Source organism: Microchirus variegatus, assembly GCF_963457635.1.
Source record: "Microchirus variegatus genome assembly, chromosome: 7".
Classification (NCBI taxonomy): Eukaryota; Metazoa; Chordata; class Actinopteri; order Pleuronectiformes; family Soleidae; genus Microchirus; species Microchirus variegatus.
The window spans coordinates 8,012,082-8,298,820 of NC_139808.1; the positions used below are offsets into that span (position 1 = coordinate 8,012,082).

Genomic DNA, 286,739 nt, shown 5'->3' on the forward strand with positions numbered 1-286,739 from the left:
TGAGAAGTTATCGTTCTGCAAGTTGAAAAATGAAGAGGATTATTTACAGTGTAATGCATATCTTTTTTACTCAGTTTATATATGTTTTTTTCAGTTATTTATAGTATTTTATTGTTCTATATATTTATATTGTTTTATAATGTGGGTTCTTTACAGTGTACTGCATTTTTTTTTACTAAGTTTATATAGTTTTTTAAAAGCCATTTACATTATTTTATTGTTCTTTACATTTATATTTTCACAGACTTTTTAATTACAAGGTTTTTCCATGTTATTTCACTCAATTTCATTTCATTTTGAACTCATACATTTTTCGTTGGTGTCAGATTATTTGTAACATAATGGTGATGAACACTGGTTGGAAGGAAGGGCCCCCTGGGGATTTTTGCTTAGGGCCCCTACAGACTCTAGAATCGCCTCTGTGTGGCTTCACTCCAGAAATGTCCTCATTATCATCCTTTTCCTTAGAAACATCACACTCAAGTTTACTCTCCAGTTAACAGTGGAATGATCCACCTTGTCTGCTTTTAAGTCTACATTTTTTTTAAATATATATATATATATATATATATGGCTGTTATATTAATCTATGTTTTAGGTCTTTTAATTTAAAAATAATAATTGTTTGCGTATTTCATTGCCTCGTGATCTTTTATGTCTGTCGTGATTCTGCCCTTAACCAAGTCTGTATAGCAGAGTCACCCATGATAGACGTCGGCATGCTGCGTGTTATCCATCCATCCATCCATCCATCCATCCATCCCATCCATCCAAAGGCTTCAAAGGAGCGAACACTTCGTGTCTTGCGACTTTAACAAGTCAAGAAAGTAACATCTGTTACTACACACCACGGTGACGACCTGAATGCGGTCAAGTGCCTTCTTATTCAAACCGGTAAAAAGACAATTACAATCTCCAATTTCAACCGCAGACGCAAGGGGTTTCAATTTAGAGATATTATGGAGATGGGAGACACGGAAGACAAGGGCACACACAGGGCTATTTTTGGGCTAAATTTGATGTCAAGCAATTTAAAGATCAACTCCGAGAGCTTTCAATGGTCCTGCAGGAGATAGTGAGTATACTTGACGAGATTTTAATATGTACTTTAGTCAAGGGCCTTGCTTTAAGAAGGCTGTCATCGTGTACACAGTACAGCCAGGTTTCTACAGCAGCCCTAACTGACCAGCAGAGCCGTTTCTTGCTATTATGCGGACTATGCAGCTGCATAGGGCCCCGCAGCCACCAGGGAGCCCCCCCAAACTGCAAGTTCGGACTCATATTTTATTATCTTTTTGAGAATTAAAATGACCTGTCTTTGCATGTATTGCATGCATTCATTATGCATATATTTGCAAAGCATGTAAGTGTTTGTGGGGTAATCAGGTGAAAAAAATCCCCTTTGGGCTGGGCACGAAATAAAAGTCAGCTTTAGCCACAGTTTGCTTAACAAAAAGACTTGAATACATATGTCTCAAGAATAGAGCTGAGCTACTATTTTATAAATAAAACCAGTTATTATCAGACTGATTATTGTTATTTGTAGTAATAGCAGTTAGGGTCTGTCCTAGGTTTCTGCCTTTTAACAGGTGTTTTTTTCCTTGCTCATGGTGGTTCTGTTGGGTCTCTATTTGAAAAGTGTCCTGAGATAACGTCTGTTATGAATTGGTGCTATACAAATACAACTGAATTGAATTGAATTAAAAAAAAAAGTATAGCTGTGGATTATTCATATAGTACTATGAATTTGATCACCATGCTATGAAAAATTATCCAATGACTTGCTCTATTGTATTTGTATTTACTGTGATTTGGTTACTGGACTCAATCTGCTGATTTAGTTGAATTCCCCTTGCCAAATTATTAGAATGTATTTTGCTGTTTGTGTAGTTTACTAATTTGAACAAACTTGGACATTTAAAGTGTCCTGTACTGCATAGGACTGCGAGTTGCCAACGTCCACTTTGTAATGCACTGCAAGATATATGCAAACATATTCCCTTTATATCATATGGTGCTAATCACTCACTTACTGTCATTTGTATTCATTAACTAGTATAATGTGGAGATAACACCAGAAATAGATGCTTAAACAGGGACACTGTATATTGTAATGTTTAATATAAAAACATATTCAGAATATTTTTGCATACAATGCAACACAGCTGTAGTTATATGGTATGAATATTTGCTTCTGATTGCTTGGTAACCTAAGGAACTGTGTCTTTGCAGGAGCAATTTTGAAATATTTTGGAGGTCCAGTTCAAAAAGAGCCAGGGGAACCCTCATTAGCTTCTGATGAGCAATCAGGAAGAGTAGGAATCTCTACCTTGAGTTTGAAAAAAATAATAAAATAGGGGCCCCCAAATAGCTAGAAACGGCCCTGCTGACAAGTCTGCCAAGGTGTGTTCTACACTTTGAAGCAGAAGCTGACTTAGCAAATGAAAAATAACAACAACCAAAATCAAAGGTAAAGGAAAAACTTACTATTGTCTGGAAAAAAATGTATAAAAAATAACTAACCGTAACCATTTTGATATGCTAAGGCCACCGTGCTCAAAGTGAAGGGCAGATGGGAGGAGTCCTCTGTGTGTTACCGTCTACTGTTACACCACTATGCGCCTCCAATTCATAAATCTTTAATTGAACCACAGTTCAATTCAACATTGACCAGAGCCTCAGAAATGAGGTACTACTGCCTCATCAGGACCAGGTTTTGGTGTCCATGAGGACTTACTGGTCCTGACAAGGTCAGTGTTTATACCAGAACATCCCCTAAAGAAGTAGCAAATATGCAGTGTACAGTTTGTGGAACACATTATCAGAGGTGAAAAGTAACAAAATAAATTTACTCAAGTTACTGTATTGAATACTTTTTTTTGTGTATTTTGTATTTTTTAAGTACAATTTAAAATCAGGATTTTGTATTTTACTTGAGTACGTATTGATTCAAGTATTGTACTTAGTTACTTTATAAATCCTATCCGTTACTGAGTAAAAATAAGAATTCAGCACAATGAAGACATACAGGGGGAAAATATACACCAGAACCAGACGAGTGATGATGTGATTAGCACCAGCACTGGTCACAAAAGTGACGTAATATCCTGTGTCGCGCCGGGTGCGTGAGCTCCAAAATAGTTTGGGAATTCTGACCCTTTGTCATATTTCTACTACCCTCACACCCCACGCAAAGTAACTAAGTAACTTTTACTTAAAGTACATTTCAAATGAACTACTTTTTACTTCTACTTGAGTGCATTTTCAGATGACTACTTTTACTTCAACTTGAGTAATATTTCATCAAAGTATTGCTACTTTTGCTTGAGTACAATATTTTAGTACTTTTTCCACCTCTGCACATTATAATGATCATCACCCCACCAGCCTCCCTTCTCTGGCTCCTCCCCCTCGGGGTGCGGGGGGCGTGGCCTGGCGCTGCTTCACATCAGTGTTGCTCAGTGGTCCGCGCAGCTTCACACAAAGAGAAGAAGAAGACGACGACAGAGCATCCGGTCTCTGCTTCTGCTGCGCCTTCACGTGAGTCAACTCTCACTTTTTCTTTCTCCCTGCGTAGCTTTACGGTGTTTTACCAGAGTCCGTTAACCGGCTCACTTTGTGTGTGTGTGTGTGTGTGTGTGTGTGTGTGTCCGGACACCTTTAATACACCTCCATGTGTGTCTTTTACTGTGTGTGTGTGTGTGTGTGTGTGTGTGCCGCAGCGTACTGAAAACTTCATCTAAAACTTGGTACCAAACCCCATGGCAGTTTTCCGCTAACTCTCCGGCCGGCTGTTTCCACTTTAGTTGACGCAGTTTGTTTGTTTGAACTTTTCTAAGTACGTGAGAAACAGTTAGTCAGTGAGTGTGTGTGTATGTGTGTGTGTGTGTGAGCCTGAGATAAGAAGCAGAGCCAGTGGAGGGTTCTGGGGGGTTGGTGGTGTCTTTTTGGGGAGTGTTTTTTTTTTCCTGTCTCTATTTATGGGGTCTACTTTCTTGACCAACTTCCTTCTGATCTCTCTGTGTTGGAGCGGTGACCTTCACGTAACCTGATATATATATATTTATATTTTGGAAGTGAGACCACCGCCTACTTAAATATGTATTTACTGCTTCGTATCTCGGTCTGCATTTGACTTAATTGTACGCTACCATCCGTTACCCTGCAGTTATCTTTACTGTACTCAACTCTTACCGTAATAACCGCTACAACAGTCCAGCCTCCACATACACTACTGTGCTCTGTTTGGAGCTTTATTATCAGAGGTGGAAAAAGTACTTAAATGTTGTACTCAAGTAAAAGTACAACTATTTTGAGTACATTTTTTTTACTTAAGTACAAGTAAAAGTGCTGGTCTAAAAAAATGTTTACAAGTTAAAGTAAAAAAAAAGTACCTTGTTTAAAATGTACTCTGAGTAAAAGTTACTATGGCTGGAATTCTTTCTTGTGCAAAAAGGACAAGAGGATAAAACACAGGGTATCTGCGGGGTCCTAAAAAGTCTTAAATCCAATAATTTCAATGTAAGGCCTTAAAATGTCTCAAATTCTCCTTAAATCTGATAAAAGGTCTTAAATACAATTTTGAAAGGTCTTAGAAAAATGTAACGTTACTTTTATTTAAAAACATGCATAAACTTCAGTCTCGCTTCTCGTTTCTATTTTTGAGGATGCGATAACATAACTACAACAAGGAACTAAAGTAGGTCACCTGTGCTGACCGGTGAGAATTTATCGAGCACCACTAGCTAGTGTGCTGTGCGGCGCAGCAGTGTTTTTTAGCTTAGCATAGCAGCGGAGAAAACTTAATGAAAGCCCACAGCTAAGCCGAATTGCAAGTTCAACCATTTGTGGCCAATTTTCCTTCATGTCTTTGGTACTTTTTTGCCAGTATGGATTTGAAATGGGTCTTAAATTGTATTCATTATGGTCATAAAAAGTCTTAAAAAGTCTTAAATGTGACTTGTTGGAACCTGCAGAGACCCTGAAAAATCGCACATCATTTTTTTCTAATTAAAGGCAAACCTTTACAAATTAAAGTGCTAACTAAATAAGATGTATGCAACACATAATGAATGTGAAACATAATGTGAAAATGGGTCAAAGGTCAAAAGTCACTCATACGGGGACCTTTTAATTAACGCCAATTCACCCGTCCTCATCATTCACTGCCAAAGTTTCCTGTGAGTGAATTGTTCTAATTTTCCTTCATTTAAATTCAGGCCATCGTCTAATAGTGTTGGTTTTGCAAGGCTATCCTGACCACCTTTTTACTCATTTAGCTCAAATGTGTTATACACTCCACTTTATTCAGTGCACCACATTTAAGTAATGATAAGTAATGATATTCTTGATTAGTCAGCTTCAAAGTTTGATTATTTTAAATTGAGAGATTGTCTCCTGTTAGCCTTGGTTGTAAGGGGTAGTTACTCTTCCTCTGGAACTATCACTCACTGGTTATTTTCTCTCTTTCGGACAATTCTCTGTAATCACTAGAAACGTTTTTTTTGTGAAAATCTCTATAGATCAGCATTTCCTGAAATACTCAGACTGGCCTTCCTGGCACCAACAACCATGACACATTCGCAGTCCCTTAAATCACCTTTCCTCCTCCGATGCCCAGTTTGTGCTTAAGCAGGTGGTTTTGACCAAGTGTGCTTGTACAAAGTGGACACAGTCCTCCAGTTTGCTGGTTGAAGCTGAACAGGAAGTAAAAAAATAATGTTTTTTATATTACATATTCACTTCAATTCTCACTCGATTTATGTCGGTAATCATTTTCCTGAAAAGTTAAAATCGCCACTTTCAGGCTTTCTTCAATAGCACATAATGTTGATTTTGTAAATGATGTTCCCATTTAGCGGAACATAGAGGATAAATCACAGCACATGAGTGGACAGTCGGTATTGGTAGAGAAACTCAGTGCAGTTCACCTTTTCTCCACTAAGAGTACAGTTAAAGTACAGGATCAATGAGCAGTGTCAATAGAAGGAGTTGTATGGTTAAAATCTTAACGATACCAATCCCAAGACACCAACGTGATTGACAGGTGGTATTGTCCCATAGGGGCCTGGCTGCAGGTGACGCCTGTAAATTTCTCTGTAAATTGCTAAAGGTTAACCTAACCTGGCATTGGTCAACTTGCTAATCTTTCACCATCAAAACACAAGTTCAGATTTTTATTTGAGACCTCAATTGCGATTGCCATTTGTATCATGTAATGCATTATTGGCATGTGATTGATTAGTTTAATATTTCCCTTAACAACACTTAAACAGGTGTACATAATACCCGTGTGTGTTTATAAATTGTGTTCAAAACAGAAGGGATATCTGGTTTCATGCATATGGATGCGAGCCCCTGATGACAGTGTGTACACTAACAATCACGCTTGGGATTATTGACCTTGTCTGAGCAGTAACTCCAGTCTTTAGTCTCTTCAGCTGTTACAGATATGCCATGCAAAACAATGCAAATGTTAATTTTCCCATTGTCCTGTCCGATAAGGCATTATTGTATAATTTATTGCTTATCCCCTTGGGTTCTCACAAATACTTTGAAACACTATTATTTGCCTGCTTCATTTATTTCAATAGGTGTACCCAATGAACAGAATTATAGCTGAACAGAATAAGCTACTGTGACTCTTGGTTATGATTTTTGATTGGTCAGTAGGTCATTTTCCCAAAGCTTGAGACGCCTAAATATTTTGTGTGGTTATTTGCACAAAACCCAAATACTTGAGTTTACTATCATAGAAGGCCATGGAAACCAGAAACTATGCATGTCGGAGAAGCTTTAACCAAAAGTATTTCTACAAAACAACAACGGGTCAATTATCAAAAAAGTTGCAATCACTGCGTGATGTATGATAGTAATTGTAGCATTATAATACTCGCCAGTATAAACTCCTACTAATGTATACTTTTACCTAACCAGTCAGTTGATTTTGTAGTAATATTAATATGAGTAGTAATCTTTCAACAGTCTTTCTGTGAATGGTAGTTGGTCTGTTTCAATCTTATTTTTACCTAGTTTTCTTCTAGTTCATTTTCTAAAGTTTTTGTAGATTCACACATAATGGTGTGTCTGTGTATTTGATATTCTCACAGTGTTCTTATAGAGTCACATTTGCCAAGTTCACAGATTGCCTTTTATGTCCATTTGCCAGATTCACCATTGACTGAATATACAAAATCCCATACATAGACATTTGCTCATGTTATTATTGTGTAGTGTGTTAAAACAGTGCTCTTGAAACCCTCCTCTATGGTGCGTATACTCATTCACATTTAACAACACATGGGAGAAACAGATGTACTGTAAAACACAGGAAACGCATCTGAGAATAACTACTTCAGTGATTTCCGCAAATGAGTCTGAAGGTGGTAGCAACACAATAAAGGAAGCAACACATGACAGGAAAGAACGACAATAAAACAACAACATAAACATGTGTCTGAGGATCGTGGAGCAAACTTCACCGACTTTTATGTACTTTATTTCACTGTTTATGAAGGATCATGCGTAGTCCTACTATTCATACAGTGCCTGTTTAAGCTTCACTGTCCCCTGTTGTAGTGTTTTTGAATTATACTGTATCTGTTAACTGAAATAGTTAATCATGCCTTAAGCTTTATGAGCATTTTTTATATAATGTTCTCATATAAGACTCTCTGTCTTTATTGTGAATTTTTTTTATGCAATGTAGTATTTAGTTGAGCATGTTAACCATGAATTTAGATGTTTAAATTCTTGCTGTGTGCACGTAGGAGTGTATTACTTCACCTGCCTGCATTAGTGTTTATAGCAGTCCTAAAGCAAGTTATAGTGTGTCAGGTTGAATAGATTTTATCTATATTTCCCAACATCACAAACACAGTTTACCTCGAAGGACTGTACAGCAAGTGACATCCTATATCCTTAGACCCTCGCATGAAATGAAGAAAAATGCCACAAAAACCCTTGTATGCAGGGAACAAATGTGAGAAACTTCAGGAAGAGCCACAGAGGAGGGATCCATCTCCCGAGAAGGACAGATATATGTCACAGAAGAAGTTCAGCAGAGTACAAACAAAACAACAGGGATTGAAACGGAAGCGAGGCAGATGGTGACAGTTACATTAAAATCAATTAGTATTATAATATTAAATAGGGTCACAGATTCATACTAGGCAATTAGGAACTCAGTGGTGTAGTATTTTTTTTTCCAGATTGTGTTCTCATCAGAAGTGTGTGACTGTGTGTTTATGATGTGTAGGCTGTTTTGACAACTAAACAAGAATATTGAAACACATAATTATAGACAGAGATGATGGCGTGGATTGTATTTCAAATGCCCTCTGTAGTCGAACAGATGTAATTATAGAGGTCTGCTTCTAAATCTGAGCTACAGAAACGGATTGTCACAGAGCCGTCTGTGTGTCTCTCAGGGCTGTTCTCAGGAGCAGCGTATCAGTTTTTGTGATGTAAATTTTTCGTATATGAAAAGTAGAACACTGTTGGGGCAGGGACCCTTTTCACTGTTGCACTACACATGATGCCAAGGGGCTTAGCTGAGGAAGTAACTGTGGTAGCAACTGCAGCAATTTACTTCACCGCCTTAGCACAAAATACGTGTTAGAGCACCAAGAATGTATGTAGTTACATTAACATTACACACACAAAACTCCTCCACTCCCACTCTCCTGCTTGGCCACTCTGCACTACACAATGCAACTCCCCGATAGTTATGTCGGCGTGACCAACTACATATCGTCCTGGACATATTACAGCTGGCTGTCTTTTGTGGCTCTTTGTCGTCGGGTAGTCGGACAAAGCCGTAGTATGACAAAGAGCCACGAGAAAAAGACTAAAATTGTGAGTATTTTTGGCTTTTTCTCAAAACGGCACAGCCAGGCTCACACTGCTTCACATGCCATTGTTTCCAAACACTGTTGTTGTTCCTCTGACTTTGTTTCATGGCACATGAAATGACGTTGCATGTGAAACAATGTTGTTTCGTGGCATATTAAACAGTCAGAGGAGTTTCCAAACAGTGTTTGGAAACAATGGCGTGTAAAGCAGTGTGAGCCTGGCTGTGCTGTTTTGAGAAAAGACTAAAAATATATATTTTTTAAAAGGCAGGAACCACAAAAATATGGGAGTGTTTTTGCTGCAGCTCCTTGAACGTTTCCTCTGTGCCAAGCAGCACCATTTTTGTTAATTGGTTGTTGTCCACTATGAAATGTCAGAATGCCAGTTTTTATGCCCGGTGTTTGATTGTAACTGTTTTATTGCGTGAATTCCTGATTTTCTCTCTGTCCAGGTTTTAGTTTTAATTGGTGTTGAACACTTTTGAGTTGCACTCGATGTTTGGACTTCTGAGCAAATAAAATTTCTACTGTTATTGGACTGACGTTAGACTGACATAGTGTCTGTCTGTCTGTGAGTCAGCACTGTAACAGGAAGTGAATGGGTGAGCAATGTTATTTTCTTGGACTTCCCACTATTTTACCTCACTCAGCTGTCGTGGAAGCTTCATGTCTACTCATTTTCTATGCTGTCTCTGGTTAGCGACTCTTCACTTTAATAATATACAGGTCTATATGACCACATGTTGTTCTTGATGTTTTCATGGAAACCAAAACATTCAAGTAGGTCTGGGTATTGAACCTGAACACCCCCTTCATAGAAGCGCGTGGCTGTAGAGGGTTTTGGCGTTGGTACAAGAGTTGAAATGTAAGTGAAATTAACATGACAAGACTATATAAAGTTGCCAAGAAGTAATAAATGTCTTGTTTTATGCTCTAGTATCCCACCACCATTGGAAATGCTCTTGTGAGCATTGAACAGGATTGATTAATGATATTGCTGCTCTTGCGTCTGTGCTCAGAGCTTGGTGTCAGTCTGTCATTCTAGCAGCTGCTTGGCTGCAATTATTTCCACATTGAAAATCTACTCTGTGTTTCTTCTGGCACATGCTCGACATGTGTATGTAAACAAGGTCTGCAACTAATGATTTTGTTGTTGTTGTGGATTTTATCAGTTGTTTTCTTGATTAATCCATAAGTCGTTTGGTCCATAAAGTGCCAGAAGTCGGTGAAAAATGTCAGTTGGTGTTTCCTAAAAGTTAAAATGACAATGGCCTCAAATGTCCATTCAAAGCTATTCAGTTTGCTGCTATAGAGGAGCGAGGGAACTAGAACAGATTACCCACAGAAGCTGAAACTTGAGAACTTTTTATTTTGTTATGGTCAAACCAGGAAGCCGATTACTGAGATATGTGCATGATAGACTTTAGCGTCTGGGGGATAGGTGGAGCATATTCAGAAGCCCAACTGTCCACCAGCAGTGGGGATATTACCTTAGATGCAAGGTACCTCATACTCACCACACCTCCTATAAACATTTGCGTAACAACACATCTCAATAGGTGGACTGACTGGAGGGGCAGGGGTGTTCTCCCTTGTCCCGGCGACTTGGATGGAAGCACCTCTCATGTCTGGGTTTATTCCCGGGTGTGTAGTTGTGGCAGGCTCCAGTTTGTCCTTTCAGGGGGGCTTGCACTCTCTGTTGGGTTATGGGCCTCGTGCCAAGGATCCGGGCGGATCCCCAGTGCACGGTTTTCTGGACCTCAGGACTTTCCTGTTCTTCAATGCCCGGAAAGAGGCTTTGAGGCACTCAACTCACTCTAAATTTAATTCCAGCTACACTTCAGTGCCAACCCCAACACACACTTGTGTGGTCTTACACACAATATGCTATACCAAAAAACTACCTTGTATGTATGGTTGTGTCTTGTTTATATAGCTGATTATTGTTTGTTGTCCTGTCATTCCCAGACATTAGGAAACAGTATGTTACTAAAAAAATATTCTACTTATTGCATAAGAGCGAACGGGACCACAATCCCCTCTGTCATCCCCTCTCTCATTTCCTGTCACATCTCTACTGTCCATGCAAATCAGCAGTGAAATACACAGAGACATTCCTCTCTGTGGGCGGTCAAACCTGGTAAGAAGCACCAAGAGTAACATCAGTTTATGTCATCATTACTCCACCAGTCCTTCCGTCTTCCTCCATTTTGCTGTCGTTATTGTTTGTTTGGTTTTCTCAGCTCGGCACTGCTCTCCATCTGCAGAGCAGCTGATTTCCATCCTGGTGTCAACACTTTGGGTCAAAGGTCACAGAGAGAGAGACCTTCACGTCTCTCAGCTCAGGGAACCTTGTGACCCCGAAAACCCATGAATGCCCTCCAAACGTTAAAATAACAGACAAGATACTGTGAATGAATCGGCGGTTATTAACCCTCCACTATCTCCTGAGCTCTTATCTCTCCCAGGCAGCCGGACATTACCATGCACATGAAGAAGAAATACACACTTGCTTCTATTAATGCAGTCACAGTCTATAGTTGGCTTTCTCCACTGAATTGATTTCTAATACATCACGAAACTGAAACTGAATTTTCAGAGGTGACTAACCAGAGTACGGTCTGTGCCGTCATGTTTGAGAAAAATGAGTATAACAGATCTGAACAAGTTGCTTTCGTGTATCACAACTTCTGATCTGCTTCCATGTGTGGTTTTACACAAATGTGTGCGTGTGTGTGTGTGTTAGTGCAGTGTGCATGTCAGATCAGGGATGCACTGACTGTGATGTGTGGTGTGTCGACTACTGGGGCTCATTTCCTACAAGATGAGTCCAACAGCCTCTCGTCATTTATCAGAAACTAAACTGATTAACTCTGTCTGCCGGCTGGAAAATGAAGACCTCACTGCTCCTCCCAATTAATCACCTTTCTGATGCATGAACTTTGTGATTCTGACAATGGAACAAACCAATTTATAGTCTCTATGTGTTGCAGTCTGATCAACCACACATATAACACATGGTCGCATCATCTGCTGTGTTCAACAAATATAGATTTAGAGTTTCCCTTAATTTCTCTGGCACAGTGGAGAGCAGCATGTAACCACAATACTGTAGGCAGCACTGTTATTTATTAGACTGAAAACTCCTACTAGCCTGTTAATCATTAATGTTAGGATAGTTATTTACTTAATTCCCGGAATTCTTTTTTAACAGATATTGAACAGCATATTGGTGCTTTCTGTGTGGACTTTCACATCCAGACCAAATAACTGACAACTCATCTGAGCTGCTTCTGTTAATATTAGATAGGTTTGCACAATCAAATAAAAAAAAACCCTGCAGAGTTCAAAGAATTTAGATGCTAATTCAGGAATTTTTCCTGAGCCTTTCCTCTGAGAGCATTGCCCTTTTCTGTCTGGGGGGGTGCACGTGTGTGTGCGTGTGTGTGGTTTAATCAGTAATCTGTCTTGACTTGTCTGTTATCATCCTGTTTTTTGTTTTAACTGTAAACTAAAGCTTTGCAGAAGTCTACTTCAGACAAGGGGAGTAACTGTTGTAGTTGTACTGCCAGTCATCGTCCCTTCAGTCTCACTTGTTTTTCACACTTTGACATCTTTGAATGGTTATACATTTTGGGTGGTTGACATGTCCGGTAGAAACTGTACTAGGTTTTGTGTAAAAAAAAAAAATGATTAACTATTACTGTTAAATCAATAGATCGTCATTCACGACCTGGAAAATCAAGGACATTATGTGTTGTTGATCCTGTGGACGGTAATGCAAACCCTTCACATGACTCTTTCTTTCCTTGGTGATTGAGGAATTGAGTCGAGCTCTGCAGCTAACGACTTTCGGTGGCTTTGGAATCAAGTGTATGTTTGCCACTACACTATTGTTGTTTCTATTTTCTACATATTTTATCTTAGTCGAGGAGAAAAACACTTTCAATTTTCCTGTTTGTTTGTGCAAGAAACACAAGATAAACTGAGGAAGAGACTGAAATTATATAAATGTTTTTTTTTGCTGAACCTTATGATAATAATACACTATTTTCATTTGGGAAATACTATATAGCTGAGGCTAGTTGTAACTACTTAATATACAGTTTGTTTAGTTTATCTCAGTCATCACAATAACAAGAGTCTCAAAACGTCAAGTCTGCGTGGTTCAATCTTAGATTATTTATTGTGGAAAAAAAATAATAAAAAAGTGGTGATGTTTTTTTTTTAAGATTTATTTTTGCAATATTGTGGATGTAATTTGTCGCCCTGGGAATCACCAGAGGACCCCACAATACGATATTATCACGATATTTAAGTCATGATATGATATTATCACATTATTGCAACATACTAAGTATAAGTATTTGCAAAATCATATATTGTGCCATCTAGTGGACTGAAATCTAAATAGATGTTTTACGCTAGTTAAATGTGTATTTGTTAAGTCAGTTAAAAAAAATGATATGCAAAAAAATGATCCATGGTTGTGTGTCAAAAGTGATATATCATCGCCATGCAAAATATCGCAATGTTTCACCATCAATCCCACCCCGGTAATTTGCGGAGGGTTTAATTAGTGAGATAAATTTGGTGCACAAAATGTTAACCTCAATACGGTTCAGTAATTAGTCTTTACCACCTCATTTAGGCAAGTGGATGATGTTTTTAGCAATACAAGTGTAGCTGGAACAAACATTACTAAATATTTACAAGTATCGCTTGCACAACACAGTAATGAAGAAACACCCATACAGCTCAGCTGATTTGGACTGTTTGCAAGCGCTCACACACACACACTCACTCACTCACTCACTCACTCACTCACATACAGGGGATACGGAGAGAGGGAGAGAGACGGGAGCTGAGCGAGAACTGAAACAGGAGAAGCTGAAGTGAATCCAGGTCTGTTTGGTATGCAGAGACCGAGCCGGTCTTCATGGAGACATTCCTGCAGGAGCGGGGAGGTGAAGTGGAAGACAGGAGCGTGACTCCTGGCATCAGCAAAAACCTAAAACTAGACTTTCCGGTCGTCATCTTTTTGTTTTTTTCCTGGTTGAAGGCAGTTTGTGTCTTTATTTCTGTAGATCTGTGGCTCCATGCTCTTTGTTGAACTTTGTTTTTGTGATGACATAAATATAGTTTGGTGTACATTATAAGTTTATGCTGCACAGTTAGTTAGGTATAGTTAGTTATTGGTGATGCTGATGTGGTCCTGTCTCTCAGGTGTGAACTCAGGTCCCGTCTCCACCAATAAGGAAGCAGCATTGTGCAGAGGTCTCAGGCTCCATGGAGATGAAGCTGAGTGGGGAGATGACAGAACCGTGGGAAACGTCCAGATGACACAGTCTGATGATGCTGACGTAGCAGGAAGGAAAGGCTAATTGACCTCACAACAACACATCCCTCCTCCTGTTGTTGCCCACCTGTCTCCGCCATGTTGCTGAGGAGGAAGCTGTGCCTGGCCGTGGTGATCGCTGCCATCGTCTTCCTCATGATCGCCAGTCAGCGCATCCAGAGGAGACATTTCCTGCCTCTGTCATTTTCCCCGCCCACCAGCGAGGACACAGGTGAGGAACTGATGTCGTCATTGGTGTGGATATCAATATATTCAGAACTTGGGATGGTATTGCTACTGCCTTCCTGTATCAATTTGGTTCAATATTGATTCATTCAAAGATATTTCAGTTATTCATATTTCGTCCAATTTTGCTTGGTAATATAAAAGATTATTTTCACAGAACTAATGCTGCAAATTGTATAACGTTTGGATGAATATTGTACAAATTTGACCCCAAAGTAGTTCTACTAATGCACTTTTTGTTTATTATGACCACACGGTGCAACCCGACAAACATTAAAACCTGTTCAAGTTCAAAATATCCAGCCTAGAAGCGCATCAGGGATTTTAAAGTAATTAACAAATTGTCCAGCAGAGGGTGCTGTGAGCACAGCTTGCCCTGTATCCATGCCCTCTATGTTGTTTGGGGGACATAAACAAAGTAATCTGTTCCCAATCACGCAAAGAATCACGACACCAAAGCGTTTGGAAGTATCTGTAGTTGTACAACACAGATGGCAAAGTATCTATTGTTTATTGTTTATTGTTTATTGTTTATTTAAAAGGATCCCCATTAGCTGTCACCAAAGTTAGACAAGCTAGTCTTCCTGGGGTCCACAAATAAGTTCTTACAAAATCTAAAAGCAGTGAAACATTGCAGACATAATTATAAGCATCATCAGTACATTTTCAGAATAAATTCTTACAAAATCTAATTTAAAAGCAGTGAAACATTGTAGACATCATTATAAACAGTTGAGTCTCGCGTGGTTTTGCGTTAATCTTGCGAGATTTGTGCGTAGAATACAGAAGATGGCAATTTTAGATCTTCCAAATAAAAATCTGTATGAATTAGAAAATGTATATAAAATATACACAAAAACCTTTACACAACGCATATTTTATCAATTGCATACAATACTGTAAACAGTGTAGTATAAGTAGTAGTATAATTAGTAGTTGTGTATGAGGAGAAGCAGGACAAGTAGTGTTCCAAATGTACCATAAAGATGTCAACAGTCCAAACAAGATCTCCCATAATGCACTAGCTGGCTAACACAGTCTATTTGTGTTTGCAGTGGTTGAACTCACGCCACCTCCTGCTGACCTGACCCGTGACCTCCCCAGGGCACCTCCTCCCTCCAACATCACGCAGACCAAAGAGGAGCCTGTAGACAAGTCCCAGAAGAGACGGAGGTGACACACATGGGATCAATCCCTCGCTTTGTGTTTCCCCATCATCCCCCTCTCTGTGTCCATGACCGCGTGCGTCCCTGTGTCTTTCAGGTCCTGTGGTTGTTCCGAGTCCTGCATCTCAGACTTTGGGACATCGGACTGGTTCGGCTTGCACTATGACCCAAAACAGCAGCCAGTCCTGCAAAACACCAACAACAACTTTGACCCTGACGCAATAAGATGGTGGCTGGTAAGGACCAAACAGAATGTCACTGTACAGAATACAGCGTATGTCTGAATGATGATCGGGTTTTTAAAGGTTAGTTTGGCTTTTAAATGACTGCTTTAACAGTTATTATCAGAGTTTTGTTTTTTCAAAAATCAGAAATTAACAATTGAGAGTTGTTATATGCAAAGTAATCTACATGAAGCATATATCCATACACACCTTTTGCATTTTTCATTAATTAATTAAGATGCAGTCCTATTCCAGAAATACATTACAGGCATTCTGGAAGTTACTTTCAGTTTTTTTCAACAAATAATTAAAATGAAAACTCAGTAAATCAGCAGTTCCGTAGACAGAAAGGCTGTTGCAGAAAGAAGGAAGTGTATTATTCTGCAAAACGTGCACTAAATTATGAGGATGTCTAATTAAGATTAATGTTTAAAATGAAAACTGAAATGTTCAGACGTCTTAAATTTAACCACTATGGAAGCTGTTCACAGCCTGAATGAGGAGAGGAATGCCTGAGTCTGCTTCCTGCATTTATAGATTAAGTCCTGCACCAGAAACCATTAGTAAATTAAAAGGAGGGGCTGGTTATGCTACTAACAGCAGTCTGATCCACATTATGCAGCATAGTGTATATCGTCTATGTGTGTGTGGTTGTGTGTAATTACTTAGACAATATTGGATCATGTCCATCACAGTTTCTCAGAACTGTTTAACGTCTTCCATCATCTTCCATTATCATAGACCACCAAGAAAACAAGTAATTATTTACCGTTTACATCCGCAGAATAGCACGTTTATGAGATTTCAGAGTTTTCTTAGGAGGAATTCATTTTCTTTTAAGTTTTGAAAACTTCACCCTAATTAATACCTTTTAGATCACTTTCAGGTTTGTTATAAACATCTTATAAATGTAGAGATTAAACGTGCTTTAGAAAAAAAAAATAACGCGATTTACTTCTTGCTTTTCCAGAGTCTCCAGCACGCCAGTAACGACCAAACTTTACAGAAAGTGATGTCAGACATGTTCAAGGTCATTTCTCCCCCTCCTGTAAACTTTAAGCCCCACCCTTCACGTTGCCGTAGTTGTGCAGTGGTCGGCAATTCTGGCAACTTGAAGCAGTCCGGATACGGCAAGCGGATCGACTCCCACAACTCCGTCATCCGGTATGTACTGTGTATACACACACACACGATAAAATGCAAGCACCACTTCTCCTCATCTTCCTCATCGAATCGTTCCTCCTCCTCAGGATGAACAAGGCTGTGACTCGAGGATTTGAGAAAGATGTCGGGAATCGGACCACGCATCACTTCCTGTACCCGGAGAGCGCGGTGGACGTGGCGCGAGGAGTCAGCCTCGTCCTGCTGCCGTTCAAACTGAGAGATCTGGAGTGGCTGACCAGTGCGCTGTCCACCGGGGAAATCAAAATGTACAAAAGTGAAACGATTTATATTTTACCTATAATAACAATAATTGGTTTTCTAATATTTGTATGTTGACAATATAGCTCACAATGTGCGAATGTACATGCATTGTATGCTCATAATAAACCGTAGTTAACCAACATTCAAACATAAGATACTGTATATTCTAATAGTCAGTGTTGTTTGTGTGTTCAGGACTTACATGCGGGTTAAGGACAGAGTGGAGGCCGATAAGGACAAGGTAACATAACAGTTTACTTCATTTCACAATGTTTGCATTGACTCGCGTAAAAAGGATTAGTTGAGATTTACGCAACTCCACCGATTCATAAGCAGTTCATGTTACTTCACATAGATTAAAAGCTTGTGTAGGTTTGTCTTAGGTCAGACGACATATTAAACCTTTCCTTATGGTGTTTGTGTTGGTGCAGGTTCTGGTCGTGAACCCGGTGTTCTTTAAATATGTGTATGATCGTTGGACTGAGCATCATGGTCGCTACCCATCCACAGGAATGCTGGCCATTATCTTTGCTCTACACATCTGTGATCAGGTAGGAAGAAGGATATTTTTATGCATCGTTTGTTTCATTGTTTGATGTTTTACCAGGTATTTTAGTGGGAAAACTACAGCCATGTAGTCCGCTTCTAAATGCACCATCGATCGCCATTGCTGAATATCAAGGCATCACTTCCGTCTGTGCTCAGGTGTCGGTGTTTGGCTACGGTGCCGACAAGCTCGGGAACTGGCATCACTACTGGGAAGAGAATCGCTACGCTGGAGCCTTCAGGGTGACTGGCGTCCACAACGCCGACTATGAGACGCAGATCATTCAGCGGCTCGCCACTGAAGGCAAGATCATTCTGCACCAGTGATGCAAACCAGCTCGCCTGCTGTTCTACGGACTGGCCTACAAACCTACCTGATGACCGACTCGCACGCACACCTACACACAAGTGTGCTTACTGACCTAGGGACGCACTGACTGACCTCTAAACCTACTGACTGACCTTGAAACAACCGACAGACGAATCGGCCAGTTTAAACTTCATTTCCACTAAGTGGTAGAGTGCATTTCAGCTCGCCACGTTACTACTTGGAACAGGAAACCCGGATCTGCTGGGTGTTTAGGCCAAGTAGCGAGCGCTGCCGTAGGGCTTTTTGAGACCTACTAACGCTCTGACTGAATTACAAACCTGCTTAATGACCTTAAAAAAGACAAATGACTGACATTGGACCTGCAGGTCAGTTGGACTGAAGCCACTGTCAGGCTGAGACATTGAGGATTTGTAGGATTTACCTGTGGACAGTGAGTGTTTGGAAGTGGGAGGAGCCAGTCAGCTAGCCTTCCTGTGAAGTCTCCTGCTGGTTTAAATGAGTCCCAGCTCAGCTCATATTTCTGGGACCGTCCTCTCTAAATGCAGACACACCATCTCGCCGCGTATGACTGCGTCAGTCTACAACGTGTATCAACCACTCAAGTTCTGCTCAGAGTGGGGAAACAACCACAGACTTTTTTATATATTTTTTTTATTGGATTTAATAGACAATATACAGGGATAACCTATTTTTTAATCAAAGCACTTTGCCCTGAAGAAGAAATGGAGGCCACGTTGTTTCTCCTCCGTCCAACCGCGTTTCAAGATTTGTAATCCATCTATTTGTTTTTCTCAAAAATAAGCTGTCCTGTTCTAGAGGATCCTGACGGACCGGAAACATATCCCCACTGCCTATCTGCACCAAATATGGAAGCAATGGGTGTTGGGAGTCTGTGTGAGGTTCTCAGCCTGTGCTTGTGATTATTCCACTGCAATTTAGCCTTATGAATAAAGCTGAGCTGCTGAAGATGTGACTCAAATGATCTTCGTGAGCAGTTTGGCGGAATGACGAAAGACTGAGACTGTTGAGCGGCTTTTAACTAAAGATTTATTAAATAAAACTGAACAAGGACAAAGTCAAACAATCAGTTACATTTGAGTGTGGCGCTTGCATTCAGTGCAATGTGAAAGGAAAAAGAAAGAAAGTTTTAGTCCGACCAAAAACAATCAACCATATGAATGAAGAAGGGACAGAGCAGTCCTGCAGGTAACAGAGGGCTGAGTCAGCTCTCTGCTAGCACGGCGTTAGCAGAGAGCTGCTTCACACACCTCTACTGTGAATGTACAAAAACGTGTTGTCTAAATGTTCACGGCTTTGTTTGCACTATGAAAAGTTTCAGGACGTTTTCACACCGAGTTTGTTTGATTCTGAATCAAGAACCAGCCTTTAAAATTAAAGTGCACGTTTGTTTTAGTATTATGGGCCACTCAAAAATATCCCGTGTTTCCTTTTGTTCCTTGTTTTGTGTTTCCTTTTTAAAGCGTTTCTCACTGTCAACGGATGAACAAACCCCAATCGTCTTTGACAGAAGTTTGGAAGGAAAGCCAAATCTGGGCACGTGCGTCCTTGTGTTGCTATAGATTTTGTGTCGCACATGTACAGTTCTCTTGTAGACTCCAAGATAAGAAGTCGCGTAGCCATGCAGGTCTCGAAAAACATGATCTTTCTCGTTATCTTTATGTATCATGTTCATGCATTGACTTCAATTTTCATACATATTGTGTCACAGTTTCTTCCCTTTTAACCGACTTTTTATACAAATGTCTTTTTTAACGGCTTAGTGTTAAAGTTGTTCTGTTTTATTACCAATCTGTGCTGTTTTCATGTTGTTTTCAACTCCCTGATTCAGACAAGATGTCAGTGTGAAAACGCCCGATTACCGATGTTCAGTGACGATCTCCGTCTGCTTCAAAGGAAACGATGTTTGTTTGTTGACGTGTCGTCATTTCGACCTGGCGGCTGGGAGTGACTCCAGCTCCCGCAATAAACCTTCACAGATGGAGGGTAGAAGGTGAATGGATGAGTCATGTGCTCTCTTCCCTCTAAATATTTTTTAATTCTCATTTTTAAATTTTTTACCCTGGAAGGTGAGGTCACACCTTTAATTTCAGACGCCGCTCGATCCTACAAACGCTTTGAAGCAGACCGAGGCCTTAAGAGTAATCAAGTATGCTGAATCATCGTTTGGAAGCTGTTGCTCTGTCAGTATTGGCTGCATTTTTTTTTTTTTTACTTCAATCAGGTTTTTCCTGGAACAAGCCACAGTCTCTTAAACCCGACTGCTGAGTCATCACAAGCTTTTGCCAAATCCAAAACGTCAGCTGCTCATTCCCCCACCCCCCCTTCTTTTTTTTTCACTTCTCTGGGAAAACTTCCAGCCAGTTTACTTGGAAATTATCCACTTAAACAAGTTGACGCAGAGCACCTGAATGTGCCTTAACCCTTATTTCAGTCACTAAGTGACAGAGCAGTAGCCTCTTTCTGGCTTCCTGAGCTGGAATTAATATCTGGATGCAAAGTTGTTGCATTTGCAGGCTGTTCTTGTTGTTGTTGTTGTTGATGTTAACAGATTTACGTCCTTACATTTAAAAAGTTTGTTATTGAGTATAAATCCAAAGTTGTGCTTATTAAGAATCCCTGCAGTTTGGGAACATAGACACCATTTCTTTTTCCATCAGGGAAACAGGGGAAGTGCAGATGAACTTCAGATCAGCCAATCAGCTGCTTGTAATTCCATAATGCTGTTTATCACATGGAAATAAATAATCTGTAGATTCTTAGAATCCACCGACCAAACAAGTTGTTTCTGTGTACATGTATGTATGTATGTATGTATGATGTATGTTCAGTTATCATAGCTTTAATTCAGCTAATCATGTTTAAACTGTGACTGTAATAAGAGGAAGAACAAATGGCATTTACTTCAATCAGCCTACTGATCATCATTCATTCATTCATTCATTCATTAGATGCTGAACAGACAGAAGCACTGATTTTTCTTTTTTTTTTCATTGAAACCTGAAAAACAACACAAATCCACCACTGTCACTTTGAATAAAAATAAAGAAAGATATGAAATAACATTCAAGACATTCAGTTTTCTATTAAACATTCTAAGAACTCTGGAGGTAAAAGTTGGAACCATCAAACTGGGGAGGGGCAATATTTATTTAATTTAACTTTTTTTTTTAAGTGTTTTATATTTTCACCAAACTTAACAAGAGTGACACAAAATGGTTGTTTATTATTGCTACTCAGTGTTTTTATGGTAAAGAATCACTTCCGTGTTTAAGTTTCTTGTTGAATCATGATTTCTTTTTAGTTTGTGCCAATAAACATGAAGTGAAACCATGTAAGAATCCAGAAGTTCCATAGGTTTATGTAAGGTTGATGACTTTTGATAAACTATCTAATAGCAATGACTAAGGAGTTTGTTTGTTTTTTCCCATAAGCCATAGCTGAAATGACCGTTAAGAAGAGCGAGTCACTGAGATGTGTTGGATGGATATGGTATAGAAAGAAGTGATGATGACATGTACTAGATGTGCTTCAGTTTTCTTCTTTTAAAACATGGTAGGTGTTTGTTTTCCTGTGCTTAAGAAAAGCATATGAAAGAAACGCTGAATGAGAGACTGCACTGAAATACACTGAAGGTAGTGGAACATATCGTGGCCTGTACAGGTCATCCTGACTCCTGATGATGGGAATCTCCCGTCTTTTAGCAGGAAACCGTGAGTTCTTGCATTTTTCGAGCGATGGCAGTAATACATGATGGTACTTACTGAGGTGTTGTGTTCTCTCGGGACAGTAAAGGCAGCTGGAAGGATCAGACGTGTCTCACACTCGGTGTTCAGGTCAAATCCATGATCGTGCGTTTAACAAAGACCTGAATTTAGAGGAGACACGTTTGTTTTTGCCTCTTTTTTTTGGTTGTTAGTGTCACTCATCAGGTCCTGGACTCATCAGGTCCTGCCACTCAAAGAGTAGAAGCCAGAAATGGTGGCATCACCATGCTACTGTCACCCCCCTGAGGATTCCAGGTAATTACCTCTCTCTCTATGTATGTGTGAGAGTGAGGAGGAGGAGACGGGGAGCTCTTGGTCTTCTGCTGTACAGGACATCAGGTTTGTATTCTTATGTCAATTCGGCTTGTTAGATGTTGTACTTGTGCCTTTTTAACGTAACGTTACTCCAATTCCAAACTGCATCCAGGAAACTTGGAGCCGTGCGGCGCAGGAACAGCAGCAGCTGTGATTGGCAAATGCAGGCACATTGTCGGGGGGCAGTTTTGTGGAGTGTTTGATTTGCCTCGCGTCACGTCGGTGGTGCACACGCACTTTAAATATCCGGCGATATTTGAAATGTTTGTGCTTCTCGGTGTTTGCAGCCAGAGTCTAGCGCCGCGTAGGTCGCTACGGCCTCAATCGGTCGTGACTGCGGTAAAATACTGTTTGTGTGTGTGTGCAGTGCAGGAATGTCGAAGGGCACCTCGAAAACAAAAACGCCGCCATACTGAGAAACGCAGTCGCGTGGAGCTGTGTGAAGTCGTTTCTCACGATTAGTTTGAGGCTTTAGGATAATTAAATGAACAGTGAAAATGTTCAGATGAGTGTCGCAATAAAAGGCCAGTGGATTGTTGTATCAGTGTCCTGCTGTTATCTCTGTGCTTCATTAAATATTAGCTTTCATTTGAAATAAATAAAGTCAACGTCACCCTTCAATCATGGCCGGTCAAGACGGTGCAAGGCCATCTCCATGGCAACGTGACATGACCGAAGCCACACGCAGTCTGCTCAAATCACCAGTGTCCTAACTTTTCCAGTGTTAGAGAGAGATCATGATCGCGGACCGACGATGCTGGAGCTTCTCTGGACCAGATTGCTGACCTGTTCCATAGAAGGTGTTGGGTTCTAACCGTGGTGGTCCAGTGTGGTTCTGGTTTTGGTTCAGTTTCCCTGACATTGCTGTGGTTTTGATCTGTGCTGGTCCTGGTCCTGGGCCTGGTTTTGTCCTGCACTGGTCCAGTTTTATGTCAGGCTGAGAGCAACTGGACGAAGGAGGACGGGAACAAACCTCTCTGGTCTGGTTCATCCTCGATGTAACCATGCTGCACACACACACATAGACACACATATTAGTTATTTTGCTTTATTTAATTTCTGTTTTTGATTACTTGTCAACAAAAAAGTGAAGACATTTGTTGTCATTTTAAAAACACAGTTTAACTGAAGCAGACTGTGCTACAGTTAAATCACTGATGCTGATTTTCTGAACTGATTTGATTACAACTCACAAGGATTCAATTCGGTTTTTAAATTGGATTTGATATTAATATCTTAAGCGATGAAACAGTTTCCATAGAAAATTTGCTTTTGTAGGAAAGAGATTTTCACTGCTGCAAAATGTATAAAATGTGGCTCTATTCATTTAAAAATATTAATGTAATGCCAAAGTAGTTGCGCTAATGCGTTTTCTATTAAATATGACAACAAAGTGCAACTCTAAACCTGTTCAAGTTCAAAAATATCCATCCTAAAATCTCCAACAGACATTTGAAAGTACTACACATGTTGTCCAGCAGAGGGAGCTGTGAGCTCAGCTTGGCAACAGTGATTTTGAGACGTCAAAGTGTCTGAAAAGCGACTGTGGCAGTATTTAAAAGTATATTAAAACACCGATCTCAGGATTTTATGAATCGGTTTCAGATCCTGAAATAAATACATTTGAAGTGAATCAGAAAAGAAGTTTAACCCTGAGCCCTAAAATACTCTTCTTCCTCCCTGACGAGAAGCTCAATTCAGTCATTTGTTCACTACGATCACAATGACTCAGTGAGGACGGGGATCGATATTCAAAAACAGCAGAATGAAAGTACTCAGGAGTGTCAGCATGAGCTTGAGCAGTGTGAAGAAAGGCTGCTTTGTTGAGCTTTGGCATGAAACCTTTTATAATTAGGTCAACTTTCCATATTTTCTTTCATGGAAAACGTAGTTATTGATGTTATTTCTAGCTTTGCGTTGTTTTGAAAGGCTGATTTTTTACTTTAATCATCTGATATATTGGATTAATATTTGTTGCCGTTTGTGTTTGTGAATATTCCTCATAGTGTTTTTGTGGATTAAGCTAATCCTCCATCCTAGATAATTGTGTTGTGATTTGCTGCTGCTGATATTGATGATGATGATGGTGGTGAAGATACATACCCACCAGTCGCTGTCCTCCTGCCCCAGCACCACCAGCACCTGTCCCTCGCTGAAGCTCAGCTCATCGTGGTGGTCGGCTTGGCAGTCGTACAACGCCTGAACGCGCCAACTTGTTGAGCCTCGAGGCTGACGGACATAAACACATCCACCGATATAAATCATATTAAAGGCGCCATATGTAAGAATGTGGCCAAAAACAGTTACTACATTCAAATTCAAAATACCGAGGTCTATTAGGTTTCGTTTTCATGACGTAACTGGCAACCCGTGGTTGCTCGGCAGCTGAGACGCTACAGACTGCAATGATTGGTAGACGGCGGTAGGTGGCGCCACATGCCAAAACATCATTTCAAAACATAAACACGATTTGCAGTCTGCAAAATATTTTTTTAATGCAAATATTTTGTCTGTACTGTTGTTGTTGGTGAGTTCAGTTTGTTATATGAACATTATTCCTGAGTCTCTGTGACATATTAGGAGGATTTTATGTCCAGTTGCTTTAGATTTATTACATAATGCACCTTTAAATATTAACAATTATTATATTATCAGAGGCAGCTGTCCTGTAATGAATTTTTTTTTTTTTTTAAATAAAACTAAGTAAGTGCACTTCTGTCTGTGCACAGTAATGATGTTCACTGGCTTGTTTGTATTACAACACACACAAAACATGTCATAACACGTGTTAACCGAGCGTTAAACGCAGACAATGAACAAGTGACTAGTGATTAATGATGTTGTTTGTTGTTGGGTTTTCTTTAGAGATAAACCTCACCACAGTTCGGCGAGGTAGCGGCTGAGGGGTGGGGCCTCGGTTGTCACTCTCAAAGCTCTGAGAGCGATGATTGGTGGGAGATCCGTTGGGCGGAGCTTTACTTGCAGGATGCAGGAAGTGGGCGGAGCTGCCGTCGCTGTCCGCCCTCCGAAAGCCTCGGGAATAGAAGAGAATGATGTCACAAATGTGTTGTTAACAACTTCATACGGTCATGAATGGTTTAAAATGACTGTATAGGGCTAATTTCGGTATTACTAGATATCAGAGTTTTTGATATACAAAAGAGTGTTATCGTTCCATCCCGATTTCAAATTTCCATCATGTTGGACATAAGCACTAGAACACAAGACTAGGAAAAGTAGTGAAGTTACCAGACAAGCTTGAGTTGGTTGTTATTTTTGGATATTTAAACAGTTGGTACGTTATTTTCTTTACTTTCACCCTAAACAAAGTGTTTAAACTACATAAACGTACATAAGAGTACAGTTCAACTGCTTCCCTGTGAGCAAACACTGATAACATTTACACGTGATGGATTCCACAGACTCTGGATCTGAGATCTGGACAGGAAATACCTCTGTGAGGCCGTTCAGCCAGTGTGCCGAGAGGAGACGCTGGACTGGAGAGACAGAAGACAGAGACAGAAGAGAGAGGGGGGGTAAGTTCAGTTTTCAGTCATTTTTTAGTAACAAGTCATTTAAACGTGTAAATCAGCTTCAGTCCAGCAGAGGACAGCACCGTCTCACAGTTCATGCCATCTAGTCTATTTTATCCTTTATCAGTACTGAGAGTGAAAAACACATTTAGTAACATGTTGTTGTTGCACTGTGGGGGGGGAAATACAAAATAATAAATAAATGAATAAGTAGATGTTGTCATTTATCTGAATTTGTTATTTTTCTTTATGATGCTGCTGATCGGTAATCATAACATAATGTGAGGATTGTTGACATTGTTACACACCACTGGTTACACTGTGTTGATGGTTTTTTCATCATTTCATGGTTCTTCTATTGAATGATTGATTATTGTCTGATTCACTGAGAACATTCTTTGTGATATAAAAAATATATAAAAATATAAACATTTTCCCCAACGATTCCTTGATCAGATACTCACACACACTTCTTAAAGGAGGAGTCTGGCCCGCTGTAGATCCTCGGGCTGGTTGGCAACCCATAATCTACCACACACACACACACACACACACAGTTAATTACACAGTGTCACTGGGAAAGATTTGTACTTGCAGCATGTCTCTGTGATGTTACCATGTGAGCTGGACTCGGAGCAGCTCCTCTTGTGTTGGATGACATTTGGAGGAGCAGGGGTTGACTTTCTGTTTCCTGTCAGGGGGAAGAAGACCTCCCCTTCTTCCTCCTCCTCTCCACCCAACCCCTCCCCAGCAGGAGGGGGAGGAGGAGGAACATTGGGAGCTGGAGAATGACAGAACACAGAGGGGGAGAATTTAGTTTCACAGACAAATCTGTGCCACGTAAGCACTAATGGTTAAATCACCAAGTGTCAGAGGTGGGACAAAGTCATTGTTTGGCAATTCACAAGTAAGTCTCAAGTCTTTGCCCTCAAGTCTCGAGTCAAGTCCCAAGTCAAGACAGGCAAGTCTCAAGTCAAATCCCAAGTCCTGCAGTCTGAGTTTCGAGCATTTGGCCGTTGTCACGTGAATTCGGTATGCAAAAAAATATTGTCAAAGGCCAAAATGTTGGGTGGAAAAATTGCCAAATAATTGAACCAAAATAGAATTTTAGTTCTTTTCCTGTCATTTTTTTCAGAAGAATGTTCCCAGTCTTATTTTTTTTTTCAAAACAGTTTTTTTCCCAAATAGTTTTTTTTTCATTTTTTGTCAGTTATCTTTGGTATTTTGTCCAGAATTTGACAGCCTGTCAAATTTTGGACATTTGGACATACGAACCAAATTGTCAAATTTTGGTCGACATACTAAAGTATGACTTTTTGTCAAATTGTAGTCGACATACTAAAGTGTGACTTTTTTGTCAAATTTTGGACCAAAATGTCTTTTTTCAAAAAAATTGTCAGATTTCGGACGAAATAGTGTAGTGTGACATTGAGGTCGACGACATAGTATAGTATTATGTTATGGTCAAATTTTGGGCTAAAAACAAATTTCCAAAAAATAGTCTGATTTTGGATGACATAGTATAGTATGATGTTTTTGTCAAGTTTTGGACCAACATTTCTTTTTCAAAAAAATGGTCAGATTTCGGACGAAATAGTGTAGTATGACATTGAGGTCAACAACATAGTATAGTATGACGTTTTGGTCAAATTTTGGACCAAAATTTTTTTTCAAAAAAATGGTCAGATTTCGGACGAAATAGTGTAGTATGACATTGAGGTCAACGACATAGTATAGTATGACGTTTTGGTCACAATTTGGGCTCAAAGCAAATTTAAAAAAAATTGTCAGATTTTGGACAACATAGTATAGTATGACGTTTTGTCACGTTTTGGGCTAAAAAAATAACATTTCAAAAAAATTATCAGATTGTGAACGACATAGTATTGTATGACCTTTTTGTCAAATTTTGGACCAAAATTTTTTTCCAAAAAAATTGTCAGATTTTGGACGAAATAGTGTAGTATGACATTGAAGTCGACGACATAGTATAGTATGACATTTTGTCACGTTTTGGGCTAAAAAATGAATTTTCCAAAAAATTATCAGATTTTGGACGAAATAGTATAGTATGACCTTTTTGTCAAATTTTGGACCAAAGTTTTTTTCCAAAAAAATGGTCGGATTTTGGACGAATAGTGTAGTATGACATTGAGGTCGATGACATAGTATAGTATGACGTTGTGGTCAAATTTAAGGCTAAAAAAGAACATTTCAAAAAAATTATCAGATTTTGGACGACAGTATAGTATGACCTTTTTGTCAAATTTTGGACCAAAAATGTTTTTTCAAATAAATGGTCAGATTTTGGACAAAATAGTGTAGTATGACATTGAGGTCGATGACATAGTATAGTATGATGTTTTGTCACGTTTTGGGCTAAAGAAGAAAATTTCAAACAAATTAACAGATTTTGGACGACATTGATAGTATGACCTTTTTGTCAAATTTTGGACCAAATTTTTTTTTTCAAATAAATGGTCAGATTTTGGACAAAATAGTGTAGTATTACATTGAGGTCGATGACATAGTATAGTATGACGTTTTGGTGACATTTTGGGCTAAAGAAGAAAATTTCAAAAAAATTAACAGATTTTGGACAACATAGTATAGTATGACCTTTTTGTCAAATTTTGGACCAAGTTCTTTTTTTTCAAAAAAATGGTCAGATTTTGGACGACATAGTGTAGTATGACATTGAGGTCGATGGCATAGTATAGTATGACGTTTTGGTCACATTTTAGGCTAAAAAAGAACATTTCAAAAAAATTATCAGATTGTGAACGACATAGTATAGTATGACCTTTTTGTCAAATTTTGGACCAAATTTTTTTCGTCAAATAAATGGTCAGATTTTTGACGAAATAGTGTAGTATGACATTGAGGTCGATGACATAGTATAGTATGACGTTTTGGTCACATTTTAGGCTAAAAAAGAACATTTCAAAAAAATTATCAGATTGTGAACGACATAGTATAGTATGACCTTTTTGTCAAATTTTGGACCAAAGTTTTTTTGTCAAATAAATGGTCAGATTTTGGACGACATAGTGTAGTATGACATTGAGGTCGATGGCATAGTATAGTATGACGTTTTGGTCACATTTTAGGCTAAAAAAGAACATTTCAAAAAAATTATCAGATTGTGAACGACATAGTATAGTATGACCTTTTTGTCAAATTTTGGACCAAATTTCTTTTTCAAAAAAATGGTCAGATTTTTGACGAAATAGTGTAGTATGACATTGAGGTCGATGACATAGTATAGTATGACGTTGTGGTCACATTTAAGGCTAAAAAAGAACAATTCAAAAAAATTATCAGATTTTGGACGACATAGTATAGTATGACCTTTTTGTCAAATTTTGGACCAAATTTTTTTTTCAAAAAAATGGTCAGATTTTGGACGAAATAGTGTTGTTATGACATTGAGGTTGATGACATAGTATAGTATGACGTTTTGTCACGTTTTGGGCTAAAAAAATAACATTTCAAAAAAATTATCAGATTGTGAACGACATAGTATTGTATGACCTTTTTGTCAAATTTTGGACCATATTTTTTTTTCAAAAAAATTGTCAGATTTTGGACGAAATACTGTAGTATGACATTGAGGTCGATGACATAGTATAGTATGACGTTTTGTCACGTTTTGGGCTAAAAAAGAAAATTTCAAAAAAATTATCAGATTTTGGACGACATAGTATAGTATGACCTTTTTGTCAAATTTTGGACCAAAATTATTTTTTTCACATAAATGGTCAGATTTTGGACAAAATAGTGTAGTATGACATTGAGGTCGATGACATAGTATAGTATGACGTTTTGTCACATTTTGGGCTAAAAAAGAAAATTTCAAAAAAATTATCAGATTTTGGACGACATAGTATAGTATGACCTTTTTGTCAAATTTTTGGACCAAATTTTTTTTTCAAATAAATGGTCAGATTTTGGACGACATAGTGTAGTATGACATTGAGGTCGATGGCATAGTATAGTATGACGTTTTGGTCACATTTTAGGCTAAAAAAGAACATTTCAAAAAAATTATCAGATTGTGAACGACATAGTATAGTATGACCTTTTTGTCAAATTTTGGACCAAATTTTTTTTGTCAAATAAATGGTCAGATTTTGGACGACATAGTGTAGTATGACATTGAGGTCGATGGCATAGTATAGTATGACGTTTTGGTCACATTTTAGGCTAAAAAAGAACATTTCAAAAAAATTATCAGATTGTGAACGACATAGTTTAGTATGACCTTTTTGTCAAATTTTGGACCAAATTCTTTTTTTCAAAAAAATGGTCAGATTTTGGACGACATAGTGTAGTATGACATTGAGGTCGATGACATAGTATAGTATGACGTTTTGGTCACATTTTAGGCTAAAAAATAACATTTCAAAAAAATTATCAGATTGTGAACGACATAGTTTAGTATGACCTTTTTGTCAAATTTTGGAGCAAATTTTTTTTTCAAAAAAATGGTCAGATTTTGGACGAAATAGTTGTAGTATGACATTGAGGTCGATGACATAGTATAGTATGACGTTGTGGTCACATTTAAGGCTAAAAAAGAACAATTCAAAAAAATTATCAGATTTTGGACGACATAGTATAGTTTGACCTTTTTGTCAAATTTTGGACCAAATTTTTTTTTCAAAAAAATGGTCAGATTTTGGACGAAATAGTGTTGTTATGACATTGAGGTTGATGACATAGTATAGTATGACGTTTTGTCACGTTTTGGGCTAAAAAAATAACATTTCAAAAAAATTATCAGATTGTGAACGACAGTATTGTGTGACCTTTTTGTCAAATTTTGGACCATATTTTTTTTTCAAAAAAATTGTCAGATTTTGGACGAAATAGTGTAGTATGACATTGAGGTCGATGACATAGTATAGTATGACGTTTTGTCACGTTTTGGGCTAAAAAAGAAAATTTCAAAAAAATTATCAGATTTTGGACGACATAGTATAGTATGACCTTTTTGTCAAATTTTGGACCAAAATTATTTTTTTCACATAAATGGTCAGATTTTGGACAAAATAGTGTAGTATGACATTGAGGTCGATGACATAGTATAGTATGACGTTTTGTCACATTTTGGGCTAAAAAAGAAAATTTCAAAAAAATTATCAGATTTTGGAAGACATAGTATAGTATGACCTTTTTGTCAAATTTTTGGACCAAATTTTTTTCGTCAAATAAATGGTCAGATTTTTGACGAAATAGTGTAGTATGACATTGAGGTTGATGACATAGTATAGTATGACGTTTTGTCACGTTTTGGGCTAAAAAAATAACATTTCAAAAAAATTATCAGATTGTGAACGACATAGTTTAGTATGACCTTTTTGTCAAATTTTGGACCAAATTCTTTTTTTCAAAAAAATGGTCAGATTTTGGACGAAATAGTGTAGTATGACATTGAGGTCGATGACATAGTATAGTATGACGTTTTGGTCACATTTTAGGCTAAAAAATAACATTTCAAAAAAATTATCAGATTGTGAACGACATAGTTTAGTATGACCTTTTTGTCAAATTTTGGAGCAAATTTTTTTTTCAAAAAAATGGTCAGATTTTGGACGAAATAGTTGTAGTATGACATTGAGGTCAATGACATAGTATAGTATGACGTTGTGGTCACATTTAAGGCTAAAAAAGAACAATTCAAAAAAATTATCAGATTTTGGACGACATAGTATAGTATGACCTTTTTGTCAAATTTTGGACCAAATTTTTTTTTCAAAAAAATGGTCAGATTTTGGACGACAGTGTAGTATGACATTGAGGTCGATGACATAGTATAGTATGACGTTGTGGTCACATTTAAGGCTAAAAAAGAACATTTAAAAAAAATTATCAGATTTTGGACGACATAGTATAGTATGACCTTTTTGTCAAATTTTGGACCAAAATTATTTTTTTCAAATAAATGGTCAGATTTTGGACAAAATAGTGTAGTATGACATTGAGGTTGATGACATAGTATAGTATGACGTTTTGTCACATTTTGGGCTAAAAAAGAAAATTTCAAAAAAATTATCAGATTGTGAACGACATAGTATAGTATGACCTTTTTGTCAAATTTTTGGTCCAAATTTTTTTTTTCAAATAAATGGTCAGATTTTGGACGACATAGTGTAGTATGACATTGAGGTCGATGGCATAGTATAGTATGACGTTTTGGTCACATTTTAGGCTAAAAGAGAACATTTCAAAAAAATTATCAGATTGTGAACGACATAGTATAGTATGACCTTTTTGTCAAATTTTGGACCAAATTTTTTTTGTCAAATAAATGGTCAGATTTTGGACGACATAGTGTAGTATGACATTGAGGTCGATGGCATAGTATAGTATGACGTTTTGGTCACATTTTAGGCTAAAAAAGAACATTTCAAAAAAATTATCAGATTGTGAACGACATAGTATAGTATGACCTTTTTGTCAAATTTTGGACCAAAGTTTTTTTGTCAAATAAATGGTCAGATTTTGGACGACATAGTGTAGTATGACATTGAGGTCGATGGCATAGTATAGTATGACGTTTTGGTCACATTTTAGGCTAAAAAAGAACATTTCAAAAAAATTATCAGATTGTGAACGACATAGTATAGTATGACCTTTTTGTCAAATTTTGGACCAAATTTCTTTTTCAAAAAAATGGTCAGATTTTTGACGAAATAGTGTAGTATGACATTGAGGTCGATGACATAGTATAGTATGACGTTGTGGTCACATTTAAGGCTAAAAAAGAACAATTCAAAAAAATTATCAGATTTTGGACGACATAGTATAGTATGACCTTTTTGTCAAATTTTGGACCAAATTTTTTTTTCAAAAAAATGGTCAGATTTTGGACGAAATAGTGTTGTTATGACATTGAGGTTGATGACATAGTATAGTATGACGTTTTGTCACGTTTTGGGCTAAAAAAAATAACATTTCAAAAACATTATCAGATTGTGAACGACATAGTTTAGTATGACCTTTTTGTCAAATTTTGGACCAAATTCTTTTTTTCAAAAAAATGGTCAGATTTTGGACGAAATAGTGTAGTATGACATTGAGGTCGATGACATAGTATAGTATGACGTTTTGGTCACATTTTAGGCTAAAAAAGAACAATTCAAAAAAATTATCAGATTTTGGACGACATAGTATAGTATGACCTTTTTGTCAAATTTTGGACCAAATTTTTTTTTCAAAAAAATGGTCAGATTTTGGACGAAATAGTGTTGTTATGACATTGAGGTTGATGACATAGTATAGTATGACGTTTTGTCACGTTTTGGGCTAAAAAAATAACATTTCAAAAAAATTATCAGATTGTGAACGACATAGTATTGTATGACCTTTTTGTCAAATTTTGGACCATATTTTTTTTTCAAAAAAATGGTCAGATTTTGGACGAAATAGTGTAGTATGACATTGAGGTCGATGACATAGTATAGTATGACGTTTTGTCACGTTTTGGGCTAAAAAAGAAAATTTCAAAAAAATTATCAGATTTTGGACGACATAGTATAGTATGACCTTTTTGTCAAATTTTGGACCAAAATTATTTTTTTCACATAAATGGTCAGATTTTGGACAAAATAGTGTAGTATGACATTGAGGTCGACGACATAGTATAGTATGACGTTTTGTCACATTTTGGGCTAAAAAAGAACATTTCAAAAAAATTATCAGATTGTGAACGACATAGTATAGTATGACCTTTTTGTCAAATTTTGGACCAAATTTTTTTGTCAAATAAATGGTCAGATTTTGGACGACATAGTGTAGTATGACATTGAGGTCGATGGCATAGTATAGTATGACGTTTTGGTCACATTTTAGGCTAAAAAAGAACATTTCAAAAAAATTATCAGATTGTGAACGACATAGTTTAGTATGACCTTTTTGTCAAATTTTGGACCAAATTCTTTTTTTCAAAAAAATGGTCAGATTTTGGACGAAATAGTGTAGTATGACATTGAGGTCGATGACATAGTATAGTATGACGTTTTGGTCACATTTTAGGCTAAAAAATAACATTTCAAAAAAATTATCAGATTGTGAACGACATAGTTTAGTATGACGTTTTTGTCAAATTTTGGACCAAATTCTTTTTTTCAAAAAAATGGTCAGATTTTGGACGAAATAGTGTAGTATGACATTGAGGTTGATGACATAGTATAGTATGACGTTTTGTCACATTTTAGGCTAAATTATATAATTTCAAAAAAAGTATCAGATTGTGAACGACATAGTATAGTATGACCTTTTTGTCAAATTTTGGAGCAAATTTTTTTTCAGAGAAATGGTCAGATTTTGGAAGAAATAGTGTAGTATGACATTGAGGTCGATGACATAGTATAGTATGACGTTTTGTCACGTTTTGGGCTAAAAAACAAAAAAATTCTAAAAAATTATCAGATTTTGGACGACATAGTATAGTATGACCTTTTTGTCAAATTTTGGACCAAATTTTTTTTTCAAAAAAATGGTCAGATTTTGGACGAAATAGTGTTGTTATGACATTGAGGTTGATGACATAGTATAGTATGACGTTTTGTCACGTTTTGGGCTAAAAAAATAACATTTCAAAAAAATTATCAGATTGTGAACGACATAGTATTGTATGACCTTTTTGTCAAATTTTGGACCATATTTTTTTTTCAAAAAAATTGTCAGATTTTGGACGAAATAGTGTAGTATGACATTGAGGTCGATGACATAGTATAGTATGACGTTTTGTCACGTTTTGGGCTAAAAAAGAAAATTTCAAAAAAATTATCAGATTTTGGACGACATAGTATAGTATGACCTTTTTGTCAAATTTTGGACCAAAATTATTTTTTTCACATAAATGGTCAGATTTTGGACAAAATAGTGTAGTATGACATTGAGGTCGATGACATAGTATAGTATGACGTTTTGTCACATTTTGGGCTAAAAAAGAAAATTTCAAAAAAATTATCAGATTTTGGAAGACATAGTATAGTATGACCTTTTTGTCAAATTTTTGGACCAAATTTTTTTTTTCAAATAAATGGTCAGATTTTGGACGACATAGTGTAGTATGACATTGAGGTCGATGGCATAGTATAGTATGACGTTTTGGTCACATTTTAGGCTAAAAAAGAACATTTCAAAAAAATTATCAGATTGTGAACGACATAGTATAGTATGACCTTTTTGTCAAATTTTGGACCAAATTTTTTTGTCAAATAAATGGTCAGATTTTGGACGACATAGTGTAGTATGACATTGAGGTCGATGGCATAGTATAGTATGACGTTTTGGTCACATTTTAGGCTAAAAAAGAACATTTCAAAAAAATTATCAGATTGTGAACGACATAGTTTAGTATGACCTTTTTGTCAAATTTTGGACCAAATTCTTTTTTTCAAAAAAATGGTCAGATTTTGGACGAAATAGTGTAGTATGACATTGAGGTCGATGACATAGTATAGTATGACGTTTTGGTCACATTTTAGGCTAAAAAATAACATTTCAAAAAAATTATCAGATTGTGAACGACATAGTTTAGTATGACGTTTTTGTCAAATTTTGGACCAAATTCTTTTTTTCAAAAAAATGGTCAGATTTTGGACGAAATAGTGTAGTATGACATTGAGGTTGATGACATAGTATAGTATGACGTTTTGTCACATTTTAGGCTAAATTATATAATTTCAAAAAAAGTATCAGATTTTGGACGACATAGTATAGTATGACCTTTTTGTCAAATTTTGGACCAAAATTATTTTTTTCACATAAATGGTCAGATTTTGGACAAAATAGTGTAGTATGACATTGAGGTCGACGACATAGTATAGTATGACGTTTTGTCACATTTTGGGCTAAAAAAGAACATTTCAAAAAAATTATCAGATTGTGAACGACATAGTTTAGTATGACCTTTTTGTCAAATTTTGGACCAAATACTTTTTTTCAAAAAAATGGTCAGATTTTGGACGAAATAGTGTAGTATGACATTGAGGTCGATGACATAGTATAGTATGACGTTTTGGTCACATTTTAGGCTAAAAAATAACATTTCAAAAAAATTATCAGATTGTGAACGACATAGTTTAGTATGACCTTTTTGTCAAATTTTGGACCAAATTCTTTTTGTCAAATAAATGGTCAGATTTTGGACGACATAGTGTAGTATGACATTGAGGTCGATGGCATAGTATAGTATGACGTTTTGGTCACATTTTAGGCTAAAAAAGAACATTTCAAAAAAATTATCAGATTGTGAACGACATAGTATAGTATGACCTTTTTGTCAAATTTTGGACCAAATTTCTTTTTCAAAAAAATGGTCAGATTTTTGACGAAATAGTGTAGTATGACATTGAGGTCGATGACATAGTATAGTATGACGTTGTGGTCACATTTAAGGCTAAAAAAGAACAATTCAAAAAAATTATCAGATTTTGGACGACATAGTATAGTATGACCTTTTTGTCAAATTTTGGACCAAATTTTTTTTTCAAAAAAATGGTCAGATTTTGGACGAAATAGTGTTGTTATGACATTGAGGTTGATGACATAGTATAGTATGACGTTTTGTCACGTTTTGGGCTAAAAAAATAACATTTCAAAAAAATGATCAGATTGTGAACGACATAGTATTGTATGACCTTTTTGTCAAATTTTGGACCATATTTTTTTTTCAAAAAAATTGTCAGATTTTGGACGAAATAGTGTAGTATGACATTGAGGTCGATGACATAGTATAGTATGACGTTTTGTCACGTTTTGGGCTAAAAAAGAAAATTTCAAAAAAATTATCAGATTTTGGACGACATAGTATAGTATGACCTTTTTGTCAAATTTTGGACCAAAATTATTTTTTTCACATAAATGGTCAGATTTTGGACAAAATAGTGTAGTATGACATTGAGGTCGATGACATAGTATAGTATGACGTTTTGTCACATTTTGGGCTAAAAAAGAAAATTTCAAAAAAATTATCAGATTTTGGACGACATAGTATAGTATGACCTTTTTGTCAAATTTTTGGACCAAATTTTTTTTTTCAAATAAATGGTCAGATTTTGGACGACATAGTGTAGTATGACATTGAGGTCGATGGCATAGTATAGTATGACGTTTTGGTCACATTTTAGGCTAAAAAAGAACATTTCAAAAAAATTATCAGATTGTGAACGACATAGTATAGTATGACCTTTTTGTCAAATTTTGGACCAAATTTTTTTGTCAAATAAATGGTCAGATTTTGGACGACATAGTGTAGTATGACATTGAGGTCGATGGCATAGTATAGTATGACGTTTTGGTCACATTTTAGGCTAAAAAAGAACATTTCAAAAAAATTATCAGATTGTGAACGACATAGTTTAGTATGACCTTTTTGTCAAATTTTGGACCAAATTCTTTTTTTCAAAAAAATGGTCAGATTTTGGACGAAATAGTGTAGTATGACATTGAGGTCGATGACATAGTATAGTATGACGTTTTGGTCACATTTTAGGCTAAAAAATAACATTTCAAAAAAATTATCAGATTGTGAACGACATAGTTTAGTATGACGTTTTTGTCAAATTTTGGACCAAATTCTTTTTTTCAAAAAAATGGTCAGATTTTGGACGAAATAGTGTAGTATGACATTGAGGTTGATGACATAGTATAGTATGACGTTTTGTCACATTTTAGGCTAAATTATATAATTTCAAAAAAAGTATCAGATTGTGAACGACATAGTATAGTATGACCTTTTTGTCAAATTTTGGAGCAAATTTTTTTTCAGAGAAATGGTCAGATTTTGGAAGAAATAGTGTAGTATGACATTGAGGTCGATGACATAGTATAGTATGACGTTTTGTCACGTTTTGGGCTAAAAAACAAAAAAATTCTAAAAAATTATCAGATTTTGGACGACATAGTATAGTATGACCTTTTTGTCAAATTTTGGACCAAATTTTTTTTTCAAAAAAATGGTCAGATTTTGGACGAAATAGTGTTGTTATGACATTGAGGTTGATGACATAGTATAGTATGACGTTTTGTCACGTTTTGGGCTAAAAAAATAACATTTCAAAAAAATTATCAGATTGTGAACGACATAGTATTGTATGACCTTTTTGTCAAATTTTGGACCATATTTTTTTTTCAAAAAAATTGTCAGATTTTGGACGAAATAGTGTAGTATGACATTGAGGTCGATGACATAGTATAGTATGACGTTTTGTCACGTTTTGGGCTAAAAAAGAAAATTTCAAAAAAATTATCAGATTTTGGACGACATAGTATAGTATGACCTTTTTGTCAAATTTTGGACCAAAATTATTTTTTTCACATAAATGGTCAGATTTTGGACAAAATAGTGTAGTATGACATTGAGGTCGATGACATAGTATAGTATGACGTTTTGTCACATTTTGGGCTAAAAAAGAAAATTTCAAAAAAATTATCAGATTTTGGAAGACATAGTATAGTATGACCTTTTTGTCAAATTTTTGGACCAAATTTTTTTTTTCAAATAAATGGTCAGATTTTGGACGACATAGTGTAGTATGACATTGAGGTCGATGGCATAGTATAGTATGACGTTTTGGTCACATTTTAGGCTAAAAAAGAACATTTCAAAAAAATTATCAGATTGTGAACGACATAGTATAGTATGACCTTTTTGTCAAATTTTGGACCAAAGTTTTTTTGTCAAAATTATCAGATTGTGAACGACATAGTATAGTATGACCTTTTTGTCAAATTTTGGACCAAATGGTCAGATTTTGGACGACATAGTGTAGTATGACATTGAGGTCGATGGCATAGTATAGTATGACGTTTTGGTCACATTTTAGGCTAAAAAAGAACATTTCAAAAAAATTATCAGATTGTGAACGACATAGTATAGTATGACCTTTTTGTCAAATTTTGGACCAAATTTCTTTTTCAAAAAAATGGTCAGATTTTTGACGAAATAGTGTAGTATGACATTGAGGTCGATGACATAGTATAGTATGACGTTGTGGTCACATTTAAGGCTAAAAAAGAACAATTCAAAAAAATTATCAGATTTTGGACGACATAGTATAGTATGACCTTTTTGTCAAATTTTGGACCAAATTTTTTTTTCAAAAAAATGGTCAGATTTTGGACGAAATAGTGTTGTTATGACATTGAGGTTGATGACATAGTATAGTATGACGTTTTGTCACGTTTTGGGCTAAAAAAATAACATTTCAAAAAAATTATCAGATTGTGAACGACATAGTATTGTATGACCTTTTTGTCAAATTTTGGACCAAAATTTTTTTTTTCAAATAAATGGTCAGATTTTGGACGACATAGTGTAGTATGACATTGAGGTCGATGGCATAGTATAGTATGACGTTTTGGTCACATTTTAGGCTAAAAAAGAACATTTCAAAAAAATTATCAGATTGTGAACGACATAGTATAGTATGACCTTTTTGTCAAATTTTGGACCAAAGTTTTTTTGTCAAAATTATCAGATTGTGAACGACATAGTATAGTATGACCTTTTTGTCAAATTTTGGACCAAATGGTCAGATTTTGGACGACATAGTGTAGTATGACATTGAGGTCGATGGCATAGTATAGTATGACGTTTTGGTCACATTTTAGGCTAAAAAAGAACATTTCAAAAAAATTATCAGATTGTGAACGACATAGTATAGTATGACCTTTTTGTCAAATTTTGGACCAAATTTCTTTTTCAAAAAAATGGTCAGATTTTTGACGAAATAGTGTAGTATGACATTGAGGTCGATGACATAGTATAGTATGACGTTGTGGTCACATTTAAGGCTAAAAAAGAACAATTCAAAAAAATTATCAGATTTTGGACGACATAGTATAGTATGACCTTTTTGTCAAATTTTGGACCAAATTTTTTTTTCAAAAAAATGGTCAGATTTTGGACGAAATAGTGTTGTTATGACATTGAGGTTGATGACATAGTATAGTATGACGTTTTGTCACGTTTTGGGCTAAAAAAATAACATTTCAAAAAAATTATCAGATTGTGAACGACATAGTATTGTATGACCTTTTTGTCAAATTTTGGACCATATTTTTTTTTCAAAAAAATGGTCAGATTTTGGACAAAATAGTGTAGTATGACGTGAGGTCGATGACATAGTATAGTATGACGTTGTGGTCACATTTAAGGCTAAAAAAGAACAATTCAAAAAAATTATCAGATTTTGGACGACATAGTATAGTATGACCTTTTTGTCAAATTTTGGACCAAATTTTTTTTTCAAAAAAATGGTCAGATTTTGGACGAAATAGTGTTGTTATGACATTGAGGTTGATGACATAGTATAGTATGACGTTTTGTCACGTTTTGGGCTAAAAAAATAACATTTCAAAAAAATTATCAGATTGTGAACGACATAGTATTGTATGACCTTTTTGTCAAATTTTGGACCAAAATTATTTTTTTCACATAAATGGTCAGATTTTGGACAAAATAGTGTAGTATGACGTGAGGTCGATGACATAGTATAGTATGACGTTTTGTCACATTTTGGGCTAAAAAAGAAAATTTCAAAAAAATTATCAGATTTTGGACGACATAGTATAGTATGACCTTTTTGTCAAATTTTTGGACCAAATTTTTTTTTTCAAATAAATGGTCAGATTTTGGACGACATAGTGTAGTATGACATTGAGGTCGATGGCATAGTATAGTATGACGTTTTGGTCACATTTTAGGCTAAAAAAGAACATTTCAAAAAAATTATCAGATTGTGAACGACATAGTATAGTATGACCTTTTTGTCAAATTTTGGACCAAATTTTTTTTGTCAAATAAATGGTCAGATTTTGGACGACATAGTGTAGTATGACATTGAGGTCGATGGCATAGTATAGTATGACGTTTTGGTCACATTTTAGGCTAAAAAAGAACATTTCAAAAAAATTATCAGATTGTGAACGACATAGTTTAGTATGACCTTTTTGTCAAATTTTGGACCAAATTCTTTTTTTCAAAAAAATGGTCAGATTTTGGACGAAATAGTGTAGTATGACATTGAGGTCGATGACATAGTATAGTATGACGTTTTGTCACGTTTTGGGCTAAAAAAACGAATTTCAAAAAAATTATCAGATTTTGGACGACATAGTATAGTATGACGTTTTTGTCAAATTTTGGACCAAATCTTTTTTTTCAGAAAAAATTGTCAGATTTTGGACGACATAGTGTAGTATGACATTGAGGTCGATGACATAGTATAGTATGACGTTTTGTCACGTTTTGGTCTAAAAAAAAGAATTTCAAAAAGATTATCAGATTTTGGACGACAAAGTATAGTATGACGTTTTTGTCAAATTTAGGACCAAATTTTTTTTCAAAAAAATTGTCAGATTTTGGACGAAATAGTGTAGTATGACATTGAGGTCGATGACATAGTATAGTATGACGTTTTGTCACGTTTTGGGCTAAAAAAAGAATTTTCAAAAAAATTATCAGATTTTGGACGACATAGTATAGTATGACGTTTTTGTCAAATTTTGGACCAAATTATTTTTTTCAAAAAAATGGTCAGATTTTGGACGAAATAGTGTAGTATGACATTGAGGTCGATGACATAGTATAGTATGACGTTTTGTCACGTTTTGGGCTAAAAAAAGAATTTTCAAAAAAATTATCAGATTTTGGACGACATAGTATAGTATGACCTTTTTGTCAAATTTTGGACCCACTTTTTTTTCAAAAAAATGGTCAGATTTTGGACGTAATAGAATAGTATGACATTGAGGTCGATGACATAGTATAGTATGACGTTTTGTCACGTTTTGGGCTAAAAAAAGAATTTTCAAAAAAATGGTCAGATTTTGGACGACAAAGTATAGTATGACGTTTTTGTCCAATTTTGGACCAAATTTTTTTTTCAAAAAAATGGTCAGATTTTGGACGAAATAGTGTAGTATGACATTGAGGTCGATAACATAGTATAGTATGACCTTTTGTCACGTTTTGGGCTAAAAAAAGAATTTTCAAAAAAATGGTCAGATTTTGCACGAAATAGTGTAGTATGACATTGAGGTCGATAACATAGTATAGTATGACGTTTTGGTCACGTTTTGGGCTAAAAAAAAGAATTTTCAAAAAAATTATCAGATTTTGGACGACATAGTATAGTATGACCTTTTTGTCAAATTTTGGACCCACTTTTTTTTCAAAAAAATGGTCAGATTTTGGACGAAATAGAATAGTATGACATTGAGGTCGATGACATAGTATAGTATGACGTTTTGTCACGTTTTGGGCTAAAAAAAAGAATTTCAAAAAAATTATCAGATTTTGGACGACATAGTATAGAATGACGTTTTTGTCAAATTTTGGACCAAATGTTCTTTTTAAAAAAATGGTCAGATTTTGGACGAAATAGTGTAGTATGACATTGAGGTCGATAACATAGTATAGTATGACGTTTTGTCACGTTTTGGGCTAAAAAAAGAATTTTCAAAAAAATTATCAGATTTTGGACCACAGTATAGTATGACGTTTTTGTCAAATTTTGGACCAAAATATTTTTGTTTAAAAATGGTCAGATTTTGCACAAAATAGTGTAGTATGACATTGAGGTTGATGACATAGTATAGTATGACGTTTTGGTCACGTTTTGGGCTAAAAAAAGAATTTTCAAAAAAATTATCAGATTTTGGACAACATAGTATAGTATGACCTTTTTGTCAACTTTTTGGACCAACTTTTTTTTCAAAAGAATGGTCAGATTTTGCACGAAATAGTGTAGTATGACATTGAGGTTGATGACATAGTATAGTATGACGTTTTGTCACGTTTTGGGCTAAAAAAAAGAATTTTCAAAAAAATTATCAGATTTTGGACGACATAGTATAGTATGACCTTTTTGTCAAATTTTGGACCAACTTTTCTTTCAAAAAAATGGTCAGATTTTGGACGAAATAGAATAGTATGACATTGAGGTCGATGACATAGTATAGCATGACGTTTTGTCACGTTTTGGGCTAAAAAAAAGAATTTAAAAAAAATTATCAGATTTTGGACGACATAGTATAGTATGACGTTTTTGTCAAATTTTGGACCAAAATATTTTTGTTTAAAAATGGTCAGATTTTGGACGAAATAGTGTAGTATGACATTGAGGTTGATGACATAGTATAGTATGACGTTTTGGTCACGTTTTGGGCTAAAAAAAGAATTTTCAAAAAAATTATCAGATTTTGGACGACATAGTATAGTATGACGTTTTTGTCAAATTTTGGACCAAATTTTTTTTTCAAAAAAATGGTCAGATTTTGGACGAAATAGTGTAGTATGACATTGAGGTCAATGACATAGTATAGTATGACATTTTGTCACGTTTTGGGCTAAAAAAAAGAATTTCAAAAAAATGATCAGATTTTGGACGACATAGTATAGTATGACGTTTTTGTCAAATTTTGGACCAAATTGTTTTTTCAAAAGAATGGTCAGATTTTGGACAAAATAGTGTAGTATGACATTGAGGTCGATGACATAGTATAGTATGACGTTTTGTCACGTTTTGGGCTAAAAAAAAGAATTTCAAAAAAATGATCAGATTTTGGACGACATAGTATAGTATGACGTTTTTGTCAAATTTTGGACCAAAATATTTTTGTTTAAAAATGGTCAGATTTTGCTCAAAATAGTGTAGTATGACATTGAGGTTGATGACATAGTATAGTATGACGTTTTGGTCACGTGTTGGGCTAAAAAAAGAATTTTCAAAAAAATTATCAGATTTTGGACGACATAGTATAGTATGACCTTTTTGTCAAATTTTGGACCAACTTTTTTTTCAAAAGAATGGTCAGATTTTGGACAAAATAGTGTAGTATGACATTGAGGTCGATGACATAGTATAGTATGACGTTTTGTCACGTTTTGGGCTAAAAAAAAGAATTTCAAAAAAATTATCAGATTTTGGATGACATAGTATAGTATGACGTTTTTGTCAAATTTTGGACCAAATTTTTTTTTCAAAAAAATTGTCAGATTTTGGACGAAATAGTGTAGTATGACATTGAGGTCGATAACATAGTATAGTATGACGTTTTGTCACGTTTTGGGCTAAAAAAAGAATTTTCAAAAAAATTATCAGATTTTGGACGACATAGTATAGTATGACGTTTTTGTCACGTTTTGGGCTAAAAAAAGAATTTTCAAAAAAATTATCAGATTTTGGATGACATAGTATAGTATGACCTTTTTGTCAAATTTTGGACCAACTTTTTTTTCAAAAGAATGGTCAGATTTTGGACAAAATAGTGTAGTATGACATTGAGGTCGATGACATAGTATAGTATGACGTTTTGTCACGTTTTGGGCTAAAAAAAAGAATTTCAAAAAAATGATCAGATTTTGGACGACATAGTATAGTATGACGTTTTTGTCAAATTTTGGACCAAATTTTTTTTCAAAAAAATGGTCAGATTTTGGACGAAATAGAATAGTATGACATTGAGGTCGATGACATAGTATAGTATGACGTTTTGTCACGTTTTGGGCTAAAAAAAGAATTTTCAAAAAAATTATCAGATTTTGGAAGACATAGTATAGTATGACGTTTGTGTCAAATTTTGGACCAAATTTTTTTTTCAAAAAAATGGTCAGATTTTGGACGAAATAGTGTAAGTATGACATTGAGGTCGATGACATAGTATAGCATGACGTTTTGTCACGTTTTGGGCTAAAAAAAAAGAATTTCAAAAAAATTATCAGATTTTGGACGACATAGTATAGTATGACGTTTTTGTCAAATTTTGTACCAAAATATTTTTGTTTAAAAATGGTCAGATTTTGGACGAAATAGTGTAGTATGACATTGAGGTTGATGACATAGTATAGTATGACATTTTGTCACGTTTTGGGCTAAAAAAAGAATTTTCAAACAAATTATCAGATTTTGGACGACATAGTATAGTATGACGTTTTTGTCAAATTTTGGACCAAATTTTTTTTTCAAAAAAATGGTCAGATTTTGGACGAAATGATGTAGTATGACATTGAGGTCAATGACATAGTATAGTATGACGTTTTGTCACGTTTTGGGCTAAAAAAAAGAATTTTCAAAAAAATTATCAGATTTTGGATGACATAGTATAGTATGACCTTTTTGTCAAATTTTGGACCAACTTTTTTTTCAAAAGAATGGTCAGATTTTGGACAAAATAGTGTAGTATGACATTGAGGTCGATGACATAGTATAGTATGACGTTTTGTCACGTTTTGGGCTAAAAAAAAGAATTTCAAAAAAATTATCAGATTTTGGACGACATAGTATAGTATGACGTTTTTGTCAAATTTTGGACCAAATTTTTTTTCAAAAAAATGGTCAGATTTTGGCAGAATAGAATAGTATGACATTGAGGTCGATGACATAGTATAGTATGACGTTTTGTCACGTTTTGGGCTAAAAAAAGAATTTTCAAAAAAATTATCAGATTTTGGAAGACATAGTATAGTATGACGTTTGTGTCAAATTTTGGACCAAATTTTTTTTTCAAAAAAATGGTCAGATTTTGGACGAAATAGTGTAAGTATGACATTGAGGTCGATGACATAGTATAGCATGACGTTTTGTCACGTTTTGGGCTAAAAAAAAAGAATTTCAAAAAAATTATCAGATTTTGGACGACATAGTATAGTATGACGTTTTTGTCAAATTTTGTACCAAAATATTTTTGTTTAAAAATGGTCAGATTTTGGACGAAATAGTGTAGTATGACATTGAGGTCGATGACATAGTATAGCATGACGTTTTGTCACGTTTTGGGCTAAAAAAAGAATTTTCAAACAAATTATCAGATTTTGGACGACATAGTATAGTATGACGTTTTTGTCAAATTTTGGACCAAATTTTTTTTTCAAAAAAATGGTCAGATTTTGGACGAAATAGTGTAGTATGACATTGAGGTCAATGACATAGTATAGTATGACGTTTTGTCACGTTTTGGGCTAAAAAAAGAATTTTCAAAAAAATTATCAGATTTTGGACGACATAGTATAGTATTACTTTTTGGTCACATTTTGGGCTAAAAACAAATATCAAAAAAATGGTCAGATTTTGGATGAAATAGTGTAGTATGACATTGAGGTCGATGACATAGTATAGTATGACGTTTCTGTCAAATTTCTGACCAATTTTTCAAAGTGATTGTCAAATATTGGACAACATGGACGACACAGTATGGTACGAAGTTTTTGTCAAGTTTTGGACATCATCCTTGCAGAAAGGCACGAGTTCCAACCGGGGTTTGAACCCATTCACTCTGGTTGTCTTGCCACTACACCAAATGGTGGTCAAACTAACAGAGATGTTTTTGTCAACTTTAGGACGACAGTATATGACATTTTTGACATATTTGGGAAACAACATTTTTTTTTCAAAGAAATTGTCAATTTTAGGACAACATAGTATAGTATGACGTTTTTGTCAAATTTCTGACCAAGACTTTTATTTTTTTTTAATTGTCAAATTTTGGACGATATAGTTTAGTTTGATTTTTTTATCAAATTTTGAACCAAGACTTTTTTTTTCCAAAAAATTGTTAGATTTTGGACAAAATAGTGTTGTATGACATTGAGGTCGAAGACATAGTATAGTATTGAGTTTTTGTCAAATTTTGGACCAACATTTTTTTCAAAGAAATTGTCATATTTTGGACGAAATAGTGTAGTATGACATTGAAGTCGACGACATAGTATTGTATGACGTTTTGGTCACATTTTGGGCTAAAAACAAATATCAAAAAAATTGTCCGATTTTGGACGACATAGTATAGTATGACGTTTTTGTCAAATTTTGAACCAAAAAAAAAATTAATTGTCAAATGTTGTACAATAAACTATCTAAGACATTTTTGTCAAATTTTTGACGACTTAGTATATAGTATTATTTTTTTGTCAAATTTTGGTCGACATTGTATAGTATGACGTTTTTGTCAAATTTTGGTCGACATTGTATAGTATGACGTTTTTGTCAAATTCTGCACCAAAACTTTTTTTCCCAAAAAATTTCAAATTTTGGACGGCATAGTATCCTATGACTTTTTATTCAAATTCTGGGCATCATCCCTGCAGAAAAGCACTCATTCCAACCGGGGCTTGAAACCCATCAACCCAGGTCTTCTACCTTTAAAGACAAGCTCTCTGAACACTACACCAACCATTCAAAAAAATTGCCAAATTTTGGATGACATAGTATATTATGACTTTTTGTCAACATACTCAAGTATTACTTTATTGTAAAATTTTGGTCGACATACTAAACTTTAGTAAGTCTTCCAAAATTTCCCAAAAAAGTCTTTTAACTTTTAACAAACTAAGAAACAAAGTAACAAACTAACAAAGTATGACTTTCTGGTCAATTTTTTTTTTTAAGTTTCCGTTATCACCTTTGACCCTGGGTGGCAGCGGGGGCGCAGGAGAAGATGGAGGAGGTGGAGGTGGACTTGGAACGGAGCCAGAGGTGCGGCTGTGGAGGTCCATGGCCATGGCGAGCCTCCTGCCCACGCTGAGCAGACCTGCTCCTCCTGAGGCCCCAGAGGAGGGCGGAGTGATGGAGGAGGACATGGACTGGCTGAAGCTGAAGGGACGCGGGGCGAAGGAGAAGGAGGTGCAGGAAGATGAAGAGGAGGACAAAGTGCGCTCCTTCTTCACTGGGCCATTCTGAAATAGGAGGCAGAGAGGGGTTATTTTATTGGCTCGAGTCATCCATATTTAAATTAAAAAATAAAATTGTGTTATTCAATCATTATGCTATAAATGTTTTTTGTTCCATCCCATGACATAAAAACCAAACCCAGCACTTTTCACTTTATTATTCATGCTAAGATGACACAAAAACTACTGAACTGATTTCCACCAAACTCAGTGTAGGGCTGTGACATGGGAACATGGGAGTTTTTGTCTTGTTTAAACATTTTTCTACCTGAAAATGATGAGACACGGATCTTCATTCGACAACACTGAACAGTGTTGAACAGAAGTGGACAGCAAGTATGACTAACCACTGATCTCACCTCCCCATGCTGAATGCTAATACACACATAGCATACGTCATGTGAACAGCAAAGAAACTGCAGGTCTACTTTGATGCACATACATCTGTAGAGCTACAGTCGCCGTGGTTACCTTGTCTTCATACTCTTCGTCACTGTCGTAGAGATCGTCGTGACGGAGCCGCCACTCGTACTCCACGTGAACGTGATGGTCAAACTGGTCGGATTGGGCCTGCTGCAGCTGCACACACACACACACACACTTCATTACAATGACAATGACAGATCTGTGGCAATTCGATGTAACTGTGACCAGAACTATGACTCACCAGCACCTCACAGTGGTTGTGCTTCAGCTTGCGGCTTACGTCGATAGCAGTCTCTCCTAACTCATTCTCTGTTCACAAACACACACACACACACATAGAGCTAACATCACAAAATCCTGATTTTCATAATGCAGATTTTAGTTGTCGTAACATTATGACTGTGACTGTGTGTGACTATTACTGATGTGTGTGTTGGCTCTGGCTCTCAGCAGCAGCTTCACACAGTCGACCTTGTTGTGCAGACAGCTGTAGTGCAGTGCTGTGTTCCCTGATGATGTCTGAACGTCAACATTGGCGCTATAAGAAGAAGAAGAGAAAAAAAAAGAAAAAAAAACATACACAGGTAATTGCACAAGTGTACACATTAAAGGACTCATATTATACCCTATTTCTCCAAGTTAACCTAGTTGCCTGGTGTCCTGATAAACATGTCTGTGACATGCTTTGGTCAAAAGCACCACAGCAGTTCAATCACCCTGCCAAAACAGCCCTGTTCAGAACACTCGGTTTTGAGTGCCTGTCTCTTTAAATGCAAATGAGACACAGGAAACTACGTCAGCATCACTGAGACTTTGGCAGCTAACAGCCGTTAGCATTTGGTAAAGCCATAATTTGCAGACTCGAGCTGGCATATTGCCGTCATAGGCTCTGAGGCTGGAAGTTTGTGTAGAACTCTGTGCTGCGCTGTGCAGCCAGAAATAGAACACTTCACGGACTTCCGCTCTTCCGGATACTATTGCCCTCGCCTGCACATTCGCGTTTGCTTTAGGGACAATTCCAGGAATATATCAGTCTGACGTCAGATACCCTGCGGAAGTCAACATTGCGTGTTTTATCTCCTGTACTTAGACTGAGGTGGACCCCACATTTACACTTTAACTAGTAAAACCTCGTCAGATCAGGATCTGTGAAAAACACTGACCAGTTTAGAGCCAAAAAGTCCAGGATGTGCAGTGATGTTCTGTCGGCCAAAAGGACGGCAAGATGGAGCGCACTCTCCCCCTTCTCCTGTTGACATGGAAACACAGCGTTGTCAGGTTTACTATACTTTTTATATACACATGTTTAAAAAAAAAAAAAATGTATAGATTTTATATAATATCATGTACAAAGTAATCAGCCACTCACATGTGTCATGTTTACATACCTGTATGTGTGAGTGCAGTGGCTGGGTCAGGTCTGTCCTCTGAGCATACAGCTGGATCAGACTGTAGATGTTGCAGTTCTTGGTCGCCTCCTGTAGGCCGGCTCGCAGCGCTGCAGCAGAGCTGTGGCTCCGCCTCGCAAAATGAACGTTCTGATATTTCAACAGGATGTAGTCCTTCCGCTCTGCCCTGCAGAGTGCAAGTATATATACAGTGTTTAATTTAAAATAGTGTCACTTGACATGGCGTGTGTGTGTGTGTGTGTGTGTGTGTGTGTGTGTGTGTGTGTGTGTGTGTGTGTGTGTGTGTGTGTGTGTGTGTGTGTGTTCTTGTACTTGCAGCATACTGAGGACCAGTGAGGGTTTTAAACCAACAAAGTGAGGTCATTTTTACGGAGTGAGGACATTTTGGCTGGTCCTCACTTTGTTTTCATTGAAATCACTTCCTTAGGTTGCTATAACATGCTATACTCAATTTGTCAAAAATTTTAATTTTGGACGACTTTTTCTCAAATTTTGGACCATAATTTTTATTTTCAAATTTTGGACCAAATTTTTTATTTTCAATTTTGGACCAAATTTTTTTTTCAAATTTTGGACCAAAAATTGTGTGTCCAATTTTTTTTTCAAATATTGGGTCAAATTTTTTTTAAGTTTTGGGTCAAATTTAATTCAAATTTTGAGTCATTTTTTTCAAATGTTGGGGCAATTTTTTTTCAAAATTTGGGTCAAATTTTTTTTTAAATTTTGGGTCAATTTTTTTTTCAAATTTTGGGTCAAATTTTTTTTTCAAATTTTGGAAGACATAGTATAGTATGACGTTTTTGTCAAATTTTGGACCAAATTTTTTTTGTCAAATTATTTTTTAAATTTTGGTCGACATAGTATAGTATGACGTTTTTGTAAAATGTTGGACCAAAAATTTAAAAAATAAAATAAAGTTGAAAAAGTTTTCCAGCCCTTTTTCCTCTGGGGCTCCACCTGCAGACATTTTATGGTACTGCAACCAGTAGTTCTTTGTAGATGTTATTCATGAAGTAGATATTTGTAATTGTGTTGATTTATAAAGTGGAAATGCTGGTCCTCAGTATGCAGCAAGTACAAGAATGTGTGTGTGTGTGTGTGTGTGTGTGTGTGTGTGTGTGTGTGTGTGTGTGTGTGTGTGTGTGTGTGTGTGTTGCACTTACATGTGACTGTCTTGGGATGGCTTCAGCGAAGGACTCAGAAGATTTGCCTCCAGTATATCATTAAAACCACAGTTACCAACATTCCTGGCCAACTGGGAGAAAGAATGAATGATGACAACAAATGAAATGTTCTTCTTATCTGCAGCTGACTCTCAGAATACTATTTCTAACTAGTTCTCAGAAAACAAACATTTACACAATACCGCACAAACCTACAGCTCATTACAGGACAGACGCTAGTTAACAAGTCTGACCTACCAACAGGTCTGAGGTGCCCAGACTGTCCAGACTTAAAGACTTGATCCTGGAGACATGGACCCCCATCTCTCGGTGGATACCTGAGCACTCGATACAGGTCAGGATACCCAGGTTGGTGGAGAGCCATCCAGGATCTGCAGGCAGAGAGGAGGAGAGAGTTTATTGAGCAAAAAGTAAAAACTGTAAATGCTTTTCATCATAGACGTTGCTTGAAAGAACTCAATCAAAGCTGCTGTAGGCTGGATTTTCTTTGACATTACAACAATTCCATAATAATCTACCAGCAAAATGAAAATCAAGTGATAGGAGAGAAAAGTACACTTCTGATTCACCATTGATTTAGAGATATAAAGTCGCATTTCCACTGCATATAGAATAGAATAGAATCTTTATTTGTCATTTGCAACAAAGCTCGCCTCGCCTCTACAGGTTTGGTTGTGTTTCCAATACACTACAGTTCCTCCTCAACATGGAAGAACGATATGCACGGCTGCATGAAACTGCCGTGACTTTGTTTTACACGCGACACACACACACACACACAACGAGTGACGAGCCGTTGTTTTCAGTCTAACTGAATCATTAGAATAAGTTCATTAAAAAAAAAGATTTGTTCAGTACTTCCTCCGTGACCGGAGCACAGACTCCGTCTGACACAGTCACTAGATACACCAGACTCCTCTGTTAAATATTGAGATTTAAGACATTCCCCTGGAAATTGTTGGAGATTAACACACGTTTTCAGGATTTTTAAGACTTTTAAACTGATCTACGGTTTGACATAGTTCGGCTTGGTCGGACGACGCGCTCATGACTCTTTCTGTGACGACACTCTGACCGATCAGTGGAAAACGGCAGTCTGAAGACATCACACATAGTATCGCCTCAGCTCGATTGGAACCTCGCCAGATTAGGTACTAAAAAAAAGTACCAGGTGCAAGGTACTATCGCTAATGGAAATGCAAAATGACCGAGGCGAGTCGAGTCGTCCCAGTACATTAGTATTTTCATAACCTGTGTATAAAGGTTCATCACTGGCTGTAGTCGCCTCACTCATCACTGTGAACTGTATGCTAATGCTTCCATGTCTTCCCTGTCTGTAAGACGCTACACACACTGGATGACTCTGGTCTATAAGGCTCTTCTTGGCTTGGTCCCTGTTTATTTAAGCACTTTTCTTCAGAGAACCAGAAGCCACTACGCCTTGCGTTCAAATGACATTTTGCACTTGTCTGCTCCACGTGTTCGGACCGAGATGGGGAAAAAAGCTTTCAGTTTCTCTGCCCCTGCTGCTTGGAATACTCTCCAAACTGAACATAAAATGCCGGCTTTTATTTCATTAGGAGCTTTCCGCTCCATCTTAAAAGACAGACAACAGAAATCCTTTGAACAGTGTCTATGTTCTTAAATCGTTACTGTGATCACAACTGCACTTTATGTTTATCTAGTTGCAATTTTATATTTCAATGTTTTGTTTTGTAAATGTTGCATTTCCTGCTTCTTATTTAACTTTTGATGTGTGCTGCTGCCTTTCTTGGCCAGGTCACCCTTGTGAAAGAGATCTTGATCTCAATGGGTCTTTTATCTGGTTAAATAAAGGTTAAATAAAAAAAATTAAAAAAAACTCCACAAAAATCCCTGCATTGATTGATTGATTGATTGATTGATTGACAGAGGATACCTGGAGCTCCACAGTCACAGCAGACGTTGTTTCCTGGCATCCTCCTGACGTCATCAGTGATGGCCCGGGTCAGATCCTCCACACTGCTCTCCCCGACTCGCCCCCCTCTCCTGCTCCCATCCAGAGCCATGTTCAGAGCCTCCTGCTTACTGTTACTGAGCACCGAGATCCAGCTGAACAACCAGAACAAAACATCTTTACAGTTTTAGATTTCAGTACAATGCGATATGCCTGTGTGTGTGTGTGTGTGTGTGTGTGTGTGTGTGTGTGTGTGTGTGTGTGTGTGTGTGTGTGTGTGTGGGTATGTCTGGGTGTGTGTGTGTGTGTGTGTGTGTGTGTGTGTGTGTGTGTGTGTGTGTGTGTGTGTGTGTGTGTGTGTGTCTCACTCACGCCACACACTCAGGGTCATCTTCAGCCAAGAAGTGGTACGTCCGATTATCTGGCGGACAAAGTGGTAAAGTTAAGCCTCGGCTGAGGATACATTGAGAAACAATATGAAGTGTGTGTGTGTGTGTGTGTGTGTGTGTGTGTGTGTGTGTGTGCGTGTGTGTGTGTGTGTGTGTGTGTGTGTGTGTGTGTGTGTGTGTGTGTGTGTGTGTGTGTTCTTGTACTTGTGGCATACTGAGGACCACTGAGGGTTTTTAACCAACAAAGTGAGGTCATTTTTACGGAGTGAGGACATTTTGGCCGTCCTCACTTTGTTTTCATTGAAATCACTTCCTTTTGTGATTGTGGTTGCTACAACATGCTATACTCAATTTGTAAAAAAAAAAAAAAAATTGGACACCATAGTATAGTATGACTTTTATGTCAAATTTTGGACAAAATTTTTTTTCCAAATTTTGGTCGACATAGTATAGTATGATGTTTTTGTCAAATTTTGGACCAAAAATTTTGGGTACAATTTTTGTTTTCAAATATTGGGTAAAAAAATTTTTTTTAACTTTGGGTAAAAAACATTTTTTTTAATTTTGGGAAAAACATATTTTTCAAATTTTGGTCGACATAGTATAGTATGACGTTTTTGTCAATTTTGGACCAAAAATTTTGGGTAAATTTTTTTTTTCAAATTTTGGACGACAGTATAGTATGAAATTTTGGTCAAATTTTGGTCAAATTTTTTTTTTTTAATTTTGGTTGACATAGTATGATGTTTTTGTCAAATTTTGGACCAAAAATTACAACAACAACAAAAAAAATCGAAAAAGGTTTCCAGCCCTTTTTGCTCTGGGGCTCCACCTGCAGACATTTTATGGTACTGCAACCAGTAGTTCTTTGTCGATGTCATTCATGAAGTAGATATTTGTAATTGTGTTGATTTATAAAGTGGAAATGCTGGTCCTCAGTATGCAGCAAGTACAAGAATGTGTATGTGTGTGTGTGTGTGTGTGTGTGTGTGTGTGTGTGTGTGTGTGTGTGTGTGTGTCCTACGAGAGATAAGATCGAAGCATTTCTTGTCCTCCACACTGGGCTTCACTTGGCAGGTGAGCAGGTTCAGTCTGGTGGGAGGTTTGTTTGGCTGAAAGAGACACAAAAGAAGGGAGGGGCTATAAATAATGCTGGGAAATTTGATTACATTTCTTGAAACCCTTCAAAGACGAACTCACAGTAGCATGTGCAATGGTCAGGTAACAGTTGTGGACTGTGCACTTCCTTTTCTGCCACATTTTCCTCAACCTAAACCACAGAAAGACATGTTTCAGTCGCTCCGACATGGATTATATTTGTTTGTTATGTGTGTTTTTGTTCCTTTTACCCATCACTCTTCTTATAAAGGAGTCCTGATCTCTCTGTTCCATACTGTTTGTCCCCCAGCAGCTGGTGCATACTGTACACCGGCTTAGGTAGAGAGTCCTACACACACACACACACACACACCTTCATGACCTAATGAACAGTATGTTATAATATTGGTTATTATCAGTGTCTGTGTGTGTCTGACCTGTTCAGTGTGGACGACCGGCCTCAGCTGATCTCTGAGAACACACAGCTGTTTCTTCTCCTCCTCATGACGCTGCTTCACCTGCACACACACACATCACAGTTGGCCTGGAGACTTTACCTGAACATCATCAAATGCAGCTTCACTAATCCAGGTTAAAAAGCAGTAATCAGGCTCATATGGTCCCATTAATTCTGATCCAGGTCATTTTGTGTGTGATTCAATGTGTGCTTTATGTGAACAAAAAACAAACAAAAAACAGGTAACACTTCAAGTTGCATATTAGCACTTTTCTGACTGGTTATTGATCTTTTACATCTTCTATAAAATCAAAACAACAACAGACAAATGGTATTTGGTAGTTGTTGTGGTACCGTGGTCAGGACTCCTTGCAGCTCCTCCATGTACTGCTTCAGCCTCTGAGTGGTGGAAACACACTCCTGCAGGAAACTTTCACACACACCCACATATACAGTAAATGCAACTACCTCTTTTTGCTACTTGTGTGTAGCTAGTGTGTGTGTGTGCACATCCTTACTTGTTGTGGCTGTGGTAGTGTTTGATGAGGTTCTGCAGCAGGTCAACTCCTCTCTTTGTCTTTATCTCATTCACCTTAATCAGATACTGGGAGACAAAAGGCAGGAGCGAGTGTTATAAGGAAAGGAGGGAGCTGCACATTTTAGTAAGTGATGGATGTAGAGCTGGTGAGAAGCAGCAGGAGGGAAGATTAAAAGGTAGGTGAAGGATGGAAGATATGAGGAGAAAAGAGTATAGGAGGAGCAGAACGAGCAGGAGAAATAAGTAAACAAAGAAAAAGTCAATGTGTTTCCTTTATTTCACCTAATTTCCAGATTACGCAAGGATCAATGAAACAACAAAGAAGACAACTAGGATGTTGCCCAAGGTGGAAATCATTGATTGGGAGGAGGACTTGTGTTGCTACATCAATATTACTTTCTATTACTAAATGGAGCCAGAGCAAACTTCTTTATTTTGGGTGCTCTAAAACTCTGAGGTAGTGTGGACAGTAGACATATTAAATACAGGGTATCCGCGGGGTCTTAAAAAGTAAAAATTTGAATTTAAGGCCTTAAAATGTCTTAAATTCTCCTAAAATCTCATAAAAGGTCTTAAATACAATTTTGAAAGGTCTTAAAAATCCATTATCGTTACTTTTATTTAAAACATTCATAAACTTTGGTCTCGCTTTGAAATTTTTGAGGACGAGATAACATAACTACAACACGGAACTAAAGTAGGTCACCTGTGCAGCCCGGTGAGAATTTATCGAGCTCCACGAGCTAGTGTGGTGTGCGCGCGCCGCAGTGTGTTACAGCTTAGCATAGCATAGCAGAGAAAACTCAATGAAAGCCCACAGCTAAGCCGAATTGCAAGTACACAACAATTTGTGGCTCCAATTTTCCTTCATGTCTTTTGTACTTTTTTGCCAGTACGGATTTGAAATGGGTCTTAAATTGTATTCATTACGGTCTTAAAAAAGTCTTGAAAAGTCTTAAATGTGGCTTCTTCAAACCTGCAGAGACCCTGTAAATAATGTGGATGTGTGTGTTTTGCGTGGGGGTCACAATGGAGGGTGGCGACTAACCTCACACATGCTCAACTGGAAGGAGCGTCTCTCCTTCTCCAGCTCCTCTGCGATCTCCCCGCCGCTCACCTCGGTCCTGACCATCCCATACTGACGGGCCAACTCCCTCTTCTCCTTTTCCACCTGCTTACTGCAAACACACACACACACACACACACACACACAGGTAGTGTGAATACTGCCGATTAAAAAAAATGAAGAACATGAGATTCAGAAAATCTGGACTTGCGACAAATCATCAACAGTCACCCTGAGCCGTGTTTCACCACCACTCACAATCTGCTCTCATAGTCCCTCCACGCTCGGTCAAAAGGCTTCTTCAGATCCTACAGAGACAAAGACAATGAAAAAAAGTCCCGCCCTGAGGCCACATATGAACACAAACATGTGATAAGGAAACAACAAATACAGATATATATAATGCTCACCCCCTTCACTTCCCTCAGGTCTCCTTTAACCAGAGAGTCCAAGAAGAAGTTGATGTTGTAGAGCATGCTCTTCAGCTGCACAGTACACCAATACAAGAGAATATTGTCATTGTACAAGGCAACGAAACACACTGACAAATAAATATGAGCTATACCAATAATAAGAAAGTCACCAATAGTGACATAGTAAACTTTAGTAGTAAATAATATTCCTTAAGAGGTTTGCAAATTTTTTCAACGGATCCTTGTTCAGGGCGATGCCCACTATTATTGTGTAAAATTTCAAGTAATTCCGAGATACTTTTTTTTTTTTTTTGAAGAACGTGAGCTCACTGTCAAAGTGCATCAGGGAAAATGGATCATTTCCTGAATTTCAAAAATTCATTAAAATTATTCCTTAAGCGGTTTGTAAATGTTTTCAACAGATCCTTGTTCAGGGTGAAGCTGACTATTATTATGTACAATTTCAAATCATCCGAGATACTTTTTTTTTTTTTGAAGAACGTGAGCTCACAGTCAAAGTGCATCAGGGCAAATGGATGATTTCCTGAATTTCAAAAAATCATTAAAATGACTCCTTAAGAGGTTTGCGGATATTTTCAACGGATCCTTGTTCAGGGCGATGCCGACTATTCTTTTGGAAAATCCAATAATGGAGATAAAGATTTAATGCTCAGTCAGATGCATTATGTGAAAAATAAAGTTATCTTTATGAATACATGTGAGGTACGGGTCTAAAGTCGGTGTGTAATGTCGTGTAGCCACCACTTACCAGGTTCTTCATGGGAGCGACGAGCTCTTTAGAAAAATCTGCAAAGCGATAGAAAGCAGAGCCAACCTCTGTCTCTCCGTTTGAGTGACAGTTTACCGACAGCTTCTCCATGGAACTGATGTACTGCTCCAGGTGAGACACGTGGTCTGACAGAGAGAAACAGTGTTAGTGATACAGTGATACAGTATGTGTGTGTGTGTGTGTGTGTGTGTGTGTGTGTGTGTGTGTGTGTGTGTGTGTGTGTGTACAGTACCTTGTCCTGATGTGTATTTGGCTTTAGCAGCTTTCTTCATCTTGTGTAACACCAGCCGATCACTGTCCAGAGCCTAAACACACACACACAGTCGTTCTTTGAGTATTGGTTCACATATTGGTCACATCTGCTGAATTTCTGTATGTGTGTTGACCTTTAATAGGCTTTTTTTCAGAGTTAAGGCCTGGTTTTAGTGTTAGGTTTAGAATTGGGTAATATGACAATAGCTTGGTCATGACAGAGAACTCGCGAGAGCATTACGAGGAGCCTGAAACCAGCGGTGGTTACAGGTTGTTGAAATTGAGGAAGCTCATTTCAGGTCCAGTTATTTATACATCAATTCTAACCTAGAGCAGCTGAGCTTCCACTGGTTTTATCAGATCAGACGATCTGTGACAAACTGATTCTGATCAAACTCGACGTATAGTTATCACGTTTTAATGCACATTTTCTAATGAAATGTAAACATTTTTGATGACATTTTTGAGGAAGCACAGCTTCCCTTACTGAGTGTTTTTTTTTTTTTAAATTTGATTTTGTTATTGATTAAGTCTATCATTTTGGATTTGGTTGGTTACAAATGCACTGACCCACACACATGATCCAGTCATATCAGATGTCTCTCTTTGATTTATCTGTGCAAAACGTGTTTAGATCGTCACAAACACAAGATGTACGACTTTGTCTTTCAGCGTTTGAGCAAACATGTTTTCCTAGAAAAGTTATTTGCAACTGTCCACTGTGTGTGTGTGTGTGTGTGTGTGTGTGCGTGCGTGCGTGCGTGCGTGCGTGCGTGCGTGTGTGTGTGTGTGTGTGCTCATTAACAATCATCCGTAGTCCTTCTCATTAACAGGAACAACAACAATAAATGCTAATGGGGATTAATCTGTCGCCATGGTAACATACGCCAACTCTGTTGGGAGTAAAATAAAAAAGGGGGGGGGGGGGCAGTGTGTCTGTTAAGTCTTCAGGTCAGTGACTCCATGCATGTGTGTGTGTGTGTATTAGGGGTGATGGTGGTGGTGGTGGTGGCGGGGGGAGTTGATCTGCTGCCAGCTGCTTAAAAGAAACATTCTAAGAATCAGGCACATTTATCCTTGTAAACAGATCATATTATTCACAAGAGAATAGAAACCACAGACCTGCCACAACAACAAATGAACAGGTCAGTGGATTTGATGTTGTGATGGAGCGATGTATGTCTTTACATGTGCTGCATCATTTAAAAGTTGTTATCACCATCAAGGATGGCTCTCTTGGTGGTGATAATATACAGTACCAGCATTTAGTATATGAACATTTCCAATGAAGCAACGCCCATATATCCGGCGATGATAAGAAGACGCACTGTTGCTGCATCCAGACACCTCTGAAGGAGAGGACGCGTTCTGGAGACACATATAATGACCTGATTCACTGGAGAGTTTGTATTCTGAAGACGTATCAGGTGCAGCCCATTTATACAGTAAGCCTGAAGTATGTTTTTCAAGGTGTAACTCCAACTCTGTTTAACCAAAGCTGTTTTTGGCAGCGGCGCTGTTGCGATGTTAGCGCCATCGGTCGTACCGGTTCGTGGATACTACTCAAACAAAAAAAACTCCATGGAGCGATTGCCAGGCTGAGTCTAATCTCTCTTGGCCCTGAACGGCATGTGATTGCTGCGTTCACACAAGGGTTAGAAAAGAGAAACGACTCCGGTTTCCGGAACAACAAACTCGCACTGTTGCTTTAAATTTAGCATCTCTGTGAAATGAATCCCAATATTTGCCTAAGAGCAATTAATGGGGGAAAAAATGCATATTTTCTATTTTGATATGTTTGTTAAACATTCTGTGATACAATATAATGACAGCAAGAGAGAGAGAGAGGAGAGTTGTGGGGCCCCAGCATTTAATTTTTGCCCCCCAGGAAGTTTAGTCCGCCCCTGACTCTGAGGACAGAAGAGACAATCACCTGACACAATAGTGTCTGTGCGTGTCATTCATCAGGAAACATGATGAGTCATGGCTTCTGGAAGCTGAATGAGTGACTTGAGTCCAGCAGCAGCAGCAGCAGCAGCAGACTGTGGGATACTGACCTCCTCCAGCAGGGAGACGGTGTTCCTGCAGCTCATCATCTTGGAGGTGAAGGATGAGGTGGTGGGGGAGCTCCAGTCCTCCTGGACCTCCTGCACGAACTCTGACACCGACACACACTCTGGCATGGTGCCAGGACAGACCGACCGGGACTGACCGTAATAACCCAAATCCACACAAAAGAAACTGGGCGAGACACAGAGGCAATTATTATATAAAAAAAAAATATATATAAAAATATATAGATTAAAATGCTTTAAAAATGCACCGTGCAGTTATGTGGGGAAAACAATCCCATTATCATCATCATCATCATCGAGTCCCCAATACGATTAAAGCATGTAGAGCCTGATATAAGCGGTAATTAAAGAGCGGATATGCGGTCAGTGTCAGTGACTTCACCGCAGCATCGATCCCAGTTTCTCCAGACAAAAGATGATAAAATCCAGCAGGAAATTAAAGCTCACGAGCCTCCACAGGAAAGAAGAATAGAAAAAAAATAAAGCTCCAATATGAAAGAATAACGTGTCCAAACTAACGAGTCTCTCTCCGGCGGATAATCTTCATTCAGCCCGGGTCTGTGTGTGTGTGTGTGTGTGTGTGTGTGTGTGTGAAGCAGCTCACAAAGAGCACAGGAGGCGAGCGGAGAACCGGAGCCCGGAGCCCAGAGCACCGGCACCGGCTTCAGATGAGAGGATAGACCCGGTGTCTGCTCTGCGCTGGTCTGTTCTCTGCTTCATGTCTTTTTTTCACCCTCTCACCATCAGCTGTGTCTTTTCTGTTCCCCTGATTTTTTTTTTCTTCTTCTTCTTCAATCAAACCGCATGGACAGGCGCGTTCACGGCACACGGCGGCGGAGCCCTCCTGCTGCGGCGGCGCGCACTGCTGACCGAGCACACACAAGTGTACGCACACATACACGGAGAAGAAAGAAAGAAAATAAGCTGCTAAACAATTCTACATTCAAAATACAGTTAAAATGATGTCATTTGTTTTTCACATATTTACATTTTTTTTTTTTTTTTTTTTTTTTTTTTACAAAAGCAGATCACCAAACTCTAAATCCACCCTCAGAAGAACATGAAACGTGTTTATTTTCAACAACTGTTAAATTCAAATTTGACTCCAGGGCTTAATACCAACCTTTTTTTTTTTGAGAACAAGGACCAGGCAGTAGTTGTCATATTTCTGGTGGACTGAAGGGGGAGAGGGGGCGCTGTAGAGCTGACAGTAATCTGTCAGGATACAAAGCATCTTAAAAAGCATAATTCAACCTTCAACTACTGTACAAAACACAGTGAAATCAGTTCTTAACTCATCAATAATGTGAGTCCACAGCCTGTCTGTGGCTATATGTGTGTCACACTGAGCCTTGTGCTGGTTTGGTGCTTTTAAATAAATAACTATAAATTCCCTTGTGGCTTTAACGGCCTGATTTGACGCAGCTCAAGGCGTGTGTGTGTGTGTGTGTAGCAGTCTCCTGCCATACTTCGTGGAAAAAGTCAGAGAATTGCCAAAGATTAGAGGGTCATCATCATCATCATCATCATCTGGGAAACATGACTGCTGCACAAAACTGAATTTCTCTGGTGATAAATGACTTGACTAATAGACATTCCTGACTCCAAAAGAAAGACAAACTCTCCATATCTTTGCTTTAAGCTGAAGCGTGACCTGTTCCTCAGACATCACTTCCCCTCTCGACTCTGACCTAAGAGGCCAACACAGTTCTGAATCTAACAAACCAACATCGACAGAGGAAACAATCAGAGCACGTTTGTGTAAACAAACCATTCCGACTTCCCGTTGTAAGCTGTAAGCGTAAGTGTCCTGACTCACTCCTATAGCGATCACATTATCTAAAGAAGAAAAATGCAGTTATTTGGGATCAACTGTCCACAGATTTACACAAATACCTTTACATTTATGAAGAACTTAAGTCGTCGGTGTGTGATTTTGTTCACGTTGGCCCTAATTTTAATGTCTTTAATTTTCACCATCTGTATAAACACAAAAGTTTATGATCGGATCGGAAGAAAATATTATAATATTTTGTGACTTTTGCACAATTATTGCTACTTTATATCACTGCTAAAAATGTGATATAAAATAAATCCTAACTTTGACTCAACAACACATAAGACGACAAAAAAAAATGCATGTTTAAAGCCTGAATATGTGCCCTATAAACACACACCCCCAGGATGTCCATATAAGGACGAAAAGGTAAGTTTCAGAAGTGAAGTCTACTGCTGAGCAGTTTAATGGTATAAATACCTTTTGTTTACATGTTGTTGATGTATTTACTTACACAGACATTGAAACATTCATCACCATTTTCTTCCATCAGTGCAAAATATGCTTCTTTATTTTTCTTCTTTAACTTAGTGGCTTTCAACGTAAAAACAACTTCATCGAGACAATTGAGCTTGTACACAATAGTACACAAAAGTGCTGATTTATCACATCATGTGACGTAAAAAAGAAAATCTCCAATATAACTATACAGTTTTACGGTCTAATAACATTTCAATTACATATTTATTATATATGATATGCTTATGAGTTAAGCCTGAATTTGTAGGTGTCCAGTGATTTATTTTTCTGGTCGTGAATGAACCTGAAAGTAACACAGATCCTGGATTATTTGGTGGCTGATAAGTGCGACACAAGACTACTAAAGTGTGAAACACAGTTTAACGATTTACATTCAGGAAAAATTAAAATAATAATTAAAAAAAATGCATTTCACAGTCCAAATTTACAAGATTTGAAACGCTCAGAGGTGGAAAGTAATGAATTATATTTACTCATGTAATTGAGTAGTAGTAGTAGATTTTTTTAAATTTTGCAATTTTACTTTTACTTCAGTATGTTTTTTTTTTCTTTAAGTTTTTTAAATCACATCAGTTACTGTGTAAAAATAAAATGATGGGCTGAGTTTAAAAAAATAAAAATTCACACATCGGAACTGGTGAATTGGCGCTAATTAAAGTGAGAAAGTTAAAGCATCTGTGACCTTTGACCCATGTTGACTGATACATAATGTGTTTACACATTTTATTTTGTCAGCACCTTAATTTGTAAAGCTTTGCCTTTAATTAAAAACAATTCATGTGAGATTTGTGTCCCCTTGTACTTTTTGAACAACACAAGAAATAACCCTAACCTTGTTGAAGGGTTAGGGTTTGCCCTAATAACCCTAACCCTTAAACAAGCTAGCTCCTTACTCTTGAGTACATATTTAGACCAGTACTTTTACTCGCACTTAAGTAAAATTTGAGAATATTTCGGTACTCTTTCAACCTCTGCTGATGGTGCGTTCCATTTGTAGTCCGTACTCGGAATTTTCGTGGTGAATTCTCACTCTGAAACTTCGAGCAGCCTCACCAACCCTTATACGTTTCATCAATGTTTTTTTTCCGGACTTCTCAACTGGAACGTGGTGAATTCGGGGGTGACATCATTACCAGTTCCGACTTCCGCGTTCCAATGTAAATGGAATGCACCATCACCATAAACTCATAGAGTCCTGTAGTAACTGACATTGCATCCTATCAGCATGTGGTCTTTTGTAAAATGTGTCTCTAGCTGTGTAAAACAGTTTCACGCCTTGTAATATTGTTTTTGCACTCACCGGGCCACCACACAGCTCACACATTAACATCACAGAGTTGTATATTGCATCTGCTCGGTTCACGTCCCTTCATCCGTTGATGATGAGCGCAGAGATTTGCTGAGGGAGAGTGTAGACGATGAGGGCCAAGAAGACGGCGAGGATGGCGAGAATAAGCAGAGCGATGATGAACTTCTTGAACTTCTTCCAGATGAGGAAGACGAACGTCTTCATTGGGTTGACGAACCAGTTGAAGCTGGTGGTAGGACGACTGTTGAGGAGGGACAACAGGAGACACGTTACACGATAGATGTCATTGAAACTGTGAAACTGTGAGCGTGTGTGTGTTTAATAGGCTGTGTGGACCAACTGTTAAGCAATCTTTGTGAGGACATTTTGGCTGGTACACACAACTTTAACAGGCTTTTTGAGGACCTGGTTTTAGGGTTAGGATTAGGGTGAGGCATCTAGTTGTGAGGGTTAAGGTTAGGCTAACGGGCTAGGTAATGCATTATGTCTATGAATGTCCACACAAATAATGCAAAACCAAGGTGTGTGTGTGTGTGTGTGTCTGTGTGTTCTTGTACTTGTGGCATACTGACGACCAGTGAGGGTTTTTAACCAACAAAGTGAGGTCATTTTTACGGAGTGAGGACATTTTGGCCGGTCCTCACTTTGCTTTCATTGAAATCATTTCCTTAGGTTTTTTAAAAAAATAAATACATTTTGGACGACATAGGATAGTATGACTTTTTCCCAATTTTTGGACCCACATTTTTTATTCAAAAGAAAATTAAAAAAAAAAAAATTTCAAAAATGTTTTCCCAAATTGTTTTGTTCAAAAAAAAATTTAAAATTTAAAAAAAAAATTTCACAAATCTTTTTCAATTTTTTTTTTCACAAATCTTTTTCACATTTTTTTTTCAAAAATCTTTTCCAAATTTTTTTTTCAAAAATCTTAAAAAAAAAAAATGTTCAAAAAAATATTTTTCAAGTTTTGGTTGACATAGTATAGTATGACGGTTTTTCAAATTTTGGGCCAAAAATTTTTGTCAAAGATTTTTTTCAAATTTTGGACGACATAGTATAGTATGACGTTTATGTCAAATTTTGGACATGTGTGTGTGTGTGTGTGTGTGTGTGTGTGCGTGTTTTACTTTGGTTTGTCCAGAGGCTCCGGCTCTTTGCGGCCCCGCCCCACAGGGTTGGCCTCCCCTTGCTCCAATGTCACGAGCTGAAGTTCGGCCTCCACCTTTCCCTTCACAAACACACAGATATACTGAATATTTACATATAAATAAAGATACAAACATCTGTGGGGCAGAGTTAGCTTTAGCATAAATACATTACCATTAACAGGAAAGTGTTGCCACTGCTGTCAGTGTACTGGAGTTGCTCCTTCTTCATCTTGCTCCTCCTGTCCTTGCTCTTCTTGCCTTTCTTTTTCTTGGCCTGCTTCTCCTTCTCCTCCTTCTCGAAGTCCTCGGCGGTCTTGAGGCGAGTCAGTGGCCACCAGCCCTTCATCTTCTTGGCACGAAAGATGGAGAATCGGGGGCTCGCCCTCTCCTTTGACATGTCGATCGTACACTGGCTGGACGACTTCGCCGGTCGCACCATGTCGCCGAGACGCAGCTCAATGGAGCCTGGACGAGAGGGGACAAAGGAGTGATGATGAGGAGCAGGAGAAAGAGGATGACAGTGACCAAGTGTCAAGGAATTCAAGGAAGATCATCATCAACACTGCAGCAGAGCTGTAAAACTGGACATGAAGGTAATTAAGATGCTTGCATATGTGCGTTCCAGTAAAAAGTACGTCTTACCAAGGAAGTCGTTGGCTGAAATGCGATCATAATCCCACACCTGCAGCACCAGAACAGCAGGCTGTCTAAACTCTGACTGCTCCAGAGAAAAGAAGGACTCCTTCTTCTTATAAACCACCTCTTTCTGCAGGACAAGAAATTGACTTTTTATGAGTAAAATTATTAGAGTTATTTCCAGCATTGGTTTAGCTCCTCAGAGTCTCACCAGACTCACACATTCAATTGACCATTTTGAAGGTTAAATCCTGATTTTAGGGTTTAGGTTCGGGGATCAGGGATGTCATTAGTAAGCAGTGGTTAAGGTTAGTCAGTCAACGTGAGGATACCTCAGTAGGAAGGTAGTCGAAGCGGAACACAAATCTCCAGTTGAAGTTTCCTTCTCCAGTCAGAGAGTTAAAGTGAACATCAGTCTCCTGCTTCTGTCCGTCCAGTCCCTTTATCCATCTGCACAGAGAAGACAACACTGATCTCTGTTTGCTCCTGATTTAACTATCATTTTAGTTCATACTAAAATAATAATAATAAACGGATAAAATATGGGCGTGGATCTAACCCTTTCATGTAGATGTCGGAGGAGGGGTCACCAGTGAACGGGTTGATGTCTTCTAGAAACACGTCATCTGTGTTCCAGATGATTACTCGCAGCTCATACCTGTTGCCATAGACACAACAAACTATTGCATACACAATGCAGCTCATCCTTTTTTCTCTCTCTCTTCTATGATCTCCATCCATCCATCCATCCACCTTTTTATGGCTTTATCCTCATCCTGGTCCATCTCAGGTCCAACACATAGACAAGCAATTTAGGGTGTCCATTTTGTCTAATCCCAAAATCTGCATGTATTTGGACTGTGGGAGGAAAACCCGCACATACATGGGAAGAACATGCAAACTCCATGCAGAAAGGCCCTTGTTCCAATCAGATCACAAACCTGGGTCTTGCTAAAAAAAAAGTGTTAACCACTACACCAATCATGTGGCCCTCGACTATGTTCTATTTTGCATGCGACAGTGTGTTGACCTACTGTTCAGGTTTTCGGGGCTTGATGTCAACGGCGGGCGGCGCTGGAACATCAGTAGGAAACATGTCCACCCACATGTGAAGGTAACCCTGCAACATACACACACAGGCACAAACAGCTGGTGATATTTCGTAACATCAGTGGCATTGTGTTGTCCGTCGTGTTGTTGTGACTGATCTATATTCGTTGTTGTTTGTGTTATGGTCACCTGTGGCAGTCCAGGTTTGTCCTGGTTCTGCAGGGACCGGATCTCCACGTGCTGTGGAACCAGAGGGAAAGCACCGGGGAGGAACTCTTTCATTTCTCCCCAGCGCTGCAGCACACTCAGGGCTGCGTGTTCCTCTATCTCTTCTTCCTCTTCTGGAGTGAGCTGGTTCTTCTTCAACAGAGCTGATGACAACATTTATAAGTATTAATCATGTTAGAGCTTCATGATGTATAGTATTCTGCGTGTGTGTGTTCACTTTGTCTGTCAGTCCTACCTTCAGGTACAGCATCAGGGGGGATTTTGAAGATCTTGTTGAGGATTTTGACCTCATGTGTCCTGTACTCTGGAGGTGGGATGCTGTTTTCCCGACAGAGCTCCGTTAAGATGGTGGACGGCTTCTTGGCGTCATGCCACATATTGTAACCATCGCTGGAGAAAGACAGTGTAGTGTCAGTTCTGATTTGGCAGAGTTTTGTGTCATAGTTGTAGCAATAATGTTATAATTTGATATAGATATGTTATTTCTGGTTACTATGGTTTTGTAGTTCTAGTTCTAGTTATACTTTGTATGTGTCTTTCTTAGGGTGCTCTCATACCTACAGAATTTGGTGCGCACCAAATGTGTTGGAATTTTCGGTGGAAATTCAGGGTAATCCCGTATCTCATCTCATACCCATAATGCATTAAACCAGACAGTTTCGTCCCATGGTTTGGTTGCTTTCACACCAGAGGAACCGTACCAAAGTAGGGCGGATAAAGCGGTCCAAGACCATCCCTTCAGGCAGGTCTCGGACTGGTTGATTTGACGCGCACCAAAGGACCGATATTACATTCACACCTACGCAAACGAACCGAACCAAGGGACCAAGCTACCTTCTGTACATGCTTCAATTTTTGCACTATATATACTGATTATAGCATATTATAGTCCTGGTAGTAGTACTGGTTGTGAGAACTGGTTCGATCAGAGATTTCCTTCTGTTATAAAGGAGATTTTTCTCTCCACTGATGCCTAGTGTTTTCTCACTGTTGGGTTTCTCTTCGCGCTACAATATTGTAAAGGTTTCTGTCTCACTATGTACAGAGCCTAGCCACAGGTTAGTGGCAGTAATTGTCTTTACTTTGATTTCCATGTCATGTCTGTAGAATAAACTTTTTTTTGGAACTTGTCCAGTCTTGAGCTGGACGGTGTAACAAGTCATGTTGTCGTTGTTGTCGTTGTTGTAGTAATACTAACGTGTCATAGTAGAGAGCCAGACCACAGCATGCTCTATGTTTGCTGTAGAACCGGTTCTCAAGGTCAACCCGCGTTTCTCCAATGACGTCATCAGAGCCCACAAGGTCGTGGTCCATCACCATGATCGCCAGCTCCGTCTCGAGCGGGAAAGATACGGTGAACTCAAAGACCCTGAAAGATGCAGTGAGACGGTTAGAGTCAAACAGTCGGAAACAAACAATTTGAACAGATACATGTGGTGGTGCAGACAGATACTGACTCTCCAAACACGGGGTTGAGCTGTTTGGGGATGTATCGATCCTTGGTGTCGAGACTCTGCTGTCCGACTTTGAGAATCAGGTACGGGTCAGCTTTGCCGTTCGGGTCTGTGGGAGCCAGACTGTTAGCCTGGACACAAATGAGAGAGAGAAGAGCAGAATGTAGGACTCATAGAAGTTTTTTTACAGGAAAAAATTTAACATTTATTAATTGTTGACTATTTTATAGCAGCTAACTCACATAATTTATATCTATAAGCATCACTGGATGCCTTAAATGGAACAACAGTATAAAATAGACTAACAAGGGTTTAATAAAATATTAAACAGAGACAAGTACCTTAACAATGTAAACCCGGACCAAGACTTTAATTGGTGAATTTTTGGGGATTCCGTCTGTGATCTGACAGTGAGTGTTTTCTCCGTCTTCTAAATCAATGGGATAAACCAGGAAGGATCCCTGAGGAGAGCGTGAGAGAGAGAGAGCACAGTGTCATGAACACTGGAGAAAGGAATGGACAGACTGAGACAGGCAAACATCTCTCCATCTGCATTACCTTGTATTTCCCCATCATCCTCTCCTCTCCATCTTCGTCCTCGTCTTCAGCGCTCGCTTTGCCTTTGCTCAGGGGGAAGGTTTGCAGCCAGTCTTGAAACTGACTGAACTCTGATTCCAAATCACCACCGTACAGCTGGGTACACACAGGCAGACATTTAAAAGAAAACAATTACAGTAACTCTGAGGAAAACTGTGTTTCTGTCCTGAAGTGTTTTGTCTTTATATGTCTTGGTTCTTCATATGCAAGACCTGATGTTAGACCAGAATCAGACTAGATCCACATTTTATTGAGAATAATCAGGTCTAGTTGGGTACCATTATGCCGCTAATGGTCTCCCAAGTGGATTAGATTCTGTTGAAGTCCAGGTCCTTGGCTAAGACTGTGCTAAAGTCTCTGTCAAATGAGGTTTTAGAGTTACTTTGTGCACACAGAGTTTGGGTACAGACCTGTGGACGAAGTCTCTCGAGGCACAGCGGATGAACGAGGAATGAATCCGACTGTGATTTCCACTGAAGCAGATTTCATTTGCAGACTAGCGGCCAGGATTGGCCTCAGAACGCTAAATTGCATCCTTGAGGTCAGAGTTAAGATCTCACTCACCTTCAGTGTAGCAATCGCCTTGCGCTTTGGAGGTTCAACCTCAACCACCACCACTTCATCCTCGTCTTCATCGTCGATGTTTGCCATTGACAGATTCACTGCATCTGAACCAAAAAAAGAAATATTAACGCTGTTGTCTTGCCATTGCTTTTCATATATTTAGTGATATTTCATTTGTAGTATGGTTGTATGATCATGTTTTCCATTTTTAGTACTGATTTTGCTGTTTCTTATTTCTCAATCTAAATGATCTCATGTAGAAACATTATTTTCCTTTTTACGACAGCATGACCGAGAGGAAATCTGCAGAAGTGCAAGTGAATACACTATTTTTTCAGAGCAAAACGGTGCATTCAGAGCAAATAAAGACTCCTTGAATATGTCACATTTTCTCACGTCGATACAACATGAAATATCAGAATGGGAATTACAGCACAATGCACATTACAAATACGACTGAAATAACACAGGTGAGCTGTACCTGCATCTGCTTGGTCCTGCATCTCTTCTTGCTTAGCAGCCTGCAGACAGTCAACAGATTGTTTATGTGAAAAACTGAATGATTTTCTTCTTCTTTAATGATGAATTTTACATAACGTTCTGTGTAAGGAAATTCAATATTAACATTTATATAACAATTCTTTTGCAGTGATCTTTATGTTTCTCGTCTAAAATCAAAACCTAACTTCATTTTTCACACAATGCAATACAACAAACTTGAATGGAAATACAATAACATTTGAAGAACAAGGGGGCAAGAGTTGTTCTGTGTTGATTATTTATTTTGTCATACTGGCTGGCCCACGTCTAATTTAGTGTTTCTATACAAAATTATTGTGGGCTATTCATTGTCATTCTTATTAAAGCTATCACAGGATTTGTTCTTTTACTTAAAATTCAAAGAACACTGTGGTGCTGCTGTGAATATTGCAGGAGAAGAGACAGCTGTAGAGACACGCTCTCACCTCTCTCTCCAGCTCATCCAGGGAAGCGTAGTATTTCGACCACCAGTCCAACTCCTCCTTCTCTGGCAGATCCTCCTCCAGCTCATCCCCCTTCTTCAACAGTTTCTTCGGATTAAACTGAGGGAACAGGACAACATCATTTATGGTTATACTTTAAAACATTTTGTATGCGTTTTAAATGAACAGACAGGAGATTAACATATGCACACGAACCAGCGTCATGGGGTTGAAGGGAATCCTGGACTGTTTGAATGACAGGGTGCTTAATCCCATTTTCTTCATTGACCGCAGAGTGTTTACCCTCTTCACAGAGTCTGATATTGCGAAAGAAACTGGCAAAGAAAGTGTGTCGATGAAAATTAATTAATTGAAACTAAAAGGTTACTCAACTGTCATTTGCAGAGGACATTGCTGTATCACATTGGATTGTATACAGGTGATGTTAAAAAGAGAATGACAGCTATGTTTATGTTTAGGACTTTACGTTACAGTACAGTAATAACATGGTAATATCTTTGTAATAAGAAGGGGACATGATGACAATAACCATCTTATTTCTAATACAATTCTCACCTAAGTTATAACAAGGTAATAATGTGGTAATAAGGAGATACTATTACAATAACACCATATCATCAAAATAACAGTAACCATTTAATAAAGATTACATTTATATATAATATATATACAGTATACATATATAGCTGAGTCCTCAAAGTGTGATATATTACTTCCCTATAACAAAATGATCACCTTACAGTTATAACACTATTACCATATGATATGAAACAGAACTCGCATAGGTTTGTGAATGATGCAATAGGGTTTTCAAAACAAATTACAACTACCATCATCACTAGTTCTGTATCTCTTACCTTTTCGCTTAGGTTCCTCATCATCCTCCTCTGCCCCCCCTCCCAGCTCAGGTGGGGCATATTCCATGAGACTCTGGACCACATGAGACCCAACGAGAGCGAGGCGACCAAAGGATCGATGTTCAACCACAAACAGAGTGAGGGGAGGGTGGAGGTACGACTGCTCTGGCAGTTCCTGGTAGCACAAGAAATTAAAAACAGGAGGGAGGACATTAGTTGTGTTTCTATTCCCTTATACCTGCAATTGTTGTTCTAATATAAGTAACAGAAACTGACCACGTCAATGTAGCGGACCACCTCTCTAAAGTTGGGGTGAACTTTGTAGCTCTCGATCTCTTCGGACTCCAGCTGACGCCCTGCACATTCCACCCTCACCAGAGGGCGCTCCACCTCAAACAGCTGCACCCTCTTCAGCTCACGCAGGCCCCAGAACAAAACCTGAACACACACACACACACACAGACATTAGTGCTGTAGTTTCCTATCGCCTGTCATTTTGTTTCCTGCCTGTTTTTAGCTGAGCCATAGCTGAGCTCCTGATCAGAACAGCTTCATGCTATCATTTCACCACATTAACCTGGTCTCTACAGCAGTAAAAAAAAAAAACACAGCTCCTCACACTGTCTTCATAAAATCACTCCATTTATCTATTGATAGTGAAGCATGTGACAAACCTACAACGCTCATTCTCCTTTTTGTGGAAGAATTTGTTTCTATTTTCCTGTGCTCCAGGTTCATCTACTCATCATCACCATCTGCCTGTCACTATTTAAAACCCTCTATTGTGTGATAGATAAGATAAACTTTATTTATCCCACAAAAGGGGACATTCACTTGTTACAGCAGCAGCAAAGACAGACTAAAGTCTAAACACATGTGCAACATGTCCAAGTGTGTGTATTTGTTGTCAGACCTCGATCCTGAACGTCTTCAGAACGGGTCGGACTCCTTCTGGGATGATGTAACATCTCTGATCCTCCATGTAGGACAGCTCCTGAGGCTCCACACTGCTGGGGAGACAGGGCTGCAGGGGCAAGGGTTTTTCTGGTTCAGTATATGGGCACAACGTGTGTTCTAAAATGTTGAAATACTATGTTTTTGGAAATGTTCAATGGCCTCTGTAAGGGAATACACAGGTGGAGAGTCCAGAAAATACTCTAATTCAGCTAATAAGTGTGGTATAATTGATTGGTTTGATGAGTCTTACCTCTCCAAACCCAGAGTAGTCCAGCTCGATGAGTTCGAAGGCAGCCAACAGCTCACCGGCGGGGGCCCTGCCTTTGCTGATGTCAAAGAAGCGGAGGGAGGGCCTTTTGTAATACTGCTCCACAGCTTTGAACTCAGGCTCTGCATATGCTCGTCCCAGTGGCTTCGGACTTCCCTGCTCAAACACATGATCATACAGAGGCTATTATGACAGACGAGGGATGAACCTAAGCAGATAAATAATCACAAGAATATCAGCGTTACCATTGAGTCATAGTCATAGATGTTGATAATGATGAGAGGCGGGTCTCGTTCCAGTTCCTCTCTGGTTCCTTCCAGCAGAACTCTGTCGAACAACAGACACTCACACCAGGCTGGAGAGAGTGTGTCTGTCAACATCTGAGAACACACACACACACACACACACAAATAGTGTGGTGAAACTTGTTTTACAGGTCATGGATTGTAATATTTAGAATCTAAAAACACTGAGCCTAACAATAAATGAACAGCTCAGTGGTTTGTGTACTTACCCTGGAGACCTGACACTGGGTAGAGAAAAGGACCTTGGCGAAGGGATCAGAGAGGCCATTGCTGTCAGCAGCCATCAGGCCACGTGCCTGGTACAGATGACATCGTAACTGGAAGTACCTGCTGTCTGCAGAGGAAAAAGAGATTTACCATCACCTGAACTCACAGACTGTAAAAAGTGGATGTAGTTTCTCGACTGGTTTTTTATTTATAACATTAGAAAACGTTTTCCCGAGGAGTTAATGGCCTTAATCACTAGTTTCATGTTTTCTTGAATAGAATGCAATGCTAGTTTTGTAGATTTTGTTCCTATTTAGAGGAAACGATAAAGGACTAGGGGTGGGAATCGCCAGAGACACCACAATACGATATTACCATGATATTGCAAAATTCTGAGAATTTGCGAAACCATTTATTGCGATACACTCACACAGCAACTCTAGTGAGAATGAGCACTTGGCACCATCTAGTGGACTGAAATGTCAGTAGATTTTTTTTTTGTTTATTTATGCTAAACCACAAAAAGTTGAATGTTTATTTGTAACAAACACCGTGTCTTCACCTCATGGGTGATGTCACCACCAGTCACTGCTGACGAGCCGAGCTTCACAGTTGACAAGACAAAATAAAAGCAAACACTATTTTCTATATTTAGACAAGGTGAGCTCACTTACCCTGACAGGACAGACTAACAGGAAGCTTCCTCCTCCCCTCAAGAGACAGATTTTGCTCCTCTTCGTCCTCCTCTGCATACACAGGCAGGAACTCCTCCGGCAAAGAGGTGATGGCCTCTTTACTATACTTGGCCGAACCGAGCCACATGTAGACCTCAAGCTTTGCAAAGATCTCGCTCGCTGAACTTCCTGGAGACTGAGATGACAGAGAAACACACATGCTAATGAGCGCAGAGAAGCAATTGGGAGTGTGTCCACTGATTTTTTTTCACCCTGCCAAAACAGCCCTGTTCAGAACTCTCGGTTTAGTAGTATCTCTTTAGGTCCACCTTAAAAAAAAGTAAAAAGTAAGGGACAGGAAATGACATCAGCCACAGAGGCTACTGGGAGCTAACAGCAGTTAGCATTTGGAAAAGTGATCATTTGCAGGCTCTAGCAGGCACATTGCCGTCATATATAACATGTATCCACTGGACAGATAAATCCTCTGAGGCTGGAAGTTTGTGTAGGACTCTGTGCTGCACTGTGGAGCCAAGAATAGAACGCTTTGCGGACTTTGCTGACTTTGGGTTTTCGGAATACTGTTGCCCTCGCCAGAACTCTTACGTGTTTTACGGACAAAGTGGAGCTACAAGAGACAACAATTCCAGGAATTTAGCACATTGTGACGTCCCAATGAGTGCGGAAGTCAACATTGCATGTTTCATCTCCTGTACTTAGATTGAGGAGTACCACAAAAACATGAGTGAGTCATCTTTTTTTCGCACTTTGCCAAATATAAGGATTTAAATGATTAAAGGGTTGATTTTGCATAATATGGCCCCTTTAAGAGACAGAATGCTTTATACCAGTGGCTCACAAACTGTAGCGGGGGGAAGGAGGAGTGAATAAATGATGCATGCTGCAGTGTAAGCACAGCATGAATACATTTGTGAAAGGAGTGGCATTTTTGTAATTTCTTTTAAATTATGCCTGAGAATTTCACCAAATAATTTATAAACATCTGGAAATTCAGATTGAGATACAAATAGTCTTTGTCACCATAAAAGTTGTAAATTTATTCTGAAATCTGAGTCCCTTTTCTTCTTTTACCTGTGGAAAAAAAGTCTATTGATAAGTCAATAGTGTGATGTGTATTTCAAAATATCATCTTCAGTGATGGGTGAGGAAGCTTAACCCTCTGTTAAACAATACCATCAGAAATGTCAGAAACATGATGGTGAATATTATCGATTGATGAACCAATTGATTCACTCACAAGGCAGTAAACGTAATCTGTGATGTAAGAAACTGAATGATATAAGAGACAGAATGGTGAACCATGGTGAGAATCTGATTTTGAGATGCTGTGTGTGTATGATGGATGATTTAGAGACGTAACAGCAATAAACCCTAATGATTTTATATACCTTCATGTAGTAGGTCGTGACACGACCACAGTCCTTGCCCCTCTTCTCCTCCACCAGTGAGAAAAAGATGGAGTGAGCAGGGATCCTGACATAGGCCAATCGCTTTCTTCCACTCAGTAACCACAGAAACACATCTGGGATGGTATTCTGGGGCTGGAGAGAGAGAGAGAGGTGTGGATGTCAGACCTCCGATAAAATACATGCTACACACTTTGATAGAATCTTCATGGAGGCCTACAGTGACCTCTTTCTGACCTCTTTTGCCAGAAAGCGGAGTTTCTTCAGGAGTTTTCTGCTATCCATCAAACGCTGTTTGGCGTTCTTTCTAGTTAACCTCCGTTTGGCTCTGGCTGCCTGTCTGGCCAACAGGACCTGAAGACAAATCACACATTCAATTAAAAAAAATAAGTAATAGAGAGATAGGAAAGTAGACAGGATGGGCACAGGTAAGAACAGACTCACTAAGCTCTTCTTGATGAATCCCTTCCTGCATCTGTCTAGGTTGTTGGGACGAGCCTGAGTCTTCCTGGCACCAAACACATTAAACTGCCTACAAAGACACAAATAGACAACCCGGTAAAGACAGATGGGGGGGGGGGGGCAAATCAGAACATGTCAAACCACATTCGACTCAAACTGAGTAAACTGACTTGCAGGAAACCACGAGCTCCAGCAGCACCTCCACCAGGCGATCCCTTGCCTTACTCCTCGGTCTCCTCAGGAGTCGCTCTACCTCATTGAGACCAATCTCCTACACAGAGAGTAGAGAGCAAAGAAGACAAGACATGTCCACGGTTTGTTGACAAGGCAGCCAGATAACACACAACACATCATCGTTGTTCTTTTCAGTATTCAGAAGCTCAAAGACGCCGTCTCATCTCGTACCAGTCTGTCTGCCGTCTTGCTGAGCCAGTTCGACTGATGGAGACGAAAACTGTGATCCTCAAACTGAGTCCAGACAAACAGACAGGGCTTCTGTTTAATGGAGGGCGGCTGGAGGGGAATACACTGGAATGACCTTGGAGACACAGACAGAAAGAAAGAGAGATTGACATGGAGAATGACCTTCGGTAGACCAAAAAGAGGTTTTGGGGGTTTATTATTGCTTCCCCTTGTCCAGTAACTACCACCTCTTTTTTGTTTTAGATTCTTTTTGTACATCATTTTATAGAATAGAATCAGTGGGTGGGTATTGTTTCCTGTTTTCGTTTTGTTGAAGTGGAAAAGGAAAAAAATGGGAAAAATATGGATGGATAGGCTGTGGTCTAGTAACCCGAGTAGGTGCAGACATGGTTATTTACCTGTCGTACTCCGTGGGCTGCGGTTTCATGGCATCGGACACTGATCTGTTCTCAGGTCCCAGATTCAGCACGTCCTCTTTGTCCAGCTCATCCTCTGACTCCAGCAGACTCTGCTCATCGTCATACAGAGATTCCCTGCTACTCCTCAGCTCCTCTCTGCTCCTGTGAAGCTCCTCCCTGCTTTGGCTCTTCTTGGATTTACCAACCCTTACCACTTTCCCATAATTCCCTGTGAGCAACAGAACAGCTGGTAAAGAACCTTCACATCCATGTCAATTACTGCTCTTCCCTTGAAATGACAATGTTCTCAAATGTCTTGCTTTGTCCACAAACCAAAATGATTCACTTTTAATGATTTCTTTGTTATATGGAGCAAAGAAAGAAGCAAATATTCACATTTAAGAAGCTGAAACAATCTTATTTAATAATGAAAAAAGCAGTTGACGATAATTTAGTAATCGATTAATAATCGATTAATCGTTTCAGTTGAGGTTGAGTCTAACCCACTCAGGCTTTAAGTATATCAAAATTACAATAGTTTTAACTGAATTTGTTTTAATAGGTTTATCCTCTAACTGGCAGCCTCTTTCCTGCTCAAGTAGAAATAATTAAACACTTTTTTGTGCAGCTGTGGTATGACAACGGCGGTCCTGCAGTAATGGAAAGCGATCCAAACTGTATAGAATCAACCCATGCTGTAACTGTATAGTGGGAAATAATCCAATAGAATACACCACTTACCTATGGAGAGTTCAAAGGTCAGTGGTCTCGTTCCCACGGATGGGTCTATCATTGTGATTTCAAACAAAGATGCGAATAGCAGGAAATCTTCAATCTCCCCCAGAAAACCCTGAGGTTGACAAAAAAAAAAGAAGTCTGAGAACTGCAGAACAGAACATGAACACATGGATGCTGTTTGTATGAAATCCTCCCAAATCTGCAGAGGGTTTAAAGTATTTCTTGTCAGTGTTAAAGGCCTTAATGTGAAGTAGAAGTGCTGAGCTCATTCATTCATAGCTTATAAGAAGCAGTTATGTAGAAGAATCACTCAAACTACACTATTTCCATCAACACAAGATTTAACGGGAATGAACAGATGAAAAAATGGTGAAAAGAAAAGGAACACATATGTTGAATTCAATCGCAAAGAAGAAGATAATGAACCCAAGATAATGACAAAAACTTCTGCACAGAACAAATCTATATTAGATGGTGTTAGTGATGAGGGCACTGACCTGAGGCAGAGGGTGGATCGTCTCAATGTCCACGGTAATGACATCTGGTACCTCAACTCCTGCTTCTCCCGAGTCACTGGACAAACCACCGGCAGACGCTGGAGAAAAACAACAAGCAAGTGTTCTTTGTCTTCACAGGATTGTTTAATTTAGCAGTTATCACTGTAGTCAATGCTTAAAGATTAAACCGGTGTCCAGGTTTTCAGCTCAAGCTCCAGCCTCATACTTCAAAAAAGAAAATCATTTATTCTGTAAGCTCAATACTTTCCATTTGGTTTTCCTGCGTCTTTTTCTTTTGTTCAATAGTTGTTTTTTGTTTGTTTTTTATCTGGTAATATGTCTTTGATACACACTTGTTTGATAGTGTTGTTGTCGTCATGATTTACTGGAGCAATAAGACTTCTTCTTCTTCTGATATATATATAATATGTATAATATTTATTAATTTATTAGTTTTATTAGTTATTTTATTAGGAAACTACACCCATCCTTTTGCATTTTAACTTCATAATTCCCCACATCCTCGTCAGACTGACCATCATTCTTCTCTTTCTTCTTGCTGCTCCTCTTCTTCCTCATTCCCAGCTTTCCAAGTGTCCCTTTCAGCTGAAAACAGGCAAATACGAGTCAGTGACGTGAGAGATCAGGTGGGACTTAATTAGAGGGATGTTATGAGTGTACATAAAGCCCAATAGTCATGGAAAAAAAAGGGGGGGGGGGGGGATACCTTTCCCACATTAAGTGAGGCTGTATCCATGGCAGCAGCTGGTGAGGAGTAAACCTCCACGGAGAGAGCTAGGAGGATTCGACCACGATAAAATATTCCTTTACCCAGACCCTGGTTCAAAGCCTGGAGAGGAAACATGAGGGTGAGTCTGAATTACAGCCCATACAGCCCTCTGAGATATACATTTGGGGAAATACATGAATATGTTGTTTTTAAGGGTCCAATAGGTAGGATTTAAAAGATATCCGGAAACAAATATTAATGATGTAAATAAAATGTGTGTGGAACATCCCAATCTTTCTCTATGTGTTATTATCAGGCCTCTTTTTTGGTATCCAGTCTGAAAAGTTAGAACCTGTCTATAAACATGTAAAAGTGACACCTCCCAGTCATATTCATGACCTGTTAACTCAGTCGGCAGTAACAATTCACACCCAGCATTTTGGTTTTGGTCTGACACCTAGTGTGGCTCAAATATTACATATTAGACCTTTAACAAAAAGGTTTAAATGTTGTGTTGTTTTACCTGGTGGACATCTCCAAGGGTGGAGTTCTGCGGAGAACCGTACAGGTTGACCCAACTTGGACCAAAGGTGGGGTTAAACCCTGCAGTCAAAAGATAGAATACTTTTAAAGTAAGGCAACAGACATGTAAAAGCTGTAACATATACACATATTCCACATTTTCTCACTACTAACATTATCACGTTACACGTGTACACTATTAGTCACCGTACCATTCCTGGTGGGGTCAGAGATCTGCAGCAGGTCCAGGAAGTGTGTTGCCAGGGCAATGTCTCCCATCTTGGCGTCATCAAGGATCTGGACTCTGATTCTTTGAGCAAGAGGAGGAAACTGCTCGATAAAGTTGATCTCCTCGTTCCAATCTGGACAGCTGGTGGCGCTGGCGACTGATGTTTCACCCTAGACAGGTATATCAGTAGATTAACTGTGGCTGAGAGCAATGCATGCATCTGCATCATGAAGGAAAACACTGTATTCATCTGAGTACCTGTTGTCCTGCAAAGGTCACTTGTACATAAGGGTCGATGAAGACTGTCCTGTCGGTGACCTTGGACATCTTAGCCATGAGACCGGCATCCATGGTGGGCAGACCCTCTGCCCTGTAGATGCGGACACGGAAACGGGCCCACGGTCGCTCAGTGGCCATGCCTCGAGGAAGCAAAAGGTTCCTACAAGAATAACAACATCAGAGGCCAGAGCTGCTCATACATGGTTATCCCTGTATTCATTTCCATCCCATGTTTTAATGTGGTCCCTCCTCCAACATGATGTAATCATAACAATCAACAAAGTTAGCTCGATTGGAATCCTCCCCAAGTTCCTTATTTTTTATGATCCGATCAGGAACCACCTCCTCAGGTGATACTCATTGAAGTTGTTATCTCATTTGAACAGTGTGTAGTTATTCAAGCACAAAAATATACTGTCTGTAATGCTGTTTTATGAACTGCTTGTCTTGTCTTACACACACATCAAAATATCTATAGTGCTTAACAAATGTATTAGACCACCTATCATAAAAACCTTAAAACTAGAAATGCTATTTTTATTTATTTGGCAAATAACCTTTTTATACCCAAATTAGAGCTGGCTCACTGGGCTTCTCTGAGTCAGAAATTAATCAACCATAACATTCAACCACTAAAATTGATTTTTAGAACCATAATTTGACATCTTAATTATATAATTATATTATTATATTAAATAATTCTATTTTAGCAGCTGTGGCATAAACCTTACATTGGGCGGTGATCTAATACATAAGCACTGGTTTATGACTTTAACCACTGTATCTGTCTCTGATATTTGTCCTTCATTAAGACCTATGTACTGTTTTGGTGAAATTGCTTGTGGTCAAAGACGATGCAACATTGCTGACCTTTCTATGTCATCACCGACTCCGGACGCTGAGCTCGGCAGCACACTCGGCATGGTCAGAGCGTCTCCCTTCATCAGAATACTGAGGCTAGCTTTAACATAACCCTTAATCCCTGACCTGGTGTCAGCCGGGTCAGTGATGGGAGCCCACTTCTGGTAGAAGCGGTGGTCTGGACATGCAGAGAGTTCAGAGGACAGTTAGCACTGCAGTATTTTTTAATCAGAGTTCCGTGTGCGTGTGAGCAGTTCTTTACCTGGCTGGTTGTAAACAGTGGAGATGTCAATCTTAAATGTTCCAATGTGGGTCATCAGGAAAGCCAGAGTCCGCCTGTGGAACACCTGAGAGCAGGTGACATTACAGGTGTTTAAAACGGTTGTGTCCACGCCTGTCACCACAGTAACAGCAGATGAAATAGAATGGAACTTGCCTTCATCTCTATGACTTTATCAAAGAGGAGCTGTGGAGCCTCTTGAAACTCAAACTGGAAGTTCTGACAGAGGAGATTAAGTAAATGTCTGTGTTTATTTCACATCATTGTGTTCATACTGTGCTGAACTGCATTATGACATGATAATACCTCATTGTAGAAGGGGCAGTTGGTCGACTTCTGTGTCGCTGTGTGTCTCTTCTGATCCCCCAGCCTGATAAAAACTGCAGGATTGATGTTCACGCCAACCAGTCTCTGAGCCTCCAGGATGTTTACATTCACCTGAACACACACACACACACACAATGGTTTCCATGACATTAGAGAACATTACATTGAATTCCATTTATTTCCTGGAGACGTACTAACCCTAACCCCAAAGCCAACCCCTAACCCTAACTTTGGTCAAAATTACTATTGGCCTTATCCTAACTCTGACCCTAACCTTAACCTTAACCTAACCCCAACCCCAACCCCAACCTAACCTGATTGTTTGTTTACACAACATTATTTTAATTTCATACAGCCTTGTATGTACTTGTTAGCAGACAATATTTATTTACTATTCATTTGGAGTCATGTTTCCTGCCAGTTGACAGCATAGCTAATATTTGCTCGTAAAGGGGAATATCCGGTTCTCGTGTCAATAAATTAGTCTGTGAAAGTGACAACAACTGTTTTGGTGCTGGGCCTGGGCAGGTGATACAGTGGATTTTTTTCACACGACATCTCATAATTAATCTTTAGATTGTTTATAACAGAGGTCTTGGCTGCTTTGCTTTGAGCTTTATCGTATTTATTTTGACATGTTTTAGCCGGAAAAGCACAGGTGTTATCGCTCATATCAACGATGCCTCGGTTCAGTTCATCTGAGTCGATGTAGTAGATGATGGATGGATGGATGGATGGATGGACTCACCTGAAAGCTCTGGACTTTGGGTGATCCTATGGCAACACTTCTTGACAGCGGCCTGCAGCGACTACACACACACACATAGATATTGTTGAAAGACAGCAAATCACAGATGAGATCATGACACACATGAAAACAGTCATTTAGGTGAGCAGACCTCAGCAGAGGCGTGAAGGTGATGTTGGAAGCATCCAGGTCGTCATCGTAATCATCGTCATAGTCGTCCTCGTCTTCCTCTCCAGACATGAGCAGACTTTGACCGAGACGACGAACCTCTCTGTCCAGCTCACTTGGGCGAGTGATAGTCCTCTGACTGACAGGAGAGAAAGAGGGAGAGCTCAGTGATAGTGTTCATAAACCATACAGTGTGTAGGTCTCAGTAAAATCTATCTATCTATCTATCTATCTATCTATCTATCTATCTATCTATCTATCTATCTATCTATCTATCTATCTATCTATCTGTTAGCTTAAAGTTAGCTAAAAGCAGACTGCTAGCTAAGAGAAGAAATTTCTATCTATCTATCTATATCTATCTATCTATCTATCTATCTATCTATCTATCTATCTATCTATCTATCTATCTATCTATCTATCTATCTATCTGTTAGTGTGAAGTTAGCTAAAAGAAAACATTGCTATCTATCATTTATCTATCAATCTATATATCTATATGTTAGCTTAAAGTTAGTTAAAAGAAGACATTGCTATCTATCTATCTATCTATCTATCTATCTATCTATCTATCTATCTATCTATCTATCTATCTATCTATCTATCTGTTAGCTTAAAGTTAGCTAAAAGCAGACTGCTAGCTAAGAGAAGAAATTTCTATCTATCTATCTATATCTATCTATCTATCTATCTATCTATCTATCTATCTATCTATCTATCTATCTATCTATCTATCTATCTATCTGTTAGTGTGAAGTTAGCTAAAAGAAAACATTGCTATCTATCATTTATCTATCAATCTATATATCTATATGTTAGCTTAAAGTTAGTTAAAAGAAGACATTGCTATCTATCTATCTATCTATCTATCTATCTATCTATCTATCTATCTATCTATCTATCTATCTATCTATCTATCCATCTATCTATCTATCTGTTAGCTTAAAGTTAGCTAAAAGAAGACATTGCTATCTATCTATCTATCTATCTATCTATCTATCTATCTATCTATCTATCTATCTATCTATCTATCTATCTATCTATCTATCTATCTATCTATCTATCTATCTATCTATCTATCTATCTATCTATCTATCTATGTGATAGCTTAAAGTTAGCTTTCACAGGTTAGCACCAGTTTACTGAGTAGAAGTTGTGTTGAGTCGAGTGAACTCACCTCTCTGGGTCATCAAATCCATCATTCCTGATGACCAGACCTGACCTGATGAAGGAGAGAAACGAAAATCAAACAAAAAGTCTGGTTAGCGCTCCCTCTGCTGATCTGGGCCTCTGCATTATTGTTGTTATTTATTTGTTTTAATCACTGGTCAAAATCACTGAATCACATTGCATTGAATGCATATATCTTCTTGACCAACTCCAAAGAAAACAGAACTAGTTGAATTCTTCCCCTGACAATCTTTTTGTGTCCCTCATCCAAACCTAAGATCTAAGTATTCACTCTCGCGTAGGTCTATGATCTTACTCGTCTTCTTCGTCATCTTCAGCCTGGAGGAAGTCGAGTCCTTGCCAGTTTCCTGCAGATCCCTCAACTGGATGATAGATAATATCCAGCTCTATGTAGATCTACAGTAAGAGGGAGGCAGTAAGTTCTGAGGAAAACCAAATGTATACTCAAAACGTGGTTGTCTATTTTGTGCCAGTACAAAATCATATCAGAGGTTTGGGACAAACAGGCAGACATGTTGTTTGTACTCACATCAGTCAGGCTGTGGTTGGCATCGGTGAGTTGTTCCCGTAGCAACAGCCTCCCAGAGGTAACAACATGCTGGAGACTGACCACAAGTTTGCCAAGTAGTCTACACAAACAAACACACACAAATAAGTACAAACATATACATAAACATGCTGCCACTGGTGTAGTTGTGTGTGTGTGTGTTCGTGTTCTTGTATGGGTATATTTGTGAGGACTGAAAAACTTATATACCTAAGGAAGTGAGGACATTTTGGCTCAGACACCCCTAAAAATTCATATTTTAAGGGTTAAGACCTGGTTTTATATTTAGGTTAAAGTTAGGGTAAAAGTTAGGCACTTAGTTGTGATGGTTTAGGTTATGGTAGGGTTAGGGGCGTGTGTGTGTGCGTGCGTGTGTGTGTGTTACCTGTTGGAGAAGACTTTGCTGCTGTTGTAAACACTGACGGACAAAACTTCATCTTTGATCACTTTACCATAGTGAGGCCAACGGAAATTCTGCACACACACACACACACACACACACACACACAAACACACATAGTGAAAGTTTACTGTGAGTGAATTTCTTATATTAAAAAACATGCAATGTTTTTATGATTTTATGCACTTTTAACCACATCTCATTGACTTCTTCGGTAAACGAGACAGCATGGGTCATCACAGGAACTTCAGTCATATAATAACAATAATAATATGGTTGTATTCAGCAACCCTCCTCACACTGTGCTGGTGTGAAGTTCACCTCTAGGCCATGCAGAAACAGAATGTTTAACTCTTCCCACAACAAGAGTGCCGCAGTGTTCAAAAGTTTTTCTGTTCACTTTTAAATAGTTTTATATTTTGAACGTAATTCAATAATCAGACCACCGATCAGAACTTTTCTTTGTTTAACTACTAGGACATAAGAGTCATAAGAATGTCATATCCAGCTTCAGTCCTCTTCTCACCAAGTTTAATAACAGGGATGGATGATTTGTTAATACTTAACTAAAAAGGTGCCGTATTTACAACATTTACAGGAATTATTTTAGGTTAAAATTAAACGTGGCACACACACACACACACATTTTCCCCTATAACCATTTATCACTGTGTGGTAAGGTTAGGTATGCACACACACACACACACACACACACACACACACACACCTGGTCACACCTGGAGAACAAATATAGACTGACTCTGACGCTGTTTTCACATCACACAGAGGTTACTGTAATGATCTTATCACTGTTTATGTCGACATGTCGGTGATGTAATGAAATGGGAGGAGGAGGAATCTCTTAAACAAACATGTTCTCCTTTAACAAAAATAACAAAAACATTTGTCTTCAGGGCAAACTCGGCTCCTCTCCTGATCGACCGGCTATAATGCTAACGCTGTTTGTCCCTCAGTCTGGATTGTATATCGGCGAAGAGACTCACTGGCTGTTACTATGGCGATGTCTGCATTCACGGGTGTGAAATGATTTAAATGAGTTATTTATCCAGCAGCTTATGCAAAGTTCATACTGCAACTCGATCAGCTCGTGACATCAGGAAGAACATTCCAAATCTCCAGACTGAAATAAGTGTTTCCCACAGGACGATGTAGTGACTTTGATGATCTCCTCACTTCATATCTAAAAAGCTGTCTCTCATCTTCTTACCCAGCGCACAATCTTTACTGTTTTTTCACGTCTGAATTCCAAATATGTGAAATGTATTCTCTCTATAGTGCCCTTGAGTAACACGTTTCCTGACACACTTTAGGAAAGGCAGTTCTCAATTTCTTACAATATGCAATTTCTCTTCAATTCTTACACGTCACACCTTTAAAATTAATAGAATGATTTTCCTTGGACCATAAATTTTAAAAATGTATCTTCAGACACTTCAAAACTGTTGGGACTGGAGGAAATGTATTCTCTGAGATCCGTGGATGTTTTTTGATGAAGTTTGAATAAAACTGAGCAACAGAAACGGTATCTTCTGTGTGGACATTTTTTCAGTAGCAATACTTTTGTTTTATTATCTAAGGAGTGCACTAGAATGGAGGCACAATCACATCATGTACTGGTGTATGTGTGTGTGTTTAAGGAGTGTCTTTGTGTGTGGACGTATAGGAGCGGTTCAGTTTTTATCAGCCCCATTAAAATACTTCCAATCTGAAGAAGACAAATAAGCTACCTGTCTCTCTCTCTCTCACACACACACACACACACACACACACACACACACACACACACACACACAGAGGACAAATGGTCTCAAATCACAGTAGCTTGTCTTCCCCCATAGACACTTCCTCTGAAACCACGTCCTCCTAACATCAGCAGAAGCTCAAAGAGCTCTACATGTGTGTCCATGTGATGGTGAACCCTCTCTTTCCAAAGCAGGAACTACAAGGGGTTTTGCATAACACATGTAACACATAGAGCTTAGAACGCTTTTGCTTTCTTCAAATCTTCTGGCCAGGTTGTCCATTTGGAGCGCTGCACAATCATGGGGTAGAAAATGACAGCATCTATAAAGCAAGGCTCTTGCCTAAAACACATGTAAAAACGTTGATACTGATTTAAAACCCAAACAGTTTTAAAGTGATTATACACTTTTAGAAACATACGTACGGGGACGATATTCCATTTCTGCCACTGTCTGTGAAGGTTCTCATCTTCAGGAGATAACTGTAGGCAACTGGACTTCACCCAAAACATATACAGTTTTCTTTTTGTCTTATTTGATAGATAGTGTACACTCTTAGATATAAGGGTTCCAAAAGGGTTCTTCTACAAGGGCTGAGGTTCTACCTGGAACCATTTGCTTCTGCTCAAGGGTTCTTGGTAACACTAATGTTTCCAGAGAACCCTTTAAAACCCCTTTCCTGAATAAAGGGTTTTAAAAGGGTTCTTGGTGGAACTTTTATAAAAAGGTTCTACCTGGAGCCAAAAAGGGTTCTCCTATGAGGACAAGCCGAAGAACCGTATATATGGTTCGACTTAGCACTTTTATTTCTAAGGGTATTTGAGATGCATTTCATTCCCACAACAACAGAGGAAGTTGGGATTGAAATAAATAAAAACAATTGACAGAAAGTCGACGTCAAAGTCACTTCCTTCAAGGAGAAAAAAAGCCCTTCTCTGCTCTTTACTGTGTTTCTGTCAAGTTTTATGAGTAAAACAACTGGTCGTCGCGAACTCGTTTACTGACCTCGTTGAAGATGGCGATGTTCTCACAGTGCAGGATTCGGGTTTTATGAGTGAAACCTGGAGGAAGGAAAAGACCAACAGTTACCATAGCAACAGTGCGGATGCTTCAAGGGGTAAAGAGGGGGTCGATACCTATATGTTTAAGTATGTCGACACAATACACAGTAGAAAGTACAGTTAGGCAACTCATCCAAACTCCAACTGTGCTTTAAACACCCTAACAACACATTTGATAACAGCTCCACATTTAGAGTAATTCACTAATAATGCACACAATGATATAACTCATCAAAATACTGTATTTTGTACTTTCAATAGTCTACTAATACTTCAGTAGTTGTGTGTAAGTATGTAGTTATTTAGGCTATTTACAATGTGATATTAAAAAATATAATTATAATAATCATGCACAATATTCCTAATCAAATATGACATGGCATTTTGCCTGGAAAGTCAAAGAAAGAAAGAACATGTGAAAGGAAAATAGGGAACAGAGGAGAGGTGGAGGAAGGACGGGGGAGAAAAGAAAAACGACAGAATGAGAAACAGAGACAACAATCAACAATCAAACAAAACAACAAGTATGTTAAAATAGGAACAAAGGGACAGAAAGAAAAGAAGGAGGGGACGTGAACCAACAGCAAAAGAACAAAACAATACAAGCTACAACAGACACTTCAGACTGTTGTCATTATTATTATTATTATGTGTTATTAAGAGTGATGCTTCCCTTTTTTTAACTGTTACCTTGTGATATTAAATGTTCTGTTATGCAGGACGAGGAAGAAATCTACCAAATGATTACATGTGAGCAGCTGGAAAAGGACAAAGTTTGGAGGATTTTTAAAAAACCTTTCTTAAAAGAAACTGTAATCGAAATACCTGATGGTTTTCAGACTTGGCCCTATTATACATTTTATACTATATCAAGAATAAAAAAAAAAAACAGTCAAAAAAAGCAGCAATAAAACCATCAGTAAAAACACAACCATACACCCTCAACGTATTCAATAAATACATAGAAAAGTACAACAATACTTGAAGACGTGATATAAATGAAGGTGTATTTCACTGACCTCTGAAGCTGAGCTCGACTTTTCTGTCCGAGCGTCCCGGCAGGTTGGAGATCCTCCTCAGAGTCACACTGATGGACATGATGATCTCACACGCTCAGCTCTCTGTTCACCCGTCTGTCTTTACACATTTCGTCCCTGTAACGTCTTCTCGTCTCATGTGTTTCGTCTTCTCTCTGCAGCTGTAGGAACTGAACTGCTCTGTGTGTTTTCTCTCCAACAGTAAGATGGGAGGTCCATGTAAGTGTGTGTGTGTGTGTGTGTGTGTGTGTGTGTGTGTGTGTGTGTGTGTGTGTGTGTGTGTCTGTTAGGGCAGGCCCTTCATAATGTTTGAGAAAGCAAATGGAGTTGCTCAACAAGTTTCCTCCTCAGAAAACACACATTACTCAGCCCAGTCACTTGATATCAAACAATGTAAAAGGGACCGAATCCTGAGTTTGACACTGAAAAACCAAGACTTTAAAGTTTAGAACTAAAGTTACTGTTTTCTGTCTGATATTAGGGTTTAAAAAAAGAGCTAGAATGAAAGAATATTATCTCATAGAACGAAAACACAACCATACAACAGGATTACTGTGGCTGATCAGTTGTATACTTGGATATTAAGACATGTTCAGTACAGTAGACACCAGGCTGCTCTCAGAGTTTGATTAATTAAAGTGTTTATAGGTAAGGAAACAAATTCAATACTAACCTTCATTATTTTTACGGTTATTATTATAATAACAAAAATAAACAATATGCATGAATTACAAGTTAATATCACGAAAGCAAAAGAGGATGAGCAGAGGTGGAGGTTAATGGGTTAATTCCATTGGAATAATTTGTCTATAAATTATTCAATTAGAAAGTAATCTGTGAGCTGTTTTAGATTAGATATTTTGACTCTTGAATATTGTTTGTTTTGTAAAAATGAAGAGTCACGTGCACTTGAATTTGAGTGATCCACAACATGTAAACACTGCTGTTATGAACAGTAAAACCCTTGAACATGTGTGGACTAAATTGACTGAAAATAGAAACCAATATAATATTCAGGCAAAGTGCAGTTGTGTTTTAATGTTAGGCAAGGCAAGTTTATTTGTATAGCACATTTCAACAACAAGGTAATTCGAAGTGCTTTACATAAAACATTAAAAAGCAGGTTAGCAGGTTAGTCAGGACCAGTGCTGTACGGCAGCGACATTAATGTCACAATCAGTTGCCACTGCAGCATCTGTCTTTGTGTGTTTAGGAGTCAGAGGTTACTTCTCTCAATCACAAACTGTCTCATTTAACTTTCAAATAGTACTTTACATTTCACTGTACCACACAGCAGCGACACTCACTCTTTTTCACCAACACAACAAAATACAAACACGTCTTTTTTATTTATATATTCCAAAATGGTTTTATTGTTGTAATGCAACAATCTGTAGTCATGTAGACATGCGATTGGGGATCATATTAGTTCAGTTCTATTGATCAACCAGTGATGAGCACTGTGGATGGCATTGATTTCAATCATCCCTTCTTTGTGTGAAAATTTGGCAAATAAAAATGTCTTTATTGAATGACCTGACAGCATCACGCGACCATCAGATACAGAATATTTGGCTGAAATCAGATTAGATCATGATTTTTGGATATTTTTCTTCATGGCTAAAGTGAAAGCTGCACAGATTTGGGCTGAAATAGAGCTCTTTTTAACACATTCAAACATGTAAAACCAGAACACTGACGTAAAATATGTTTCTGCAATTGATACAAAAAACAAACAAACAAAAAACGGTGGCATACTGACAGAAATAAAACATATACCTATGGAATCTGCTGTTTTTTTGCATCAAAACAATAAATGAAATAACAAAAAATATTTCAATAAAATTGGAACTTGTGGTCCACTTTCAATCCCTTTAAATGCATCATGTCACTGTCTCTAATCAGCAGATCCTTTATCACTGTTCCATGTTTTCAGTGGTTGAAAAGTGCGCTCTGGCAGAATTGTGTAACATGGTTGGTCTGGTTTTCGCTGGAACTTAAGCAACTTTTCCTTGAGTGTAGATACATTGAAAAGGTGACAGAGACCAACAACAAGGAATGGCGGTGTTGAATTGAGTGGTCATGTGAGAAGATCAAAAGGATATGACTTAGTTAACTGAAAAGTTATTGTTATTGCTAAATAAAAACATTAATCCGGTTAACTAAATTCTGTTTACTGTCATTATGACCAGAAATCTGAAACTGAAGCAGCTGAGCAGCGACATGCAGGCTACATTAAAGTCTACAGCAGGGGTCACCAACCTTTTTGAGTCAGAGAGCTACCTTAAGGGTAAAAAATAATATGGAGGGCTACCATATAATATTTTTTTGTTTGTTTACAATTTAAATGATTAATATTATGCATTCAACTGCATACACATTCCTTCCAGTGCTTACTCCTAACGATTACCAGTTTTTATAAACAATATCAAAGATATTTTACTGACAGATCATACGGATACATGCAAGTGAGGTGAAGTGAAGTGAGCCCGCGGGCACCGTATTGGCTGCCCGCGGGCTACCAGGTGCCCACGGGCACCACGTTGGTGACCCCTGGTCTACAGTAAGGCTACGGTAAAGTTTATAATAAGGCAATAGGTGGTAAAGCTAAAGTATGTCAGAGTGTACAATATTAGTCAGTTAATAAAGTATTTTTCCAGCATTTAGTGCGACAGCAAAGTGCAAAGTATTGATACCTGATTAATAAAGCTAATTAGAGCTGCACATGTAGTGCATGTATATATATATATATATATATATATATATATCGTCAACATGGTGATGAATACTGATGAAAACAATTGTTTATATTGCGGCCTCAGTGGCCACACTATTTAATATGGCAACAACAATTGAAATGGGTGACAGATGAAACTTGTGTGCGGCTCTGTGATTAGTTGCATAGTTAGCATACAAGAAGCAGAGGAAATCCATTTCTAATCTATACTATAATATTATCATAGAAGAGAATATAGTGATTGTCAGGCTAATTTCAAGGAAACGGAGGAGTTTGGCCCCAGTAAACTGATCGTCTGACAGCTGAATGTTGTGATTGGCTGAGATCATGCTAGCTTGATCACTGCAGAATGCTTGACTTGGACTGTGGCTGAACAGGGTAGAGGATTTGTGAAAGTCTAAGCTCGGAATAAAGTTGGCAATGTAAGGAGATGCACTGGGTCAGGTTTTGTGAGTTTAAGATTTGGGGGCTTCTTTAGGTTTAGGTTTAGGTTTAGGTGGTTCAAAGCCTCTCATTCTGAAATACGACACCAGCTGGTTGGGAACCTCAGCGAGGACAGACTGAGCCAGAGCAGTCTTGGGAGCCTAGAGGGAGAAAGACAGATGGGATGTAAGTGTCTATGTACATTTTGTGCCCCGCCACCCCAATCTTACACTGGATCCACATCAGAAAAGGACATGTTATAATCCCATAGAGAAGAACACAGACAGAGCCTTATAATAATAATAATAATAATAATAATAATAATGCATTACATTTGAAGGCACCTTTCAAGACACTCAAGGTCACCGTACAAAGACACTTACATCTTTGAACTGTCTGTACGGGACAAACTGGACAATGTCTCTGGCGACCACCTCGCCCACCGTCGACTTCAGCTTGCCGTCGTCACCATCCAGAAGCTCCATGGCCTTAAAGTCGGCCGGCCCCACCCCCACAATGATGAGTGACAGCGGCAGCCGTGACGCTCTCACAATGGCATCTCGGGTCTGGTCAAGGTCAGTGATCTCACCATCAGTGAGGATGAGGAGGACAAAGTATTGCTGCACAGAGACACAAACACAGGTCAAAGGGTGATTGTGTTTTATTTCAGATAATTTATTGTGTATGTGTTTGCATGCGTTTCCTCACTGAGGCGCTGTTGTCCTGCGCTGCAGCGCTGGCAATGGAGGCAACGTGGTTGATAATGGGGGAGAAATTAGTGGGTCCAGACAGTCTGAGCTGAGGTAAAACCATCCTGTAAGCCTCAACTATTCCCTGAATACCTGAAACACAGTTCAAAATAGTGAGAAATGGAAATGTCTGTCAAAGTCACAACCACTTACAAGGAAAATGATCAATGTTTAATTTGCCATATTTTAATCCAATGCAGAAAGGCTGGCATTTAATCAGACGAAAATAGCTCAAGCTTTTTGTGAAAGTGCAATAAGAAGTAAAAGGTACATCAAAACCCGTATTAAACCATCCGTTTAACAAAATGTAGAAAGGTGATACTTTCACAGGTTTTATCCACAGTGTGGTGTTTTAACACAAACACAGTGTGCTGGTTAATGAAGTGTTGAGCAAAAGCTGTGACAAGTTTTAAATAGAGTGATTTTAGATGTGTGTACCTTGGCAGTATGGGTTAGTGGGGTTGAAGTTGAGAGCGAACTCATGGTGTGCCACCTGCAAAAAAAACATAATAATAATAGATCAGACAGCCGCATTAAGTTCAATGAAATCACAAAACTACAAACTATATTTCACACATCAGAGCATTGGTAAGAGAGCTGACCTGGTAATCTGGAGGAAGTTTGGCTCCAAAACCAAAGGCTGGGAAAAGTTTATCACTGAGAGAGGAAACACAAGAATAACCACTATTACTGTGATGAAAATAAAAACACAACAATGTTCATGCAATGAACTATAAAATCTGAGTTTAAAAATGTAATTGAAAATAGGGTGGCGCTTATTCGATTTGATTGTCTGTCTATTTGCATGAAGGAATTAGGGTGTAGGATGTGGTCTTCGAGGTGTAGGATGGTGGATGTCAGGGTTTGACTTAGGTTTAGGTTTATACAGTTTAAATCCTAAATTCTTTATTTTCAGGTACATTCCTGACATAATATGGTGTTGGGTCTCCAGTGTGAAAGATTTAGTGACTTCATCCTTCTTCACACAGGTTCTGGCAGGCTTTACACTCAGAGGTAAAATGCTGCCCTCTACAGATTGAAGTCCAAAATCACAGTTCCATGTGTGACAACTGATGGTTAACCTGTAAAACATGCTCACCCCTCTTTTCCAAATAAGTCAGGTAACTATAGTGGCCTTATTCAAATGTTTTATCCTAAGGTGATTAAACACTTGTGCAAACACCTGCATATATTCAATTTCGGTTAATAAACCCTCCTTAATATTACTCACAGGACCTTTATTTATTTATTGTGTCTACTCACGTGTCATAGTCCTGGACCACCTGACCCACAGACCACAGAGCACTCAGGTACTGGTTCAGCCCATCTGGACTCAAGTAGTGAAGAGAGTTTTTCGAGCGAGGATCACCATTCGAGCCAGTGAAGTCAATCCCGACCTACAGTATAAAACATCCATTTATTTATCAGTTCTCTCCAACAAACTCAGCCAGATTGTTCACATGTTAATAAATGTGGACATTTATTGCATCACTTGATTAACAGATTATTAATGGCAGATAAGTCTCATAGTAAAAGGGGATCAAGATCACATTTTCCAAAGAAGCAAAAATATTTTACTTTCTGCTCACATGTGCATCACGTAAACTTGAGAGTGATTTGTCGATTATTTGGGATGATTATGATTTAAAATATGTGCATGTGTGTTCACTGATAGGCATACGTACAGTGAAGTTGATCTGGCAGCCCCCCATCACATAGTCCAGGAACGTGTACTGAGTCAACAGCTAAAAGAAAAACACGCACAAAAACATAAAGACACAGAGTAAATGAAAGCATTCACTCACTCGTACATTTATGTGTATTAAAAAATGACAACATCTTACTACAAAGCAGCAACTCCTAGAAATTCTGGGTAATCAAGTCTCTACCTTGCAGTTCTTCACAGAGACGACTCCGGAGTTCTTGTAGCTCTTCTTCTTCTTCTGTTTGTCGGGGTGGATGCAGTCAAATGTCGCCTGGACAACAACACATCATACACTTTAAATTGAGCCTGAACGGCCTACCGAGAGACTTTGGACATCTTAGGATTGGTGAACTTACTGGTGATCCATGTGCACCTTTCTGCAGCTCAGAGACTTTAGTGACGAAAGAACCAATCAGGTCATGAGACCCGTCGCTATCATAGTCAGAGCAATCCACCTGAGGGAGGAGGAGAATCATTGATGAAGGTGTGGGTGGTTATTAACACGGCAGGTGGGTTCTGATTTGCTTGTTTTAACCACAAATGTGTACTTCAGTGTGTGGGCCAACACTCTGCGATATGGACGTCAATCAAAGCACAAAGTACAGTTTAAATACAATTATAAGTATTTTGTTGTTGATGCTGGATTAACAAATGATAAGTGTTTGGAAGGGTTGTTTTTTGAGGTAATTAAGTAGCTCCAATTTTGTATTATGGTGTGTGTGTGTGTGTGTGTGTGTAACTGTAGATGAAGGGGTGGGACGTAAACATTGTGCTTCTTCCTGCTCCTACTCCTACACATCTATTGTTTTGAATTATGGTGGGAGATTATTTAACATACTCTTTTGATGATGATTTGTCTTATTTTTCTGTTTTATTGTACTCTTTCCTAACAATGCTGTTCAAGATAAATACAAAAATGTTTAATTAAAATGAATAAATGAATAAATGAACACCTTCACTGGTCTTTCAAGGTCACTGCGGCACAACGTCTGCAGAGGAATACTGAACTTTTTCCAAGTGGGATTCAGATTGTTCTTCACCACCTAAAAACACACATTCACTCATTTATTAACAGTGTCATGACTTGATCAACATGTTACTGGTGCTGGAAATATATAAAAATAAAGAAAGAATCCTGAATCTTGAATGCCGGTATATTATAGGTTGGTCACATTATGACATCTTTCTCTCCCCCCACTGTGTGTTGTGTTAAAGTTAAAGGAGAAAACTATCACTGTATGAACTTGTGAAAAGGAGACTTATACACATATATCCTTTAAACCTGCATACTGTATATAATAACCAGTATTAGCTAGAGTGGATTTCCAGCAGAGTAACCGACAGAAACAACATTGTGTGCTAATAACTTGCAAAAGTATACAAGGAGTATATAATATTTACAGACAATGTGTGTGTCCACTGTATGGGTGTACCTCTGTTCTGTGAACCAGCTGCCACTTTCCATCATCTCCTTGTCTGAAAAACTCCAGGAATGGATCAGACTTACCAAATGTATCCTGAAAGACATGAAATACACATGTCAAGGCATCAATCTGGTTTCTGTAACCAGGGTTACATAAAAAGGTGAGGCAAAATCACTGTAGGAGCTAGTGTAACACATGATGGATGTGATAATAAAGACGAAGGTTAAGAAAGACAAAGGAAAGTTGTTTGATGAGGATGTCGAGAAGAAGAATTACCTTTTTGTCAAGGTTTTTAGCCTCCAGCTCCAACTCAATTGCTCTGTTGTCTTTAATCTCCTCTGCTGAGACCTATAGACAGACAGGCAGACAGATGTCTTACCTTGGTAATAATAATAATAATAATAAGTTGCTTATAAATTAAAAGACAAACACACACAGAGACTACGCACAGTGATGGTTCCTTTCCCTGCAGGTTTGCCTTTCTTCAGCTGCAGAGGTCTGGTCAGAGTTTTGCTGGAAACGATCTGAAACACACACACACAGAGGGTTTTTTATTCAGTCGTATCCATGACAGCAGACTCACACTCTGCATCAATGCTGTAGTTGCAGGGGGCAAAAATGTTATTCAAGCATCATGTGGAGCTCTCGTAGCTGACATCATACAGTTTTCATCATGCAACGCTACTATACAGTACAAGGCAATATGTCAGATAACTCATCGTTTCACTGTTATCATGTTTCCATATAAAGTGAAGGTGGTGGATACCTATTGTGAGCCAGAATGCCAAAACAAAGTCAGGCTGATAAAGAGCATTTTACTGGATCACCAAAAAACACTGCTATGAAACACACTTAAAGTAAGCGTAGAAGACGGAGTGATAGGGACCCACAGGCAACGCTTGTAGAGTTGATCATTTCATTTCACATATTGTCGTAAATCACACAACTGAAGTTGGCATTCATCTTCCCAGTCAGCAGTTAAGGTTGTTACTGGTGTGAAAGCATATTGGACTACGATAAAAAAGCCTTATTGTAATTAGAGACACACTACGAGCTTTATAAAACCTTTATTTTATTTGACAAAGGAAGTCAATCTGAAAATGCCAACTTACAGACGCCAATTAACTTAAATGTCTTGTTTGATTTACATGTTTTTATAAGTGTTCTCCAGAGCAGAATGAGGGAATGCTCGTCAGAAAGTTTAGGATGTGAAAAAGCACCTGGGGGTATTTTAAGGATCAGATATATTCAGGTTCTATGACACATGGCTTGATTTTCTTGAATTTAAAGTGCACAGTGACCTCTTGAAGCTTGAAACAACAATGGTGCACATTTTCGGAAGCTTTATAGCTCTATACCAGTGTTTTTCAACCAGTGTGTCGTGAGAGATCGTCAGATGTGCCGTGGGAAATTATCCAATTTCACCTAATTGGTCTAAAAAAATTTTTTGAAAGCAAATCATTAATTATCTGCAAATAATATGGATATAAATATTCAAGACACTTTGATATTAATTACTAAAATAAATTGTTAATATAGGCTACAGAGTATCATTTTTTAAACATTTTTGTTTGGTGGTGTGCCTCGTGATTTTTTCAATGAAAAAAATGTCCCTTGGCTCAAAAAAGGTCGAAAAACACTGCTCTATACTGTATAGTAATTATTGACTCATTGACAGAGTGACAGGTGATTGCACTATTTGCCCAGCAGAGAGCAGTATGACCATAATATCATTCTGCAGACCTCAGAAATCCTCATATCTCTTCTTATGATCAGTCAAAGAAATGTATGGAATTGCAGCCAAACCAGATTTCCAAGTTAAGTTTTTCCACAAAGAAATAATTTTATGATGTTTAAGGTTGGACCTCAGAGGCTGCCTTTCTTTGGCACATCAACACATTTAATGTGAAACGGTATTTATAAAATACTACAGCAGCCAGCAAATACTTCATAATTAAGATGAGAAAACTTTGGTCCAAAATTTCTGACAATGCCAGAATTTCAGCAAAGCTATCAACCATCCATCAGTATTTCATTTGACTGATTTTGAACATTTCTGTCATGACAGATTACATCTGAAACTTTTCACAACACCAACTATGTAAACCGAGTCCAGTGTGGTGCATACCTGTCCCAGAGTTATCTCGGTTCCTCCCAGGTAGTCATCGTCAGTGAGGCTAGAGGAGGAGTTGTCAATGTCGTAGACTGCTAGCTTCAGATTCTGAACCGTCTCAAAGTGATAGTCCACTCTGAGGCGTTCACTGAAGGACGGACTGGAGGTGTTGTTCAACCGCTCAGTTCTGCCCAGCTGAAAGAGAGAAATTTGATTTTCTTTGAATATCAGATAAAAACAAAAGTAAGATCAAGAGTCCAGGCGCACAAATCCTGTAGTGTGACTTTCCAGGTTACCTCAGTCCAGACGTCTCCTCCTGTGTTCTGCAGCAGCACACACAGAGGATCAGATTTAGATCCGACATCTTTATCCAGCAAGTTAGCGCAGCAGATGCTCAGCTCCACCTTTGAGACACAGTCCGCCATCTGAGGTGGAGAGAGAGGAAAATCCAGATTATGATTCAGACATTTTGGATCCAAGTTCAGGAGGGTAGCTTCAGCCTCACAACAGATTTTAACCTAAATAAATACACAATTAAAGTTAATGTAATTTTTTGTGATCATGTGACTAAATAAAGATAGTTTGACCCGGTTTTAAAAACAGGAAATGAAACACAACAGGCAGCCACTGTCTCCAATACTGTTTTATATAATTGGCTCTATAAATGGATAAAGCCTCCTGCAGACAAAGTTCAGTTATCTCAAAGTATTTTCATCACTTAAATTCCAATTTGTACGAACTGTAATAGTATATAATGTGTGCAATTAACAGAAACATGTTCACTACACATCCTGTTTTCCAAGAATGTGGGTGGGAAACAGGAAATGATGTAATGCTGCTGACAGATGTTTGAATAAAAACACAAATGTTAATATCCACTTAATGCTTCGAGTACATTTTGTTTGTTTATTTCATACACACAACAGACTTGTTTTTAAAAACAAAAAGCTGCTTAAATCAGCGAGATGACGTGTTCTGGTCACAAACAGTATTCAGACTGTGCAGACAGCAACAGAGATTCATGTAATGTTCCAATACTGATTTGAATACGAACTGTCTCAACAACAGCAACAAACACAAACCACAGCCACATCTGCAAGTCTCAAGGGACATCACAGTTCGAGTTACTTGGCGACGCAGTGTGGCAGTAGCTGAGATAAAACGGTATGACCACATAAATGTATCATATGCAAATGTATGTATTTACCACATGCAAATAACGTTTTAACAGATACTGAATTAACCGACAATGCCATCTCAAACCTCATTTCGACATAAGCTATAAAGCAACTTAAAGTTAATTTCCTGCAAAAGTAGTTGAAATTAAATTTGATATTTGTACTTTAATTCAGTCCTAGATTTCACACATTAAGGATATAAAGGCCAGCATGTTTATTTAGCAGCAAATAGGGTTCAAAATGTCAGGTGGCTGCAGCTCATAATGTCGGTGGTGGTTAAATCCACGTGTGTAGAATAAGAAGCTTTAAGTGTAAATGCCCTGAGTAAACTGGGATCAGTAAGAAAGCTTAGTGTGCTGTTACAGCAGCATCAGGCACATAAACTATGGACCATGTTTTACTGCTACACCTAGGGACATATATGTACAAGAACAAGTTTAGTCAGTATTTTCGACAGTTTAATGTGGTAATGCTTCATCACTTTTTCAAACTACTGTATAATGGTGAATATTCAACTGAATATTGCCTTTAAAAGCTTCAACAGATCAACAAATAAATCGCTAAATCTGTAAAAATAAATCTCAACTATGTTTTTTGCCCAATTTGTTCAGGCCTAATCGACAGAATAAACGGAATAGTAATAAAATATTAAAATAAAATAGAGTTGGGCATCTGTAATAATTCAATAACAATAATGCGTTGAATGTCTGACCACTGATGTGTCAAATGCTTCTCTATAAAACAAGTGTTGTTTTCTAAAACCACAGTTATAACTGGTTTTACACAAATTTACAAAAATTATTTTAATGTATTGCTTTGATTCGATTGATCGTGAAAAGCTTGTTGGTCATATTGTCTACTCAGAAATTCAAACTTGCTGCCCACCAATCAATTTGATCCACTTAATATGAAGTTATGATAAATATTATCTCTGTCAGTTTAACTATTTACATATTTATTTTTCATTATGAATACGTTTTTATTGTAACCTTTTTATAGAACAAAAACAAACACTTTTATTTTTAAATTCTATGAAATAATGAAACTTTTTCCACTTCATCAGCCCTTCATGATCAGAGGTGGCCACCAGATCATTTGAATTTGAGACCCCTGGTGGTCTAGTCCAATGACTTAACTGTAAAAATATGATAAACATATCCCGCAACTATAGACAAATAAGGATGTGTGCATGAAATAATGCAATTACTGAAAAGTGAATATGTACAGAGGACAAGGCTGCATTTATGTGCCATACCATGAAGGTACAGAGTCAAAGTACTCGGTTAACCACAACCAATGTCCATATCATATATCTCACCATAAACCGAGCTCTCTGCTGAAAAACTTAGATAATGTCCGGTGACTTTGCACAAATGGCGATAACTAGCGTCTCCGTATCCATGTCAATATGAATGGAGTAACACCTGAACGCAACACGAGAAACTGAAACTGTATATCACCAATTTACCAACATTACTCTCTCACACACGTACACACGTACGTAAACATCTACATGTCTTTATCACATTGTGGGGACCAAGTTCGGGACCGGGCACAATGTCCCCACGAGGAAAAATGTCCCCACAAAAAAGGTGTTTTGCCAGGCGGTGGTCCACACAAGCATAGAAAGACAAGAGTGCGCGCGCGCAAACCACACACACACACACGCACGCACACCCCACACACCCCACACACACACACTCATTGTCAGAAAATAATATTAATCATAATAAAATAAACTTTTATGAATCACCTTATCAAAGCCGTTGTGTTGTATCCCCTTTCAAAACCACAGAAGCCAGGCGGAGGACAACTACACAGTCTGAGACAGGAAACGTCACTTTTCCACACCTGACTTCCTGAAAACTCTCCGTCAGAGTCACTACAGAGATTTGAAAACAGACGAAACGTTTAATCTCGCTTTCACCGAGGAAGGAAACTGCCGTTTGTCTCTTCCAGCAGAGGGAGCGGCCACAAAGACAAGCTACGCTCTGATTGGACAAAAGGTTGCAAAGCCGCGCTCCCATTGGGCCAGATGACTGTCAGTCACGCCCTCTGGGTAAGAAAAAGTAAGGGTGCTGGCCGGTTTCCTTCAAAATAAAAGCACCACCACAACAACTAGTTTAGCCAAGAGTAGATGAAGCAACGCTTCTTACAGCAGGACTGACCATATCAAACAGCTTTTAAAAGGTGCTTCACCTTTTTTTATTTTGAAATAAAAGTACACTTTAATATTATAACGTAATTCTGATAATTAATATAAGCAGGATACAAGTGTAACTGAGCAGTGGCTATAACAGAAATTACTCTGAGACTCACTGCAAACTACTCTGCAAATAAAAAAAAAGGGAAAACCTATCGAGACAAATAGTTATTCCAAAAGACATTGATAAATCTATGATATTTCTGTTCTTTTATTTACGTAGTGAACTATCTAGTTTGAATCCAAAAAGTAAATTAAAAAGGCAGATTCCCAATTCAAAAGTATTAATTTAACACAATCAGTGATGCATGGGTGTTCTGATAAATAACTAAAATCCACAGCTGCTTTGAAAAGTACAAGTGAGGCAGTAGAGGTAATAGTCTAGTGTCCACCAGCAGTGTTTGGACACTTAAGTAAACACACTGAGTTTGAACAAAACAAACCTCGGTGTCGTTTGTTCCTTTGTCATGGAGAGTACATCAGAAGAATAACGGAGGAACAGGAACAGTAGCAGAGGAGGGGAATCGGAATAAAGTGAACACAGCATGAGCCACGCTTCCTCATAGAGAACAGGAAAGTTTAATGTTTCTGATGTAATGCTGCAGAGTATCTCATCACCAGTGAGAAATATTTCAGGAAAAACAAACATAAGAATATACAAATATGAGAAAGAAAAGAGGTCAACAAACAGGGTCATGTGGAATCCTGTATCACACACACATACACACACACACCTCCTGTCTAACTTCTCTGGTATCAGCAGCATCTTCATCCTCATCCAATGTCAGAAACAACACCTCTCAGAGGAGAATGACAGTTCAAACGACACACATTACTGCTCTAGCCCCTTGATTCCACCATCCAGCAGCCACTGTGGAACCACCTGAGTGAAAGGCATCATCTAAATGCATCCACCTATCAAATTATATTGATCATCTTTGGGTTATGTCTGTGACAATATAATGCACCAGTCCCCCTAGAAACCATCTTCCACTTGTTTGAATCGTAATCGTGTATGCAAATTACAAGCAGACTGCTGTATCTGTGCAGCACATTCTATTGTTTCATACCTAGATTTATTTCCAAGCTATTCTGTAGCATTGTGAAATCTATATAATACCTATATGCCACTAACATGCTACATCTAAAGCAAGCATAAACTACAAGTCCATCTAAAGACCCCTACAATCATATTTATGTCTATGTATTATCGATGGGCCATTATCAGGCTGACACCTGATGTACCATATCGAGGCCAGATGTTTACAGTCCAACAATACACCCGTAATCATGTGGCCATCACTTAGCATATCAGTGCAGACCATCAACACCACTACCTACACATGTAATCTAATATTTATACACAACTGCAATCGGAGAGAAGCCTCTGGAAATCATCAACTAAATTCTACCATTTCCATGTCACCATGTGTCCTACAATGTTCTATACCTAATACGTAAACATTACAGGCCACGATCTACTATGAAATGCTACCATCTCCATGTCAAACATATCCACGCTGCCATGTTCCATTTAGAAATGACCATAAAAATACATTTACACACTGTAAATGTTCTCTATCGACTATCATTTTCCAACTACCATACATATACATGCTGCCGTTACCACGTATAAGCCAGGAACTATTAGATTCACACAACAATCCACTCATTTACATCTATATGAAGCTACTGTTATAATTAGCCATCTGCAAGCTGTGTGTGAACACTTACAGACAACATTTTTGTAATTTTTAACATATTCTGAGTGGTTTATGTCTGTCACTCACCTGTAAGTCTTGTTTTCTGTCTGTCTAGTGATCAGTGGAAGGCCTCAGCAGGTGAATGATATACAGTGTGGTGTCACTCAGCAATAAGTGCTCCACAAACTTAACAGTTCACTTACATCCAAGTGTGCCATCAAGCCAAGGCTGTTGTTAGGATGGTTCTTTCTTTCTACACACTACAACGCAAGCACAATCATTTACCAACAATCATTTATCTAGACAATGTTTCAGTGCACTTTATTAAGGCCTCACACACACACACATACTTTAGCACTTGTGGTCTTGTTTGGAGGTAAACATTTCCTGAAAGTGTTTCCACTTCAGACAAAACTATTTCTGCTAACAACGTTCCATACGAGAAAACTGTATGTAAGATGACACACTGTAAAAAAAGAAACAGTTGAGAAAACTCAACATTTCAAGGCAACTTACTGCAGTCAATGTATGAGTTTACAGCCCAACTAAAGCTTAATTTTTAAAAAAGTTCCACCAACTAATATTATTTTGCCAACACAAAATTTTAAATATATATATATATTTTTATTATCTCAACTTTTTCTTTTTACAGTGCATGTACTCATTAAAAAGAAATTACTACGGTGTTATTTTTAATCTGTACCTCTCCTTTTTTTGGTATAGGTTAACAGGTTTCATTAAATCCTCCTAAGGATTTTAATCTTTCATCATTTGAGGGTATACCCTCGATTTAATTTGCTTTACATCACAATATCCTGAATTTGTGTCTGTGACCACGGTCTCACTTCCATTACTTATTTACAAATTAATTCATTGTTGCGTAAGGGGATGTGGGTATTTTGAGAATTTTAGGTAAAAAAAAACTGAGGAATTTAAGGCTCCCTAAGGGTGAAACGTGTGTCTTCTTGCATTTACCTTAAAGGGAAGAGAGAAAACGTATAACATTCTGTGATAAAAGTGTACAATAATGAATGTGTGCAGATCTTCTAACTTCAAAAAACGCATTATTAATTAATAGTCCAATCCAACAGTCAATCAACATTTTGGTAGGGTATACAAGAGAAGGAGGAGGGCACAGTGCCCGTTACCCAGTTTAGCAAAAACCCTGGTTAGGTTAAAAGTGGGCATTTGGTTCATCTTAAAGATGCCGTCAATGGAGTCAATGCGGTACTGCTTAAAATGCATTTATGAGATGGCAACATCTGCATTTAGAGCAGGTATTTACAGTTTGAACATGAAATTTAAATCTCACATTCAAAATAATAACACATTTTGGATAAAAACTGACAGCCCTAGTTCCCATCTTCAGCTAATACCCAGAAAAAAATAAGACATCCATGTCAAACACATGGCAAAGAAAAAAAAATTTTTTTTTGGACTAATGAAGCTTTTTAAATGGGCAACTGGAAACCAGCTTTCACTAACAAGCTGGAAAAGGGCAAGTCAAGCTGAGATGGGCACACCTCATTTATTGAATTGATTCCCCACTAGTGATTGTATGTTGGTGGGCAGTACTCCAGTACAATGCCGTAGTGCTAGACTTGAGAATGCATGGAAAAGGGGCCAGCCAAGTGTGAGAGGGAGAGTACTTCTGCTAAATGCTAACGGATATGGTTTCATACTGATGTTTGCTAAGCAAAAGTTACATGAGACAAACCGCAGTTAGTTCTCATAATAAATTGAAAATGTCTACGTGCTGTTCTGTATTCCAAATGACACCAAACCAGCTGAAAAACCCCAGTCACCTAATAACTAAAAAAATTAAGCCATAAATCCAATAACTTTCTAACATACGACAGGAAAGAGAAGACAATCAGAAGGAGCTGATCGCAGGTGAGCGTTAGTACATCAGGAATATCCTTTTTATTAACCAAAGCAAAGGAAACTCCACATAATGTATGGTATCATGATCATACACATTAGGTGACATTGACAAAAGGAACAAAAAAAATGTGCTTTAAGTTTGGAAACATCCAAAACAGTATCAAGCATACATACAACACAAAGTTACCAAACTAAAGAAAAAGCAAGAACTCACATCAATGCTCTCGAGTCCAAACAACTACTGAGCATGTACTGTGAATACTTGGTAGTGACAAGATGGCATTGCTGAAACACAGCAACATCAGAAAAGTATGACAGAAGAAAAATATCCCAAGTTATTTCTAAATTAAAACAAGTAAACAATCCTTCGATCCCACATCCACTGAGCACAGCAAAACAGAAATGTTCATGATACCAAAGCAACAGAATCTTAGCCTTTTACAATGACAGAGATTTATGTATAATTTTACTACAGCAATGCAGCATGTCAACATATCACCAGAGCAACTGAACCTAAGCATTTGTTCACAGCACAGCTTAATTATCATCATTTTATCACAGCAACAGTATGCAAAGACCATAGCAACAGAGCACCAACATTCCATTGATTTTAATCTACAGCGTGTTTTACCATTGATAGCAACAGAGCATGTAAAGACGTTACCATAGCAACAGAGCACAAACATTTAATCATGTAACATACAGTGGATTTTTGTCATATTTTTTTTTACCATGGCAACAGAGCATGATTTAAACCACAGCAGCTCAGGATAGAAAAGACCAAAATCCTGCTATCATCATTAGATTGTGCTATGAGTATCAGTGGAGGATCTGCAGGGAAAAACAAAGTCTGGATCAAAGTGTTCCCACTGGACAAACTGCAGGGGTGAGTCTTACCTGTTACTATCTACACACAACAGTTAAGTTTGAAGCCCCAAATCGGGTATGTTTTATGTTGGCTTTTACGAACAAAGTTGATCCAGGTAGATGCAACATGATTTATCTACAGAAAGTTTTTTTTCTTCTGCTTCTCTTTCTTTTTGAGCAGGGCGTTAGCCCAGGCTGATCTTGACCTTACGAGCTCCAATAGGTCGGTCATTGAGGTCCATGACAGCGGCAGAAGCCTCCTCGTGGTTCTGGAAGGCCACCATTGCCTCACCAGTTGGCAGGCCTTTCTCACTGAACTGCAGGCAGACTGAGCCTGGCAGTACTTGGTAGCCATAAAAGAAGTCCATGATCTCATCCACTGTTACAGTGAAGGGCATGTTCTGGAGTTTTACAATTGTTGGTCCAGCAGCAACACGTTGACTATTGGGATTGTTGGATCCTCCTGGGGCTGGCTGGTTACGGAGACCGTCAGTTGCTGGAGTGAACACTTGCTGTCCACCAGTAGCTCCTCCACCTGGACGGTTTTGGTTGCTGTTAGCTCCTCCCCCTCTGTTCTGTCCTCCTCCAGCCGCTTTTCTGTTAGCATTGTCAAAAGGCACTAGCCCTCTAAGCCCATCTTGACTGAATGGAGCTCCTCCCCCAGCGATGGGTCGAAAGCCCGGTGGCTCCAGGATAGGAGCTCCAGGAAGACCAGCAACGAGTGGAGGCGCCACACCCAGACTCACATCCCCCAGCCCTGCTGCCATAGGAGGCAGAGGGGGAGGGCCTGCCAGCCCATTCCCTGGGGCAGAAAATGGAGTCACAAATGGGGCACTGTTGAGATTCCCCATGGTGTTTCTGAGAAAGTTAAATTCTTCCCCACTAATCCCAGCAAATGGATTGATCTGGGGCTGCTGGGGACTGGGCTGATTTTGCTGGTGCGGATTCTGATTTTGGTTCTGCTGATTCTGGTTGCGCTGGCCCCTCTTGTTTTGAGGAGGAGGATTTCTCTCAATTTCCTTCATTTGCTCAAAGGTTACCAAGTGGACAAATGCATCGCGGCCATTGAGCTTTTGGCGGTGCAATCTTTCAGCTTTGCGGGCATCATCCTCAGTACGCAGCTGGAAAATAGCTTGCCCTAAACCGTTACCATGGCTATCTGTCAGAACCTTAAGGGTTTCCTCATAAAGCCCCACACCCTCCAAGAAGGCACGTACATCCTTCTTAGAAATATTGTAAGGAATATTGGTGATATGGGCACAGTTCCTTGGAGCTTTCAAGCCATCCAGATTCTTGCCATCACCCTGGGCCGATTCGCGTTTGCGGATGGTGTCAATTTTTTCATGCATTCCCTTTCGAGTGATTGGGTGGACCTGGATAAAGCGGGTGCCCATGTATTGCATGTGAGCACCTAGAGCAGTCTTATAATCCTGTTCTGTTTTGAACTCGAGGAAGCCCTCTCCTGTGGCTCGCCCATTGGGTCCATAGGCAATGTAAACGCTGTCCTCCACAATGGCCAAATTCTTAAAGAACTCTTTTATCTGTTTTTTGTCAACCTCATAGGGAAGGCCTTTCAGGTAGACAGAGAACTCCTGCCGGTGAGGAGATCGTGACCTTCCTCTCTGATCCCTGCCTCCAGATCCCACATTACCACGGCGTTGCTGCTGATCCTGTAAATTACAGCTGTTATTTGACTTGCTGATATTGTGAGAAACATGGTCAACCATACTGTCGCCGAGGCTGGCCCACTGACGTTCAGAGGATGGGATGATCTCAATGAACCTTTGGCCCATCATCCCACCTCCTCTCTTCACAGCTTCAAAACTGTCCTGGGGTGAGAAGAACTTAACCACAGCTCTACCAGTTGGCCTGCCCTGCCCATCCCTCAGCAGGTGAACTCCATCCACACTGAGACCCCGAAAGAATTCCCTGACCTCAATCTCTGAGCAGGAGAATGGGAGATTCTGCAAGAGGACAAATAACTCATCTGGACTGGCTGCACCTACTCCAGTGGCTGCAGCAGCAGCAGCAGCTGCCTTCATATGGGCTTGAAGGCCAAGTGAGGCTAGAGGAGAGAGAGGATTAAACAGCATATGGTTGGGAGTTCCAAGAGGGAGGCCAGAACCCAGTCCCGCTGGGGGTGGAAGGGAGGGATTAAAGGGAGGCAGGGAAGACATGTGGGGAAGGTGCGACATAGGAGGCACTGGAGGTCCTTGGGACATATGGGAGAGGGTAGGAAGAGGGGGAAGGGGGGAAACTGGAGGAGGAACTGGAATGTTGGGCAATGTGGGCATGGGCGGCATGGAGGGCATACTAGGAAGTGGGGGGATGGGTGGGGGGCCTGCAGCGAGTGATGCCAGAGCTGTGGTGATCGTGGGAGTGGAGCTATAACTGTTGGGGAAACAAGGCACTACACTGGCCAAGCTGGCTACTGCTTTGATGCTTGGTGGCTCCTGTGTTGAGCTTGCTGCTGTTACTGTGGTGGAGGCATTACTAAATCCTTGGTTCCCATGGTTTCCACTTCTCCCGCCTGCCCCTGGCTGTACTGTGGGTATAGGGGCTGCACCTGCTTGTCGATTAACATTTCCTGTTGAAGGTGTAGCGGTTTCAACAGCACCTGCACCAGCCTCAAACCTGCGACGGCTTAGCTCGATCATGTTCTGCATTTCTGTCTTACTACTAAGCAACAGCGAAACTTTTGATCCCTTAATTGACCCGCCTGTACGCATCATCCCCAGCCGAGCATCCTCATCAGTGGCAAAGACGATGAACGCCTCACCATGTTCACCCCCTACGATGTGCACTCCCCCGTCAGGGATGGTGAGGCCAGAGAAGAAGTGTCTGATGTCCATGGTGCCAGCCACTATGGGCAGACCCTGCAGCCTGATGACTACTGCCATCCTGACTGCTAAACAACAGCCCTATAACCTGGGGAGAAAGCAACACTACTGTCAGATTAAGAGCAGAAAGTGGGAGACCAATGGTTTCCAGATGTTTTACTGAGAATCTAAGATTCAACTCAGGTTATGAGGTAATAGCTCCTTACATTAAAATATCCAGAGAGCGAGTTTTCAAGTTTGTGCAACTGACTTTAAATTCTGACATTTGGAAACCAGTGGTGTTTGAAAAGGGTTTGGGTTGAAATCAGCAACATTTGTTGAAAAAAGGCAAAAACCTTTAAATAAAACTAGCCATTGGTAGCTTTCAATAAGCGGGACTAACTTGACGCAGCACCTAATTGTTTGACCCCAATAAAAACAAACATGAGAATTAGTGTATAAACAGAAATAAACAGAATAGCATGAAAGAATGGCACTGATAATAACAGAATAATATTTACACAGAAAGCTAACATCATAGAAAGGAACAACAGACTTTCCACAGAAACAAAACACCTTCAAGTCATTAGATTGTCATAGCTGATACGGCACTGATGCATTGGATTTTCTCTTTTCAACCATATGGCATTATGTAAAGCAATTTAAATAAACCAATTATATACAATGAAAAACTGACTGAGTCATGTATCATCTCCTGATATCAATTATTAATGAGTCTGCTCGACTGTATCAATTTCCTTTTTCGAATGTAACCATGCACAATAGGTGGTCATCATGACTACTCAGGAATTATGATTGGTGTCTAACCTAAAAAAAACAGTAATTATTTGAGCCAAATTTGTTTGGGTTTCTGCAGAGCTGTAGGTTTTTGTGCTTTATATTAAGCATACCCATAAAATATCAAGCCAAATGTATTTAGCTGAAAATTAAGAATCTAAAGAAACTTGTGCTTTGTCAGAATATCATCTAAAACTCCAATTTCCAAAAGTTTTGCAACAGGCAAGTCCATATAAATTGAATTGTGAAACTTACAAGTCAATATAAATATCCATTACTCTTTCTACCATGCATTGCAAAGATATTGCTAATATTTTTGGCTGAGTTTGAAACATTTCGTGCAACAGTAAACCTTCAAAAGTCTCATGCAACTTGTAACTCACCAAGGCAACTAAGCTGTGTGAATTGATTCACTGTATACCAGACTGATGATTTCTGTAGAACACTGAAACCTGGTGAAAAAGTAAGAAAGCAAACATTCCTGTTCAAGACATCTCATTTGAATGTATCCTTTTACAGAACAGACAATTGTATACTAAATTCCTGTGTCTGATATGTTGGTATTTTGTTGGACGGTGCTTTATCACAGTAAGTGAAGGGATCTGATTAAGACTCAAGAATCAAAGAGGTGGATATGAATATGGTATCAGGTATCGTGTATAATTTCAGTGTTACTACCTGAATTATTTTTCTTTAACCGCAACACAATCACAAAAACAAACGACCACAAGAGACTTACAAAACCAGCAGCGTAGCAGGGGAACAACCATATTAAAACCTAAACCCATCACGACCAATGCTGGCATTGTACACCAAATAACTACTTGACTCCAGTAGGAAAATACAGACAAAACCAACACCATCCGCAAACACCATCTGGCAATGAACAAACCACAACCTCCTCAAGCAGCACTTAATTTGTCAAAAGTATTTCAACAACTTGATGCAGAACACCACTACATGAGTGACATGTCAACCAGAAAATCTCAAGTACATTGTCAACAAAGGGTAGCAATCATATCAACAATAGCAACAGCAGAAACATGTCAACAAAGCAAGTGGGGAATCATCCAACATTTAAACAAAAGCAATTTCAAGTACATGTAAACCAGAGCAAAATCAGCATTATGTAAACCAGAGCAATATTAGCATTACATCAACCAGAGCATAGTTAGCATTATGTAAACCAAAGCAACATCAGCACCAAAGAGGATAGCAGCTGTTCAGAAGGGAAAGCAAACGGAAGAGAAATGCAAAGCAACAAGAGCAACACTGATACAAACTCATCCTTTACATAAACACATATGGATGGATTCCAAGATAGTATCCACTGGTGGACTCGACTTCAATCAACTTCAATCCTGGACAACCAGACAACACATCAAGGTTCTGAATACCTGAATTTCAACAGACCTTGCAACATGATACCTGTCAACGTCATCACTGACAGTAGTGCAAAACCCAACCACAGCATGGACAGAAAACACTGATACTGACGTATGAATGGCAATTTATTCAACACTCCAATGGGTTTTCATTCAGCACATCCATTCTGGACATCACCTGAGTGCCAACCTGCAATACACTTGTGTGAAGCATCAACAGCAGCAGAGGATGAAAACTTAGGACAGGAAACCACAACAGCTAATAAAGTCAGTATCCAAAGTCAGAGTATCCAAAGGTCTCAGTGAAACTGCAGTTTGCTCTCACAAACAGAGACTGAGGAAAATCCACAGCCAGAAAACCAGAAATAAATTTAATACAGTACATTCACAAATAAAAAGCAAAAGACAACTTAAGAGTTTTCCCGTCTTTGACATTGAATGCATAACTGTCCAAATGTCATCAATCTCAAAACAATGAGTGGAATACTGTGCCGAGACGACATTACTCAAACGCAAATATAAAACTACTCTTATGACAAGGATAAACCAACCTAAACAAGGATAATCTAAAGTGATTATCAGGAGCAAACAGTCTGAAAAGTCAGAAATCCACTGAGATGCATGCACATCCTGCACTGTGATCCAGACACAAAAATCAAACAGAAGATTGGATTACAGTTCCAAATTCATCAAAAAAGGAAATGTTCACTTGCTCTACTCATTCAAGAGTGTTGGCAATTTTGGTGTTACATAATTAGATCTCTGCAGTTTCTCTTTTTCACCAGAAAGTAAAAAAAAGCCTACCTACTTGCACTCAGCTGTTTGAGCTGACTTAATTGTAGCACAGACATAGGATCAAAATTATTTTTTTCTTGCTTTAGACAGTTGCCACAGACTGCAATAGCCATTTTAAAGCCCAGCCATGCAACAGTGACACCAGTTTGGAAACATTTGGGTAAAGATCTATCTTAAGGAAATGATGGGGGGAAATTACTTTCAACTACAAACTACGTTTCTCAAACTGCTTCCTGATTCGCGTCGTATTTTTCTGAATGAAACCCTGAAAAACTTTCAAAGACAGGTGTCATTCATCTTTAACCAGGAGTCTTCATGATAATAGACGATGACGTTGTGGGGGGTGTGATGTCGCCGGATGATGTGCAGGGGCCGCAACAAAGCCCGAAACCCCAGAATTCGATTGCAAACACAGCGGTTCCCGGGTCACACTCAAACAATCATTGTACCAATTCAATGCGAGGAAAGACCAAGAACAGTTGCTAAATTCAACTGAACATATGTCAAATCTCGAAGAATGTGTTGGACTCAGCTAGCTCGCCAATTGTAGCTTCGGAGAAAACAGAATTTTAACAAACTTGCCTGAACATTTTCAACAAACAATTGTAAGACAATATAAATATCAAACATGGATGGTCGACGGTGACACCGTAACACTCACAGCTACATGGTTAAACTGAGATAATTTAGCACAGCATTACTACCCGAGCAGGCTAACGCCCCATTAGCCACCTAGCTGCTCGTGAACCTCGCTTTGTGTGTCAGAGTGAAGCAGCGGGCAAAGGTGTTTAACTAGTTCCTCTAGCGCTCAGCTCTCGGTTTGAGTGCGTCACTGGGCGAAGTGCCGCCGCTGGTTTCTTACCGAGAAATCTGTGAACAAACACACTGAGGTTTAACTCATGAACGGGGTCTCTTTTTCTTATGTGGTCTTCTTTCCGCAGGCAGCCACTACACGAAATGTCGGCCCAAATATCGCGAGAGGAGACGCGCAAACGCGAGAAGATGCGGCCATCCAGCGTTGTTCAGACAACTAATGCGACACCTCCCCCTGCTGGCTAAGACTAAGGTTACACTTTTTGAACTCCCTGTCCAAACTGCGTGGAACCCTGAAATAGTACACTCCGTTTGTTTACACGTTAGTTCATCCTTCAGACAGATGTATTCATCTGCTCTGTCTTTGACATTTTAATGAAAAGGCCCAATGTCTATAAAGCTATGCTGGAAATGCTGTTATATCATGTTGCATGGCTCATTAAGTGTACTTGTCTCAAACTGTCAAAAATAAAGATGCAACTGAATTTTATTGCATAGCCATTAATCAGCAGTTTATTGGACAATAATATATTATATGACAGTGTCAGAGGCTCAGCTGACTACATCCAGGAACACAACGTAAGAATGTAATACAACAGACAAAAGTACCAATATTTGTCAAATGACACTTTTTTTTTGGTATCAGCATCATCATTACACTTATAATATGTGGGGACTGGATTGAAGCTTTTTGCTCTTAACCATTACACAGAAATTAAACTGAGATGTGGATGCTAACGCTGTTCAATTGGACACTGATGATGAAAAACAAAAAATAATAATACAAGACTGAGTACAGACATGAGGACAGAGCAGAGATTTTCCTATAAATACAACATAAAATAATTGTCATTACTAGCTTGACCTTTGTTATTTAAGTTTCTTGTCTCATTGTGTGTCATGATGTCACATTGGAGATTTTGAGTTATCTGAGTTTAATGCGGCTTATCTAGCGTCATAACGCTGCTGGTTTCACCAAAACATGGCAAATATGGTGTTTGTTATGATGACTAGTTAAACCTATGACTATTTCATGAATGGAATTCATCTTTTAAGTCCACTGTGTAAGAATTATGAGACTGCAGAATGTAACAAATGGAAGACTCCTCCACTCACCCCTCTTTCCTACTGCGTCAGGGATCTATGGTGGTCTTCATATATCAGAAATGACATTAAGATATTTTCCCATCCTTTCAGCCCATTTCATTTGAGCTGCTGTTAAACATAACGGTGCAAGATGGAGGCCTCTGTAAATTCATTAAAAAAAGTTTTAATTTTAAGGGATTATACACTTATACAAACATAACTATGGGAAGTATAATCAATTTCTGCCAACAAACCTTTCCTAACTGTTACCCACTGGACATTCAAGTCACAGTTTATGTTATGTTGAAAATTAAGTTGAAACTACCAGGTTCAATTTAAATGAACAGAAACCTGACAGCCTGACTACAGCCCTTTCTGTGCCATGGTGTCATCTCTTTCCTTTGTCATGATGGGGAGAAATAGATTCTGCAACTAACCACCAAGTTCTCAGAAAGTGGGATGTTCATAGATTAAAATAATAATTTCTCTCTCCATAATCTGAGAATAACAGAGATTGCGACTCGACTCTGAGCAACATCCTCTGAAAGCAAGTACAGGAGAATCTACCGACACACAGAGCTACAGCTACAGACTTCAAGTCAGACAGGACGTTTGTGCGTGTTTGTTTACAGGAAGAAATAAAGTAGTCCGTTCACAGATTTCCCTGGGAACCAGGAAGCAGACTGGTAGTGGGAGGAGTCTAGTGCTGCGTCCACTTGATGCTCTTCAGGTCGATGCCTTCCTGAACCATCTCCCACAGAGGACTGACAATGAAATAGACGGCGTTATTAGGGGAGTATCTGTAAACGTTCACTCAACGGACTAGATTTAAAATTCTGGTTAATTCCAAACTGAGCCTTATTTTTATAGATTTGACCAACAATTTCAGTAGTAATAATAATAATAATATTCAACACCTAAAACTCAGACACGATGAGTGTAACGTTATTATTACAAAGATAACAAAAATCACAAAAACAACAAAAATGAGACAGTAACACTTTACATAACAGTCAAAATCACACTTGCCAATGTGAATACTTCAAAGATAAAAGATCTGGGATAAAACAATAAAATGTGTGAATGAATTATTGAATGACAGTGTTAAGTAGTTTAGAGTGGTGTCATCATCAAGACTAGAAAAGAGCTATATAAATACACATCATTTACCATTTACTTATTTCTAATGCACTTTACAGCTTGATAATAGAGATACCAATAGTGTGGAAATAAGAAGATAATATTACAGCAATACTATGTTATTTCAAAAGTAATATCCAGGTAAAAGCCTTTACACACATTAGAACATTAGAATTCAGCTGAACTCACCTCATCTCTCGGAGTCTATAAACCTGTTGGATACATTTCTTTGCTGTGTAGTCCACTTCCTCCTCTGTGGTGAATCTGCCAATACCAAATCTGACAAAGAAGCACAGGTTTAGCATCAAACCACACTAGACTAAACTGAAGTCAAACCAGAGAGCATAAAGAAACAGGAAAAATACCCAGAATGCCTTATATCAGTAATATATGGCATAATAATATAGACCATTAACAGACATTCAACACATGACCTCATGATTATGCAGATTTGTAATTTAACCGAGATAACAAATTCAAACATGAATTATTAGGGATTATTATCAATAAGATTTTTATTACTGCGAGGGTGTTGAGCATTCCTACCTGATAGAAGAATGAGCCAGGTCCTCATCTGCTCCAATGGCCCTGAGCACGTAAGAAGGCTCCAAAGACGCTGACGTGCATGCGCTGCACACACACACACACACACACAAACACATTTTAATCTATTTACAAAACAACAATTGATAACTGTTTACAATCATGTCTGCTAAGCTGCTATGCTACATTTTGGTGACTACACTTCTAATTAGAGTCAGCAGGTTTCTTCGATTTGTGTGTCTGACCTGCCAGACGACAGAGCGACATCTTTCAGTGCCATCAACATACTCTCTCCCTCCACATAGGCAAAGGACAGGTTGATACAGCCTGAAAAAAAAGAAACACACAACACACTCATTCAGCATCAAGTTCACCACCTTTCATGATCCAACATCAAGTTGATAATCACCACATGCCTGTGGTTTGTATTTGTATTTAAAGTCCATGTAAAGTGAAAAGAAATAACCACCTTGCCAAATATGATTGCACACTGGGGGCATGATGTCTACTGGGGGAGCCGAACACGTTACACAAACATTCTCTACTCGCTAAAATGAGGACCAAAGTAAACAAACGTCACATTTTCAAGACAAATTTGCCTCAACTATGCAGAAAAGCAAAGACGGAGGGGCAGGTGCAGTTACTCAAGAGTGAACGGTAAACACTGATAAAGAGAGAGCTTTTATACCATTGCAGCGTTTGAGATGTTAAACTAAGTAGGGCTCCAGCAAAGTGGAGAAACTCTGTATTTGCTTCACACAGACTTACATTTTTTCTTTGTGTGTGTGTACCTACCAGGGTATCGTTGCTCTGCATCTCCGTTCATGATGACATCTGGTAACTCAGACATAATCTTGTTGACCAGGCGATCGGCCAACATGGACACTCTGTCATGATCATACTGCACATACAGACACACACTTATTGAGTACCAGGATGTGACGATACTTTTGCTGAGTGTTTGTCTGTGTTGTTTTTTTTTTTTTACCTCCATCTCCTGCTGGGCGATGCTGCAGGCAGCTCCCAGTCCCACAGTCAGCGGGGTGGGGACGGTGCCAGAGCGCAGCCCCCTCTCCTGCCCACCTCCATTCTGCAGAGGCTCCATCCGCACCCGGGGTCGACGACGCACGTATAAAGCCCCGACACCTGTACAGTACACACAAACATCATGACTGATGGGGCCAACACACACCACAGGTGCACTGGTGAGGACAAGCACATTTGCATTCTACACCAGGTGGGCACTGGACATGAAAATGTGTCAGTTGGAAACTTGCAATGTCAGGCGGGCTGCGCTGTGCGTCACTTTTCGTTGGGTGTAAGCTAGAACCCATGATGTATCACAAACATCTGCAGAGTATTAGGCTTGTATTCCTGAAATGTATCCTGGATTAGTCTCATGCATACGCTTCCCTTTATTGAATTATACACTGACGTGATGACAAAGAGCAGGATTCTTGTTTGTTATTTGACATGTCAGTGTCTTTGTGTGTGTGCAAGCGACAGAGAGAGATCGATTACAGTTTGTGGTAATTTAACGACATATTGCACATAAACAGGGCTAGTTTAGTAACAGTCTGGCCTCTCTCTCCCTCTTTATCAGCAGCACCTGCAGCTTCAAGAGTCTGCTCCTCTTTCTGTTCTTCTTCTCAGCCACTATTTTCTAACATGGGTGAAGTGCTGCATTTGCTTTACAGAATCTTTAAGAGAGAAACTAATGCTTGGGCCGACCTTTGGGTCCGTAGAGCTTGTGGCCGCTGATGGACATCAAGTCAATCCTCCAGTCTGTGACATCGATGGGAATTTTTCCGACCGCCTGAGCAGCGTCAGTGTGGAGGAAGACTCCTTTGGAACGACAAATCTGACCTGAGAACAAGAGGAGGAGAAAGGCTCAGTGAAACTTCTGCTCTGATCGAAACAGAGCATCCGATCAGTAAAAATCTGGTGAAGGCTCCACACGTTCACAAGAAACCATGGATATAAATGAAAAGTTGAATTCTCATAGTTACCAATGTCTTTGATAGGCTGCTTGACTCCAATTTCGTTATTGACGGTCATCACTGATACCAGAGACGTGTCAGGACGAATGGAGGCCTCAAGGAGCTGAAAACACACACAATGTTTTGTGTTCATTCATTATTACATGTTCTCTGGACATCCTGAAAATGTTCAAGTGTGACCCGTCTGTATGTTCCGGTGTGTACCTCCAGATCCAGCAATCCATTCTTCTGGACTGGCAGGTAAGTGATGCTGAATCCTTCAGCTTCCAGAACTCGACACGAGTCCAGGACACATTTATGTTCCGTCTGAGTTGTGATCACGTGACGCTTCTTACCCTGGTAGAACCTGGCCACGCCCTGCAAGATACCAGGTGTTGGGATCAATACTGATCTCATGAAAACTGGACTCATTCTGTCCTGTTTTGGTTTTTCATTTTCTCTTAAGGTGCTGTGATTTTACTGTGTTATACTGATCTACTTAAGTATAATATCCTTATTCTGCTTTTATTCTTCATGTGTTCCATTTTTATAATTGTACTGTTCTCAGTGGGTTATGATAAAATTTTCACTGCTTCCAAACTGTTTTAAATGTCCATGTTGATTCTCATTCTCTTAATGTTATTTTTCTGTTCTTAGGACATTGTCATATGTTCACATTATGTTCTTATGGCCACTTATTGTTTTGTGCTGCTGTATTCTGTTGTTTCTCAGTGTTCTCTCTTTCTCTTTTTTTACAGTGCTGCTACTAGTGAAAGAAATACTGTTTGAGAGGTAGAGGATAAAATGTGACTAATATGATAGCGGGATAATGATGTGGAAGAGGTGCAGAGTGAGACCTTAATGGCCATGTTGTTGGACTCCGTTGCTCCGCTGGTGAAGATGATCTCTCTGGGATCAGCTCCAATCAGATCAGCAACTTGCTGCTCAGAGAGAGAGAGAAAACAGTCAATGCCACATTTATGAAATAATATAAATAAGAATATTAAAAAAAACAACAGTTTTAACATAACCACAAAGTACACTGTTATAAAAAGTTAGTTCAGTAAGTTGGCCCTTTGCGTTCTAATGATTTCCAGAAAGCTGTACACGAAGTTCTCAGTCACAGCTCAATGCTCACAATCACCTTCTTCATCCACCCAACCACCCCTTTAATCTCCCCAGTCTCTCTCACTGAACAGATCGATTGTCTCTCTACCTTCCTGGCAGTCTCCATGGCCCTCTCGCTCTCCCAGCCATAGGCGTGTGTCCTGGAATGAGGGTTACCGTAGTAATTCACCTGGAAGGGCAACATGGCATCCAACACGCGTGGGTCCTACACACACACACACACATTAATATATATTTCACACAGAGACACACTATACAGTGATTAACACATTTATTAGACTGCCTTTAATTAAAGTGAGAAAAGATAAATATTTTAGAAATCTATAAAAAACTTGTTTTTAGACTTTATTGTTATTTATTTGCCAAATTAACAAACTGAATTCACCTAAACCCAAATCTGAGCCGGCTCACTTGGCTTCTTCTCTGAGAAGTCAGACATTAATCAAGCATAACATTTGACCACGAAAAATGTTTTTCTGTTCAGGATTTAAAGTTAATAGCTATAATTTGATTTAATGAGCTTTACTATTTTCTTCTATTGTTTTCTGTAAAAAAAAGTACATTTGAAAATTCATGTTTAATTATTATGTTTTAGCATTAAAAATATAATTTAAGGTAAAGGGGTTCTACATACTGTTGTATTCACAATACAGAAACATAAATAATATATATTTTGATAATTACCAATGCTGTTAATTTAGAGCAGCTGTGGCTTTGGGTGATGTGTTAAGCACTGTGTATATACACACAACTTTAAGTGGAGTTTAACGCTAGGGCTGCAACAATCAAGCAATTATTAATCAATCACTAACTTAATCCTCAACTATTCGATCATCGATTAATTGACGAGTATTTTTTCAATAATTAAAACAAATTTCTCTGATTTGTCATTTTGTTTGGTGGACAAAACATGACATCATTGCCAGGTTTGGTAAGCACTGACCAAGATTGTTCAGCATTTTGTGACATTACCGAGAAAGTAATCGACAGATTAATGGATTATGAAAATAATCTTTCGATGTAGCCCTTTTTAAACAGTAAATTATTCCTCCACTGGCTGTGATTAGCAGGTTTTTACCATAGGTGTGGTGGCCTGGATGTCCATGTAGAGTGGGCGGAGCTCATCTTTCTCCAATTCACGTTTCTTTATCAACTCTTAAACACAAAACAACAACAAAAACAGGGAGACTGTCAGTGTACTCCTATGATGAGACGTGCTGTATATTTAGATACAACTCAAACACAACTTTTATGAGGAAAAGTACTTTAAAGGTGCATTATCTAATAAATCTAAAGCAATTGGCCATAAAATCCTCCTAATATGTCGCAGAGACTCAGGAATAATGTTTATATAACATACTGAACTCACCAACAACAACAGTACAGCCAAAATATTTGCATTAAATAAAAATATTTTGCAGACTGCAAATCATGTTTATGTTTTAAAATCATTTTCGTTTTGGCAAAATCATCGTTTTGGCATGTGGCGCCACCTACCGCCGTCTACCAATAATTGCAGTCAGTATAGTCTTAACTGCCGAGCAAACACGAGTTACGTCAGAAAACCAAACCTAAAAGACCTCGGTATTAGTGTAGCAACCGTTTTTGGCCACAATCTTACATATGGCACCTTTAAAACTAAAGCACAGTAACGTGGAACACATGAATAAATAGTTAAAGAAAAAAAATGTATATCATATATGTATAATGTAATGTAAATGTAATTTTTTTTAAACCTAGTACACATTTTTGTAAGAAACTTTACTGTTTTATGTCATCATTGTGTAAGTCCATTTGAGGCTGCTGCGAAGTTTCTCGTCCACTTACTTAACTGCGTCACTTAGAGATGTGCTCCTTGCTACAGCTACTCTGAGCCTTTATAAACACATAAACTGCCGGTACCTTTCTTCAGAGTGCTAGCGGCTCTTCCGTCTGACGGTGGCCGGAGAAAAGGAAGCCAGGTGGTTGTCCTGAGGAGACGGGAGGAGACGGTCCTGCCCGAAGAGAGCATGATGAGGTCGGACTGGTTTCACCTGGAAACCCGATGGCCTACGGTAACAGCAACAGTCAGATCTCGAACAAACAATACCAAACCGGTTTAAGTTGAACCACTTTCGCCGTCTATTCTCTGCGGAGGACAGAGAAGAAGACGGTCGAAGATTTAAGAAACTGGATAAAATGTGAGAGGAGGTTGATTTAGTTTGAGAGACGGTCACGCCGCCTGTTAGTCACATCCAGGTCACAGCAGAGTTGCTCGTTGTGAAGGTAGCCATGATAACAAAGGGTAGTTCCGGTTAGGAACTTCAGAGTAAAAGAATTACATAAGTTTACTTAAATGGGCGGGGCGACAACATCTACTAGATCACTTTTTATAATTAATTTCCATAAAACCATAAACATTTACGAATATTACGGTCGAAGTAGATGTTTTGTTTGCCCTTGTTAATTCATCTTGAATATGGAAACGAATACACTATCTATCTATAAAATACTGTCATACTTATTTAGTGTTGTTTTTTTTTTTTTTTTATGATTAATTTGTATATGAATATGCTATTATAGTTACAAATGCAACGCAAATGTTTTTTGAATTATTTTTTTTTCCTTTTTACTTTGGTTGACTTTCCGGAAATCGATGTAATGTTATATACTGCAGCTTGACGCAGGTCGGTGTCGGTGCTGTTTCATGGTTGCACAAGAAACGGAAACGGTGTGTGTGTGTGTGTTTATGCAGTCTGCACTCCGAATGGCCGAGCTGTGTTGTTTTGGTTCTGAGAAGAGGCGGGGCCAGTGTTTTTATTTCTCCGTCCTCTGATTGGCTCCCAAGACTTTATGAAACATACCTGTAAATAAGAACGTGGAGAGGGCAGCATTCTCAGCCTGTCTGAAACCATTGGAAGAAGACTTTTATTCATTATTATATCATTATTATAATTATTATTAGTAGTAGTGTTTAAATATAACAAATAATGTACAAAACAAGGCACTTGCAAACACTGAAACTAGAACACCAGGCTTGGCTGAAATTGCAATGCAAAAATAATGAAATCACTAAATAAAAACAAATAAATGAAAATAATACAAAATAATAGAATAGGGCTCATCCTCAATGAAATCAGTCAAATAAGATTATTCTTCATATTACCCAGGGAAGGAGAGGTTTCAAAAAAATCTTCATTTAGAAATAAATAATTTGCAAATAGCGGCAGATTAATCATAATATAAAATAATATTGTGTTGTCTAATGCACCAAAGACATTTCCTTGTATGTTTACTATACTTGGCAATAACACTGTTTTTGATACTGGGATTATTTCTTTATTTCTTCTGATATTCAGATGTATAATTTGACTTGAAAAAACAAAAACAAAAAACACAAAAAAACAGGTACATTCAGGTACAACTATTAATCCCATCAATTATACTATTTCTGGGTGATGCAGTACATGTTTGAATCCCATAGAGAGCAGTGATGTGTACACAGTCGTTTAAATAGCAGGAAAGAACCGTGAAGAAGAGAACGTCGTCTGCGGCTGTGCGTAACCATGCCCATCAGTTAGCAAGTTAGTTTACGTTTTACGAAAAAAAAAAACCATTTGTTTTGCACCGCGACGTTAGAAATGGGCGACTCTCTCCTGCTGCGGTAGATCTCAGTTTGAGGTGAGACGTGTCACTTTGTTTCTGGAATTAATCTCTGGACGTGAACTGAGCGTGTTAACTAGCGAAGGCTATCACGGACAAGCTAACCTGTCAGTTCAGTGTTAAACACAGCAGCTCCCTTTGCAACTCATACATACGGGATTACAATTGAGCTATTGTTGATCGAATGGACATTTTATTTAACGTCGTGTCACCTCGCTGTATTTACTCCGAGTGGAATGACGTGTTTAAAGCAGTTTTTCCGGTGTTAAGGTGCCTTCCGGTTTACCAGCTGTTCTCCTTGCTCGTGCACGCGTCTTGTTCATAAGCATGTGTCCTTACCTTTATCGGGAGATCGATCGGCACAAGTGTTACTGTAATTGAATAGTTATTTGTGTATTTTAACTCCAAAGGTAGTTGTAAATATGTGCAATGTTACTTTTACTCAGTCATGATTTGTATTGTACATGGCTCCTTTTAAATCGTGTGCATTGCTAGTAATTAATGTGAGTAATTAACAAATAATAAATAAACATCACTTACATAGTGTAATACAAATATAAACGTGTGGGTGTTTTCTAACATGTATCCAAGGAAACCATTTTTTTTTTTTTTTAGATTAAAGCAGAGGAAACTTTAAATCAAAGCCATGGTAACCAGTTATTTATTTATGCATCTGTAGGTGTAGCTAACATACCAACCGATCAAACCTGATGTTATAACTGCCCTAGTAAATGTGCAAAGTATCTTAGCCTATGTAAAAACTTAATATGTTAATATAAAATATGCTGATAAATGACCAGTGTTGAAAGTATTGAAAGTGTCATCTTAATTCTGATCACTTCACAGGTTGACGCCATGCTTTTAGACCATAAACATCTAAGTGTTTGACCAATAATCCACCATTACCTCTGCTGCCATGGGAACGACAATGAGCGAGCCGTGCATCTACGACAAGCTGTCGGAGAGCATCGATATCCTCAGACAGTCGGGCTACCGTTACGGCATGTCGGAGAGGGAGATCGAGAGGTTCATCAAGCAGGTCCTGGAGACCAATGAGCCCAGGAGAGAGCCACCGCAGTTCCCCATCCTGACGGCCACCATCAAGGTCAGGCCTGCCACTACAAATAAGAAAGTTTGACAGGAAAAGCAATCAAATATTCATTTTTTTTGTGTCGTCATTGCAGTTTATGGTGGTAGTTGGTTTCCTGCTCGTGGTGATACTGGCCTTCACTTACCCTCAGAGTGCGCCACAGATTGGTCTGGTCAACCTGGGCTGTTATAACTGGTCATCTCCCCTCAGTCATGTCCGCCTGCTGTCCCTGCCCATCGCCAAGAAATACAACCTTCAAGGTCTGAATATGGTCACTCTGTCTTTTACACGACATTACACTAGTAAAACAAAACACCTTCAACAAGTTGGAGTATGTTTGAAAACACAAAGAAGCATCCATGAAAAGTTCCAGAAGTGAAGTCTACTTCCCACCCCTGCACTGCATCTGTATACACACAAATGCTCCCTAAGTATTTAAAAATAATGTCACATCCTTTGTGTTCACAAAGATGAGAGGCAGAAGAATAACATTAATATATCTTTATTAAGTCACACACTGCAGCTTTGATATTATATTATGTAGTTGGCCCTAAAATGACATGTAAATGGACAAAGTTGTTTGCGTTTGTCTGCAGGTTTCCATGAGTGGTGGAGTGCAGGCGCTTTACGACATAATCTGGTCAACTGTTCAGGCTGTGCGGAGATCTCCTCCGTGCTGGAGGTCCCAGAGAGCCTCAGAGGGACGGTGACTCTTCGGCGGGGGCCGCAACTCGTCCTGCTGAAGGTCAGAAAATGGTTCTTGTAAACAGCATATTCAAACAAATGCTTTAATATTTAAAACATGCTTCACTGCTGCCTCGCCTCTTACAACAATATATATATAAGATAAGATATTAAAAAGTTGCTGAACAGGCCTCATTAGATGTTATAGTTGTTGTACAGTCTTTTCCAGTCTCGCTGCATTGTGTAATCATGTCCCCCATCCAACCATTCCAGGGCGGGGAATCCCTCAGCGTCCAGCGGCAGCAGCTGGAGGAGCTCTACCTGGCTCACTCAGGGTCCATGTCCATTCTGCTAGAGGATGATGACGAAATTATGCAGAACAACAACATTGGCCTTCCTCAAGGACCTGCTAACTTCACCCTGCTCTGGTACACATACTTAACTGTGAAGTTAAGTGTTTTCATAAAAGAAAACTATCTGTAATATTTACAGATACTGACTGCTGGTGTTGTGCCGTGTCTGTAGGAGGTTCAGCTCTGGAGCCAGGGAGAAGGTGTTGAGGTGGCTCTTCCCAAAAGCTGAGCTCTGCCCCCTACTGGACAGTGCTGGGACCATCCTTCAGCGTTGCCTTGTCACCCACAGCACAGCTTCCCAGAGCAAGGTGAGCTCTTCTTCTTTTTTTTGCCCAAATTGAGAGAAGTCTTTGGAAGTAAAGATTAAAAAACATTTGCAACACATGTACCCTGAGTCTTAAATGTGAGTTGCTGTCTGTGTAACAGGGTGTCAGGGTATTGGGCTGGCTCGTGGTTGGCGAGGGGCTGCCGACAGTTCGAGTTCTGCCTGTTCAACGCTGTCAGAAACACTGCAGCTCCTTCAACCTGTGGCTGACACCTGGAGACATGGGTAACTCAAACACGCTAAACACTATTTAAGGACACAGAACAGAAACAAGAGGCTACATTATGTAAATGACTTGTTGATTTATCAGTCTCTAACACTGTGCTGTCTCTACTGCTGCCATTAGTAAATATTTGCACACTGCAAGTCACAAAAAATGAGAGGTCAATGGCTAAAGGCCTGCAACCAACTAACATTTGGAGGTTTAAATACGACACAAAACCACTGTCAAGAATATTTTCATATCAACAAAGAGCTTCAACGAATTGACACAGTATCATAGCATGAAATATTGCGATATTTTAGTGTATATTTTCTTACACCCGTCGATCAAAGTTGTTCGCTCTGACCTTTGACCTGTCTAGTGTACGCTGACCCCCGTTACTGGCAGATGGAGCTGTTCCCCGGCCGAGGCCAGAACATCATCTGTGATGGATCGACCTTTTAACGTCGGTGCGGAGCGACGCGAAGAGCGAGAGTTCAGGAGCGGGACGACGCAGATCAGCTGTGAATGTCCGACTTCCCGCCGAGGCATTTGGGAGCGCGCGAGCCTCCAGGTGGCCTTGTCCACTGATGCCTTATAACTTTGTTCCTCAGTGAACGTCTCCGAGAACTGGAGAACACTGCACTCATAACTTTAACTTGTGGAAAAATGGATTTCCTACTGGATGCAAGGGTGGAGGTCAGAGGTTTGACAAAATCACTTTATGACGTTGTCCTCATGTGTATAATTGGAGAACACGACCAGTCTGTAAACTCGGCGTTAAAATCTCCGATGTTCTGCCTGTGCTCGTGCCATAGCTTCAAACAGAACTCTAACAACTTAAAAAAAGAAAACGTGTGTATATCTGTTTCAGAAGGTAGTGAATAACTGTTGAGGGTGTTGGTCTTTAGCCTGGTTCCAGACATTTTTAATAATTGCCCACATCTCTGGTTTGTTCTGTTATGACTTTTAAGTGCAATTGAGCGTCATCTTTTTGTCCTGAAGATGTTTTGCAGTTGTGCAGGTTTTTGTACTGATTAATAACACTTGATTCACACTGGATGAGTTCCCTCATGTTTTTTTTTTAATTTTCAGCACCATCTCAGACTAATAGAGATTGTCTGAAATTGTCCTGCAGCTGTTGTTATATTAACATATTTAATCCTTTTTAAGTTCATTTATCAATTAAAAATCAAGCCAAAGCTCACTTCTTCTTTTTGTTGCCAGTTCATCCATGTTCACGCTGTCTTCTTGTAGTGCAAATTAGTACAATTTTGGTAATTTTCGGGTGTGGAATCTACGTTCTATAATACATTGTTGCTGCTTGCTGAAGTTACGAAACACTTCACTTTATGTACTTCATCTGGTAAAAGGGCCAGTTCATCCACAGGACAAATAAGTCAATTTAAGCAAAGTTATTTCTAACATAGATTAATGTTCCGGCCTATTCTTGTTGGAATTTAGACGTTTGTGTATAAATGCAATAATCTATTCAATAATTATTTAAAATTGTCATATTTGATACATAATTAACTTCAAATTAATTACTTGACATCAACTACCTACTGTTTTATTTAAAAACAAGCAGAGAAAGATTTGTCTGTAATTTGGGTGAACTTACCCTTTAACAAGCAGTTACTGAGCTGATCTACAGTATGTGGCAGAATTCATTAACATCCTTCATGTCATTTAAGTTTTTTTTTAATTCGACTTTGATTTTATGGACAAAGCTGCTCAGTAATTTATTGTTCTGATAGTATGTAAATATTTATTAAAGCCATTAATTTCTATGTGTTGTAATATACTTTTAATTTCACTTGTGGTTATCAGTACAACATGCAGACAGAAGTCAGATTATCCGAGATGCTTTTTTTTTTGTTAGTTAAAGAAATACTTGGTGCATGAGTTTCTGTTTTGAAGAGAAAGTGACTATAATGCAATCAGTTCGACAGTAAATGTCGATCACATTTTAATTTCTGTGTTTGAGATGTGGCTCCTTTTGTTTTGGTTTCATCTAAAAATTATTTTATTTCCAACAAATCAAAGGGCGAGTCTTCTAAAATGTTTGATTTGCCTGGATTTATCAGAGTTTTGAGACAATAAAAACTATTTGCTCTCATTGGTGTTTGTTGTTGGTGTTGACGAGGAAAAGGGTTAGGTTGTGCATTCAACCTCAGAAGCAGTTTTGTCTTCTACCATCTTTTAAAAACTGCTTTAATAAAAAAATATTACATTAATGGAGACATTAAGGGGGTAAGAACTGGCAGAAACATAAATAACAATGGTACATTTTGCAATCACATCCATGACTGACCTGTGGGGGGCAGTAATGAGCCCTCACTATTGAAGCCTGCTGGAGTGACACTCCTGAAAGTCAAATTCATTGATTCAAAACATTAACACGGGTCACTTTTCGGGGGGCTATATTGCCGGATGTTGGCTGTTATCTGACCTGTCGTACCCAGGGACTGGTGTCAGTCCACCCTGGGAACAACGGTCAAGCCGGCGCCGGCTACTAAAGTTTTCAGTACAATAGATGTCAATGATGATAAATCTCAGAAAAGTGGAAAAAGAAACGGCTTCTGAATATAACACGTACAAGAAACAACTACATTTCCTGGAAAATTGTGAGTTTCCATACAAGAAACAACTAAATTTCAGGGGAAAGAGTGAGTTTTCATACATACTGTGTTGCCACTTCCGGCAACACGAGCGTATTGTTATATATGAGCCAACATGTGTTATACCGTTTGCTACCAGTAGATGACACTAATAAGCAACTAGTGCATAAGCTGTTGTGCTCTTGTTTACAATAAAAGAAGTGAGTGAATAACCAAAACATGTGTCTGCGTAGCTCTGTGCGTAGTGAGTACTGTAAAAGTGCTAACATATTGACATAAAAGGGAGCAACCTAACACGTATAATGATCGTTAGACAAATGATGTCGGTGATGAAACCGTGAAAACAGACTTTAAGACCTTACATTAGCTTGAAATGTGCAGTTCCTCCTGCCCCTCTGTTCACTCTTCTGCACCGGCGTAAACGACAGGTACGTGACGGAAGTCGGGAAAAAATGGAAGTTGAATATTGGCGCGAATAGTAAACCAATCAGCGAGTAAGATTGTGAAAGTGGGCGTTACTGGAGGCGGGTACACGGGTACTTATGGTGACACCTGATGGAGGAGAAATAAAGTCAAGCACTAAATTTTTTTTACATAACAATAATTGGAACATCATATCAAACAATGTAGGAATGTTTTTTGGTTATAGTTTTATTTTCATTTACAGTCATTAGTTATTTGTTTAATGAAAGAATACAGAAATAGATGTATCAAATGTTTCAAAGGTTTATGTAGCTGTAGACATTTGTATTACATTATATTATAAAAACCTCATCATATAATTAGTACATATTCACATTAAGTAAAATGTCTGGTTCTCCAGCAGATTGAGGTTTTGACGTATTGGTATCAAAAATGTTAATAACAGGAGGAACCATTTCATATAAAGAGCTGAATGCACCATAAACATTGGTTAAAATACAATAAACTAACAAAGTGGAAACTCTTTGTGTTTTTCCCCATAGGTTATTGGCTCACATTTAAAAAAAAAAAAAAAAAATTATGAAAAATCCACTGTGATAGAGGAGGTTTCACTATATTAGATAAGGAATAGTGTGGTTAATTTGAATATACCAGCAGCAACAATCTTGATGGCCTATGCTCTGCAAGGAGTGAAGGGCCAAAGTAAGTAAAGCAGCGTCCACATCCATCCAACAGCATCACCTGTAGAAAAATAGTAGTTAAAGTAGCTAATATAAATAGTTTGGATGCTAAAAATATAAACGGGTAGTGTCTGCTCTTTGAGAGGAAACAAAGCCAAAACAGCTCTTCTTTTTTTTTTTTTTAGAAAACATGACTAGATTCAGCAGTTTCTGTCAAAGGTTCTTCTCAGTTGTTGGTCATGTTCCTCCTGACAGCAGTGGAGAAGTCTCAGATGCCATGCGTTCGTGTTGTTGTGATGATGCCACAGCGCCTCCACACGGCCAGTCGTAAAGGTGGGTGCTCTGCAAATCTACCTCAGCTCGCAATTTAATTTTCTATATGCAAAAACAAAAAACAACAAATGTGTCAGGGCTTTGTAAAGTATGGATCAGCCAAACACAGAGGAGTGTACAGCAATGACATAAAAACTGGCAATGTTTTTATTGTTCTACATCATCTCTTTTCTTTTTTTTCTTTTTTAAATCAAATTTACAAAATGCACTTCCTTTTTATGTGGATGCAAAGGGATAAGAGGGGTTTTTAATCTTTCTTTACAAAAAGCAAAAGTCAAACTACACATTCATCTGTCAATCTAGGTTTACAAATCTTTTCACCTGAAGCTGTGGGTGAAAAGATGAGACTTAAGTACCTGGAAATCTCTGATGTAGGTGAGGAAGAAGCTGATGAAGGAGAAGGCCAGAGACCATTCAGACACAGTGCTGATGAGATGAGCAGTGTAACCCTGAAAAACAAGGTAAGGTTATATCATTATTGAATACTTAAAAACTGTTTATTTAAACTCTATTCAGTATTCTGACTGAATACGGCATATACTTTATCGTAAACCAACTTTGTCTACAAAGAAGCATGACACACAGAGACCAGTACTGACCGTGTCTCCAGGACTCCAGTGCATTTTGTGAGGTACATCCACCCCGGGCAGACTGCTATACATGACGACGGATGATATGAACACTGACGAGGAGTTAAAGATCGCAACTTTATTCATTTGGACACAAAAAAAGACGTAACGACTCATTTCTGACGTGACAAATAGGATACTGATCACATCATTCACAAACTATGAAAGAAACGTGAGGATAATTGAATAGAAGAATCTCCCTGCAAAATACAGTTTAAGAAATTAATTTCAACCCCCTAGTGGTTGGGGGGAAACTCACAAATAAAAATTTGTATCTGCATCTGTCTTAGCATCACTTTTTCAGGAAGAACCTGGGACATTGTTGGCTGCTCCAACAGTGGCGATAACTGGAAATCAAGTCTTAAAGGAGGATACCCTATTTCTCCAAGTTAGCCGAGTTCCCTGGTGTCCTAATGAACATGTCTGTGACATGCTTTGGTCAAAATGCCATAAGGATGAAGCATCACAGCAGTTCAATCACCCTGTTTAGTAGTATCGCTTTAAAAAAGCTAACAGCAGTTAGCATTTGGAAAAGTGATCATTTGCAGGCTCTAGCAGGCACATTGCCGTCATATATAACATGTATCCACTGGACAGAGAAATCCTCTGAAGCTGGAAGTTTGTGTAGGACTCTGTGCTGCACTGTGGAGCCAAGAATAGAACTTTTCGCAGACTTCCGGTTTTCGGATACTGTTGCCCTCACCAGTACTCTCACATGTTTTATGGACAAATCGGAGCACGTCCCAAGGAGCGCAGAAGTCAGTATCTCCTGTACTTAGACTGAGGAGGACCACAAAAACATGAGTGAGTCATCTTTTTTCCACACTTTGCCGATTGATAGGGCAGAGTCCAAAATATTACGATTTAAATGATTAAAAGTTAATTTTGCATAATATGTTCCCTTTAAATTGGAATATAAGACAGAATATAATAAAGAAGTCGATAAAAACAGAAATGAAAAGTGTATGAATTCCATTCCAAAGGATACTGGTGATGATACTGCTCAGAGTCCAGACACCAATGCCCAGGCGGATAAAGTAGATAGACTTGCTGTGGACGTGAGGTTGCATGCTGTGTGACACCAGCGTCTGAACTAGGATGTAGAGAGCCCCGACCCCGAAGGTCAACACTGCGCCCACCAGGTGCATGGAGAACAGTGTGGTCTTCTGCTCGGACACACAACAAACACACACTCAGTAACGCAGAAACACAAATGAAACGGCTGCGAACGGATCGTAGGACAGCTGCGCTCACCTGGAAGTTTGCGACCACACACATCCCAAACGAGCTGATCCAACCGAGCAGCAGCCCGAAGAAGTTCAGCCGGTGGAGTCTGAGCTCGTCCCTCGAAGTCAGAGCCTCCACCTGTTTGTAGCGTATATACACTGTAGCCATCCCTGCAGACACGTGTGTGGAAATCAGGGCTGGACAATATAACTAAAAAAAATTTCATCATAAACATTTTCAACTACATTAATATCAATAATTTTTAATATAAACGTCAGATAATTGACTGCCTCTTTTTGTCTCTTGAGAGAAGTTGAAAAAAAAAACAGTAAACTGTGATTTTAAACCTTTTTTTTAATGGAACACAACAACTTTTTGAGGATTAGTGTAAAAAAATAAAATAAATTGACACTTCAGTCCACTAGATGGTGCTAAATGCTCACTTTCACTAGAGCCGTTGTGAGAGAATATGACGATTTTGCAAATACTCAGTATTTTGCAATATCGTGATAATATTGTGGTGTCTATGGCGATTCCCACCCCTAATGGATATATATTCAAACTTTGTAATGCTGCGCTTGAAGAAAGTTATATCACAATATAAACTGTTTTTGAATTATTGATCAGCCTTATTTTTTTTATTTTATAAATAAAATTAATAATCCATACTTTTGACAAAGTCAAAATCCAAATATGAGACTCGCACATAAAGAAACAACATAATGTGATGATCATTTCAGCCAAAGATCTGTATGATGATTTGTTCGATGTGTGTACAAACATGTCCTTTGAAAACAGGTTTTATAATTAGGTGTAATTGTCCTTTTAATTTAATTAACTGAACTACAAACAGACAGTGTGTATGTGTGTGTGTGTGATTTACCTAAAAAGGCTGACACGTCCAACATGATGCCAAACAAACACCTCTCTGGCGCCATGGTTCCTGTGTCGCTGCAATACAAGACAGAGGTGTAGAGGCTCATTGATAATCCATATCTTAATCCATAAAATATGGACAGATGTGTCAGAAATGAAGCTCAATATATGTGCACCATATGCATCATAAATTCAAGTGACACCCTAAAAATGCTGTCTAAAAAGCATATCAGAACATGTGTGTTCTTGTATTTTTTGCTTTGTGAGGACCAAAAATCATATAAATCATACAGAGTGAGGACATTTTGACTGATCCTGACTTCTTTAAAGGGCTTTTTGGAAGTTAAGACCTGGTTTTAGGGTTCGGGTTAAGGTTAGGGTTAGACATTTAGTCGTGATACTTAATGTCTGGGTAAGGTGCTAGAGAATGAATTATGTCTATGAGGGTTCTCCTCTGCACAAGAACCTATTCTGGCATAAACACTGACCTTGTCAGGACCAGTAGTCCTCATAGGGACCAAATCCTGGCCTTAATGAGACAGAACCTCATCTTTGAGGAACTGATTAAGTTTAAGGCTAAGATTGTGAGTGCGTGTGTGTGTGTGTGTGTTACACACCTGATGTACGGCACCAGAGGATCCACATGTCTAAGAACCACCGCTGTGACATATGCAAAGACGAAGGACGCTGCGGTCCAGATGACCAGAGTAGCAGGCAGGAAGCACAGACCCTGCTGGAACCACCACATGGCCTCTTGGCCGAGTGTTGGGTAACTCTGCCCTACAAACAAACACACACTGTGACACACACGCAACATGTACACACACTTTAGGATCCTCTGCAGAACACTGCTGCTCTAAAAAGAGAGATCTGGTTATAAGCAGATACACACACACACACACACACACACACACACACACACACACACATATATATATATATATATATATATACATGTATATATATGTATATATATATATATACATGTATATATATGTATATATATATATATACACATGTATATATATGTATATATATATATATACATATATATATATATATACATATATATATATATATATATAGTACAAGTTTATTTCTATAGAGCATTTAAAAACAACCTCAGGTGTTTGAAGAAGAATATGAAGAATAGAAAACTCCATCATAGTTTGGTGAACTAGGGGCCCCAAACAGCATCTCACTTGTAGCCCCCACAAAACTAGAAATGTCCCTGATTCTTGTCACGATTGATCTTAAGAATTTTGTCGTTAAGGTTTGCCATCTTAAATAAAAAAGGTGGGTCCTGTAAAGAGTGTGGGGAAACACTGTAGCTCTAGAAACTAACTTTAACTTAATTAGACTGTAAGTCACAAGTATGTGAAAGGTCGATTATCATCAGAAAGGAAAGTCCCTGTGAATGTGATCTCAATGAGGAAGTGAAATGTGCTATAAAGATGGCTGCTTCACTACTAAAGTACTCGGTTATACGCAATTGTAATACGAATAAACAACAGCAAAAAACACACACACAACTGACGCAAAACTGTGTTTCAACGACAAAGAACCCGTGAAACAACAATTAGGACCATGTGACGAAACACACTGAAAACACTGTCACACAATTATACAGTAACTTAAGGCAGCTTGATAATGTTAGCTACATTCCAGTAATAACACGATAATACATAAAGTTTGGTTGTGTCGGTGTGTTCACACTGACCCGCTGCTGTCGCTCTGACGAAATCAATCAGTCACATCCACAGAAAGACCGTGTTTGTGTGTCTTTCTGCTGGGACATGTGATGTCACTCACGTTACTCGAATCCTCGGACAACCATAATCCTCTGAGAGTTCAGAAAATGTGTTCCTAAACCTGCTGTCTGTTAAATGTCAATGGTTGTCACAACACAGACACAGATAACCTAACCTCTATCTGAGTAAAATAAGTTCAACGGTTGTGTTGTGTTTCGGTTGTTGGCTAAAGGAGCTAGTGCGCATGCGTCGTCCAATCACAGGCACCACATAAAAGGGCACAGCTAACCCTGAGTTACGTCTCGTAGGAGAACCTGGTAAATACGGCGCCGCAGTGCAGATACTGGCCACAGTCGGAACTGCATTTCACATTATATGGAAGTTGAAAAATGTAAATATATATTCGTCATAACTATGAGATACTAAGTCATCATTTCAAAATAATATCTCATTATATTTGACTACATATCTCATTATTTTGACATAGCATCTCATATGAGATAGTATCGCATATCTCTGACTTACTATCTCATAAAAATAACTTGCATGACTTGCATTCCTTATATTTAATGTGGTTGAAACGGGCTTCCATAGCATTAAGGTGCCATGTCAATAAAAGTGATTCGGCCACCAGGGAAAAACAGATAGAATCCTGATTCCTGATGGGACATTGAGATTTATTTGCATTGGCAGATAAAAGACAGATTGATGACCTGATTTATTGCAGTTGAAGAAGAGGAACAAATATGTGTACCTGAGCTTGTCAGTCTAACAAACCAGACCCACACAGTGACAACATGCTCATGGTGAAAGCGTAAGGCCTGCTGCTGCAGCTGCAGCTGCTGATGTTCCCCCTCTCACATCACATGATGTAAAGCTGTGGGTTTCTGGCTTCAGTGCAAACCACACACATGCAGATCAGGGCGTCACTCGTGTTCCTATTTGTGTGAAGAGACATTACCATACAGAGATGACTGTAACAGTAAAGGAGAAGTTAAAATGATCCAGGTTTGACATTGTAACGCTTATAATTATCATTTACAAAGTTACATTAATACTTAATGTAAGTGTGGACTTCTTCTCATGTCAACACTGAAATATAGTTCAACCAAAGAACAGAAATATCTTCTATATTATGACACATTTATATGGTTATACTGATTGCAAGTGTAATTAATCTATTTCAACTGCATTTCTGACTAAATTATTACCATAATAACATTCATGTTTTTCAGTATAATTTCAGGTCCGTTTCTCATGAAAATTACGCTTGAAATGTCACATTTGCCTTTTTCCTGATAAAATAATGCACCGTCATCAAACATCCCACATGTAATCGTGTACAATGACAAGTCTTGTTACTTTTTTCTTGCAAATTGCCGTTTAATGTTTGTCCTGCTTTGCTCAAAATTAAGAATGAATCTTCACAATGTCTTATGACTGCACTTAAAAAAAAAAGTAACAAACAATATCCATTACAATTCTTTAATATTGTCTTGTTAAAAGGACAAAGAGTTTGTGACGTGGGTGAAATGAACCTTTAACACTTCTGTATGGAATGCTTTATTCCTATGAGCCAACAGGGTTTTTTGTTTTTTTTCTCAACAGTGTAAATTCTGTCATGTTTTCATACATACAGTACATTATCTTCAACATCAACTTAAATAAACCAGAAGCTTAATATTGGATCTGCCACTGTTCAATGAAATCGAAATTAAAACAGGCACACAATGTGAAAGAAAGACACTGATCTGAGTTGTTGATGTTTTTTTTTTGTTTTTTTTAAGACTGGCTGTCAGTTCACCCGACTCGGTATGCGGTGCAACAAAAGCATAAGAAGATGGCGGTGCTTGTGGAAGTGGAGGCAGGACGACCAGCAGCCAAAGACAAGAGTTTCATCTGATTCTCATCGGTCCCTGCCGATTTATGAACTGTGACTTCGTCATGTGACCTCATCTCCTACTCATTCAGTCCACCTGTTCTACCTCAGCAGGGGTGATTTGTGGAGGAAACTTAGCGTCAGTGACATTGTGTCAACAATGGGCATGTTTTCTTTTAACAGTTGTTTAGTTAGTGGACGTTTTGCAGTGAGGCCCAGGCAGAAGTTTGTGTGTTTGAAGAACATTAATAACTGTCGTGGCAGTGGATAGTTTTTGTACACAAATTTCACTTTTACAAAACCCACTGCATATTTCAAAAGAGCTTAATTCCTTTAAAGGGAATCCAAATTCTTGGAAAGAAATAAAGCGCTCCATAGTTGTGCAAAAATTCTAACATATCCGCTGTGAAAAGCAGTCGTACAAATGTATAATTTGTTTCTGTTTGAGTGATATTTCCCAAGTTGACCCATACTGGCTGTCTCCAGTATGAACCAGTAAGCTTTAACACAGTATATTTGGACAGTACCTCGTTGGTTTTGTCTTTTCATTGTGTAACTGAGGGCAGAGAAACAGCAGCGTGATAAGTGGCAAAAGAGCAGTTCATTTAAACAAGGTTTAAGTGAAAATTGACATACAATCTATTCACCTTCAAATGTGTGAAAACCTAAACATAAAAGTGAATTTGTGACCTCAAAGGTAAACTAAATTCAGACCGTCCACCCTCGGCTGGAAACCTCCCACTGTGAATCAAGTGAATTTAAACCTTTGACATTTCTCACAAACGTGTGCAAAGCAAATCATTAATTATGCGCAGAAGAACGAGTGAGCATGTTAGCAAATAATAAACCAACTCGAATTACACACACAAAAAAACCCACCACGTCATGTTTTGATGCGTCAGACTTTTTAAGTTTCTTCCAAAACCAACTTTTGCTGATGAAAGATGAAGAACTGGTGAGCTTCCCGTAATCAGTAGGAGATGAAGTTGCTTTAAAATCATAGACGTGGAAGAAGGATTTATAAATGATCCAAAGCAAGATTTTTAAATTAAGAGAAGCATTGACACCATAACAGTTTGGTATTTACAATAGCAAAAAGGTAACGTTATGCAAATATTACAAAAAATTATATAATCAAAAGCAAAGAGTTTGAGTCATTTCCTATACATCTTCTTGCACATGGACAGTTACAACACATGTAAGTTTCTCTCCTTGAACACAATGAGTAGCACCTGTACTCTTCCTGAAATATTTGCTCTGTGTAACAATGAGTTTTTTCACAAGGAGAATTATTGTTACTGGGGCAGAAGGTACAAATTCAATTCTGACAGTAATACTCCAGTATCTTAATATATATATATATATATATATTATATGTCCTCACATTCAGTTGGCAGAAGCACTTACTGTACATCACATCACCCCCCTGCATCTCTACGTGGAAAACAGAGGGAAGTAGAGATGAGCGTGGCTAACGGGAAGGAACAGAGTCAGTAATGGCCGGCGTGTCCTCAGTGAGAAGCAGAAATGAAGACTGAACATGGCTTGATTTTAAAAACGAAAATGTGAAGATGGCAGGCGATCTGGTTGCAAACACTGACACAGTAACGCACCAAGTCGAAAAAGGAAATGATCTGCATGAGAGAAAGAAAACACACTTTTTTACGATACAGAAACACCAATGTCAGGAAAAGAAGAAAAAACACAAATTGAAATATAATGAAAAAAAAAAATACCCTAAACTTTTATTGTGAGTGATTTATAGTAGTGTTGGGCAAGTTAACGGCGGTTAATGGCATCAACGTTAACGCATGATGCGTTTCCATGATGACTGACCGGAAAAAGACTCACGTGACGTCATGTTTACGTGCTGCGACACCAGAGTCTAGGTTTATCAGTTAGCTCAGTTAGCTCCTTTAGCTGTCAGTCGTCATGGAAACACGGCATGCGTTACTATGTGTTAATTCCTTACATGCCAAGTAAAATGATTTGGTCTTCCATACACGGAGCTGTAATTAAATACTGTATGACCTTTACTGTGTAAATGTAAATACTACAGAAAACACTCATCTAAAGCCTGAATTACATTTTGTACTTACCAATGCGATCCACAGCACCAGGTACTCGTCAATAAAACTATTGAAATACTGATCCAGGAACAGTAGTCCAGGGCCAAGGAAGGCCAAGTCGTGAAGATGCATCTCACTTTTTGTCATATGTGCAACCTGTGGACCACACAGAGGCAACAGAGTCAGTGTAAAACACATCGTGTGAGTGGAAACTGGTAGATAAAGTTAGAGATTTCCTTACAACTAATTTGTTGGTGATTTTGGCCGAGACGAAACCGAATGCCAAGATATAAAGACACGGGTGTTTCTCGAACAGCTGGACAGCTGACTTCTTATAAATCATTATCGCCAAAATGATAACTGAGCCAATATGAAAGACGGGAGAGAGGACGCTGGTTCCCTGTGAACAGAGACGAGAAGTAGACAGTTGTCAGAAAAAACACATAGGAACACATCAACTTCTCACATTCTCAATTTTCCACCAGAATTTGTTGTAATACAGCACACTCTATAAACACAGCACTGTCTACCTCGAATTATCATTGTTTTATTACTTCCTGCAGTGCTAAATATCCATCAGCTCTGGTCAGAAAACCTCACACTTTCCAGTGAGAAAAACAGCAACTTCAACAGTGACGCATACAGCAGCACCCACCAAATTCTCTACTAATATCAGTCCGATACAGTCATTTTAGACGTATTAAACTGTTAGCAACACATTTGTGTGAAGTCATTTCAAGAGATTTCAAAGACATAAATCTATAACAAATATTCTTCTCCCCACAAAGAAGAAATAAACAGCCCACGACATGACTCCTATTTTACATTTTTATCTTTCCAAGTGAGTATCGTATTGGCTCATCCCTGTTATCTACTTAAGAGGAAAGAAGTTGAAGGTTTCCAGACTTACTGCTATTGTGGATCCATTTTTGCCCACACCTCCTGTAAAAATAACTCTGAAATAATTGGTGCAGGAGAAAATGGCTCCTAAAAAAGTGAAGATGGCAGGAACCATTTTCACCTGAATATTTAGGAGTGGAATCTGGGAAGTGAAACATTAGAAAACAAAAATTAGGGAACGGTAATGCAACACATGCATATCTACTGCAAGCTATACATGTTATATCAGCCAACTATTTTTGTAGTTTTTGAACTCATCTTTACATTCACAATAAAGCACCATGAGCAGAGTTAGTAAATGGTAAAAGCATTGCATTCAGAGACACATTAGTTGTATTACTGATACCAATTACAGTAAAAAAGACAAAACAACAATGTATTAGAATTATAAACATTACAACGTAATTACACCTTAAAGAATTACAACCAACTAAATTTACCATTGATTGCCAAAAAGCTGATCCTCCCACAGCGGCCAGCAAATACATGACTATTATGAAGATTTGAACCTCAGTCACATCAATGCTGAGTGAGAGGGAAAAAAAAGCACAACATTTACAGTGAGGATTAGTGACATTTACAAGCAGCCTACAGCCTTCTCCCACAACACACAGCTGGACATGAGTGGACACAGCTGTGATCTTATACACAACACTAGGTGAATTTAAAGGTTTAGGATTGAACAGCAAAGAAGCTAAATAAGAAACATCATCAGTAAAGTTGACTTGGTCACTTCTATCAAAGAAACTCCACGTAAAACATAATTTTCTTAAATTCAAAACATATTTAAATGTTGAGCTTTAGAGATGTGTGTGTGTGTTTTTGGTGATGTAAAAACTAGTGCTGGGCACTAGGTTAATGCACGACCCGTTTCCATGATGACTGACCGGAAAAAGACGCGAGTTACGTCATGTTTACGAAAACTTGACGTAACGTGCGTCCTTCTCCGGTCAGTCCTCATGGAAACGCGTCATGCTTTGATGTGTGCCCAACACTAGTAAAAACTCAGGTATTTTGAAGGTTAATTTAGCTTATCTCGTGCCCCTGAAGAGCCATATACTTTACTAACTGCCCCTTTAAACATAACACTTAATTTAAATTCTCCATCTGCCTCTGCAGAGGTCAGAGGTCATTGTGGAATCAGATGAGTCAGCTCTGCAGCAGCAGCACGACAGAAAATTAAATTACTCACTATATTATTCCCCGCTGAGCGGATTTTTTTAAATAATGTCGTCAATGGTGTTAACATCTGTTACATACATAGCAAATTGATCTGATCTTTATGTTCAGTGGATATTCAGGGCACAATAAAGTGGGGGTTAAACTTTAATCTGTTTTTATTAGGTAATTTAAAACCCTTAGTCTTGTTTGGTTATTCTATATTTTCCATTTTGTTTTATTTTTCAGGGTATTGTGACATGTTTGTTCTCAGCTAGGCAAGGTAGGATACTTTATGCCATGATAATAGAGTCCTGAAATTAGTGGTTGTAAATAATCTTGTTGCGTTGAGACAAACAAACAAATCAGAACACAAATGCAAGCCACTCTTGTCAACTCACATGCCAAACCGCAGAGTTCCTGACACGTATGTTTGCCAGTGGGCACAGTAGAACATAAACATCCCAGCAAAGCAGCAGAAGAACATCCAGTCCGGGTTGGTGCCCATTTGCACTGCTATACTGGTTCCCAACACCACAAACACTACAGGGACAACAACACAGGCGATGCATATGAGGATTATATTAACGGAGACACAGTGAAGTTAAATGGGAGACAAATCTCACCAGTGGACAGGGAGTCACAGCCATGGTCAAACAGTTCACCCAAAGGAGAGCTGCTATTGGTCCGTCTGGCCTGCTTCCCATCAATGGCATCCAATGACTGGTAGATAAAAAGACCCACAGCACACAACAAGTAGGTCCAGAGAGGAGCCTGAGACCACACACACATTCATGAGTATGTATAACATACATTTCATCAGCATCAACTCAAAACTACAAAACTGTATTTTCATTGATCAATATATTAAAAATACTTCCAGCTGACCAAGGCTAGCTTTTTATTGGGGTTTAATTATTATTAATTTAGGTTATTTGTGTTCACTCACCTGTTCAGTGGCAGTTGGACAGTAGTAGACGAGCACGAGGGTGGTGAAGACATTGGTGGCCAGACCGATGATGGTGATTAAGTTTGGGGCAATCCAGGCAGGGACACGTCCCACCAGCCATTCCCAGTAACACTGCATTAGAGGCTCGAGCAGGGAACGTCCTGCACTGCTGTACCTGCAGTGACAAATCACAGCCGGCTGGAACTCAGTAACTCATCATAGGTGCCACCCAGGTGCAACAATATAATGTGGGGTGGAAATTTTACTGCACTTTCCTCAACTGATAATTGAATGGGTTTAAAAATAACATCCAAAGGAAAGAGGTTGCTTATTTTATAATGTATCTATTATTTTATTAATTTTGTTTCAGCCCTGTTTGAAACATTTTTCTGTCTAAAACGATTAGCAGCATAGCTGACGCTGCACTGTTCTCTGCCCAAGTTGCAATGCTATGCCTCAGCAGAGGTGAATCTCAGAGGCCAACTCATCTTGTTTCTCTGCACTATGACCTCTTCTTCTGCTAAATACACAAGTGCTTAAATCGGTGCATGCCCTCTGCTAATATAAATCTGAATTACACAGTATGAGGTACAACGAAAAAACAAGACATTACATTTTATACACCAAATCAAATCACATTATGTGGGTGCTTTTAGTCCAAATTTAGCACCATTTCTGTCTGACAAATGTTTTCTGTTTTTTCTAAGTCCAGTTTTAGACAGGCTAAAACATTTTTTTCCAATGTTACGTAGGTATACCGAGAGTCAAGCTGCACCCAGATCCATTCAAAATCACATTAAAAACTGATGCTATCAAATTTACTTTGTGCTACATACTTGTTAATTTTGTAAACTGGCATAAAAAATAAATCCTCCTTGCTTGCACTCAAACTTGAATGTATGTGAAAATCTAACCCAGAAATATGAGACTACAAGTTCTCTGGACATTATAGTTAGTTACAAACATATCGCTGCTTTAACAAGAATAGCCAGAATTTACCTGTGTTCCTCCAATCTCTTGAGCTGGTGTCGGGACAGGGGGGGTGAGGGCAGCTCAATCAGCCTGCGCAGCACTCCAGGAGCAAACCAGCAGTCTGCCTCCATGCCGACGACCTGCCCAGGGTCCTTGTCCCGACCAAGGCCTCGGCGAGAACGCAGGCCCCCCCCTTGCTGTTGCCCTGGTGTGCTCATGTAGCCCCGCTACCTGTTCGTCTGGTTCCTGATGGCTCTGCCTCTGCCACTGTCGTACTGGAGGGGCTAAAGATCCACAGTGGGGCTGGATATTACCTAGAAAAATGAAATCAGAAGTCAGCTTTGTGTTGTGAAATGTTTGACAAATGCTTAGGCTAAGGAGTCTGTCCTGTTTAGACCTTCAGGTGATAGTAAGTTATTAATTGTATGTCGTAAATCCAGTGACAAAATTTGCAGCAAGGTGTGGCGGAGTCAGACGCACCATAAATGCTAGTGACTGGATCAACATTTGGCTTATAGTGGATTGCATTGTTAACTCAATGTTGTTATTTTGTCAAAGTACAAGATAAACCAGCAGCGATACTGGATAATTAGATATTTCTCCATGATTACCAATGGCATCCATATAAATAATGGTCTAAGGCAGGAGATACAAACAAATGTGGACTTCTATAAATAATTATTTTAAAACACTTTCTATAATCGAATGTATAGGCTTTTTGCGTTAATGCTCTTACTAGTGTTGAAAATGCTGCTATATTCTGTGCTGTGGCTGTGTGTTTTTTGTGTGGTACAGAGTGCATGCTCTTAACAGTATTAGGCAACAAAGGATTTATGATTTATTTATTCTTTAAAAGCTGTCATTTGATGTGGATAAGGCAATGCTTAAAATGTTTTTTGTTTAGTTTTTTCAATGCAAAAGAGGCAAATAAGCACACTCTCAGGAAAACAGTCAGCACTGTTGACAAACTGCTAGACAACAACCTGAGAGGCCTAGAAGAAATCTACAGAACCAGATCTGTAAACAATGCCAAAAACATTTTTTATCAGACCACAGGCACTCATGTTTTACGGCATTTGGGTTACTGCCTTCCTGCTGCCGAAATAGGGCTTGACATTCATTTATACCACAAGTGAGTAAATCCCTCCCAACATTACACCTCTACATGTACAGCCTGCCAGATAGTGTTAGAAGAAGAAGAAAATGACACATATTTATTTTTGTAAATGAATATTAAATGTTTTATCAAACTTCAGCTCCAGTTATAGTATTGTATTGATATTGATATTCAGGGAGTTATATCAGGCATCATGGACCACAGATGGAAACTAGCCTTTTGACATGTTTACAAAAATGATTATTAATATTAATATAATGCCCTATTAATACTCTTGTGACACTGTCACACGTGGTATTGTCTCATTTGTTGTTATTGTTAATGTTGGCGATAACATGATTACATGAGAAATGATGTTCAAACTAAACTAGAGTCAACACCCATACATGTCTGTTCCTCTTTAGCAGCACACGTGCCTTCAACCGGGCGAATGACAGGCCAAACGCTGAACCCTGTGCAAACTAAAGACACATCCGCTTGATGTTACACACTGTTTATCGTGTCCGGTGAGCGACACTTTCAGCATCCATCAAGTGTCTTACGTCGGTGGTTTGCTAATGCTACCTAGCATAATTGTTATTAGCCAAATTCACGTTACTATTTCTAGGACTGACGCTGTGCGTGCGTAAGGATATTTGGAAGATGGTCCAGTGGTTATTCCCATTTATTCAATATTACAATGTTGATAGATATCACACACACAACTGAATAAACCAGCCTCCAACACCACTGACACCTCCCTGTACGCTAGCCAATGCTAGTCCGACTAGCTAACCTGACCAACTGACGGATGTGACAACGACTGACCTGGTCGATTAAAGGACGAGAGCCACGGACAGTGCGGGGGGATGCGGCGGTGCTTCAATCCGAAAGAGAGCAGCTCTCTGTGGGCGCTTAGTTTGCGGTTTGTCCGTAATGATTTGGAATACCGAGAGCACATCTACTGATCATCTACTGATCATCTACAGTATCGCCACGACCGGTGACACTGTGGTTGACACGGAGTACGCTAGTTCCCGTTAGCCGTCACTGAGATCTCGCGAGAATGTATCATAGTGGGAACAAGAGCAGTCAAACGCCGAGTGAAGACTCGCAGGCACTGGTCAGATTGGCACCAATAGGACGTTCTTGGTCCCCAGATGACCTCAGTGACTGGTTTATTTATTTCATTATTTATTTATTTATTTATTTAAATGGTGACAGTACATTTGAGTGAAGCGTAGAGTGCGTAGAAAATGAAACAAATAAATAAATAAATAAATAAATAAATACATTAAATAATAATAATTAGAGACACCTCATCTCTTTCGCTATATTGATCTAATTTCACCATACTAGTGTGTGAAGTATATGCGAGGAGGAGGAGGAGGAGGATGTGGTACTTTGGGATCATTTCTCTAAATCTCCTCCCATATTTCTACTTGTTATGATTATCAACTGATTAGCTTGATGTTAACATGCTAAAAGGTGGTGGATGTGGTAAAAAAAATCAACTTAGTTAACACTGTCATCGTCAACGGGTGGAAGTGAGTGTCTTCAGTTCATCTACAGCAGGGGTGTCAAACTCATTTTCACTGAGGGCCACATCAGCATAGTGGTTACCCTCAAAGGGCCAGATGTAACCGTCATACAGAATAAATGTAACTAAATGTAACCAAATATAATGTAAAATAAAGGTAAATACTCGGTAAAATATTGCTAAATAACTTTCTGTATTTATTACTTATTCAATTTCACTCGGCGCATGTATTGAGGATCATTCAAAGTTCAAAACCACTTTTTTTTCTTTTGTTTTCATATCTAAACACATAGAAACCATAGAGAAGAAACAGCTATAACAAGAATATATCAAACACCAAGAAGTGGATTTCAGCTACAGACTGATAGCGTGACAACAAGGCATTAGAATAAGGACTTCTTTATTTACAAACAGTGCATTTGTGCGTCAGGAAATGTGCAGCTCAGAGATGAACATCAACGACCGAGCTACAAGTTTCCAAAAAAAGAAAAGAGCACACTTTGAATTTGTTTTCATATAAAGACACTGACATCCTCAAACATGCATGCACCAAAAACTGAGAGAGGTTTTTGAGAACTTTGGACATGTCTATAGCTGAATGTATTTCTTCAGACTATTGTGTGACTGTGTTTAACATCGTAAGGAAAGCACATACACTTCCTCTGCGTCACTGTGATGTTAGGGCTCTCTGTCTGTCAGCTGACTCAGGTAGGGATTAAAGAAGTCTCTGAGGAGGTTCTGCACCTGCGCAGGTTGAGGGCTCCGAGCAGCAGGGACGAGCGCCGGATTCAGATCCAGGTTCAGGATCTTAGTGGGGTTGAAAGCAGCGGAGCGGGCCTGGGCGGTGTGGAGACCCTCGATGGCGCTGGACAGCCAGATGAGTCTCTTGAGACTCTGGATGCTTTGTCCACGGTTGTGCATGAGCTGGTGTTCGGTCACAGCTCGGCGGCTGCAGGGAGGAGAAAGATCAGTCAAGATGTTGAGAAAAGAAAGGGACAACCAGATATTGGAGTGTGAAAGAAATACCATATCATTTATTATGACACACGTGAATTATTGACACTTTAATCTGATTTGTGCAAATAAGTTTCCCCTTTTTGACATTCTCAGCTGGCAATACAAATTCTGTAGCGTGCATAAGTTCGCTGGATATTCGTTTTTGAGGGACATTTTCCCATTCTGATCACTGTAGTAGTTGCAAATGGTGGACAGCTACTTACTACAGGTGAAGTTGTGTTGATATTTGCCATTATTGTGAAACAGTATGAAATTAAATATTTTAAAAATTCACCAAAAATCAACAAAAAGACATTTCCTCATTCTGATTGCTGTAGTAGTTGCCAATGATAGGCAGCTACTTACTACAGGTAAAGTTTTGTTGATATCTGCCATTATTGTGAAACAGTATGAAATTCAATATTATAAATATTATTCTTCTAAAATACTCACTAAAAAAAATGACTTATTGACGATGACTTTGGTGTGTTTTTCAGAATTATTCCCACCCTGTTTCACCGAAAGTCACCTTAAGTAGCAGCCTACCATTGGCAACAAGCCGACTATGGCAAACAGACGATGGAAATATAATTTCGTTGAATAGCTGCCTACCATTGGCAACTACTACAGCAATCAGAATGAGAAAATATCTTTTTGTTGATTTTTTTTAAATATTTAATTTCATACCGTTTCACAATAATGGCAGATATCAACAAAACTTTACCTGTAGTAAGTAGCTGTCCACCATTGGCAACTACTACAGCAATCAGAATGGGAAAATGTCTATTTGTCGATTGAGAAAATGTCTTTCGACAACGAATATTCAGCGAATATCAAACCTCCTGCTAACTTATGCACGCTAAATTCAGTTTTGTTGAGAAACTCTTCACTGTGGTGAACCATAATGTAATGAGTGTGTGTGTGTTTGCTGTGATTCTGAATAATAGATTTCTCTTTGGCAGATTCTTTATCAGTGCCACAAAAAGTATAATGTGTTATTGTGCACAAGGATGTTTCTGTAGCTTTAAAATGTACCTCTCCTGTTGGCACTGGCCGGATGTAAAGAGGGCGAGAAGCATGACAGCGAGCCACTGCACAGACCTGTGTGACATCTGCATCTTCTGCAACAAAAGAGAAAGAAACTCACGTTTTACAAACTCTGCAAGAACAAAAAAATGGAACTCGTTTACTTATTTCTATAAAGAAACGTCTTTTAGTAATCACTAAACAGACCCATTCAGATTTATTAGATTGTACTTCATGGGCTTAACCCTAGAACACTATCGCTCAAATTCAAATACACCCAATAAAAAAGTACTTGTCATCAAAATATATCAAAACATGACAATACATGACACATTTGAGTAGTGTTCTTTTATTTTAAGCTGTGTCATGTCTGACAAAATGAAAGAAAAGCATGATGAGGGGACCATATAAAAATGCTCCAAAATTACTGGAAAATTAGGAATTTGGGAACAAAACATTTCCAAGAAAAAATGAAGATGAAAACTTAGTTTTCATGAAAATCACATACAATTATTTGTATGTGATTATACAATTATATATACACTTAAATATGACATTACATTACAGACACATTTAAAATCCCAGCCTGTTCAGGGCAAAACATATTTTTATGACAAAGTTGAGTCAATATACTGAAATCATATAGAAGCAAATGAGCTTAAATATTTAATAAATAAATAAATAATGACACAGTGAGTGGAAAGCAACTGAATGATCGATTTGATTATTAAAAAGTCATACTGTGATCGCCTCAAGCCTTCACTTATTGTTAATGTAGACGCTGAAATTTCTTTGAAAAGAAATAAGTAATTTACCAGAAAAAACAAACAAACAAAATAGACATTTTAAAATGATCTTGAACATCATTCTTTTTTTTAATGCTAAATTGAAATTCAGAGATTGGTTAAACAAAAAAAATGATCACATTCAAGGAATTTCAACCAGACGAAAAAATAAAAAATGACGTGAACATTTGCAGAAATAAAGATAACTTACATTGTTCTGTGTTGATGACAGCAGTTCCTCTGATGATTTGACACTAAAATGACTTCAGGTTCGACCTCCAGACCTTTTATAGAGCCCCCTGACACACACACACACACACACACACACACTGAGGCTTAATGAAAGGAATGAAACAGACGTCAGTGCCCTAATCTCTCTAACATATGATTTTTGCATCTGAGTAGAGACACAATGACATTTTTTGCGAGCTCGTTTTATTTTATCGATGCTATCCCAAAAATTCCACCTTCAACCCAGTGTGCACAGTTTTAAACACTCACAGGTCGGCTATACTCTTTACATAATCAGGAGCTTTTGAAATCAAATTCAATTGGGGGATTATGATTTTTCTATACTTTGGTTTAATCCACACCGTTTCCCCTTTGGTGGGGGGGGGGGGGGGATTCAATTCATTTGAACAAAGAGGAGTTTAAAGAAATGGGACTGAATGGTTGTCACTGATATTGAAGGTGCAGACTCGGTGAGTCAGTGCATCACAGACAGTCTGCAGATGTTCAGGTTCAAACTTTTTCTCCGTCTGTAGTTAAGATGCCTGTTGCCTGGAGCTCTTCTCCAGCTTCCTGACATGACATCCACCATCGACACCACACACACACACACACACACACACACACCCCCAACGCTAATGAACCCAAAGAACCTGGAGTCTCTGGTTGCTGCAGTGTCCTCATAGTCAGTGTTAGAAAAATGCAGTTGTCTTGACAACACCTTCCTGGACGAGCTTCCCTCAGCGAGAAATGTCGGCCACTGTCAAACGCTCGTGGGTGGAGGGATGAGTCGCGTCTGCGATTAAGTCCATCAAGTTTGAAATGATAGTGATGTGAAGACATTTGTAGAAAAATATAGAGATGCAACACATCAGCAGACGGAGGTAGACATTTCCTATGACACAAACCACAGGAACCACTCTTCATTAAAAACCCCTTCACTGTTTTAGATGATATGTTGTTAAAGGTGTGGGATAACTCAAGCACATCCAAATACATGGACAGGATTATTTGTTTGTTTTTTCGTAATTTAGCAAGATAGGGGTGGTGTAGTGGTTAGCATTCTTGTCTTTGAAGCAAGAAGAACCAGGTTCTTGACTCAGTCAGAAAACAAGGGCCTTTCTGCATGGAGTTTGCATGTTCTCCCTGTGTGTGTGTGTGTGAGTGAGCAAGAAATATAGATCGTAGCTTGGTAGCTCGCAAGCTAACTAGCACAGATAGATAGATAGATAGATAGATAGATAGATAGATAGATAGATAGATAGATAGATAGATAGATAGATAGATAGATAGATAGATAGATAGATAGATAGATAGATAGATAGATAGATTCATGGTTAAAATCTGGTTTTAGGATTAGGGTTAGGGTTAGGGCTAGGCTAGGTTAGGTTAGGTTAAGATTAAGTGCCTAGGGAATGCATTATGTCAATGAATGTCCTCACTAGGAATGCTATACAAACGTGTGTGTGTGTTCCCCTGCAGGCATTAGCATCATGGAGACATGTGAATCGATAAGACATCAGAGACTCAGGTAAACAGTGAACAGCACGTGGACTCTTGTCGAACCAGTTAATCCTGAATTATGCAACACAAGTCAGAGGGAGTGCATCTTTCAAAGAATATTGTGTTCAACTCGTCCAAACTGGTGGTAACCCACGCACCGATATACCCACGGTGTCCACTGTGGAGGATCATTATTGTGACTCAAGTAGGACTGAATTTTGAATCACTTTCGAATCGAAAAATCAAATCAAAAGCAAGCAATGTGCAAATTGCAAAGACTGCAATTTAATTGTTACTTTTTTTACATGTTTGGTGCCAATTAAGATAAGATAATCCCTTATTAGTCCCACAACAGTGACATTTACAGCATTACAGTAGCAGGGACAGTCAAGTTAAAAGGTTAGGATTATAATATGCTTTGGAAAATACAACATAGAAAAATATGACCTATTAAAAATGAAATAGAATATAAACATTGAATACAGAATATATTAAAAATGATCTTGATATTTACAGTGTAAACAATGATGAGGCTAAATATATATATATATACACACACACACACACACACACACACACACACACACACACACACACACACACACACACACACACACACACACACACACACACACACACACATAGCCTAGAATCAAGTATTTAATTTCATCGGCCTGCTTTATTTCGATGACTCAGTGAAATATAATAACATTGCTGCACATCTGCAGCAGCCTTTAACCACATGATGGCAGCATTGCACCGAGCAGCTGAGGAGAGGGACACTAAAAAACGCTTCCTGTCACACTGCATTGATGCAGAGCAAGAGAGAAAGGAGCCAACAAGTGCAGCACTGCATTCTGGGATGGATGAAACACCGCATACACACACACACACACACACGAGAGTTCTGTGTGATTATTTGAAAAGGAGAAGTGAGAATTGGTTTATGCTGTCACAGATCCAGTCACCAACAAATGAATAAGAATTATTAACTTTTTTTCACACACACACACACACACACACACACACACACACACCGATTAATGGCCTCTGTATTTAACTCATCCTTATTACACACCAGCAGTGAACACACACTAATGGGCAGCACTTATTATGCCTTGCTCATGGGCGGGGCTTCCCTGCAACCTTTCATTTACAGAGCTCCATGGTCAAGTGCTACACGGTGTTACTGCTGATTTTAAAGCCTGTGACGTGCCGCCCCAACGGTCACCGCTCAGTCTTTGGACGACCGTGATCCGTAGTCCTTGGTTTGGCAGCGTCGGACAAAGGCTTTGCCACCAACTCAGCATGTTGAACGAGCGTCGCCGTCTGTCACCCCAGAGATTTGGCTGTTCAGAATATATAGAAGATGAGAGAAGATGATGAAAGCAGCCGAAAGACTAGCTTCATCTAAAAGTCTCAAATTTAGTATTTTGTCCATGTTGTTTTTTGAAACCAGGACTTTGGTCTGTCCTAGTTACACCGACACACACCTGCAACCGTGCACATGTCTACTTTGAGCTGAGCTATTGCAAAATGGACATCATGTGGTACTGAGTAAGACCATAACGTCTACAGGAAAATGTTAACTGACAGGATAAACCAAATGTGAGACGACTTACATGCAAACTAAATTCAGGTTTCAGGACTTAAAGGGGAAATAAGTAGTTTATAGTGCCATCTAGAGGAGAGGCTGAAATTTACAACAAAGAACTGCTGCTCTGCTCACCCCCTCCCTTCCCTGAGCGCTACGGTGTCCTCAGCTGGTCAAATGTCGTCCTCGTCGTCTTTCTCCGTGTCAGCAGATGAGGTTCGTGAGGCGAGGGAGAGGGCGAGCTACCGCGGCTGTAGCAGACGAAGCGGAGAGAGAGGAGGCGGGACTTCCGCTACAAGTAAAGAGACGCTTGATTTGTTCTCTCGCGTTTGTCCTTACAGGCTCCGGTAGAAACATGGCGTCTCGCTGCTAACAGTGGCTATGCAACCGCGGCCCGGTTATTTTACATTACTTTTTGAAACACTACGAAAATGAAACAAAAACTATTATACAGCGACTAGACAATGCAGGAGCACATAATATGTATAAAAAAGTGGATTTTTGGTTATATAAACCCATAAATACTACACATTGTCCCTTTAAGCCATTTTTAATATACAGTCTATATCAGAGTTTCTCACTCCTGGTCCTGAGGAGCCACTGTCCTGCATGTTTTGGGCGTTAACCTGCTCCAACACACCCAGTTAAAATAAATGGGTCGTTATCAGGCTTAAGCAGAGCTTACTGATTTGAGCTGACCATTTGAATCAATGGTGTGTTTGAGCAGGGAAACATCTTAAACATGCAAGGACAGTGACTCCCCAGGACCAAGAGTGAGAAACCCTGGGCTATGTTACTTGAAGGCCACGATAGGGTTCCTTGTGATCTTGGAAGGCTTGTATTTGGGTGACGTTTATTCAGTTGGTTTCAACCTCAAGGCTACATTCCTAAATCCTACACAATTCTACACTGCAGTGGACAGGATCTCTTTGTCCTGAACTCCTCTCATTCACAGGAACATGCACAGATGATCTGAGGCCCATATCTTCATCTCTGAAACTCTTCTTATAATAAAAGTAATAATAATAATAATAATAATGATAATGTCACGTTTCCTTGTTTATGGTCCAGCTCTCTTTTACCGAGACGCCGTCGAGTCACTGATGATTAATTGTTTGATAACATTTGATAACATTCAGTGTTGTGAGACTATTTTGTCCGAGAGAAGAAGTCATTAGATTTCACCTCACGAGGCAGGACGCTCCGTGGAAAAGAGATTTGAAAAAATCTCAATGGGATTAAAATAAAGGTTAAAGGCGCCACATGTAAGAATGTGGCCAAAAACGGTTACTGCGCTTAAATTCAAAATACAGAGGTCTTTTAGGTTTCGTTTTCTCCACCATAGTAGCTCAGACGTAACTGGCAACTCGTGTTTGAATGGCAGCTGAGACTCTACTGACTGCAATGACTGGTAGACGGCGGTAGGTGGCGCCACATGCCAAAACATGATTTCAAAACATAAACATGATTTGCAGCCTGCAAAAGATTATTTTTAATGCAAATATTTAGTCAATACTTATGTTGTTGGTGAGTTCAGTTTGTTATATGAACATTATTCCTGAGTCTCTGTGACATATTAGGAGGATTTTACGCCCAAGTTGCTTTAGATTTATTACATAATGCACCTTTAAATAAAAACAATTCTGAAGGGGAAAAAAAGAAACCATTGTGAAAAATCACAAATTGAGACGGATTTATTTCAAATTCCAATGGCTTTATTTTATGTATATATATTTGTATATATTTATATATTATATATATATAATGTATATACTGTTGTCACAACTTGTTACTCAGTTGCTTGATTATCATCTTTTGTTCAGCTTAAGTTCAAACGACATGACACTAAGACCAAAGGCATTCCACATGATCATATCTTACAAAAAAGTAAAGAAAACAACGCGAGCGTGCACGTGCATACACGCACGCACACACACACACATCAATGTACAGGTATCGTGGTTCTGTTTGTAGAAAGAACTGAAAAGTAAAAAAGCAGATCGAGACAGAGACGAGGCAGACAGAGTGAGTGTGTGAGTGTGTGTGTGTGTGTGTGTGTGTGTGTGTGTGTGTGTGTGTGTGTGTGTGTGTGTGTGTGTGTGTGTGTGAGGGGATGGAGCCACAGGGGCTGAGCTGGAGGAGAGAGTCTGTTGCATAGATCGAAGCAAACAGGAGGAGGTTAGAAACTGACGAGGGGGGTGACACACACACACACACACACACACACACACACACACACACTGAGGAAACACTCCTTCACACTGAGTCAGCGACACGCACGCACGCACGCACGCACGCACGCACACACACACACACACACACACACACACACACACACACACACACACACACACACTTACAGGGAAGCACAGGGAATTTTTATTTTGGTTCACAAACTGTAGATGGAACTGAAGACACTGAGTGACTCACGTTCTCTGCATTTCAATGACAAACACAGCTTCCACACATTGATGATGATGATGATGATGATGATGATGATGATACTAAGCAGGTTAAGTGTTTTCACCATCTTTTAGCATCTTAACATCAACCTAATTAACACGAAGACACCTGACACTGATGGGAATGTTGTTACCTCTGCAGGTGTTTGACTGATAATCAAGGGATTCATTGAAATAATAATAATAATAATAATAACAATAATAATAATACGGACAACAGTCCCAAAAACTGTCACATCTATTCACTAAAAGCAGCATAAACACTAAAGGAAAACTTAATGCTGTTTTTTTGTTCGTTTTTGTAAAATCACAGTGAAATTTTAATATAACAACTCAAATGTTGTCAATCCTGCACATTATCAAACGTTATCAAACCTGCCAGTGTGTTTGAATGTGTGTATCATGTGCTAATTTGACGACATAAATAACACAACTTGACGAGTGACAATGTGGAGAAAACAGCATTTTTAGTCAGTTACACAAAGTAACAGCAAAATGAGTTAGTTAGTAGAATGAATAAAATAGGATGGATTCAAATGATGCACATATTTATTGTCATTTTTAAAACAGTTCAGACTCTGGGCAGTTTAACCCGACCATAAAGTCCGACATCACTGTCATTTTTTACAGCCTGATTATATTTGATTTGTCTGCAACTTCTTTTTTTTTTAAAGGATTTAAAGGTTAAAATGTGTTTTTATTTATATATACTGTATATTTAAGGGAAACTGACTTTATGCTCACATACATGATTAGTGATCTCTGCCTGTTGCTCTTGTTTATGTTCACACAGACTTCAAATTTAAACGTATATCCGAGAGATCAGTTCTGAAATCCATCATCATCATCATCATCATCACGGTGAAAACAAGACGACTGTCGACCGTCAGAATGACAATAATATGACAGATAAGTTACATAAACCAACATTTTAATCTTGGATGTGTTGAATCTGATATGCAACATACAGGATATTTTATTTGATCTATGTTTAATTTTGGTATTCTGTTAAATCAGAGTCTCTTTGGGCTTTGAACTAAGAGTTCATATTGTACTTGGTGGAAACTGTATTAATAAATCCTAACGGACAAAACACTGTTTTAAATGAGTCTTAATCAAGTTACAGTTGGACAAAATTTTCTCATCAACGCAGATGTTTTTAACGGCGAGCAACAAACTCTGTCATCCTCGTCTTCCTCCTCGTCAGCAGGAGGATAATATTAAAATATGAATGGATGTCATTGGTGAGATGATGATGATGATGATGACACACCTGCAGATCACACACACATGCTAACATGAAGGCCCGCTAACTGTCAGGTCTCTCTCTCCTCATCCTCTCACTGCACAGATGAGTGTGTGATGAGTTCAGGGGAGTCTGTACTTTTGACAGATTTTGTGGCAGAAACAGAGGGAAATCCGTTTCTGGGTAAAATGAGACAATGGGGGGACAAATCTTCATCATATACATCCATCAGAAGTCACAGTTTTAATTTCCTCAGTGTGTTTCACCTCACAGTGCAAATACATGTGTGTGTGTGTGTGTGTGTGTGTGTGTGTGTTATGTTGCATGTGTTTCCGGGGTAGGGAGGTGTGTGTGTGTGTGTGGGGGGGGGGGGATGTGTTTGAGATTGATTTGGAAAACAAGTCACCATTTTGGGATGTTTCATTCCATACAAAAAACATGCAGAACACAGAACATTAAACACATATACTGAACAGTTACGCTTTTTTCTCTTTTTTTTTTATCCAAATGCAGTTATTCTTTCTTCTTCTTCTTTTTTTTGTTTGTTCCTTTTTTTTTTCTCTTTTTTAAATCTCTTTTGGTAAAAGAGCGGCTTTAGGCTACACAGAACACGACAGAACCAATCGCACCAGGTTGGACATATTGCTTTAAACCACCAAATTTTGTATATATGTCATGCATGCCACATAGGTGATATTATTATGCTTATACAAAAATAACACCAACGCCTATTACTGTGTATCATAATAGTTACAGAAAACAAAATTCTTACTCAATCTTTTTTTTTTGCAATGGTCAACTGAGAAACCATTCATGTCATACTTCTATTTATTTACATCTAATATATATAGATATAAATATATAGAGATATATGCTGTGGAGTGACTATGACTATTCCAGGTGTGATATTCCAGTTCCTTTTTTTTTGTTTGTTTCTTTTGAATTTTTGATTTCTGAAGAGGATGGAAAGTTTCTCCGTAGATTTCCTTTCATATCCGACCGCTGGAAGCTGTTCTGAGGAAAAAAAGGGGGGGCAGCGCTCTGAAGAGGAAGCGACGCAGCCAAAAATGCAACAATGACTGGATAAGAAGCGAGTTCCTTCTCCGTGTGCACGTCCTATGACGCGAAAAAACGGGCAAACTTAGCCTACTTGCGTGACTCTCAGAAAACTCCAAACCAGGTGAAGACTTTCAGTCTGTAGCTGAGTCTCATCCTGTTGTTTTTTGTTGTTGTTGTGGCTGAAACCTGAAGACGTGGAGGGGGAGGACCAGTCCAGTAGATAAACCACACCGACTGACGTCATGGCAACAGCAGAGGGACAGTCTCATCCAGGATAGGAGGATGATAGGAGGTGTGGGAGGGGCACAGGGTTGTGCAGAAGAAGAAGAACAACAGAGCAATGAGGAAACAGCTTTGGCAGAGAACTCTTAAAGCTTTGCTGGATGATGATTGGCTGATTGTCCCCCCCGTCGTCTCTCATTCACTGACAGGGTTAGGGTTAGACAATATCTACTTTGCACTGATTGTAGGAGCACAGGTGTTCTGTTCATGTCTCTGTTCAGCCATAGAATAAAAAATAATTAAAAAAAAGAAAGAATGGAGGAAAGGTCGTTCGGAGGTCGCCGTCTGCAGCCAAAGGACACACTCAGAGTCCTGTCACGAGCACTTTGGCAGTCGCGCACTTGTCATGGCATGAAATGTTAAGTCGTGTGTGTGTGTGTGGTAGAAAATGGGTGATGACAGCTACAGCTGCAGCTGCGTCCCGTCACAGGCCCCGCCTCCTTAAATGTCCCATAGAAAAATGTTAGGAATGAAAGTGTGGCGTCTTTTTTTTTTTTTTCTTTTGGGGTTCTTTGGCCTCAATTAAGACAACACAACATAGTGTCCAGAGCTCTTTTTTTTAAAGGGCCCTATGGTTATGATTGGACAGCCCATCCCTCACCTCCCTCCTCAATTCAGTTCTCATCAATTCAAGTGTTAACGATAATTTGTGAGGATTAAAAGCCTTAGACACAGAATACATTTAGGATTACCAAAAACCTGATCTATGCAAAAATCATTGTTGAGACACAGATTTGGTAAAGCAAATGACTTGGTCAAAGTCTTTCAATAACCCCAAAAAATCCAAGTTTTGGATCATTTTCAGTCACCTTCTGTCCCTACCATGCATTTTGAAATTAAACGCGTCAAACAGTGATGACGTGTGCGCTGAAACAGGAGACCAATGACATCCCTCTTGGCATTTGTGCTGGATTTTGATTGGATTACAGGATTTTCTTGGGTTTGTTTGGGGGAGGAGGGGTCAAAACTTTCCGTTTTTAAGACCAACTCTGGTCTTCGGTGGGAAGTCAGGACACATCTTTGTAGGACTGGCCCATTTGAAGGTGGCGGATCCTGAACTGGGACTCAGCTTTGATCCTCTTGTCGTCAGGTTACAATGTTTGCAAAGCGGTCAGGGCTCCAACACCGAGCCATTTGGGAAAAAACGGCACAGAAAGAAATCAGTCACCGTGGCGTCAAGAAAACAAAGAAATCCAGAGGTTGGATAAATAATGATACACACTCCCATTTAATGTTTGTTACAGTTAGCTGTTAGTCATGTTGCATTCGCTGAACTCTAAATGGAGTTTGGAGAAGGTTGAAATCGCACAGCGTGTAGTGTGTCAAAAACACTTAGATTAAGTGGATGAACTCATAAACTGGGAAAGGGGGGGGGGGGGCTGATGAGACGAGATTATCGAGATTCCCAATTGAACGGCCAACAGGAAGTAAACAAGTCACTGCAGATTTCTGAGCCCTAACATCAGGTGACCAAGACGACACACGTGGCATTAATATTTCGAGAGCTGTAAAAAGACACAGAGTCCACGGCAGATTCATCTCGTTCATGAACTACGCTGTCACCACAACTCCTCAGCCTATACATATATATTCATATATCTCCAAAATATTAAAAAGTACTGAATATAAAAATACAGAAGAATCGTAAAAAATGAAGAAAACATTGAATTTTTATATGAAAACCATGCAAGAAAGTTCCCCCCCCCCATTGAGTTAAATAGCAACTTTGATGTATCAGGAAAGCAAGGGAATGAAAGGGAAGTGGTCGGATGAGAGAAGCACGGGGCAAACTGCCACCCACTCGACTTTGCATGTAAACATTGTAGAGGTCCTTTAAACTTGGTGCGGCAGTGACGACTGAAGAATTTCTCCTTGCTTTTTGGTCATGTTTGACGTAAAGGGCCGGGGGGGGGGGGGGGGAGGAGTAGTGGGGTCAGGGGTCATGGGTGAGGAAATCCAAAGGAAACCTTGATAATGATGAGATAAAAAACAATACAGACAACCTATAAAATATGGCTCTGAGTTACATAGAAAAAGCTCATCAGAGGGGAGGAAGAACCAAGTCATGACAAAAGAGTTGGAAATATGGCAGTAGTAGCACACGACTACAACAATGGATATCCTAGTTCATAGATCAATTGATGGCTGCTAGTCGGACTAAGAGGGGATTAAGACGAGCTGCTGTTTCCGATTGAGGACGACTCCTCCTTCTTTTAAGACGGTAATCTGCGGACACGGCAGGCAGGAAGAAGCGATCGGCAGCAGGGGTCACACAGTGGATTTAACTCTACGGGCTGGAAATCATCAGTCTTCCATAAAAACCGACCGCAGTGACGCGCGAGAGGGGGGATGGAGATGATCTAACATCTCCTCTGCTGCCGGCCGTGGGCCTGTGTCACCGACGGCCCGATTGAGTTTCTGTTAGTGAAACCTGACAAACAAAAGGAAACATCAGATGCAGTACTAAGATTTGTCTTAAACACAGACAAGACGTGCGAGACTCTGTTCAGAGATCCGTTAAACTTCCTTTCTGTCGAGGTGAACGACTGATGCAAAACAGACCCAACCAGACCTGGAATCCTTTCTGTTTTAATGCACATTCACTCTTGAGGAAATAATAAAAAATAATCATATTTTACTGGGTGGTTTTATGACACGTGAAGACAATGGAAACACAAAAGGAAAAAGAAGGGAAATGAACTGAGATGAGAGAAGTTAGTAAAGGTCTGGTTAAAATGAATGAAATGGAAAAACAAAGTCATGCATGTTTTGGGAAGAGTAAGCTGAGCCATCTACATTCAGACTCTGTCACATATGGTCATGATCTCTGGTTTAAAGAATGAGACGGCAGCTGCTCCTTCATGCTCAGGTGGTTTATCATCTCATCTCCACACATGAAGGATGTCTGGATGGGAGGATTGACATCTTGAGGGATAATGCATCCCCATCTACTCTTGCTTTATGTGAAGCCACTGCAGCAACACTGTCCCAGACGATGATATGGACAACTGAATAAATACAGAAGCAACAGGAATAACGTCTCCTCCTGGGACACTAGTGTCCAAACCTGAGAGATTTGGACACAAATGCAAAAGCTGAAATTTAAAAAAGAACTTTGAGCTTGTCAAGAGTGAAATGCCAAATTACAGAGAGAGACAAATGAGAAAAATGATAAAAATCACTGTTTAAAAATGTGGCAGAGAAGGAATTATAGAAGTGTTAGTTTCCTAACCCTTTTTTATGTGTTATAAAATAGTTTTAAGGATTGTATTCTGCCTGCAAGTGAGCCACTGTGAGAGGAACATGTCGATATATGAAGACATCCACTGCTGTGAAGTACAACGGGGATCTTTAACTGGATCGATGAGTCTGTTTTTGTCCTGTTGCAGCAACAGGAAGTTTAGATCTACAGACAGGAAGTTCTCTGAACAGATGTCGCTGCCAGACTAACACACACACACACACACACACACACACAGATGGGTCATCTATCAGAATCCCAAATGTTCATTCCGAGGTATCATGCGACTCGACACGATTTAAACATAACATGCATCAGTACTAAAAATGTGGAAACATGAGCCACACACTGCTGTTTTTCTACCGACACTATGAGAACTAGAGAGCCAGACTCCAGCCCTTCTCTGGACACACCTATTGGTCAATATATTTGTGGGTAGTAAAACATTCTGCCTTTCCACATGCAACACAGCAGGTAAAAAGTAAAAAGCAAAAAGCAACACGTTCAGACGAGATAAAGGGAAGAACATTTTCTTTAACAGCGGAACCTTGAAGACTGTAGTGTCACACTCACAAGACATTCTCAGGAGTTTTGAATCAACCATCAATTGACATTCGTTAAGAGATTTTTAAAAACAAAAAAAACAAACAAAAAGAAAGAAAAAAAGAAAATAAGAATAAAAAGGTTACATTTTTGCATTTGCCTAAAAATCTTCTGATCACCAAACCCGACTGTTAGCTGTGTAGACGAGCAGAAGCGTATGTACATGAGAACCGTCGCACTCGGTGGAAAAGTTCAGTGCTATATTTGAGAGCCGTAAAAGCAGGAATGAAGCGAGTACAGAACGTGACATGCTGCTGCTGCTGCTGCGAGTCCCACAAAAGATCGAAACCCAACATAGTTTAAAAGCTTTGCAAAAAGGATCATCAGGTAAAAAAATATAAATGAAGGACAACAGGGACAGGCCTTCCACTGTGGAGACTCTGGGTTCCACCCTCCACTGATTGGTGTGTGTGTGGCAGCGGTGGAGGGACACGGACGTACGGACAAAACAACGCCACAGTCAGTGTGAGGAACACAACCAGGCAGATGTGACTGACTGACAGAGGGGTGATGACGACGTGAGGCGTGTGTGCGGGCAAAATGAAGGAGATGAACAGAGTGATGACTTCCCTCCTTCAGTTGATGGGATGACACATGAAGCAAATGATGAGGAGGGAGGGAGGGAGGAGGAGGAGGAGCTCAGATGGATGACTCGCAGCTTTGGGGGAAGGTGCTAGGTGGTTCTCCTCCTCCACTCGCCCCAGAGGAGGAGCTGGGGAGGGGTTCAATCTCGTCACCAGTCTCCTCGATGGGGGGGATGCGAGCCTCCTCCTCAGACAGGGGAACGAACTCGGGATGGGCCATGAAGCTGTGGATGGAGTTACGGGACTCTGGGCTCTCCAGCCCCGCGTACAGGGAGCTACGGAAAGCGTTGACCACCTTAATCTGGGGGGGGAAAAGAAAAAGAAAAGGTAAAGTCAGACGACGAGCAGAATAACAGGCAGAGTGATGTCCAGCGGGGATGGAGGGTGGAGTGGGGGGGGGTCTGAATCCGAGCAGGGGAGGTGCAAAAACCACACAACGTTAACAATATCAAACACAAGGTGATGGATGAGAACTGAAAATATTCACAGAGACACAAAAGGGTCATAAAAAAAAAAAAGTCAACACCATGTTGGAAGCAAATGGGTGGAGGAAGATATACAGCAGCCAAATAATAATAATAATAATAATAATAAAAACAATAATAATAATGATGATCAGGCAGCACACACACACTCTCACAAACACAGTTATTTGCTGGTGCACAGCCCTTGTGGGTGCGTCATCAGTTGTCTGCTCCTGTTCTGTCTCTTACTGGCTTCTCTCTCCTCTTCCTTAGACGATGCACTTTATTGTTATTGTAGTTATACACAGACAGACCAGAAACAAGAATAAATATAATAATAAATATAAACACAAATATAATCCTGTAGGACGACGGTGGGCGGGTCAGTCGAAGAAGAAGAAACGAGAAGAACGGCCTCATCTGAGAGGTCCATTTGTTACCAAACTATTATGCATTCATCAGAGGGCAGGATTTAAACACTGCACTAATACTGGAAGGAGACCGACTTCACTTTTAAAAAAAGCCAAATTCATTTCTCTCACAACACTGTCAACAAATCAAGTTTTAATTTAAAAATTGCACTACATCCAAAAACGGACTTAAATGCAGGAGAACTAGGACACCTGGGCACATTAATGACTTATTTGTCTCATTTGATTGCACCTCTCCTTGTAAGACACCACACCAAGCAAACAAAAACACCCAATAAACACAGGCCTTTAGAGCCTGCTGGCGTCCACTTTGTCCAGTGGTAATTCCGCCATAATGGTGCAATCAGTGGCATTGAAGAACTCAAACGATACACCGTTCCAGTAAACACAAACACACACACCTGGGAAAAACAACAAACGCATGCACACAGTTAAGTATTTATAATCACGTTGAGAGCCAGAAACATTTTGTCCTCTAGCTGCTCTTCTCTCTGCTTAGAGTCTGTGATGAATCCACAGAGGCTGCAGCTGATCACACTGATTTACACACACACCAGAAGACACTCTTCATTATAATTAATAATCCTGCAGTTCAAAGCTCTGTGTTACTGAACCACAGGAGAGCTGCAGGCTGATCACACACACACGCACACACAGAGCTCACAAGTTAAAAAGCTTGGCTGTAAAACCATGAAAGACTTGCTGAGCCTGACAGCTTTAACCCTACTCAGGATTAACCCATAAAATTATCTTGGTGCCCAGGCTGTCGCCTCCAAGGAACAAAAAAAATACAACAACAGAGAAAATAGGACAGGGATTGTTTTTCTCCCCCCCCCCTCTCTCTCTGACACGAATCACGAGGATTCCCAGTATCTTTCATTTGCCTTGTATGCCAACAGTCGTGATCTGTCATTGACCTGTCAGGCAGCAAGTCACATCAGGGCCACTACAGACGGGAGGGTGAGCAGCAGGGCTGACAGGAAGTGATGATGACAAGTATCAACAACAGAGATTAAGAGAGATTAAGATGGAGATACAGAGAGAAGGCGCTGAAGTAGGAAACAGAAACAGAGTAAGAGATGGAATCTCAGATCAGGTCGTCTACAAGTTCATTATGACCGTTTAAATCTGAACATGTTCTACATTTTTCTTAAAGTCAAAAATAATCACTTGCTGTGATTTTCACAGTCCCACAATCACTAAACTATATTTAACATGTAAACAATGTATATTCTCCTTTATAAAAGGCTCTTTTTATGTAAAGATTAAAACCAATAATGGTAACACTTTCGATTAAGGAACACATATTCACCATCAACTACTGGTGCTTACTAACATATATAAGTCACATACAAGCCCTTTATTAGCAATCATTAAGCATGTATTCTTATTCTACCTCTATTATGACATGAATTAAGATTTTTACTACATAAGGTTAGTTAATATGCACTTAATATTTACTAATAAAGGGCTAGTATGCTACTTATATGCATGTTAGTAAGCAGCTAGTTAAAGGTGCATTATGTGATAAATCTAAAGCAACTGGCCATAAAATCCTCCTAATATGTCACAGAGACTCAGGAATAATGTTCATATAACAAACTGAACTCACCAACAACAACAGTACAGCCGAAATATTTGCATTAAAAAAAATATTTTGCAGACTGCAAATCATGTTTATGTTTTGGCATGTGGCGCCACCTACCGCCGTCTACCAATCATTGCAGTCAGTAGAGTCTCAGCTAACGAGCAATATGTGTATGCTAATCTAAAGTGTTACCAAAATAATAATAAAAAGCATAATGAGAATCTATGGGATTTAGAGGTGCTTGTACAAGCACTGTATGTTTGACTAGGCGTTACCTAGTCCTTCATGCTAAGCTAAGCTACGTTAAGCTAAGCTAAATTAAACTAAGATAGGCTAAATTAACCTAAGCTAAATTAAGGTTAGCACATCCACGTTCCTGATAGTATTTAATTCTGTTTCAAAGCGATGTGTCATTTCTTTAAAAATGCTTACTGAGTGTTTTCTACGTCATATTCAAAACTTTTTAAAATTCATTTTGAAGCAGCTGTCGAGAACTTGGCAGTCAGTGAGATTAGCAAAGCTTTGTTTCATCATGACTTATAATAAAATAAAAATAACTAGCATGGAGGCAGTGTTTTTTTTCATTTTAGGTCGTAGCAAAATTCCAAATTATAGTTCCAGGTTGAGCTTAATATTACAAAATATTCTGCTGTTATATGTCAGATTAGGTCAGGACGTGTAGACACCTGCTCGAGACAGAAACAGCACAATGGGTTTAGTTGCAGCGTCATGCAGCGCTCAGCGTTTCATGCACTGACACAGAGAGAAAAAGAGTCCAGCTGGGTGAAGCGAGGTGTTAGCTGGCCTCCAGTCACAGACTCACTGCCTGCAGTGGAGGAGGAAGCAGCGGCAGCAGCGGGCGGAGCCCCGGCTGAATTGGTGAGAGAGGAGGAGGAGCTAAGCCCCACGTGGGTGGGGCTAGAGAGAGTTTTGGCGGCAGAGGCGTCATTGTGCTGGCTGACAACGGACGGCTGGCGGCGCAGGGCGCCTGGCACCGCCGCCTGGCCCGTCTGGAAGGTATAGACCACATCCATCTGAAGGAGGGACAGCACCACAACACACCGTTAGATGACAGAGGGTGACAGGGAGAGAGCGAACAAGGAGACAGAGGAAAGAAAAAGAGGTTATACAAGGTTTTACAGAGGCTGAAAAGTGAAAATTGTGTTTAGTGTCAGTTATAGTACACTGAACAGGCAGAAGAGTAAGTTGTGATGTGAGGCAATCACAGCTTTCCTGGACAATTAAAGGAAATGCAGCATATCTCAGAGAGAGGACACTGTGTGACATCAACGATGAAGTTTTGTGTTTAGCCTTGCATTGAAAAAACACAGGGTCTGTCTCAGGGTTTTCAATATCAGATTCTCAGACCTCATCTCATTTGAAATAAACCGGTCATTATCTCCATTTTTCCTCTGTTGGATCTTAATATAATGAGACACACGGTGTCCCAGGTCAACGGAATTGAGACGGGATATTCTCAGGTTACCCTAGACGCTTCACAGGAGCCTCGATAACTGTCACTGCGTCACCGATCTGTTAGTCCTCTGTAGTCCTCACTCACAGTTTGTTTGCATTTGAAAAATGCCTTTAATAATACACTCTTAAGTGAAGGCCACAGTAGTTTCCTGACACACTAGTCTCACTATAGTATGTCACTCATTCTTTAAATATGCCTCTGTATTGAACAAGACTTCAGCATAAAGCTCTGCATCTGCTGCTCCTGCAAGTATTTCACAATAAAAGCAACTGAAATGCTAGAGTTCTATTACTTTGAAAAGGGGTACATGCAGTGTTGTATTTGTGACATATTCGCAGATATATTCAGGGCTGCAGACAAAATGCTTGCATTGGTTGCACTTGTGCGTCTAACATTTTTTATTTAAGTGCACGGAAACAGTGTGACAATCTTAAAGGGCTGCTTTTTGTTGCCATTACCCCCAAAACAACCATAATTATGTTAACGATCGCAAACAAGAATAAGCGTAGGTAAATGTTTGTCGTCATTAGAAGCACAAATAAAGTGTGTGTACACTTTGTGTGTACACACTTTATTTGTGCGTTAAATGGTGACATAATTGCTTCGCTGCTTAGATCAACAGGGAAATTCCTGATTGTTTTGTAGCAGTTATAATAATAATAGTAATAAGAATAAATGGCATATATATATGAAAAATATAAATATGAAATTACGACACTATATAATGAACACTATTAAAGTATACTGTGGTGCAGTGTGGTCTACTGTAGTGAGTATATCGTAGTAAAATGTAGTCGCAAAGACTTTTGGTCGCATATTATGTGAGAACTAATTGGTGGCACTCTGGAGCCCTGCTGTATATCAGTTATAAACTGTGGTAAAAGATGGTTTTCAGTGTTGACTGTGCAGCACACTGTGCCCCAGCATGAGACACTGAGATCAAACCACATCCACTGATGTGTTTAATAACACATCAGTGGATGTGATGACAGACAGTTGGATTGTGATAGGATGTCCAAATAGTGGGAAATACCAGATGGAAATGAAGGTCATACTTCCCGATTTAAATGACATTTTACTTAGATTTATGGACATTTTGGGCAATGTGCCACGGTTTTGTGTAAATATAATAACAAACAAGGATGAATTTGATTACAAGTTATTTTAGACACTCCTTATGGTCTAGTCAGTAAAAGGGCACACCAAAATGTGGACTTTTGTCACTTGTCAATATGCCACAGATGTGACAAATCAGGAGGGAGCGTGCCATTGGCATGCTGAGTGCTGGGTTGAGCGTTACAGCTGTGGCAACACAACTGAATGTGCATCATTCCACGATCGACAACCTGGTGATGTCCATGCGTCGCTGGTGTAGCGCTCTGCGTGAGGCTAATGGTGGACACACACTTTATTGAAGTTTGTGAACTTGGATCATCGACCCCTATTGTATTTTTCCTGCCATTACTACAGGACTTTTGTTTTGAAATTCATCCTAATGCTCGCAAATTAAAGCCACTTTATTGATAGAGTTGTACTGTTATTTCTGGATAGTTACTCTGTTTTGTCACGTAACAATACTACAAGTTTTTCTTTGTGCGTTTATATTTTTGTCGAGTGTAAATTTGTTATTTCTAAAAGCTATCATATTTATTTATAGGAAAAAGTTTATATTTTTAGAACGTAACCCCCACGAGAAACGAGTGACCACTGTACTTTATCCCATTTACTGAAAACGCTATCTTTTTATATTCAAAAAACTTTGTTGAATAACCGACACAGCTGTGATCACTTCTGCGGCAGAAATAAATGATCACGCCAACAACATTGGCGAAGAAACAGAAAAAAAAAAAACATCAGAGAGATCGGGACAGAGGTGAGGTTTCGAGAGTGAGATAAAGTTGGAGAGAAAACAAAGAAAGTAAAAGATGCACTTGAGTTTGCCAAGTGACAACCCAGACAAAGCTCTGAGTGAAGGGATGAAACATGGAACAGGACAAGAAATAAAGAGCTTTTAAACACCAGGTTGAAAGAAGAGGAAGACGAGGGAATGTGTCACTTGGAATGACTGATAAAGTTTCAGCATTGAGTGCTGCTTGTACCAATTATTCCCCCACTGTGTTTGACTGTTGAGGCGTTGAGCAGCACAACGCTGCCCACCAGGATTAGAGAGAAGGAGGACAGGAAGAGGAGCATGGAGAGATAAGAACCTAATTAGCTTGCAGCCTTTCACTGCCTCCCTCTCCATCCCCTCATCCTCCCATCCCAATAGGTCGACAGACTGATATTACAGATACACAGACGTGAAGAGAGAGAGAGAGAGAGAGCTTGCTCAGATTTACAACCCTCTGATGCTAAAAATCATTAACAATAAACATTGGCACGAGCAATCGAGTGTGAAAATATTCAGCTGCGGCGTCTCGGTTTTAGCGGGTGTGCAAAAAAACAAATGTGCTAGTTATACATCAATGAACTTGATAAGAGGCCTAAATTAAACTTGGCTCTTGTCCCTTTGTGTGCACACTGTTGTCTTGTCAGAGACAAGCTTGAGCATCACATACACATGTATGAGTTAAACTAATCAACACCACCAATCCATTACACACATCAGCCCAATCCAAAAGAGTTTGACAGACACAAAAACAACAAAGCTAGGTGATTCTGCACAGTACTGTATATTTTTTGACACAAATGTACTGTTATAAACTACAACAGAAGAGTCATTTGGCTCTTAGCTGCTCTGGAGCTTGCGACTGTATGACTTGGGAGCTTAATCTCCAGATTAGTTGTAGTAGCATTTTAAGGATTTTACAGTACAGTACACAGACTCCATTTTCCAAGGTCAAGAATAGTTGGCTTGGGAGAGGAGCAGTAAATGTGACTGTAAAGACTCTTTACGCGCACTCACTCACTCACTCACTCACTCACTCACTCACTCACTCACTCACTCACTCACTCACTCACTCACTCACTCACTCACTCACTCACTCACTCACTCACTCACTCACTCACTCACTCACTCACTCACTCACTCACTCACTCACTCACTCACTCACTCACTCACTCACTCACTCACTCACTCACTCACTCACTCACTCACTCACTCACTCACTCACTCACTCACTCACTCACTCACTCACTCACTCACTCACTCACTCACTCACTCACTCTCACACACACACACACACACACACACACACACACACACACACACACACACACACACACACACACACACACACACACACACACACACACACACACACACACACACACACACACACACACACACACACACACACACACAGAACTTCAGCAGAGGGCGAACTGGAAAAACCCAAGAGGAAAAAAAAACAGAAAAAGATATTTATTATTATTAATTCAGATGTCTTTACCCTCTGGCCACAATAAGTAGAAATAAGTCCGTCGCTGAGGCGAGGACACCAGACCTATGTGGCTCTTTGTTTCTGCGTGTGTGTGTGGGAGCGGGGAGAGTTGTCTGCAGTTACTGTAGGTGGGTGTTGGCATCAAGGCTAATGAAGCCCATAGGGAGTGAATGTAACTGCTTGTGGACATTCTAATGCTCAGTGAGTGATGATCTGTTCTGTAGGAGGATGGTAACACATGCACTCACACACACACGCACACACACACACACACACACGCGCGCGCGCGCGCACACACACACACACACACGCACACAACAGCGAGTCGCTAAAGACGAAGCGCTGATTCATGCGTTACCTTGAGTAAATGATCATCATGTTTGTGTTATTATGTTAATACATTTTGATCATAAAACAAGTAAAAGTTAGTGACATCACTGACAACATCTGACATGGACGAGATGAAGGCGGTAAAACGTACCTGCGTCTGGATGCGGTTCAGCCCTCTGAACCAGAGGATCTGGCCTCGCCTCAGCTCCATTTCAGCGTGGTCGATCTCGTCGGCGCCCTCCGTCAGCTCTTCCTCGTGGATCTCCTCCTTTTTGGTGCCGTGGCCGGCCTCCTTCAGGAACTTCAGGTGGTGGGTCGGGACAGACGTGACCAGCTGAGTTTGAGGGAAAAAAAAAAAAGAAGCAGTTTTCGTTAAAAAATTAGCAAGCAAATTATAAACAGACCTGCCCTACGTCAGCTGGGAGTGGCTCCAGCTCCTCATGTGAAGAATAAAGCAGTATACAATGAATGAATGAATGCATTACAAACAAATCTTTTTATCTTTTATGAGCCCCTCAGTAGTGCATTGTCTCTGTAAAGTAACAATAGAAATCTGATGATGCTTATTTGTTTGTGAACCTTCCCACTGTATGTACAGTATGTATAAACTGTTGTTTGTTAATTGAAAGGCAGGAGAAAGCCACACCCAGCCTCCTGCAACAGATGTTTCTGTTACCTTCCTCGTCTTCCCTCGCACTAACAAACAAAAGGTGTTTTACCTCTAACTCACAGACCTCAGATAAGTCATTTTCTTTCATTGTCTTGCACTCTCTGTTCTCCGTCTCTGCCCTCTACCTGAACCCACCAGGTTTCAATAATGTATGATTTCTAAGCTTCTGTGTGTGTGTACATGTTAGCAGCATCGCATGTGCGACTGTGTGTGCGTGCGTGTATCCACAGAGGGACTGACACGCTGGGTTTGTTTTTGCTCAGTGCTCACATACAGGAGTCACGCTGCTTTCATGTGCCGAGATCATTACCATGGCGATGGTCGTGATGGCAACACTGCAGCAGCACAAGTTTAACAGGCAACAGTTTGCTGCCACAAACCTCATGTATCCACCTCTTCATTCTGGGCTCAGTATATCTCGTTCATTCTCAGAACTCTGGCAGATTCACGACTGATGCAAGAAGCCGTTTGATGAGATTGAAAGCACGGTCTGTAGTTCCCTCTGTGCGCGGCCTCCGCTAAATTCTGTGCTTCATTGTTTAACACTGTTGGTGACTTCTGCAAACACCGACTGCAGAACATCTCTGGCTAACAGCTTAGTGGAAATAGTCGAAAACCAGGAAGAGACCGTGTATAATAGTCAGTTCTCACCTGTCCCCACAGCAGCTCTCCCACACCGATGAACACACACCATAGCCAGTGGTCGATGGTCAGAGCAGTGCAAGAGAACGGCTTTCCTCCAAACTGAACAATGATGATCTGAGGAGACATAATAGGACAGGACGCGTTAGCTTCGTATCCAGGTTTGCAGATGTTCAGAACTTTCCTTATCACCAAAAATTCATTTGAATTACACTACCGTATAAAAGTCTGGGGTCACTTAGAAATGTCCTCATTTTTGAAGGAAAAGCACATGCATTTTTTTCAATGAATATAACATTAAATGAATCAGAAATACACTCTATACATTGTTAATGTGGCAAAGACTATTCTATCTGCAAACGCCTGGTTTTTAATGGAATATGTACATAGGTGTATAGAGGCCCATTTCCAGTGTTCTAATAGTACATTGTGTTTGCTAATCGCATTAGAAGACTATTGGATGATTAGAAAACCCTTGAAAACCCATGTGCAATGATGTTAGCACAGCTGAAAACAGTTTTGCTGGTTCGTTGACGAAAAGGGCAAAATTATTATTTTGAATAAAAATCATTATTTCTAATCTTGTCAATGTCTTGACTATATTTTCTACTCATTTTGCAACTTTTTTAGGTGACCCCCTAAAAGTTCATAGGTGCTGCGTCACCTTTTCAAGTACTCTGGTGAAAGTTTCAATCACACCTTCAGCTGCCTCTTTCTTTTGTCACTTTAAATCACATGATGCTGTAGTCCCTTTCAGCTTGTTTATTTGTATGCAAATTTAAAAAACTTTATATGTTTTGATGGTGGATGGACTTGATTAAGTTGTCGATATACATTTTGAATGGACTCGTATTCAAAGGACAAATGTAATGCAAAAACAGTTTAAGATAAAACATCGACATTGTGACAAAATATAATGAGAAAACTCTACACGTGTGCAACACAAGAAGAAAGCGCTGAGCGGCAGTTTTCTGTCCACTTCTGACTTGGAGAGTTTTGTGTTTCACTCCAAAGCCTGAGATATTGTACTCATCCATTGTTGTGCAAAATTACATTTTGACTCAATCCTACATGCACAGTTCCTGCTGCCCCAAATACCACAGAAGCAAATGTGGATTAATCCACCGCTGAAAATAGTCTCCCAAAAACGCTCTACTTTCTCCAGCGGTGTCCTTCTGTGTCCCGCTCCCTTTCTTTATCTAAATAGTTTTTTTCATTCAAAGGTTAATCTATGCATCTATAAAATATTTACAAGATGACTGTGATGATGATGATGATGATGATGATGATGAAGATGTTACCTGCAGGGCAAAGGTTCCCAGTACGACGCTGCAAAAGATGGGGTTCCTGTAAATCCCCTCGAACACGTTCCTCTCGCCGTGGATCTTCCTGGCGTTGATTTCGTTGAAGAGCTGCATCATGACGAACACGTTGAACACGATGGTGTAGTGCTCGGATGGCGGCGAGTGCAGGGGAGCATTGCGGCCGCTGTCGATGTCGAAAATTTGCTCGCCTGAGAAACAAAAAGAGGAGATCCTGTAATGGTAAATTCAATTTCTTTGTCTCAGAGCTACAGCTGACCAACACAAGATACCAGGTCCTTTTGTGTATTCAAATTAGGATATCTAGACTCAACTCGCACCTAACTACAACATCTACAGGATACCCCTGTGGGAGTCACCCCCCGATACCGGCCATAGACAAAGGGGAGTGAAAGCACGGCCTTGAGGGGCAGACCCCTTCCCAGACAAAGAGATCTGAAAGGGATGTTCCCCAGGTATAAATGTTTAGGTCTCACTATGTTCTGGGTCTTTCTTCATCTTGAACTACTCATGTGTGGATTGACCTTTTCTTTGCAAAGAAAATAAAACCTTGTCGGCCTGCAGAAGTCTATAATATTAATAATAAATAATAATAGTATTCCTTGCCATTGTTGCTTGCATCTTAATTGAGCTGAAACAATTAATCGATTTACCGATTATTAATTAATTTGATAATCGATTAATCGGTTTGAAGCCTTTTTCATGATTAAGCAAGATTTCTGATTGTTTTAGCTTCTTAAATTTGAATATTTTATTTGTTTCTTGTCTCCAAATAACAAAGAAATCATTAAAACTGAATAATTTTGGTTTGTGGACAAAACAAGACATTCGAGAACATCATAATTTCCAGGTTTGACAAACACTGATCAACGTTTTTTTAACATTCTGACATTTTATGGACTAAACGATTAACCGAGAAAATAATCGACAGATTAATCGATTACGAAAATAATGTAGTTGCAGCTCTACATCTCAACTCACCAGCGAAGAGTAGAGTGAAGATGATGACAAGCTGGTACACGGCATGGCCAAGGATGTTCTTCATCATGGTCCTGGAGATGAGCGGCTTGTTGCGGCCGTACGGTCTACGTAGTAGCAGAGAATCAGTCGGGGGTTCAGTGGCCAGAGCAAGAGACGCCAGAGTGTCCATGATGAGGTTCACCCAGAGCATCTGGACAGCCTTCAGAGGTGAATCCTGCAGCAGGATTAGAGAGAGACAGAGGTCATGAGATCAACGTACAGCAAGGTCTATTAATCTGAGGAAGAAATCACATCCATCTTGTTTTGTTGTTTCGTAAAACCGCAGCGCATCAGTGTGAACATGACTAAAATGGTAGTGTTTATCGGTAGTATCCTTTTTTTTTTTAAATGGTCAATCAACTTATTACTGAAGTGAAATTAAGTTAAACACTTTCTTAATTTCTCATCACTCAAAGAAAGATTTAGTATGCAGCCCAGTGCATACAGGGTGATATAACAATTATAATAATTATCTAAACGTAATAATCTTCAACATAATTAAACATTTCGTCGACATACTGCATATCTTTGAATGTCAGAATGTGCTCACTGCTCTTTAAAGGGTCCAAAGTGTGTAACATTTAGCTGCAATTATTTTCCTTTTTTGACTGAAACTGAAGCGACTTAACTTCACCAATAACTGTTGCTAAATGTTACACAATGTGCCTTAAAAGACCAACTCTTACACAGATAAAAACACACCATGAAAATGGGCTTTTCTATGCTCTACGTTCGCGCTATCCAGCCCATATTATCCTATTGTTCAGATTCAAAAGCCTGGTGCAGCTGGAAGAAATAATTAACAGGCACACGCACGCGACATTTCTAAAACTTTCTGTGCAAACAATAAAGACATAAAATCTCTTAACCGTCCTTTAATGATCTGTGCCAACATTTCAGTGACCAATCAGACACCAAGCACCGGATGATCAATGAGCATGAACACAACACAGAGACCACAGACCTGCTGAGTCCCTGTTATATTTCAGGATTATGATGGTGGCGTGTTGCCATGGTTTCAGGCTGTATCTTACCAACCTACTTTTTCTTCTCCGCTCTGGAGATGAATTAGTTATCTGTCCTGCCAGCTGTGAGCCTTTCAATTAATACACAGCCGCAAGTTCCTTCTTCTTTTTTTTATTGTGTCAGGAGTTCACTTTCATGATTAGAGAAACGCATTACGAAACAAAAAAAAAAAGTGGCACGGTTGCCTCGCCTCCTCTCAGCTTCGAGACAAGACGCATCAAAGTCACAGATTATTTGCTATTTCTTGATTCTGTTATTGTTTGAGCGAACGGAGATTTACAGAGTGTGAACGCAGATGCATCAAAACGTCTTCAAGTCTGATTTAGCTATCAAAACATAAGCCAGCTAGGAAAGGCAGAAGGTAGTGATTCACTCAAGGCTTTGTCTCTGGTGGCTTCATTCGATCCAAATTCCGAGTCAGACGTTGACTTGAAAGAGCTGACCACTGGCCAGAAGAATGATCAGAGCTGATCAGCTCTGTAAATATGTCAAATGGACGCCACACTAAGCTAATTTTTCCCCTCTTGTACGATAAGAGACAACTTTTTCTTTTGATTACAGTTTCAAAAAGGGTTGTAGGCAAAAGATTGAAGATACTCTAGATTAGCTTTTGTCTCTACATATAACTGATAGGGTTTTTTTTATGAATGAAAAATACAAAAATTAAAAATCGTGACACCTACAATTGAAAGTAGAATGAATAAGTAAATGTTTTTGGTAACATCAGCCTCCGCAGCCACAAGTTCAATACTGGAGATGAACACTGGTTTTTTTATACTTGAATGCATCATTCTAATAATTATTTAATTAAATTATAATATATTCCGATCCACAGTGCAGTATTATTATTGAACTAACTCAGTTGGACCACTATTCATGGATGATTAAGCCCAGTATGAGATAGTGTTGATGAAAATTAGGTTGCGTACTTATTATCAGTTTTCTTCTAAGTGAGGACATAAAGTATGTTCTTAGAGCATGAGCAGAACGGGATTGTAGAATTGTAGAAAACTGACAGACTAGCTTCAACCAAATGGAAAATAGCACTTTTAATTAAATGATAAAATTATTTTTCCAATAACAACACCACAGTTTCCAGCTGCGACATTAACACTGGATTCAAGGGCCAACTACCACTATCCATCTGTTGTCTGACTCAAGTCCAGATCTTCTGTGTCACCAACAAACTCCTACCTGTGTGATGCACGCGCCGGTGAACGCCACGATCACAGCGACCACGTTGACGGTCAGCTGGAACTGCAGGAACTTGGAGATGCTGTCGTAGACGTTCCTCCCCCACATGACGGCTTTGACGATGCTGGTGAAGTTGTCGTCGGTCAGGATGATGTCGGACGCCTCCTTCGCCACGTCTGTGCCGGCGATTCCCTGAAAGGAAGCAGAGTGACATAATACTTATAACACTTTCTCAACAAAGCAGTGAGACACAAACTCAAAAACACAAACTGGACAACTGGTGTATGTCAATGCCAACAAATGCCACTCGCAGACCTAAACTGATCTATGAACAAGTGCTGTGCACTTTCATGCTATGTATGAGTGTACCTATAATCTATGTCTTATTACTTTATTTATAATAATATAAACACTGAGTGAGACTGGCATGAACACACTCACTGTAGTATATTTTGGCCTAATCACACATGACATCAGCTGCTGTAAATATTCACTTATATTCCAAATATGCAATAGGTATTAATTCACCTAAACAAATAACATGATACTATTTCCTCTGGTTTTAGTTTTATTTGTGTTGTATGTGCACTTTCCTCTACTTGGCAGAAAATCATCATGATGTGACACAAGCCATTGGAACTGTTTTTAGAGCACAGTGGTGTTGTTGTTGTCGTCGTTTCATGGCTGACAGTCCCATAAATGTAGAAGTCAAAGGATGAGCTGCTACTAATTCTGATCACTTTTAAGCATCACTGAATCACAAAGAGCTCCAAGGTCAAACAGGAGCTGCTTTTCAAAAGCTTAAACACAGAACCTATGAGAAAAAAACATATCATATCAGGAATTTAATTGTGAAATGATCTGATCAACCAATCAAATGAGTAAGTCGGGGAAAGGCAAATGACCGAGCCCACTGTCTATAATTATATAACTGAATATACAGTTGAAATTGATTGGTTTAATTTCCAAACCAAGAGAGACCAATCCAGTTCAGTCTGACATCTGTATTAATGGACAATGTAGCTCCAGTACACATGGCTTTAACTAGTAATACTTTTGACCCAGTCAACTGACAGTGTAATAAAAATAAATCAGGGGAATTAGTCTCATATTAACAGCAGAAGCTGTGATCCGAGTGTCTGTGTCTATCTGTAGAGTCATACTCTCATTTCAGAACAGGTGATAATTGACCAGGGAACACTTATCACACTTAGAGATAAATGAAATGATTCCATGTGGGACACATGATGAGGACAGGATTGTCAGTGGTAAAATCCCACGAGTGCCTCCGTCCTGCTGTTTGACAAGAGTAACGACCATCGAGGAGGTGTTTGACAACACATCAGCTGCAGGAGCAGACACTCGACTTTTCCTCAGTAAATATTGGGTCACATGAAAACCACACACAGCTCAGCTGATCACTGAGCTCGTCTGCAGGCACATTTAACGGATAACTGTTCACAGTATTGTCCACTGATGTTAGCCGGGACAAAACACTCCATTCATTCATAATGGGAGACGTTTTCGATTGATGTTTTCCAAGCATTTTACTTTAGAGCCATTAAATAACAACGCATAAAATGAAGTTGTGATTCATTTATCAAACAATCAAAAAAACTCTTGGAAATAACTGGTTTTCAAATTCCAAAATAGGTAACACTTTAAATTAGGGAACATATTCACCATTAACTAGGTGCTTACTAACATGCATATAAGTAGCGCACTAGCCCTTTATTAGTAATCATTAACCACGTATTAACACCTTATTCTACATAACCTCATTCTACCTCTATTACGACATGAATTAAGAGTTTTTCTACATAAGGTTTTAATACGTGCTTAATAATTACTAATAAAGGGCTAGTATGCTACTTATATGAATGTTAGTAAGCACCTAGTTAATGGTGAATATGTGTTCCCTAATTTAAAGTGTCACCCAAAAAAATATTAGGTGTTACAGAAATCTCCGTGAATATTTGCTCTTGTATGTAATGTATTGTGAATGTTGGTGCAATCTGTTGTCATCTTTGAATATTTAATAATCAATTCATCTGCTAAAGGTTTAGACTGCACTGATTTAACTGATTTGAGACCAGTATTCTGATTTTTTTTCTTCATACAAATATATAAATATCTGCCTCTGTAATGGAAAAACCGGTGAGTGAAATGCATTATTGGTTTCAGTCATGGTAATTAATATTTTTGTATTACATCGCAGGGATGAGAACATAAATCATGTGGTCATGCTCAGTCACATTTCAAATATTACACGGTGAATATTGAGAGAAAATTACAAATTAAATCATAATTGCGATGTCTGTCATAAAAAAAATCACAATTATATATTTTCAGCTCTAAATACGCAATGTATTTTATATATTAAAAGGAGTTGTCCCTGTTTTCCCTTGCTGTGCTTTTGGAGAACAAAGACAGTAAACATGACAGAAGAGTGGGATCCCCACTCTGTGGATGAGCCAAAGCACACGAGCTCAACATTTATTGATTTACTATTCCATTTCACAGCTATCTCATTGAATTAATGGCACTGAGCTCAAGCATTATTGTGCATGATGTTTTGAGAAAACAGCCATTTCATGGGATTAGAAATGTAATTAACTCAAAGTGTTTCTTTTCTTCTTGGTAATGATGCAGAGCGAACTGAAACAGCAGATGAATGAAGCAGTGGAGAGCTGAACAAAGGCAACGGAGGGAAAAGTGAAATATGAAGATGTGGTTACCATAGCAAAGCCAACATCAGCTTTTTTGAGGGCGGGGCCATCGTTGGTGCCGTCTCCCGTCACTGCCACCACCTGTCGGGTTTCACCAACCGTGCTGTCAATGATGCCTAATCAACAGAACGGAACAAAACAAAGCAGTTCTCCAGCTTAATGTGTGTACAAGTATTTCAGGGGAAATCTTGTGCAAATATGACATTTTATATTTAGCCAAATTACAAGACACATCCTGCCAGAATACAGAATACCCACCTTTGACCAGGGTATGTTTGTCTGTTGGTGAAGAACGAGCCAAAACACGCAGTTTAGGCCAAACTTTGTCCAGACGTTCTTGTTCCACCTAGAAAAACAAAACATGTACAATCATTTTATTAAAAAAGGTCCAGTGTGTAACATGTAGGGGCATTTGGAACATCTTGCTTTATGGAGACCACCACGTTTGAATGGCAGCCAGAGTGGACAAACAAGCCTGAGTGTGTGTTTTTAGTTTTGAAGAGGAAGCTTATTACACAAACAATAATAATAATAATAAAACAAAGGCAACATCTGCAACTTAAAGAACAGTGTGTGTGTGTGTGTGTGTGTGTGCTTGTAAACGAGTAGAACAGGGGACTTCAGTATCGTTACACTCCCACAAACAGGGGACCCCAAGTTGAACAGGGGACATTTTTCAGGTCCTCTGTTAATCATCCTTTAAATCAAGCTAAAATCATGTCTAAGACGCTTTTGGTGATTTTTTTCATATAAAAAAGAGCAACATCCTTCCTGCTATGTGAACAGTGTGTGTGTGTGTGTGTGTGTGTGTGTATGTGTGTGTGTGTGTGTGTGTGTGTGTGTGTGTGTGTGTGTGTGTGTGTGTGTGTGTGTGTGTGTGTGTGTGTGTGTGTCCAAGCACGTGTTGGCAATGCTATGCTAACTCTTGAGGCAGAGAGAGGCAACCGAACTACACAAACCTGATCTCCAGTAAACAGTGCAGTATTTCGCTAATTTTAGGGCATGACAATGAGAGGACTTATGCATTTACATAACTGTCCCACACATAGATAGACGGCCTGCAACTGTGCTTACACTTTCCACATTTGCACAGTAGCGTCCTTCACAGTGAAGCTTTGTTAACTACTTGCTAACTCTGCCATAATCATCACAATAGCAGCAGTGAAACACATGCTATGTACCACATAGTGCATTTTTAATACTTTCATTCACATAACTGTTAGCCACAACCAACAGTTTTCTCACCTCTCCTTGATCGTTTCTTATCTGCTGGTTGAATTCTTTGCCCTCCAGACACAGGAAATCTTCCCCGGGCAGCAAGATGCCACATTTGGTTGCAATAGCCCGGGCTGTGTTGATGTTATCTCCAGTAACCATACGTACAGTGATGCCTGCTCGCTGGCACTTAGAAATAGCCTCCGGTACCTGGAGGAGTGTAAACAAAAACAAAGTCATGCTAATTAAAAATAAGGACTTAAATAAAACAGAGAATACAGATAGATGTCTAGAGTCAACTGTGATGTGATGGACAGCTGACATTCAGAAAGTTGTTGGATGCTGTCACTGCTCAACAGGAACCTTTAATTGATGACAGGGTTCCCATGAGACTGCTTACAAACACATACCCACGTCATTTATTTGAATTAAGTAGAAAGGCCCATTGATTTAAGCGGATGGGTGAAGACAATACTAATTTAACTCAGAGACACTGTTGAGGGTGTTTGTCCAGCTTTGTACCTGGTACAGTAGATGATTGTCATATGTTTACCTGGTGTACATGAGTCGGAGTACTCAGAGAGACATTATGTCTTATTATGACACTTTTTCACAAACAAAAATACAATAGAAATCAGAGTGTTTGTAGGATGCCCCTATTAGCATGTCCTAGTAGCATATCTTAGCCTATATCACAGGCTTATGTTAGCCGTCTTGTTCTTTATAACCAGGACAGTATTAAATATTTGTATGATTAATAAATATTCATATACATATAAATAATAAAATACTTGTCATGCGTAAAAATTGTACTTAAAAATGCAAAACAAATACGCTATTATAGATGATGTAGGCATGGAATTACATTGCAACACATGAACAATGCTGCACCTTTATTTTAATGTCTTCTTCATTAATAATTAACCGTTGAGGCTTTTAGCCAGGGCCATGTTAGCTGTAGCCTCGATTTAGCATGCTGTCATACATCCAGCAAAGAGAACAGATGGTTTACTGGAAGCTTGCCATTTTAAAAATGAGTCAGCGTGAGAAGCTGCTTTTGTTAACTTTCTATCACTGAACATGACACAGTTCTGTGATAGAATAATAATAATAATAATAATAAAAAAAAAGAGTCAAGGATCAATTATCTAAAAATCACAGTGATAGATTTCAATAGAGTGAATAAAACGCTTCCAGAGTAGCTGAGTAGTTGTAGATTTGTTAATGTGCTTTACTGAATAATTGAACAGGGTAATATGTGAAATTTAGGGCAGTGTTGTATCCTGACATGATTATGAGGAAAGAGATGCTGGCAGTCAGCTCAGTCATTAAAGTTGTGTATCTGACCACATTGAGTGAGTGGTTATACAAAGACTGATCTCTGTGATGATGATGATGATGGAGGGTCAATTCCTTTTACAAATACAACACTGACTGGAGGTTGTCTTTCCTGAATATGAAACAAAAAATGTCATTCTGTGCTAAAATATTGTGTCCATCACAGGTTACGTAGAGACAAATGACGGGCTCCTGTAGCTCTCTGGTTATTTCTATCCTGACTGTGATCTTCGTGCTTTGACATTAAAGCAGCAGGCAGCAGCACTGATGCTTTCTGAGCTTCATTACAGACTTCATTGAACACTTCAGAGCATCTAACTCTGACACACCTGAGCAGGACTCCCTTCAGGCGTCTTCGTGTTAAGGAAGGTGTATGCATTTATCTCCACACTGTCTAACACTATTGGAATAATTGGAACATGTTTTCTTATGACACTAAATGTATAATAATATAAAGCAGCCTGTCGGATCAGGTCAGTTACGTCACCTGATCTGCATTTTCTCTTTGTTGTTTTTTTGAGATTTCACCAAAAAAAACCTAACGTCGGTGACTGCTGAATTCCTGCAGACAATTGCTTTCATCAGTGAAAGTGTAGCTGCAGTTTACAAACACAGTCCTAGTCTCCTTTATTTGGACCATCATCTAAAACTAGATGACTTTTTTGATGAGTGTCTGTGTGCAGTTCACCAAATAAAATGAGTAAATTGTGTTTGTTTATCCAACATCAGCTTCAATGGAAATGAAACTGAAAGAAGTAAAATGTTTTTTTTTTTTTTTTTTTGAAGAACAGAAGATCCTTCTTCTCTCACTAAAGATACACATATTTTAACAATTCCCACACAAGCAAACTGTATTCTGTAACTGTGACACAAATCAGGCAATGACAGTGTTCAAATGCCTCTTTAAGGTGTCTGTGACACATCAAAGCAGATGTTTGATGTCTAAATATTACATTCTAGAATTTCATATTACCTTTTAATTAACAACTCGTAATACTTCCAATTCTTGGTGTGCTGCGTTGCATTCAGTGAGCAACCAATCCGTTTAATTTCAGCCTCCATTTTCAGCTCCACTACACGCTACAATTACGGATTTGCATCCATCAATCATATTTTACATTGTTGAATTAACCTAATAGTGACTTATGATATTATACCTGACCGAACTACCTTACACACATGAACATATCCCAGCATTGGGAAGTGTTTTCATTTGTGTGAGAGAGGATTAACCGTGCACTGTACCTCAGGTCTGACGGGGTCCTCGATGCCAACAACAGTGATGCAGGTGAGCTCATTTAGAATGTCGTTCTCATTGTCCCAGACTGGTTCTCCGCCCTCAGCAGGAAAGTCTCTGTATGCCACACAGATGGTTCTCAGCCCATCACAAGCCATAGGCTCGATTACCTTGCGCACCATTTCGTCGCGGTCCTTGGGCTTGAAGACGCGGGGCTGGCCTTGGGCATCCAAGATACGTGAGCATCTATCAGGAGAAAAGAGAGCGATGAATTGGTGATTATAGGGGAGATGTTAACAGAGAAGAAAGGAATGGCATCCATGACTTCATTCATCTTTATATCATTAGATCTCATCTTACTTCCTCAGGACAATCTCCGACGCTCCTTTGCTGTACATACGGAAGCCTCCATCAGCGTTCTTAAGCACCGTGCTCATGGACTTGCGGGAGGAGTTGAATGTGTACACCTTGTAGAGTTTCTCTTCTGGGATCTCATCTCTGATTGGCTGATAGTCCCTCTTTACTTCTAGCACCATGCCCAGCAGAGCACATTCAGTCTTGTTGCCCACGTGACGGGGCAGTCCACCTTCTTTCTCTGGTGGCTGAAGGAAAAGGGTTTTTGTAGCAACAGTTTCATGTTGTCACAAGCAGGAGTACACAGCTTCAGTTTTGTTGGATTTGAAATACAATATAAGTGCTTGTCTGAACAATCCAATATAACATTTCCTTTGTGTATTGGATTGCAGTACATGTCCATCAAATGTCTCGGAGTAAAATGTAGTTTAAATCAATGTTAGGGTTTTGTTGTACACTACCCTTCAAAACTTTGGGATCACTGTTTTCCATTAAAAGTCACACTTTTATTCATCAAAAGAGTCGCAAAATGAATAGAAAATATAGTCAAGACATTGATAAGATAAGAAATAATTTGGCCCTTCAAACTTTGCTTTCTTCAAAGAACCAGCAAAACTGTCTTCAGCTATGCTAACATAATTGAAAAAGGGTTTTCAAGGGTTTTCTAATCATCCAATAGCCTCCTAACGCGATTAGCAAACACAATGTACCATAAGAACACTGAAAATGGGCCTCTATACACCCATGTACATATTCCATTAAAAACCAGACGTTTGCAGCTAGAATAGTCGTTTACCACATTAACAATGTATAGAGTGTATTTCTGATTCATTTAATGACCCCAAACCTTTGAACGGTAGTGTATATAGCTGCAGCTCTACACTGTGATGGTCTCACCAGGATTTTAGTTGTGTACGCCGAGTTGATGGAGATGCTGTTGACCAGAACTTCTAGTGTCTCCGGTTTGATGGCCTCCGGTTCAGGAACAGTTTTGTAGTGTGTGTCACCGATGTACGCCTGCACCACTGTCATCCGGTTCATGGTCAGCGTGCCGGTCTTGTCCGAACAGATGGCCGTGGCGTTGCCCATGGTCTCGCAGGCGTCCAGGTGCCGCACCAGGTTGTTGTCCTTCATCATTTTCTAAAAGACAAAAGGTGAAGATTGCTTTTTTAATAATGACCTGGTCATTGAGATAATGCTATGCTTTAAGGCATAATTATCAATTGTTTCCCAGACAAGTGTGACAAGAGGACATCTGTACTGTTTCTGATAAATAAATCACCGGGGAAAAAAAGGAGATAAATACATAAAGATACATCTCATAATTTCCTTTTGCATCCCATATTGCTTACCTTGACAGAGTAGGCCAGTGAAATGGTGACAGCGAGTGGCAGACCCTCAGGAACAGCCACCACAAGCACAGTCACCCCAATAATGAAGAACTTGACAAAGTACTGGATGTAGATCGGGGTGCACTCAGCCAACCAGGTCCGACCCTGGATCGCGAAGGTGTCGATGACAAAGTAGAGAATGAGGATGATGACGGTCACAGCTGACATGATCAGACCTGAGTGAAATGAGGAGAACGAGTTTTCAGATCTGTGTTTTCTTCTGTAGAAGTCATGTCAGTTTGACACGTTATGAATTCCTATAATGTAAAAATGTGACATTTTTGGTGTCATAAAAGCAGTGGAGCAGCTGAAGATACCATTTATCAAAATTATTTTTCGAAGTCACAACATCACAGTCACTCGATTTTCCATCCGTCTCCACAATCAACTGTTTCATGTTCTTGAATGCATTCATGCTTGACTGTTTGACCTGACTGTTGATGTATAGGACTAAGGTAACACTGCAGTCATTGTTTAGTTAAAGCTATCAGGCCTATCATGTCAAAGTAAAAAGGGAAAATCGATAGTCAGACAACATCCTGAATGCACAACCAGTGACGGTGGAAGCAGGTGAACAAGAAGATGTTTTTCCTGCACCCTCCCTTTGTGAAAAACCCCTCGCTGTATTAAGGTCAATTGAAATGACACAGAAAAACCTTCAGTTTCAGGATGAACTAATAAATCACCCATCAAATAACACTGAGTGCCTTCCAGCGCTCTATTTTAATGTGCTATTGAAGGAACAGTTTCACGTTTCTGAAAATAGCACTGAAAATGGCTCAGCGAGACATCTAAAGCAAGAGCAACAATTAGAAGTTGTTACACTTGAATGTACCGGGATGATTATACTCCTGTAAGTCACATCATCGAGAGAGAAAAAAAAAAGGAGCTCAGTTTCGAGCAGATCAATGATGGTGGGACTATAACACAATTGACTGACTCTCATTTTTAGCTTTTTACAACACTCAGCTTTTAAAATCGGCAGTTGATTTGATAAGTGTGTGCGCCTGTATCCGTGTGCTCCTCACCAGCTTTCCCAATCTGTACAGCCAGTTTGGTCAGTTTGCCCTGCAGCACCGATTTCTCCTTTTTGGTCACATTGACCTTCTTCACTGGTTTGGCCTCCTCTTTCTCCTCCTTCTCTTCAGACTCGGCAGCCTCGTCGCTCTTCAGGGGCTGGATCTCCAGGGCGATGCCGTCCTGGGTCTTGGCTAGAGGAGGAGGGGTAAGGTGGAGGGTGAGGAGGTCAACAGAGAAGGAGGGGGGCAGGTATCAAGATGCAGATGAGTAAGGGGGAAAGATTGGAGGAGGATGATAGAGGGGGTTATGCATGCAGTGGGGATAACCGATTATGAAAAGATGGGTGGTTGCATATTTAAGAATGAAGATGGGAGAGGGGAATTGGGAGCAGAGGGTGAAGTAACAGGTGGGCAAAAGGTGAATGAATTGAATCAATGAAAATAATACATTTCAAAACAAAACACAACAGAAAGGAAAAAATGGAGGATGGTTAAGGAGTGGTTTGGGAATAAAGGGTAGAGAGGCAGAGAAAATATTACGGATTCAGTTTGACCAAAAGTTGAAAAACGATTAGACGTGTTTTCTCAGGGATCAGAGAAGACCCCTGACTCTATCATTAATAATGTTGACCCTTTGGCTGAATGCAGAGAGCAGCATGTCATCATTTTATGATCACAGAACATTCATGAAAAGGTCCAGGTAGCTTTTAGAGTGTGTCACAGACGAGTTGGGAGCAGCAGGTCGTAATGAAGAGCAGCAGACAACAGAGACCAGCAGATACAACAGAGAAGATGTAACAGGGGCCCGTCAAACGATCAATACCAATGAGTCAATCTCTCTCTCACACGCGCACGCGCACGCACACACACACAGACACACACACACACACTTCAATGTCACAGATCAGAGTTTGGAAGGAGGCTGGGCTCAGAAGTCTGACATGGCATCTGGTTTCACAACCTGTTTGGTCGCCCTGCTCCTCATTTGTATAACAAACAATGCATTATATTTGCATTTCTCTGTATCACCTGTGACCCTGTTTGGACTGTCGTACTGTAAGAGCAACTTTTTTATCTGTTTGTCGTTTACTGACAGGCTTACACTAAATGTTGTTTGTCAGATTTCCAGACCGAAAAAAAAAATGTAAGCAGGCGATGAATGGAAACAGAACAGATCTACAGCTACTCTGACACACTGAGGTTTGTTGTGCCGTTTGTCCTTGAGAACACCTGAGCTGACAACACTGACTGACACTGGATCGTCAATCGTCTTGAAATCCCATGAGGTTCTTGTTAGGTTATTAAACATTAATGGAAATGTCTTTAGGCCATTGAATACATACACAAATACACAAACACCACACATCGGCTAACTCTGTTGTCTTGTACTAAACACTGCATAAGAGTCAATAACACTTTTGGAACTAACAATACCAACAGATCATGGACATAAAGCAGTTTTAGATTCCTGGATGACCAGTAGAAAAATACAACATCAAACTCTGGTTATTCAAAATCTAAAACCAATTGTCCTGAACTTCAAGCAGAATGGGGGGGGGGGCATTCATTTTGGAAAAAGGTCATTGAAGAAGATTCTTTCTTGATCAAACCCAGTTTTCTGCTGTATAAAACGTTCACTGGAAGCAGCCAAAAGCAAAAACAACTCGGGGGTGGGGGGTAAAAAGAAAAACTGAGGGTTGAAATACAGTACGCAGTGTCTGGGAGTGAAAATGAGGACATTCAGACCTCTTTTGGGACATCCTTTAGCAGAGAGTTAAAATGTATTAGAGCAAGTTCAACTGACTGAGCCTCGTGTAAGAACGAGTCGTACAAACAGGGTGTTCTCAAGTGATTTAAGGGAGCTTGTTGCACTCATAGATGTAGATGGATGTGACTAATCATGTAGAGACATTGTGCCTTCCTCCACAGGGGGAAAAAAAAACTCTAATTGTGTATATCCTGTAAAAATCTGGTCATGTGCAACTTGGTTCATTTAATCGATAACTGGTGTTTAAATGTGGTAATGGAAACATGAAAAACCGTGTTTTAAATGAGACTGGGGTAATAAAGCCGATGTGTCGTAAAGATCGGTGCAATTTCAGGTTCTAGTTGTGACATCATCACTGGTAATGGAATCATGTAATTTCTCTTGGTGACTGCCTCATCATTTTGCACAGTACTGTAAAACAAGTTGGTGAAACTTGTTCAAATATTCCAACTCAAGGTTTTATGATATGATAAAAAAATGTTTTTTGAAACATCCACAGTGAGCTTGGGGACCTGCCAAAATTTGAAAATTGTAGCACAAGACCAGAGATGTTTTAGAGATACTATGACCAAACTGTGTCGGCGTCACCAGGTTGATAATAAAGAAGCTCCCCACACTGACCTTTGCTTTAAGGGAAGTGATTTGAGGACATCACAACCTCGACATGACATTAAGACATTCTGAATGTGTGTACGAGTTGGTGTCAAACCAGGAAACTGTGGAGCTTTATGCACATGGTCCACTCTGAAGACAAGCCACAACATAGAACTAACCAACACAGCTTCACATGAACAGGACTGAGACCCACTGACCAACCACAGAACTGTTAACAGGCGCAGCACTGAACCATGGGAGAACGCATGGTGGGCGGAGGGGAGAGGATGTCTGACGATAAAAAAGTAAGCAAAAATCAACAAAACGGAAGACAAACTCAAAAGGATCACCCCAAAAAAAAAAAACGAAAAACGACAGCGATGCAGAACCACGACAGAGAGATACAAGAGGAGGTAGAGGAGGCTGCAGAGCTGTGGAGGCTGCAGGAGACTTCAGCAAGACAGAAGAATAACAGAGAAGAGGGAGAGAGTCAAACAGTGATTACAAGACAACATGAAGTCCTGAGCAACACCCTGCAAGGAGGCAACAGTGAGAGAAATGAGAGGAATCAAAAGGCGAAACAAACAAAGAAAAGAAAAAAAGAAACTAAGGATACACAATCAGAACAGACAGCCCACAGCCCACTAATACTGCAAGGGTGCAACTCTCACACACACTCATAGCCCCAAGACAGCCAAAAAAATAAAATAAAATAAAGAAAATCATAGCATTGCGTTGTTTACTTTGTTTTTTCTCTTCTGTCAACAGACAGAAACATTTAATATATAGTATAATAAATGCACTAAAACCATGTGATATATTTCCTATTTTGTTTAGACTGATTGGATGTGTTTAGCTTCACTAAAGTCCTCATGACACGGCTCTTGCCTCCGCATGTCTACATATTTTATGTTAAAACGAGCTGCAAGGGAGGGTCTTGTTGCCATATTGATTGGCATTAATAGCAGCATATAGCCCTGAATAGGCATTACAGCGACAACACGGCATGCTAAACGTGGACGAGGGCTTACTCTCTCTTTTGTGGAGGACTTCTAGCCACCGCCGTCTCCTTTATCTGCAGAGTTAACCGAGGAGAAAGCTGAATGTGATGTTTCTGAAGAAGAGGGTGATGCCGCAATTAAGTTGATGCATTCGGGTGTTACGTTGGATTGAAGCGGGGCCATCAAAAGAACCATACAGACTCCCCCGAGTGCACGATGAGTCAATACATTCTTAAAGCGGATTCAAGGGCATAGGAACCTCGAAAATCCAATAAGGATATTAGAAAAACATTGATTGCAGGATATCCACCAGTACAACAGCAACATGCCATTACAAATATGAAAATATTTAAATGTGCTAATTATTTCTGGTTGCTTTTACATAGAATTACAGCTACTTTCAGTAGAACTTTCTTCATAGATGTTACGAATTAAAGATTTGTAGCAGCTGAAAGGGCAAGATTTCCATCAGAAAATCAGTATTAAAAAGCAAATTATTGCGTTTGCTGTTGTGATAAGTGATCAATTGGTGTAAAAGTTGTAATAAAACTTTATAGTTACTTCGACTTAAAAAAAAAAAAAGTACATGAGATCTTACTGTGATGCAAGCTTTGAAAGAGAAACATATTCAGGGAATGGTGAGTTTTAAGGTGACAACATTTTAAAAATGCTTTCAGAAATCTTTGGGTGTGTATTCAGCTCTCTGATACATTATCAAGTACAAACAGCATCATTCTTCCACATCCAGCGTAAACAAAGAAGCAGTATCTCTTTAGGGTATGAAAATAGCTGAGAACTGAACGGACACAGGTAAGAAGACAAAAACTAGGAGTTGAAGGAGGCTACAAAGTTCAGCAGAACTGCAAGGGTTGGTGAAGATAGATTCTCATTGGGGTGTGAAGCGAGTAAGTGATATGACTCGAGGTGTTTTCTTCTTGATGTGTTTTTAGTGGAGGTCATCAGTGACCGCAGCTCCATCTGTGTATCATTTCTGTCTGTGTGCATCAAGAAGCATTCTGCCTGCAGCAGATGCTCGAACCATGGGAGGTTGGGAGTGAGAGTGTGTGTGTGTGTGTGTGTGTGTGTGTGGACATGTGTTGGTGTGTGTGTTGGCTCACACGGGACCTGGAGGACGGTTGACTGGTCAAGTCTGGAGCAACGATATCATCACACACACACACGCACTCACACACATACTCACACACGTCAAATATTAAAGGCACCTTGAACATCATTGCTGTATGTAGAGTGAGTCAGCGCTGATGGACTTATATATGTGTCTCAGTTTCTTAGTATGAAATGGGACATTTTGAGGACAGAGACATGTTTTTTGCGAGCACTGAATTATCACGCGATACATTTTGGAACTTATACGATACTTCCTGTTCAGTAAATACATTTGCTAATACACAACCTGAGAAGTTTATAGTCTGAGGGGTTTATTAAATTCTACTTTAAACTTAAAGGGGACATATTATGCCTGCCATATTAAGCCTGTAAATGAGGACTTTTCCAAATGCTAACTGCTGTTAGCTCCCAGTAGCCTCTGTGGCTGATGTAATTTCCTGTCCCTTAAGTTTCGTTTTACTTTTTTTTTTTTTAAGGTGGATCTAAAGAGATACGACTAAACCGAGCGTTCTAAACGGGGCTGTTTTGAACTGCTGTGGTGCTTCATCCTTATGGTATTTTGACCAAAGCATGTCACATTAGGACACCAGGGAACTAGGTTACCTTGAAGAAATAGGCTATAATATGTCCCCTTTAATATGCATTTAATTAGTTTGCAACCTAGCTGTGTTGGTATCGATCTAGAGATACAGTACAATTAGCAGCAACTTTGCTAGCTTGAGCGTTATCACTTACATAGCTAAAGTGCTTCAGGCTGATTCTTTTCATAGTTAAGTAACCTGTGTTTAAATATTTAGTGTATAAATAAAGACAAATTCCCTCTAAATAGAACTACATTGCTGATTTCAGAGACTTGGCTGTGTAGCTTTTAGCTAATGAACTCAGACCGCTAATTAATGATAAGAGAATTACTGCATGTGGTTACTAACGTACAAAAAGCATGATTCATCATGACACAAATATATCAAAAATGTGTTTATCTCTAAACAAAATTAAATTGCTCTTTGATTTTTGATTGACTGCTTGTTTACAAAACAACATTTACTGTCTGTGTTTAAAATGTCCCATCCTGGATTCAGAGCTGAGACAGAGATATAAACCCAAAGTCGCCAGTGACGACTGTGGATGCTGATTGGCTGTCGAAGACTTGGCAGTTGAGAGTTGCACCCTTTGACAGGTAAAGCAAGGCGAGAGAACGTCCCCCTTTTTACACCAGAGAGAGAGAACGAGAGAGAGAAAGATATGGACTAGAGACTGCCCTCCTGCCGCTGGGTGGAGGGTGAGGAGGTGGTGGTGATTAATAGGAAGGATGGAGGGACAGAGAGGGACAGATGGATGAATGGAGGGGTTACCTTTGTTGCGATTTTCGGGGGGTCCTTGTTTTTTACCTGTTCGGACAGAGAGAGAGGGCGGAATGCTGATAAGATGGTTCAAAGGAAAAATAAGATCAACTTAAACTAAGGGAAAACATAAAAAAGCTCAAACTAAAAGGAAACCCACACGTGTGTGTGCGCGCCGTGTGTGTGTGCGTGTGCTGTGGGCAGGAATGGACCAATCAGAGGAGAGAGACACTTGACTCCCTGCTGCAGAGAACCACTGGCCACCATGTGTCACATGTGAGCTAATCCATTTTTTTCAGTAATAAAAATGAATACAATCAATACATCACACATAGGATACACATAGCTGCTTTGAGTCACCACAACACTCGGGATTATTTCATTGATAGAACAAACGTGTGTATTAGTGTATAAACATTACTATAATTTACTGCCTGAGGCTAACATTTCTGGATATATTTCCGTTCGCCATAACTCGATACTACATACTATTTTGCTGCGTTTTGTGTAGTTGCTGATTCATCTGAATGCTGCTCCACTGCTCTCATTTCATATCCTGCCAATGAATTTCTAATCAAGACAGACTTTATTCGACATGACCTACTACTATCAGTGGATCTAAACTGTTATGATGTGGAAGGAGGCTGCTGACTGGTCAACTTAACAATTATCCTTCCAGCTTTACAGTTGGGACACTTATTGTTTAAATAAAGGATGAAAATCCTCTCTCAAAACAAGAGGTGGATTGGCTCTGATCACTGTCAGATGTTTGTAACACTCTCTGACCTCAAACCAGTCAAATGTGCATGCATATGAGCGTGTGCGTGCGTGGCAGTTCAGTTGAGCTTTCCTTCCTCGTGACACTCACTTCCTATTATAGAGCTCTCTGCTTTATTTGCAAAAGAAGGTTTGGCAAGGTCAAACCCAGAGAGAGAGAGGGAGGGAGGGAGGAAGAGAGAGCTCTTTAAAATTCAGCTAGTGCTTTGTGAGTGATGAGATCGAACTGCTGCAAATGTGTGTGCTCGCGTGTGTGTGTGTGTGCCTGTGACTTTGCACATACCGAATGCTGTGAGATAACCAATGGGTGTGACTGTCGATGAATGAATGCATGAATGTGTGTGCCTGTGAGCGCAGTGGAGTTGATGCAACCGTGTGTGACAGTAAAATCTGCTGTGTATCTGCTGCTACCAGAACACAACTGTTGTTGTTGTGTTTCTATCTTTGAGAGCAAATTAAAGTTTCACATTCAGTGGGTGTGGACAGCTTCTGAGGAAATGAGGACAATGTTGGAAAGTGGGTGCAATTTGGGGGCCATTTTGTCCAGTTCATACTTCTTCAAAGCGCTTTTTATGAGGGTTCTGGCAGGATATAAGGATTATGGCGTAAAATAATTTGTATACAAAACTGCGGTTATTGAGCTAGGGGAACATATTATGTCAACGATGTAGGACATACTAACTTAATTCAGTTCATTATGAAACTGTGCCTTGTGGTTTTACTCATTAGGAATTACTGCTTTTTTTTTTTTAAACCTGTGACAGAAGTGTGGAAAAATGTAAAACCTGAGCGTCTCTCTCCACTAAGCTGGTACATTCAGCCAGTTCACGATGAATGCCTGACAACTTCAGTGAAAAAAACCCAACAACAAATGATCAGACAAAAACAAACTAAAGAAAATGGCATGAGTAAAAGGGGGTTAGCATGATCACGAGCAAATCAAAAGCAATAGAGACCGACTGCAGAAGCCTGTTGGTTTACATCAAACTGCTCTGTAATAGTACGAGGGTCATCTGGACTTTGGCTTTTCAAGGGTTCCACTTAACAAGCAGGTTCATGTTAAAAAGGGAGGGCAAGTTTCATGTTTTTAAACCAACATTATGTGACTTGACTGTCAAATCAATACCTCTGTATAAAGGCCATTATCTACCACAAATAGATGAGACCATGATGAGAGCAGATTTCTTTGGAAACACTACTGAAACTGTGGACTGGCTGAATTGCTCACAATGAAGCTTTCGTTTGCAAGTGCACAATTCATCAAGTCAAATTTTAAGCAAGTCATGCAAATTAGTTATTTTTTACTCTCCTTACTGTACCTAGCATTTCCTCTCCAGAGTTGGTTGGAAAAATGTTTTAAATGACTTGTTTTTCAAGACTGATAGACAAACTTGATAACATAGGAAACATGGGGTCAATTAAAGGGATAACATTTTCTTCACACACAAAAATAATATAATACAATAATAATAGGATTGGACCCTAACTCTTTCAGACACAGCTTTGGTTCAAATTGGATGAAGTAAGCTAATTAGCCAAGGACATTAATATGTGCAGCTACATTGGAGAAATTCAGACAGTGACAGATTTCACATCTGCTGTGTTTGGCTATTGTTCAGCAGATAAGTTGGAAAAACTACACCCTCATGGCAGTTCACCTCATCTGTGGTCTCATTTATTGCACTAAAATGCTTTCACTTCTAAGTTCTAATTCTACAGTTAGTCCCCTGAAGAAGCTCTGCTGTTATCAGCCCAGACTGGACGTCTACCTGCTGACAAAGGCAGCTAACTTCAAACCACCACCTGATAAAAAATGGGCGAAAATCTCCCATCTACACCATTCAAACAGTAGAGTAAAAAAACAAACAAATCAGAAGCCAACACCGTGATCGTTTTTCTTCCCTCGCAGCAGTTCACACAATTACTGTTCTCGTATGACCTTTAACACTCAAAACATAAGTTGCTGTTTTTTCAGACGTATATCACTGGCTTTGCCTCAAGTCTTACTTTTCTTGACCTTCTTTACTTCGTCGTGCTCACTGGCGCCCAAGAGGGTAAAAATGATGCCTGTTTGAGAATTGAGGCCAACGGCGGACACCACCATCCTGCCCGATCCCTCCATCACGTGTGTTCCTGGGGAAAGATTCAAAAAGCAGTGAGTAATAACTAAAGCTGGGTCTCAGTTTCTTTTTTACTTTAGGTTAGTGAGAAATCATTTATGATTCCATGCCCAATTAGTAGTTGTAGTTGTTGTAGTTCATGTAAGACTTTGACGACAATTTATTCTTGTGGGGTTCCTCAAGGATTGGTATTGGGGCCACTACTTTTCAAATTTACAGTATGTTATTTATTGGTGGTGTTGAGTAGATCATATAATTCCAATTATGAAAAGTTTATACAGTATATAAGCAGAACCACTTCAGACCAGAGTCATCCATGCGATTGTAAACAGGCACTCACCTGACAGTAGCATAGGGTCTTTCTCCAAAGACTTTCGGACATGGTCGGATTCTCCAGTCAGAGAACTCTCATCAATCTTCAGGTCATTTCCTTGGATCAGGATCCCATCAGCAGGCAGCAGGTCTCCTGTGAGTGCAGAGGTTAGAAGTCAGAGTGTGTTATTCAGGGCTGGTGTTAATAGTGTTGTACAACACATACACAACTACATACATTGCTATTTCTTTCAGACACAATTTAAGTCAATTTTGCATATCAGCTGTAGCTTCCACAGTAATTAAATAAATAACTAGGCATAATTTGGTCAATGGGCATCATGACGAGCAAATAGAAATCTTAATGCGACAGCGGCATGCAGTGATATTTCAAACTATACTTCCTTTCTCAACAATTAAAATCCACACAAGCCCTGAATTGATTTTGAAATAGCCCTACCATTTTGTTTCTGAAGAATTTAACCTATATTGGTATTAAAAATATCAGATTTTTATATTTGCCATTTCTAATCATCGTTATTTATTAATCAGCCAATTTTTTTGTTTTGACAAATTAAGTATTTCTGTCCTCAGAAACGTGTTAAATATTGCAAGGGTCATTAAAACTTAAACATTTTAATTCCAAACAAAATGTTTTTGTTTTGATGACTCGTTTCATGCATTTAATATTTAGTTTATACATTATCTTTTATTGGAAATACCGTACATAATTGCACCGCAGTGCAGACATAAAATGTATAAATGTGGAGACCATTAACGGTGCATAATTTTGCATAATTTGTTGTCATTAAACAGTTATATTGCATCAGATGTAGGAAAAAAGATAATGAGCTAAAATATATGGGCATAATTATCTGACATTTTCTGCTCTCATTTCTAAAAATCTGCATCAGTGTCAGCCATTAAAAAAGACACACAAAATGTTTATGATAGTCTCACAGCAGTTGCGATCTAAAGCATAAGAATAAGCAGCTGAAGGTTTAACATTCTCTGAGAGGGATGAAGGGCACGTTATTGATGAGGGAACTTATTTTTACATTTTTGCTATTTACACAGCTGTGCTTTGTTAAAGAAGCCAAGTGAAAACTAAGAAGGTGTTTTATTCTGTTTAATCTTTAATAAAAGTGTTCCTTTGACATCTGGCTTTCTTTGACTTAAAACTGAAAGCCATATGTGAAGATTTTGCATATTTAATATTAAATACTGATATAAGTCTTTTGTTCCATATTGACTAGGGGCCAGACCTTATCACCCATGATAAAAGAGTTCCTAAACCACTGAACCACTTAATACCAGTGTCTATGGATACCTAGTAATATTGATACGATACATGCTGTGATGAAAACAAGTGCATCTACTGCCTCAAACACCAGCTAATGCATTCAAATTGTGCCATTGGCTTTCTTGATGCACAGGTACAAACTCAACAGGAGGCTCCTTGTGCCCGACTCCTCTCCCTTTTATATATTTGGGAGGCTCATCTCACTTGGCACCGCACACAGCTGCAACTCAATGTCGGATTTTAAAACCAGTTCACCCTCCTCTCCCTCACTCAGATCTCAGCCCGTTTCTTGGCATTTATCAAAATCAGGCATTGGACAAAGTTAGCTTCAGAACAAGGGGTGTGGTTACCTGTGACTTAGCTAATTTTGTTTTGGTGGAAAGTGAGCAAATTCTTGCAGTCCGCTTTAAATATGTGACAGCAAATCAAGTTATACTGTACATCAGTGGGGTTACGTTCTTATTAAAGGTAGATCATTTTGCAATCATAAATCGTAAAGATGAAATGTTGAGGTCGCCATCTTCTTTTGACAATGAAGAAGATCTGAGCACGTATTAACACCCGTCACAAAGTTATTAACACTAAAGGTTTGATTACAATTCTGCCATCTGCGGCCTCATACCGTATTTGATCTGAGCGATGTCTCCCACCACAATTTCGGCGACAGGAACCTGGATGACCTGGCCTTTCCGGATGACGGTGAACTTTTGTTCCTGCTCGATGCGACTCTGAAGCCCACGGAACTGTTTTTCCTTCGACCAATCGTTGAAGGCTGTCACCAGGACCACAATGATGACTGAGAACAGGATAGCAGCACCCTCGATCCAGCCAGCCTGGGACTCGCCTTCATCTTCAACACCGCCTCCCACCTGTCCACATGCTGTGAGAGGAAGAGGATGTGTTGATGTGTAATATTTCTTCTTTTTTTTTTTTGTTTTTTTTTGTTTTGTGAGAGCATAATTATACAGAGCTTACTTTCACTCAGGAAAAAGTACTATAGCATTACCGCCGCTCACAATTGGATCATTTTTTTTTTCCTATGTGTAATATTTCTTAACAAAATACACATTACACTACTGCTTTAGATGGACATTTTTAATCAATTTTACCCTCTTAGACGAATAACTACTGGTTTTAGAAACTCTTTTTAGGATGATGACCAGGCTTTTATACATATATTGCATATAATTAGTACAGATATGGATAAATTAAAATATGAAACACCAAGTCTAACACTTCCAATTTCTTACGCACAAATTAAAAGACAAATAAATAGTGAAACATTATTTCAGTCTTCTAACTGATAAAAAACCCAACTGCACTGACCTTCACTGTCGCCCCCTGGTGGATGGTAGAAGGACAGGCCCAGTGAAATGATGGCAGCAATTTCCAGGATAATAAGAGTGACGTCTTGCAGAGCCTCCCACACCAGCTGCAAGAATGTCTTGGCCTTCTTCGGGGGGATGAAATTCTGTCCGAATGCCGCATGACGTTTTTCAAGATCTACAGGGTTCCCTGACAGACCTGCAGACACAATCACACAAAAGGCGTCAATATTCACATCAAAGCGGACAATTTGTCTATCAAAAGGAAACATAATTATTCATCGAAAGAGTTGCAAAATTAATATAAAATATAGTCAAGACATTGACAAGTTTAGAAATAATGATTTTTATTCAAAATAATAATTTTGCCCTTTCGTCAAAGAAACACATAAACAAAACAGTTTTCGGCTGTGCTAACATAATTGCACAAGGGTTTTCTAATCATCCAACAGCCTTCTAACGCGATTAGCAAACACAATGTACCATTAGAACACTGGAAATGGGCCTCTATACACCTATGTACATATTCCATTAAAAACCAGACGTTTGCAGCTAGAATAGTCGTTTACCACATTAACAATGTATAGAGTGTATTTCTGATTCGTTTAATGTTATATTCATTGAATAAAAGAAAAAGTGATTTTCCTTCAAAAATAAAGACATTTCTAAGTGACCCCAAACTTTTGAACGGTAGTGTAGCTTTGCACACAGGTGTGCGCTCCTACAAACACAGTGAGTGAGGGCGGGAAGATGCGACAGAGTTATGAAATCAAATGAAAGACTGTTCTGCGAAATGACCGACACTTTTGTTGCAAAGAGAGAATGTTGTGTTTCTAGTTACCATTTTTTTTCTTTTCTCTGACAAACGGATTTGACCAACCCAAAGAAAGAATTTAGTTTTGTCTTTCCTCATCTTTGTTGGGAGACAAAGAGGACTTTGAGTTGCACTAACTACTACATCAATAATGGACAGTAAATAACATAGTACTTTGGCCTCCTGTCAGTCACCTTGCAACCCTTCCGGTTTATCCTGTGTCCCCTTGTGTGGGTCTCTGCCCGAGGATGAGGACAATGGGTGTGTGCATGTGTCAGTGGTAATCATGAATCCATGGCAGCCCGAGCTGATCTGAACCCTCCCCTGCTGTACAAACAATCTGCTGCTCCGCCAAAGCCAAACAGCTCCATGTCAGTGCAACACCACTAAATCAGTCTGATGCGATCCAGATCCGATGCTTCACAGGAAGCTCGAGAAAACTGCCAACGAAAATGTAATATCTAAAATATGTGAAGATGTAAACTGCAATAATCATTAGTAAAATGTCCTATAATCCAACAAGCCAACAATAAAAAACAGCAAATAAAAATGGAAAACAGAAATATGAAGCAAAAATTAATGACTTTATATATGACCAAGATGTCTCAGGCTAATTGATAAGTTTGGTTAAAGTATGATTGATGAGTGTGATTCCCTTCTGTCCTTGTGCAGAAGGTTCTCTTAGAATGCAGCTCTGCTTACTGAAGACCAAACAACATCTGGGTTAGTGATTCCAGAGCCATGACAGTCATTTTCCGGCAGTGACTCACATCTAACCATCATTCATTCATTTTTCATATGAAGACAGACGGAAAGAGTTCTTAGTCGACACAAATTTTTAAAATTGACTAAAACGGTGGGGGGTTACTATTTTAACATCCTTTGCCTTTGAATTTTAATAATACTTTTGTATATTTATAGGTCTTTTTTTAATTAACTAAGTGCTTGTGATCACCATCTAAAGGAATTTCTGAGCTCATCACAGCATCTCCTTCACTTTACTCAACACTTTGCAGTCATTTGCACAGGGACACGTCTGTAAGAAGAAGACTCGTTTGAACAATCTGGCTTTTCTTCTTCAATAAAAAAAAAAAGCCAGATTGGTAATGAGATGGTAATGTTCAGCAAAACCTGACAATCTGTGAGTTCCTCTGCATGGCAGTGTGGGCAGAAACATGGCTGCTGTGGACTCTTGGTGGAGTTGGGAGATGTGCAGTGGAACATGATCTGAATTTCAACAGACTGCACTGGCAGGATTTTTAATGGAGGAGGACTCTGCAAGTCAGCAACAGCAGGAGACCAGGCACGTTTCTGTCTGTATAGATTTTAATAATGGCGTTTTATTTCATTTTTTGAATTATTATTATTCTCTCCGGACAGAGTGAGATCTCCACCTCCTCATCCTTCCCATGACAATTTTCCATCTGCCTCTCTTTATCTTTTTCTGTTATGATGAACAGTTTAGTTTCCTCACTACTAGTGATATATAAAAGGGTTTAAAGCTTAAAGAATATGACATGGTTCTGCCTTTTCCACACAAGGACACCACCACAGAGATTTGAAACATAAATGACCCAGAAGCATTTTCACAAATTTGGGTTAAAAAAACTCTGTTGTAATGAGGGTAGACGTTGTAAAAATGGGAGACTGTTGACTTTTTAAACTGGTCTGTAAAAGGTTAAGGACAAGGTCAATGAACTTGCCTGAAAAAACAAATTGTCCTCCAAATATATGATGATTTCTATATGTTCTCCAAATAACAGGATTTGAAAGACAATGAAAAACATATAATGATCCCATTATACGATATTATCAAAGCATTTCGGCACCCTATAGAGCTGCAGATACAAGCCTATACATATAGATTGATAATAATGTATAATTGCATGGTAGGAATGATGTCATTAATTTGAGTATATGGAGTGTGTATGGGAAGGGTATCCAGCACGTTAACCTCTCGTGGTTTTTCGTTTATGAGTAGAGTGGAGGCAAAGTGATAGGAGATGAGGTGATGTGACATTATTAACTTTAGGAGGAAGGAAGCAGCAGGAGGAGGGAAAGGGCCAGTGGGCTGCAGATCACACCAGTATTTTCCTACAATAACTGTGTCCCAGTAGTCAAAAGAATAACACGGTAAAAAAAACAACAAGGATTATAGGAGGTTTATTCCAATTTCCTGGTGTTGTATTAGAAATGGAGGCTTCCTCTGTATGTGCCACACTGGTCGAACAAGGGAACAAGGAAGACCAGGTGGAGAGGGTTGTTGTACAACCACTTTGTTTCTGATAATAATGTGTGCGCTTGCTTGAGATTGGGATGTTACAAACGGTAAAACTGATTGGGATTAGGCCTGGTGATAAGGAATTGGTTGTGTTTATTTACGTTATTTTGTGTAAAGGGGAAATATACCATTATAGTGGCCATTACACTTAGTTTTACCATCATAATGACATTAAGCCAAAATGTTGTCTCTTTCAGGTTGAACATCATTGAGTATATTCTTTCTAACTATTATTGAGGCAGCTTCATAATAAGCTGGTGCATAAACAGTGATTTAAAAATACACTGGTTAACAAAATCATCACCAGCCAGGTGTCATCACACTGTGGCTTATTTCAAAGTTTGGTTTGATCATTTAGACGTCAGTGACTAAAATAAAGGAAACAGAATGGCTACTTGATCAACACCTTTTTTTCTTTTTTTGGGGGGTGTGATTGTGACAGTGGGTTTCATCTGATGCCTGGCATTATTGCGTCGGTCCCCATGGAAATGATGTTTCTATAACAGAGCAGAGCAGCACAAACGCCTGTCACAGATACTTAAGAATGTCTGGTTTCAGCAGAAATGGACTCTAATGCTCCAAAAACACAGGTCTCTTCCAATTCAGAGCCTCATCAGCCAAAACGCCTCATCTTTCACCAGACATAACATTCCTTTCCATTCATTCTCCCGCTGACAGCAGCATGCATTAATGCACTTTTTAAATGACACTACAACTGTGTCCTTTTATTATCGCTGCTGGTCACCCCACCCGCTCCGACATTGCCTCCATTTTATCTATCATCTCCCTGCAGTGATTTATTTCTTTCGCTGCTATCCAACAGCTGAATTAACAATCCCTGATCCACACAGAAAGACGTGAGACTGAGGTCAAGCTTCAAGACGTCCAACTGTTGACACGTGTTCAGAAAGAAGACGAGGGGATTTTTAGAGAAATTAAGTCACAATCAGTGGAAAGACGCAAGTGGACACACACACTTATACATTACAGGTAGAGTGTGTAGCATTTATTACATTTATTAGTGGAATTTGCAGCTGAATGGAGAAACTATGTAGCCTTCAGTTGGCCTCAAAACTCTAAAGATATTTTAGTTTGTCCATTGTGGACTATTGTAAAAAAAAACATAACCATACAATTGGGTGATCGTTCACTTATTAAAAAAAAAAAAAAAAAAAAAAAAAGTACAATTATTTTATCTTCAATTTCTATTACTCTGAGCCTTTATAAATCGCCTTCATCACATTTACGATCACAAGCCAAAGTCAAAATCTTCTGACATTTTCTCGCAAATAAAAGAAGTGGAAGCTGCCTTTTTTTATTAGCCGTGTGTGACGTATGTCCATGTGCCCACCAGTTGCCATGGTAACCCTACAGAAGCTCTTCTCTGAGTCGGTCCTCCTTCTTTTCTATGAACACACAGTAAAGTGACAAGCGCTCTGGATACATCTGGCTCTACTGTAAGTGTCTATGATCTGTTGAATGGCAAAGACTCCAAACAAACAAACACAAATATTTCCATACAAAAACTACTCTGTACTGTGGACAAATTACTTGTAGACACAGTGCGGTTGGACCATCTTTAATTTTCCTGGACAAAAGCTCTTCCACTGCGTCTACAACTGCATGAACACATGTGGCTTAACAGCATGCAGTCACATATGGCAAAGCTGTATACATATAGCCTCAGTATGTGCCTTATGCCTGTGAGTGAGCTTAAAATCGTCATCCAGATGGTTAGAGGAGTCTTGGAGGATTTTGAAGCGCTATAAAATGGAATGATTTGATTTTCTCAAAGATCACAAAACAAAACAGATGCTTAGCTCTGTGATCCAAATGTACAAAGTAAAAAAACAAATAAGGGGAACAAACTGGGTAAAATATACATCAAAAGGACAAAAATTAAGTACATCAACAATCTCAGGACTGTTTTTTTTTTTTCCTTTGAGGAAATAATCAAATGCAATTTCCACTATTTAATCAAAATATGTTCCCTTGCATGAAGCGGTTTTTGTAGCCTTATCTGCAGTCACACACACTTCCTTTTCCCTCAACGTTGACTGTGCAGTGATGCCACTCACACATCCACACGACTGCAAGCGAAGACGACATATGTTGTCGTCGCACAGAAAACAGAAACATGTTCTCTAAACAGGATATTATTAAATGATGAAGCAACATCATCCGCCCATATTTAGCTACCACTGTAACTCACTCTATCTTTGATCTTAAAGTCGCTCAACTCAAAGCTGACAAAAGACATAAAAAGGATTAAAATGAAATAAACAAAACAATAAAAACCTTAGTGAAATACAGTCACACATATTGTTATCGCACTATCATGATGTCATAGTGTTATATCATTTTAAGCTCATAACACCCACCCCTACTGAACAGTTCCCAAAAAGCACTTTTCATTTGAACAGCCCCCTCCTGACCAGACTAGACGCTCAGTGGCCCCAAGGTCATTTGAGTTTCAGATTTATTTTTTTATATTAAAAGAACGCAAGATGATTTTATTGTTTTTAGGAAAAGAGTAAAATCTGATTTAAGAGATAATAGGAGAATAATTTACCGGATACAAGCGGAAACACTCGCATCCTTCTGCAGCAGCAAGATGATGCAATGACTTGGGCCTCGTAAATTTGATCTGGTTCATAATCTTTACTCCATTAAATTTGATATGGTACATTTTAGATGGTGTATACTTCCAAGTCTGAACTTCCAGAGGGTAAGATGTACAGAAAATAATGTTGTTTCCCCCCCCTGGTTATAAAAGACGTGCGAGGATGAAAAAGCTCACACAAAACAAACAAGAAAGACTTTGCACGTTCCCTTCAAGGAGCTTTCTGCTTCATCTGATATAGACATGGATGACCTAAGGCTCTCTTTATCTCTGTGTGTGTGTGTGTGTGTTCATTACAGTATATGACTAGGTCACGCAACTAGGGCTGAATCTCAGATTGGTCATTGACTTCTCACACAACAGAGCTCAAAATGGTCCGACACGACAGCAGGCTGAGAAACCTCTGAACCTAAGAGCACTTACATCACTGACTTACATTTACTAGGTTGTGCGTTTGTTGTCGAGAACTCAAAACGGTTTTACACATTCATATTATGGGTAATTTAAGTTAAGGGTAAGGTTGAGACCCAGTAAATACTGCGTCTGTATCATCCACTCCAGTCTTATTCTGCCTCCAGGTTCTTGAACGAGGCGAGGACGACTCGGCCCGTGCGTCTTATTGCTCAGAACCTGCTCGGTTGTAAGAGCAAGCTAACCCGATTATCTCGATAACAGCGACTTCACGCAGTTAGATTTAACTTTGTTTGTTTTATAATTTCGCTGCTCTGGCTGTGATAATCAGATGTTTCTTCCTCACTGACATTTATTTTCGGTCTGCGAAAAAAATCAACCTCTGATGGGATGCAGAGAGGGTTGTCATTGTCAACAGAGTGACCACACACACACACACACACACACACACAGTCAATCACACAAAGAAGGCTCAGCTGTGTGTCCCGCTGGTTAATGTGTATTGATGACCGAGTCTGTCGACTCGCTGGAGGTCATTGATCGTCCTTCTCGTCACTTTAGAAAAATGTAAGTGAATTTTCCTGGGACCTGTGTTACAAAGCACTTCACAAACAAACACATTGGAGACCTAAAAATAAAGCTCTATTTTTTACGAAAATAGTAACGAAGAGCAGCGTATTCTGTCACCACTCAGGTGAGCAGCCAAGATGATTTCTCTTTGCCTCTGAAGCTTTGGTTTACTGCCTTCAAATAAAAGATCCAAGACTGAGAGCGGAAACTGGCAAATAACAATGGATTGAAACATGTCACTGTGACTGTGTCCCTTTCTCTCGTGCTAATTTTGTATAAAATGTTGTGTAAAATTGATAAATACTTAGTATTAGGGATTGTGGAGAAGGTCAGCTTATTTGAAAAGACACAAATATTATTATCAAAATTATTTGTTTAGAGAAAGACCCAAATAGGGATGACAGTTTATCAGCTACAACAGATGGAGTGCCTCAGGATTTGGCTGCAGCAGAACAACAACTGTGGGAAACATGGTTAAAAAGACAGAAGTTAAGAGTAGTTGAAAGATATTAGAATGTACTACGTTTTAATCTTGTAAAGCAATTTATCGAGGCGGTGGTGCTTCCATAACAGTGGCAGGTTGGTGTTTATATACATTTTCCCCGGCACCATTGACTATTGATGCTACAGGGACACAGTCCTGATCTATAGTTATGAAGTTAGATTTTTTTTTTTTCATAAGTCTGGATCATTTTTCGCGGTCGCCTTTTTATTGACATTTGCGTACCAACGTCTCAGTGTCCCCCAGTGGCAGATGAATATATGATTTCTAACACAACGCTGGATCCTGTCAGAGTACAACTCATTTTTACTATTTCTCAACACAGCTTTCAACCAGATTAACCGTCATTCAAGCTCTACAGCTGGGACTGCACTTCTGCAAATCATGTTCAAGAAAATCAAACAGAATCAAAGCCTAATATGGACCTCATGTTGGAAGGTGAAAGCGATTGACAGTATTTGACTGACTTTAATTATACAATATGCAATGTCTATGACATCTCAGTCATAAAGCCAATAAACAATGGAAAATATTTGTAAACACTGTTTTAATATATTAAAGGGGCCATATTATACCCTATTTCTCCATGTTAACCTAGTTCCCTGGTGTCCTAATGAACATGTCTGTGACATGCTTTGGTCAAAATACCATAAGGATGAAGCATTTCAATCACCCTGCCAAAACAGCAGTGCTCTCGTGTTTTACGGACAAAGTGGAGCTCCGTGAGACAACAATTCCAGGAATTTAGCGCATTGTCAACATTGCGTGTTTCATCTCCTGAACTTAGACTGAGGAGGATCACAAAAAAATGAGTGAGTCATTTTTTTACACACTTTGCTGACTGATAGGACATCCAGAGTCCCATATAAGGATTTAAATGATTAAAAAGTTGATTTTGCATAATATGGGACCTTTAATCATTCAGACAGTGTCATCACTACTGCAGTGTATTGGTAAAATCAGAAACTGATAAAAACTTCAACAATAAATTGTTCCCTACATAGGTATAAAACCAACTGTGATTTAGATTTAAAATATTTATTATCTAGTGCTTTTGACATTTCATGCATACCTAACTGATGTTGTGTTTACATTGTTTAAACCGCAATAACACTGAATAAGAAAAAAATCAGATTATGGGTAAAAAACAATAAAATCTATTGCACATGCTTTGTTTTGTTGTTGTTGTTGTTTTTTAGACTGCTGACATTACATTTAATCTAGCATGAAAGTCAGAGTCCAGGTCTCTGCTGGCCCAAACATTACAATCGATGTAATTAGAATCAGTAATGGAGTAATCGGAAACAATGATGTTGTTGTCTAACACTCCATTACTGATAAGAAATAGCAGGAAGCAATAAGTATCTGCACTCAAACAGGATTGACACTAGTCCACCCGAGTTAAACGCCGCATATTTGCCCTCAATCTTGCATTTAGGTTTCCCCTCCCATTTCTCGTTCCTTCCCCCTCTCATCGCAGCGAAAATATAATTACACTTTCTTCATTAATGTGAGTAATTTCTTGTGTGGAGGACACAACTACAGCTGTCATCTGATTACTAAATGGAACAGAGCAATGATCTATGTAGCCATTAGGGGAACGGGCTGGAACTAATTTCAATCCTGGAATGGACCGATGGCTGCAAATACACATACATAAGCACACACACACACACACACACACACACACACACACACACTCACAGATCAAACGATGAGACTCACAGAGAGAAAGAGAAATAACAAACAGCAGCTTGTCGACCATTTTCCCACCTCATGTAAAGCGCTGACTGAAATCTCTACCCATCATATTTCACCAAACACCACAAATGAAGAAGTGCATCAAGCAGAAATGTTATCTTTGTATGACTTGGCTGTTTCGTCACCTCTTAAATGGTGTTAAAATCTAATTTCTACTCTGACTTGCCAATTTTGTCATCAATCTGGGTCTTTATACAAAGAATTAAAAGAAGCAGTATATAATTTATGGCCTTCCCCAGTTATAAAACAGTCACTTGCAGAGCACTCAGCCCACACTAAACTCAAATAAAGACTTCGTCCGTGGGAGGTCTCAACCCGATTGACACCTAAAATGTGAAAACACAGATCTGTTGACAGTCCTGTTGCATCATGGGAAGGTAAAATAGCTCTAACATACTGTGAGGTGTCTCTCCTCATGACCACACTGACTGTAGAGTAGCTGTAGCCAGGCTCTGGCGCAGCTCAGACGTAGTTCAGCGTTCATGGAGCTGTCAATGTCACAGCGTTAGAAATGAGCTGCCCTGCTATTTCCTCATCACTCTCCTCCATGTCTTTGACAGTTCGCTTCACATATAGATCTTTATGAGTCAAGGAAAGAGTCAACCATGCTGTTCTCATATTGTCCTCTAAAATAAGACTTTTTTTAAGCAAGGTAAAGTGATGAGAGAATTTCATTGTAATGCAGCACCTTAGGTCGATATTACAGTAAAGGAGTGGCGTAAACAATCAATTGAACTAACCCGCTCAGTGAATTCAGGAGCACGCGCGGGACTGTGGGCTCCTGCACAGACGCCAGCTTTGACTGGTCGATTCTCGTACATGTAAATCAGCATTGCAGATGTTTCAACCGAGTGAGATTTGAATCAGCAGCTTCCTGACTGATGCTTTAAATAATCTGCTTCAGTGTTGATTAATATTTTGATTAAAAGATTTTTCATAATAAGCAGTGGCTCCTAATCCAATGGGGCAGTGGACATGTGCCAGGCTGGGGGAACATTTGGCAACTGGGCCAAGATGAATATGATTAGATAATAATTAAACATTCAGTTGGGCTATCAGAGGCTATGCTTGTGGTAAAAACCTTGACCTGTCTTAATTGTGTCTTTGCTTTTGACAACTCCCCGGTAACAACATGATAATGCTGCTGAATTATAGTCATAAAGTCTACGCTTAACTGGGTGTAGCCTTCCAGTTTGAAGCCTAAAAAGTAGCACAGAAGTGGGAGATGGCCACCAGGGGGCGGCTCTGCTGGTTGCAAAAAGAACTACACTAGACCAACTACTAAAACAGAAGATAAAGCACAACATATTTGAGTGGACACTGTGTGACAGCTTGTAGCCTCCAATAAGACACTGGTTGCAGGTGACATCTATGAACTTCCACTTTCAAAACCTGACATTGCTCCAGTCAAATTTGCTCCAGGCAAATCTTTTTTCTTTTTCTTTTTTTTTTTAAATAAGTAGAATACAGTCTAAAATAAATAGTCTATGATAACAGTCAACAGTGACAAAACAGCCTTTAGCCAGTCTTCGTTGAGGTTGACAGATCTACTTATGAAGGCATAATGTGTGGATTTTGACATCTAAACAAGTGAATGTGTAGTGTTAAAACAGCACACTAGCTGGTTCAATTCTCTACTCTCTTAGAAATAAGGGTTCCAAAAGTGTTCTTCTACAATAGCTGAGGTTCTACCTGGAACCATTTGCTTCTGAAAAACCCTGTCTATGGAAACAGTTTTTCAATGGTTCTTGGTAACACTAATGGTTCCAGTAAGAACCATTTTGATCCACAGAACCCTTTAAAACCCCTTACCCGAATAAAGGGTTTAAAAAGGGTTCTTGGTAACACTAAGGGTTACCAAGAAGGTGTGACCAAAAAGGGTTCTCCTATGAGGACAAGCCGAAGAACCATATATGTTCTACTTGGCACTTTTATTTCTGAGAATGGAGTGTACTGTATTAGTTAGTGTGTGTACTTTGCCTCTTAATGATCTGTTTAACAGAACGTTTCAGTTTCGATTGTTGTGTTGGGTGCATCTTACCCTCTATAGGTGATGTTTTCAGGCGGCGGCAGATACTCTGCACATCTCCAAAATTGTCCCGTATCTTGCCGACTGCCTCAGCGCTCCGCAGTTCCATCAGACCCCTGAGATCCGTCATGGTCACCCCAAAGTCCCCGTCATGGTTGCCCTCAGCAACCGAATTCCCCTGAGGGTGGTCTGCTGTGTTGTTGGCCATATTGGTCCTCTTAGCAGAAGCTTTGTAGTTGATGTTCCTCTGAGTGTCTTTGATTAACTGATCTTAACTTTGGATTTGGTCGTCAGTTCACAGGAATTGAGGGTAGTGTAGTTCAGAGGGGATGAAAGCTGAGGTTAACTCCGGGCCTGGATGTGCATGCTCCTCTTCGTTACCACAGAAACAGAGAGGTAAACATGTTCCTCTGGTTTGTTGCTAAAGAGGAAACAGAAACAGGAAAACATATTTTTATAAACTAGATCTAGACAGGAAACCATCTGAGGGCACAACAGACAAACATCATAATCATCAGCACACAGATCAGTTCATGACTCCCTTTGATTTTTACTAATTAATAGCACAGACTCTAATTGGGCCAATTGGAGGAGACTTTCTCATCTCCTATTATTAAAGGAGTCCCCTGAACCACCAAAGTCTTTATGATATAAACTGATTATTGGTTTGTGCTGCCCCTCTGAGACACATGAGTGGATATCTGCTCCCCTTGAACTGTTGGCTCCAAGTTAATGACTGGATATAAAAAAAGGTATAATTGTGTATTTTCCCTTGTTTATGGATGAGTCACATTGCATCATTTGATTGAACTCACCATGCACCAGGAGCACAAATCCATCAATGCATCAGTACCATTTAGAAAGGAAGAAAAAAAGACAGCAGTGGTGATGATTAAAAATTGAAGTCTAATTATTATTTTCCTTTGATTGTGAAATATAATTTTTGTTTGCCCTCAAGATGTAAACTCATTACCAGTGAGATTGTATAAGCAGCAAAATAAAAACAAAAATGTTTGGTGATTACATATAAGGCAACAAGGAAACTGAATTCAGAGACACTATCCTGCTGATGAAGAACAAGAGGCAAGAACTCAGGATTCAATATCTGACAGGTTTCCTTTACTCTGACAGTAAGACAGAGCAAGGAAAGCGAATGTGTGGCTAAAATGAAGCATTCCAGTCTATTGCTACGGATTATGCAAGTGCACATCAAAGGCTGTCCTCCATTTTTCACAGTTTAGTGTTATGTGAATGACACAAACACACACAGTGTGTGGAGTGTTGTGTGTGCTAAAAACTTGCAAGACCAATGATGATGACATTGAGTAAACTCTTTATATTAAATAAATAGTACATTACTTTTGGATACCTTTGTGGGGAACTTTTGAATTCAATTCAATTCAATAATATTGTATTCATATAGCTCTGAATCACAAAAAACCTTATCTCAACACACTGTACATAAGGCAAAAATCTTTACAATGTTATAGAGAGAAGAGAAACCCAACAGTTCACACAGTGACCAAGCAGTGGAGAGAGAAAAAATCCCTATTAACAGAACCAGACTCAAAAATGTGTGGTCACCTGCCTCGACCGGTTGGGGTGAAAGGAAAAATGTGGAACAGAGGAGAGGTGGGGGAAAGGAAGTGAAAGAGGGATGGAATAATATCAATACAGGAAGTCAGCAGCAATAACCAACGGCAACAAGTTCAGATTCTGACCACACCACAGACCAATTGTGTTTATACGTGACTGACATTTACAATCAACATAATAGTGGTGAGTAATGAGGCTTTTTTTACCTTACCTAACCATTCAGAGTGTGAGAAAATGAGATTAAAAATACTCAAATAAGCAACCAAGCACACGTGAGGCTGTTTCCAATCAAACAGGACGTTCCTGAATTCGTCACACTGCCTGACAGAAATCCGTCTCATCTGTCTTGAAGTGGTAAAATGGTCAAGTTTAAGGTCCTGAGCAAAACGAGCTCTCCTCCCTTCTTCAGTGGTGCCTGTACCCAGACATTAGTTTTCTTTTTATAAATTAAAATGACTAGACACCACGTTATTTATCTCTATGCTGAACGCACCTGTGAAGTGTTTTTCTCCCCCATGACCTTTCAAATATATTTACCTCAGAATTATTCACAAATTTGTGCCACTTATTTACATCAGTGGAAAGACCTTTATACTGTTCCATTGGCAATTAGAGCATTAACATGAGTGAGTCAGAAAGAAGCATTCAGAGTTTACCTTTAACGACATCTTTGGTATTTGTCAGAAGTATTTCTGAAATGGTACATGAAGAGACAACATTTACTTTTACTTAAATCAACCCCACAAACCCTAACTACGTTTAACACACAAAACAAACTCAGCCTACTTCTGATTTTAAGCGTGTTCGATCGAACAAAGCCATTTTATCCATTCAGCTTTCCTTTCATCTTGATAAGTGTGATTCCAACATGTTTTTTTGGCGACAATAACTGAAGAAGGATAGTTTGATACACATTCTGACTATAAGCTTCGGATAACGACAGGTTGATTGAGTCATGAACGGAAAAGCAAATGCACAACTGACACATGTTGGGTGGAGGTTCACAAACACACTCGGGCACATTTATTGTAGTACCACACCCACATCAGTCCAAAGGTAGGCATTCCTATTTCTACACCTGCTCACACACTTTCTCCTCACATATCATGTGACTGAGCGTGCACGGTGTTAAGCTTTGGCAAACAGATGTATGATTAACGAAGACTAATCGCACAGTGACAATGGAAACACTCCGTTAGAAATTCTACACTGCCACAAAGCACACGACTAATGGTACTAAAATTTTGTGATTTGCCCGACTGCTGTTATACAACCAACTATTGCAGTCACTGAGAGCATCACATATGGAAGATCCTGTTTCCTGATTCGTGGCTTTACTCTGAACTACACTCTTAGAAATGAACCATATAAGGTTCTTCGGCTTGTCCATGTAGGAGAACCCTACCTTCCCAGCTGGAACCCTTTTGGAGAGTTCCACCAAGAACCCTTTTAAAACCCTTTATTCAGGAAACGGTGGATCAAAATGGTTCTTACTGGAACCATTAGTGTTACCAAGAACCCTTGAAAAATCCTTTCTTCGGGAAAGCAAATGGTTCCAGGTAGAACCTCAGCCCTTGTAGAAGGATCCTTTTGGAACCCTTATTTCTAAGAGTGACCAACAGTACGACATCTTTTACGTGATTCAATAATTTGTGTTGTTCGCTGCCGGAGAAGCTGTGAACTTCTGATGAAAGCTGCAGTCAAACACGCCCGTCGCAACAAAAAAATAAACTGTTAATCAGGTCTCAACAGAAACATGGGAAATTATTCATCTTCATTTCCTGGATGTGATAATGAAAAACTGAAAACTCACAGCAAAAGAAGCTTAGACCGAGTAGACAGGTGAGTCACGCGCACACAGCAGGTAGAACGTGACGATGACAGGACCGATCACAACTATCTTTTTGTACCGTTTTCACCGTCTGACAAGTTGTTAAACATTTTGAACTGAGAGCAATGACGGAAAAAAAGCTTAATCTCACAAGAACTCGTCTAAACCACACCACAGTGTTTTGTTCCCTAAGATGGCGTCATACCAGTGACAGCCTGACACAGCAGCTCCACTTAAGCCATTTCTTTCCAGTCATGGACATTTCCTCTGTGATCTCATCTTACCATATTTACACACCAACCCATACAACATGGGTCAACATTATACTTCTTTTATTGAAGTAGAGCACATCATTCATTCATAAGCAAATATGTTCATTAACAAAATATCCTCCTCCTTACAGTTTAACTTTAACCTGAAAATTAACCAGTCGAGTTCTAGAACAAAAAAAAACATTTATGTTTCTTACCTGACGTACATATGATATTGACATAGAGTGTGTACTGTACTATTTTAACATGTATCAGTGGACTGGAGATGGTAGTTTTAGGATAGCTTCAGCAAAATTTAAAGACACTAATGTGATCAAAATTTAAAAAGTGGTATGAAACAATGAGGACAGTCAGAGAAAGACAACAGTTGCATTTGATGAACTACACTGCATCTGTGTCACGCTTTTGCCACGGAGGAAAAAAAAACAAAGAGCTCAACAGCAGGAAGTGATGTCAGGACATTTAGCTGTCTCTATATATAGATGGACAATCAATGTAGCCATAAGAAGACGACCATGGTTTCTCTCCCTGTGTGTGTTTGTGAGAGAGACAGTGCGTCTGTTCTGTGTCCATCTTATCTGTTTGTTTGACTCGAGATGAAATTATGTTACAGCCACCATGCAGCCAGCCACTCAGCTTGTACGAGTGTGTGTGAGATATGATAAGCGTGCGTTTGTGTGCGTGTACGTGTGTTTTGATCTTCCCTGTTGACTCCCTGTTGAAATCCAAATCAACATGCAATCCCACGGTAGACTGTGTTGTGCTATTATCATCATGACAGATTAACAGTAGGTATGGAAATATATTTGTGGTTTGTGAGCGTTTAATGTCAGCATAACTGAAGCCAGCTGTGTGAAGATGTGAGAAGTGGTTGTAAATGATGTTGGATTTTCCATCCATGTTCTAGATGGATACATCGTTGACATCCGAGAGCATAGACGCATGAGTACATCTGGAACTGTACGCTCTTTAGGACCACGTTCCCTTACAGTGTATAAGTGAACGAATCCATGCTGCAGAGTGACTCACGCTGACTCACCAACACATCAATCACGGGCGTTATTATTAGATGTGCATTAACACAGCAGCCCGAGTAGAATCTTTGCACATAAAATATTTCATGATTTCACTTTTGTGCTAACAATGGGATGGGCTGACAACACAGAATTATAATACCTTCAACACTGACTGTTACAAGGACAGCCATGGCCAGGGTTTCTGGAGATGGGGTTGCACAGTGGAAATAAATATATCGATTAGTAAATACAAGATGTCTTTACTGCAGAAATGACCCAGTGAGAGAACCTATCATGCAGCCAAGATGATGACTCAAAAAAAGACTTGTGGGAAAAGGAATGTATTCATCCTTCATCATACTCTATACTGGGAAAGTGACCAGACTACAGATGCTCAACCAAACACATAGTGCTAATTTCTGCACAGAGTCCTGGACTTTGTTAATCACTCAAACAAAAAAACAAAAACAAAATCTTGATAAACACAATCCAGCTGCACCATTGCACCATGTTTTCAAGGCGCATCTGCATCGCACCAAGATGAAAATATCTCCCCTTTTTTGGTACTTTCTAATATCCAGGTCACGTTATTATATCCTGAGTGACTGGTCACATATGGACAGCGCCAAGTACAGGAAACCAAAGGTGTCCTGTATATATTCTCAAATCCAATCACAAAAAAACATATTTAAATGTAATTTGAGGACACACGTGGACACATTCCATCCTGAGCATGCGCGAAGGCAATCCGTCAATCACTGTATGCGCCGTACGATGAGATCTGTGGGGATCTTGTAAAAAAAAAATCTACAGTCAGACCGGCTCTCCGTCTGCAGAGCTGGATGAAACTCACTTGTGCGGCAGATTAATTGGCCTTTTCCTTCTCAGAAAGTAGTTTGGGGGTCTGAAAAGTCGCTATATGTCGGCAACACCGTTTGCTTTATGATAACTTTTATATTCTTGCTTTTATTTCCCTTTCTTTCTCCTGGCTTAGTTCACTAGCTCTCGGTTTTTCTTGTATGCATTGCAATCAGTAAAAACGTCTTCTTCTCTGTTTTTGGTGTTGCAGCATTACAGCGCCACTCATAGGCCTGGCATATGTACTACAGTGTTTCTTGCGGATGGAGACATTTCCTGAAATGATTGCCGTGTTTACAGGATAAACATAATTTACGTCTTTGTTCCATTTATGTGTGGATATGGCCTTAATGTCAGGTCTGCTCTCTTTTCATGATCCTCCATCAGATTGTCCCTTTGCTCAGCTGCTGTTACCCCCCCCCCCCTCCTCCTCCTCCTCCTCCTCCTCTTACTCTGTTCTCTGCCTCTGCAGACACACCTGCTCTGCATACTAAAGCAGGAGCCTGCACCACCCTCCTCCAAACACACACACAGGCTGCAGGCCACACCCTCCACACAGAGCAACTTTTTTTTCTTCTTGTTGCACCCAGCAACAGATCTAACACACACACACACACACACACACAGTCCCACCGAATTATGTCACAAGGACATTTCAACATGCAGGGCACGTCGAACAGCAGTCAACACCAGGCCACAGCATTTGGTCTAGACGACATTTTGTGTGTGTGTGTGTGTGTTAGAGAGAGAGAAAGAAAGAGCGAAAGAGAGAGCTAGAGAGAGTCATGCCAGACAAAGTAATAAAGAGAGAAAGAAAAAGAGTGAGCCCAGGAATGCAGGAGGTCACACCCATCTCTGCAGTCATGTGACCAGAGTGGAAAAAGGAAATCCCCACACTGCAGAGAGACGAGGCAGTGGTCTGGAGTCACTGTGCAGCATCAGACACCCACACAAACACGCTACTCAAATTCAAGACTAACCCGGGAATCATCTCTGGGACCTTTCTATGTGCGCACACACACACACGTATGTTCTGAACTGAGATGTTTATCTCAGCTCGGCATGCGTTAATGATGGTGACGACACAGTATGGACAATTACTAAGGATCGTCTTACAATTCTGCAAACAAATGAGTCCTGCAAGCACAGAGTCACATGCTCACACACACACACACACAGACAACACACTTGGCAAATGACTCATCTTCACAGGAAACAGTTCAGGTGCGGACCTTCCATGTATGATTTCCTCTCTCGATTTACTTTAACCCTTATTTGTAAATGTGCCGTACTGCACAATGTGATGTATCCAGGTCTAATCTGATGATACAGCAGATATGTGTGCTATATAAATCGGATTAAAAAAGTAAAAGTAAAAAGAAAAACACACAATGCTCGTATTAGAAACTTTGCTTTAAAACGAGCTGGAGGACTTCCGTGATAGTGATTGTCACAGTGAAACAGCCACAGCATCACCACAGCTCTCTGCTGGGCCTTACCCAAAATTAGTGCAATGTTTTTTTTTTCATGACAACATAAACAGTAAATTTCCCCCTGCATTGCTGCACTAATATTAGATTCACATAAAAGATAAAATCAACTCTTTTCATAGATTTATGGGACAGATTATCTTGCAAGTCGTTCTGATGCGTGACAAAGCACAACACACATACACACATGGTTCCATGCAGAAAGCTCATTCCTGGGATTCCTGACAGTAATCCAAGTCCTTCCCTGCATGTTTTGCAGCATCAAACGGGTCATTATGTAGCCTGGGGAATATCACTAACGCTACGCTTCACATGTGTCGAGGGTAAAGTTGCATTCACACACACAGGATCAGCTACAGCTGACAAGCATCAAAACAAATGTTCTTAACCTGCGAGCGAGAAAATAACTTCAGTTACCAGAAGGTGGCAATAGTCCTGACTTTGTCATTGAAACAGAGAAACTGGAATACCTATTCAGCAACGCATATTAACTACAGTGTTGTGTTTAGATTGTGTCTTAATGAAGGCTGTGTATCCCAGTGCCAAGACAGACATTAGAAGTGTGTTAGCTTGCATGCCGATGTGTCCTTGGGCATTGGGCAAGACACTTAACCCCATATTGCTCCTAACGGCTATGCGTGTGAATGGGTATGAAATGTGTGATAGAAAATGTGTTAGTGAATGGGTGTGAATGGGTGAATGGCACAACAGCTTTGAGTGACCAGAAAAGTTCTATATAACTACAAACCATTTACCATACATTGTTATTACAGTGATGCCGACTGAAATTTTAATTAAATTTTTTACCCCAAATGACCACAAATGTCCATCTTACAAATGTTAATAATTAACAGTTAGTTTTACTGCCCTTTAGAATGTAACTATTTACAAATGTATGACTCAGCTAACGCAGAGTATCGGTTTCCTTTCCTACTACTACTGCTACTCCTCCTCAACCAATACTTTTCAAAACAGCTCAAAAACAATGAAATAAATTCCTCAGTAACAAACCAAGAACGGTGGGGGGGCAAACATACCAAATTTCCACGTTAGTCAGCTCAAATCTATGTCTGTGTCAGAGAGAATTCTCTGCACACTGACTTCATGACAAGCGGACACGATCAACTTCTTTAAACAACAGCCTCATTCTGTTATTAGGCTATTATTTGTTATTTGTTACATGAAGATTACTAGTAGGGACAAAATACATCAACGTTTTTGGCATATGCAGCATGCAGCATGCAAAATGCAGCATGTACATATAAGAAAAGCATGTGTTTCTGCTATCTCCTGTTCACAACCGACTGTTAATTAACCTGTTGAACTTTAAGTTATGGAAAAATGCACAAAATAAGTCATGTGACGACGTAACATTCGTCAAGGACTAAATAGCCACATGGATGAACACAACATCTAATGCAAAAAACAATGTAGAATCACCTCTGATTGGGATCCATTTATATTTATAACACCAACCAACTATTGTATATAGTAGTGTATAGTACGTGTAGTATATGAGTAATGCTAGATCTGTTAGCTGGGTGAATATGGGTATTTTATTAGCTTCAACCAGATGTGTGTGTGTGTGTGTGTGTGTGTTAACAATGAATTCCTTTCATTAGATAAACTAAATGGACATAAAATAACAGAAATACAGGTAGATAGATGCTCTGCTGTACCTTGAACAATGCCAGCAAAACAGCATAACCTATATGCACTGTATGTCCTTCTTGTCCACCATATAATTTTTTTAGACCAAACCACCAGGAGAGCATCTAGAGATTTTATAATCCTGTTTACAGCCGGAATCTGTGAAGCTCAGCCCAATCTACACTGGACAAGACCTGCAGCAGCCAGTGTGTGTGTGTGTGTGTGTGTGTGTGTGTGTGTGTGTGTGTGTGTGTGTGTGTGTGTGTGTGTGTGTGTGTGTGTGTGTGTGTGTGTAGACATTGGTCAATCCCCAGGTGAGAGTGGGTATGAGGATCAGTCAGATAAAAGCCTCCATTGTTGCAGCAACTACAGTGAAGCAGGCTGCCAATACAAAAACACTTAGCAGAACTGAAAGATTTACAGCCATATCCCTTTAATGTGCATGCTTTTTATTAAACAGCATCCACGTGGGACACACAGATGACAAGGGGTTTTTTGCTTTGTTTTGTTTTTTATGGAATTATTGAGGGGAAAAAAACACTACTCTTAAGCTCGACTGTTTATTTCAGGGCTTTCAGCCACTGTCATCGTCTTCACAAGCACATGTATGCGTTATTGTACTTTATTGCTTCATTGTATATACAGTTAGTATGTATGTACTCGGGCTGCAACAATTAATCGATTAATCTATTACCAAATAAAAAAAAAATTGGGGGGGTGGGGGGGAGGTTGACATGTTGTGGACCTCCTCCTAAAACAATCAACAGATTAATCGATTATATAAATAATATGTAGTTGCCCTAGTATGTAGGCACATATATACAGATATCCTATAAGATTGTAATTATTGTTATTTTAAAACAAATGTTCTTTGTAAAGCATATTGCATTACCATGGGCATTAAGTGTTTTTTTTGGGACAAACTTATTTAACACTGAACTTGTATCACAGTATATTATTATATACTATAACTTTTAAGCAGATAGAAAGACACCATATATATATACAGGTTGACTGAACCTGTACCAGTCTGGTACTAGACTCCGGGTATCTGGTTTCCTCCCACAGTCAAATACATGCAGATTAGGTTAACTGGCCCTATGATGGACTGGCGAGCTTAGTGTACCCCACCTTGTGCCCTATATATCAGATAGGATTGGCGCCAGCTCCCCATGACCCTCGTGTGGAGGATGAAGAGGTAGAGAATTAATGAATGACTGCACAACTGATCAGGTGCCATAGTAGCTTAGCATAGCTACCACTGACTTGGAACTAAAATAATGTATGCATGTGATGCGACTTGTCTCTTGGTCGGTTATTTTCAGCATAAAAGTCAAGATGGTGGATAGCTGTTTTGCTCTGTGATGCCAAACTCGATTTATATTCAGTCTGTCAAGTTTTGTTATGTTTATCGCTCAATCTCCATGGATTTAAAGCGTGCAGTGAACGCTGACAGGTTGAATCCAGCACTGATACTGTTCCATTTTAGGCTGCCGTGATAGTGCTTCGTAGAAACCGAGTCACATGACATCCAGAGCACTACATTTCTGTCTATCAAGATGCAGTATAGCCTCAGTATCAAATTAGGCAGGTTTATAAAGAACTGGTTTTCATGCTTTGAAATAGAAGATGATGGTCCTGCGCAAACCATGATCTCAGGCCTGTGAAACAACTGCATGATGTATAGAAACACAAGCCGTGAGTCTGCCATTTTCAGCTCAACACCATTCCTGGAATTCACCAAATGTCAGTCCATGGTTTCTGCTTGCTTTTTTACAGACGCTGACCATCTTCTATTCACACTATGTACACCTCCTGACAGCAAGAACAATTCTTTATGTTGCATTTGCACTAAACAACGTCAATAACATGTCCAAGAATAGAATGGTAATCAGTAAGTGCAGTTATTGTGCAAAGGAACCTCCGGTTTAATTCATGCCGTACATCTGCAGCCACTACACTCAAAAACATCCTGTGGCCTTGAGCTGATAATACAATTTGGATCACACACACCCATATGGACCATGGCAGATATGCAAATGCAAAAGACCATGAAGTGGCTTTAATGCTCTTATGGCTGAATGGCAGCAAATCCCTAAAGTAAGATTCCAAAGTCTGTCAGAGAAACTGAAACTAGAGTTTGTAGCAGCAGTACATCATATGTTAAACCTCACACATCAATGTTTATGTGCACACATGTAACATCATTTTGGTTTGATTCTGAGATATTGGCTTAACCACAAATAATTTAATAGTATTATTAAGAAACACAGCGGGGGGAAAATCTCCAGAAAACCCGATCTTCATTCTTGTCAAACTATTTCATATGGAATCGTACATATTTTCAAATTCCACCAATTCCCATCCTGACCTGTGTTGGCGCTTTGAAGGGGAACTCTTTTGAAGTACGTGAGCATCTGTGCAATAAAGACTTTTCCAATTAGCTTTGACAGCTAACGAGCTCTGCGGAGCTGCGAGGGTGGGCTGCCCTGCCTTTGATATGGCCCAGGTGACAGCAGCCGCAGCTGGGGCTGGGGCTGGAGCCAGCTGACCTCCTCTGGGCTGGATACTAACAGGTGTAGTTCCAAACCCAAACCCCTCTGCAGCTTCAATCAGGGTTTAGTTTAGCCATTAATGTCACTGTGTGTTTGCTTCATCCAGAGCTCAGGCTGTGGTGAGAAAGGTACTGGTCAGTTTCACTTCTGTTATTATTTAAATGAGTTAAAACAGGTAGGTCCAGTTTTTTAGTGCGACCGCTTCTCACAGACCAGTCTACGTATACAGACCTGTATAAATATCACCTCTGTGAACTGCTGTTGTTAGCAATCTAGACATGTTTATATGAACAAACCCACCCACATTTTTGTCACCGAGAACGATCTGGTTTTGCCGTATTCTTCTGTTTGTCGTGACTCTACTGCCAAAATAAGTAGACAAGGAGACGCTAATGTTTTTATCAGCAATTGCGTTTTACAAGGTCAGCAAACGGACAAGAGTTTAGGCACTCTCACCACTGGAGGGGAGGGGTGTGGCTTGTTTTAATTGTACATTTTAAGAATGAATATGGTTTGACTAAAACATAGCAGCAATATGATTGATTTTTTTTATTTTTTTTCAAATAACAGCTTTTCTGTTGTCCAACAAAAAAACCTATTCACATTTGGGAGCTTTTCAGATGCTTCAGCGTCATGAATATCCACCTAAAAGGACAGTTAGCTGGATTGTGTCCTCTTCTTCCGACGATGAGCCAAAAGGGCATTCAAAGTGGATCTAAGGCCAAGCTGTGACAGACAAATGCAGCATTATTTAGAATGTAGAATGTAAAGTTCACATCCTTTAATTAGGTGCTCAAAATGTTTCATAAGCAGCCATTTAAATAGCACCCATTAGAACCCAGCACCTAAAGAGTAGGTTTCCTACCATATGACAGCTGTCAGCTGCAGGAGTGACAGCATCTTGGAGATGCAAGTCTACAGTACATGAGGGAGACTCCTTTCTCTGCAAAATAGCAAGTTTTGCCCTGCTTTGGTGGAGACACACGATGCATCAAATACCCGCTAATGCCCTAATCTAATACTCTCCGTTAACTGGCTCATAAATATGAGTGTTCAACTGAGTGCAATAGTTAAAACAGTTGAGGGGAGTTCAAACAAATTACAGGTCATTATATATTCATTCAAACTTTTAGATTTGAATTTGGAGGTTGAACTGAACAACGCTAACAAACATCATAAAAGTGGGTGTGTGTGTGTGTGAGAGAGAGAGAGAGTGATGGCACGTCAATGAGACATGGAGAATGTCTCCAACATGTTAGATAACAGCTGCTGTCTGCAGCCCGTTGATAAGGAGGACATACCAGGTGGGACATGCCAGCCTTTTCCCCCGTGAGGTAAATGAAGAAGACATTACTAAAAATATGACGCCACAGACAGAGCTGCAGAGATGCTGCCGCAAACCCTAACTATAACATCATATGATTCAAACCTCAGGCCCGACACCTTCCCTGTCGTACGGCTCAGCATCATGCCACAGACAGAGAGGTCGAGAGCTGTAGTAGCTAACATTTTGAGAAGTGCAGGACAAAGTGTGTGTACACACACACTCGTACATCAGCTTACATTTCACTTTCACTGTAAACATCAGTGTTTCTTCTGTCTGTAAGAGCTCCACACTGAGACACAGACGTACTACATCGGGTATCTAGTGTCATAGGAAAAATTGGTTTATTGACGCAGGTTCTGAACACGTTTCAGTGAAACAGAGCTGCAAATAACCAATGCTTTCGTTATCAAGTCAATTTCAAAATCCTTTGACCTATATAATGTCCTGTTTTGGGCCAAGATGGTTTGATTTGAACAGCCAGGCACTGCACAAACAAGCAGCTTATATTAAAACAATTACTGTCTGATGGAGATGGCAGCACAGTTCACAGACAGCCATTTAGGCAATTTATGACAATAGTTGGAATATTTAAAGGGTGATTTAACAACCCATAGAACCACTGTGGTTAAAGCAGTTGACTACTGCAGCAGTACAATCTTAAATCCACTGTTTGTGCTGCTTATCAAGGAGGAAGTGTAGGGCTGTTACGGTAGCAATCAGTTTGTTTCCTTCCTCCTTTGCCTTGTTTCCTTCCTCCTTTGCTTTGTACCATGTTCCACAACCTGTCAGGGCTCTTGCTTTCGGTCCCACACAGGGAACCTGTTATAACAACACCAATACAGTAACAATAGCAATAGCATTAGCAACCACCTTCATTGACACGTGTGCTTGTGTCTTCTGTGCTGAACAGTTATAGTCGTGTGTGTGTGTGTGAGCGATGGTCACCAGTTTTCAGTTTAAGTTAAAAAATATATCATCCTGAATTCTTTAACGTTATACAAGCATGACGTGATCCACCTTTGCAGACCCATTTCGCTGCAGAAGACACTGAAGTAAGACATATTTCATTATAGATTTGGATGCCACATTGCATCAGGCATCTTTATAAATAATTGAAGCAACACATTTTCTCCTCCCTTTGGCGGAGAAGCAGCAGCTGAATCCCAATTTGTATCAAAACAGGGATGTCTGGCACAACTTTACTGTCTTTTTACTTCAAGGCACATGGAGAAGAAAGATGCTCGTAAAAAGGTCCAACACCAGCTTTAAGAACTTAATTCTGAGGCCATCACAATGATTGTAATCAGAGCAACAGATGAATCTTCGTTCTGCTGAATGACAGGTGGCCATGTGCAATTTTACAATAGCAGAGCTTCATTAATCATCTAAAAAGAGCCATACGGCCAACAGATATTAGAATTAAGTGTTAGGTTTGCTGAAGCGTCACAACCTCTGGTTCACGTTATTTAATTAATCAACTTCAATGATGTTTCACAGTGAATTTTATGGTTTCCCCAACTATATAGAGAGCGACTGTGTGCAGCGGACTCAAATCAATGGACCAATCGATAAAAACATTGCAGTTTTCTTCCTGTATACTCCTCACGGAGTCAACCATAAGAACCTTTTTGCTCGGTAAATTTACACAGAAGTCAGAGAGCCAGTCAAGCTTACATGCTGCTCACAATGGTAAGTTCATCTTTTTGGAACCTGCCCTACAGCCTTTCCTACGGAAATAATTCAGTGTCTGTTGATGATAGCACTCATACACACAGTTCACCATCATCAGAGCCCGAGTAGGAAAGAGATGATCTTCTGTGCCACTCTTACACCGTTTGTCTGGATCTGTCACAGTAATAAATGACCACAGTGTGAGTACACTGCAGCATAAGAAGAATAAAGCAAGAACAAGACAAACAACAAGAATGTACAAGAACGGTAAAGTTATGTTCAGGTAATTGTAAAAAAAATGGCCAAAAAAGGCCACACTCAACATATTTAATTGGAAACACTGCCATCATCACCATCATAATTAATTGTCAGTTACTTGCAAAATAATTTCTCAAACCTGGAAATGATGACGTCAAAAATGATTCAACACTCAAACTGATTAATTAACTATCAAATACGACTATTATAACTATTATCTAATGATATCCAGGTGACAGTTTGTTGATATCTGTTCATCTGTCAGTTTTATGCTGGGCTGGATTAAATGAGCAATATTGAAAAACAGCACCAAACACAAACGCAGACATTTTTCCTGTCAATCAGACAAATAAATACACATTTTTTCCTGAAATCAATCATAGAGGTCAGGTCTACATCAGAGTATGAGGGTTATTGTGATGACCATTATTCTTCTTCACTCTCTATCTCGGGAGAGTCCTGGAGAGAAGCGGATGATCCATCTAATTGATTGATTCTGCTGCAGCCTCACACTGCAGACAGAGACAGTTTTAGTTTAATGTCCATCCTGTCCAGAAGTCAAACTGAGACACTGGGGCAGCATGTTACACACATCTGCAACTAGAAGAAGTGGAACCAGTGGAACATCTTCTCCACTGCAATAATAAAACAACTGGAAAACGACTACATTGATGTTTATGTATGTTGTTTTATAACACAAACAACTCAGCAAAAGTCTTTTAGTCTGTAACAATCTCGAGACTTGGCTCCATTGTTTTGTTTTTTCCATTTGTGCAGAGAAGTAACCTCAACACCCATCAGCCTATTCCAGTCTGCAGAAATAAGACAGCACATTACTCAGCCTCAGATGACTGTCAGTGGAGCATCTTATGACTAAGAGCAGAGTGGAAAAAATGCTTCACAGTCTGCTATTTGTTGGGCTGAAAACCAGTTGGACAATGTGACACCAAACATTCCTGGGTTTCATAAAAAAAAAGTGACTGTTTGAGCAGAGAGTGGAGGGTCTGTGTGTGCGGACGCAGAAAACACAAGCTGCCATTCATGTTGGTGGCTGTGAGCAGGAAATCACTCCCGTCTAATCAGCTGAGTGTGTGACAGACTCCTATTCAGAGGAGAAATGTCAATTCGATTCTGCCTTAGTGGTACAACATAAGTTGTGTCTCAACAGCTGTTGTCCAAAGTTACACAAGTGGTGGCTACGGTGAAACTATAAAACTGATGGCTTGGTAAAAATGAATTATGGGTACACACCATACAGTAAGAGAAATAATTTGCAGAAGCTACAAGACAGATTCAGATTTCTGAAACTGCATGGAGGAACTTTATTTTTTCACATGATTAACAAAGCATGAAGACGGAACGCAAGTCAGGAAACAGTCCGACTTTCATCTCATTTACACTTACAAAGTAGAGTTCTAAAACAACCGTTTTAAAAGCATATACATTAGCACTGGTGTTTATTTCCCCTGGAATTAAAGAATTACTTTTCACATGATGTGTGCATTACAAGGTTGTTTTTAATAATAATTATAACGATTTCTCAGCTTCTTATTGTTAACAATTTGTGGTTTATTTGCTCTGTACAACAAAGACGTAAAATAAAACTGAATCATTTTGGTTTGAGAACATTATCATTTCAGACTAATCAGGATAATAGTCGACAGATCAATCAATTTTGAAAATAATCGTTAGGTGCGGTCCAAATGTGGACGTCTCATCTTCAAACATCAGACCAAAACATCTTCTCCTTATTAATCTCTGCTGTTTTTGACCAACGCGCTGCCGCACACATCTTTGTTACCTCCACCAGAGAGGTTCTTTTTTGGTTGTTATAGGTATGTGATCACCTAAGTATGTTCCCATTACATTTTGATAAGAATCTACCAACTGATGACATCACCAAAAACTATCACATTTTCAAGAAATCCCTACTTATAATGGGCAAAACTGTATGTGGGATCAGACACTAGTATCAGACTAAATTTAATCCAAAACTGATCCAGATTAAAGTTTAAATGCAACATGGGATGTTCCAATCAACAATTAAAAAACTCAGACGCATCTTATAATATAGCTATGAGTAGGTAAAGTTCTATACAGATCCAGAAAGTATAGATCCAGTGGATCAAAATATCAAAAAAACTTCAGGTGCCTGTATGTAAAATACAAAGTGTTGAAGCCTTGACAAACATTTGCACTCTCTGAGCAAATCCTCCCTTCTCTTTTGTCCAGTAAAAGTAATTTAAAAAATCTCTTTCGACTCAAAATAAATCAACTTTATCAAAACCATGTATTACCAAAAATGAAGCCCTGATAGCACTGATAAGGAAACAAATAAACAAGCCAACAGTACCAATCAGGATTATATAATATAAACTGGAAACTGAAAAGAGCTGCCTGAAAAATAGATAGCGGCTACACGGAGATGACTGAAACCTTCAGCCAGAGCACAAATTGGAAGTGTCACACAAATCTGATGAGTTTTGTCAAGCCAAAATTGTCAAAAGTGTCAAGGGACAGAGTATTCAGTCCATCAGAGGAATAAAATCTGTATATTCTCCTGGGCTGCAACCAAAACATTGGCCTTGAGGGTTCTTAAAAATACCAGAGGTGAACTAACACAAGCACACAGCTGGAACAATAGCTGCAAGCCCCACCCAGATATTTCCTCAGTCTACAAACCTCACAGCAGGAACTTTATATGGGCCAAGAACTCTACCCTGAACCTAATTTTGACTCAGTTTCCTCCATGTAGAGACACAGGAAGGAGAGGAGTTCCTCATAAGAGACATCTGAGCCAGGAAAGGTTCAGTGGTGACAACACACCTATAAGGACAGTAAAACCTACAGTTGAACCCAGACTTGACTGTGATTGTGAAGCACAGTGGTGGCTCAACTCCACTCAATTACAAAACACCTTATTGTGCTCCATTCATTTATTTAAAAAAAAACTGCTTCTGAATATAATCTTGTCAAATTACATTGACACCCCATCAGATTTGAGATACTCGGGGAAACCTCAATGTTTACTTTCGTCATACTGTTCAGACAAAACATTTTATTATTATTCGTTCAAATTGTTCAAGTTAACAACATGTGACCACAAAGTCACGTGAAAACATGCAAACGCTTAGATCATGTATGCCTTCCCTTCACCCGCCCACCAGCTCATTTTTTCCTGGTGAACTTTGAAATGAAAGCCATCGCAGTTGCACTGAGCACATGACCTGACAGAGCAGAGGCCAAAAGCTCTCCAACTGACAAACTGAGAAAAAAAAAAAAGAAACAAGTCAAGTCAACGGAACTAATATCCTAATCTAACCCTGGTCAGAAGCCACTCATTTAGAAAGACGGGGTGTTTTTTAAATAAAGTGGAGCAGGTGAGTTTTTTCCAGGTCCCTGCTCCGCTCTGTTTTTTTTCGTATTTTTAATGTTTTCAAAATCTCATCTTGGCCCATTTTGGAGGTTCTTGGCTGTGACAGCAGTATTGTGTGTTCAGATCTGAGCTTTGCATTTCAGCGTGTACACAATGTGATGAATGGGTATGTGCTGACTGTTCAGTCACCATGGCTAAACAGAGCCACGCCCAGTGTCTACAACACAAACACCGCATTCCAATGACCCCGCTCTCCTAAACGTGGACTAGGACAAGGAATTAAATCAGCGTAGCACTAGTGCTGCTAGACAGAGGTAGTGCGTGTCTGTCACCAGAGGTTCCTCCTGTCAGCCCGTCACCGCGACGACGGGAGGAGGGAAAACAAACCACAACAGGGCCTTTTCTGCCTTTTCTGCAGCGTCTACAGTGTGAACAGGAACCAGAACTTGAATGTCAGCAGGGTTTCCCCAGAGAACTGCTTCCCACTCAGATCCTGATCCACCTTATCTCATGACCACGTTTAAAACATGTAGGCTACATGGTTTTTGTATTCAGTTTCCTGCTGGTCTGAAGTGTACTTAAGTTAACAGGGAAGTTTTCTGAATAATAAACAATACTGCAAAAAAATGTGTTACGCACAGCATGAGTCACTATTTGGAATGTGTATCTTCAATATGAATGCAGAGACACGGCCAATGAGCTGATGCTTTTGCATAGCCCCATCTCCCTATGATTATAAGCTGATTTTTAATACTGGATATTGTGGGCAAATCTTTTCACTAAAATGCTAAAAAGCCAGTATTTGACATTTTCAGAAATGCAGTATGTCCTTGCAAAAAAATATATTATGACTGGATCTATTGCCATTTGGGGCCATTGTGAGATAGCATTAATGAACGTTATTAAAGTCAAGTAAAGTCAACGATTCCGGCTACTGATTCCAACTACTTAGATCGGGCCCAAAAAAAATCCAGCCGACCTGAGACCGTGCACGTTGTGTCCGAGCCTGGCCCGACACATTGACTGTAATCACGAGCCCGAACCCGACATTTTTTAATACGCGAGCTGTAAATGCACACGTACGTCCACAGCCTCCCCACAGCGGAAGCTAGTTGTACCAACTGCCACAGTCTAATTTATAACAATAACAGAGCTGCTGAGATCAGCTTCCATGAACGCATATGTTACTAATGACGATTCCTGGTTTTAAAATGATGCATTCACGGCCGCAGGTTTTTACACCTTCACATAACACAACTAGGGAGAAAAAACACCAATGTTTGATCAAGGGCCCAACCTGGCCCGGCCCGAGGATAGTGGCGGGAAATATCGGCCTGAGGACTCCGACAGAGATCCTAAACTCTAATTCCAACTACTGTAAAAAAAACAAATATACATATGTTTATCAATAGCATGGAGGTTGAATGTAAGCTGCATGGATTCCAGGACCTTTAATATCACATGGTTATTGGTAGAATAGATTCTGGTGACTTGTACTTGTCTATAGTTCCACTCATATTTTTTGTAAACTCTCCATTAAACAATTGTAAAAGTATTTTTATTTCAGTTCTTTTGAGGTTAAGAAGCAAAATGAAGAGAGGAGGAGATGGACTGAGAGAGACATCACACGCTAACATGCACACACACACACCAACACCTGTTGGCTATGTTCTGTACAGGGAAGTGAAATCCTGACTGCTGCCAACACAACATGAGGAAACCATCAAGCCTCCACTTCCTGTTGGCTTTCCTACCGCCCTCCATCTGCTCACTTCCTCCTCTGACTGACGCCTTTTTCTGACCGCCTCCAAGAACACGTGCACACCCACACACACACGCACACACACAAAGGCTTGCGTAGCTATGACAGCATTGACCTCCATTCTTTTGGACAGCCTGAACAAAGCATTATCCTTACCCAACACCAGTGCCACATCTAACCCTAACCACTAGGGCTGCAAATAACAATTATTTTATTTTTTTGATTCGTCGATTGGTCATGATTATATATGTTTATTCAGAATAAACACTAAAAACATTAATAGGGACAACAGCATCACTGCAAATCAAATTTCTCTGAGTCAGACTACCACGCCCGGGTAATGTGGTAGGGCTGTCCAATTCATCAGTCAACGTGGTATTACCTAGCTGCCAGCTAAGGAGTTTGACAGTTGTTTTCACCCGTGACGTGATAGATCAACCAGAAAAAAAGCCCATCATAACAAGCTGAAAAGGGGCATTTCGCCACATTGCGTAGCAGAGTCGGACACTTCACTCAATAAATCGATTCCCCCTCTAGTGCCTGAGGGGACAAGGACAGAGGTCCTGTACTCCAATAGCCTAGTCAAGCTAACTGGACAACTGGAAACATATTGACGGCATACGTCTTGCTGGTGGGTGTTAATGTGTCATCAAATGTCACATTTTTTTCAATGCGACTTAAGACTTTTGTCAATTCATTTTTCCCAATGATGACAAAACTGCCAATGGTACGATACAGGGTTTTATCCATATAGACACATTAAATGTGATGATGCATGATCTTCAGTTACACAGATTCTGTTTGGACATGACAGACAGTAATTGTACGACATATAGTCGTCTTTAAATAAAAGCTGGAGCGTAAGCACACCTGTATGCAATCTACTTCTTACAACGGCGAAAGATACTTTCCGCGAAAATATCTTTCCCGGAAAATACACAAAGCTTTAAATGCTCGGGGGAATCAAGGAATATAAAAAGAGAATAACAGCGAGAGGGAATTAGATTTAGACAATTTGTTGCTCAACGGACTCAAATGATCACTTGTAGCTTGTGCCATTCATTTCAGTTGTGGCAGTGTTTTGATAAAATGTTCTATGATTACGCTCCATTTCTCCTGCAGCATCTCTGCCTTCCTTAACCACTCTTTATCAGCTGTTAACATACTGCAGAGGGAGGCCAAGTAAGGTGCAAACATTACACACACACACACGCCACTAACTACACTGCAGGATCTGCAATGTAGTCACTCTCTCTTATCATTCCTCTGCACTTACATAAAAAATTAATTGCCACCATCCAAGATGAAGAAGTCGAAATCCGTCAAAAACATATAAGGAACATTGTATGATTATATAATCTGAATTAAATGTTAGTTTTTAACAAACCATTAACTCAGTAATTAACACAGCCTCACCATGTTGTCAGAATTTATCCACTGTGATCAAAGTAGATCACAGTGGATAAATTCTTTTATTATTCTTTCTTTTTTTTTTCTTATATCATTCTTTTTTTAGCCTCCTGTTGTATTCATGCTAAGGAAATACTATAACCAGAAAACACAGCCAATCTTGGTCCCCTCTGTTCACTAATGGTATCTCTGTGGCAACTCAAACGCAAATATGTTCTGACATTGGCAAGATGGGGGCACAGCAACAGCCGCTACTTATATCCCACTCACACTCGTCAAGAAACCTGTTTAAACCTGGCTTTAAATGGGATATTGGCCAGTGGGAATGTGTTTAATCAGCATTTGCTCCTGGGTCTAATGACTCCGCAATGGGTTTTTTCCCCCCATCGGCTTCATTTCAGATAGTCATTGGTGGGGAACATGGTAATTTCTTCTTCATCCTCTTCATTTTTGGCAGTAATGCAAATCCCTGCTTTATTCCAATGCAACATTATGAAGCACATTCATCTTCCGAGCACCTAAATCATGGAGTCCCTGCTCTCCATGTTGTTGTTCTTGTTGTCTTCTTCCTACAATTTCCGGCACGGCACAATCCTTACACAATGGGAATTGCGTTAATTTTTCACCCATATTCAAAAACCCTGGGCATAGCAGCTGGAATGCATATATGGAAAATTTAATAATGTATAGGGGTGGGGGTAAACATCGATTCACAAAGGAGTCGCGATTCTAATCATCCATGATTCTGAATCGATTCATAAACTTCAAAAATCTATTTTTGAAAAATAAAAAAAAATAAAAATTAATAATAATTTCTAAAACCACACAAAACACCAGTTTGTGTTATTTGTGTACAGTTTATTTTTGTAACTTCTGGGAGAAAAAGGCAGCTAGTCTAAGCTTTTATTTATGCAAGTTATATTTTGTACAGTAAGTAAATTTATATTTGTTTTGAATGAATAAATGTTAACTTTTGTCTTAAGTTTGCCTTTGTGTGATCACATTTTCTTATACAAGCTGTATTGTTTTGATGCCATAATTTGCCTTTACACACTATGCATTGTATCAATTTTTGAATCGAGAATCGTATGAATGGAATCGGTTGAATTGAGAATCGATTTTGAATCGAATCGTGACCTTAAGAATCGGAATCGTGAGCCATCCAAAGATTCACATCCCTAATAATGTAGATATATTTATGCAACTGTCAAGGAACAATAACACTCTACACACAAATAAACCACCAGAGCAGCAAACTCATGATGAGTAACATGTAACAATCCCCCGCGTTCACTCTCACTCACACACACACACACACACACACATATCAGCACACTGCAGTTCATCACATTCACAACAAGCTTCAACACCTCTCTGCACCGACGGCTTCATCAGGATTAACACATCCGAGTGTGTCACAGACGCACCTTCACCTTCAGGAGGTGTGAAAAGTTAGTTAGAGAATGAAGAGGGAAAATTTAGATGAGACAGATAGACTACACAAATTCTGCAATAATCAATACGATGAATAAACAGTAAATTACAGCACCATCTGAAGATCTTATCTTCAGGTCCTGATAGTTAACTATTTTATTTATACGTTGACTCCTCCTATTTATATCATATTATCTATTTAACTACAACGCTCATCAATAAACCAGTGTCAAAAATGCAAGTACAAAGATGCAGATTGGTTGACTCAGTTCATGTTCATCCCACAGCTCACACCAATCTGTTCGTTACTTGCAAACAAACTCCCACATTCCTACACTTTGAACACCTGTCAAACACAGATAGAGCTTTTATGTAAGCATGTGCCAGGAGAAAACCTCCAGATGGTCCAGTTAGGAACACTGATCTGACTGCTGACACCTCAAGGACATGTGCCCAGACCCAGCAACAAGGTGTTCCCGGTGACAATTATGCCCAATGCAGAGGCAGAAAACACCTGATGGGACAGGAGATGGGAGATCATTATTGTTTCGTCCATCACCTTCCAGAGCAACTAAAGGTCAGCTGTTCTTGAGTTGTCCTCCATTCAAAAGTGTGTTTGCTGTCAGTTTTAATCTGCAAGTATTTTGCCCAGTCAGCTAAGTGTGCTAACAGAGCATAAAGTATCAGTGCTGTTGCTGTGGTTACCGGCATTTACAACATATGCTGTACAGCACTGAACAAGTCTGAACTTTGCATATGTTGCTCATCCTGCTGGTGCACGCAAGATGGAGTGAAAGCCTAAATTAGTCAAACCATTGAGTTGGCCAATTAGCTACTTTTTTTATTATCAATACACCAAAGGCTCAATAAATATGGCTATAATATATACTTTCACTCAGGAGCAAACCTCAAACCACCTTCAGTTATCACCATCCATCAAGATATTTATCAATATTGACTGGGGTGATATTTTAAATATCTTGTTAAAGTGATAGTTCGGAATTTTGGACATAAGACCTATTTTCCAACTCAGCCGGTGTAATGGAGACGTCTAGAGACGTTTTCAATAAATTTCATTCAGTTCTTCTAGTTGCCGAGTTCGCTGATGCTATAGCTAGCGCAAGTCAATGATACAAGTTAGCATGGCATTAAAAACACTCATACCGACTCCACAGTGCAACCGAGGCAAATCAGCACTCGGCAACTAGAAGAACTGAATGAAATTTCTTGAAAACGTCTCCAGACGTCTCCATCACACCGGCTGAGTTGGAAAATAGGTCTTATGTTCAAAATTCCGAACTATCCCTTTAACATTTTTGGCCATATCGCCCAGACCTGCTGGTAGGTCAAGACAGCATTCCAGATTATCAGAAATCAAAAATTAAATGCCAAGGCTCATTCATCATAACAGAATAAAATGCTATTATAGTTTTACTCGAAATCTGTTCACTTCCACAGAGCTTCCACAAGAAGGGCTGTGTCATATTTTGATCGACTTCCATTAAAAACATGCTGGAAAAGTAACAGATTATGCCACATCTGTGGACAGTACACCGACAGCAGCTTGCGAGCAAAGTAGAAATTGGGAGCCAACAGCTGAAAGGTGACGAAGACACTGCTGTTATAAAAACGGGTGATGATGGAAAAACTTGTTTGCGTTAATGACTACAAAACGCGCAGACACCACACACCCGTGCCAACACCTAAAGCGATCAATCTTGCAATGTTAAAGAATGCAAAAATGAATACATATATATTTGGTGGAAGTTGCATTCATCGGCTTTTTGCTTAAGTACAATTAATCTATACAAATCTAAAAAAAAGGGGGATATTCCAAATAACAACCTGTACCTCCAGTACCAGTTTCAAAGACAGACCTGTCATTGAGATGAATAAAATTATAGTAATTACATTCGTCTGAAGTCCACACTTTGATTTAATCAGTGAATAGAAGAAAAGAATTAGATGATAATGATCACAATCAATAATTGCAGCCATGATAAAGACAATCTCGTATAATAAGCCTAAACATCCACAGCTAATTGTGTCGGACCTTTAACACATATATTTCACTTTCATATTTATTTGGAACACATTACATCGCTAATCCTAGCCATGAGTGTGTGGAAAAAGATTTCCGAGTTATGTGATGCCTTTTAAAAAATTAAAAGGCTCACATAGAGCTGTGTTTCAGCAATTCTCCATAGAGGTATGAACTCCTCCCTGTCAGCTGAATTATAAAATAATTATAAAGGCCAACAGCCCTATTATAAGCACAAACACTGAGGCCATGCATATCCTAAATATAGGGCTGAGTTTCTTACAGCTGCACTGCGTCCATTAATAATTGATGTGGACTTACATAAGAGACAGTGTGCTCTGCTGGATCTGGTTCACAGGCAGGGATTCCGTCTACAGAGGGGTTCCCGCATTTCACAGAATTTTAAAACCTTCCCATTCAAACAAACGGACAGTGTGTGTTCAGGCACTTTCTTGTGTCCCAGCTGTGAATGACACCGTGGCTCTGGCTGCTACAGGTGCAGTAACCGTCACAGTGGTGCCATCCAACATGGCTACGGTCAGTATGATACAGCATGGCATTAAGCAAGTCCATCAAATTACCTTTAGCCACATGTTTCACGGACAGTGTTAATAATCTCTTGAAAAAAAAAACTCATTATAGTGTGACAGATTTGCAGTTTGTGGCTGTTTAGTTTGATAAAACCTACAAATGCTGCATGTAAAACAATGTGTAAGGATTAGTATTAAACAGACTCCTCTTTATCTCTTCCTTCCTTTTTATGCATATCAAGGAACTAAGGTGGCATTCATCGATAAAAGAGAGGATGCAATGCACGCTTTCACTAGTTTGTCCATTTCGGATGCTGTAGAAACACTGCGGCACAAGATGGCAGCCTCTATAAAGCAAGGACCTAAAGTGATTATACACTGACACAAATATACTCATGCCATTTTCTTTCTTTTTTTTTCTTTTTTTTTTAAATCAACTCTACTATTTGTAGCTGCTGAAACTCCTGTAAGACATTGGGAGGACAGACACACTGAGTCAGCATCCGTCTCCTCCTGTGCTCCTCTCATCAGGACCTCAGCAGCTTCAGACACACACAGATATCTCATCTGTCTGCAGGTAAATCAGACTGTGTCTCCCTGATAACGTTCAGCACGGAGGAAAGCTGCATCATTTTCATATATTATTCATTTGCATAATATCAACGGCAGACCATAGCCTCCACCATTCACAGAACTACACTATCAATTAGTACCATTATCCTATAGAGGCTATCGTGGGACTTAAACCAATCCTACAGAGAGGCAATCGGTCAGATTTACATGCTGATAAAATTCTTCCATAAAAACTGCATTCACACATCTCAGCAGTCAGAGGTGTGGCCAACACAAACAAACACAGACCTGTTGAAAGAGTCACCTCGTAATTGCATCGAGACATACAACGTCACGGCAGAAACGCGTCTGTGCGACACGCCGTTTACTCATGTTCTTCGGCTGGCTAAACCAGTCCGTGTTTAAATGTTCAATTTGCATGCATGAGCTTTGTTAACTTAAATTACAATGTTGTTTGATCATTTACGCAACTACTTAAAATGATGGCTGGCGTAGTCACCTAGTCTTGAGGTTCACAAAGATATGAATCCCAAGAGAGGCGCAACTTAAACGACTATACAGTCATTTCCACTGTACATTATTCACATATTTTATTACTACTTCTAAGTATCCAAGTCATAAAGTCGTTTTTTTTTCATGCTTGAAAAATGTTTTTGCCAATATTTTTACTGTACAGACCACCTCTTTTCCTCCATAAAGAATACATACACTTCCATTAAACCATTAACCCTCAGGGCACCGAGGTGCTACTTCATATAGCAAATGTCATTACTATAGCTGCTGTTCAGGCTGCTGTCTATTAACTAATTACATCACAAGAGGAGAAGATGTATCGGTAACTGTGTGGTGGAACACATCAGCTGAGCCATTTCATGAACAAAATCCTGAACCGTGGCTAGAGCACACTATTTCCTAGAAGAAAACATCATTCACTTTACCAATCGATTGTACTGGCTCAATAAGACTTTGCGATGAGCAATAACTAGTATGTATTAATTAAAAAAAAGTCACATTCATGCAATACATCTATCTATATGCAACGTTTTTTCTATCTCACACCATTCATCACTCTGTCAACACTGCAATCAGGGCCAAATTGGAATTTAGTGCTTTTCCCAATGACTTACAGGCCCTATAAATCAAATCAATGCATCACTAAATATTTGCTTTCTCCCTTACATTAAAATCTGTACATATAGGTATATATACATATCCATACATTATACACATATATACACACACACACACACACACACACACACACATATACATATATGAGCCTGAGTGCCCACTTCTGGTGAAAAGCAATTTGAGCAGAAGCAGACTGAAGGATGCTCGAACAACAGGGTCAAAAGCTGTGCACACACTCGTCTAAACTGTTTCTCGGCACTTGCATCAGAAGTTTCATTTGCAACAGATTCTCTGTGCAAACAGAGCTCTTTCTGTTTGTGAGAATTAGCAGCATTGGAGAACATACGGAGCAATGCCCTCGTTTGGAGGTCACAAGCTGAGGAGGAGCCACCATGAGCCAAGATGCGGGATCCCCCCTCCTTCCTAACGCAATAAGGCAGGACACACCCAGATAGAGAGGGGGGAGGAGGAGGAGGAGGAGGAGGAGGAGAGGATGGATGAAATGAAAGAGGAGAGGAGGGAAAAGAAGCAGGGTAGCTTCTGCTGCTGCTGTTCATCCGCCCATCTTAGTAGATGACGTAACTAGGGATGGTTTCGGAGCAGAACGCTCCCGTTAATAACAAAAAAAAGAAACGAGCCCAGTAAAGAATTTTCCACCCTCGTTCACTTCCGCCCGTCATCGTGACAGCCTAGAAAGCATAAGTACTATTTACACTGTGAGCGCTAAACCACTCCAACAAGCTCAACAAGCTCACCCTAAAGGCGGTGCATGACAAACAGCGCAAGGACACCAGTCCGACGAGAAATGCGCACCAGAGCAGCACAACAGCAGCAACTATCACAGCAACCAGTGTCCACTGGGAAAATATGCCTCGTTTTTATGATGAAGTTCCCGTAGACTTGTTTTCATATACTGACGACAAATTGTTAGGTGTTTTTTTTGGTTACCAAGGGGAATGACAGAGGGAAAACAAACCATTGTGAGCGGAGACTGTGAGCAAACTGTTTCCAGACGCCTCACAGCCTCTTCAACAGCACATACATGCCGTTCTGTTGCCCGGGGAGACCCGTCGCACGATAACCCCATGCAGATTCTCGCAATTTTTTAAACATACGTCCTTGTTAGGGAGTTAAGGCGAGGATTGTTACGCATCGTGAAAACACGTTCACGTGACATCGAGACAGCTGCTCGGTTCGGCATACCTCCACTTCACGTTAAACATGGTTACGGTGACTTAAATGATAACTTTACCAACCAACTGATGCGCACCCACCCGACGCTATCCTGGCAGGAAAATGAACCGCGGCGGGGCGACAGGAACCGGAGAGCACCGCAGCGTACGGAGTCCGAAAGTTGACGTGTGGTCAGAACCAAGCGACATTCGATTGATTATTGACGCGTTCAATCACTATTCATGCGTGAAAGGCAGCGTGAGTGTGCGTGTTAACGTTCATTTCTCTTTTCTGAATGGAGGTTTATGGCACTGTTGACTGCAGACGACAGAAAGGCACGTACCGGGGCTGTAACCTCCTAGCTTACTGTCGGGACGGTTCGAGAAAAGAAAAACGGGGGTGAAAACGTGTCCTTGGTGGAGTTGAGCCCCCGGTGAAATGAACACCACAGGCCGTACGTGTCACAGTGTCCCCGCACATGATAGTTCACACCCGTAGAAAACCCCGAATTCGGCTGTTTAGTCGCTAATAAATTGGCGTCAAGGTGAAGAAACAGCACTTGTGGACGTTACCCGGATGCTGAGCAGTACGGACAACTGTGGGAACACGCGATATGAAACACTTTCAAACGTCTCTCTAAAAACGTCCCCAGCACACATATCACGGTCTGTAGCGTGTGTTTAAGCCACAAGTGAACTGGAAGAAAGCAGCAAACTTTAAACCCACACACACACACACACACATACAGGGAGAGGGAGCTAAAAGACGAGGTTACCTCCACTCCGGGATCCACCACGTCCAAATCACGTCCTGTGGTTGTTGTGTGGGTGAGGCGAGCAGCGGCTTCACTTCAGAGGGGTTTGTCCATTTCCCGGCACGGCTTCAAGTTGACAACTGCAGCGGTGAAAGAGACCGACAGGCCGAGTGGAAAGAGGGAGAGAAGCAGTCTTTCCGACGTTTGAACCAATTTGTTTGACTATAATTACAACGGCTCATGAAGTGACGGAGAGGGGGGAAACTAATCAGCTCCACAAATCAATCCGTTGAAAGGGAAAACAAACTCCCTCTCTCTCTCTTTCTCCCTCGTTCTCACACTCTCTCTTGAATTTTAAAAAAATAAAAAAACAAGAGGAGGGAAAAGCTCTGATAACAAAGAGCAGATCCAGTAAATGAGCACTGCTGGTGTGTGTATGTGTGTGTGTGTGTGTGTGTGTGTGTTGCAGAGCAGTGGGTGGGACTTGTGGGAGACAACAGGAGTGGGTATGGGTGAGGGGGTCCGGCACATTCAACAAAAAAAAAAGAAAGACCCGAAGAAAAGATCCAGTGTCCGGATCCGACTCTGCCCAACGAGCTGGAGAACTGAGAGAGGGAAGTGAGCTGCTGCCCGAGACTGACTGCACGAGAGGGAGGGAGGGAGGGCGGGACCACCTTGTTTTTAAGGTGGATCCATGAATTAATCAGGTTCTCCTGCAGAAACCCGAGCAACATCCACAACATCAGGCCGGCGGTAAAGATCCAGAAATGCACAAGGAGGATAATCTAAATGCACATCTGGAGAAATAGCTCTAAAACTACATTGATATGGCACAGTAGCCAGCTGCCTATATTTCTTAGAAAGTGGTTTCCATTAAAACATAAAGATACAATGCAAATTTTAACCAAATTTACAAAATGTCTGTAAAAGAAAACGTGATTTCATGTATACACAACTCATACGTATGTTTGGGTGAGTGTGTAATCATTTAAGAAAGAAAAAATAGATAAGTGTTTTTTAGCCATGGCATAGCCACGTGAACTCTGCGAATACATAGGGCCTCCAAGCCACCAGGGGGCCCCAAAGCTGCAAGTGCAGCCTCATCTGATGAGAATTAAAATGACCTGTCTTTATCTGCACTCTTAGAAATAAGGGTTCCAAAAGGGTCCTTCTACAAGGACTGAGGTTCTACCTGAAACCATTTGCTTCTGAAAAACCCTTTCCCAAAGAAAGGGTTTTTTTCAAGGGTTCTTGGTAACACTTATGGTTCCAGTAAGAACAAATTTGATCCAGAGAACCCTTTAAAAACCCTTTCCTGAATAAAGGGGTTTAAAAAAGGGTTCTTTGTAGAACCCTCCAAACGGGTTCCAGTTGTAACCTTTATAAAGAAAAAAGGTTCTAAGGGTGTGTAGCTGTCTCACGTGTTTATTAAATCCCTTATATGTCAAAAAAAGATCAATGTGGCTGGTGTTTTTGTGACATAATGAAGTCAAAATTGCTCAAGTGATCAAAAATATCAATATCTCAATATCTGTTTTATTTATTGACGTCGTTTTCTTTGTCTTATCGTAGTTTTTATCAGCTTAAGAGGTCGAGAGGTTATCGTGACTGTGGCATGTTTTGCTCCTGAAGTGTAACAGATTGTGTCATCTTCGTGGATCATCTCGAGGGTTAAGAATTTCTCCATCGCAGTTTGGCAGACTAGGGGCCCCCAAACTGGGTCTTGCATAGGGCCCCCACAGTTAGAAATGGCTCTTTATGGAGGCCACCATCATCTGCTACCACATTTCTACAGCAGCTTGAATGGGCAAACTAGCCAGAGTGTGGACCAGATAGATTTTCTGACTGTAAATGTACAATGTACCTTTAAAGCTCTACCATTAAACTACCGTTGAGTCTCTAAGATCAGCTCATCACCTATTCTTAGTGGTTCCAAGATCAAGGCTGAAGCTCAGACGGGAAACGGCCTTTCATTATTGCAGCCCCTTAAATTGTGGAATGGGTTGTCGTTACACATTAGGCAGGCCTCTTCTCTTCTGTGTCTGCTTTAAAGACTCACCGTCTTCCTCTGCATTGAAAACGGCGTGAATTGCTGTTCTCCACTTTGAGTGTGAGATGTTGTCTATGTCTTTAACTAATTTATTTGTTTTTATATCCGTTGGTTTATTCAATTTCACTCTTGTACGGCACTTCGGTCAGCTGTGTTAATTGTGGCTTATAAATAACTCGGACTGGATATAAATGAATATCTGTTCCATTTATAGTCATTGCCAAATGAGTTCACTGCACAATACCATCAGCTCCACCTGACGCTCTATTTATTTTTCAGCAGAGCTGTGTTTTTGTGCAGCATTGAATCCAGTTTCACTCGGCGATGTGTTCGAGCTGTGCACGGTAAGTGATTCATTTCATGTCAAGACAGACAAAAGCTGAGAGGAAGCACAACAATGGCTATAGCAAACTGGAATGACTGCAACAGGTTGGAGTATTTGTGAAGATGCCAAGAAGGGCTCTCGAAATGTGTCAGAAATGGATCGCACTGCTCAATAAAAACAACGACTTTCAGCAGGTTCATGGAATAAATGCTCAATAGGTAGAAGAGGGGTCGAGGTATAGAGCAGGATTCCCGAGGCTAACATCACATGGAGGCACCAGCAGTGTTTTGGTGATTACTCATGATTCCTCAGGGGATGAAAGAAGTTGCTTTAAGCAAATATTGGTAATTAGTTCACCAAGACAAGCAGTAAATAAAGTGTAAATAAAGAGTGCCTGTTATCTCACTGGCAGACATAATTTTTAGTCAGTTTACCACAACAAAGTCCAAATCTTTTGTTTTTATTCATGATGACACAGTGTAATAGCATTGATTTTGTCAATGGACTTTGGTGCAGTGAGTGGTCACAGTGTCTAACACATTTTCAGCAGGAGCATTTTTGTAAAATATGTAAAAAAAAAAAAAATTCATGATACCAAGCCTGACCTTTTTGTTTTGAAATGTAGAGATCATTATAGAACATGTATTTGTCCTCATGTATGGGGAGGAATCACATAAACACATAAACATGAACAAGGAAAATGGAAAGAAAATGTCTCGCTGCCAAATGGCCACTCAATCAGCTCTGCCTCCTACGCTATGCTAATGACGGAGAGGTGGTTATTGCTGCCATTAACAGCACAGTGCACTGCTTCACTTTCAGCGAAACACTGACTGCAGACGAAGAACCACCGATTCCTATCACAGTTCCCAGAGTCGCCGCTGCTCACCGCCAGCTGCAACCTCGTCCTCCATCAGTCATGTGTCCCTAAGACTGCATACCAACTGTACACACTGATCCACTGATTCGGCAGTACGTTATATCCACATGCAGTACTTCAGAGGTGAAGGGATAAGGTGTTTTGTGAGAGTGAGAGAGAGAAGATGGGCAGAGGAGGTGTGAGAGAGGAAGAAGAGGAGCAAGATAGTAGATGGTGTGATGGTAATGGTAATGGTGGCGCTCTTACAAGGTCTCATCTCATGGCCGCGAAGGTGGAAGGTCCCATTAGATTGATGATTCAGTTCTACTGGATTTCACACTCTCAAGTGCAAAAGCTGCAAAAGGCCTGCTGGGAGATGGAGTCTGAGGAGGACTCCCTTTGTTTATTTCTGGCACCTTTCCCTTTGTGGTCAAGCTTGGAATTGATCCAGCAGGCTCCAAACAACGTTCCGAGGCCCATCTATACATTCAGAAGACACACAAGGAGTTCTGTTTTTGGCTAAATCCAATATTTACTCTCCTTTTCTGGTGGGTTGCATCTCCTCCAACTGTTATTATGAAATGTATTGTGAATAAGTGCAGTTCTTTACCGCTGCCAACCCAGCGGGCAGTGTGTGGACGGCAGGCTGAGGGAGTAGGCAGGGTTGGGTAACATCCTCTTGTAAACAGGTTCTCTGCAGGCGTCTGCTGGCATGGATGCTGTACACTCTAATGGATCAGCGTTCAATCATCAGTAACATTTGATGAGGAAAAAAACCCCAAAAAAAGTCCTGTAAGAGTGCAGTAAGAATCACTGAGGTGATGCCTGTGATCGCCATTTTTTGCCAAACGAACATCATCTCTGGGAACAAAAAGAAACATTGATTGATGTTAACAGTAACACTGAATTTAACTTACATTTCCTGCAGGATTAATAAAGCATCTATCTATCTAACACCTGTGTTGCTCGTGGGCGTTGTATGTGGTGCTAAGAATTCAAAGTCTAATCCACTCCAGGTTTCCAGGCTCCTGGATAACAATGGCTGATGCTGGAATAATTGTTTTGTTTTCCACTAAGGACTATAACATAATTATGGAGAGAGGAAGACCCTGAAGTAGCAGCCTCTGGTTGAAGAGAGCAGGGTGGTGAGGCGTGGCACACTTAGTTGTTAAATGTGGAGTCTGGCTGTTGAGGTTTTCCAAAAGCCAAATTACAGAGCAGCTGTTATCACCTTCAGGTCTGAAGGGGAAGTTACCGAAATAAAGCCGCTTGTTGGAAGGAAAAGGAGGCGGAACAAGCCTTGTTACAGAGTTTTGGCGAAAAGTGGGATGCTGGAAGCCAAATTTGTTCTGTTGCGCTTGAAGGTCAAAACACTCAGTGATGGTTTAGCACCGCCTGATGAAGTCGGCGTGTGGATAGAGGCTACAGGAGATTGCAGCCCAGCAGGTGTACGATAGAAGGGTCCTCACTGAGAACGAGGAGCTGCTTTGAAAAACACCTGTGTGGTCAAAGCATCACAGCTTAATGAGGCTCATGCAGGGTGTAGATTTTCAGGCATATGATTATGCAAAGAGTCCAAAATCAGTGTACCTCACATTTTAAACAGTTGGCTCTCTATTATTAAAAAAAAGCCCTTGAGGTTATTAAGAGAGCAAATTAAAGAACAGCTTGTATTTAGAATAAAATATTATAATCTTTACAAATTAATTGTTTGACCATTGCCTGTTTAACAGTGTTACAAATGTTTTCACACTCTCACTAAATTTGAATCATGTTAAAAAGTGTTAAATCTCTGGCCGAGGGGAACCAGGAATAGTTTCTTTGTTTAACAAAGTGTAGCAATTTTATCTCGACCTCAGAGAGGAGCAATGCCAAAATACAAAAACAAAACTTCTTTAAATGAACCTAATCTTACCTTCAGTAAAGAAAACTAGAAAATAAATGAAAAAAAAACAGCACTTAAGCTTCTAATTTGAAAACAGGATAAAAGAAAAGGTGAAATCTGTCATCTGTCCTAAGACGGCTACCTTTAATAAAAACCTTTCACAAAGCTCTCTGAAGAACAAAAAGTAAACTTTTATACCATACACAAAACAACCTAACACATAAAATGTACCTTCAACTCACTAATACTACTATCAATTTCAATTACACAGACTAAGGCTTTGTTTGGAAAGAGTTAGCAGGAAGTCCAAAGTGCAGGTTGAGAAGGTTTATATATATATATATATGTATATATATGTACATATATATATATAGCTATATCTATATATCTATATATCTATCTATATATATAGTCCAGGCCCCCAACACTTCATCCACTCACATTGAACCAAGTCTTCCTGAAATGAGCCACTCACAGTGTGCCACCTGGTTGCTGACATCCACCTGCCAGAGACACACCCACACCACACACAGACAAACACTTAAAGGAGGAGAGAGCTGCAAATCATTATGACAAACAAACCCAAACATGTGGGTCATAACAGTAAGGCTACTACTGTCACTAACTGTCATTCTCACGACCGAATCCTGTTCTCACCACCCTGGTTCTTGGGCATGCTTTATTCCTGTAGAAACTATTGTCTACTGCAACTTTTTTTGTCCATATTTTTACTCACTAAAGACCACGTTCAGCCCTAAAAGTAGCCTTTAACTGGAGCCCCGTCAACATGCTTTTGATTTGTGTGCAAAGCTGCTCCACCGTCATGCGCCTGTTCTCGCCGAACGACACAATAAACACAATCAAATACATGTCAGTGTCACTATTTATCAAAGAATGCTGCTTTGATAGCAGCGTGGATGACTTTGAAATGGAAATACAGTGGACGGACTCTCCAAACTTTCATCTGCCGATTGTCAAAGAGACATATTTACAGACTGTAAATATAGCATGTAGGCAAATGACAAAGTCAAACAGCAAGCATACAATCAGTGATCCTCAAATCAGACGAAAGGTTTTCAAGTCCACGCTTCATTTGCACAAGGTTTCTTCAGTCAATGATGTTTTAGTAAATTAACGCAAAGGAACCACATCAGGGAGTTGAAAAATGACACAGGCAGTAAAGTAAATGTGTGTCTGTGTTCTGTTCACGTCACATCAGTTTTAGTGTGAGACCGTTTCACACACACACAGACTCCTGTGATTCAAATCAGAGAAATGTGCCAATGTCGGGACTCAGCCGCTTGATTAGCTGTTGTCCTTCACCTCCCCTCTGAACACGCTGTTGTCACAACACACACCTGTGTGTAGCTATTGTCAATACGGCTGACAAATTAAGACAGGACAGACAGGTGGAAAAATGGACACAAAGCCATATCCATGATGTTGAGGTCAAACCTTCGAATAATCCAAAAATAATCTGATTAATAGGTCAAATATAAGAAGAACACCTGCACTGTTTGGTTTTTGAACATTTGCAGAGTCACAAAAGTGAAGTGTTGAGTAAATATTCACCTCTACTGTTTATGAATTTACTGACTGTTACATACTGTACTGTACAACTTGACTGTTGCCTTCACACAACATGTGCAATGGTCCTCAACTTTCCGAAAATACTGACACAATGAAGCACAGCAGCAGCAGCAAACTCACATCAGTTGATAATAAAGGTTCTTTTTATATATAAGTTACAAATAAACATTTAAACAATTAAAAAAAGACAAAGAATGATCAAACAATTGTGCATATGCAGCTGGTGGCTGCATGTTCGGTCAAGACTTAATATAAAAGTGGACTCAGCCTTCCAGTTTGTGAGCTGAGGGCAACCCAGAACATTTTAATGTAATATAAAAGATAATACTTGCAAATTTGTTTGAAAAAAAAAAAAGAAGTCTATGGGAAAATGAATCTACCTCTCAGTCGATTTACATGAGTGAACATTCTCCTGAGGATTTAACCCTTTAAGACCTAAGCCTCGAAATGTTTTTTGCTTATTTTAACCAGAAACTGGCCAGAAAATGTCCTGTGAGTAAGTGCCAATGAAGAATGAAGAAAAACACAAAACAACACTGTAGTTGTACATGAACACCAGCTTTTGCATGTTAAATGTTAAATTTGAACAATATAAAACAGTTTAAAATACCATTCTCAATGTCTAAAAACAGACAAAAAAATTGAAACTATGTACAGGCGTTTTTCCCTCTGTGGCTTCCTACAACAGCGTGAGTGAAATTACCGTAATAACCACATGATGACTGTGACGTGCAACTGCTCAGGTTTCAGCTGGAATTTTTCCGATAGCACAAACTGTCGCGCAATTGTGGTAATGCCATCGTATGCGACACACTCAGTGTTAATTAAAGGTCTTCAGGTCGCTTCCTAAAGAACATGATGTGACATTTTCGAAATGATGTTCCCACCTATCGAAAAAAAAAAAGATGGTAAAGCACAGCACGTATGAGTGGACACCAGTGTGAGTGACAGCTGGTATCGTCCAATAGACACCTGGTTGCAGGTGACGTGTGAACATACGGTTGCAAAACCTCGTCACTGTTTTTCCACTTATGAAGAACATGCAGAGGAGGAATTAGGCAGTGCGGGAACAGAGCTGGGTCCAAATGGAAGCTTCTGTGTGATTGTCCTGTGTTTTTTTGTTGTTGTTTTTTTTTAGATCCAGTCCAGCCAGTTTGTGCCTTAGGATATAGACTGGATCATCTAGTTTGACCCTGGATTCTAGGTCACTGCAAAGACCCTTGTGAATCCTTAAACAGTATGAATAATAAATAATGAAACCTGTATTCATTTGAATGGCGACCTGGGGGGGTGACTGCAATAATAAGCCAGTTTGTATATAAGTCAATGAGAAAATGACTCTACATCTCATTTCATTTACAATAACATTTTCCTGCAAACATGATTGACAGCAAGTACCATCTTATAGGTGAATGGTTACAGGTAAGTGAACATGCAGTGAATGATCTCTCAGTCAGTTTGTCCAAAACACTAAACTTCACACAGATGACGTCATATGTACACCCTGCTCTCGTGTGTGGTCCTGATGCTGACAGCTGCAACAGCTACGTCATTAGCATGATGTCACGCACACTGTCGCTCACCAAGAAAGAAGAAGAACGTGACGCGATCAACAAAGCGTGACAGTGGAGGGCATCCAGCATGTTCATGTTATCTTATCTTCTTGCCGTGTGGCTGTTTATCAGAAGCTCTGCTCCCCATCTCTGGAATTCACTCCCACCAGACATCCACAACTGACTGACTGACTGACTCTCTTCCCCCTCTTCAAATCCTGACTCATGCCCAACTGTTCAAAATACCCTACTCTCTGTTATTTCACTCATTATCTGTTTATTGTGTCGTCTGTTTTTTATTGTTGTTGGTTTTTGTAAAGTGTCCTTGAGTGGTGGAAAGGGGCTTATAAATAAAATGCGTTATTATTCTTATTATAAGCTTTGTTTCAGAGAAGGCAGCACAGAAAAACTCTTAAATCGAGGGCCTGCAGTGTGGTTCGCTCCACCCTGTAGGAGCTGGACCACTGTGGTTGTTACCCCGAGAGAAGGGTGCCAAAAACTTGGACAGTGCAAATGGATTATATTAGTCTTAATGTTTGACAATCAAAATAGCAATAATTTCATAACATGCTGAACTGAACTGGACTATTACCTGGTAGAAATGGTGCTAGAGTGAGTTGCCACTTGGCTGGAACAATATTAGTCTGACTGAAACTGGCAAAAGAGAACTTTAAAGGTGCATTATGTAATAAATCTAAAGCGACTGGCCATAAAATCCTCCTAATATGTCACAGAGACTCAGGAATAATATTCATAAAAAATACTGAACTCACCAACAACAACAGTACAGCCAAAATATTCACATTTAAAAAATCTTTTGCAGACTGCAAATCATGTTTATGTTTTGAAATCATGTTTTGACATGTGGCGCCACCTACTGCCGTCTATCAATCATTGCAGTCTTAGCTGCCCAGTTGCCAGTTTCATCTGTGCTACAATGGCGGAGAAAAACGAAACCTATTAAAAGACCTCGGTGGTGTAGTACCTGTTTTCGGCCACATTCTTACATATGGTCGCCTTTATCATCAATAAGAATCTGCCAATATGAGCCGAAAGAGTAGGAATAAGGAGGGACATACATTGGTCTTGCCTGACAGTAATCTGGATTGGACATTAGAATTTCTTGGCCAGTTTTTCAGATTTTATCCTCAAGATGTTTTCTGGTGACTGGTGGTGCCCTGGGTCCCATTGTCCAAATGATCTAAAGCAGTTATCTAGTTGCTGGAGGAACTCCAGTGTCTGCAGGGCAGGTGTCCTCAGAGACCAAAAAAAAAGTCACCTCTCCATCAGTTCAAGGCTGCAGAGGCAACAGGATCGTTCTCTGTCTCTCTCTCTTTCTCTGGTTTAACTAGAGAATAATACCAGCCTCACCGTCTCATAAACGTCCTAAGTTTGTTTAATCAAAACAGTTTTTCTTGTCCTCTACACAAACTTCTCTTGTTTCCTTCCTATCAACAACACTGGTATAGCTTTTACTCAGCCTTTACTACCACCAGCATCATTAGTCATGCATTAATGATTTTGTTACAGAACGGTGTTAATAGCTGAAAGTCTTCTTGAGAGCTATATGTTTATGAACTTTATTGGAGCACAGACCAAAGCTGGCTGCTGACTGATGTTGTTGTCTGGAGTGTAATGGCATCATACATCACTGTGTGATGGGTTATTGGTGCTTCTGCCCTGCAGTTTCACAGATACAAAAGACTGATTCCACCTGCAGCTCACAGTTACTGCAGCACTGAGCAGCTGTGGCTGGATTTCATGGCAACATGGTTTTATACTTTCTATTTTATTTTTAGCTGTGTGGATCTAAACAATTTGGTTCAGGGTTAAAAGGGTTTTCACAACTGTTTGGGTGGATTACAGAAAGAAAAATCACATGTTCATGAATAGGACTGGGTACTGACTCAAGTATTCAAGTGTTTCTGAATAGTGTTTTTGTTTTTGTTATTTCAATTGTATTAATTCTGTTTTAACATCGTCTTCATGCAGTTGAGCATTTAGCACCGGTGGCCGTGAAGTGCAAATAGGAAAAGACACAACAACATTAACTGAAACACAATAACACAAACTAAAACACTACAGTAACTAAAACACAACCACATTACCTAAAACACTACATTAAAGGGGAAATAAGTAGTTTATAGTGCCATCTAGAGGAGAGGCTGAAATTTACAACAAAGACCTGCTGCTCTGCTCACCCCCTCCCTTCCCTGAGCGCTACGGTATCCTCAGCTGGTCAAATGTCGTCCTCGTCGTCTTTCTCCGTGTCAGCAGATGAGGTTCGTGAGGCGAGGGAGAGGGCGAGCTACCGCGGCCGTAGCAGACGAAGCGGAGAGAGAGGAGGCGGGACTTCCGCTACAAGTAAAGAGACACTTGTTTTGTTCTCTCGCGTTTGTCCTTACAGGCTCCGGTAGAAACATGGCGTCTCGCTGCTAACAGTGGCTATGCAACCGCGATCCGCGGTCATGTTATTTTACATGACTTTTTGAAACACTACGAAAATGAAACAAAAACTATTATACAGCGACTAGACAATGCAGGAGCACATAATATGTATAAAAAAGTGGATTTTGGGTTATATAAACCCATAAATACTACATATTGTACCTTTAACTAAAACACAACCACATTAACTAAAACACAACATTAACTAAAACACAACAATATTAACTAAAATACAACATTAACTAAAACACAACCATATTAACTAAAACACAACATTAACTAAAACACAACCATATTAACTCAAACACAACAACATTAACTAAAACACAATATTAATTAAAACACAACAACATTAACTGAAACACAACATTAACTCAAACACAACCGTATCTCTTTGCCTCATATTTATCCCATGCTCTTCTTGACATTCCTTCTTGAAACAAGCACCAGTGTCTCAAAACACAAATCTCACACTCACATGTTTTAAGCCCCGTCTTCCTCTTCTCTTTAGGGAAATGAGCTCCGTCTGTGCACATAACTTCTAACTACATGCCTCTGGGCAGCCGATACATACATTATGTAATACAGAGGACGTTCGATAGCTAGTCGGTGATACAAAAGTATTAAAGTCCTATCCAGGAATCTCTTTTCATGTTCCATCGTCACATCCATCCACATACAGATTTGTTGGTTCAGTTTGGATAGATGAATGAGTGGGCTAAATCTCTCGCCCCAACCTTCCCCGATGCCACAGGAAAATATGTGGCACATTGTTAAATTCTGTCACGCTGACTTTGATAGAGGAGAAAATGGGCCTCACATTACATCAACGCTTCAACTTTTATCTGCGATGCCTCTGCTATGCTTTTTATTTGACGTTTTTAAATTTTTAAAATTGTGATTTGGTGCAAACAAAACTGATTTAAGAACCAACCGTGACAAAACATGCACATCTGAGATGAAACAAGAAAAGTAAAGAGCTCCAGTTAACACAACAGAACAGAAACCTTTTGATGTCGAGTTTTCATTCCTTATTTTGATAAATGCTTTAAATGTGAAGACAGAGCAGTAGGAAATGAGGCTTATTTTCTGCACCTGCAGTAACTTAATAACACGCTCTACTTGGAGGCGGACGCTGTGGGCCAGACAAAGCTAAACAGGATAAACATTGTCTGTAAAACACTGTTTTCGAGCAGATATGGGCTCATGTCCCCTGCAGGCAGTTGGCCACTATTCCCTCAATGTGCCCAAGGGCTAAAGTACGGTGTGATAATCAATCAGGAATGAAAGAGAAACATGAATCACCTGTGAAGACCAATACCATTTGAAATTCTGCTCTAAGCAGTTACACGCACACACACACACACTGGTTTGGCATTCTTTGTGTGGACAATCATAGAAATAATGCATTTTCTACCACCTTGCCTTAACTTTACCATCCCTACTAAATGCCCAAGAAGAAGGAAATAGAGAACTTCTCCCGGCCGACAAGGTTTTATTTTCGTTGCAAGGAAAAGGTCAATCTTCACAGGAGTGATCCTTGCTGGAGAAAGACCCCGAGCAAAGTGTGCACTCCACATTGATACCTGAGCAACTTCCTTTTTCGCATTCCTCCAATAGACAAAGTCTCTACCTTTTCAGAAGGTGCTTTCACCCTTCTTCGTCTACTGTAGGTATCGGGGAGCTGGCTCCCTGCGGGTGCTGCAGGAAGGTGCAGGCTAGACACAATATACAATACACTATACACAAAGGACCTGGTATTCTGTACTGGGCAGGTATCGGGTGATGGGCAGTTCTAGCTCTGAGCCAGAGAAATTGAATTTACCATTACAGTGGACCAGTCAAAATGTCCTCACAAGGTCAAAATGACCTCACAAAGAGAGGTTTGCACTGATAACCATTTGAACATTTTGCACTTGGAAATATTATATTCCCAAACTGTTGAACATGGGTCAAATGTTCCAATTCAAACATGTACGATTGTCCAATAGTGTCTCTGCCCTGTTGGACTCAGAGCACGTGTAGAACAACCTCTAACTCAGAATGTTAAAACATGACTTTGCTGACTCACCCTTTGTCAGTTGAGCCATAATATACTGTTGTACTGTTGTACGTTCAGGTTAAAAGCTAACTCAAAGGCCATAAATCCCACAGGAACAATCATGATAACTCTGCTGCGGCCGTGCTGTTAAACTAATAAACAGGGCTCGAACAACAGAAGAAAGGACAATAAACTGAAGACAGTCACATTATCGAAGTCGCCATAAACTATCTTTTGGAATGCTGACAGTTTACAGATGTGAATGACTTTCAACCGTGATAAGATTCAAACACATTTTCCATCAGCTGCTCTCACATCATTCAGTCAACATTTCCATCACATCAAAGTCACGATTGCCATCTCCGGTGGTTTCAGATTGTCTCCAGACTTTTATCAATAGACAAACGACTGAGCATAAAGGTTGTATCAGTGGCGTGTAATTCCTGTCAGAGATGATGATTCATAGTGTCCAAAATTTCTGCTGAAGATCCGCTGAGTGTTTTTATGTAGTGGAGGAGTGGATGTGAGAGTGGCTGGGACACAGCTTTAGTCAGCGACAGAATTCCCAGGAAGGATAAGTGCGATAAAATCTGCATAATGATAACGGTAAGTGGACAAAAAAAACAAAAGCACTATCAAGAATTGTATCTCATCTAAGGAATGAGGAATTTAAAGGAACACATGCAAACGCTCATATGTCTCATATCGTAAAAAACCATTTTGGCATCATTGGCAACAGTTTTCCAAAGAAACTTTTCAGTGTTAATATTAATTATTAAATGGAGGCTGTATTTCATATCCATCAAGCTTATGTAACACTGTGACTCCCTGGGGTCAGGATCCACCTACATACACTGCAGCTATCTGACAACAGCATTTAGACAACTACTTGAAGTGGAAACACAAATCTCTCCATATATGCACTGACAAGGGTGACTGGATGTTGTATCCATGGCTACCTTCACACGTAATCTGTATTATTTTTATCACAAAGATTTTTTTTTTCCCCTCCCAAGCCTACTGCTAACATGTTAGTGATGTACACAGATTTCCACAGTATATGTGAGAGAGACAAAACCACAAAGGATCACTAAGTATCTATCTATCTATCTATCTATCTATCTATCTATCTATCTATCTATCTATCTATCTATCTATCTATCTATCTATCTATCTATCTATCTATCTATCTATCTATCTATCTATCTATCTATCTATCTATCTATCTATCTATCTATCTATCTATCTATCTATCTATCGATCTATCCGTCTACACTCTTAGAAATAAGGGTTCCAAAAAGGTCCTTCTACAAGGGATGAGGTTCTACCTGGAACCATTTGCTTCTGAAAAACCCTTTTCCCGAAGAAAGGGTTTTTGAAGGGTTCTTGTTAACACTAATGGTTCCAGTAAGAACCATTTTGATCCAGAGAACCCTTTAAAACCCCTTCCCTGAATAAAGGGTTTGAAAAAGGGTTCTTGGTGGAACCCTCCCTAAAAGGTACCTGGAGCCAAAAAGGGTTCTCCCATGTAGAGTGTAGAGTGGCAACCACTCAGGATGTCACCATGCAGCATGAACTTCCATGTTGAAGTCTTCAGAGTCACAGTTTGGTTATGGTGTGAATCTTGAGGCTTGAAATCTGACTTTGGTTTGTAATCAGGAAACCACATGAATTTGTACATAGACTCTACGGAACATATTCACATTTAAGGAGCTGAATTCAAAGAACTTGTTTTTTCATTTGATTAACAAACCTACTTCATTCATCGATTATCAATATAGTCCATCTAATAATCAACTCCTTAAAGGTAGGGTTGGAGATCCTGGAAGAACAAGCTACAGATCAGGCTACATTTCAGGCTACATTTCTTCAGACTTCCCTCTGAAGCTATGCCTCCAGAGCACAGGAACGTGCAACACAGATTCATGAGCGATGCGCAGCATCAGTAACTTTGGGTACTTTTCGGTGACGCTAACTTTTTTGGATACTTGTTCAAATGACAACACGATGATGAAAAATAACAATTACTCTAATTAAAAAGTTCATAAAGACATAAAGTTCAAGTAGACACAGAGCCATCATGTCATCACTTTGCAGCTCTTTTCTGGTCTTTCAGTTGTCGCCAACGCTCAAACGCAGCACCGATGTTCACTCTGGTCTTGGATCGCTCTGCATCAGCCTTTTTCTTGGCAGTAGCTTTCCCAAAAAACATCTTTCGTTTGCAACAAACACCTGTTGTTGGCACCTTTTATGTTATAACGTTGCTGCAGCTGTTGGATTTAGCAAGCTAGCATAAGCTCTGGAGTTGGCTTCTGAGCATGCACGATTAGTGCACGAAGAACAGTACGTGCATGGGGGGAGAGGGGTCAGATGGCAGTTTGATTGATGCATCACGATCCAGTTATTGTGACTTTAAGTCTCCCAGCACAAAAGACAGTTGTCCCATTGTCCTCCATGTTAAAATGGTTTGTAAAAGTCAGTGCAAATAAAAAGAACAAAAGAACTTTAACAGTTTTTAAAGGTTCAAGTTCAAACCGTGTTACAGGCTGATGAAAAACTAAAACAGATGTTCCTTGGCACAGAGAAGCTGCCGTTTCATGTAATACGGCGATATTAAAAAACCCATTCATGTTAATCACACCTCAGTGTTTACATGTGCACTTTTTCCATCAGCCGCCTCAGCGATATTAACACTCACAGTTGGTTTAATAGGCGTATGAACACATAACCATCCTCCTGACATGGTTCAAATTCTGCCAATAAACCTTTGTATATCTTTCACACTGGACCTTTAAAAAGAAGAATACGATTGGCCGATGAGTCTGGTGCATCGCTGCAGCGCTATTGGGGCAGACGAGACCAGCTGATGATAAACAGCTGATCATGGCATTGACACTCTGGGATTTGAGGGTTAGGGAGTGATAGCACACGCACCACAACAGTCTTCCGTACTGAACTCACTGTGGACATATTATTATTTCAGTGTAACTGTAAGTGTATGTAGTTTGATCACAGTCCACAGCTGATTCCACAAATACAGCGTCTGACAGCCGGTGTGAAAGGTCACGAGATAATCCATACAAAGTGACGCTGCCTCAGATTGAGCATCGATCCCTGTCACCTGCATGGAGAATCCCCCATCATCCGCTGCGAGTGGCTGATTCCTGCAGTCAGCTGACAGGCAGAGAAGTCCCCACCCCTGTGCAGCTACAGCGAGGCTTCCCTCTTGGCCTTGAGCTCCGATGGTGGTCGCTGACATGGAGACCAACCTCGTCATTACTGCTGCCCCGGGGGGGAGGGGAGCTCACTGATACCATTAACTTTTCATCAGCAGCTCTGGCTCTGAGTCAGAGGAGATGCTGTCATTTCAACAGCCCATCAACTCTAAATTCACGTGAATGTCTTGAACACCAAATTTGAATGAAAAGATGACAAATATTAAATGTTTTCATAGGTTTCTACAGCTTTGAAGCATGAAAAGATATGTGTCAAAGAAAATCATTAGGGCTGAATGATTTTGGGTTTTCTATCTTTCTTTAAAGCTCACATAGAGTGGTCCTGTTGCACATATATGTTAGTTATGAAGGTCTAGTTACATACATTAACTTGTTTTTATGGTCAAAAACCTCCTAGTTGGTGTAAATGAGCCGATAGAAATCTCTCCTCACTGTAGCTCTCCTCAGCCGTGCTGTTTCAGTCTGAAATCTCACCCCCAGAAGACAGACTGTTGTGATTGGCCAATACATGGAAGTGACGTAATTAGCACACCAGCTCTCAGAAGCGCAGCTCCCCCTCTGGAACGGTGGATGCACTGCTACTCATTATCAAAACTAAAAATTATTTTGTCACGACTCCCGGTCGCAGTCCCTTTTACGCCTTTGACACAGAGTGAGACCCAGAGTCAGAAGACACTGTCGCTCGTGAAACACCTCCACAACGGACGTTCTTCTTCTTCTGTGGTTCAATGTACCTAACCGGATGTGCCCGGACTGGTAATGGCGCAGATATACACACCAAAAAAACAGCTTTAATTGATACTTCCGTTCTATGGGAGCTTTAAGAAAAAACTAGGGCTGTCAAAATTAACGCAGGATGATTAATTTGTGGCGCAGATATAATCATAACATTAACAGTCATTGTCTAACTAACGGGGACACAGACAGCAGCTAACATTAGCGCCAGAATGCTAGCTGATGCTAACGCTAACTAGTAGAAGCAGTGCTTCAAAGTGCTGATGAGGAATTTCCTGCTGTGGGTTTAGTTCCCACAAGAAAACTATTTTACTTCTATACTTTATATTTTGTTTATAATGTGAGTTATTTACAGTGCAATGTATAGTTGTTTTTTTTAAAGTTATTTACAGCATTTTATTTTTTCTATTTATTTATATTGTATTATAATGTGTATTTTTTTTTACAATGTAATGTTTATTTTTTACTAAGTTTGTATAGGTTTTTACAAGTTATTTACAGTATTATATTGTTCTTTACATTTATATTTTCACATACTTTATTTATCTCTCCGTTCCTACAACAATATAAAGAGAAAATTAGATTTTTTTTGGGCATATTTACGAATGGTAATTAATCGTGATTAATCGTGATTAATCCACAGCTACCCTGTGATTAATCTGATTAAAATTTTTAATCTTTTGACAGCCCTAGAAAAAACAATTCCTCAAAGGGCTTCACAGTCTGTACAGCAGGTGACACCCTGTGTCCTTAGACCCTCACATCGAGTGAATGTCGAGCTCCTTGTACAGAGAGGAAAGAATGGGAGAAACCTCAGGAAGAACCACAGAGGAGGGATTCGTCTACGAGGACAGACAGTGGGTATCACGTGTACAGAAGCAAGTTCAGCAGATTACAAACAAAACATCAAATTTAAAGGAAAGAGAAGAAGCCACCTGGGATTGGTTCCAGCTCCTTGTGTGGACCTCAGAAAAGGACTCACAGTAGCATGGGATATATATACAGTATATATATATATATATATATATATATATATATATAGCATATCTGATAATTGCATTGTCTCAAATTGAGATTGAGACTTCTGCTGTAGTCACCTGAATGTAAAATAAACCTTGTTTTTCTTACAGAATCCATTAGATTTCTGAAAAGCTTACAGAAGATGACACTGTGCTTCCTGACATAATGTGTCTTTGTGGTGATGGACACTGTTGGTCAACTGGTAAGTGCCTGTTGCCATTATGCTTCTGTTAATTTCCCTCAACCCCCAAGCCCTGTTGATTCAGGCGGTTTTATGCGTGCTAGTTCTACTTTATGAGTATTTCTATGATCCACAAGGGACAAATGAAGTCTTTTTTTATGACTGAATAATTCCCATGATCTGGAACATGGCTGTCATAACACAGTGATGTGTCTGGACAGCGACTGCATGTTCTGGTCAGTCAAACACGTACAGAACATGTGTTTGCCATTTTACATTTCATTTTACATTGACACTTATCACTTATCTCCACAGACATCGAATATCGTCGTGAAGTGCTTCTGCGTTTTGAGGAAACGAGAGTCGGTACGTTTACATGTACAGTTTGATCGAGCTGAGGTCGTCTGAGTATAAATGCGGAGGAGAAAATCAATCTAGTGGCCGTGTACACCGGACTCTGCCTCAGTGGATGGAGCTGTCTCTCCCTAGAAGAGCTTTACGTCACGGAAAAACACACAGTTTTCAGGCGGCAGTACTGCAGTTTATACGTCGTCTCCGTCTACTTCCAGGTCAAAGATCAGGGAGGACATTTTGGTGCATGTGCAGAACGCCAAGTCCGACTCCAGTCCCGTTTTCGCATATACATGCATGAGTAATTGCGCCATGAATCGCATTATCCAGATATGTTAGTCTGATTAAGACTGGCTTGAATTCAGTCGGACTAACTTGTTTACATGACATTAAGAAAACGTAAGAAATGTCATTGTCATTCTATGGTTATGAAACAACAGTGAGTATGCAACACTGTCAGTAACCTCGGCAGGGTATCCGCGAGGTCTTAAAGGTGAAGTAAGTAGTTTATAGTGCCATCTAGAAGAGAGGCTGACATTTACAACAAAGACCTGCTCCTCTGCTCACCCCCTCCCTTCCCTGAGCGATACGGTATCCTCAACCGGTCAAATGTCGTCCTCGTCTTCTTTCTCCGTGTCAGCAGATGAGGTTCGTGAGGCGAGGGAGAGGGCGAGCTACCACGGCCGTAGCAGACGAAGCGGAGAGAGAGGAGGCGGGACTTCCGCTACAAGTGAAGCGACGCTTGATTTGTTCTCTCGCGTTTGTCTGTACAGGCTCCGGTAGAAACATGGCGTCGTGGCAATGCAGTAGCGGCCCGCGACCATGTTATTTTACATGACTTTTTGAAACACGAAAATGAAACAAAGAATATTATACAGCGACTAGACAATGCAGGAGCACATAATATGTATACAAAAGTGGATTTTGGGTTATATAAACCCATAAATACTACACAGTGTCCCTTTAAAAACTATTAAAAGTTGATAAATCAATTTTGGGAAAATTAAGGCCCTTAAAAAATTATTAAAAACAACGGACCGTAACCCTAAATATTTTGAGAAGGTCTTGAAAAAATCTTAAAAACGTATTGAAATTAACTTCAGGATTCATGCCTATACCCTGCTTTGGTTGTCGGTTTAGGCACAAAAATCACCTCGTTGGGGCATTTGGAGGAGATGGTTGTTTTTCTTAATAATGTCAAAAAAATCCTTTCTATAAACACACACTGCAATGTCCTCATAACAAATCTTCTCATTCACACCACTTCCAGTCCCACTTGATCATGGTGAGATTTACGTCTCTTACAGCTTTGGACTCTATCACTATAGAAATGATGGTAACACTTTAGATTAGGGAACACATATTCACCATTAACTAGGTGCTTACTAACATATATAAGCATCTTTATTAGTAATCATGAAGCATATATTAACACTTTACCTAAGATTTTTCCTCCATAAGGTTGTAATACGTGCTTAATATTTGCTAATAAAGGGCTAGTATTCTACTTATATGCATGTTAGTAAGCACCTATGGTGAATATATATATGTTCCCTAATATAAAGTGTTACGGAAATGATATGATGCATATGAAACAATTTGCCAAAATGCCACATTCAAAGATCTCAGTGAACTCAGTGAAGAGGCCTTTATACATTTTGTACAGATGTAACATAAAGGAAAACCACCCACATGTTTTTCCTGTGAGTCCTCAGTGTTCCTACAGTGCATCTGTGGACTGCACTGCCCCGTGTTGCGTTATCACTTTAGCACGGTGTAGTAAAATACCTACAGCTGATACACATCTCAACACTCACAGCTCCACTGTGTTCATACAGAGGACCTGCTGATACAAGAGCCTCAGGTTGTTCTCAAATCAACAGGCACACTTCCACAGCTCCTGCAGATGGTACTGCAGTGGGCAACAGACTCACACTATAGGTGCAATCACACACTGTGTCACGTCTCCACCACAGACACTGTACACACATTCACTGCAGTTTACAGCACATACAGAGTAATACAGCACAGCCTGGAAACATTACCACACACACAACTGAAGATAATACTGTTCCTCTTATCTTTACAGAATAAATCAGAGTAGGATTTAATTGTACACAGTGATTGTTGGCAGCTGATAAACTGCCAGCTGAGTGTTTGGATGAAAAAAAATATGTAAAAAGAGAGGATTTACAAGCGCAAATTCAAACTTCTCACTTCTAAACAGAGGGATGTACAGGTGACCTTGAACATCATTCAAGAATGAAGCATCAGGTATTCAGTAATATAGATAGATGGATGGATCGGTAGATAGATCTTTTATTTAATCTCTACAAAAATGTTGGGTTATGTATTAAAAAAAATACTGTTTCTATTGTTACTCTCCATCAGCTGCCATACCCAGTGTCTCCTGGAGGAAACACCTGCAGATGCAGTAGACGGGTGAAAGGAGAAAAATCTACAGAGTGTGCAACTCTGCAGCATATGATCAAAACTGGTGCCGTGATGCCCGATGAAGCTTTTTTTTTTGCTTCATCTGTCTTCAGAGTTGACGTGTTTCTGAGTTTTAACCTTCTGATCCTCTGCATTTAGGCAGCAACACATCCACACATCCAGCCTGTTCCCCCTGATTCTCCACCAGGAGACGTGTGAAACGGAAGGTTGTGTGTGTGTGTGTGTGTGTGTGTGTGTGTGTGTGTGTGTGTGTGTGTGTGTGTGTGTGTGTGTGTGTGTGTGTGTGTGTGTGTGTGTGTGTGTGTGTGCGTGTGTGTGTGTGGGCGGGCTCTGGCCTTTTCCCCTCCTCTCCCACGTTCTCCAGCTCTGCCACAGCATTAGCATGCAAACAGCAGCTGCAGCGCTGCACCCCATCGCTCACTTCAAACAACAGCACCAACCTCAGCTCCCACACAAACAGACACACACACAAACACACACACACATATACACAGCATCACACTCTGACCATGTAGTATAGTTTGTATATCACAACATAAGAGGATATGGACATGTTGATGAGAGGTATTCATTTGACATTCAACCTACACAGTAAGTGACACACACACATACACACACACAGACACACACACAGTCTGCTCCTCTGCAGAATCAATTAAATTCTTTCTTTTCCTTTTCTTTTTTTTTTCCTAAAGTATAAAAATTCAAACCACTGCAGCCTGAGTGCTGAGCTGGGTTTAAACTTGAACTTCAGGAGGTTACGGTTACGCACAGCAACAGAGAAAAGAGAACAGAGCAGGAACCACTGAACCTCCTCAAACACCCGTCACGGCACACACTGAGCCCCTAAAAGAAAACAAATGAATGATGCAGTTTGTGGTGCATCTCCTACTGAGTCCAGGAAGCCACAGCCTGGTAAGTGACCAAACATTTTTAAACGTTAAAGAGTTGTGTTTAATTTGCAGCAAGCGTAAGTCAATCCTCTGCAAAAAACAAAAACATCACCACAAATGATGCGAGCATTAACCAGTCCATTACCCACAACTGTCTGCCTTGTGTGAATTTTAATTTGGGATCTGACATGCTGACATTTGACCTGAACTGTAATGAGCGTAGTCTCAGAGCTGCTTAAAGTCAGGCAGGTGTCAGGCTCTTCTTGTTGCAGTGGCTCAGAGGCAAGGGGGTGAAAAAAAATCAATAAATCATAAAAAAAAATAAAAAAATATGTTCATGTTGCAGATGTTTCCAATGTGTGCTTTTGAAAGTGTGTGTGTGTGTGTGTGTGTGTGTTCTTGTACTTGTGGCATACTGAGGACCAGTGAGGGTTTTTAACCAACAAAGTGAGGTCATTTTTACGGGGTGAGGACATTTTGGCCGGTCCTCACTTTGTTTTCATTGAAATCACTTCCTTAGGTTGCTATAACATGCTATACTCAATTTGTAAAAAAAAAAAATCAAATTTTTATCAAATTTTGGACCAAAAAATTTTGGTCAAATTTTGGACCAAAATGTTTTGATACATTTTTTTTTTAAATTTTGGACGACATAGTATTTTATGATGTTTTTGTCAAATTTTGGACCAAAAATTAAAAAATAAATAAATAAATAATCGAAAAAGTTTTCCAACCGTTTTTCCTCTGTGGCTCCACCTGCAGACATTTTATGGTACTGCAACAAGTAGTTCTTTATAGATGTCATTCATGAAGAAGATATTTGTAATTGTGTTGATTTATAAAGTGGAAATGCTGGTCCTCACTTTGTCAGCAACCCGGTCCTCAGTATGCAGCAAGTACAAGAATGTGTGTGTGTGTGTGTGTGTAGGGGTGTGTGTGTGTGTGCCTGCTGGAAGCAGATCACACTCTGACATGTGAACTTTGCACACACCACGGAAATGTTCTTTATATTTGATTATTCAGTCTTTGGTCGGGTAAATAATGACTGTTATTTGTGTTCATATATCATATTATTGTTTGACTTAAAATGGCAGGAAATTTTTCACACAGGCAGGGGGGGAAAAAAGCTGAATGTACTGGATCATTCATGTCTACAGGTACAGCAGGGACTCAAGGAAAACCAAGATTTTATCCCAGATAAAATCGGCTCAAGTCTACATTACCCTAAGAATATAAAGCTGCTTTAATGATCTTGCTGTTAGAAATTGAAGCTTGTGTCTCTTTGTAAACGGCTCACTCCCTGCACCAAAGTCATGAAGGTTCCACATGCCGATGGACAGCCTGGTAAATGACCAAAGATTAAACGTTAAAGATTTGTGTTTAATTTGCAGCAAGCGTAAGTCAATCCCGTTTCAAAAACCCACCACAAAAAGTATGAACCAGTCCATTACTCGCCCGAGCCACTACATTTTTCTGCTCTCCAACGTCAATTTTGCCGTTTATAATTAGTTGTTAAATAGTTCCTCAGACATCTCACTCATGAGAACAGTCAAATTAAATTAGGTGTTATCATATTTTTCGGTTTGAAGCTTTTTTCCATTATTAAAACAAGATTTTCTTATTGTTTTAGCTTCTATAATATAATATAATATAATATTTTCTTTGTTTCTTTGCTCCACATGACAAAGAAATCATTAAAAGTGAATCACATTCGAGAACATCCTCATTTCCAGGTTTGACAAACACTGATCAACGTTTTTTTCTGACATTCTATGGACCAAACGATTAATCGATACGAGAGAAAATAATCGACCGATTAATCGCTACGAAAATAATCGTTAGTTGCAGGTCTATTGTACGACATGACGACACTATAAGTTAACATAGGAAGGACAGCTAATGGTGGATCCTAATAAACTAACCTTAACTAAATCAACTACGTCGGCTGCTCTTTCTCCTGATTCTCACGTGCGTGAATTAGAAACTGTCACAGCGAAATGGTTCACCACTGGAAACATTAGCTTAACTTTGAAAATGTGCTACAGTACATGAGCACCCATTAAAAAGTGACCAAAATGAAAATGGTCCATTAACCTTGAGCAGAAATAGAGATTAGTATGAATTCAAAGAGTGTTGGAAAACTGTCATGATGATATGAGTCAAAAAGTTGGGCTGTGACTTAATGGCTGTGGATGAATGTGGTTCCCAAGTCTGGATCATTTGAGACCTGCTACCTTCAAGGATGTCACTCTTCACTGTTTCCATAGTCAGAATGTAAAATACACACTGTGGCTGGTTTGTCCAGAGAAGAAATTGGGTGCAATATGGAAGGCACCTAAATCCTGTGTACTACTATATATGTATGTATGTATGTATGTATATATATACAGTATATACTGTATATTGTTGGCATCTCTTGGAATTCCTTGTGCCTGGAGGTTCAGGTTTACACTGTAAATACCATTTATTATGTTATTTTTGCACATGACTATAACAATTTTTGAATCCATGAATTCTTGAATATCAAAGGGATATTCGAAGCAAAACAAAAAAAAAACAGATTTATTTCATTTTAAAGCGACTCTACACTCATAAAAACATACTTATTTGTAGTATTACCTGGAATAAAAATCTGAAGTGTGTTAAATGTACGGTGCTTGCAGATAATTGTGTCAAATCTATGGACTCCAGTGAGTGACCCGAGGACTGATCTCTGCATTAACACAGACGGTGGATTTTAATTACACGTCCCCAACATTTAGATAGCTTGAGAATGGAGTGCATTAATTAACAGATGGGGTTCAGACAGAAGCTGCTCTGCTCATGAAATACGATCCAGACCTTCTGATAAGACAGAGCTCATTAGGGTTATGTTAAGTGTTACTGTGTGTGTTTGCGTGTCTTTATGTTGCCGTGAGTGCTGATGTTGATTAATTGCAGAATGATCACGTCAGTGCAATTGCTCAGTGATAATCGTTCAGATGACTCCACTCAGTGGCGCGGAAAAAGAAACACATGTGCATGTCAGTGGTTTGGAAAAAAGGATCCAGAACACGGTGTTTGATTCTCTACAGTTTACAGCAGAGCTGCTACAGAGCCACGTTCCAATCGTTCACTTTCAACATTTTGTTTCACTTATCTCATCGCTCGTGTTTCAGAGAACCGGGGTTAATTCCTTAACGTAAAGGCTGCTGCAGTCTCACTTCACAAGCACAACTGTTGCACTTCCAACACGTCATCATGTAAAAAGTAGTGCTGGTCACGTTAACACAGGACATGTTTCCATGACGACTGACGTTATGGAAAGACCCGTCACGTCATGTTTACGTGACTCCCGATTGTTAAAATGAGTCCCTAAAGTAACGCTAAACTTTAAAAACAGAGGCACACATATAAAGTACCTCTTAAGGAATAATTTTAATGAATTTTTGAAATTCAGGAAATGATCCATTTGCCCTGATGCACTTTGACAGTGAGCTGACTTTAGTCTCAAAAACAAAAAGTATCTCGGAATGACTTGAAATTTACCATCATAATAGTCGGCATCGCCATGAATAAGGATCCGTTGAAATAATTTGCAAACCTCTTAAGGAATAATTTTAATGAATTTTTGAAATTCAGGAAATGATCCATTTGCCCTGATGCACTTTGACAGTGAGCTGACTTTAGTCTCAAAAACAAAAAGTATCTCGGAATGACTTGAAATTTACCATCATAATAGTCGGCATCGCCATGAATAAGGATCCGTTGAAAATATTTACAAACCTCTTAAGGAATAAGTTTTGAAATTCAGGAAATGATCCATTTGCCCTGATGCACTTTGACAGTGAGCTGACTTTAATCTCAAAAACAAAAAGTATCTCGGAATTACTTGAAATTTCCCATCACAATATTCGGCTCGTTCGTAATACTGTTAATATATGTAATATATGGATGTTCCTAATACTGTTTTCACATGCAATTTGTTCAGCATGTGAAGTTTTTAGATGTCATCTATATATTCAAATAACAGAAAGTGCAATAAGAAGCTGCTTTTTCTCTTGCATTTTAATCACATGATTGAAAAATCACTAGGTTAATTTTATTATGGTTTGCCTTGCGTGCTTGTGGTCAGGTTCAAACAAAGATTTTGTTAAACCTAAAGTCAATGACATGTAACATGTTTTTCTTAACAAAAGTGCCTTTAACTGTGTGCAATCATTTTTTTTTATAGATGAATGAAATGTACAAATAATCCAAGCTAAATAGTCATTTAATTGAAAAAAATCAGTTTACATTGTATTTTTCATTTACATGGCAAAACTGTAAATTTCAGTGACAGTAAAATATGTTAATTTTATAGTAACATAATGGCAACCCAGCTGCCAGTTCTTTACTGTTTTTTTACAGGAACATTTCTAACAGTGTAGGCGCACTAATGGCACTAAAGGAGCTAACGCAGCTTACGGAGCTAACTGGTAAACGGTGCCTGGACTGTGTTACTTTAGAGACTCGTTTTAACAATCGGGAGTCACGTAAACATGGCGCCACGCGTGTCTTTTTCCGCTCAGTCATCATGGAAACGCGCCTGTTAACGTACCCAGCTGGTAAAAAATCATCACTGTGTCAAGATGGAATCTAAACACGGTGAACTCTTGACAATGTCAATGGTTGTCAATTGGTTGACAATGGTTTGAAACGAACAATTATCTATATTTTTAAAGTTACACACTACAGCTTTAAACAGGGAATATAGTTACAAAGGAATGTAATCAAACACTAAGTCGTGTAAAAAAGCTTGTTCGGTTTCACCTCATTGGCAAACTAGACTGGACAAACAACACTGTTTATAAAACAGGTCGGGTAGACGCTGACATTATGTACGTACAGTACATATACATACGACCCTAACTTAAGAAACTGTCAATAGCAAACACTCGAGCAAGTGAACTTGGACCCAAGCTGTTTCCATAGCAACGTAGTCCATTAAAACAGCAGGAAACCAGTCGCCAGATGCAAAAAGAAAAGAAAAGTGGAGAACAAAAACAACTTTAAAGTGTTCACTTAAATACAGCAACACAAAAACATAATCCACAGGATTTAGTGTGCGCTTTAATAATTCTGTTTTCTGAGAACAACCAGTGACATCAGCTCCAGCTCCAGCGAGCAACAGATCTCAGCAATTACTTTGCTTAAAAGGCCAACTCAAGCCAGAGCACAACTGTCTGGAAAATATAGAAAATGCTTTTGCACAGACATAGCAAACAGCTTCATATATATATGAAGTATATTATATATGCACTGTATGTACAAATGAGAAACAAAAACATGCATTCACAATGCAGACATCTCACAAAAGCAGCAGATATACCAAGTATTGTTGTGTGTCTTTCCTCTCTCCCTCCCTGTGTGTGTGTGTGTGCGTGTGTGTGCATGTGTGTGTTTTTGTCAAATGTGACTGTGCCACCTAAATCATGTAGGCGCTGCAGCAGAGTGTCAGATATTGACGCCATGGCAACAACACAAAGCTGTGCGGTTACATAAAGATGATCAGAGTTTCAGAGAGTTTAAAGACATGGCTGATCAAAAACCAGATGAAGGCTCACCTGAGCAGCTGCTGCCCTCATCTGATCTCGTCTGATTACAGACTCCGTTTGGCACCTTCGTCCCATCTTGGTTTTGAAGGTTCTTCCTCATTTTAAATGCATAAAAGAAGCTTTTGAAACTGGCTAAAATGTGGAAAAGATGGATGCAAATGCAACTTTACTTCTCTGATGTTTAACAGAGAGTCCAGTTATACCCAACGCCAAAAAGGGGAAAAAAAAAAAGTATTTAATATAAGTCCAAAAATAATCCTGTTAAATGTATGCTTGGTGTTCAGTTGTTCCACTTGAGATCTGATGTCTCCGTCCACCTCATTTGTGCAAGAAGGAACAGAAATTCAAAAATCAAAACAGCTGATTGCCATCGGTGAAGTTGTGGCTTTGTGTTTGCTTGCTTTTCAACTGGTTTTATCATCTCTCCATCCACAGGAGTGTTGGAAAACATGGTTTTGACTCAGTAGATGACTGCTTTGTTTACTAGATAATTGCAGCTCTCTGCTTACTGCTCTCTCTCTCTCTCTCTCTCTCTGCTGGAACAGACATGTGTGATTATTTCTGTTTTTGATGCCGTTTCACTTACTCGTGTTGTTGATTGAAATCACAATGCGTCCCTGACCGCTTCCAGGCGGGGGTTTGGTCGATCACAGTCCATCACTCAACGCGCATCTCTGTCGCGTTTCCACCTGCACATTAAGTGGAAAAGACTGGAATCACTCAAACATGCTTGTCAGTGCCAAGTGTAAATGGGGGTGTAATGACCCTCAAAGGAGAAGCAGAGCAGTTCTGGTCTTGAACCAGGTACAGCTCAGGTTTCCCGACACCATAAGTGCCCAGACTATAGAGACCGAGGCTGTGCTGTAGTCGTTGCACATGCTGAGAACCAAGGTGACCTGGCCTTTTCTGTTATGACCAACACTCTTTGGAACAACCTCCCTGGGGAGTTTTTGAGTGCTGAACTCATTTTTATTCTAAGTCGGATTTCTTACAGCTCAGGGTCTGAATTCACCTTTTCCAATTTTCTGTCACCTCTTTGTTACACAAAGCCACTTCTCCAGGCTCTCCATTAACATTGCTTTTCATAATTACAATAATAACTCTTCTTTGTGACTGTCACAATGTGACATACAACTATTGTTGCCATAATTGCTTTCCAGAGCAGCAGAATCCTCTATTTTTATCAATCCTTCATTATTTATAAATGGCTGTGAAGTGTTTTGACGTGTCACAAACCTTCATACATGTAGGATGTAGCGTTAACCAATCGCGTCTGATAACGTCGTGTTGTTGTGGGCGAAATCATAAATCCTTACTGCAGCCGCTAATGAAAGAGCGTGTCCTGACCTTGTTATTGGCCGGCTTTCCTGAGATCCACTCCATTTTTCATCTGGCAGTCGATCAACAGTGATTTCATGCTGCCTTTAGCTTCACCTTGATTTAAATTATCATTCAAATGATGTTTTTGCTTTGTACTAAAATGCACACTGCATGACACTGTTCGTTTGCTCTTTAATTTCTTAACAGTATGCTCTGGGTGTCATTGTATTAATAATGTTATTATATCACCTCCAAATAGCTGCGTGAAAGAAGATGGATGGATGGATTTTAATGACGAATATCTAGTCGGAAAAAAAAAACGTGAAATAAATCCGAAATGTGTGTTTTCCAACATTCTGTCCCTCGTTTTATTTATTTATTTTTTGTCCAAACGTCCTTAACATTCCTCACTAGCTATCTCTCGTTCACAGATTGCTCACAGAATAAGCTTTACATGTAAAGTGTAATTGAAAATAAAATTGAAAGTTAAGGAAACAGTACATCTGACCCAACATGACCCAATATTTCTGGAATACCGTCCTATTTCTGATGCATTTTCTGTCTTGGTGATAGCAAAGTTGATAGTGTAGTAATGAGAAGATGATATAACAGCAATACAATGTTATTTCTAAAGTAAAATCCAGGTTATATCTCGGTAATTTCAATTTTGTTACTGTACTGTTATTTAAAGAATTCCCCATTATCTATAAGAGTGGCTCCAAACACATGGGGTATAAATGCAGGGTTTTGTCAGCGTGGTTCCTCATGCAGTCAAATAATAATGGCAGAGTGTTTAATGTTCAGTACTCACAGCTGTGATCTAAATACCGTTGTCTAGACCGGTGTTTTCTCAATCCTGGTCCTCAGGGACCCACTGCACCCTGCGAGTTCTAGATGTTTCTCCTGCTCCAACAACACCTGGTTAAAATAAATGAATCGTTATCAGGATTCTGCTGAAGAGCTGACCATTGGAATCAGGTGTTGTTGGAGCAGGGAAACATCTAAAACATGGAGGGGGTTAGTGGGTCCCCAGGACCAGGATTAAGAAGCACTGGTGTGGGGATTGCGGTACCTTTTAATAACTAGAGTGGAGTTAAATTAAGTTTTCAATGTCTTTTTTTTCCTGCTCTCATTTCCTACAATTTATACAACCCAATAATATTCAATACCCTAAATACACATTTTAGTCCAGGTACATTTTAAGACCAGAACATGTACAACTCATTGTCCAAAGAATACAAGAGGTTACATTTAGGCCCTGATGAGAAAGGGCAGGTTTTTACATTTTTAATCTAGTTTAGGAACAATGAAACCCAATGCTGTACCAATACAGTTTTGTGCTAGGTCTGTGTCTTGAAGCTGGAATTTCACATTCCGCCTCTATATTTCTGGTCCATGAATCCCATTTATCAGAGGATTCAAACACTTATTAATAAATACGGTGCATTTTCCAAAGGCTTTCGACGCCTTTTTCTGTTCACAGAGCCTGGGAACTGGCCTGATTATGCTGTTTGCTTGTTTATGAGCAGCATTTTTCCCCCGAAGCCTCTGCAGCCACTCGCTGCTCACCATCTCGGGAGTCTAAAGCCGGATGATGTTGCTTCTTCGTGCCCCAGAGCTGAAACAGACACCTCCTGTTTTCCAGCAGAGTTCACTGCCACAGGAGGAGAATTTATCAACGCTTTGCATGAAAATAAAATAAATAAACAGAAACCATTCATTGTTTTGCCACCGGGGCTTTACGTCTAGCAGCGTAGCATATGCATATAAATCAGTAGGTTGTTTAAACCTCAGAAGTTTTTTTTCACTCTATGCTTTTTAGCACTGATGCAATAACAAGGAGAAGTGTTTTCATTCATCAGTCAGTGTATTTAAATTCATGCCAAAGTCAATACATGACGTTATTTTTTCCAAACAGCAAAGTGAAGAGGACGAATTAAAGAAAATACATTGATAAGGAAAAGCACAAAACGTTGGGCATGTTATAATGTTAGGTGTTTAATATTTAGAAAGCAATGGAAGAAGAGTGTGTGTGCGTGTGTGTGCGTGTGTGTGTGTGTGTGTGTGTGTGTGTGTGTGTGTGTGTGTGTGTGTGTGTGTGTGTGTGTGTGTGTGTGTGTGTGTGTGTGCGTGCGTGCGTGTGCGCGTTAGCTACATGACCTTCTCATTATGATAATGTGTCTGCAAGGTGACTGAACTCAATATCAAGACACAAATATTCAGGGTTTGCAGTCCGACTCTGTGACCTTTGTTGACCTTTGTCAACATGGTGCATGTGGGTGCACCGATCGATACCAAACCCACAAGCAGCCTGAGGTGAAGTTCAGCAACGAGCAATTTTTGGTCAAGAACTGACAGCAGTGTGTGTGTGTGTGTGTATGTGTGCGTGTGTACGGGCGTGTGTGGGCGCTGAATAACACTCTGTCACCACTTTACTTGTACATATCTACATATTAATATCAATATTAATGTTAATGAAAATGATGTGAGCCCGAGGATGTAGGTGTTCACAGTTAAAGGTCCATCTCTAGGGAAATGGAAACACAGTGGGGTCTTTCTGAAGAATGTGACAAACCAAAGATGCAGAAACAAAACCCCTGACCACTGTAAAGGTCTGGAAGTGGACGAATCCCAGAGAAAATGAATCCATGGAATTAAGAAGATTGCAGAATCATGCAATATGACAATCTTTCCCCCAGTTACACATAGTAACGCTGCAAAAAACCTCAGCGTCACCCACCACTTTCTCCCAGGGCTGCGAGACATCTGATCGAGCACCACTTCTGTTTTTGTCGTCGCAAACTCAAAGATAAATGGTCGTTCAGCAAAAACCTCCAACAGACTTTACCATTCATCCATTTTCGTCTTCCTCGACGACAACAACAGCAAATCGTGTTTGTCCTTAGCTTTGCAGTTCAGCTGCGAGCCCTTTCATCACACTTACACAAACACGACAAAGGTGTTGACATGTCGTACGCCCGTCCGACGGCCTTCCACCTCTCATCAGGCTTGCGTAGGCCTGAGCGCCACACTGAAACAGCGATAGGAGCCAACTTAGCAATGACTTACAATAGCTCGACATATTCTGCCCGGCAACAAACTTGTTTAAACTCTGTGCCACGACAAATCACCGTCATGTATCACCACAGAACAGTGTGTCCCTGCTCTATGCCTCTGTGGCATTTTGTTGTTTTTATTGGCCTTATTTAAACACTCACCGATGTTAAGATGAATTGAGCTCGTTGAGATCTATAGTGGTGATGATCCGAGACACCACTTCAGCCCTGCTGTATCTGCAAGTGGAGACTGGAGGCTGGAGGAGTTTGATCTCCAGGATGGCCCGGTGGCTGTCCGCAGAGTCCAAGACGATCAGTCAACCTGATCCCACTTCTGACACCACATTTTTACCAGGAAATCTTTATAAGACTCTGGTGAATGTTGGAAAAAAAGACACAAGAGGAGCAGCTGTCTTTGTGTGTTTATTCTTCTTCTTATTCTTTGGGGTTTTTATTCCCACATCACTGTGGTTGGTGAGACAGAGTGTGGGAATCTGCTGATACCACGCACAGAGAAGGACAACGGAACCTTGTCAAGGCAAAAGTCAAGGCACATATTGCTATGTTGGTATGTCACAAGGCTCTATGGAGACATTATACTGCAATTTACCCATTACATTCCCTGCAGGAGAAAAAACTCCACCAATGTTTTTGAGTCTGTTTAAAATCACAAAATCTTAATTAGTTAATTTCCCCTCGACTCATTACACCCGTAATGACTGTCTTTCATAGACTGCAATATAATTATATTAACAGTCCCAATTCTTCCATCATTTCTTAGACAAGCGCCATTAAACTTCAAGAGTTGATCTTAATAATCTTATAATAATGTGTGTTGGCCTGATTTCAGGACTTTTTAGTTGGGTTTTCTTTTTTTGTTATGAAAACACATTTACAGTCGATTAGTGACATGTTTCCATGACTTTATACCGTCAGGAAATGATATGAAGAGTCCTTTTTGTAAATATCTGCACAGCTGTTGCCTGCTGTTTTTTATCAAATAGAAGAGTATTTTTGTGTCACAGAGAAGCAGCTTGGAAATGGATTGTAAGAAAGCTGCTGGATAATAAGAAGTCTTATTATTGTGGCACTAAAGTGCAATAACAGGAAATCACAAAACTTGCCATTGCATTGTGTGATTTACTGTTGTGTTTCCTCATTTGTCAGTGTGTGACGCACATTGCGGGGCCATACTTAATGGTCCATGTTTCAGTCACTATCTCATACTCGTTCTTCTCTGTTGGCACAAGAGCAGAAAATATTCATAATATTCCACGCATGAGCATAAAATAACTCCATCTGACACCAGGAAAACACACCACAGTGATGTCACAATGATGCTCATAAGAATATTATGTGATGGCGACATAATCGAGACTTTCAAAGACAGATTAAAAGACAAAGCACCCTGAGCTAAATCAGTCGTAATCATATTACAGTAGGAGCCATTACATGATGCTAATCAATGTCAAAGAGTCAATCAAAATTCAAATGAGAAATAAGACCTGATAATTGTGTCACTAAATGCAAGTTACTCTCTCTTTCTGTTCGCTGCAGGCAAAACATTCAGACTGAGTGAAGCCGAGCTGCAGGAACAGAATTATACTCATCACTCAGCTCGCTGCTAATTAGTTTTAATTGAGTGAATCTGCTGCAGCTCTGTCTGTTTGAGAGTCCAGTCGTTGGTTAAACGGAGAAAAAAGAAGTTGAATTAAATATCTTCTGGGCTTTTTCATAATGTTAAAATGAAGGAAACTTGCTCTGTAACCCTTAGTGAGGGCTGTCTCTCTTAAAAAAACACTATCAGCAGTCTCCTGGCTTGTTTTGTGCATTGCAGGTGACAGTTGTGACCACAGGCATTATGCTTCTGGTCACTCCGTCCGTCTCTCTGTCTATTCCAGTCGTGTCCCTGTCTTGAGCATCTCAAGAAGAACCTTTTTCAGGAAATGCTTCCCAGTTGGGCAAAATGTTTCCCTGAACTAAAGGATGAGCTGATTAGATTATAGTGATCAAACGGCCTGACCTTTTAAAGCTGCTGTCACAGAGACACACTTCAGTTAAAATACATGTTAAAGTGCGACAGCTGATCAGTGACTAACACCGAGGTCGCACAACGTTGCCATGGTCACTGTCAGATTGGGGGCGACTGAGTCAAAAGCTCATGCTGTGACTTCACAGATAGACGTGAGTGACTTGCACAGAGGAACCCGACCAGACCATGACAGACGGAAGGACGTGGGGCTAACCTGGTACATGGGGCCAGGCTGGACTTTAAACAAAATGTCCGTTTCTCTCATGGTACAGTTCGGTCAGGCTTGCATTTGGACTGAGAACACTACCTTTTCTGTCAGCTGACTGTCATGAGTCTAGCTCCACCATTCAATACCATTACTCGGAAGGGGAAGGGTACCAAAAATTATTACCGTATACCGAACTGTTCCACTCAGTGGAAACACGGCTTTGCTTGGTTGTTTTTCGAAAAGCACAACAGCTTCATTGCACCTTCTTCACTTATTGCCATTTTGTTTGTTTACGCACAGCGAGTGCTCTGCGCTGTCATCGGTCAAATTCATCGGCATGACGGAACACGTCATAAAAGGCGGAACAATCAAACATTCCAGACTCTCAAGGACATTTAATGCACCCAGACGTGGCCTTCACTGTCATTAACCGTGAAAGTTAAAGTACGAAGAGGCTCCATCCATCTTCTGCCACTTTATCCTCCACATGAGGGTCGTGTGCCAATCTCAGCTGACATAGGGTGATAGGCGCGGTCACACCCTGGACAGTCCGCCTGTCCATCACAAGGCCACATATAGAGACAAAAAAAAACATTCAACCATTCACTCTCACACCTACGGTCAATTTAGAGCGTCTAATTTACCTAATCCATGTTTTTGGACTGTGGGAGGAAGCCAGAGAACTTGGAGAAAATCCACACGCACACTGAGAGAACATCAACTCCATGCCCTTGCTCCGATCGTCTTGATGAAACATGCAATGTTGACTTCCACGCTCATTGGGACGTCACAATGTGCAAAATTGTTGTCTCGTGGCGCTCCGCTTTGTCCATAAAACACACGAGAGTGCTGGCGAGGGCAACTGTATCCGAAAACCGGAAGTCCGTGAATTCTTGGTTGCACAGTGCAGCACAGAGTTCTACACAAACTTCCAGCCTCAGAGGATTTACGTGTCCACCGGATACATTTTATATATGACGGCAATGTGCCGGCTAGAGTCGAAAAAATAAAGCATAATGGACCAAATGCTTACTGCTGTTAGCTGCCAGAGCCTCAGTGACGCTGACATAGTTTCCTGTGTCTCATTTAAAGAGACAGGCACTCAAAACAGAGTGTTCTGAACAGGGCTGTTTTGGCAGGGTGATTGAACTGCTGTGGTGCTTCATCCTTAAGGTATTTTGACCAAAGCATGTCACAGACATGTTCATTAGGACACCAGGGAACTAGGTTAACTTGAAGAAATAGGGTATAATATGTCTACTTTAAGTTATACAAAACTCCATAGAGTGTGCATGTTGTCAGTGGCCCCAGCACCGTTTAACTACACTGTGGTACATTTTATACTCGGGTATAGACACACAGCATCACTGGGTCAGCCATCCCATTGAAAATCCATGGAGCCAAAGTCTCTTCCCTCATGGCTGGCTGCTTATTGATTAGCTGTCAGATAGAGAGAGGCAGAGGAGGACAAGAGAGCCAGGCCTTAGCAAGAGACAGAGAGAGACATGGACAGAAAAAGGGAGAGGGCGCTGATGGGATGAAGCGAGAGGCAGAATGAGAACGAGAAAGAAGAGTTCTGCAAAGCCAGAGAGTGGTGTGAATAACAATGGATGGACGATGAGATGAGAGGATGAAGCTGACGTGGTGAGAATGGACATGAACGTGTACTGCCCCACTCTCTTTGTCTCCCACAAGTCAGGTGTCCACCTAAATGAAGCTCAAACGGATCTCCAGAAAACCGATAAAGGAGAAGCGAGTCAGTTAGTGCTCGAGTCCATCCGACACCGCACCTCCACCTCTGCTGAGATGTCACTCAGGAGACGGTGTAACCAGATGATGTCGTTAAAAGAGCACGAGTCAAATCTCAAAACTGTGAAAAACACAGATGGAAATGTGGCCTGTGCACACAGATCTGCATACATCTGTGTGTTGATTCACAATTACAATTGTGTGGAAAGAAGCATCAACAATGACTTAGTACACAAAGAATTCGAGGCAAAACTCTCACACAGAGGAGGTTGGTGGTGTCAAGTAACCACATTGTGAGTCATCTGCTAAGCAGTAGTCTGCAGTTGGAGCAGTTTGATTACATTTGGAAGGATTTGTTGCTGATTGTTGAGGACTTATGAGGACATCCTAGTGTGGACAATGAAGGTATTACGAGAAAACCATTGTGTATTTTTCACCAGGTTCTCCAGAACATAGTTCACCTTCACCCTCATTTCCTTATGTCTGCCAAAAGTACAAGTAATTAACTACATATAATAAATACATTAACGGTTTTAGAAAATACTTCCCTGTAAAAAGTAAGGCTGTTTTGTTGTGTGGGAAGGTCATGGTTCACTGAAGGACAAGGTTGTGGATGGATGGATGGAGTAGAATTTTACTGTATTTTGGAAATACAAAAAATGCACAACATTGAAGTTTTTCCGTGCAAAATGTGAAGGCATTTTCATCATCTCAATAAACTACAAATTACACTGAACCATTCCTGCATACATTAAACAAACCTTGCTGTGTGGCTCAAGGACACACACACACGCACATTCAGTCAATAATACACACCTGCAATCCATCACACACACATGCAGAGAGAGAGAGAGAGACAGGGAAAGGAAGGACAAACTCCTGTGGGATTTAAATGTTCATTGAGGCTTTTGTTAGATTTATGAAGCAGCTTACACATGTGCTGACGCTACAGTGCAGGGAGCCGCTCAGTGATGATGATGGAGGATGAAGAAGAGAGACTGTAAATGTCAAATGTTAATTAGATTAGAAAAATGTGGGGGGAAAGAAAGTTGAAAAGAAGAGGTGAAGCCGCTGATCGCGGGGCATCGCTTCCCTCTGATGTTTCTCAACTATTATATCAGAGCTTTAATGATTCTCTCTGGATGAAGGAAAAGAGAGACTAAAGAGAGATCAAGGGCGCTGAGGGGGTGAGGAGGGAGATATAAGTGTGAGGAAAGAGAAAAAAGCAATAAAACAGAATAAGGAAAGACACAAGTGCCCATCCCAGACGTGTGTATTCTGATGCCATTATTTCTCTTATCTCAGATGAATTAATTTTGAATGATTTTTTTTTTTTTATGTGAAACTTTTCCCACTTCATTTCAAACTGAATCATCATCAAGTTGCATCAAATTGATTAGTTAGTTTTAATGAGTTAATGAGTTTGACCTTGTTACTACTTTTTACGTAGGGAAATAATACGCCAAATCAAACTCAAAACTGTTTAAATTCAAAATAAGCACAACAAATACACAAATTATGTAAATTACGTAATGCATTTTTATGTGTTATGTTTCATATTCATTTCCCCATTTTAAGTAGTTAAAATTCACTTTAAAGTGGACATATTATGCTAAATCAACTTTTTAATCATTTAAATCCTTATATTTGGGACTCTGGAGGCCCTATCAGTCGGCAAAGTGTGAAAAAGGATGATTCACTCATGTTTTGTGGTCCTCCTCAGTCTAAGTACAGGAGATAAAACAAGCGATGTTGACTTCAACACTCATTGGGACGTCACAATGCGCAAACAATTCCTGGAATTGTTGTCTTGTGAAGCTCCGCTTTGGCCGTAAACACGCAAGAGTGCTGGCGAGGGCAAATGTATCCGAAAAACGGAAGTCCGTGAAAAGTTCTATTCTTGGCTCCACAGTGCAGCACAGAGTTCTACACAAACTTCCAGCCTCAGAGGATTTATCTGTCCAGTGGATGTTATATATAGTGGACATGTTATATATGACAGCAATGTGCCTGCTAGAGCCTGCAAATGAGATCGCTTTTCCAAATGCTAACAGCTGTTAGCTCCCAGTAGCCTTTGTGGCTGATGTCATTTTCTGTCCCTTAAGTTTGGTTTTTACTTTTTTTTAAGGTGGATTTAAATGATTAAGCGTTCTGAACAGGGCTGTTTTATCAGGGTGATTGAACTGTGGTGCTTCATCCTTATGGTATTTTAACCAAAACATGTCACAGACATGTTCATTAGGACACCAGGGAACTAGGTTAACTTGGAGAAACAGTGTATAATACGACCCCTTTAAGCAACAGTCAATCGACCAATCAATCATCGTTGCGCTAATCGATGACGAGTTAACTATAAAAACAGTCGTTGAGTTCATCCATAATTGGGTGAAGTTGTTTAACAAAGGTTTGAATGTAACAGACAAAACATTTTAATCCAAACCATGACCTATTTGAAACCTAACCAAGTTGTCTCTGTGATTAAATATAACCCAAGCACAAGTGTCCCAAACCTTTATCTGCATATTTATAACTGTCACTGTGATGACAAAGGTTCACGCTGCTAGGGGTCATAACTAATGGGGAAAATGACCTTTTGCTTGTTAAGGTAGATGGGAGCACTCCTTACCATTTAAACATGCAGCTTTATGCAGCTATGAGGATGCTGAACGTTTCACTCAAATACATTTTTACTTTAATATTCAAAGAAATGATAATTTAAAAAAAAAAAATAAGAAAAGTGGAACTTAAAAATGAAACTTTACATGAAATTAAGGCTCTGTTTTTAACGGGTTGCCCTCTCCTGGTGGGTGGGCACAAAGTCTGACTGACAGCATCTTAAAGTTAGCCGGAGGGAATATGCTGTGTGAGAGGGGATTCATTAGCACTCTCGAAGGGACACAGTCATTTATAATTAAATGCTGAGGCTGTTAAATAATAAATGACCAGCAATGAATGTTTCCCCGAGACAAAATACAAAGACAAAAAAAAAGGGAGGCAGAGTCTGCAAAGGAGCGAAACAATGAAGCATGCGAGGTAAAGGTGAAACTAATCACACATGAATGAATAATACCAGGAGTTCATGCTTGTTATTTCAGCTCGTAACCTCAAGATAAAAATTTATATTCTTTTTGCTTACACAGGAAATTGAGCTTATATCTTACGTCTGTTATCTTAAAATAAGAAATCATGAAGAGCAACTTAACGCAATGCATTCATTATCCTTAATTGCATTAATTCTCCATCTCCATTCTCCGTCGATGGGACTGAGGAGAGGGGACGATAAGACAGAAGAAACAGACACACATTCTGACAGAGAGACACAGAGTCAGTTTGTGTCACATTTTTCAGCAGCTTATGATAGTTGAGGTGTAAAAAAAAAAAAAAGGAAAAAAAATACAATGTGATTTTGGAGGGAAAATACTGCAGATCAATCATTTAGTCAGGAAGTGAAAGAAATAAAGGCGAGTGCAGCTGCTGAGACACGGTGAAAAATAAACAAAATATTTCTGCTGGTATTTCTTTGTCCAAGAATCACTCTGCCTGTATTATCTCTCTCAAACTCAAATAACCTGAGCACTGGTCTGAGTCTGGTCGAAAGTGAAAAATGTCCAACTTTTTTTTGTCGAAAAAGCAACTGTTCAGTAAAAGCGGCCGATGGGAAAATGATATCTGCATATTCTGATATTTCACAGTTTCAAAACAAAAGAGTTAATACAGAACAATTTATCACTCAATATAAAATCTGGTAATTTTTTTTTTGCATTAAAATCCTACAGAAATAACTTCAAACTTTGTAACCTCTGTTTTCATACATGTTAATGTTCACTCATCTGTCCAAACCTTTGAAACAGACAAGGCAACATAAGTGTAATTCCTACAAAGTGCAAATGCTGTTGCATTAATAATTCTGAAGCAGACGTTATGGCTCCTCAGGCGTTTTGGCCTTTTTCTGATTTGAAATAATAAAATAAATCTAAAAGTCAAGCTCATAAAGTAACTTCATTTGCATTAGTTTGATTCCCAATGAAGGTATTACTGGACAGCCTCAGTTATTATAGCATTATTGATAAATAATCCCGAAAAACACCTTGCCAAATGTAGCTGTAAACATCATAACTATATGTCTTCATGGCTATGGCTTCATATCTAAACCATAACTGAGGGCACATGGTCATTACCTTCGTGGTGGAATTTGCCCGAGAGCTATAGAGTACGACTGAGCTGAGGCTTTTTTTTTTACAACCGGCATGGGAGGAGCAGTTTGGAACCGATGCAAGGTCACCGGCTAAATTGGAAATGCTTGGGCAGTTGTGTCGAAAAAAAGCACAGTCGAGCCAACAGGCAAACAAAGCCTAATTCCACACATTCATATACAGTAGACTAATGTTTTCATGACAAACATGTGAGGTGAACAAATGAGGAGGCTGATCTCCAAGCACAGTCTGAGCTCAGAGAGAAATATGTATTATGTTGTGCGAGTGTGTGCGTGCGAGTGTGCGTGTGTGTGTTGATGAGTTTCCCCCTCTGTGCTCACTGACTGTGGCCTGCAATGAAATGCTGACTGGCAGCCATAACTCCTCCAGCAGCAGGACACATTTCATCCATCCCTTCCCCCTCGTGTCACCTCTCTCTGGTCCCATTTCTCTCTCCCACTCCATCATTTCCCACTCCTCAGTCTACCCTCCCATACCGCTTTTGGCTCTCGCCCGTCTTACTATAAAGACGAACGAGCGTGTGTGTGTATTCATATCCAGCATTGAGTCAACATCTTACAGCTCAACATTATTTATCAGGACACACTGAAAAGTCAGAATGTGGAACTGAATGTGTGACGGAACGAGGATAATTCTGTTCTAGTCTTTAACCTGAAATTGTGCTTAACGTCGTGTAAGTATTGGCTGCGGAGGAGGTTCCTGCCTCTCTGTGTGCAAGTGTGTGTGTGTGTTATGGGAATGGTGGGCTAAAAAGTCACTGCAGCACTTTGCTAAATGGCGCAACGGACACATAAATAAGTACTGCACCAGTCTGTTGGTAGCACACACACACACACACACACACTCACAGTCTTGTGTTAGAGCACACATTCATGCAATCAGCACTGCACACTGCAGCATGTGTCAGGCCCCAGCTCCTATAATATACATTGATTCATAGAGTAGAGAGAAAACAGCTCCCAGGAGAGAAACACTTGTGTGTGTTTTGTTGTGTCCGTCAGCTGCCGGTTGTGTGTCGGACTTGCAAGAGTGTCTTCTTGCCGTCGGACAGCTGCTTTGGTTCTAAGTGCATATTCAGTCAGACTATGTGATCAGAAAGCCGGGTTTGGAGGTTGTGGCTTATTATTTTACCAATTAAAGGGTTTTTCCGACAAGGTTTTGCTATGGCATTGCCTCACAATTGGATCTGGATCCTGCAGCCCTGGAGTCGCAGGTACCCGCAGATACCTGCAGTCTAGGCTATCACAAACAGTCCATGAGTTATGGTAATTAGAGGTATGCATTGGGGGAGCTGGAAAGCAAGAGTAAGTCTGTCAAAGTGATCTGATAGGCTGGTAAGGTACAATCAGTGTTTTGCATGTAAGGAGGAATTTCAGTACTCTGGCTGTACAGGGAGCCATTGTAGAGAAACTACAATGAAGTAGAGAAGAGTACACTGCGGTGCTACGGTCTCCGTTTCTGTTTCCTGTCAGAACGTTTTGGATCAACTGGAGGGTTTTAACAGACTCACTGGAACACCCCGGTAGCAAACTCCAATCTGGATGTAACAAATGCATAAAGTGGTTTTTCCAGCATCCTTCAGGGAAAATGCCTTTTTATGAAAAACAACCCAGATTTGTTATATCACATCTCCTACTTGTATACAGATGTAAAGATAGTAGGAGGTTGGATCAGAGGATTGATGGATGGTAAATGAATGGCTAAATGCAGGAACGATCAGTTGGTTGAACCGTGAATGGGTGATACTGATGCAGGTGTTTTGTTTGCTCTGCACTGTGAATTGTCTGTGTCTGTATTTGCTTATTTATTGATTGGTCAACAGTAAATAATCACTTTCAGGCGACAGTGGGACTGGACTTACTGTAGAGAAACGACACAAAACTACATAATCTCCAAGGAGTGTTTGTGTCAGCGCGCACCTTTGTTTACTGTGTCATGTTGTTCTTTTTCATCCACTTTATTGGAAGCTACACTCTGCGATGACTTCACCCAATCTACATAGTTGACACACGCGCTACTGCCACGTCGTCTACACGCCCCAAGGTGGAAACACAGGGCGTGTTGTTCCAAACCGTATCACGGTGAACCATCTGCACTGCACTGCTCGGTAGAAACCAAGCCTTTGTCTCGTGTTTTGCTACACTCTTCTTATTTTTGATGGAAAAGCCCTTTTTTTTCCAATGAATATAACATTTAATGAATCAGAAAAATGTGGTAAACGACTATTCTAGCTGCAAACGTCTGGTTTTTAAGGGAATATGTACATAGGTGTATAGAGGCCCATTTCCAGCAACCATCTCTCCAGTGTTCTAATGGTACATTGTGTTTGCTAATCGTGTTAGAAGACTATTGGATGATTAGAAAACCCTTGAAAACCCTTGTGCAATGATGTTCGCACAGCTGAACACAGTTTTGCTGGTTCTTTGACGAAGGCAAACTTATTATTTTGAGTAAAAATCATTATTCCTAATCTTGTCAATGTCTTGACTATATTTTCTATTCATTTTGCAACTCTTTTGATGAATAAAAGTGTGACCTTTGATGTAAAACCTGAAAAAAAAATTTATAGATGACCCCAAACTTTTGAAAGGTAGTGTCCATTAGTATTAATTATTTTTCTTGGTGCCCAACAGTTTATACTGTGCCTGTGAAAGGATGGTTGAATAACTATAAAGTGATGGTTATGTATAGCTGGATACATTCATAGACACATTTATTGGGGAATTGATGGTTGGTGGGGGAATGGGTGACTAAATGAACATGCAGTGTGTGGATGACAGATTTATGGATGGATGGATGAAGGATAGCTAGGCCTACAGAGCATAAATGGGTGGATGGATATAGATGAATGGGTGGTCAGATGTATGGATGCATAGATAGATTTGTATACACTCTATATAACTGGATCACATGGGAGGTTATGTAGGTGGATTTCTGGTTGGATGAATAAATTACTTAATGGATGGATTGACGGATGACTATATATGGGTGAATGTGTGTGTGTGTGTGTGTGTGTGTGTGTCTGAAGATGAATTAAATATACGCTACATTTCTCTTTCCCTTTTGTGGAAAAAACATGTTCAGATTCCAGCTTCAGCCGACTTGTTTTTTCCCTGAGCAGAGGCTGCTGTAAACATTCAATCAGATCCTGACGTCCATTCACAGTGAGACAAACACCAAGAGGGGAGGAGGAGGATGATGAAGAGGAGGAGGGGGCGGAGGAAGGACGCTGTAAATCCAGAGTTTATGGTCTGTCCAAGGACCCCTAAAACACAAGCTGTGACAGTCAGCAGGTCAGAGCGAGAGAGAGAGAGAGAGAGAGAGAGAGAGAGAGAGAGAGAGAGAGAGAGAGAGAGAGAGAGAGAGAGAGAGAGAGAGACATGTCATATATGGGAGAGAGGGTGGACAAAGAGGGGAAGGAGGTCAAGCTAATGCAGAGGAGGTGGAGGAGGAGGAGCTTTGTGATAATATCTTTGTCTTAGTAAGTGTCGTACAGCATTTCCTGTGTGAGTGCAGTTGTTTGTCTGTCTTGGTAAAGACCGGCTTTGAGTTGAGACAGGGAAGGACATTTTAGCTGCTTTCCCCTTTATAGGCCTGGCCTTTAAAGGGCATAAATGCAGGAGAAAGACACAACGTCAAACTATAACGGGAATAGTTAACTGCAACAGCAAATACTTTGTTGTTTCCCATGAAGACACTGGATTATATGATATGTTATGTGGCAGCTTTGCCAATATGCTGTACAATATGATTTTACTGACTTTATAATACAGGTTCACAGGGACTTCAGAGATGTAACTAAAACCACAAGCTCTCCCTCACATTAACCAAATACCTTTTGTTTCCAAACCACAGACAGGAACACTCTGTCTGTTGTGGGTTTGACAGTCGTCATCATCACCAACCAACCAAATCCACCCCTATCTGCTAATGACTATGTTTAGCAGCCACACAAGTGTCTCTCCTCGAAAATTTCACTCATACGCCCAATTACCTTTTTGCATGTTGTCATCGGCAACAACAGGAGATGGACATAAGATAAGATGTACCTTTATTGATTCCCCTATAGGTGAAATTTAGACATTTTGGCAAAAAAAAAAGTCTCATGGATTCTCTTCTCATTCACGCTGCACGGCCACACATCTGATGTAGGAGTGAAGTGACTCAGATCTGAGTATGGATATGAGTCAGTTCAGTCTGGTAATCTGAACGTAGTCCTTAATTTCAGAGGACACAGACACTCTGTACTCTGTGAAAACAATAAAGGCAAGTCGGCTAATCTGGGAAAATAACATACGCAAGTAAAACAGGAAGTAAACTCTAGACAGCAAAAACTAATCCAGCCAGGATTATTTTCTCAAATGTTAAACTGATGATGCAGTCTTCCATCACAAGAAAAACAAGAATTCTTCAAAGGCAGAGTAAGAATTAGAGCTTGAGAGAAATAATCTCAGCTGACTATTAAGAGTCCAAACACTTTGAATTGACTGACGTGACGATCATGATGTTTTGCAGGTTCAATCTTTCTGTAAAATCAATAAATAAAGTGTTTCCTATTGCAATGTGGTACAATTGATGTAATCTGTAAAATAAAATGCAAATGATATCAAAATTGTATTTGAGAACGGTTTGTGTTTCACCAGAGGTTATACAGGAAACCAATGCTGCTTATCATATTAAATAGTTATTCAGGTTTTGTTTGTTTGGCTTTTATTCATCAGTATTTTAGTGATGAATACTGATCATGGATTTTCCTGCTTTCCACTGACGGTCCATCATCTTCTCTGTCTACTGTCTCTAAACACACGGAAGAAAAAGACAAATACAAATGTGGATGAAAAACTAAAGCTGCCACAGTAGGAGCAGCATTGCACATTCAGATTTCTAAGGGTCGTTCTGCTCTCAGCGAAAACAAGCTGCAGAAAATGAAAGGAGGAGGAGGAGGAAAGTCATTTCCAAACTGCTCTGGGCTTCTCTGAGAACCTGATGTCACTGTGTGAATAATACATAAGCCATATAAGGTTTTTGCTTCTATAGACATGCATATTTGACCAAACCTGCTGTTTCTGAAGAAGACTGAAGCTCTCAGAATGCAGCGAGGATCTACATCTAAAGAGATTACTCCAACCTAATCCTATCCTTAAACCTGTTAACTTTTAGAAACGCATCAGTGACTCACATGGTCCTTCATCACCAACATGCAAGCAACAAGCAAAAGATGTGTATTGTTTTAGCAGAGAAAATAGAGTCAGAAAATGGGTAGTAATTAGTGCCTGTAGCTGTTGTAAAAATTTAAAGGTGCATTATGTAATAAATCTAAAGCAACTGGCCATAAAATCCTCCTAATATGTCACAGAGACTCAGGAATAATGTTCATATAACAAACTGAACTCACCAACAACAACAGTACAGCTGAAATATTTGCATTTAAAAAAATCTTTTGCAGACTGCAAATCATGTTTATGTTAGAAATCATGTTTTAGCATGTGGCGCCACCTACCGCCGTCTACCAACCACTGCAGTCAGAGTCTCAGCTGCCGAGCAACCAAGGGTTGCCAGTTATGTCAGAAAACCTAAAAGACCTCGGTATTTTGAATTTGAATGTAGTAACCGTTTTTGGCCACATTCTTATATATGGCACCTTTAATGGTTTGAACCATTTGTTTATATTTAGTAACCAACTAAACATATTTCACTGCTTTTCTAATAGAATTAAGAGATTTAAAGGTGGGGTCAAAGATCCTGGAAAAACAGTTGGATCAGGCTACATTTCGAATTCAAGTCCAATATTAAATAGAGCCACCGTGTCATCACTTTGCAGCTCTTTCTGGGCTTTCAGCACCGATGTTCACTCTGGTCTTGGATCGCTCTGCATCAGCCGTTTTCTTGGCAGTAGCTTTCCCAAAAAACATCTTTCGTTGGCAACCAACACCTGTTGTTGACACCTTTTCTCCACAACTCTGGATCTGTCTTCTGAGCATGAGCGCACAAAGAGGGGTATGCGCTTAATGCATCACGATCCAATTAATTTCTTCAGGCCATTCAATATGATTGGATGGTGTTTTTACAGAGCTGTAGACAGAATCTCCCGCCCTACCATTAAGGGGAATTATTTTACCTGTACATAAATGACTCTCAGCCTGAGCTACATCACATGCCAACATTTCCTCCAGTTCTACAACTACAGCTATTCTGTATTTAGGATTGGCTGTTCAAGGGTTAAACCACAAGTCAGGGTTTGGAGGGGCAGCAAGAACAAGTGATTCATGACTTCAAACTGTGAAGGGCAGCATTTAACCTCTCAGTAAACGGGAATTTATGAGGAGAAGAAGAGGGAGAATCGGTGAATTGAGCGGGCTTAGACCGTCTCGTTTCTCACAGCGTCTGACTTCAAGCTCACTTGAAGGAGGAGGATGCAGCCTGGGACACACAGCTACTGTAATGCTGAGAAGCAGTCACCTTCGTTGCGGTGTTCTTCACTGCCACCTGTAGGTCAGTAGAATAAGAAGAAAATGCTGCTTGTGCTCTCATCATGACACAGAGCAGTACAGCAGGTTCAGTAATGATGTTGCAGTGGGGTTGAGTCTAGAAGAAGCTCGAGCGGTTTCATTTGTACACGGAAAACAAACGTGTTAACAGTGTTTTTGAGCCCGTTTCCACTGGAGAAGTAGTCCTTATTAAACTGTCTGCGTGTTCATCGGATTCGCAGAGTTAAAGGGAGAGAGGTGTTGCTGCTGTGTGTGTAAAATGTTTCCACACAGCACTTTCACATGCAGCAGTGCAGTGAGGGTGTGACTGTGTAGCTGCAGCTGCAGAGGGATCCCCGGTTAAGATGCTGCCTGTAATTATTGGATTATTGAAGAGCAGAGGAGCTGGTGGCCAACCTGAGCCCTTCACACTCATGATCACAATAACTTACATCAATACTCTCCTCCCTCAGCTGCCATCCATTCTGCAGCCCTCCCTTTCTCCCTCCACCCTGTCCTCCTCCTCCTCCTCCTTCTCCTCCCCACATCACTAAGTGGAGGAGGCTAAGTGACTGGGAATCCCACAGTCATACATTATATAACCAGCTCTGTGCTGCAGTCATGGTGCTCAAGCTGTGGCACTGATTAACTGGTGGCTGTTCTCCTAAATCTAGCAGACCGGCCTCCACATGGAAAAATGTGTTCATTTATTTTCTTCTCCGTTGACTTAAAGCTACACTCTGGTATTTTTTTTTTTTTTGATTTTGCTGCATTGTGCTGTCATCTTAGCGTCTTCTCATCTTTGTAAGCTTGTGAGACGAGCGGACGGCCTGTCTGCACTTCAAAGTGGGCAGATTTAGGAAGTTGTGTGCACACACGCTTGATGACTGCACTCCCCCCCCCCCCTCGCCTTCTGCATAGTGGACATTTTGAACAGATAAAAAACACCGGGATGTCAGATACGATCAGATGTCCTCTATTATTAACTTTGTTTGAACCCACGCACGTTTAAGATAGAGGAAGGAGAACAGCAGAGACGTCGCCCTCTGTCAATCTCGACGCACAGCACAATTCAAAATATAGATTTTTCTCATTTGCATATTCCTCTGTTTTTGTTTTCAGACAATGGAGCTGAACCCAGTTAATTCAGTACAGATGTGGAGGAGGGGGAGGATAATAGCACTGTGACGTTATTAACTGGTTAGACATGGAGCACGGAGGGCAAAGTTTTGATGGAACAGGACTCGAGATAGAAGAAACTCGACTGTAAGCATAAGTCTCTTTGTTTGTATGGATCAACAAGGGGGGAAAGGGGGCGATATTTCAGCAGGCAACGTTGTGGTTGGTCACTTGAATTCATGTGATCATAGAAATATAGCACTCCTCCACAGCACTGCAGATAAAATGCATTATTAAAGATTGCAGATTGACTGATGTTTTAACATGCAGGAGCAGAGTCACATCACATCTACGGTTTCACTATTACCTTTATTCAGCTTTTAATAATAAATTGAATAAATCAGCTATTGCTACTAATAATTTACGAATAATACGTTTACGCTCATGATGAAACAACCCCACCTCTCATGATTAAGTTCATGTGACTCATAGGAACATATTTGTTTGTTTCTGTTTTTTTTTTTTTTGCATTAGGTGACTCCAAAGTCAAGGTCACTTGTTCATGGTTCCAGCTCCAAAATCCCATTCAGACACAGTCATGGTGCATTTTTTTTTTTTTGAACAGTGACGTGCCGGCTGCGTGCCAAGGGCTCAGTGAGAAGTCGACAGCAGACAGAGCAGATCGAGATGCAGCGAGTGAATAAACAGGAGGCAGAGCAGTGTGGGCGTGAGGTCACAACTGTAATCCAGAGGAAACAGTTGGAGAAACTTCGAAAAGTGGAGACGCAGCGATGTGGACGGGGCAGAGGCAAGTGAGAGGGGGTGGGAGACAGTTAAGCTCAACTTGATTTGAATTCTATTCATAATTCTCTGCTGGGAGGCCGGTTAGCTGAAGGCGGTGGATGATGAGAGATAGAATGAAAAGAGGGGGAGAAGGTGTAGGAGGAAGGGAGAGAAACAAAAGGGAAGGACAGGATGGGATGGATTGGCGAGTCTCTGAGGGGGAGGGAGACTGAGAATTAAATGCAGCTTGGCTTCAAACAGAAAGGTAGAGCGACAGACGGAATGAATACAAGACCGACAGTGAGTCTCTGGTGTGTGTGTGTGTGTGTGTGTGTGTGTACCCGATAAAGTTGCTGATGAGTGTGTGTTCCCTGACTGTGTCAGTGCTCTATTGTGTACTCATCATATGTTGCATTTGACTTGTTCCTGCAAACAGTAGTCACATTACTGTAACACACTGCTACTGCTATGCTGTGTGTGTGTGTGTGTGTGTGTGTGTGTGTGTGTGTGTGTGTGTGTGTGTGTGTGTGTGTGTGTGTGTGTGTGTGTGTGTGTGTGTGTGTGTGTGTGTGTGTGTGTGTGTGTGTGACTCATGTTGTGGGGACCTAAAACTGTTAACACAAACTTGTCTTCCTTATGGGGACAAAAAAATCAAATCCCCATAATGTAAATTACTACATTTTGATGTGAAGATGTTTTAAGGTTAGGTTGAGGTTAGGGTTAGAGTCAGAGTTAGGGTCAGGGTCAGGACTAGTCTCCAGGAAATGAATGTAAGTCAATGCAATGTCCCATGAGGTCATGTAAACCGAAAAGATTTTGATTTGCAGGAATCAAACTGAGCAGCTGCTGTAAATTATCTTCCAAACTGTCACACACACAAATGTTTGTGTGGACACTCATAGACATAGTGCATTCCCTAGCTTTAACCATCACTAACAAAGGCCTAACCCTAAAACCAGGTCTTAATCCTCAAAAAAGTCACTTACATAACATACATAGTAACCCTAACCAACATGTATACTCAATTTTGTTTTTAGTGAGGTCACATCATAGACATAATGCGTTCCCTTGTCCCTAACCCTAACCTTAACCATCACAGCCTAACCTTAAATGTCTAATCCTAATCTAAACCCTAATACCAGAGCTGTGTGGGGACCAGACCAAATGTCCCCACAAAGATAGGTTTGTACACACATACACTTTCCACAAGTAGCTGAGCTAATGTCAATTAAGAAAACCCCAAGTTCTATGACCCACCTACGCCTAATCTACATACAGTAATAGAGTAATTTGTGCTGTGTAAACTTAGAGATTATGTGCAAGGAAAAGGAGGCTGTGGAGGCAGAGATGTGAGGCACAGATACCGTGTGCAGTGAAAGGGTCGGTGGGAACATACTCGATTGATCAACTCAGCAGAGCTGCTTATCAACGTGATCGGCTGCAGCTGTGCTCCAGGTCCAGCAGCAGCTGTGACTCTCTGTGGCTCACACTCTGAAGCCCTGAATGTCCCGATTGTCCAAACAAGTACTTGAAAAATCAGTACCTTTTATCTCTTACATACACACTTCTTAGAGAATCGTGTCGGATGTCCTTTGCAAATGAAATAGTGATAAACAAGCAGTGGCTGATTGTAGCGATTGTGTTGAAGTTCTTGTTCCCATATAAATCTTTGTCTGTGCTTTAAAGACACTTGCATGGATCTGTCTAAATGTGCAGGAAATGACTTTTTGAATATGGGGTTTTTGTTCTATAGCATATCCTCTAATCATGAGTGCAGTGGGTTTTTCAGAAGGATAATGATAAGACAATCCATCAGTTAAATTAGATTTAACTTTAAATTAATTTTTAAATTACATTTAATATCTCAAGTAGATATCTTTTTACCTGGCTCTACCCAAAGGCAAATAGGCTTTGACTCTCCACTGTCTTTACATGTCAGTGCAGGCTAACCCTAATGAGGCCAAATCTAAAATAAATTCTCACCTGAAACAGGAACGATACGATCACCTCTGCGAGGACCTTGTTAGCCCCCACAGTTTGACTGTGTCATTATAGCACACACTCACACCATATGCGGATATGAAATGCTGGGCTGTGTCTTGTGTCTCACTGTCATAAACAAGCTGAGCTGCTGGACCTGACTGTCTAAACATGGACATTGTGAGCTGCCCTTTGTTAGGAAGCTGCGGGTCCCTGTATAAACATCCAGCTTTCACACCAACACACACACACACACACACACTTGTACTTGCTGCATACTAAGGACCGGGTAAAAGTGCTGACAAAGTGAGGACCAGCATTTCTACTAAATCAACACAATTATAAATATCTACTTCATGAATAACATAAGAACTACTGGGTGCAGGACCATAAAATGTCTGCAGGTGGAGCCCCAGAGCAAAAAGGGCTGGATAACTGTTTTTTGTACCAAACTGAGTATAGCATGTTTACAACCTCAGGAAATGAATTCAACGAAAACAAAGTGAGGACCAGCCAAAATGTCCTCACTTCGTAAAAATGACCTCACTTTGCTGGTTAAAAACCATCACTGGTCCTCAGTATGCCACAAGAACACGAGAAAACAAGAACACACACACACACCACATTGTTTATGATCGACCGATGGAAAATCCACAGCAGTGATGTTCAGTAGTAAATGTACTCCTGCTTCATAACAAGTTTCAGATGGAAAGCAATCTGCACATCAAGTCCACAATAAAAGATCTTTATGAAGGTCTGGATTTAAAGCTGGGAGACGTTCATGTGCAGAAATAAAGAAATAAAAGAAAAGCTTTAAAATACTTAAATACATTACACAGAAGAGAGTGATGACCTTGAAATGATATGTGAAATTATCCTATGAGAATTAGAATATCATTAGTATGTATGTGACGCTGGAGAACAGCAATAACCTACAGACTATATTTCACTTATGTCTTATATATGAAACCATTATATATTGTTTATTATATTACACCAAGTATGAGAAACATCTGTCGGTGTAGCGCAACACAAATCAGCTCCTCAAAGAGCGGCAGTTTGACTCACTGTGCACGTCTAAACACTTAAAACTAAACATCATGCAGGAAGGATTAATGAGGCTATTAGACTGGATTAGTTTTAGAGAAATGGACCAAAAAAAAACCTAATGTTTGTTTCATCACAAACTTCTAATCTTCTTTGGTAAAAGAGAACTTATCCCAGAACAAATGAAAAACCAAAGCTGGCAACAACAACAAAAAAACTTTTCCTATTCGCTAATTTCAATCATTATTTACAGCATCTTGAAAGAAAACTGGAATTAAAATATGGCATTTGAAGCACATGTACAAATACCTTTGATGCATTTCAGATGTAGACGTTTCCCTGTCATGCCATTTGTCTAAACCTAATGATTATACCTAATAACTAACACCTGTGTTTCCCAACACACAAGCATGTGTGATGATCTTCATCAGTGGTCCAACTCTGGAGGCTGAGGGATGTCAGGTCTTTTGACATGGAGCAGCACTGCCCCCATGTGGCCATATAATATACTACAGTGTAAACATTTACATACAATCACCACAAACTCAAAAATAAAACAATTCGATTTAGCATTTTTAAAAATAGCTGTTTTAAAACTTCTGTTTCTGGTTAAGCAGATCAATAACTATGAATATCAACACTCCTGTTTTCAGAATCAATGCAAATTCATGCCAACATGATCAACTGAAATCAATGAAATCAATATTATGTCTCATTTTACTACACACAGAATTGCCTTATATTAACTTTGTCCTTTTTCCGCTGCTGTGATTGTGATTAACTCTGACAATTCACACACAAAAAGCGTTAGTTCATTAAAATCTTTATATAAATCACGTGTCTTATGCAACACCTATGTTATTAAGATATTCAGTAACAAAAAAAACACATTCTGTTCTCACCTATATACATGGTAATTCGTGGTATGATGAAGCCTTTTACAACAAAAAGTATTGATATTGACTTTTCCTCATCCCTCATATAACTGAACTAAACCACAAAGAAATTGAACCTTTAATTTGCCTTTTTTTTCTTGAGTGACCATTTTCAGATTTCGCCTTCTTTCCCCTCTGTGTTGCCAAGTCAATGAAAGCCCTGTTTACTCAGGATTTAAACAGGACCCCCAGAGTTTATTTGTAGGCCTCACTGATGGTTCCCATGTCGCCTTGAAGAGCTGAATGAGGAAGTGTGGTGCATGCAGGCCACCACCAGCCTGTTGCCTGGACCGCCGTCAGCTTCCACCGCCCGCACGCCTCACGAGACCTCGTCTGTGTTCTCGTCACAAAGGACACGAAGGTTGTCCGGAAACGCTGGTCCTTAGAGCCAAACGGTCCCTGCTGGACTCCCGATATCAAGCAAGGGACCAGACCAAGACCTTTGTGGTCCATTGGTGGGAAAAGAACTCAAGTTTTCACACAACATAAAGGGTCAATGCAAACAAATCAGTGGAAATATATCACCGTGACAAAAGACCAAGGCCAGGAGTCAACCAGTTAATAGGAACATGGAGGGGCAAACATAGCAGCTACTGATACATGTGAAACGGGTGAAGTTTCCATGTTCAAACATAAGCAGCTGGATCACAAAGACAACTAGAATGCATTTCCGGGGGAACTGCAGAGTGTGCTTGCTCGGGTGCATTTCACTAATTTTTTCAGATCTTGTGCTTCCTCATATTGGAGTCCCGAGTTCATGTACAAAGTTTGTTTTCGATACGTGAAAGCGTTCCTGATATATGAGCTAACTTCCTGTTTGGCGGCCGATTTCGTGTGGCTGTGACGGGCAAATGCTTCCAAAAAATCAATAATCCTTCTGGTAACTTTTGTGAGGCTTGGTCCAAGGATCATGTACGTCAAGTTTTGTGAAGATCGGACAAAATTTGTGACCTGTGAAAGTTTAGTTTCGCTTTCTATTCAATCCAATATGGCGGAAGAACGACAAGGTTCAGTAAGACTATCTTCAATTTCCACACTACACCGGTTCCGGCCGGGCGTCCCAGAGTTGGACCGGTGGAGATATCTCCGAAGGTTTAGGAGCAGGAGCTGACCAAAAATCTGGCTGACAGGAATAAAAATTTATCATTGCTGATAAATGGAAGTTGCTCGAAAAAAGGGGGCTGATACATATCCCAGTTTGTTGACTGTGGAAAAGGCTTTTAATGTCATGCGCTGCCTTGCCTCCTCTTTTGTCTCTTGCTTCCACCTCCAGCATGCAATATCAATATTTTGATAATGATTACTCAGTATTCCTCTGGTGGACAGCTGTGGTTTGCAAAGTTCCTAGAAAAAAGCATGGGCCTGAAGGGAAAGAAGATGAAGCTGGAGACAGTGTCAGAGGGGCAGTAACTTTTAAAAGTCAAATTTAGTTTCTCCAATCTAGACTAGGGACCAAATCCCAATATATTAGAAAAATGGGCTGTGAGAAAGGCTGATCACACTAGTCCACAGCAACAATCATTTTATGATACTGGAGATTATGATTGCATTTTAGTCTGAAATTCAAAAAAAGGACCCATTCCACACTACCAAAACTTCTCAAAGAGCCCCAAAGACCCATGAAACGTCCCTGATATTGGATTTTTTCACACAAATAAAAGGCATGGTAACGAGTCAGGGATTATTCCTTTAATATCAAGAATACCAACATAAAGAAAATGAGGGAAAGGCCTTTGGGTCCAAAGCAACCACTCAGTTAGCTGATGCTTTGTGCTGGCTCTGAATCGAGTCAACATTCGAGGACAAGAATGCTTTAGCATTGCTGATTAGCCCTAAGCTGTCGTCTTGGTAATGGTTACAGGATACAGATATTGTGCAGTTTATTTCCTCAGCCTGCTGAGTCTGGACACAGAGCGAGACACGTACGATGAAACACCCGTCACAGCACACAGAACAGAGTCTGGACATCAATACAGTGGAGATCCCATTACATGAAGGCCAGCACTGCACTGAGTGTACGGCATCTACACTCAAACACTCACAGTGCCACCATTTTGTTTGCTTTAACCCATTTACAACTAATCATGTACAACATATTGCACAGTGCAGAGCAAAAAGGAGTCTTTCATTTTAGGTGCATTTGCATGCCAAGCTAAACTCAATAAACACTTTTAACATATGCCCTGTATCATAAGTTAGTACTTGATGGAGACACAGATAACGCTTGTTGCTTCATATATTATCCAGGCTGCCAAATGAACAAAGTAAAATGAAGAAGAGAATTTAATTACTCTTTTATCAGCCTCCCTGAAATGAGAGGAGGAGGAGGCAGGAGAAACTCAGACAAAAGGGACAAAAGGAGACACGTCCGATTCATCTTGAAGTGAAGAAACTCGCTGTTACGACCCAAACTTACTTAAACCGAGGCAAGGGCTGCAGGGTTCAAATAAACAAGGAATCTAGCACAGATGAAACTCAGGCAATCACTGCAGGAGAAGAAAGGGAGAGAAACTAAACAGAGAATGAAATACAACATGATACACACAGAAGAAACTACAAAATAAAACAGGAACTAACACAAAGTATAGAGCAACTGAGAACCATGTCGTCCAGGAAAACATAACAAAAACCAAATACTCAGAAATTCAGAAAGTCAGAAAGAAATAAAAGTCATTAATTATAATGATATTTGTCTGATTTTTCATCTGTGAATCTGTTGCTTTCATTGCTAACAATGTACATTTCACTCATGAGAAATAGTCCTGATGCTTATTGGATAAACTTTACGGCATCGTTCAATGTCCCATTGCTTCTTTATGGGATGGAAACTG

General features: G+C 39.6%; 11 protein-coding genes across 12 annotated transcripts; 2 read left to right on the top strand and 9 right to left on the bottom strand.

The window, feature by feature from the left end:
- Positions 1-14,289: 14,289 nt before the first annotated feature.
- On the top strand, positions 14,290-18,141 carry st3gal8 (ST3 beta-galactoside alpha-2,3-sialyltransferase 8; the record flags this gene model as incomplete). The annotated part of the gene is made up of 8 exons (XM_083892624.1): positions 14,290-14,422; positions 15,492-15,609; positions 15,700-15,838; positions 16,797-16,990; positions 17,077-17,256; positions 17,447-17,492; positions 17,683-17,802; positions 17,957-18,141. The coding sequence occupies 8 exons, from the start codon at positions 14,290-14,292 to the stop codon at positions 18,122-18,124; spliced, it is 1,098 nt and encodes a 365-aa protein (XP_083748750.1). The 3' UTR covers positions 18,125-18,141.
- Positions 18,142-23,160: 5,019 nt separating this feature from the next.
- On the bottom strand, positions 23,161-59,590 carry unm_sa1614 (un-named sa1614; the record flags this gene model as incomplete). The annotated part of the gene is made up of 28 exons (XM_083892626.1): positions 23,161-23,235; positions 24,332-24,457; positions 25,107-25,261; positions 25,682-25,725; positions 26,226-26,289; positions 26,378-26,542; positions 47,182-47,455; positions 47,921-48,028; positions 48,117-48,184; positions 48,298-48,413; positions 49,039-49,124; positions 49,264-49,450; positions 50,448-50,539; positions 50,706-50,839; positions 52,387-52,559; positions 52,777-52,825; positions 53,818-53,905; positions 53,994-54,063; positions 54,143-54,240; positions 54,329-54,409; positions 54,703-54,778; positions 54,867-54,952; positions 55,935-56,064; positions 56,211-56,260; positions 56,363-56,437; positions 57,135-57,280; positions 57,388-57,460; positions 59,465-59,590. The coding sequence occupies 28 exons, from the start codon at positions 59,588-59,590 to the stop codon at positions 23,161-23,163; spliced, it is 3,015 nt and encodes a 1,004-aa protein (XP_083748752.1).
- A 3,578-nt stretch (positions 59,591-63,168) lies between these two features.
- fer1l4 (fer-1 like family member 4) lies at positions 63,169-87,185 on the bottom strand (the record flags this gene model as incomplete). Its single annotated transcript, XM_083892627.1, has 48 exons — positions 63,169-63,349; positions 64,236-64,336; positions 64,429-64,721; positions 64,899-65,022; positions 65,225-65,342; positions 65,452-65,550; positions 65,927-66,012; positions 66,132-66,313; positions 66,406-66,560; positions 67,369-67,539; positions 67,628-67,755; positions 67,966-68,085; positions 68,183-68,317; positions 68,786-68,889; positions 69,267-69,306; positions 69,751-69,867; positions 69,958-70,064; positions 70,608-70,800; positions 70,902-71,063; positions 71,539-71,649; positions 71,833-72,006; positions 72,096-72,230; positions 72,365-72,489; positions 73,037-73,232; positions 74,446-74,598; positions 74,701-74,817; positions 74,908-74,995; positions 75,096-75,196; positions 75,331-75,463; positions 75,747-75,975; positions 76,488-76,596; positions 76,982-77,079; positions 77,518-77,587; positions 77,709-77,831; positions 78,235-78,314; positions 78,446-78,632; positions 78,721-78,901; positions 79,612-79,780; positions 79,865-79,949; positions 80,039-80,101; positions 80,189-80,320; positions 80,958-81,264; positions 82,303-82,347; positions 82,612-82,712; positions 82,846-82,945; positions 83,249-83,337; positions 86,032-86,087; positions 87,107-87,185. The coding sequence occupies 48 exons, from the start codon at positions 87,183-87,185 to the stop codon at positions 63,169-63,171; spliced, it is 6,252 nt and encodes a 2,083-aa protein (XP_083748753.1).
- Positions 87,186-88,537: 1,352 nt separating this feature from the next.
- Positions 88,538-110,866, bottom strand: cpne1 (copine I). Its single transcript, XM_083892751.1, has 16 exons — positions 110,770-110,866; positions 96,572-96,700; positions 96,291-96,470; positions 94,612-94,686; positions 94,439-94,510; positions 94,172-94,255; positions 93,692-93,781; positions 93,095-93,193; positions 92,923-93,009; positions 92,719-92,778; positions 92,297-92,430; positions 91,636-91,690; positions 91,472-91,526; positions 90,993-91,126; positions 90,668-90,904; positions 88,538-90,445 (listed from the first exon to the last, which is right to left on the bottom strand). Exons 2-16 carry the CDS (start codon positions 96,698-96,700, stop codon positions 90,317-90,319), a joined length of 1,620 nt encoding a protein of 539 aa, XP_083748877.1. The 5' UTR covers positions 110,770-110,866; the 3' UTR covers positions 88,538-90,316.
- Positions 104,296-107,010, bottom strand: rbm12 (RNA binding motif protein 12; the record flags this gene model as incomplete). Its single annotated transcript, XM_083892950.1, has 1 exon — positions 104,296-107,010. One exon carries the CDS (start codon positions 107,008-107,010, stop codon positions 104,296-104,298), a length of 2,715 nt encoding a protein of 904 aa, XP_083749076.1.
- Positions 110,867-111,241: 375 nt separating the features above from the next.
- On the bottom strand, positions 111,242-118,828 carry nfs1 (NFS1 cysteine desulfurase). The gene is made up of 13 exons (XM_083893061.1): positions 118,499-118,828; positions 117,675-117,751; positions 116,685-116,801; positions 116,326-116,409; positions 115,694-115,846; positions 115,499-115,592; positions 115,221-115,355; positions 114,478-114,635; positions 114,285-114,390; positions 113,735-113,816; positions 113,493-113,576; positions 113,136-113,225; positions 111,242-112,570 (listed from the first exon to the last, which is right to left on the bottom strand). The coding sequence occupies exons 1-13, from the start codon at positions 118,605-118,607 to the stop codon at positions 112,507-112,509; spliced, it is 1,353 nt and encodes a 450-aa protein (XP_083749187.1). The 5' UTR covers positions 118,608-118,828; the 3' UTR covers positions 111,242-112,506.
- Positions 118,829-120,118: 1,290 nt separating this feature from the next.
- cUnh6orf89 (chromosome Un C6orf89 homolog) lies at positions 120,119-124,880 on the top strand. Of its 2 annotated transcripts, none has more exons than XM_083892087.1 (8): positions 120,119-120,256; positions 121,085-121,343; positions 121,423-121,588; positions 121,925-122,073; positions 122,286-122,440; positions 122,538-122,673; positions 122,792-122,915; positions 123,275-124,880. In XM_083892087.1, exons 2-8 carry the CDS (start codon positions 121,155-121,157, stop codon positions 123,355-123,357), a joined length of 1,002 nt encoding a protein of 333 aa, XP_083748213.1. In that variant the 5' UTR covers positions 120,119-120,256; positions 121,085-121,154; the 3' UTR covers positions 123,358-124,880. The 2 variants fall into 2 exon arrangements, with proteins under 2 accessions (XP_083748213.1, XP_083748214.1); XM_083892088.1 differs by having other exon boundaries at positions 123,301-124,880.
- A 1,697-nt stretch (positions 124,881-126,577) lies between these two features.
- dram2b (DNA-damage regulated autophagy modulator 2b) lies at positions 126,578-131,568 on the bottom strand. Its single transcript, XM_083892239.1, has 8 exons — positions 131,402-131,568; positions 130,299-130,478; positions 129,689-129,756; positions 128,833-128,975; positions 128,567-128,744; positions 127,549-127,631; positions 127,306-127,398; positions 126,578-126,991 (listed from the first exon to the last, which is right to left on the bottom strand). Exons 2-8 carry the CDS (start codon positions 130,427-130,429, stop codon positions 126,854-126,856), a joined length of 834 nt encoding a protein of 277 aa, XP_083748365.1. The 5' UTR covers positions 130,430-130,478; positions 131,402-131,568; the 3' UTR covers positions 126,578-126,853.
- A 3,244-nt stretch (positions 131,569-134,812) lies between these two features.
- Positions 134,813-139,577, bottom strand: cept1b (choline/ethanolamine phosphotransferase 1b; the record flags this gene model as incomplete). The annotated part of the gene is made up of 9 exons (XM_083892920.1): positions 134,813-134,945; positions 135,411-135,536; positions 135,622-135,780; positions 136,291-136,422; positions 136,721-136,805; positions 137,840-137,981; positions 138,065-138,212; positions 138,388-138,562; positions 139,387-139,577. The coding sequence occupies 9 exons, from the start codon at positions 139,575-139,577 to the stop codon at positions 134,823-134,825; spliced, it is 1,281 nt and encodes a 426-aa protein (XP_083749046.1). The 3' UTR covers positions 134,813-134,822.
- Positions 139,578-142,673: 3,096 nt separating this feature from the next.
- pth4 (parathyroid hormone 4) lies at positions 142,674-144,109 on the bottom strand (the record flags this gene model as incomplete). The annotated part of the gene is made up of 2 exons (XM_083892628.1): positions 142,674-142,944; positions 144,027-144,109. 2 exons carry the CDS (start codon positions 144,107-144,109, stop codon positions 142,674-142,676), a joined length of 354 nt encoding a protein of 117 aa, XP_083748754.1.
- A 13,421-nt stretch (positions 144,110-157,530) lies between these two features.
- LOC310929530 (plasma membrane calcium-transporting ATPase 1-like) lies at positions 157,531-231,914 on the bottom strand. The gene is made up of 21 exons (XM_083892316.1): positions 231,823-231,914; positions 203,106-203,514; positions 192,104-192,301; positions 191,400-191,657; positions 189,503-189,628; positions 189,050-189,175; positions 186,278-186,313; positions 180,444-180,626; positions 179,377-179,591; positions 178,922-179,164; positions 178,031-178,272; positions 177,679-177,916; positions 175,126-175,305; positions 174,139-174,226; positions 173,890-173,996; positions 171,152-171,343; positions 168,893-169,106; positions 167,891-168,102; positions 166,599-166,706; positions 165,429-165,611; positions 157,531-157,905 (listed from the first exon to the last, which is right to left on the bottom strand). Exons 2-21 carry the CDS (start codon positions 203,299-203,301, stop codon positions 157,660-157,662), a joined length of 3,591 nt encoding a protein of 1,196 aa, XP_083748442.1. The 5' UTR covers positions 203,302-203,514; positions 231,823-231,914; the 3' UTR covers positions 157,531-157,659.
- Between the last annotated feature and the right edge of the window lie 54,825 nt (positions 231,915-286,739).

Bases quoted from the DNA above. Each gene is read 5' to 3' on its own strand.
- LOC310929530 (XM_083892316.1), bottom strand. From the start codon at position 203,301: ATGGCCAACAACACAGCAGACCACCCTCAGGGGAATTCGGTTGCTGAG. The intron at 192,302-203,105 runs GTAAGATGCACC...TTGTGTCTGCAG, and splicing joins GAAAACATCACCTATAGAGG to GTCTGTCAGGGAACCCTGTA. The intron at 171,344-173,889 runs GTAACCACATCT...GCTTCCTTTCAG, and splicing joins CTGATGTTGGCTTTGCTATG to GGAATCGCCGGCACAGACGT.
- dram2b (XM_083892239.1), bottom strand. From the start codon at position 130,429: ATGTGGTGGTTCCAGCAGGGTCTGTGCTTCCTGCCTGCTACTCTGGTC. The intron at 129,757-130,298 runs GTGTGTAACACA...CTTGTATTGCAG, and splicing joins CCTCTGGTGCCGTACATCAG to CGACACAGGAACCATGGCGC. The intron at 128,745-128,832 runs GTGAGCGCAGCT...GTGTCCGAGCAG, and splicing joins GTGTGGTCGCAAACTTCCAG to AAGACCACACTGTTCTCCAT.
- cUnh6orf89 (XM_083892087.1), top strand. From the start codon at position 121,155: ATGGGAACGACAATGAGCGAGCCGTGCATCTACGACAAGCTGTCGGAG. The intron at 121,344-121,422 runs GTCAGGCCTGCC...TCGTCATTGCAG, and splicing joins TCCTGACGGCCACCATCAAG to TTTATGGTGGTAGTTGGTTT. The intron at 122,074-122,285 runs GTCAGAAAATGG...CAACCATTCCAG, and splicing joins CGCAACTCGTCCTGCTGAAG to GGCGGGGAATCCCTCAGCGT.
- cpne1 (XM_083892751.1), bottom strand. From the start codon at position 96,700: ATGGCGGACTGTGTCTCAAAGGTGGAGCTGAGCATCTGCTGCGCTAAC. The intron at 93,010-93,094 runs GTAAGTTCACCA...GTTGTTGTCCAG, and splicing joins AAGGTGCACATGGATCACCA to GCGACATTTGACTGCATCCA. The intron at 92,779-92,922 runs GTAGAGACTTGA...TTTTTCTTTTAG, and splicing joins TCTCTGTGAAGAACTGCAAG to CTGTTGACTCAGTACACGTT.
- nfs1 (XM_083893061.1), bottom strand. From the start codon at position 118,607: ATGCTCTCTTCGGGCAGGACCGTCTCCTCCCGTCTCCTCAGGACAACC. The intron at 116,802-117,674 runs GTAAAAACCTGC...GTGTGTGTGTAG, and splicing joins TCCAGGCCACCACACCTATG to GACCCACGCGTGTTGGATGC. The intron at 114,391-114,477 runs GTAAAAAAAAAA...CTGTATGTGCAG, and splicing joins TCGCCCAGCAGGAGATGGAG to TATGATCATGACAGAGTGTC.